General features: G+C 40.3%; 3 protein-coding genes, 1 long non-coding RNA gene and 1 pseudogene across 11 annotated transcripts; all 5 read right to left on the reverse strand.

Annotated features, from left to right (window-relative positions):
* Window positions 1–3,069: 3,069 nt before the first annotated feature.
* LOC125152033 (ATP-binding cassette sub-family A member 9) lies at window positions 3,070–67,065 on the reverse strand. Of its 4 annotated transcripts, XM_047833714.1 has the most exons (39): window positions 66,915–67,065; window positions 61,220–61,321; window positions 59,177–59,384; window positions 57,556–57,720; window positions 56,378–56,481; window positions 55,554–55,780; window positions 50,955–51,096; window positions 50,531–50,716; window positions 49,536–49,683; window positions 48,732–48,903; window positions 47,907–47,968; window positions 46,573–46,683; window positions 45,770–45,945; window positions 44,760–44,879; window positions 44,408–44,546; window positions 43,681–43,771; window positions 40,825–40,964; window positions 37,983–38,102; window positions 35,761–35,959; window positions 33,791–33,957; window positions 32,527–32,660; window positions 29,783–29,920; window positions 24,896–25,003; window positions 21,396–21,569; window positions 21,095–21,208; window positions 18,190–18,309; window positions 15,950–16,018; window positions 15,145–15,236; window positions 13,800–13,920; window positions 13,073–13,190; window positions 12,237–12,328; window positions 9,942–10,102; window positions 9,045–9,120; window positions 8,878–8,972; window positions 8,202–8,321; window positions 7,860–8,000; window positions 6,942–7,021; window positions 4,320–4,375; window positions 3,070–4,188 (listed from the first exon to the last, which is right to left on the reverse strand). In XM_047833714.1, the coding sequence occupies exons 2-39, from the start codon at window positions 61,313–61,315 to the stop codon at window positions 4,090–4,092; spliced, it is 4,881 nt and encodes a 1,626-aa protein (XP_047689670.1). In that variant the 5' UTR covers window positions 61,316–61,321; window positions 66,915–67,065; the 3' UTR covers window positions 3,070–4,089. The 4 variants fall into 4 exon arrangements, with proteins under 4 accessions (XP_047689670.1, XP_047689672.1, XP_047689671.1 ...); XM_047833716.1 differs by lacking the exon at window positions 61,220–61,321; XM_047833715.1 differs by lacking the exon at window positions 46,573–46,683.
* A 21,313-nt stretch (window positions 67,066–88,378) lies between these two features.
* ABCA6 (ATP binding cassette subfamily A member 6) lies at window positions 88,379–163,089 on the reverse strand. Of its 5 annotated transcripts, XM_047831687.1 has the most exons (40): window positions 163,011–163,089; window positions 162,069–162,124; window positions 148,021–148,120; window positions 146,044–146,245; window positions 144,865–145,026; window positions 143,069–143,172; window positions 142,438–142,664; window positions 138,976–139,117; window positions 138,001–138,186; window positions 133,652–133,799; window positions 131,913–132,078; window positions 127,733–127,791; window positions 123,788–123,898; window positions 123,210–123,385; window positions 122,879–122,998; window positions 122,484–122,622; window positions 121,867–121,957; window positions 120,798–120,937; window positions 117,253–117,369; window positions 116,129–116,312; window positions 115,575–115,741; window positions 113,119–113,252; window positions 112,215–112,352; window positions 109,513–109,620; window positions 108,430–108,603; window positions 108,102–108,215; window positions 104,195–104,314; window positions 102,241–102,318; window positions 100,632–100,723; window positions 99,581–99,701; window positions 98,382–98,499; window positions 96,977–97,068; window positions 96,326–96,492; window positions 95,780–95,855; window positions 95,608–95,702; window positions 94,831–94,950; window positions 94,314–94,454; window positions 92,615–92,694; window positions 90,561–90,616; window positions 88,379–90,429 (listed from the first exon to the last, which is right to left on the reverse strand). In XM_047831687.1, the coding sequence occupies exons 3-40, from the start codon at window positions 148,114–148,116 to the stop codon at window positions 90,328–90,330; spliced, it is 4,863 nt and encodes a 1,620-aa protein (XP_047687643.1). In that variant the 5' UTR covers window positions 148,117–148,120; window positions 162,069–162,124; window positions 163,011–163,089; the 3' UTR covers window positions 88,379–90,327. The 5 variants fall into 5 exon arrangements, 4 of the variants coding, with proteins under 4 accessions (XP_047687643.1, XP_047687644.1, XP_047687642.1 ...); XM_047831688.1 differs by lacking the exon at window positions 163,011–163,089 and having other exon boundaries at window positions 162,069–162,929; XM_047831686.1 differs by lacking the exons at window positions 162,069–162,124; window positions 163,011–163,089 and adding an exon at window positions 149,247–150,108.
* LOC125151159 (uncharacterized) lies at window positions 126,194–127,724 on the reverse strand. Its single transcript, XR_007146654.1, has 2 exons — window positions 127,511–127,724; window positions 126,194–126,555 (listed from the first exon to the last, which is right to left on the reverse strand). It is a non-coding gene; the product is annotated as an uncharacterized LOC125151159 (long non-coding RNA).
* LOC125151217 (spindle and kinetochore-associated protein 1-like) lies at window positions 154,332–158,993 on the reverse strand (annotated as a pseudogene).
* LOC125151157 (ATP-binding cassette sub-family A member 10-like) lies at window positions 158,379–231,529 on the reverse strand. The gene is given in 40 exon segments (XM_047831685.1): window positions 158,379–161,949; window positions 162,069–162,124; window positions 163,011–163,090; window positions 165,573–165,713; window positions 165,931–166,050; window positions 166,732–166,826; window positions 166,906–166,981; window positions 167,261–167,439; window positions 168,705–168,796; window positions 169,183–169,300; window positions 170,156–170,276; window positions 170,978–171,069; window positions 173,800–173,886; window positions 176,032–176,151; window positions 182,727–182,840; window positions 183,035–183,205; window positions 183,991–184,098; window positions 187,321–187,458; window positions 189,088–189,221; window positions 189,946–190,112; window positions 191,953–192,151; window positions 193,439–193,558; window positions 194,376–194,515; window positions 195,908–195,998; window positions 197,324–197,462; window positions 197,699–197,818; window positions 198,237–198,412; window positions 198,976–199,086; window positions 201,084–201,142; window positions 205,899–205,954; window positions 205,957–206,072; window positions 212,855–213,002; window positions 214,164–214,349; window positions 214,567–214,708; window positions 222,414–222,640; window positions 225,199–225,302; window positions 225,653–225,817; window positions 227,889–228,093; window positions 229,888–230,034; window positions 231,355–231,529. Coding segments are annotated over 39 exon segments (4,908 nt in total). The 5' UTR covers window positions 229,984–230,034; window positions 231,355–231,529; the 3' UTR covers window positions 158,379–161,850.
* Window positions 231,530–252,113: the final 20,584 nt, after the last annotated feature.

Below are 252,113 nucleotides of genomic sequence, written 5' to 3' on the forward strand. Positions count from 1 at the left end.
AAATAAATGACCTAGAGAATTTCTAGGACAGAGTTTGAAAATAGTGAGGGGCGCCTGGGTGGCGCAGTCGGTTAAGCGTCCGACTTCAGCCAGGTCACGATCTCGCGGTCCGTGAGTTCGAGCCCCGTGTCGGGCTCTGGGCTGACGGCTCAGAGCCTGGAGCCTGTTTCCGATTCTGTGTCTCCCTCTCTCTCTGCCCCTCTCCCGTTCATGCTCTGTCTCTCTCTGTCCCCCCAAAAAATAAATAAACGTTGAAAAAAAAATTAAAAAAAAAAAGAAAATAGTGAGAAAATAAGCAAATATAGAACAAGGTGTTCAAGCAAAGTGATAGATAGCACCTGAGTTCCAATAGCTGTAAATGAATGATGAGAAGGACAATAGAAAATCTGCCTTAAGGGATAGGAATTTTTTTTTTTTTGCTTACTTTTTCCTTCTTTTTGGGGACACTCTTTGTCACTTTTCCAGCTCATCCTTTTCTGAACTCAACATCACAAGTCAATGGGTTCCACCTTAAAATTTTGTTCAGTATCAAGGGTTTTCAACTTCTTGACTCGGTTTTGTCAGTTTGTGAAAACCGGGCAATGTAGTTCAAGATCAGCACGAACTACGCAGAAGAGACTGAACGTCCAAAGTAATCCATAAAGAAGAATTTTCTCGTAGCCAAACAGGTTACAATATAGTTGGTGTCCATTAGCGAGAGAAGAGCTGCAAACCAGAATTCAACCTGCCGGTACAATCCTATATTCCGTTATATAGAATTAGCGATATAAACAGTGAGTTTTCATCCTATCATGCATTTTCAAAAAGTTAAGTCTATAAAAATTTATGATGACCAACGATCAAATTCTCTGAATGCTCTATAAGCAAGCCATGTAATCTGTCACTTCCTATGTTTATAAAATAAGCAAATGATGGTAGGATCTCTGAGGTCATGTTCAGCTCTGAATTTTACTATTAATTTGCCCTGATGGTTAAAATGTGCTTTTAAACCCCAGGCGAGGAGTCAGTGCTGAGTAAGGATGTTTTTCCATATATGGTGATGTGTCTGCCTCAAAATTTACCTTTCCTATCAAGATACCACCCAAAGGAAAGGCTTTCCATCTATACCTGGGGAAGCATATTAAAAAATACACCAAACCGGGGGCACCTCAGTGGCTCAGTTAAGCATCCGACTCTTAATTTCGGCTCAGGTCATGATCTCATGGTTCATGAGTTCGAGCCCTGCTCTGGGCTCTGCGCTGACCGTGTGGAGCCTGCTTGGGATTCTCTCTCCCCCTCTCTCTCTCTGCCCCTTCCTCTCTCTGTCTCTCTCTCAAAATAAATAAATAAACTTAAAAAAAAGAAATTAAAATACACCAAACAGAGGAATCTCATTTAGTTTTCAGTATTTTTTTGCCACGCTTGTGTTTTCAGAGGCTGCACTGATTCAGGACATACGAGGGTGCTGAGTTCTTTATTTTCCCTCCCTGAAATAGTTTACAGACCATGGTGCAACACAGCACTGAAGCTTGTGCTCTCTAAAAAGTTCAAAGAGACGTGACCTTCAAACAGAAGCTACACCAAGGCCCACACATTTTAAAATGTGTTACTGACCATTTTTAATGCTGATTTTCTAGATGTCTGCAAAAAGAACAATTTTTGCAGGTTAGTCCCGAGTATTCAATGCAAGAAACCACACCCCCCAAATGAAAAAGACTGTTTTTCATTCATTCTTTACTTCATTCCAAGATGATAAAATTACCAAGCTGTTGGTTTAAAGGTGTACAACTGTAATGTGATGGGGTGATCTGGGCCCCCCAGATCTGGGGAAGTTTTTGATTGTTATATTGAGGTGAAGACTGCTATTGGCATCTAGTGGGTGGAGGTCAGGATTGCCATAGAATATTCTATAATACATAGGACAGCCCCTCTGTCCTCCCTCCCCCCAACAAAGAATTATCTGGCATAAAATGTGAGAAACGCACATCTAGTATGAGAAAAATGAACCCGATGTCATTAAAATTATTTATTGGGGCACCTGGGTAGCTCAGTCAGTTGAGTGTGTGGCTTCAGCTCAGGTCACGATCCCACGGTTTGCAGGTTCGAGCCCCGTGTCGGGCTCTGTGCTACCAGCTCGGAGCCCGGAGCCTGCTTCTGACTCTGTGTCTCCCTCTCCCTCTGCCCCTCCCCTGCTCACACTCTGTCTCTGTCTCTCAAAAATAAATGTTAAAAAAAATTTTTTTTAAATTATTTATTCACAATCCCTGTAGTGATTCACTTATTAAGCCCTTGGAATAAATTATGCTTACTTTCTACTTCAAATACTGCAAACATTCACTCAATATAACTTTGTTATATATAACATCTAAGTTAGGTCATCCTTCCTGCTGTTTTATAATATGGGGAAGGGTAGACTGATCCCAAGGCATCATATCTTGGGTTGGAAGCTACTGTTGTTTGGCTATACTTTGAGGATGGTGTGGCCCAAATGGGTTGAGAGTGAAGACGGGGTCACCCTTGCAGGATCTTGATCCAGGCAAAGACTGGGGACACGCAGCTTAGACGAGTTCAAGGTCTTTGGCAATTGCATCAGTGTCCTGATCAAGAAATATTTACTCCAGGTTTTTGTCCCCACCCCTTTCCTGGCACGATCTGTGTTAGTGAACATATAAGTGACTACCTGTTGTAACAAACAACCCGATAAACTCATTAATCTCGGTAGCACAATACCAGAAAGTATTTTGTAGTGGTTCCATTTTTTGGTTTTGTTTTAGACTTTGTGGTGTGTGTTTCATGGCTCGGTCCTGTGCAGTCCAGATGGTTCTGTAGGCAGCTCATCTCCAAATGCTAACTCCCAAGATAGTTTCCAGAAAATGTGGTTTCTGGCGACATCTTTCTTCTTGGCTTGCAAACAGCCACCCTGCCATGTCTTCATGTAATCTTTTCCCTGTGAGTGCACAGAGATGTGGCATCTCTTCCCCTTCTTATAAAGATACCAGGGCTATTGGATTGAGGCCCCAATCTTATGACCTCACTGAACCTTAATTATCTCCGTAAAGGTCCCATCTCCAAATACAGTCACACAGTTCAGAGCGTTAGCATATGAATTTCGGGGAAACACAATTCAGTCGGTAACAGCTGGCAACAATAGTTGTAACAGTAACAACAAAACACCCAAGTAAGAGTATACAAGTATATTGCATTGATTTTAAGCTGTCTACAGGGTCACCAGTTAGAGAGGTTGTAATGTACATCAACACGAGAAATTAAGATCTGCATGAGGATAGACGCTTGCATCATAAAAAAAAATGCAAAATCAGAAATATGTTTCAAGATTGTATGTAAGATATGTAATTTTTAAACTTTCGTCAACTTGATTATTGAAATTCCTACTGAAATTACTTAATAGGTTTCAAATTTCCTGTATGGTCACAACAGACAAAATATAGACTGTGCAATAGAAAATCTGAAAAATGACAGAAAAGGAAAATGCAGGTATTAAAAACCAACAGCAACGACAACAACAACAAAAAACCAAATCAACTGAATTACCAAAAGCGAATACTTGTGATAAACACCGGGTGCCATATGCAAGTGTTGAATCACTATATTGTGCACCTGAAACTGCTATTATACTGTATGTTTAACTAACTGGAATTTAAATAAATTTTTTTTTTAAAGCAAATACTGTGCGGCTGAATAATCACTGCCTCCCTTTCCCCCAAAATCAGGATTAGGTCTTACTTTGTACTTACGTACTGCATTCAAAAGGATAAGAAGATAGTATTTTGATGTTTGAAGACAGAAAATAAAACTGTCTCTGTCTCATCCTCAGAAACCCAAACATTCTATAATAAATGCATTTTTGATTGACCACCCTATGAAATGTGGGATTTCGTTGCTGGTATAGAAGCCGCGTGGTCTGGTTTCACGACTGTTCTCACTGACTTGGCTCCTTAGTCCCACTATATGTAATATTATTGAGAAAAATGGTGGCATGAGTTTCAAAAGCATTTTATATCATGTCTGAGATAAGATATATTCATGATATAAAATATTATCTTTCAAACGAGGCAGAAGCTTAAAGAGCGACATAGGGTATTTGGCGCATCAAGGGTCCTCCTGGGGGAGGAGCTTCCATCTAACTGAGGGGTCGAGTTCTTCGTCAAAGTCATCCAGCTCCTGCTCCTTGGAGAGCTCCAGGAACACCTGAGAGGGGCAAGAAATGAAGAGACGGGGAGGTCACGCTGCCTCCCACAGCTCCGAGCGAGTGCACAGCACGGGCACAGCTTGTACACTTCTGTCCCGCGGATGGAACAAAGTCCCTAAAACGGACCCACCTGCTCCAGGGTAGACTGCGAGAGGCTGTACTCCTCCAGGTCGAAGCTCTGTTTAACTGCAGAAAGATGGGTGCACATGAGGAGTTCACATCCTTTTTATCTGGAGAGTTTTACCAAGCTATGTACAAAAATGTACATGCAAATAGATTTTAAAATCTAAAATATAAGGTAATAGATATTGTCGGACTAAATATGGAAAGGCATGTGCTTGCTTCGGAAGCACGTATACTGAACACGGAGAGGCAGATTCACCCTATGGTCTTGTAACAAGCTGGAAATACTCTCCCATTGTCTTAGAGTTTGGGCAGGGCCACACAAGACTGGAACACGACGTAAGGGGCTCCAGGTGACCTATGCAGGGTAAGCGAAGAGATGGTTCCCTTTGGGCTAGAACACTACCATGTGCCCCTCTATGTCTGCCTTCCCTCTTCTTTACTCTGATCTTTGTTCCACAGGCTGACTTAAGAGGCTTTTTCTGGTGTTTTCCACCAGTGGCAGTTCATGAGGAGGGACAGAGGAGAGGGGGGCTCAAGGCCTTTATTCCTTCCTTCACTCCCTCCCTCACATCAACTTTGTGCCTTGATTGAAAGTCCCTGCTTCCCACCAGGTGGAAGTTCTACGTGATTCTACTCCTGGGTTCCAGTCACTGCTCCCTCTCTTAGTCTCTTCGGACCTAAGAATGGCAACATTTTTCCCGTTTCTAGCCTTGGGTACTTATGCTGAGCCTTGCCCCTTTGCAAATGGTCCCTTCATAGACCAAACTTTGTCTAATTCCCTTTTTTTTTTTTTTTACCATCTGTTATCCGTGCAGACTGTGATTAAGACCTCAAACGAGCAGACACGTAAAAGGAAGAAAATAATGAACAGAGAGGTAAGACTAGAAAGCAAAGGTTTCCTGTGGACAGTTACCGGATGTGGACAGAGAATGTGGTAGGATCAGCTTGCAATCTGGGCATGTGGGGTTGGGTCCTTGACTCATGTCTGGGAACATGTAAAGGATTGTGGACGGTGATGGCCCTGCACTTTCAGAGTGTGGAGAGGCAAAGGTGGTGCATCCCATGGGGGGTACCCCAAGAGACCTCTTGGAAGGGTAAGGGGATACCAAGAAGTGGCCCAGAGGCTGCAAGACACCCAGAGACCAAGAGGAGAAGGCATCGCCCACTCCAGAATGGAAGCTGTAGTCAGAGGTGGCAGACGGGAGGGGAGAGGGAGTCTTGAAGGAACTCACAAAAGCACCCCGTGAAAGGACCAGTGATTGATCATCTCTGCACAGGAGGCCCTGGTACCATTGTACAGCTCAAAGGGACTTAGATTAGGCAAAGCTTAATCTAATCAAGCATTGCTGTCATATTATTTCTTCTTCCCTCCCCTTACACTCCACACTGGAGAGGCTTAAAACATCAGCTTATGAGCAGAGGAGGGAAAAGTATAAGAAGGGAGTTAAGACCAACCATCCTACCTCCCTAGCTTCGGGTCTCCAAATGTTAAGCAGCTCCGACCTGGAGTGGGCATGGGAGGCTGGAGTATTGCAGTCTGCAAAACCCCAAAGTGATCTGATGGCGTGGGAGAATGAGTGTGTGTAGCACGACAGAGGAATGGTCATGGGCATGCATTGTGCTTGCACACTATCGGGCCCACCTCATTCAATTCATGTATCGCAGCTGAGAATGTGACTGTGTGTTCCTGGAACATCCCCCTCCCTGCCCCTAATTGGTTATGAAACACTTCATGTTGGTTTGAGTCTGTTGTGGGATTCCCTCCCATTGGAATGATGCAAAATTGATCATTAGGCCAAAATGGCCCATTGTGAAAATGGATACATAGACCCTAGAGCAAGGGTGACCGGCAGAAGGAGAAAGTGAAGAGAAAAGCTATCTGGGGCGATCCTCACCTTGTGTCAAGGAGAAACATTTCTCTAAGAACTAGAATCCTGGGGCTTCTAATGATGGACAGGGGACAAGAAAGCACAGATCAAGAAGAGGGGGAGGGTGTTCAGCTTTTTATCAGATTTCGTACACTGGCTTGATAGGCAAATGCCGAGCCCGTGGTAGATCAAAGCAGTATATAAAGATCACCATCCAAGAGTCTAGAAAAGAATTATGGCTTAGCCCATATCAACGGAGAGGAACCTCCTTATCAACGTCTAGTGCTGTTTAAGAGTACATACAGACAAAAACAATCATATATTGTTTGTTTGTATTTTTTTGTAAGAATTTGTGGACACTCCAGCCCCGAATGCCAACGATCTCTTCCCTCTAGAGCCTCATTCAATTAGGAGGGGATTTCTCAACCTTGGCACTAATGATATCTCAGTGTGATCATTCTTTGCAATGGGAGGGGCTGACCTGTGTGCATGACAGGATGTTTAACATCAATCCCTGGCCTTGACCTGGGGGCGACCTACCAGTCACACCCTTCAACTCCACCCCCAGTTGTGACAGCCAAAGATATCCACAGACATTGCCAACTCACTCGTGGGTGAGAACCACTGGATTAAAAGTCTTAATCCTTTATTTGTGGTATGGCAGTATGACTTCATGTCCGTGTAACTCTATGCTGGTTTTACACGAGATTTGAATTTCTCTGTTTTCCCGAGTCCTATCTCTCAATAGTCACTCTTACCTATCTCTAATTTGAAGAAAGCCTGTGATAAGGGTCGCACATCCTCAACAGGCAACCTATAGACCATCAGTGAGGAGTACCTGTGAGAAAGAGAGAGTGAGGTTGAGATTCAGGTTTCAAGAAGATAACCATGGACGAACGCATGTGGAAAAGGCAGCAACAATGTCGTCACCAATTTTGTACGCATCTGCAGGTGGACGCAGCCATCATGTGGCTGCTCTTTAATCAACAAGAAGTCACTTTACTAAAGCAGAAGCATGAGGCGGCTCTTACAATAAGGGTCCCTTTTCCTCTTGGGGGGGATTGGGAGACAGAAAGGAGGAAACCGGCAGCATCTACACCTCAAGAAGGGAAGGAGCAGGATTACGTATCATCCCTCTTCGTGAGAAGAGAATCACGTTTAAGTAAAAAGGACTTCGTTCACCTCCAGGCTCCACTGTTAGGATTTGGCATTATCTCACCTACCTGAGCCTCAAATGCCATTACTGATAATAACAAAAATGCTAAGAGCCACCACTCACCGAGCTTTGACTGATGTCTAGTACTGGGCATGGGCTTTATACATTAATGCATTTAATGGGGATGGTTTTACCCTCTAGAAAGGATCATGATGACCTAGGTCCTCGCGTGCATTGGGACCCGGCACGTGACAGAACCACCAGGAACATATGTGAATTCCCTTATAACAGTCAGCTTCCAAATCAGCACATTGTTCCCTTATTTCTTTGCTGGGGTATCCTTTGGAATTGGACCTTTCTCTAATAATTAAAGTACTCGCAATGACCATAGAGTTAAAAAAAAAACCCACAAAAGATCAAGGAAAGCTTTTGTTTCTCTTCGCCATAATAAAAAAACACAACATATAGAAATAGAAAACGGAAAAACAAAACGATGAAACAAACTAACACCTATGTTTACCTTTCCTGCCGAGCAGCCTGGGGGAAAAGCCTCAGAATTTCACAGTGGAGGGGCTTCACTTGGGTGGGCGTCTTCACCTTCATCTCTAGCAGATAATCTTTGCCAAATTTGCTTTTCAGATGTTGTATGGAACCGATACATCTGGAGGTTGGAGGAAGACAAAGTCACGCAAGAGAAGAAGATGAATCTATTGCCGGTGACTTTCAGCCTCGGGAGGCCAGAGCCATGCAGAGGGGGAGCAGGCAGCCACTCCCGCCCCCGTATGGGGATAACCCGGTGCAGGGAAATGTGCTTTGCTCAGGTCCCACTGGAGACCAAGTGTGGGTATGGACGGCCACCCACCTCAGCCTTCCAGACACCATGATGGCCACGCGGTCACACACGGCCTCAGCTTCTGCCATGTAATGCGTGGTCAGGAGGGCGCCTCTCTCCGTGTTCCTAAAGGTGGCCCGGATCACCTGCCTAAAGTTAGGCCAAGGGGCACGTTACCTAGTGGAAATGCTCAGGGCAAGACGAAAAGACTTGTAAACGCACCTCCATTGACACCCATGAAGCAACTAGTGAATTCAGATTAGCAAGGAGTTTCGGAGGGACAACAGTCATGTAAATAACCAAACTATTGGGTAGAGTATATCATTCAGAGCATGGCTGGGGCTGAATGATCTTAGAGTATTCCTAAGGACTTGGGATTTTTTTTTTTTCCTCCATAAGAACTGTGTATCAGGTGATGTTGCAGAAATCAAGCCTGAATAATGATAGGTGGGTTTGGTTGAGTATAAAAAGGGCCACGCATACCCAGAAGACCTACCAGGAAAACGAAATTCACTGAGTTTTAAGGTGTTAGAATGATCTTTTTCTCCTGAATAAAAACTGGCTGTGATAAGACATTAGATCTTTCCCCCTTTCGTATTGCATTATCTGATAATGCGGTGTCTTTCACCTTATAAACAATGACTGTGAAGATCAGTTGTTATAGGATTAATAAATTCACTTAGGGTTACTCATGACACCTCCTCACCACATGTGCTGCTGCCCCTCGGGGTCCATCCCCGTGGACGGCTCGTCCAGAAGCACCACCGATGGGTTTCCCAGGATGCTCAGCGCGAAGCACAGCTGGAACAAGAGGAACAGCGTGTCTGGGGCCGACAGGTGGGGTGTGCAGAGGAACGCTGAGCCCCCTCTTACCTTCCTCTTTATTCCCTCGGATAAGGTCCTCACGGGCAGCTTCAGCTGGTCCTGGAGCTTCAGCGCATCCGCCAACCTGAAGGGAGCGGAGCAAGCCAATCCATATTACCGCCACACGATGGGGAATATACGTAGAAGAATAGGCAAATCAGAGCAACCACTATATTAAGAGACATTTAAAAAAGAGTATTCTGAGTGATCGGGGCGCCTGGGTGGTGCAGTCGGTTAAACATCTGACTCTTGGTTTCAGCTCAGGTCATGATCTCACGGCTGTGAGATCGAGTCCCACATCAGGCTCTGCGCTGACAGCATGGAGACTGCTTGGGAGTCTCTCTCCCTCTTTCTCTGCCCCTCCTCTGCTCATGCTCTCTCTCTCTCTCTCTCTCAAAATAAATAAATAAACTTAAAAAAAAGTTTCTTTAAAAAAAAAGTATTCTGAGGGATCATAAATTGAAACTACCTAGGATACTTCATGAACCTTTCTTGGCGGTCAAATACATATTTTCAATGACTTCTTTCCATATTAAGAATAATATGAGGCAAACCATAAGAGACTCTTAAATACAGAGAACAAACTGAGGATTGATGGGGGCTGGGGGAGAGGGGAAAGTGGGTGATGGGCACGGAGGAGGGCGCTTGTTGGGATGAGCACCGGGTGTTGTATGGAAACCAACTTGACAATAAATTATATTTTAAAAGGAGAATGATATGAACATTTTCTCTCCAGCTTAATGTGTGAGAACACAACACTGGACTGGCTTCTTGGTGACAAAGTCTTCTCCCACAAGAATGGAGTCATCAGTTAGGATCTGAATCTTAATCCTTCCTTAATTCTGGGTCAACGTCATTCCTACCACATCCCTCCAGTAGTGAACGGGCATGTCTCCCCCCATGTACCGTGTGATGGTGACAGTGGCGTCCCCCTTCTTCAGCCCTCTGATGGCGGCAAACACCTCCAGGTGTTCCCTCACTGACAGGTTGGGCCAGAGCACGTTCTCCTGAGGACAGTACCCCAGGAACCCGAGGGAGGCTCCTTCGCCACTCCCTTTCAACACCACCTGCACAGAAAGTTCATTCTCACATTCAGTCCAAAATTGTGTATACCTGTGTATGTGCACGTGAGGGCATATTTCAGGGATGCCCTTCTTTCACACCCATGGCAGCCAAGAGGGCAAAAGTAAATAAGGGATCACTTAGCTCTAGGAAAAAGATGGTAATAACGCCCAAAATCAAAAGGAAGATATCCCACATTGTTGTATCCCTCTACTGTAGTTTAGACTTTATTACCAAGTCCATTACCTTGATTGAGTTCAGGGTCGCTTACTTGGTTGTCCGTTGCTTGACTTCCTTCATTGACCCAAACATTCAAAGGATTTGATACTCATCGAGGATTCTATTTCCCCAATGTCAAATTAGCTATAACTATAGGATCTGTTTCACAAGTTTGTCGTAAAATAAGGCAGTGGTCCTCAATTAGGGGCAATCCTCCTTCCAGAGGACATCTGGTAATGTCTGCAGCTGTTCTTGGTTGTTACACTTGGGTGCTGCTGGGATCGAGTGCATACAGGTTGGGGAGGCTGCTCGATATCCTACAACGCAGAGGACGTCCCTCACAATAAAAATCGTCTAGTCCGAAGTGTTACCAGTGCCAGGCTTGAGAAATCCTGTACTAAGGTAATAAACGAAAAGTCCTGGGCACTAGTCTGGCCCACAGGAACCCATAAATACCAATACATAGCACTTTTTTATTTTTATGAGCTAGTCACTGTGCCATATGATCGCATTAACAGGTCGTGTGTACCAGGGCTTACTAGGTGCCAGAATCTGAGCATCTTCTGTGTTTTGAATCACTTTACCCTTAGAAAAACTGTATTTGACTCAGATATTAGTTTTATCATCTCTGTTTCACATAGGAGAAAACTAATGTGTGCATCGATTTAAAAACCTGGGCAGAAGGTCACACAAGGTAAACCGGGGGTTAAACCTGGGATCTGCCTTCAGAATCCAAGCCCTTGACCTTGATGTTATATTCTCTCTCCCCGGTACAAAAGAGGAGACAACTAGTTAATGTGGGCTCACAGAACTTTCAATCTAGAGAGAGAAATGGGAAATAAAAGCACGTCAGCACATAGGGGGATGAATTCTAGCCCCCGCTTGATGCTTTCGAGGCAATAAATGTGATAAAGAATAAAAAGCGAAGATCCATCGTAGCTACGAGTGTGGTCGGGGAAAGTCCTTTTGGGGAGGTGAATTTTAAGGTGGCAAGAAGGAGGTAACCAAGTCTATGCAAAGCCGAAGGAAGAGCACTCTTTGCCAATGGAAACATCAACCCAAAGATCCTAGAGAGGGAAGGTGACCAAAGGCCAATCTGAGTGACGGGTGAGCTGAGCCCAGATCTTGCAGGGCCTTTTTTGGTCATAGTAAAGATTTTGGATCTTCTTGTTTATTTATTTATTTACATTTAATTTTTTGAGAAGCAGGGAGAGAGCGGGAGAGGGGAAGAGGGAGAGAGAATCCCAAGCAGGCTCCACGCTCAGCACGGAGGGCTCGATCCCACAACTCTGGGATCATGACCTGAGACGAAATCAAGAGTCGGACGTTCCACCGACTGAGCCGCCCAGGCGTCCCAAGATTTGGGGTCAAATCTACCTGACGGATGCTAAGTAGGATAGAGACATGATCTCATGTGCATCTTTTAAGGACTGCTTCGGCTGCCGTGTGAGGCAAGCGTAAAAATGGAAAGACAGATTGGAAACCTCTGTAGCAAACCACACCACTGCACAACCTCTCTTCATGATTGCTCCCTGGGCCCTGGATCTTGGCAATTCGATTCAACAAGTCCTCAGGGTACACAAGTCAAAAAAAAAAAAAAACCAAAACCAAAACCCCCCAAATCATTTGACCACGAATAAAGCTAGTGTTCAGCTTTACTTACCGAAACATTTCCTTTTAGTGTCGCTACCTTTCATTCGATAAAAAGGATATTAGCGATACTATGTAGCCCTTGTTCAGCACCTAACTATTTTTGGAATTAAGGAGAGAAATTTTTACTTAGTTCTCTTCATTCAAGGCATCAATCCATGGATTAATAAGAAAGGATCCTTTACGTGTTTTTAAGATTGTCATCGGTGTTCATTAGTTCATGCTTGTTTTAGGCAGCATTAATGGCCAGATTTCTGTGTGTTTACTGACCTGCCCTGAGGTTGGATTTGTGTCCCCAGTTATCATCTTAATGGTTGTACTTTTACCAGCTCCATTGTGTCCTAAGAACCCTATGACTTCACCTGAAAGAGATAGGTGGGCTCAGCGTTATTGCTTCAAATAATTACAGCGCAAACAAAAACAAATACTACTGGAGGGCTCACGACGTGTCAAACTCTGTGTCAAGTGCCCCAATGTAGTATCTCACCTATCCCCCTCCTCCCTCCCACACACACCTAGCATTGTTATTGGCTTCCTTTTATAGGCAAAGAAACTCAGGAGGGATATGTAAGCTGCCCATGGTCGTAGAGCCAATAAGATGCCGAGCTGGAACTGAAACAAATTTTGATCCCAGAGTCTGTTGCATTTAAGGGACCCTTGTCCAACATGTGCTGTTTGCTTGAATGCACAATGTACTGCTGGGCCCCAGTGAGTTCCCTCCTGTCCACAATCCCTGGATGAAATAAATGATATTACTTTAAAAGCTACCCCAGCCTTCTTAACAGAAAGACTGCCTCTTTTTGTTTTTGTTTTTGGAGTTTTATTGTTTTTTGTTTGTTTCTCCCGCTGTTACGCTTTTTTGTCTATTGGCCTGTTTTAATAGAACAGACGTAGCTGTCTTCTTAGGCAAAGGAAAAAAACCCCACTGATATAGCATCACTGAGGCTTCTAAGCAGGATGGATGTGCCTGTGTCTGCTGACGAGCTGGCTGCTTTGTAGAATCATCAACAGAGGGCCCCATATTCAGGAACTATTATTCCCTCCCAAAGAACTCATCTCCAGAGGTCAAGCTAGCTCTGCAAACAGTTGAAACTGCTTTCTCCAACCTTTTTTAACACAGAAGGAGACATTTCTTATGGCCACTTTTTTCTTCCTCTTGGCAAAACAGTTCCTCTTCTTGCCCGCATATTCCTTCCGCAGACAGCTCGCAATGATGACCGGTTTCTGCAGAGACAGTCAAGTAACAACGGGCCTTTGTTCTCACCTTGAAATGAGGGAGTGTTCCACACTCCCTCCAGCCACATTTTCCCCTGTGCAGAGTCATGACTCAGACACGTCGTTTCCCCAGAAAATGCCATTTTCAAGTGAGCCCTCCCAGTCTGTCGCCCTGTAGGAGATAACATTTGCACCGTATCGCATGATCTGTCCTCGCCCTTCCTCTGGAAATAGGAATAGACACATCCACCAACCAACAGGGCTGTTAAGACACACACACGTACACACATGCACACAAACACACATACGCCCCGGATAAACTGTCTCCTCTTGCAGCAAGCTTTACTCAGCTCACAAAACTCACAAAGTCTGACTTAGGTTTTGTAATGTTTAGCTTTGCTTCCCCAAACTGCGACCCTGAAAACTAAATTAACAAATCTGTGTCCGCGAGCATGTGTGTGTATTTCCCTTGTTCTCTTATTGTTGTGGGCATTGCTTAGTCACTGATGTCAAGTACTGAGCTACGTGGGTGAGGATGAAAGAACATCAAAGTGTTTTTCAAAAGATTGAGATAGGGAAGTAGCCCCTTTCTTGGATGCACATGTTTAGTGGCTCGACCTCTTCGAAATCTGCAACCGTCACTGCATTTGTGGTTCTCATTCTTTCCATCTGAACATCTTTATCCTCCCCTTCGGGTTCTTCAGGGTTTGGACAAATATCACTGCCTCTTGGAGAAATTCTAAAATCAAAACAGTCTGTTAATAACAGGTTTCCAGTTGAAAAGCTTGTCGCAAAAATAGTGAACATTCTGCAGGCTGCTCAATCATTTGAATAGATGAACTCTGAGTACAACGCAGGCTCCATTTTTCTGCTCTCTACTGTCTGCCTTGCAAACAGCCTGGTTTCCATCAATGAGGCAACTGAGGCTACTCTTACATCATCTTTGCTTTCTGCCTAGGTTTAATTTTCCTCGTCAGTTGTGGCTTTTTTTTTTAATAATAAAATAGTACATACTCTCTGGCAAAAGATTTGGGGCCACCATTTGCACGAAAAAGGCACCTAGCAACTGTAATTTTGACATGGATGGAATTCTGAAGACCTTGCAAGAACTGTGGATTAAAACAGTTGGAATCAGGGATGCATCCCAGAAAATCCAGGGCACAGAATCACCAGTAAGTGAGCACTGTCTTTTCTTAGGAATAGGTCAGAATCCCCCATTCCTGATTGCTACCAATTCAGTTCAATTCAATTCAATTCAATTCAATTCAATTCTTTGCTTCATCATCCCCACCACTGAGGACTGTGGATTCTCAGCTCCCTCCTTCATACTGTTACAAATTACTGCTGTAAACAGATTTCCTAAAACATGGCTGTCATCTTGTCATACTCCTGCCCTAACACCTACTTCACACTTGAACTTGATTCATATTTTGTAAGTTAGGCGAAGTTCCCAAACCACACCGGTCTCGGTTTCCCGTTATGCAATCTGCAAAATCTCCTCTATGCTTCTCTATTCCAAAACCCTCCAAAATTTAGCTTCAATTTAATTTTCTATTATCATTTGACACAAACGTAAAGTTCTTTCCAGCTGCCTTCTCAAATCTGTAGGAAGGTGGTGTTTATATCAACTTTTGTTCTTTTGCTCAGACTATTCTATCTTCCTGGATTGGCTACACTTAGCCATTATTTTAAAGATTTGACCTCTCATATATAACTTTCTTCTAGTATGTAAGTGAAATTATGGTATTCCTTAATTTTTTGGCGTCTTATGTGTACTAATGCGGCTTCTCTCACTGTAGCAAGCTCATTAAAATAGCATGAATTATAATAATTTTGTACAGTACACAATTCCTGGAAGACAATCCCGTGTAGTAATTTTTATGTAATCAACTTAGGCATATTAAAATGTTTTCCACAATGAGTATTAAAATAAAACATGAAATTTTCTTTGAATTTTCTCAACCTGAACACAGGATCTTTTCTCATTAGTTTCTTCCTGAACTTCATTTCCAGACACCGGAGAACAAAAACAAAAATGCAAAAGTGAAGGTAAGGCTAAGGGGAGAAAAAGACAATTAGTATTAGAAATCGCCATAAAAACAACAATTTCAGCGCTGGAATTTGTTTAAGGAGTTTGAGCATATGTACAAAGGTAGGTCTGATAACATTTTCACAAGTTTGAAAGAGAATCTAATGTCCAATGAAACTCTCAGAGCTAACTTCACTGCTTTTCAGAGAAACCACAAGAGACCAGATAGTAGTAAGTTGGTACTAGGCTATTCACGCCATCGCGAACTTGGACTTCATACTCGGTGTCAGATGATTTTTACACACATAGTGGTCCAGATTTTAAAGCCCATGTGTGCGTGCATGCGTGTGTGTGTGTGTGTGTGTGTGTGGTGTTGTTTCCGATGCCTAAAATGCTGGACTTTTATTTTTTTTTTTTAATTTTTTTTCAACGTTTTTTATTTATTTTGGGACAGAGAGAGACAGAGCATGAACGGGGGAGGGGCAGAGAGAGAGGGAGACACAGAATCGGAAGCAGGCTCCAGGCTCCGAGCCATCAGCCCAGAGCCTGACGCGGGGCTCGAACTCACGGACCGCGAGATCGTGACCTGGCTGAAGTCGGACGCTTAACCGACTGCGCCACCTAGGCGCCCCTAAAATGCTGGACTTTTAAGGGCCAATATCAAACTTTTTAACTCAATGCTAAGCATCCAAATGTGTCCCTCTCATGCAAAAACATTTAAATGGAAATGTATTCTTACTATTAGCAGGGCCAGAAATACAATCTGATGTTCTGAAGCTCCTAAATAATCCGTGGAGTCGGGAGAAATCTGCAAAATGAGGCAAAGCATGTTTAGATGAACCTCTATCTGTTCTTGAATCTCATCTCATCTAAGATAAACGAATGTCCATTAAATGACCTTGCCAGAGTTTTCTCTTGTGCATCAGGTAAAGTCAATTTCTGTGTAATGTGTCTTCCTTGCTTTCAAGGTCACTCAGTGTCCTGTCATCCTGTGCTTGGCTCTAAGCTCAGATGCTTCTATACACTGCGTCAGCAGGATTTGTCCTGACCCATCAAAGCCATGGGCAGGATTCATCTTAAGACAAACCCTCTCCCCTAATTTCACCTGCCTTGCTCTCTACGTCTGCGTTCCTTCTGCCTCTTCTTCTCCAACGGCCCTGGAACCATATGTTGCTCCGTCCCTTGCTCCACCAGCTCTGAGAACAGTCCTGACAACCCCTCATGCTAAAGACAAAAGCTATTCGCCTGGAGTTTTCCATGGTTGTCATTAGATTTACAATACGTGCATACATAATACACAGGCATAATACTTAAGGGCATGATTTTCATGAGAGTCACAATACGTTTTGAAACATCCCCCAAATCTTCAGTAAATAAAGAGTAAAGAGCCAATTTTGTTTCTTGAGCTGTGTTTCCCAGGACCTTTTTCTGAACAATTTTAAGCTGAGATAGTGAATCTCTACCACCGCCATCCACCGTCACCGCCATCCACCGTCTAGAAAAGATGACTTTTTTTTTTTTCTCCTTGAACAGTTTGCCAGGACCCTGGCATTATTTCAAATGATCTTGCTCTCCTCCGTGCCTTGGTCACCCACTTTCAAGAACTGGACCGCATCCCAAATCAACTTCAGACCCCCTAATCTTTGCCCTGTCTACCACGTTTTAGTTTTTCAGCTTCCTTGCTCTACTATCCTTATTCTGTGATTTGGAGTTGGTGACCCTCCAGCCCACCGACCCAACCCCTTTCTCACTGTCCACAAACCTCCTAATTTCCTTAACTGCGTCATTCCCTGGTCTGTTGGTACAATTCCTCCTTATACAGAACTGCTGCTCCTTTATCCTTCTCTTTGTCGGACTCACGCGGCAAAACACTAACCCTGATTGAATCCAATGCCGAGGAGGAGGCTATGATAAAACAGCAACAACAAACCACCACCAACAACAAAGCCATCAGCTTTGCTGACTTCACGTGAAAAGTAGGGCAAGGAGTCTTTTAGTACTTCCCGTCAGTGCTACTGACTACTTTCTGAAATGATTGCTTACTATTCTCCTCATTCGACTCCTTTTCCATCTCCCTGTTATTCTTTTTAGCAAAACCAGAAGTGGCTGTCTCTAGACCCTGTACCCCTTCCTCATTTCACATTATCGACCAAGCTTCCTCTTGTTGGGTTTTGTGTTCAACCTCCGTTGAGTTCTATCTTGTTGATATCACCAATGGCTTCCATGTAGTCAAATCCAGCGGTCTCTTCTCGGTTGTCAACTTTTAAGACCTCTGTGTTAATGGCTGAATCACTCCCTCCTTCCTGAAACATTCTTTATTGCCATCTGGCACGCAACCCAGTGTACGGATGCTTTTAGTGTTTAAGGAGGGTTTCTGAGAAGAGATCCTGGCACACAACGGTCCCCCATTTTTTCTCCTACCTCATGGGCTCCTTCTCAACCTGACTTGCTGACTCTTCCTCTTCCCAATCTTTAAATTTTGGAGTTCAAGGCCAAACCCTTGGTCCAGTTTTTATACTGACTCAGGAGGTTATATAATCTGGCCCCATGGCTTTAGATATCACTTATATGCTAATGAATCTCAGTAACCACATGCTGAATTTCAGACTCCAACATCCTACCGGCTACATATTTCCCACCGCATGCCTATTAGGAATCTTAAACCTAATATGTCTAAAATGAACAGAAAAAGCACATCTCATTAGCCTCCCACTAGGGTCATTTGTTCCCAGGAGAGAGGGTTTTCATGAGAATTATAACATTCCACTACTGTGGAGTTGCCTTTGACCTTCATGAACCAAGGAAGAACTTCCTTATTGACTAACATGACCCTTGCCTATTATAAGAGAATGATCTCTCCAAAGACAGAGGCTTCAAATATTGTACAGATAAGGACTCCACCTACATTTTTACCATATTCTAAGCTCTCTCTAATGGCCACGCATTTCATGACCCTATGGCAGGTGTGAAATTACTTACCTCGGAGAAAATGAATAGAGAGCCAATCAGTGTGAAAGGTGGTATTAATATGGTGCAGAGAAATAGCCCCAGAAATCCATATTCATTTAGATCCGTAGCAACTATCGAGAAGATGGTGATCTAAAAAATAAAGTGCAGCCTAATTTCACTAACGCGAAAGAATCTGAATTCTAGGACGTTTTCCAAGAGAGTGAGAATTCATCTCACGAAGGTTCCCATTTTCAACTTTTGCCTCCTAAGGCCATACTGACACCATGTTTGCTTTCTTTTTTTTCTTTGTGACACAAGATTGTGTCACAATTCTGCATTGGAGTGACTGACATTTGTAAGACACAACAGGGCTTCTCAAATTCAACGCGTGCACACATCAGCTGGAATCCTTGCTGAAATTTGGATTCTGACAAAAGGGCTATTTCTTACACATTACTCTGGATTTTTTTTCCATTTCACAGCAGGTCATAGACACCTGTTTGGGTTTAGGGACACCAGCTATTCCATCTTCATAGCTGCACAGTATTTCCTTGACTGGATGTGCAAGCATTCAACGGTTTTGCCTTCAGAAAGTGTGTTGTTTCCATGTCTCTGCCCCTGTAAATGATGGTCTACACAAACCCTTGTAGATTGACACTCACCGTCTTCAAGGAAACGTTCTGAGATTCTGAGAAGTGTAAATGCAGGTTAACATTTATGTGAATTCGAAATTTCAACAGTTACTAACAGATAATTTTTCAAAACGATGGTGACACTCTATTTGCTTATAAACCATGAATCCGTGTGTATTTTATACCTCCTCACTGACGCAGGGTGCTATAATTAATTCCTGCAGGTGTCTTTGTTTTATTGCTGATATTAAGCAAACAGCTGTATAAGCTTACTATGTTTTTTGGTTTTAGTTTTATTTTTAGTAATTTGTCCTTCCAGTGTTTATACTTTTTACTGGGCATTTTTAAAGGAATTGTATGGTGTTTTCTTAATTCATGCAGTTTTCCTCTGTTGGTTTGATAGCTGCTCATGCTGCACCATCATCACAATCTGAAATAAATCACTGGCCTGCTTTTCCTCTTCTTTTAAATTCCTTCTGGGTTTTCTTTGTCATGTTTTTGTTTAGGGAACTGTCCTTGATTTTCCAGGCTAATTTGATTTTTTTTTTTTTTTGGCTCTTTCTTAGGATTTGTTATTAAAGTTATGCTCGCTTTATAAAAGGAACTATTACACTTTGTGGATTTTTAAAATATAAATATGTTTGGGGTGCCTGGGTGGCTCAGTTGGTTAAGCGTCCGACTTTAGCTCAGGTCACGATCTCGCGGTCCGTGAGTTCGAGCCCCACGTCGGGCTCTGTGCTGATGGCTCGGAGCCTGGAGCCTGCTTCCGATTCTGTGTCTCCCTCTCTCTCTGCCCCTCCCCTCGTTCATGCTCTGTCTTTCTCTGTCTCTAAATAAACGTTAAAAAAAATAATTAAAAAAATAAAGAAAAAAAAATATAAATATGTTATAACCATGATTCCCAAATCTACGCAATCTTCATGGATGTTTAACAGAATTCAGTGGTCCCGACCAGTGCTTTTATAGCATTTCTTATTTTCTTAAGTTCTTTATTTTAGCTTATTTCTTGGTTGGATTAATTTCATCCTTAAACGGTTCATCTTTCTTCCACCAGCTTTATTGAGATATTATTGACACATAACATTGGGTAAGTTTAAGGTGTACAATGGGATGATTTGACACACATATATATTGTGAAATGATTACCAAAATAAGGTTGGTTACCACATCCCGAACTTCACACAGTTACCATTTTGTTGTGACAATGAGCAGATTTAAGAGCTACCCTCTTAGCAACTTTCAAGTCAATGGTACAGCCTTGTTAACTATAATCGTCATGCTTAAATTAGATCCCCAGAACTTACTCATCTGATAACGAAATTTGTACCCTTTGACCAATATCTCCCTATTTCCCTCACCCACAGCCGCTGGTTACCACCATTCATTTCTCTGTTTCTATGAGGTTGGTTTTTTAGGTTCCAGACATACGTGAAATCATACAGTATTTGTCTCTTCCTGCCTGACTTATTTCACTTAGCCTAATCTCCCCAAGGTTAATCCTGCAAGCAGCAGGATTATTATGGCTGAATAATATTCCATGGTATGTATATACTACATTTTCTGCAGCTATTCGTCTGTCAGTGGATAATTAGGTTGTTTCCACGTCTCGGCTATTGTGACTAAGGCTACAATACACAAGGGGTGCACGTACCTCTAAGAGGTAGTGATTTCATTTCTTTCGAATAAATACCCAGAAGCAGAATTGCTGGATCATATAGTACTTCTATTTTTTTTTAATTTCCGAGGAAACTCCATACTGGTTTCCACAGTGGCTGCACCAATTTACATTCCCAATAGCAGCGTAAAGGGTTCTCTTTTCTCCATATCCTTGCCAGCATTTCTTATCTCTTCTCTTTTTGAGGATAGCCTTCTTAACAGGTGGGAAGTGATGGCTCAGTGTGGTTTTGACTTGCATTTCCCTGGTGATTAGTCACATTAAGCTTATTTTCACGTACCTGTTAGCTATTTGGATGTGTTCTTTAGAAAAATGTCTATGTGCCTTACCCATTTTAAAATCAGATGATGACGGCGATGCTTACTTCGCTATTGAGTTATATAGGTTCCTTACGTAGCTCGGATATTAACCCCTTACTAGATCTATGGCTGTAAATATTTCCTCCATTCCATACATTGCCCTATCATTTTGTTGATTGTTTGGTTTTCTGTGCAGGAGCTTCTTTAGTTTGATATTCTCCCTCCCCCCACCCCCCCCGCCCCGTGGATTTTGCCTTTAAGACATATATTCTTAAAATGATTTAAAAATGATTTAAAAATAAAATAATGTGTACTGAATGCGTACTTACAATTAAGAAGAAAAATGACCAGACGCCACTATTTTTCCTCCCGTTGCGAAAAATGAATGAAATCACATATGTCAAGAAAACCAGGGAAGAGACATACCCAATAGTACACAAGATCTGAAAACAGAAATATTAAGGTTGGATAAGATAACTACTATCCAGGAAAGTATTCATCCTTAAGCCTCACCTTTCCAAACCATGCTATAGGAAAGGTAACGTGAAGTTCTTTAGTTTAAGATTAATCATGTTACGGCATTCATGAAATGCAGTCTAATAAAAGTATCTCATAATTTTTACCACTTACCTGGACTAACAGGTTTTGAATTACAAATACAATCTCATCTGGGCTGAACACGTAATCCATTATTTGCATGAGAAGGAGGATTAAGAAGTAGAGTGAAATATCCACCAGTGCCTGGCCAAACCAGTAGGCAGAAGGGTAGAGGCCTGAAATCCGGAGCTGGGAGTGAGCTTTGCTCTGGTAAAGGAAAGGAGGCATCATCAAAACTGCTCAACAGTTGAGAAATTGCAAATACGTGGTCACAAAATCATTCACTTTTGTCCTGTGTCCCTTTCGTATATCACACCGATTTAGTAAATGACACGGTCACTTGCCATACTCCTCTGTCAGGGGGATCAGTGGTGCTCCGGACCGTATGGTGACGTCACCGCCCAAGAGAGAAACGCACTCACATAACCAGCTCACGCTCCACCACCGAACGACTGGGCATTGCCTCAGTGAGAAAATTCCTGTTCTTTTCTTTGCAATGCTACTCTTCCTTTTGCGAGGACACAAATTGTACACAGATTCAAAAGATGTAGGTTTACAATTTCCTGTAAGACTCTTAAAATTTATGCTGAATGTGAACAGTCCATTTATAATTGGCATTTTATTTTAGGTCCAAGGAATGCTCTTCTAACAAGTCAATTTCATTACACGCTCTTTAGGTTGGCATAAGAAGACGTCTGCTAAAATTAATAACATAAAAATGGCCTTGATTTATTGCCTTGAAGTAAGCCACATCTTTCGTTATTACATAGGAAAACGAGGAAGTTGATTTTGATATTGTGACCCACTATAAGCTACATCGTTGCAGTGACTGTCTTAACACAAGGCTTAAAATGTTACTTGAATGTTCCTAACAGTGAAGCACAAAAGTAATAAAAAATTTTAAATCTAAAATTGAATCTATGTAAAGACATTCGTTAGGAAAACAGTTGGAATGGAGACAAATATTCTGGAAAGGGGAATGTACCCAGAAAAAAAGCAGGAGAGAGAATAATAGTGAGGGTGTGTTAGAGAGCTGGACGTTTCCTGTTCGTTGATGTGTTTGTTTACTGAGCACACCATGTGCCTGACTTTGTGTTGGTCATGGGGTTCTTGGGGAGTTTGACTTGCAGTGAGGAAGGGGGATAAAAGCAACATGCAAATAAATGTAGCAAAAGCTACATAATCAAAATTGTTCACATTAAAATTTAAGAAGTGGGGTGCCTGAGTGGCTCAGTCGGTTGAGCGTCTGACTCTTGATTTCGACTCAGGTCGTGATCCCAGGTTCATGGGATGGAGCCCTGCATTGGGTTCCGCACTGGGCACGGAACCTGCTTTGGATTCTCAATCTTTCTCTCTCTCTTTCCCTGCCCCTCTCCCGCTCTCTCTCAAATATAAAATAAAATAAAATAAAATAAAATAAAATTTAAGAAGTAAAATTAAAAGTGTTAAGATAAGGATCATGTGAGAGCCTTTAGGAGGGAGATGAATTGGGGGCACCTGGGGGGCTCAGTTGGCTAAGTGTCTGACTTCGGTTCAGGTCATGATTTCACAGTTTGAGAGTTTGAGCCCCGTGTCGGGCTCTGTGATGACAGCTCAGAGCCCGGAGCCTGCTTTGGATTCTGTGTCTCCCTCTCTCTCTGCCCCTCTCCCACTCACGCTCCATCTCTCTAAAAAATAAATAAGCATTCAAAAATTTTTTTTATTTTTTTTATTTTTTTTTTTTTTATTTATTTTTAAGACAGAGAGAGACAGAGCATGAATGGGGGAGGGGCAGAGAGAGAGGGAGACACAGAATCGGAAACAGGCTCCAGGCTCTGAGCCATCAGCCCAGAGCCCGACGCGGGGCTCGAACTCACGGACTGCGAGATCGTGACCTGGCTGAAGTCGGACGCTTAACCGACTGCGCCACCCAGGCGCCCCTCAAAAATTTTTTTAAAAAAGAAGGGAGGTGAACTGTAATTAGTGTATCTGTCAGAGAGGGTTCTCTTGAGAAGGACCCCAGTTAGGATCTAAGCAGTGAGTGGGAGTGATACAGGTGACTGGTAGGGAGCATGGCAGGCAGAGAGAATAGGAGAGAAGACTTGTGCGGGTACAGGTGATGCTCTCGGGAAACTGGAGAGAAGCCAGCAGGCTAGACATAGTCATCAGGGCGACAGTGGTGTCATCTCAAAATGGAGAGAGACCTCCGGGTCCAGACCATGTGTGGCTTTTCAAGCTGGGCAGCAAGGGTTTCATTCTTACCCTTCGGTTTGGCAAGAAACCACAGAGGGGACTTAGGTAATCAACGTGGCCAGATGTGTGTTTTTAAGTAATTGCTCTGTCACACGGTGTGGAGAGTGGATACGAAGACTAACGAGGATCCACACACAGTGAACAGCGGGAGGCTGATGTGCTCGTTCAGGAGAGAGGTGTTAGTGGCTCTGCCTAGGGTGTTGAAGGAGAGGGTGGGGGAATGTGGAAAGATTCTAAACATATTTCAGAAGCAAATTCCGTGACATCGCCATTGGCCGGCTGTGGAGGTTAAGGAGAAAGCCGTATCAATACCATGGGACTGCCAATTAAATTTGAATCTTAGATGAATATCTAAAAAAAAAATGTTTAGTACAAGTATGTTCCAACGGAATGAAGCTCGAATGAACCCTTAAAGGGGCCATCTTTTCCAACAATAAGGCAAAGTGCTGTGCTGAGTTGGTTAGGACTTTGAGTAACTTGGTGACATTTCTGAAAGTGAAAACCATCCCTGAGTGGGGCATTGTGATGATGTTGGAAGGTTGTGGTCATCCATAACAAGCTCAGTGATGAACCAGATGAAGGCTGCCGTTCCCTGTTAGCTGATGGTACCTCCCAAGCTTCCTGAGGTCCCAAATTTGTTTAAGAGAAGTAACCTTTGCTTCATATTTGTCAACCTTTTCTTTTTTTTTTAATTTTTTTTAACGTTTTATTTATTTATTTATTTATTTATTTAATTTTATTTTTTTTTTTCAACATTTATTTATTTTTGGGACAGAGAGAGACAGAGCATGAACGGGGGAGGGGCAGAGAGAGAGGGAGACACAGAATCGGAAGCAGGCTCCAGGCTCCGAGCCATCAGCCCAGAGCCTGACGCGGGGCTCGAACTCACGGACTGTGAGATCGTGACCTGGCTGAAGTCGGACACTTAACTGACTGCGCCACCCAGACGCCCCAACGTTTTATTTATTTTTGAGACAGGGAGAGACAGAGCATGAATGGGGGCGGGCAGAGAGAGGGAGACACAGAATCTGAAACAGGCTCCAGTCTCTGAGCTGTCAGCACAGAGCCCGATGCGGGGCTCGAACTCACGGACCGCGAGATCGTGACCTGAGCCGAAGTCGGCCGCTTAACCGACTGAGCCACCCAGGAGCCCCTTGTCAACCTTTTCTTAAAATGCCTGGCGATGCATTGTTGCAAGCACACAAACTGGGCTCCCCACCTCCGTGTTAATGTAACGATCATAGTGGAGAAGGGGTCTGTGAGTAACAGGAACACATAAGGACTTTGTTCACTCTTCTTACTTTATAGTCGCTGATGCTGCTCATCGCAATGTAAGGAGTAAAACAGGCTGCGACAGGGATCCAGAAGAAGGCGTTACTCAGGTACTCGTGGTCATAAGACACGTGCTCCTGAAAGCATGCAGAACACATGAGCCAATGGCGGTTGGATGTATGGTTCATCTATCTGTACGTCACTAAATCATTCAAATAAGTGAATTGGTCGAACCCCCCAGAGCACTTCCCAAGGTCCCATTTGCAACTTCTCACCCACACTCTTTCAATCCCGTGGTGCAGGAACCTGGGCATTTGGAACATATATCCTGCTTTACTGGGGAAGAAGCAAACTCCACGGAGTTGTACCCATTGGCTAAGGTCCCACAGCTAATAACTCGTGAGGCAGGCACAAAGCCTCTGTGCCTCTGACCTCACCATGATGGCAACATTTAGCCGATGTTTTAATAGACAACAGAGTGGGTGTGCTTTCAGCGGAAGAGCTATCTCGCTACGCTCAGCAACTGGGGCCAAATCAGTTCAGTCCAACATTTACTAAGAATCGTTCCTTTAGCGCGACGAGGTGTGGAAGTGGCAAGTTCAAATGCCTTCAGGGACCTGGCAGATATAAATTTCTTTTGCTAAATAGGTGGTGGGGCTGGGAGAAGAATGGTCAGCACACCTCTACATACGGGCAGCGAATTTAAACAATTAAAAATCCTATGCAGGGTAAGGAGGGCCTTGCGCTTTGCTAGAAGCCTTAGTTTAATATGGGATTCGTTGTCTCACTACACAGCACGTCATCTGAGGTCAGGTATCATGTGTTCTTTCCCTCTCCTCTTAGCCCCTCCTAAACCTCAGTGCCGTTCTGAGCACATAAAAACTGCCCAAGATGCTTATGCAGAGATTCAGCCCCGGACACGGTAGAGAAGACACCAAGGACCCATTTCATATCTTTCCCTGTGGTCACCCTTGTAGATTTTCCAGATCTGGGAGATCTTTGGGAATGGAAAAATCGCAATTAGTCTAAACAGCCAGCCTCCTTCCTCACAACTTGGTTTGTAAACGACATGCTATGTCCATGTTAGATCCTACCCCACCAAAGTCAGAGTTTTGTAGGGGCTCAGCCTGGAGGGACCCCCAGGGACACCGGACGTCACTGGGTCATTTGGTCAGTTGAGGACATGCAGGAGTGGCTGGTTAAGAACGCTTGGGAACGTCGAGCTCTGTGCTTTAGATCCAAGGGGGGATGGGCTTGCAGAACTGTAGGAGAATGCTAGAAGCTGGGTGGGGAAATCAGCAGGGGATGTCCAAAGAGAATTTATCAACCATGAACTCGAGGTCAGCTGGGCTTAACTACTTTGTAGTTAAGACATCTTTGTAAAGGCAGGAACTCAGGGCGGGTTGTCTGTTCATTCCTGGGAGGGCTCTACTCTTGGCTATCCAGATTATTCACTAGCCTCTTCAAACATAATAGCCAAGGACACATATCATCACTTCTTTATGTGGCAGTTTCCTTAGATGTGTAATATAATAATGATAACACTGTCCATCGTAAAAGTCTTATTGGGACATCGAAATATGATACTACATGTAAATCACACGGTAAATGTTCTAAGTATCTGAGGTTAACTTGGAGCCTCCTGTTGTGGGGAATAAGTTTAGCAATTCTCTGAGCCCCACGTGGATGGGTTCACAAGGCATAAAGAATTACAAAGCCACAGGATGCTCACACCCAAGTTTGGGTAAACAAGATTAAGTAAATAGGTATCGAGAGGGCGGGGCAAAGACCCCAATGCAAGGGTACATGAGGCAAAGAAGATTAGGGATTCTGGACGGATACACCCCGCAATTTAGTACCATAGCAGAAAGCTGCTTTCACTGGAAGGAAGGACCAAATCAGGTAAACAGGTGAATAGGGCTATTGGCTCTGCCTGGTGAAGCTGCCCAGAGCTAATTAGCAAAAGAAAGGTACCTTGTTGACCCTGAGGTCACCTGCTTTATCTGTCTTATCCCCTAGGCTGGCTAAGATAAACAGACATGGCGCCTCCTCTCTGCTGTTAACAACCATCTGCCCGGCGGCAGGATTTTGTCTTGTATTGACCCAAACCCCTAACACCGTGTATCTTCCAAACCCCCTTTCCCTCACACCCACCAGTTAGTGTTCACAGATTTATTGTCTCTTTGTGCCCGTCCATCACCATGTTTGTAAACATGATCCTAATAAAAATGAAGCAAGGCCCCTTAATCGGGGATCTTGTCTTCTCCTGGACATTAGCCAGCTCTCATATTTTAACCCTGCATCCCGCTTTCTTGTCTAGCAAGACAAGAAATTCTAGACCCAAAGTCTATGACATCCTGTGAACAGGGAGACAGTTGTTTCTGCTCAAGAGATTTCAGGAGGAAAGACGCTTGTGATGTGGTTGGAGAAAGTGATGCCATAAAGTGCTTATGAGGAACGTGGGGCAGCCCTCATCACACCCCAAATCTCTATAGCTTTCCAACAGCGTGCAAGAGGCACTCAACAGTCCTTAGAACTCTTTCTGAAGACGCACAGGTTACAGCAGGGGCGGAAGTTGTTAAACTACCCGCATGATGGGCACATCAAACAATGAACAAGGGAAACTGGAGAGAGCTTGGCAGTGAGGACATCTCGGCAGCGGCCAAAGGGAAATTCTGCTCGGCAACATCGAGCGCATCTTCATCTACAGAAGGGACGGGGGTCAAAGCCAAGCACTACCGGAGACAATCACACAGGTCACCAAGGCTGTGGTGACAACATAGGTAGAAACTACCAGTGGCAAATGCAGCTAGAGAAGGAAGCGATGTCTCCACGGCACCATTTCTTTCTGTCTTAATCTCTCCATCCTTCCTCGTGGCTTCCAGCGCCAGCAAGATTTTACTCAGAAGGGAGCAGAAAGAGGGCGTGGGGCAGGGCGTCCAGAGCAGGATCAACTCTCTCCTTTCTACTCCAAGATGTTAAGCGATAAAAGGGGAAAATAAACGCCAAAGTCCACCGCAGCTCACCCACGCCAGTCCGCATCCATTAGGTCAACAAAGTGACCCCGTGGTGTTTGAATTGGAAAGGACATTGAAGCTTTGGACAGCACTGGGATCGTTCTTAATAATAAAGAGTGACCTGGAAACTACAGAGTATTCCCAAGGTATCATATCAAGAAGGTGAAGGGAAATTCAACATGGCGGGGTATTAGATCCGCACACCCTCCCCCACTGTGGAGATTCTGACTCAGGATGTCAGCAGACCTGGAAAATTATATTTTATTTTTTTAAATTTTTATTTATTCTTTATAAGTTTATTTATTTATTTTGAGAGAGAGAGAGAGAGCATGCACAAGCAGGGGAGAAGCAAAGAGAGAGGGAGAGAGAGAATCCCCATGGTGACGGTGCAGAGCCTGATGTGGGGCTCGAACTCACCAACTGTGAGATCCTGACCTGAGCTGAAATCAAGAGCTGGACGCTTAACTGACTGAGCCACCAGGCGCCCCCAAGGAGATTATATTTTACACAAGAACTGCTCCTAGTTTTAATTTGGCCTGGCCTCTGATCTAGTCAAAGCTGAACGTTCTTTAATGGAAACTTGGTGCACTCCCCAGAAAAATAATTTTTTTTTTAATTTATTTTTGGGACAGAGAGAGACAGAGCATGAACGGGCGAGGGGCAGAGAGAGAGGGAGACACAGAATCGGAAACAGGCTCCAGGCTCTGAGCCATCAGCCCAGAGCCCGACGCGGGGCTCGAACTCATGGACCGCGAGATCGTGACCCGGCTGAAGTCGGACGCTTAACCGACTGCGCCACCCAGGCGCCCCCAGAAAAATAATATTAAGAGTAGTTGTGTTAATAAGCACAATTTACTGAGTGCCTGTGGTTTTCTATGTTTACATGCTTATTATTGGTCTTTACAATAACTCGGTCAACTGAACCTGCTGCTTGCATTGCCTTATTTACTTCTCAAGAAAACTTGTGATGAAATTTTTATCTGTATTTTTCTGTGGATTGCTGACCCAAAGCCTATGGAAGTCGAGTTGTTACAAAGTCCACAGAGTCTGGCCTTTAAGACTGGCTGTTTCAATGAAGTCCCATTACCACAGATGTGACAGGTGGTGACAGATCTAAGAGGAGAGGCCGTCATTTCCTTCTCCCAATTAATTATATTTTCTGCTGTTCCATTGACTCTAAGCCACCCAATTCAGGTTGCAATGTTACATAATCATTGCTAGATAGTGTGTGTCTGCATATATGTGTGTGTATGCACGAACGCAGAAACGTAAACTATACGTATTTAAAACGTACATGCATTCAGGTGCCTGGGTGGCTCAGTCAGTTAAGCGTCCGACTTTGGCTCAGGTCATGGTCTCACAGTTCGTGAGTTCGAGCCCTGCATTGGGCTCTGTGCTGTCAGCTCGGAGTCTGGAGCCTGCTTCAGATTCTGTGTCTCCCTCTCTCTCTGCCCCTCCCCTGCTTGTGCACGTGTGTGCACACTCTCTCTCTCAAGAGTAACTAAAACACTAAAAAAAAAAAATTTAAAACATACACGTATTCAAGGACAAATTCACAAAAATTAACATGATATTTGGGCACGTGGGTGGCTCAGTTGGTTAAGCATCTGACTCTGATTTTGGCTCACGTCATGATCTCAGATTGTGAGATTGCGTTCCCTGTGCTGACAGCTGAGAGCCTGCTTGGGATTTTCTCTCTCTCTCTCTGTCTCTCTCTCTCCTCTGCCCCACCCCTGCTCGTGCTCTCTCTCTCTCTCTCTCTCTCTCTCCCTCCCTCTGAAAATCAATAAATAAACATTATAAAAACAGACAAACAAACAAACATATTATGTCAGCATTTCAAGGGTCTTCTTGAAAACTTCTTAGGGCTCAAGGTAAATGAGATAATATTATACTTACTTCAAAATAAGTACTTCTGTCGGTCTGAATACGCTCTGAAGAATTAAAAATCCCAAGGAGCCCATTGCTGATGATATCCATGAGGACAGGAAAGCAGTTCAGCCTTTTGGTGTTACATGCTATCGAGAATCTGTGACCCTACAATATAACAAACATGCATTCTAAGTCCTCAGGAAGCAAACACAAAATTTAACGAAGGGATATGGTAGAAAATCATTTGACGTATTGACAACACGAGAAAGCCAAGGCGCCGGAAGTGATTAATGTCTCCATTCCTCATATTATCTGATTAATTCCTGATATACCACGAGGGGCATCTTTGCTCTCTACTGGCCACGGCATCAGCCAGGTGGCTGTTGATGCCTAAACTCTCCCAACACAAAATCCCTCCGGTGATTTTTAGCAACGTCACCATAAAAGTCCACAGGACAGCGTGTCTTTAACATTAGGCTTTCTTTCCAAATGCGACACATTCATTTTATAAACTACGAACGTGTGAATACTTGGAGGTAGAAGGCAGGTGGTTATCGTAACGAAAGTGTAGGTTTTCACAACTACGGATCCTGCGGTGGCAACGTCGCACGTAAAATCTCTTTTAAAATGACATTTTGAAATCATTTCACCGAGTATGTCAGTCAAGCCATTATGCTGTATACCTTAAACTGATACAGTGCTGTATATCAAGCATATCTTAATAAAACTGGGGGAAAACATAAGGTTAAAAAAAGTTACATCTGTATCTGTATCTATCTTTAAAAAAAACATAGGACATATATATACATATACATAATATAATTACTTCTCCCCTAGATAGAAAGAATATATGAGGGGCGCCTGGGTCGCTCAGTCAGTTGAGCATCCAACTTCAGCTCGGGTCACGATCTTTCAGTTCATGAGTTCGAGCCCAACATCGGGTTCTCTGCTATCAGTGAGGGGGGAGGGGGGGTCCGCTTTGGGTCCTCTGTTCCCCTCTCTCTTCCCCTCCCCCACTTGTATGCACACACACTCTCTCTCTCAAAAATATACACACATTTTTTTAAAATCCGGCAAAAAAAAAAAAAGTAAATTATTATTGGGCATGCAGTTTTGCAATCATAAATAAATTATGTGACTCGCATCTTATCTAATTACTTTAAGCAATGTTTATTGATATTAAGAATGCCATTTTTTAAAAATTGTTTTTCTGAGCACACTGGTAACTAACTTGATTAAGACGTACTAAGGACTAGTTTGATCGGAGGTAATTTCTACTAAATATGTTTTTAAGTTTATTTGTTATTTATTTTGAGAGAGACAGGGAGAGTGAATGGAAGAGGGGCAGACAGAGAGAGAGGGGGACAGAGGATCCGAAGCAGGCTTTGTATTGACAGCAGAGAGCCTTATGCGGGGCTCAAATTCATGGGCTCTGAGATCACGACCTGAGCCAAAGTCTGACACTTAACTGACTGAGCCAGCCAGGCACCCTGAAGGTAATTTTTAACTTTATTATTGGCATGGAAATTATTTCTGAAAATTAACTCTGACAAGTTGCCAATGGGCAAGCTTTGTGAGACTTACGTGCCGTGATTTATACATATAACATTGTCTTTTCGTCTTTTCTCATTTGTTTACTACAAGGATCTCTCCCCAAACTCCCATGGGGTCTAGGCAGATAATACACATAAGTGAAGTCGTGTGGAGAAAGAGTAACAGACGAATGAAGTCCAAGTCTAAACTGGGCAACTGTTTCGCAATTCCAAATGCAGATTGCCAGAATTAGCACATGAAGGGATTTTTCAAGAGAAGCCAGAAATTTCAACTAAAAAAAATTTTTTTTAATGGTTATTTAGTTTTGAGAGAGAGAGAGAGAGCACAAGCAGGGGAGGGACAGAGAGAGAGGGAGACGCAGAATCCGAAGCAGGCTCCAGGCTCTGAACTGTCAGCACAGAGCCCAATGTGGGGCTTCAACTCACAAACGGTGAGATCATGACCTGAGCTGAAGTCGGACGCTTAACTGACTGAGCCACCCAGGCGCCCCATAGGAAGTTCAATTTTTATATGAAATACACCAATCTTAAATATTGCCAAATAAGGCGGTCCTTCTCAAACTTTAATGAGCATACTAATCCTCTGCAGATTTTATTAATGTGCAGATACCCAGTAGGTGTGGAGTGGGGTCTCAGAGTCTGCATTTCTAACCAGCTCTTAAGTGATCCACTGATGCTGATTCATGACCCACAAGTTGCAGGAAACTAAGGCATTTTTTTTTTTAATATCAGATAGTTGAGCATAAATACTTATCTGAAGATTTGACCCATTTGTGTAGAGTTCAGCAGGTAAGACTTGAGCTTTTTTCCCATAAAAATATACAAAAGCCTACTGTAAAAAATTGAGAACTGATTTCTTTTTGGTAACAAAACTGAAGTTCATAATAGATATTAATCAGACTTATTATTAGAGGATTCATCAAAATGACATTTGAGTTGAAATCCAATTGAGAATACAATTTAAATTACTGATTCAAATGGAGCACAGTAGGTAAGATTTAAACTCATTATTAATAATAGTGCATACAATTTAATAAAGAATGAAATCAAATAGCATTTCATTATATGTTGCTGTGTAAATAATTATAGTACAGCTTCTCCTCTAAAAATAAGAGATATCCCACCTGTTTGTGTTAAATCGGCCTTGTATGTCAGTTGTTAGGTGTTATTCCGATGGCATTCATCCCCCATCTTTGGTGAGATCAGAGCCCAACATACCTTGTCGTCACCTGACACAGTGATAGCACCATTGTATGATGGCTCGTTCGGGCCATTTCTAGTTCCAAAGGCATCCACTTCCAAAGCTATGTTCTGTTGCCTCAGTGAACGTACAAAGTTATCAATGCTCGACCCTACCATGAAGGTAAAAATCAAACGAAGCAAAAGTGAAGTCAAACAATGGTCAAGTAATATTTAAAAAAAAAAAAACACAAAACAAGACTAAACTAAATGGTGTCACCCAAAGCCTACCATGATGACCATCTAAGGATTTCCTTAGAAAGGCAGAATTGATGTTGTGATACCCAAATCCATTCTCATATCGAAAGTATGACAAGATTACCTAGAGTCTAGCTCTTGACATAGAATTTCTGTTCATGTAGAAATACTAATCAAAATTAACATCATAATCCTTAAAGATCCTCTGTGTTCTTAGAAATTTAGAGCAGATTTTTTCCCCCAGACCCCAAGAATGCATAACACTTAAAACATGTTATGGAAAGACTTCAAAGATCAGTCAGTGACCTACCGACCACCCTTTTTGTTGCTTGATGTGATATACTTTAGGATTTTTTTTTTTTTTAATTTTTTTTTCAACGTTTATTTATTTTTGGGACAGAGAGAGACAGAGCATGAACGGGGGAGGGGCAGAGAGAGAGGGAGACACAGAGTCAGAAACAGGCTCCAGGCTCTGAGCCATCAGCCCAGAGCCTGACGTGGGGCTCGAACTCACGGACCGCGAGATCGTGACCTGGCTGAAGTCGGACGCTTAACCGACTGCGCCACCCAGGCGCCCCTATACACTTTAGGATTTAAGTAACCTCGCAAAACGTGTTTCTAAAAGAAACTCCCCAGTCTTGAGTTTTTCACTTTTTATTTATTTATTTAAAAAAAAAATTTTTTTTTTTCAACGTTTATTTGTTTTTGGGACAGAGAGAGACAGAGCATGAACGGGGGAGGGGCAGAGAGAGAGGGAGACACAGAATCGGAAACAGGCTCCAGGCTCCGAGCCATCAGCCCAGAGCCCGACGCGGGGCTCGAACTCATGCACCGCGAGATCGTGACCTGGCTGATGTCGGACGCTTAACCGACTGCGCCACCCAGGCGCCCCAAGTTTTTCACTTTTTAAATGAATTTCTTGTTTGGCCTCATATGTGTTTTCTAAAACATACAAGACTTTATTTTTCCCCTCATGGTTTATGCTGCCCGGGGAATCCTTCAACAGGAGCGACGCGGAAAAGTTACATTTGAGCCCCATGTTTACCTGTTTTATTGATGACCAGTAGGGGGGTCAGAGGAACTTGGGGTGGTTGTCCCGGGGAGAGGAAGTACATATTCGGAGCCAGTCCCCAAGAATAACTCTTTTGATATAACTCATAGAATAGATGTTCCAAAAGCTGAGGGCAAAAGCTGATGCCAAAAAGCAACAATCTACATGGAGGAGAACGCAGAAGAAAAAAATTCACCTATAGCGACTTTTGTAGACTTTTCAGTTTGAGTAGATACTGGGTATGATAATAGAAATACATTATAGACACTAACCAAACAAATGCATCATGCTTCCCACCTCCTTCCCGTTTCTTCTTTCTAAAATGAAATGGCTTCTACATATTTATGCTTGGTCTTTCTCTCTCTCTAAATGCCTCCCCCCAGCCTCCCCCGCTTTTGGAAATGTCATTCAAGCTCATGATGTTGGCTGAGTAGGACTCTTATTTATTTTTGAGAGAGACCTCAAGAGGAGGAGGGGCAGAGAGAGGGGGACAGAGGATCTGAAGTGGGCTCGTTGACGGCGAAGACTTCCATGGGGAGCTCGAACTCAAGAACCGTGAGATCACAACCCGAGCCAAAGTTTGCCATTCAAGTGACTGAGTCACCCAGGCACCCCTGGCTGAGTAGGACTCTTAAATCTCTCTCCAGTTTCCATTTCTTCCCTCTGTTTCCCTCTTGCGTTTCTCCCTTTTCTGGACCACCGTTGCTGGCAAATCACCAACTCCCAGGCGTATCACTACACTCTGAACTTTTTCCCCCTCCTGTTCCCAATTACAACATTTTCTCATAAACCCAAGTTCCAAGGACCAATCATTTTCCGCTCATTTGTCTCTGGTAAAGTCCCTTTTCTGAATGGTTGAAAATGTCTATCGTAAAAAAAAAAAAAAGAAAGAAAGAAAATGTCTATCGTATCGTCATTATTACATGCCTAGAAACATTTTCTCTTCCCCTTTTCGAGTCTGGACCTTAATTATCTCCTTCCTGACCTCTTTCAATATTGTCCTCAATGACTGTTTTTCTTGTCTCCAGAGTCTTCTATTTCCAAACCATTTTGTGCTGTTGCCCAATTAGGTTTCCTGGCAATCTCTGCTAATGATGTCAATCACCTTTCCAAATAAAAACTAAAATGTCGGTATTTCCTCATTATTCACAAAGCCCAGCTCTTCAGCTGTATGTAATATAGCATCAAAGTTATTTTTACTTTTCCGTGTACTTTATGTTGTAATTCACTTAACTCGATACCAATCGACCTTTGGACCTTTCAGGTGGCTCCAGACTCAGTACTGCCCCCTCTGCCTGAATTTCCATCCTTCTTTCTTTCCTTAACTAACCGTTACGTTTTCCTACACCGAATTCAATTTCTCCCCCGTAGAAAATTGTTCTTTTCCGATGCTCATATTGGAGCATAATCTTTCTCATACTGAACACTCTGCTTACCGATATTGCCTAATCTTGTAGCGTGGTTTTTAGTGTACGTCTAATCACCCCCCCAGAGCCAAATCTCACGCCTGATTTATTTTGATAAGTGTAGCAGATATGCAAACATAGCGTGTTAGACAGAGGCGCTAACAAATGTTTTTTTCTCTGAATGAGTCCTTCCTGGAGAGTAGGGTTTTTGCAAGGACGTGTTACTCAGCGAAGAGCCTGAAGCTATAGGGAAATCAAGCGGGTTCCAGACAGCAGCATGAAGCTGGGGCGAAGACACAGGCTGGCACAGGGCTCCTTGGGTCAAGAGGCAAGTCTGGGGGATGGGACCTACGTGCTAGCTGCCATGCTTCTGAAACACTATTTCAACCCTTTGGGGAGAGCAGGTTCTGTGTGAAATTAACAGAAACCCCTAAGCGGTTAACCTGGTTTAATTACATACCCACCAAAGCAATTAGAAATCACTTTCTGTGTTGTGAAAGACCGTAAGCAAGGGCTCAGAGCACGGACCAAACATATCTGAAACCCTCAGGTACTCACATGGTCAACAGAGTTTTTTTTTCACTCTTTAACTTCAGGAGGCGAACTTTTGCTATGGCACAGAGCTGCTGCCTCCAGAGAGCCACGCCACTGATTAATTTCTTTGTCTCGTTAAAGGAGGGCAATGCTTGCTCTAGCTCAACAAGGCTCCCGGTGTCTTTTGTCCCAGGACTTTGTAACTCTCCCCAAATTCCAGTGTCTATAAAACACAAAATCAGGAATTTATGCTGCGTCAGCTTAGATGCGCTTTACTTATGTGTTTCTATGACCGTATCTTTTCACCAAATGGTGTCAGAGTAGAAATCTTGGGCAAAGATGTGAATAACCTAATTCATGGCATTTCTAGAGCAACTTAAAAATTTTTTAAAATGTTTATTTACTTTTGAGAGAGAGAAAGAGACACAGAGTGTGAGTAAAGGAGAGGCAGAGAGAGAGAGGGGGGGACACAGAATCTGAAGCAGGCTCCAGGCTCTGAACTGTCAGCACAGAGCCTGACATGGGGCTTGAACTCACGAACTGCGAGATCGTACCCTGAGCCAAAGCCCCACGCTTAATGGACTGAGATACCCAGGCACCCCTAGAGCAACTATTAAAGGAAACAAAGAAAATAAGTAAGTAAATAAATAAGGTATAATACAAGAAGAAAAACTAATGACATAATAAAAGAAATCTTGTATTTTATTAAAAAAAAATTCTTTTTGTAATCTTTATTTATTTTTGAGGGAGAGACAGAATGGGAGTGGGGGAGGAACAGAGAGAGAGGGAGACACAGAATCGAAAGCAGGCTCCAGGCTCTGAGCTGTCAGCACAAAGCCGGACATGGGGCTCAAACTCACGAACAGTGAGATCATGACCTAAGCTGAAGTCGGATGCTTAACTGAGCTACCCAGGCACCCCTTGTATTTTCTTTTAAAAAAGCTTTGTGTCTACAGTTTTAAAGGACTTCGTTCATTCTAAGGAAATCAATGAAAAGAAATCCATATTTAGCCTAGAAAAATCTACTCATTGCAAAAAGATAAGCTATTTAGTATTTCTGACTGAGGTGGAAAAGCTGGTATATATAGAACCCTCTCCAGTCACCACCCCCCAGCCCCAAAATACGAAATTGGTAGAGACAATACTTTTTTTAGTAGTCATGATTGAAAATTAAAAACCAAAGTGACCTCTTTTGGAAGACAAGCCTAGAGCAACTGATCTACTCTAGACTTGTAGAAAGCAATAATCTATGTCTATTAAAAGTTAAGTATAACCATAAGTATATAACTTCAAAAGTGGATAAGAGGGAAAAAGAGGTGTTTTTTTTAAGTTTATTTATTTATTTTGCCAGAGAGAGAGTAGGGGGCAGAGAGAGAGGGAGACAGAGAATCCCAAGTGGGTTCTGAGCTCATAGCAGAGCTCGAACACATGAACCGTGAGATCATGACCTCAGCTGAAGTCTAAAGTCAGATGTTTAACTGACTGAGCCACCCAGGCGTCCTGATTTTTTTTTTTAAGTTTATTTATTTTGAGAGAGAGAGAGAGAGCATGCATGTGGGAGGAGAGAGAGCATACATATGGGAGGAGAGGAGGGGCAGAGAGAGAGGGAGAGAGAGAGAATCCCAAGCAGGCTCCACGCTGTCAGCCTGGAGCCCACACAGGGCTTGATCTCATATCCATGAGATCGTGACCTGAGCTGAAATCAAGAGTCTGAGGCTTCACCGACTGAGCCCCGCCAAGGGTCCCCGAGAAAGAGGTGATTTTAAAAACCCGCTCAATCAATTAAAACATAGAAAATGAAACAAAATAAAAGAAGCTAGTAAAGAGTACGCCAAGTAGGATGACACATAAACCAGAAATAAGGAATTGCCTTAGATTAAGTAGAGACGACTTTCCAAGGAATGACAATTATTCTGACAGCAAACCTTTCAACAGCAACGATGGAACCTGAAGACGTTGGAATAATATCCTCAAATTGATACGAGAAAAGTAACTGTCAACATGCTATACCCTTAGTAAGACATGTGGTACAAAATCAGGAACTCAAGAATGGGGGCCAGCATGGAGAGAAAAGGGAAGAAGGAGACAGAAGAGATACCTCTCTTCTCTGCTTTAAGTTTACCCAAGACCAGACTGAATCAGAGCAGCTCCAAAAGCATATAACCTCATCATTCAAAGTGTATTTTCAAGATAGGGTAGTCTACAGAAAGATAAAATTAAAGCTTCTTTTTGTTTCGCTTTTTTACCTGATTCACCAACAGCTGATTTCCCTTCTAATTTCAAGAATACCTCATTCAACGTTGTCATGGAAACACCATAATCCTCAATGCCCTGATTAGAGCATCTATCAAGATCCCTGTAAAGATCTAAAAGTAAGCACAAAAATACATCAAAAGAACATAATGTGAAATGAGATTGGTAATAGCTGTATTCTTCAACAATAGAAAACGTGTGATAGGCCAACAGCATTCATAAGAAACAAAGCTATGGTACAGACATTCCCTTATTTCTAAAATAACCTAAACTACAATATGTTTCTGAGTCTTGAGTATAAAATTGTAAACATCTGTGTTTCATTAGAAAACTACATATGCAGTGTTCTTTAAAAAAATATTATGTTTTGTTTACTCTCTTTTTTAAAAAAATTAATTCTGTTTGATTATGGGGAGTTTAATAAATGGACTGAATGCTTGTGTCCCTCCCACAGATCCATGTGGTGAAACCCTACCCTCCAGTGTGATGGTATTAGGAGGTGTATAATCATCAATGAGATTAGTGCCTTCGAAAGAGTCACAAGAAAGCTGGCTTCCCCTCCCTGCTCCCTGCCATGTGGGAATACAAGGTGAAGTCAGTACTTTGCAACCCCCAAGAGGTATCTCATTGAACCCGACTGTACTGGAACCCAAATCTGACACCTCCCAGCCTACAGAGCTCTGAAAAATAAGTGTCTGTTGTTTGTAAGCCACCCAGTCTATGGTATGTGTTACAACAGCCTGAACTAAGGCAGGAAATGTTCAATCTTAAAACCCCATTAATTCAGGAATATTATCCCCAAAGCTGAGAGAAGAATGCTGTTAGGAATAACTGGTAGGCAGTTTAATAACACATGCAAAAGAACTAATGTTTATAGAAATAATTAGGTGCTATGCAATCATCCTTAGTTTAAAAATATATATAAATTAAAGGGAAAACAATGTATATAAGTTTGCATTCACTCTCTCTCTCTCTTTTCCAGCGTCTGACCATGATATGAAGATTACACAGGGTTCTCAAAGAAGGTAGGTCTTTTTAGGGATTTTGAAGGTTACTTTTTTTTTTTTAAAGATACTGGGAATAATTTTTGGGTAGTTCAGGAAGGTTGGAAGTAGAATAAATGATAATTCAAATATTGGGAGAAATGAAAGTTTTCTATCTTAAAGGTGTGTTAGATAAATAAAAAATACAGATGTAGTCATGATTTCCAATGAGTTCTAAGGGTTGGTTCTTTTTCAGCCTTTTTCTAAATTGTGCACCCCTCCTTTGAAATTCATTTAAAACATAATCATGGAACGCTTGGGTTCGTGGGTTTCATAAAGATTTCTGTTTTCACAAGCATACGTGTATCCAAGACGTGGTGCATGCGTCCAAGAGTACAGTTACTTCACTGATTCTAAGATAAATACATTTCATCTTTTCTCAATATATTTGAAATGAGCATGCATCAGGAAATGCTGGCGTGTCATTTTATTTATTTATTTATTTAAATTTATTCTCAGGTTAACTAACATACAGTGTAATCTTGGCGTCAGGACTGGATTCCCATGATTCATCACTTACATATATAACACCAACTGCTCATCCCAACAAGTGCCCTCCTCAATGCCCATCTCCCGTATACGCCATCCCTCCACCCCCTACCGCCATCAACCCTCAGTTTGTTCTCTGTATTTAAGAGTCTCTTATGGTTTGCCTCCTTCTCTGTTTTCATCTTATTTTTCCTTCCCTTCCCCTATGGTCATCTGTGGCAGCATTGTTTCCTTCCGTGTCTTTCTTGGTAGCACCTCCTACAGCTGAAGCTGTCTTAGATGCTGTGAACTTAGATGCTGTTCCATGTCAGGTGTTTTTCCAGGTGCTGTGTTTATATTTAATATTTTAATCATCGATTTAAGTATATTAATAATTTAATCCTCATAACTGAGGAACTACAAAGCTCATACTATCGTTATCCCTTTTTTACAAATAAGGAAACTGAGGTACAGAAGAGTGATATAACCTGTCCAGGATAACAGAGCTAGGAACAGCCTTGCTGCGATTTGAATCTCCCCAGTCTGGCTCTAGAATTCCAGCTCTCAACCACTGCACTCCACTGTCTGATGCTATATTTCTATATTAGCCATGATTATTAATGCAGGCATATTGATTCAAGCAGGTACCAATGGAGCCAGTATCCTCCATTAAAAGTTGGCAAATTCCTTGAAGCCCAAGTACACACATATTCGTGGTTACACTTAAAAAAAAATGCAATCTACCTCAAAACTCTTGGCAAATGAAAGCATATTGGGAGACCAGGTAGAAAAGTGGGAACAGCAATGAGCTTCCGGACTTTTGTACTTGCCTCAAAGTGGTGAATTTAGAATGTTTGGCAACACACAGGTGGATCGTCATTACTATTCAGTTACTGAGATTATAACATTATGTCACGATGTTGATCATAAAACCATCTATCTGCATTTGGCATGCTATTCCCTTAGTCCCCGTTCAGTACTCTGCCCTCTTTTCACAGACCTCTCCTTGTCCAGACCACACTCTCTCATTCATTCCTGAAACAAATGTCCTGAATATTCTTAATTTTACCTTGATGTTCTCCTGCACCCCTTAATTGCACATGTTTCCACTTGAAACATATTGAGTATCTTTGGGCTCAGTTTACTAATAAGTATTCTGGAGATATCGGGGCTAATATTAGCAGGGACTTTGGGGGATATTAAATGATTAATGCACAGTTCCATGCACTTAGCAAGCATAAAGATGGCAGCCATCATTCTTAATGCCGCTGTTATTGTTAGTAACATCATTAAAAACCATTTCGTGGTGTCTACGTTCTGTTACCTGGAAATTTGTTTGTCCTTTCCAAGGGCAAAATATATACGAGCTTTTCTTCACTCTGTGCTGTTAATTTGGCCTCAGGGATGTGCTGCTTAACAAGTGATGTTATCCTGTCCGGATCGCACATTTCATTCAGGTGCAAACTGACGTTTAAAAAGAGTGTGTTAAAGCCATTTTTATCCACCACCATCTCTACAAACAATTGTAGTATGTTTGTCACTTCCTTAATATTTATGAGACAAAAATATACACGTAGCTAGGATCATGGAATAAGCAAGACTTAAAAATATGTAGTCCAGATAGAGTCCACAATGATATAGTCCAAACTGTATAATCTAGAGGCACTGGTGTAGGGATAATAACTCAAGGGTTATTATTTGGAGGCAAGAGATGTATCAGCTAGATGTCGGCGGGGGTGAAGTGGAAGAAATGCCTGATTTGGTCTCCATCTATCCACAAGCTCAGTTTTGAATTTTCCCTTTGCAATAAAAGGGTTTTGCAAAAACCACGAACATGTTGAAAACAAAGACAGAGGGGGTATGGTACAGTCATTGAGAACATGGTCCTATGTCCCACTGATATACATTCCAGAACCCAGGCTTAATGTCTTCCAGCATCGAGTTTCCAAATTTCCATCAAAATTCCATTCAGTTTTCCAATAGTCAGTTCTCAAAGAATCTCGAAAGACAGAATAAAATAAAGCATGCGTGTGATCATACCAAACCTTGCACCAAGTAAACCCTCAATAGATGTTATCTAATTTTTTTTTTTTTTTTTGGTCCAAAACTTACTCAAGTCAAAGGTGATTTGCCTTTGTGGGGAGAACATATAAAGTTCTTCATGAATCATTGGATTTTACATATTAAAATTTTTTTTAATGTTTTATTTATTTTTGAGAGAGAGAGAGAGAGAGAAACAGTGCGAGTGAGGGAAGGCCAGAGAGAGACACAGAATCCAAAGCAGGCTCCAGGCTCTGAGCTGTCAGCACAGAACCCGACATGGGGCTCGAACCCATGAACCTTGAGATCATGACCCAAGCTGAAGTCAGATGCTTATGGGACTAAGCCACCCAGGTGCCCCATCATTGGATTTTAGAAACACCATTTTTAGTCACACCCATTGAAATTTCCTGAGGCTATCGAATGGTGAAGGCATCACAGTTGACTTTGATGACATAAACCTGAAAAATCCATTTTAATTAAAACTATTCTGTGTTTACAAGGCCCTTATGTGATATGCTATCCAGGATCCCAAACAGAAAGAATACAGTACGTTCCCTAGAGGAGTTTGGAACATAACAGTAATATAAAGCACCAAATTATAGAAGAAGTGAGTGAGGGAAGTTGAGCTAAGTCAGTTAAGCACTTGGCACCTTGTCAAGTATTCATTCATTCAATATTTTTAGCCTTAATTGCAATGTGGGTATTATTACCACTATTACATCAATGAAATTACTGAGGATAATAGAAGTTAAGTAAATTGTCTAAGGCAACAATTCAAAATAGTGTTTTCAGGGTTCCAGAAAAGAGAATACTTATTAAGGAGAAAATATTCAGAAAAGACCTTCAAGATTGGGGGGCACCTGGGTGGCTCAGTCGGTTAAGCATCCAACTCCATTTGGGCTTAGGTCATGATCTCGTAGTTCATGAGTTCAGGCCCTGCATCGGGCTCCTTATGCTGACAATGCAGAGCCTGCTTGGGATTCTTTCTCTCCCTCACTCTGCTCCTCCTGTAAGTGCTCTCTCTCTCTCTCTAAGTAAATAAATAAAAGAATGGATAAGATGTGAACTTGGTTAAAATGGGTCACAGGAGGACATGTCAAACAGACATCCCACTTTAAGCGGAGAGAAGACAACAAAACCATGGAACATACTTAGAAAACAGCGAGTGATTCATTTTATTTTATTATTTTTTTTAAGTAGGCTTCGTGCCCAGCACGGAGCCCAATGCGGGGCTTGAACTCACAACCTCGAGATCAAGACTTGAGCTGAGATCAAGAGTTGGACACTTAGCTGACTGAGCCATCCAGGTGCCCCACAAGTGGTTCATTTTAGTTGGAAAGTACTGATTCCGTTGGATCATACTAAGCAATCATGATGGAATGATAGATTTGAACAGGTTAAACACTCAGACTAAATAATGGACGAAATTTAACCACATTTAACCACTGAGGATGAAGTGATTTAAATTATGTTTTAAGAAATATTAATTTTTTTAGTGGGAAGTATAGGAAGAGATTCACGCCACACCTAGAATCTTGGTCCAAAGATTCTGCCACTTATAAATGATGTGAGACTGGGCAGGTTATTAAAACTCTCTGACATGTCAGAGGCTAATAATACCATCTTCTTACAGTTATCTGAGGGATTAAATATGATTATATGAATATTTCATACATAAATTATCTTAGCAAGAATGCAGAATACAGCCAAGTGATAGACATTACTAAATAAGCATACTAATTATTATCAGGAAGAGAAGGAGATAGAAATGAATGAGGGGGAAGATGAAGTCAAGGAGAACAGAGAGGAGACTACTGAGATTGTCACAGTGAACAAAAATAAGCATTGGAAAAATGATCAGGAAGGCCTGGAATGTCACTAAATTTCTCTTTGCAAGTGATATGTTGTGAAAACAATTTCCAAAAATTTTGTTTAAACTTAGCTCACTCATCCTTATATCCGTGTCTACGATCCTACCTGTTGCTTCATTCTTGCTAAGAAAGGTCTGTTGTGGGGTCATTCTAACACGGCTCTCTTGAAATGGTCTTCATAATTTTGTAGCCTTTTCTAACCTACCGATACTGAGATCTCCTGTCCCCGACACGTTCCAACGTGTCCCCAACAACACAGGCTGTACCTTAAATGGTAGCCGATGCCCCATTTTTTCTTCAGGAACAGGGAAGAGCCTGCACACTTCAGCCTCCCGTTGGATATAAATACCTTCCTGTCTAAGCAGAAAATAAAAACAAGAAATTGCATTACAAGGTAATTCTCTCATTGTTTATCAAAGAACAGATCCATCCATAAATAGTGTATTTTAGGAGCATGATCCACTCAGATACTTGCATTCTAATTCTAGTCATATGTAAGCCAGTTTCTTCATCCTCCAGTAACTAAAATGACACATTAGTTTATTCTCTAATCTCTCTAGAAAAGTTATCACATGATGAGAGGCTCTGTTTCAAGCCACCTGACATTCCTACTGAATAAAACAGAAGATATTTTTAAGAGCATGCTACATATTTACAACCGATGAGTTATTTTGCAACAGGATCAGAATCCATCTATGGGACAAGGTGCATGGAGATGTAGATGCTCAGAAGGGTGACAGCAAGTCTCCTGTCTTGGTTCATGACAGTCACACGCAAGGCAGTTGTGTTGGAATTTATCTACACGTACTGTGCACATCCTCCCTAATTTCTCACTAAGATACATGAAAGAAAACCAAGAACCACCATGAAATGACATGAATGGAACTTGAGGGCATTAGGCTAAGTGAAATAAGTCAGAGACAGAAAAAGAAAAACACCATATGATCTCACTTATATGGGGAATCTAAAAAAAAAAAAAAAAAAAAGAATTACCAGCCAGGATGTCAGCCTCATCCATAAACTGGGTACTGAAGAGAATGACTCTATCAGATTTCCTCTCTTTTAGAAGGTTCCATACGCGGTGCCTTGACAAAGGATCTGATCCAGCAGTTGGCTCGTCCAATAGTAAAACCTGCACCATAGAGAAATGTAAATCATTTTCCCCCTTCAGACAACATTTTTAAAAAAAGAATAGACGTGTAAATGTATTTGGGAGAAATACCTTAGCCCGTGATTTTCCATTTGAACAGTTCTCTTGCATTTACCATTTGCAAATTCAGTCCAATTGAATACAATAGTTCCAGACTCCTCAATCTCATTCACCAGTAGTTTTGGCCCCACTTACCTGAGGGTTTCCTAAAATGGCAATCCCAAAAGTTAGTTTCCTTTTTTGTCCACCACTTAAATTTTGAGCAAGAATGTCTTGAATGTTTTCCATCTCCAAGTCCCTTAAAACTTGTTGTACCTAATGAGAGAGAAAGAAAGAAAGAAAGAAAGAAAGAAAGGTAATAAAGAAGGAAGGAAGAAATGAAACAAAGAAAGAAAGAAAGAGAAAGAAGGAAAGAAAGAAAGAGAAAGAAGGAAAGAAAGAAGAAAAAGAAGGAAGGAAGGAAGGAAGGAAAGAAAGAAAGAAAGAAAGAAAGAAGAAAAAAAGAAAGAGAGAAAGAAAGAAAAAAAAGAAAGAAAGAAGGAAAGAAAAAGAAAGAAAGAAAGAAAGAAGGAAAGAAAAAGAAGGAAGGAAGGAAGGAAAGAAAGAAGAAAGAAGGAAAGAAAGAAGGAAGGAAAGGAGGAAGGAAGGAAGAAAGGATGAAAGGAAGGAAAGAAAGAAAGAAAAGAAAGAAGGAAAGAAAGAAGGAAAGAAGGAAAGAATGAAATAAAGAAAGAAAGAGAAAAAGAAAGAAGGAAAGAAAAAAAGGATGTTTAGTTTAAAACCGAACATGTTTGTTTTAAAACACTATTGGGGTGCCTGGGTGGCTCAGTTGGTTAAGTGTCTGACTTCAGCTCAGGTCATGATCTCGCGGTTCTGAGCCCGAGCCCCACGTCAGGCTCAGGGCGGACAGTTCAGAGCCTGGAGCCTGCTTTGGATTCTGTGTCTCCCTCTCTCTCTCCCTGACCCCTGCTCGGGTTCTCTCTCTCTCTCTCAAAAATAAATAAAAATTAAAACAAAACAGCAGCAAAAAAAAAAAAAAAAAAAAACCAAAACAAAAAAACACCACTATCGTTTTGCTGTTCGTTGCTAAGGGCCTTTTGCAGTTTATATGATGAACTGTGTAGAAATAGCACGTATACATCTAGAGTTTTCTAGATAAACAATTTCATGTTCATGGCTGTGTAACATCGAATATGTCCCTCTACCTCTTGTTCCACTTCATGTGGTTGAATCCCTTTTATTTTGGCAAAAAGCCTGAGATTTTCTCTCACGGTGAGGAAGCCAAATTGTACGTTGGTTTGTGGACAGACTCCAGTGAGCTTGCTGATGGTTTCTGAGTCTGCCATTTCCGAAAGGCTGTGATTATAGATGGTGACTGAACCTAGAAGTAGAAAGGTTGACGGTTAGCGTGAGGATAACACTTGACGGTTAGCATCAGGACAACACGTTCATTTAAGATATTTTAAAGTGAAAAACAAGTGGAAAACAATCACTAGAATCTTCTATTTATTTTTGGGGGGTGGGGGTGGAGGGAGAAAGAATCTGAAGCAGTCTCCACGCTCAGCACAGAGCCTGATGACATCATGGGCTCCATGTCATGGCTCTGGGATCATGACCTGAGCCGAAATCAAGAGTCGGATGCTTAACTGACGGAGCCACCCAGGCGCCCCTCGCTAGAGTCTTATATGCAGATTTCCCTATAAGGACTACCCTGTTGACTAAAAATGTAACGCTCAAAATTCACTTGAACCAGTCGGAATGCCAATTAGTAAATATAAAGCTTCTTATCTTGAAATATTTACACCACAAAGATTTTCCTAATAAATAGGGCATACATTTATTAAAAGAATAACTTGAAAAAACCTGTAAAACTTTTCTCTTAAGTACCCGAGTGTGACGAGTAGTTAATGAAACTACGAACTATTGAAATGAACCAGCAAAACAAATTAGCTAATGAAATGCACAGTTCATTCGTTTGCCCACGTTCTTGCCCATAATTGTGTCTCACCTGACGTTGGGGCCGACAGTCCACTGAGCATATTCAACAGGGTCGTTTTCCCGGCTCCACTGTGACCAAGGAGGGCAGTGATCTGGCCTTCGTATATGTCAAATACCAGACCTGGCATTATTACAAAAAAAAAAAAAAAAAAATCCCACTCAGAGCTACATATTAACCTTACATTCTCCAAAATTTTTATAATTTCTTATAGCATGTGCATATTTGGCTAGCAGTATTCAAAATAAAATTCATCCCCAAATTCTTCCTTTTAAAATGGCATCTCCTGGGGCACCTGGGTGGCTCAGTCGGTTAAGCGTCTGACTTCAGCTCAGGTCATGGTCTCGTGGTTCATGAGTTCGAGCCCCACGTCGGGCTCTGTGCTGACAGCTCAGGGCCTGGAGCCTGCTTTGGATTCTGTGTCTCCCTCTTTCCCTGCCCCTCCCCAGCTCGTGCTCTCTCTGTCTCTGTCTCAAAAAATAAATAAGAAACAATAAAAATAAAATAAAATGCTATCTCCTATGATACACATTTTACAGCTGTAGCATTGTCATGGCGTATTATTACGTGATTAACGATTTTTTGGAGAAGAGCACTTTTGTCATTAAAAATGGGCTGACAATAAAGATCATTTAGGGGTGCCTGGATGGCTCAGTTGGTTAAGCGGCTGACTCTTGACTTTGGCTCAGGTTGTCATCTCATGGTCATGGGTTCAAGCCCCACATCAGGCTCTGTGCTTATAGTGCAGAGCCTGCTTCAGATCCTCTGTCTCCCTCTTTCTGCCTCTCCCCTATTCGGACTCTGTCTCTCTCAAAAATAAATAAATGTTCAAAAAATTGAAAAAAAAATAAAGATCATATACTAGGACTAGGGAGGGGATGAGTTGAAAGTAAAGCGTATCATGACATAGTCATACATCTTTCAAACCCCTAAGGTATCTATGGCACACCTTGACTTTCTAAAACTGTTATATATTTTTTTAAATGTTTATTGACTTATTTTGGAGAGACAGAGACAGGGTACAAGCAGGGGAGGGGCAGAAAGAGAGGGGGAGACACAGAATCCGAAGCAGGCTCCAGGCTCTGAGCTGTCAGCACAGAGCCCGACGCGGGGCTCGAACTCACAAATCGCGAGATCGTGACCTGAGCTGAGGTCGGACGCTTCACTGACCGAGCCACCCAGGCACCCCTAAAATTGTTATACGGTTTTTAACTTGCTTGGAAGGAAACATGATGTGTTCCAATGGAGGAGAGTAGCAGTATTTTGTATCCCCACGAAGACAATGCAACGGTGAGGCGTGGTCACCAGATCAAACAGCCTTGTCAAATATGAGGTTAGTGTCTTACCTTTCAAGGCCTCTACTTTTTCGTGGTTTCCTTTTCTATATTCTTTTTTAAGATTTCTTATTCTGGAAGAAAGAGGAGAATGTCTTAAGGACATGGTAGAAGTAGATAGAGGATTGAGAAATCAAGTCTTTGGGGCTGTGAGAAAATCTGGGGGCTCTTTGCCTCACACAGGCCCAGGTGGCCGGAAAGGATTTACTGAGGAGACACCAGCAAATGGCACGGTGAGCAAATTTGGGGCAGAGACCCGGGGAATTGAGGGATTTCTAGTTGTTTGGAAATACAGCAAGCAGCATTGAATAAAACACGGACATCATCTCAGAAGGGAGGACGTTCGTGCTGTGAGTTCCCTAACTTGGGTTTTCTTCCCATGTCTCTGGATGCCTGACTCCCCTTTTCTGCATCATCTGCCTCTTCCTTTTCATCTTATAAATCAGGAAGCAAGGAAGGGAGACACCAAGTGTGTCAGAGAAAAAGGAGATAAGCATAACAAGGGACACAATGACGGTGTCTGTTATAAGGCGAGGAAGCACAGAAAGAGAGAGAACAGCACAACGAAGAGCAAAAAAAAGCAAAAAGCAAAATGGAAACATGAAGGTTATTTATTCACTGATATTTGTCGTTCTGCATAAGATAGCAGTAAATGTAAATGGTGACAACGTTGCTTTTGACAATGAGTGTGGCCTTTTGTAAGTACAGCAGCCCGGATGCATGCATGGTGGACCCAAAGAGGCCCCTGGGAAAATCCGTCACATCTGTGTTTTTCCTCCTAGGTCTCTGTTCCCTGACCTGTTTTCCATGTGCACTTTTACGTAATGTGTTTATTACCTGATGGCTTCTTTTCCCTGGAATTCTGGAGACACTGGCTCAAACGAGTCATTAGGTGGTGAAGAGTCTGAATCTGTTTCGTTCTCAAGGGCCACATGATCAGCCCTCTGGTGTAGAAACCAAAAAGAGGATTTCAGGAAAAACCAAGGAGAACGTCGATGTCCGTATTCACCTGCGCGAACAGGAGGCAATTGCATATCGGATCAGTCACCGCTTTAAGGATGAGTTGCCGTGGGACAGCTTATCAAGGCAGCTGCTTTGGGAAGCACTTAGACACCCTTAAACCCAGTATCAAGCACTAGCTTTTCCATCTTGCTCTGATACAAGCACTAAGAGTATAATTATCCTTAATTTCTTATAAGCATCTCTTTTTATTTTTATTTTGTTTTTATTTGAGAGAGAGAGAGCAAGTGAGCACATGAGTAGGGCAGAGGCGCAGGGGGAGAGAGAAAATTGAGGTAATTTTAAACAGGCTCCATGCTGAGCACAGAGCCCCACATAGAGATCGATTTCGCAAACTATGAGATCATGACCTGAGCTGAAATCAGGAGTCGGAGGCTTAACCGACTGAGCCACCCAGGCATCCCACGAATCTCTCTTTTTAGAAAAAAAAAATCTAAAGTGTTGTGGTAGAACAAGATCTTAGAAAGCAATTCTCTAAACAAAGCGCGGAATACCTCTGGGCTCATTTTAGAAATTTTGAAAGCGATGCTGGATAATTGATATCCGACATGTGGTAGAGAGATATTTTAAAGAAACGCACTGAGTGAAATTGCATTGAATTACAATTATGTTACTACTTACTGGGCAAAATTTTGTCAAAATACAATGTCAAGGCCAAATAGAGAAGAGCATCAAAAAGCAGCATGAATAGAGTCGCTATTATTAGGTACGGGTTGTCTGAAGAATCCAAATGGACGTTAGAATTCACGTCATAGTCCAAATGTATAAGCTGGAAGAAAGATACACCCATTGAATTTTAAAAGGGGAAATAGAGTATTAAGAGTTATTTTTGTCTTGTTTCTGCTAAACACTGGGATTGAAAAGATAAACATAGTTCCTGTCTTTACAGAGCTCTAATCTATTGGAAGACATAGCAATGAAACCATCTAACTAAAAAGCGATTTGGGAAGTCAGTGAAAGGAGGTACTAAAGGCTTAGAGCTCCATGGGCAGAAGTAGACAAGTCCTCTGAGAAGTAAAAACTCAAAGGAGAGGCTGGCTGCCTATAGAATTCCTTCAGGTGTAGGATGTGGACAAAGGAGGCGTTCTAGACAGGGGATACCGTCTGAAAATAGAAACACGGAGGAGCGAAAAGCACGTCAGTAGTTGGGCAGAAGACAGGAGAAAGTTTTTCTTATTATCGTGAGATACACGTAGCATTTTACGGTTATGACGTCACACCTGGAATCAGATTTGCTGAGAAGAGGTTCAGTTTCGTATACATCAGGCCAATTAGAAAGAAAAATTTATTTCTACTGAATTCCTGGTTGTCAAATACTTGCGATAATATTAAAGGTCATGTTTCCTGAGCATTAAGTCAGTTAAATGTTCACTGGGACAGCCCATGAAAAGTACAAGCTGGACCACATCCATAATACAGGATCAGTCTATATTTAGCGACTTAACACCAAGCCACTTATGCTGAGAGAGAAAAATAAAACCTGTCCCATTTCTTAGATGTATCTGGAAGTGGATGGAAATTTTGATGCTTAGAACACGTAGCATGAATTCCTCAGAGAGAATTGTTTTAATGTTTGTAAAAAACAAAAAAAATGAAATAGCTACATTAATTCTTACCTGGGCCATCCCAACAGTGAAAGCGAAAGGGCTAAGAAGACATAAGGTCCATTCCAAAAATGCAGGAAGATCTCTGTACAATGCAGTGAATCCCAGACTCCCCCAAAAGACAGTGAGGAGAAAGACAACCAAACCCGTAAGGAAAGGTTTCTTTATCAACACGCTCATCAGGAAAGCTAACGTTATCTGAGAGGAGAGAAAAAGTTCAGGTAGTATGTAATTCTCTGAGAATCATCACCAGCATAATAAAAAAAAAATTCATAATACAAAAGTATGTGATATCCATTCTTCCTTCCCGCCTCCCCCCGCCTCCCCAGACACTGTCCCATGCAAAGATTCAAATACTGTGAACAGAAACAAGTGTGATCAGAATCAGAGGGACATGACTCAAAGAGAAGAAGAGAGATTAAATTCACCAACTCACCAAAGACAGGCCATAGAGGAGAAAGAGAGTGAAGATCACCACGAAGCCAGTTTGGACGACGACTTGGGCGGATGTTACAATAAGAGCCATCAAAGTGGCCACGATAAAGTTGAAGCCACCATACATCAACCCCCAGCAGAGCCTAGCACAGAAACTAAGCATCAGTTCAGAGGGCTGGTACTTTATCACTTTATTTATTCACGTACTCTGCAGATGATTTGGGAAGCTTACCATAAATCAAGAGTTAAGGGAATACAACAACAGCTAGTAGAGTAGAAAACTTCTCTGTCCCCAAAGGTCATAGGCGACCGGGGAAGGTAGACAATGAACAAGTAAACAGGTAAAATGGGTAGCTAATTGCAAAAGAAGAAAGAGACAGACTGGGTGATATAATGAGGTTAATTGGGAGACGTTTTCTGGGAAGACATCCATGATGATGTATAGTTTCTGGACTTCTTCTTTCAGTAAAATATAAAGCCCGTGGACAAAAAAGCAGGTGATGAAGCAGGTTTCAGCAAACTTTTCCCCTGAAGAGCCAGGCAGTATATCTCTTAGGCTTTTCGGACCATACAGTCTCTTAGAGCTACTCAGGTCTGCTTTTGCAGGACCGAAACAGCACGGACAACGTGCAGACAATGTGTAGACGTTGACATCTGAATTTCATAGAAACTTTTGTGTACCATAAAATATTTTTGTTCTTTTGATTTTTTAAGGCATTTTCGTAGAAGCCATTCCTAGCTTGCAGACGGTACATAAAGGGGCCATGGTTTGTTAACCCTTGATATTGATGACTAGATATAGAATAGATATAGATACAGATAGTCACACACGCATAGGACATAGATAGATGCAGAAACATAGATGGATATGAAAATACATTTTTCTTGCTCTCAACGGCAAAGTAACAGGAAGAAAATTCTTTATAGGGGGAGAGAACCAGCTTTCTAATCATACAGATGTGGGCTCAGGGTTTCTCTGTTACCTCTGTTCATTGCATCTATATGATCCTGAGAGGTAGCTATTTATTTTTTTTAATTTTTTTCAACGTTTATTTATTTTTGGGACAGAGAGAGACAGAGCATGAACAGGGGAGGGGCAGAGAGAGAGGGAGACACAGAATCGGAAGCAGGCTCCAGGCTCTGAGCCATCAGCCCAGAGCCCGACACGGGGCTCGAACTCACGGACCGCGAGATCGTGTCCTGGCTGAAGTCGGACGCTTAACCGACTGCGCCACCCAGGCGCCCCGAGAGGTAGCTATTTAATCTCGCTTAACTTCCTCACTGTCTGTTGAAAAATAACAGAATTAAGGAAGTGTTTTACGTTATGTGGTTAATGTGGTAACTGGTTCATAACGAGTCCACAATGACCACTTGGTTTTCTTCAAAGTTTAAAATGCCATCATGTTTTTGAGAAGTCTTGCCTAATTGTCATGATTCCCTTTGCTCAATCACTCTATTCATCTGAAATTCTTCATCTCTCCATGTCCTACAAACTTCTAAATATCATTTGTATGCGGTATTAATAGAATGTCACAGCCTTTTCCTATGGGGGAAAAGTCCCGATTTTTTTTTTACCCCCTTCCTAATTGGATTTATTTGGTTTCTCTCTTCTTTTTAGCATATTGTTTGCTTTTCTCTGACTGTAGATTTCTATTTTTTTTAATTTTTTAATGTGTATTTATTTTTGAAAGAGAGAGACAGAGCATGAGTGGGGGAGGGGCAGGGAGAGAGAGAGAGAGAGAGAGAGAGAGAGAGAGACATAGAATCTGAAGCAGGCTCCAAGGTCTGAGCTGTCAGCACAGAGCCCGACATGGGGCTCGAACTCACGGACCACGAGATCATGACCCAAGCCGAAGTCGTATGCTTAACCAACTGAGCCACCCAGGTGCCCCTATTCTTTTTTTTAGGTTTATTTATAATTTTGAGAGAGACAGAGACAGAGTCAGTAGGGGAGGGGCAGAGGGAGAGTGAGAGAACCCCAAGCAGGCTCTGTGCCACCAGCATAGAGTCTGATGTGGGACTTAAACCCATGAAGCTGTGAGATCATGACCTGAGCTGAAACCAAGAGTTGGACGCTTAACCCACTGAGCCTCCCAGGTGCCCCTTCTATTCTTTTAAAAACACAGTGAGCAAAGTTTCCTTCAGTATTGAGTTACACAATTTTCATACAAAAAGAGAGACACCAGACAAAACTCCCATTCTAGACCAAACCAGCAATCCATTTTCTCCACTTTTGTACTCACTTAAACATTTCTGGAGGAAATAAATAAATAGAATTGGTATCAATTGGCAGCATTAAAACGTGGGGTCTTCAGTTAAGAAATGGGCAGAAGACATGAATAGACACTTTTCCAGAGAACAGACACATGAAAAGACGCTCAACATCACTCATCCCCAGGGAGGTACAAGTCAACACCACGATGAGATACCACCTGACACTGGGCAGAGTGGCTAAAATTAACAACACAAGAAACAACGGGTTTTGGTGAGGATCTGGAGAAAGGGGAACACTTTTGCACCGTTGGTGGGAATGCACTCTGCAACACAGTACGGGAGTTCTTCAAAAAATTGAAAATAGAACCAATCCACAACCTAGCAATTGCACGACTCGGTATTTATCCAAAGGATACAAAAATGCTGATTTGAAGGGGCACGTACTTGTAAAAGCGTTATCAACAATAGCCAAATTACGGAAAGAGCCCAAATGTCCATCGACTGATGAATGGATAAAGAAGATGTGTGTGTGTGTGTATATATATATATATATATATATATATGAATATACATATATAGGAATATTACTCAGTGGTCAAAAAGAATGAAATTTTGCCATTTGCAACAACATGGATGGAACTAGAGTGTATTATGCGAAGCGAAATAAGTCAGTCAGAGAAAGACAAATACCATATGATTTTACCCATATGTAGACTTTGAGAAACAAAACAGTTGAACATAGGGGAAGGTAAGGAAACATAAAATAAGATAAAAGGAGAGAGGGAGGCGAATCATAACAGACTTGTAAATACAGAGAACAAACTGAGGGTTGCTGGAGGGGTGTTGGGTCGGGGGATGGGCAAAATGGGTGATGGGCATTCAGGAGGGCACTTGTTGGGATGAGCCCTGGGTGTTATATGTAAGGGATGAATCACTGAATTCTACTCTGGAAAGCAATGCTATACTATATGTTAACTAACTTGAATTTAAATAAAAAAAAGAAATCTTTCCATTTGCAATGATGTGGATAGAGCTAGAATGTATTATGCTAAGCAAAATAAGTCAATCAGAGAAAGACAAATACCATATGATTTCACTCATGTGCGGAATATAAGACACAAAACAGATGAACATATGGGAAAGAGGGGAAAAGAGGAAAGGAAACAAACCACAAGAGACTCTTAACAATAGAGAACAAACTAAGGGTTGACAGAGGGAGGTGGGTGGGGGATGGGCTAGATGGGAGATGGGCATTAAGTAGGGCACTTGTTGGATGAGCCCTGGGGGTTACAAGTAAGTGATGAATCACTGAATTCCACTCCTGAAACTCATATTGCACATACAATATTGCATATTGTATGTTAACTAAAATTTAAATTAAAAAAAAAAAGAAAAAATATGCGGGATTTTCTTACTCAACTGAATAGTGCCTAACATTCTTTTAAAGACTACAGGGCACATGTCTAGATCTATTCTGTATATTCTACAAATCTTGTTTACTATTGAGAATAACATCAGTGTGCAAAAAAAGCAAATTCAAACCATGACTTTTTTCAGTCCAGAACTCATGCTTTTACTATTCTGTATCTCAAATACACCCCTTGGCTAAACTCGTTAAAAATTTGTTGTTGTTAACTGGGGATTCACTCCTTGGTTTCTTCACTTACATCTACTGCCCTCTCAGACTGTGATCCTTCCCAAATTTCTATTGAGTGCCACCTAATATTCAGCTGACTTTTTGTTAAGCTCAATGCAAAGCACTTCAAATACATTCCCTTCTGTAATCCTCACAGCCAACGGAAATAGATGCTATGACCAGTATTTCACAGAAAAGAACACTGAGGTTTAAAGAGATTAAGTAGCTTGCTCGGGGTGGTAACGCTCAGAAGGAGAAGACCCGTGATTTCCTGCCACCCAGGCCTCGGTTCTAACTTCCTCCACTCAGAAATCTCTGTGCTTAAAGAGCTTAATGGGCTTGTTCATTCAGTGTCATCAGAGTGTTGGTTCATTCAATGCAGGGGTGATATCAACCACCCCATCTAACGAGACATCTGAAACGTATATTTCATCAAACATTAGAAACCTCAAGTTCTTATACGTTTGGGTTCATTCACGTATGGCAACTAGGGACTGAGAGCCATCATTTCTATTGCACAGTGACCCGGGTATCAGCAGACATCTATGGAATCAGGCTTTCTTTAATTCAAAGAAGTAGGAAAAGTTGCATTTACCAAACTTGCTTGAATCTATTCCATTCATTTATAAGGCTCTGCTTTCTGCAAGAATCAAGTTTAAATAGGATACTTCATAGGGAGTCCAATTGGCTAGCTTGCTGTGTTTATTTAGGTCGCGTGATAGATTGCACTTCACTTACCGTGTAACTTACCAGAATGCTGACTCTCGAAGGCCCATCATTGTCATCAATGACTTAATGTATTGCCTTTCTTGTGTAACATTGACTGATACATAGTAAATGAAGGCAGAAAAAGAAATAATGCAGAAGAATATGAAAAAATCAGTCGCAACTCCCGCTTGGGCAACAAAAGGTAGTATCTTCATATTTATGCCAGTAATTGACATCAGCTCTTCCATCACTGAGCGATTTGTCGTGATCTAAGGGAAGGTATCAGTGAACAAATTGTTATCATCGAGCTAATCATCACCTCGCACGTTGTCTCTCAGTTATAAGAAACGATGTGCATTCCACGTTTAAATATCCATGCTCATTCGTGATCTGGCCCCTTGTAGTTCCTGGAACTCACTCTCCAAGTTTTGTCCTGACTCCTTAGAGCATGCCTATTTACCATCTTTAAGGGACACAATTCTACTCTTGCTCAAAGTCACCACTGTAATGTCACCTCTGTTAGTCATCTCCGCTGACATTTCTCATCAGAGTATCTCCTGCTTCGTTGTTTGCCTTGCACAGCATTTATAATTCCACCATTGATAGAACCTAATCTCTCATGACGACTCCATATCCATATTTCTATCCCCTCACTATCCAGCATCCCTGGAGAAAAGTGCCTGTATTGTCCTTATTTCCTGATCCTGAGGGCTTAGTGTCATGGCTTAAATACAGCAGTTGTTCAGTGCATTGTGCCAAATAAATTAAGTGGATAAATTCAATGATAAGATAGGACAACCCATTACAGCACCATGCATCAAAAGTTAACTTACAGCACGATTAGCCTTCTTTAACTTAATACTCACTTCAATGATAGCAGCATTAATGGCGGCCTGAAAAGCTACAAAGCCTTTCTCCCAGAACATTGAACCTTCACATGTGGTTTTTCCTTCCGTTACTTGACAGTGAGCTTTGGTGAAAGAAGAACACCACCATTTACAATGTCATTCTCTCAATTAACCAAGAATGTTTTGTTGAGTTTTGCTCTTCTGTTTGCTTGTGCTAAGAAAGCACTGATTTTTAAAAAAATTTTTTTTTTCAACGTTTATTTATTTTTGGGACAGAGAGAGACAGAGCATGAACGGGGGAGGGGCAGAGAGAGAGGGAGACACAGAATCGGAAGCAGGCTCCAGGCTCCGAGCCATCAGCCCAGAGCCCGACGCGGGGCTTGAACTCACGGACCGCAAGATCGTGACCTGGCTGAAGTCGGACGCTTAACTGACTGCGCCACCCAGGCGCCCCTGATTTTTTTTTTTTTTTTTAAAACATTTGGTATTCACTGAACAAGAATCTCTCTTTCAGGTTATATCTAGCAGTAACATAGGAATAATAATAGCAAATATAATTTCTTAATGAAACAATATACCTAGAAACATAGGCTTTATTTAATAAGAATGAACCTTGGGGTGTCTCAGTGGCTCAGTCGGTTAAGCGTCCAACTAGGACTCAGGTCATGATCTCACAGTTCGTGGGTTTGAGCCCCGTGTCGGGCTCTGTGTTGACGTCTCAGAGCCTGGAGCCTGCTTGGGATTCTGTGACTTCCTCCTTCTCTGCCCCTCCCCCACTCATGCTCAGTCTCTCTCTTCTCTCACAAATAAATAAACGTTAAAAATTTTTTTTAAAAAGGATGAATCTTCGGGCACCTCAGCAGCTCAGTCAGTGAAGCAGCCAACTCTTGATTTTGGATCAGGTCATGATCTCACGATTTGTAGTTCGTACTGATAGTGTGGAGCCTGCTTAGGATTCTCTCTCTCTCTCTCTCTCTCTCTCTCTCTCTCTCCCCTTCTCTCTCTACCCTTCCCACACGATCTCTCTCTCTCAAAATAAATAAATAAACTTTAACAATAATAATGGGAAGAATGAATCTCATTTATGTTCAGAAATGAAAAGTACGTGCTGGGGACAGAGTTCAGCTATCACATGCGACCTCTAGTGACTAATGATGTAATAGCAAAAAAAAAAAAATTTCTAGCAGGAAAGTTACCTGAATGGTCTCTGTGTTCCTTCATCTTGGGGATTCTACTTCCCCAGAAAAATTTTAAATGGTATGAGAAGGTATCATTAAAGATGACTCTCACTGCATCTATTGAGTAGTTTAAATCCAATTCTTTCATGCTGTTCTCATCTGGCCACCCCGTGATTGTTCTTCCTGTCATATGAAAGAAAGAGTCTTATGAAAAAAGGAGATAGCTAATAAGTAAGAAGATTTCTATGTGGTCCAAAGACAGCATGCCATATTCAGTTATGCTTAAGTTATTTTAGGTGAAAATTCTTTATTCACTAAAGGCTGTGCTGGTCCTAAATAAGACAGTCGTACTGGGAGTGGGGGTCTAAAATCTAGATAAAATCGGAGGTATGTGGCAATCACTTTGATCGCAAATAGATCACGCTTTCCCTGCAAAAAACACTTTTAAAACAATGGCTTAAAACACAATGAACTTGGAACAGTAGCACCACCACTCCTACATACACAGATTTATCCAAAGTGGAAATACATGCTATAATTATAATATATAATTTCGTTTGACAATGGTGCCCCTGTGGCCAAACTTCCAAAGAGAGCGTAAAGTTGTTAAATTTGGAGAATGTTTTATCAAGATAATTTGTTTATTCCAAAGATATAATGTAAATTAATGACTGCTACTGACCAAACCCAGGCCACTTAAACCACGCAATTTCCTGCAATCTGGCAGCTGCATCCAGAAGCTTATCAGACTCAGGTCCAATACTTTCGTCAAGACTATAAGTGGTGTGTATTCTTTCTTCAGAGTGTCATGATTTCATGATTTTTGGTTTGTTTTATTGTTGCTGTTGTTGTTTTTTATCTGAGATATTAGCATCCATGGGCGCTCAGTGCCTAGATCCAATGGTTCAATGGCACTTTCAAAATGGTGATATTATATTCCCATCATGTTTTTTACTAGTGGAAAATGTTTATGGAACAGTGCTTTCCATCATCTGTTTGATTATCCAATAATACACTTCATTTAGAATAAATGCTGGTATTTTCCCTTTATACACAGATTTTCATAATAGGAACTGATTTTGAACCATCCTCCCAAAGCAACATTTTTTCCTTTTAATACGTTACGAAAGCCTGGATTTCATGTATACATTGGATGTGATTCAACTCATTGCATTTATTATTCCTGTTGGAGCTCAGAGTATGCCGGGTTTGACCAGGGGGAGTCTCTTCCAGTTGACTACTGAGCCTTTCTGACAGAACCTTTTCTTCCTCGTAGGCTTCTATCTGGGGTGACAATATTCTTCACCCTGTAAATATCCCGTCCAAGACCTCTGCATCTCCTTTCTGCCAGAGCTGGGACTCCTGGGCTACCAGGACACGGAGGTGAGAGAAAGACTATTCCATAAGTACTTATTTGGTATATCCCACTTTCCATATATAACGGCTTCGGAATATATATATTTTTTATGTGTTTGAAGAGATTTAAAAACCGTGTGCTGTCCCACATTTCCAGAATCTTCTCACTAATATACATTTGAATAATACTGGACTGTCTCGTTTTGATACGGACTCTAATGAGGATAAAAGTTAATCCCAACATAAAGGGGTGTGTTTGGCAAAGACCTGCAGGAGAACATACCTTTCATGAATGGGGCCGAAGCCACTTTGTTCATGATCTCCTGGGTTGTTTTGGATTCGGGTGTGAACGCAATCACATAATTAGAATCGTTAAAACGATCTACACGTCCCAGATCCATTGCAGGCAGTTGAGGAAAGTCATTAACTTGATGTAAATTGGAGGAAAGTCGGTATGCAAACAATACTAGAAGAAATGAGAAAAACCATTCCTACACAGCAACGAGAGAAAAATAAAGCAAATCAATAGCTGTTCAACCACAGATAAGTCATCCACGAACAACTTAAAACACTTAATTTTCTGTGTAGCTTGGACCAGTTTTCTCTCCCAGTTTCCAAGTGTTTCAATTTTCTTTTGTCTTTTACTCTGCATATTTTGAAATATGCGCATCCATGCATCAAGACAGAGTTATGGCATCAGGTCCCAATTATCACTGAGAATCTACAGTTGATCACACTTTCATGTGAGTGTTAGAGGCTGGATTGCTTCATGAATGGCCTAATGGCTTATAGTCATGTTGAAACCCGAGCGTCAATGATAAAGAAGTGTCATATGTTATGAAATAGGTTACCAGCTTCCATCAACAGGAGGAAGGTCATATTTTTATCTGCTGCCGCCCTGCATGTGGAAGAAGATAGTCCTAAAAAACCGCTCATAAAAAGAACGTTAAAAACCTTTGCCTTTGTGACAACATTCCGAAATGGGAAACGCAGCAGAATGCATTTGCAGTCTGGCATTAAGAGCACACTTCACTATTTCCTTTCAATTCTAACCACATGGGCGTTAAAAGAGGTATATATCTTACTTACCATCTGATCTTATTTAAAAAAATTCCTTTTTTAAGTGTACCCATCCATTTTGAGAGAGACAGAGACAGCACGAGTCGGGGACGGGTAGAGAGAGAGGGAGACAGAATCCCAAGCAGGCTCCATGCTGCCCTCGCAGAGCCCAATGTAGGGTTTGAACTCCCGAAACCACAAGATCGTGACGTGCGCTGGAACCAGGAGTCGGATGCTTAACCGACTGAGCTACCCAGGCACCCCTGATCTTTTAGTATATGTGTTGTCTATACCTACACCAAATGCATCGGTCTAGATGGATCAATTGATAGACACAATGCTTATGTGAAACACAGTTAAAAGGTTGGAAGTAAAACACCTATATAAAGTAGAATCCAACTTTTATATTTATACTTATGTAATCTTTACTCCACGCAGGGATTTTTGTATGCTTTATTTACTGCCAATCTAAGCATTCAATACATACTTCTTGAAACAACACACACACACACACACACACACACACACACACACACACAATGTTCATAAAATCAAATGTTAATAGATTAACCCTCGAACTATGGATATTTAATGGGTGATTTAATTTTTTTATTATGTTTTTCTCAATTTACTTAATTTTACTTAATTTACTTAATTTTACTTAATTAATTTACTTAATTTACTTAATTTTACTTAATTAAGAGAAAATACTCTCCTAATAGAGCAAAAGTTCAAAATGCCTCTTTCTTGTCCTGTTTCTTTATATACCCATTATTTCTTTCAAATTGATGCTGTCTGTGTCCAAAGTACGCTTGTGTAGAAGTGCTACAAGGTATCCTTTGAGTTGTTGGGTTTTTTAAATTTTGGATTATTTGTTGCATTAATTTTGGATTAAATTTACCTCTTTCTTTGACTTTGACCCTGAACTTTTATACCTATTCCTTCATGAGTTTCAGATGAGTTCAGATGTTAAGAAGTATGATGTCTGCAATGTACAGATGTGGCTTTATTTTTCAGGAAGCTTCTGAACATCAGTTATTTAAAGAATGCCTCCAGTAGGAAATCTACTAATAATATATTTAAAGGACTCTCAGTTAAAGTAATAGCGAAGTCCAGAATTTGAACAAAGAAATCCAGCCTGGGAGTTAAAAAGTGTATATATGTGTGTGTATATATATGAAACATTAAATAATGAAGATAGAGTGTGTACCACCCAGAAAACTCCCACAGTTTCCTCTTTGAAACATGAGAAGACGCTGAAGCATACCAACAAGGTCTCTCTTTTCATCCTCCATTTTTTAAGAAAGTTCTTGCAGAGAAGGGCGCACGTTTGCTGACCCACGCTTATGTGCCTCTTGCTCATTCTGCCCTGTTTATTTTGAAATAAGAAAGTAAAGTAAGTGTGAAGGTCTGCTATAGGAAACGTTGTGCAATCAAACCAAAAAAAAAAAACAAAACATTGTAGCAGCTGTTCTCAACTGCAGGTATAGAAAAGGGAGCCAGAAAGCTAAAAGCATACAAGGGGAAGTTGAAGCTAACTAGCGTGTCAATTATTTTAATCCCCATGATAAACCTTTGACGTAGATCCTATTAGTCTCCCCATATTAAAGATGAGGGAAATGAGGCACACAGAGGCCAACACAGCGAATGATGGACAGCAGAATCAGAGCTTTATTCCGGAAAACCAACTTCTGGAGACCTCACTCTTTTTTTTTTTTTTTTTTTTAATTTTTTTTTCAACGTTTTTATTTATTTTTGGGACAGAGAGAGACAGAGCATGAACGGGGGAGGGGCAGAGAGAGAGGGAGACACAGAATCGGAAAGAGGCTCCAGGCTCCGAGCCATCAGCCCAGAGCCTGACGCGGGGCTCGAACTCACGGACCACGAGATCGTGACCTGGCTGAAATCGGACGCTTAACCGACTGCGCCACCCAGGCGCCCCTGGAGACCTCACTCTTAACCAGTGTGCCATGCTGTTGTCAAAATTCATCTAGGGGGTCGCTTGGTGGCTCAGTCCATTAAGCGTCCGACTTTGGCTCAGGTCATGATCTCGCAGTTGGAGAGTTCAAGCCCTGCGTGGGGCTCTGTGCTGATGACTCAGAGCCTGGAGCCTGCTTCAGATTCTGTGTCTCCCCTCTCTCTACCCCTCCCCCGCTTGTGCTCTGTCTTTCTTTGTCTCTCTCAAAAATAAATAAACATTAAAAAAATTTTTTTTTAAAGAAATTCGTCTAGGGATTGTGGGGATCAATTCTCCATTTAGTGCAAGATCAGAGATTCTACCAGCACCCAGACAGGTGGTGAGGAGCTCTAGGAGGGATCCACTCAGACTACTTATCCATGGGCTTTGCTCTGTGTAGTAATTATCAGGAACCCCCAAATGCTGGAACATAAGGAAAGATCGATTACTCTCAGAGTAATCTCTGCAAAAGGCAGAGAAAATATACGGGTTTTTAAAAAAAAGACAGCTTTATTACAATAAACAGAAGACAAGGTTTTAAATCTTCCATATAATGAACTATAGTTAAATTCAAGGAGAAAGGTAAGAAGAAATGAAAAGCCAATAATCCTACTTAAAATTCCCATCGAAGTCAGTAAAGAATATAAAATCTATGATACAGAGAAAAATTTTGTAATAGTCCCAAATTTTCAAAGAAAATTAAAACTCACTTAGAAACAATGAGAGAGATAAAACTACATGAAGTAGAAACAAACAAACAAACAAACAAAGGACCCAAAGTAAAGTATTTGGTAAAGAGATACCCCAAAAGAAGAAAACACAGTTGCAAGAAAAATACATTGAAGAAAATAACATTGTGAAAAGTCCAATGGAAATTAATTTTTCAAGGTAGTGGAAAGATGCGTATTTCCCAAAAAAGCTCTCCAAGTACCAAATACAATGACAGAAAATATCAAAAAGTAATGATTTTTTAAAATTAAAGGATAGAGGGGAAAGTTGGAATCAAGTTGACAGCATAGAGGTGTGGTCATTCAGGAAGGAATGAGTCAACAATGTATAATGGAACAGAAACCAGCCTGATATCTTCCAAGTGGAAGTAAGAAAATGATTTGCCCTCTTTCCTTTGAAAAATCTACCCAGAGGGACAAAAATAAAGAACACTGATGAAATATTTATTTGCGATAAAACTAGAATGATTTAACCCCAAACCACAGATACTCCCCCACCAAATTATTAAATTTTGCTTCAAATTAAGAAATATACACAAAGGAGTACCACAATGTGCTTATGAATCAAAAATTAATTGACAAAGTTAACTGAATCTAAATTATTAAGAGATCCCTGAAACCCACACAGTATTCTTTCCCTTGAAATGACCCGTCAGGTGAAAAGCCATGGCAGAAGCATGGCAGCTGGTTTCACCTTGTGGGAAGTCAAGGAAGGTGACGAGAATGTGCACGAATACAGTATTGTTGTTTTCTTCAAGCCCACAGCCGGGATACAGAAGAATGTGGAACATCTTTACACCAGTGGTAGAAACAACAATAACCCAAACAAAATGAAAACCACAGTCCCATGGCATGAACAAAAACCAACAGACGCAAGAAGACTTTGATGAACTGAATTGTCAAGAAAAACAAGCCCATGATGGGTGCAAAGAGAGCCAACCTTGCAGCTTCTGGACCGGGGGGACAAGCCCCTCATCTGAGTGTGGGTGGGGAGACAAGGTGTGTCCATGGCAAAGGGTATTTGCAGAGATGAGGAGGAAAAAATCAAACCTTAGATGATGTACGTGTGGGATGCAAAACGTAGAATCTAAAAGAGTCTAAAATGCGAAGAATAAAAATAGCCTAAGCAATTTTTCTTCACCCTACAGCCACATTGGATTTTCTCAGAAAAAAAAAAAAGTAAAAGAGGTAAGAAAGGTCCTGAACAATAGAGAGAATCTTTGAAGTTCTGTGCTTTCTCGTGCTGTCTAGATTTCTGAGACCTTGTCAGAGTTGAACCCGGTGGTGTGAAAGTGCTCCTTGTTGGAAAAGTATGGACAGAAAGTTATAGTTATCGTGGTAAGGTCTGTTTGGTAAAGGGGTGTGTATGGTGTCATTACAGACAAAGTTGATTCTTGCAATGTGGTGGGACCCATTTTATTGCCAGTAGAAAAGAAGCACCTAAAATAATTTTCAGATTCATGATGTTCTCTTCCTTCCCCATGCGTACAAGTGGATAGGTGGGAGGTTGAAATAGGGATAAGGGGTGAGCAGACAATGGACACATGAATCAAATAAATTTGTAGTTGGAGTTCCTTGAGTTGGAAGCTCATTCTAATAGTATATTATCAGAGTCAACATAGACCTGACTATTTGTAGGCACCCATGTAGGCACTCTGCTGTTGTCAGTGGAAGTCCTCCATTGCCTCCTATTTATGGGCTCAACCTTGGCCTTGGGGGTAATCCGCACAGGGCTTAGGCTCACAGGGAGAGAGGACTAGCCTTCAGGCTTACACACAGGTCTACCAGTCAGCCAGATTGTTGGTTTCCAATACGTAGGCCAAGTCATCAGCGACTCTATAGAATTGTTTGCAGAGGACATCATATATATAGAACCTATATAACAATAATTCAGGACATATCTGCCCAACAGCCATTAAATGATCTCTTTCAAACCTAGCGAAGGCAGCAGATTCTAGATATAACACTCAGTCTGGTAGTGGTAGTATGATGTAACTATTTGTATGGTCGTCTTAGTGGAGCCCAAGAATTACTAGTGTATCTACTGGAATGAGTTACATAATTGAATTGCAAGAGGTCTATCTCATTATTTTCCCATCAGGAAGAATGACAAAATTTCTCTGAGACTTGTAAAGCATGAATGCTCATGAATTATCTTAGTTCATGAAGAAACCATGAAGCATAACCTTACTTAATAGAACCCAACATTCTAGGAGTGGGAGTTGGTCCAGGAAATGGTCCAAGGGTAGTGGCTTGAGCCTTGGCACAAAGCTTAGAGCACAAGGTCGATTGGCCAATAAGATCTGGGTTTTCGGGGTGGTCGTGTTCTCTTTTCCTTTGGCTCTATATTGAAAAGGGATGGAAACCATAGAGTTGTATGGTCTCTTCCATCATATGAGTTAATGAGGTTGTTTCTGGCTACTAGATTCATGGCCTAATGCTGATCTTATCCATGGGGTGAGAGCAAAGCCACAAATATTCTGGTCCCTACTGGTATTTAGGAGGTAACTCAAATGGGAAGATCACTTACTCAAGGCAGCCTTGGGAGGCATTGCCAGAGATAAAACCTAATCATTGTGTATTGTAAAGAGTATTGCGAATCTGCTCTTTCAGTCTGAAAGGCATGGAATAATTGAAGAGGAACGTGGTAGGCAGAATAATGGTTCCCTTCTAATCCTGGAACTTGTGAATATGTTACATTATACCGCAAAGGAGAATTAAGGTAATGGATGGGAGTGAGGTTGCCAATCAACTGACTTAAAGTCAGAGAGACGATCCTGGATGATCTGGGTGGACCCAAGTAATCACAAGCGTCCTGAAAAGTGGAAAAGGGAGGTAAAAAAGGCAGTCAGATGAGGTGATGTTAAAAGGACTCAACCTGTTGCTGGCTTTGAAGATGGAGGAAGGTGGGCATGAGCTGAGGAATACGGCAGCCTCTGGAAGCTGTAGGAGGCAAGAAAACAGAATAGCTCTGCAGAATGGAAGGCCCCCCTGCCAGCAGCTTGATTTTCATCCGGTAAGACTCACATCACACTTCTCACCTCTCAAACTGTAAGATGATAAATCTGTTTTGTTTCCCACCACAAAGTTCATGGTCCTCTGTTACAGCAGCAATGAAAATTAATACACGGAGCACAAAAGGGAGTCTGAGAGCGTGAAAACCGAGAACAAGACGAAGGCGAGGGCTTTAGGACACAAAGAGTTGTTTGTGGAACAAATGAGGGCGTGAATTTATGTTCAAAAACTGTCCAAAAATTAACAAAGAATCCAGAAGCTATGTGGATGAGTTCTTGACCATAGATAGCACCACCAGAGCAGGCTGTGACGGCCTGGAGATCCCAACTGAAATGACACTACGATGTCACCAATTAAGAAACCAGTGCCCCGGTAAGCCATGGTATCTGAGAGGGTTAAATACATCGCCTACATGCCTACTCTTCTTTCTTTCTTTAGCAATGCATGTGCTAGAAAATATTGATGAATACAAGAAATTAACATGACCTAATTGTCATGATTGTGGGTATTTCCTTCGGACTGTTAAGACTGATTTTTTTTTCCCGCTACACATCCCGATGTAAATGTCAGGGGGAAAAAAATTACTATTCACCACAGTAGCACAAAACATCTAACTAGCTTACATTGCTCCGAATCGGAAGTTGTGTGATCTAGAAATAATAATGTGGCTCTGTAAAAAGCCAGTCACCTCCTGCCAGAAAGAATTCCTCATATTCAGAAAATAAGTACATTGCAGACAAATTAGATCAAGACTCCTATAGATGTAGTATATAAACAAGGTCAATGAAAATGTTGCCCTAAGTTTTCTTGAAAATCCGCAGCCAGCTAAAACAATTCAAAACTCACTCAGAAAATCATGTGCCCCCCCACCTCCATGTTTACAAATACTCTGGCAGTAAAACTGAAAACAAACAAAAAAGAGTAAGTAATTCTAATAACTTGGGAAGCAGCCCCTATTTGCAAAGAAATGACAGAAAGTGACATTCCTTTCAATCCGTCTAATACCTTTTAGATAATATATGCTATTTGTCCAAACACGCTTTAGTCATAGGGTAAAAATGAAAAAAAAACAAAACCACTTAGTTCCCCAACGGGTTATTTAGCCATACAATAGAAAACACTCAGCTGGTTGGGGGAAAATCAAAACAACGAATAACTTACTGCCTTGAATAGTTTTCATCCAAATGTTTGGCATTCCCTATTCGAAGTCGTAAGTTATAGTTGTATATGCAAAACAATCACAATTTCAGAGATTAACTTACTCTCAGGAAAGCTGGGGCAAGAATCTAGAAACGGTTCATCCACATGTCTCTGCATGTCCTGGAGAAGAATTCACATTCCTTTTGGGTCACTACTACATCATGCTTTTAATTTCATGTTTATTGTGAATAGTTCCGTTTTAGAATGATTTCCGAAAAGGATTATGGTCTTAATTCAGCCAGCCTGCCAAAAACTCTCTGCTCACATCACATGGTGACTTCTCCGCAGTTTTCCATTTCTTTGTCTCCCAGCCAGCTCCTCAGCAGGGAGTTTGTAGTTGCAGATGGCTGGCTGGACGTATCAAAACATTAGGAACTATCAAACCAAAGAGAATCTAGTCTTTCTCAATTAGCTTTTTCATACAAAGCCCTAATGGGAGAGCTGGCCCCCAGCACAGTCTTTTTAAAGAAACGCAAGTAAAGAGCCAGTTCGGAGAAAAGCAGAGCCGGGAGAGGTTGAAAAAGAAAAGGTTTTAAAAAATGATAGCTGTAAGTATACAATCAGGTCAGAAAGCAACTCAAAATCTTTCACCGAAATTTAGCTCTTAAAACCGAGATACGGAAAGATGGCTGTGAAGCGATGTAATTTTTTCAGGGTAAAACAATGAACTTTTATCTGCATCCCAGCTGCATGCCAGCCGTCTACAGCATCTTCCTGGGAGGGCAAAATAGGAAAATCCTTTGAGCACATCCTATAAAAACACCTGCAATTCTCATGACCTACCAGCTTGCTATTTCTATAAGTCCCAGCAAACAAACCCCTTTCTCTGTAACCACCTGCTGGCTTTTAGTATGTCCTGTTTTCCATATTTTTCTTTTCTTCTAATGCTTATTTATTTTTGAGGGGGGGGGAGAGAGAGAGAAAAAAAAAAGAGAACGAGTTGGGGAGGGGCAGAGAGAGAAGGGGACAGAGGATCCGAAGCAGGCTCTGTGCTGACAGCAGGGAGCCCGGTGCGGGGCTTGAACTCACCAAACGTGAGATCGTGACCTGAGCTGAAGTCGGACACTTAACCCACAGAGCTGCCCAGGCTCCCCTCCATAGTTTTCAAGAAACATTTGTAACAGGTAAGAGGTGCCATTCTCTCTTTTTTGAGCATTTCATTTAGGTTGAAGACAAGGCAATTCCGAAACTCCTTGTAATGCACAGAGTCTATTTTTGGCTGAAGAAGAAAAGTGAAAAAGGACCACACTCTTTCTGCTTGCAGTCCATAAGTCCGTTGGGTGCTTCTGCACTGTGATTGCTTTCTGAATACACAACTGAAGGAGAAACAATGTGCTGTGCACGCAGTTCTTAAACTGAATGGGCTCGTCTGCGTCCCATTGTCCACGATAATCACATGAAATCTTCCTCACCTACTTCCCATCCCTTAATGTTTATGCAATCATGTGTACTCTTTTGCTAATTGTGTGTCCAGAGATTGTTCAGCCAGCCAAATAGACACAGATCGAACTCATTAATGCATGAGACTATGGAAGTAAAAAAAAAAAACAAAACTTGCTGAGTGTTTCTGCAAGCCTGCTGTCTTCTGTAGAAGATGCAAAATTATCACTTTTAATAACCTCACCAGCATTTTGTAAACAGAGAGTATCATTTAGGAAATGCATTTCTTTCTTTTTTAAGTCTATTTATTTATTTTTAGACAGACAGAGAGAGAGAAAGCACGCACAAGCAGGGGAGGCGCAGAGAGAGAGGGAGAGAGAGAATCCCAAGCGGGTTCCGCACTGTCAGTGCCGAGCTCCACGTGGGGCTCGAACTCACCAACTGTGAGATCGTGACCTGAGCTGAGACCGAGAGTTGAACATTTAACCAACTGTGCCACCCAGGCACCCCTAGGAAATGTTTCTCAAGTAACTTTTTTCTAAGAAAAAACTTGTTGGCTTCTGGACTCTCTTTCTTCCTCTCTTTCTTTCTTCCTCCCTCCCTTCCTCCCTCCCTTCCTTCCTTCCTTCCTTCCTTCCTTCCCCTTTTTTAGTTGAAGTATAGTTCACACACAATGTTGCATTGGTTTCCAGTGTACAACATAGCGATTCAATAAGTCTACCTGTTATGCTGTGGTCATCACAATGTAGCTGCATCTGTCCGTACAACACTCTTATAATACCATTGACTTTATTCCCTATACTGTCCCTCTCATCCCTGTGACTTATTCATTCCATAAGTGGGAGCCCGTACCTCCCACTCTCCTTCAGATGCTATTTTTTCCTTTAGAATCTTGGTTTCTTCCTTCAATGCGGCCACGTCGTAATCTCTCTACCTCTATAACAGAGCAACAGCACCCTCATTAATCTTCTTTTCAACATGTTCTTGATTACCCCTACGTCTTTACTCTTTTAAATAAGCTTCAGGATCAGCCGGCCAATTAAAACCAAATCATGCCATTGGCATTTGGAAGGTGGAATGGCACCGATTTTATGCAAAAGGTAATTACTAAGCAGCCACATATGGCACCTACAATACGCAGGGCACACTTAAATATGAACACAATCACATAATAGTCTCCTCAGGTAGGTGCTATTTTACGGATGAGAAAAATGAAGCCCAGAGAGTTTAAATAATGTACCCAAATGCACACAGTTGGCAATAGCGGATCCTGGGTAAAAGCTCGGACCATCTCCAGTCTGTGGCTTAAATAACAAGTGCTCTGATGTCTCATTTGTGTGTGTGTGTGTGTGTGTGTGTGTGTGTGTGTTCATTCAATGATTCTCATTGTCAAGTAGTATTCCATTGTATATATAAACCACATCTTCTTTATCTGAAATCTGGCCATTTGTAGCAACGTGGATGGAACTGGAGAGTGTTAGGCTAAGTGAAAGAAGCCAGGCAGAGAAAGACAGATACCATATGTTTTCACTCATGTGTGGATCCCGAGAAACTTAACAGAAGACCATGGGGGAGGGGGGGGGAATGTTACAGAGAGGGAAGGAGGCAAACCATAAGAGACTCTTTTTTTTAAAAAATTTTTTCTAACATTTATTCATTTTTGAGAGAGAGACAGAGTGTGAGTGGGGGAGGGGCAGAGAGAGAGACACACACACAGAATCCAAAACAGGCTCCAGGCTCTGAGCTGTCAGCACACAGCCCGACCCGGGGCTCGAACTCATAAACCATGAGGTCGTGACCTGAGCCGAAGTCAGACACTCAACCAACTAAGCCACCCGGGCGCCCCACCATAAAAGACTCTTAAATAGAACAAACTGAGGGTTGATGGGGGGTGGGGGCGAGGGGAAAGTGGGTGAGGGGCGTTGAGGAGGGCACCTGTTGGGATGAGCCCTGGGTGTTGTATGGAAATCAATTTGACGATAAATCATATTAAAAAAAAATGATTCTCACCTTAGATGCACACATTTTACAACTCGCCTTGCCTTTTGCTCCGTATATTTGGCGACAATAGTCTCCAGTGCCAGAAACTTTATAGATTTCACGTGGTGTAAAGCATTCTATTTGAATTCCTTCCTGGCTGATTATAGTGCCACGGACTTGTGTATAGCCCTCAACACCGTGTGCAAAAGCAAGAAAAAAAAAAAAACCAACCCGATTTGCAAAGAATGAAGAGTGGAGCCGCCCAGCATCCAGAAAGAGAGAGAGAGAGACGGAGAGAGAGAGAAGCTGAGAACATCTGCTTGATTCCCAGGGACTTTGCTGTTGTTTTTTGTCCTTCCTTGGACCCAGCTGCATGGCTGTATCTGAGTTTTGGCAAATACTCTCCAAAACTTTCTCTCTGTCTTTTTTTTTTAAATATAAGAAACAAACTTGGTTCTGTTTTGTGCTCTCTCTTCTTTGCCTTGAAAGATCCTTTGTGTGATATATTCCTGCCCTCGATGATTACTTCCATTTGCATTTCTCAATATATTTTTACCTAATTCTCTTATCTGTCTCCAGGATGTCTCTTGGAGCAGTAGAATTTTGTTTTTCTTTTCACTGGCCTGCGAATCTTCTACTTTCTGTGAGAGATGTAAATCCCTGGGATAACCAAGTCATTTTCTCCAGTCATCTCACTATGCAGTCTCCAAATTAAGCTTTCCTGTGGTTTTCCTGTTTCTCCATGTCTACACTGATCACGTTTGTTCTCTGTTCCCTTTCTTAGGTTCCACTTGTCCTTTTCTCGTCTCATGTGGAAAGCCCCAGGTAACAAGTTTCTAGTCTTTTATTCTACTAGTGATCACCCTTAAATGCTGACAAACATACTTGAACCTACCTTACTCTGGCAAGGGAAAAAAAATCAACCTAAGTCTCTAACTGTCTTCCCCCCGATGACCTGCTATTTCTGTGCCTATGCTCCACCCCATATGGATAAGTCTGCCAGCATATCTGACCTTGAAACCTGAGCTCTACTCCTTACTAGCTGTGCAATGCTGAGCAAGGGACTCACCTGTAAGAGACAGAGAGTACGCTACTATGCAAAAGAGTCTTTTAGGATTTGAAACTTTAGAATTTGGGGGTAGAGTAGGGATTAAAGGAAACAACACACGTAAAGTATTTTGCACAGCATCTAGCGTTGCGTGAGCACTCAGTAAAATGCTAGCTATTATACTCTCCACAGCCTTGGCAAAACTGGAACTTATGGGTATTTTTTTATTCAAGTATAATTTGCATACACATTTCAGGTGTACAATATGGTGATGTGACAATTCTGTATATTACTCAGTGCTCATCAAGGTAAATGTACTCTTAGTCCCCTCTGTCTATTTCACACATCTTACCCTGGAAATTATAGTTATTTTTAAAAATTACTAATCTGATTGATAAAAAAAAATAATACCACCTTAATGACTTCCTGTACATCTCTTAGGTTACTTGTGACGTCAAGCATATTTTAATACAATCTCTGGCCATTTGTAACTTGACTAATAAGTTCATTCGTTTTTTCTGCCTGTATTTCTGTTGCTCTGCCATTCTGGATTTTTGTTTGTTTGTTTGTTTATGCCTTTGTTTTTGACTAAGAGTGAAAATGTCTTAAATAATTTATTTTAAAAATAAGATGTTACGAGGAGGAGTTCAGATGGCAGAGTAGTAAGGGGACCCTGGGCCTGTCTCGTCTCTCGAACTCAGCTAGATCAACATCAAACCGTTTTGAACGCCGAGGAAATCGATCTGAGGATTAATGGAACAATCTGCATAATTTGAGGGAGAGAAGGAGGCAGGGACATGGTGTGGAGAGTTGAATTGGAGAGAGAAGAGCTGGGATGCCACAGAGGGGAGGGAGCCATTTTCGCAGGGAGGAGAAATAAAGAGGGGAGACAGAGTAGCTCATCCAGCTTGTGAAAGAAAGCACACCCCGGTAGAGGTCATATGGCCTCTCTGTGAGCCAAAGACCCAGCAGGCACCAACCATCAAGGCTCCATACCCACACAAAGACTCCAGCTGAGGGCAGCAAACTCTGGCTCTGGCTGTGTGTTACGATTTACCGTAAACTCTGAGCTGCTGCCACTGCATGGTGGCATGACCATTTCCTGGGAGAAGCTGGCCACAGCATGATGACACCCTCCCCCAGAAGATCACTACGGGTCTGAGCTGCAGGGGTTTCTCAAATGGGGTGTATTGAAACATAGCCATGCCTGTGATGAAACTCTGGAGGGAGATGCTGCTTTGTAGGCAGACAGCTCAGACACAGAGAGAAACAGAAACAGGGGACATAGAAGGGGTGACTGATTGTGCACGCATGAGGGCTCAAGCTTCCTGCTCTGGAGAGTGAGGTGAAGTCATTTTCACCAGTTGCCCACCAACACTGATTGACCCCAGTGAGCTAAATTCCACCATCAAGTGGAGAATGGAGCCACTGTACCAAGCCCCACACCCCTGTGCCCTCCAAGCTCACCTCCACTAGGGCAAGTCCACCTGAGAATCAGAGCAGCAGGCCCCTTCCCCAGAAGACCAGCAAATCCCTTCCATGCACTTAGTCTACTGATCATAGAGTGCTGCAAAGTTTCAGCTCTAGGAGAAACTGGATCTAGCTTTATTTGTTTTTTTGTTTTGTTTTTGTTCGTTTTTGTTGTCACTTTTGTTTTTATTGTTTTTCTTTTCTTTTGTTTCTTGGACACAGAAAGAGCAAAACTTTTTTAATTTTTTAAAATTTTATTTTATCATTTATTATTTCTTATTCTTTAAAAGTTTTTCCCACTCTTTTTCTTTTCTCTCTCTCTCTCTCTCTCTCTCTCTCTCTTTTTTTTATCAAGCTTCTGTTAACAAGCAGACCAAAACACACCCAGGATCTAGCTTCTTTTATTTGATTTTTTTTAATTTTTAAATTTTTATTTCATTGTATTATGATTATTATCATTCTTTTCATTGTTGTTGTTGCTGTTTTATTCCTCTAAAATGATAAGCTGGAGGAATTCATCTCCAAAGAAAGAACAGGAAGAAATAATGGCCAGGGATTTAATCAACACAGATAAAAGTAAATGTCTGAACTAGAATTTAAAACAATGATTATAAGGATACTAGCTGAACTTGAAAAAAGCATAGAAGTCAACAGAGAATCCTTTTCTGCAGAGATAAAAGAACTAAAGGTCAGGCCAAAATTAAAAATGCTGTAACCGAAGGGCAAACACAAATGGAGGCCATAAACATAAGGACGGATGAGGCAGAGGGGCGAGTCAGCTAAATATAGAGGATAAAATTATGGAAAATAAAGAAGCTGAAAAGATGAGGAAAACAAAGGTCAGGGATCATGAAGGCAGGCTTAGGGAACTCAGCGATTTATTAAAACATAATAACATTCATAGCATAGGAGTCCCAGAAGATGAAGACAGAGAAAATAGGGCAGAAGATTTATGTGAACAAATTATAGCTGAAAATTTCCCTGATCTGGGGAAGGACACAGACATCAAAATCTAAGAAACACAGACAACTCCCATTAAATTCAACAAAAGCTGGCCATTGCCAAGACATATCAGTCAAATTCACAAAATACACAAACAAGGAATGAATCCTGAAGGCAGCAAGGGAAAAAAGTCCTTAACCTACAAGGGAAGACAGATTAGGTTTGCACCCAATCTGTCCATAGAAACTTGGCAGGCCAGAAAGGAGTGGCAGGATATATTCAATGTGCTGAATAGGAAATACTCTATCCATCAAGGCTGTCATTCAAAATAGAAGGAGAGATAGAGTTTCCCAGAGAAACAAAAACTAAAGGAGTTTGTGACCACTAAACCAGCCCTACAAGAAATTTTAAGGGGGGCTCTTTGAGTGGAGAAGACAAAAAAAGAACAAAAGCAACAGAGACTAAAAAGGACCAGAAAGCATCACCAGAATCACCAACTTTACAGGTAACACAATGGCAGTAAATTCATATCTATCAATAATTACTCTGAATGTAAATGGACTAAATGTTCCAGTCAAAAGACATAGGGTATCAGAATGGATATAAAAACAAGATTTATTTATATGCTGCCTACAAGGGACACATTTTAGACATAAAGTCACCTGCAGATTGAAAGTGAGGGGATGGAGAACCATCTATCATGCCAATGGACATCAAAAGAAAGCTTCAGTAGCCATATTTATATCAGACAAAGTAGAGTTTATTTTATTTATTTACTCTTTTAATGTTTATTTATTTTTGAGAGAGGGAAAGACAGAATATGAGTGGGAGACACAGAAGCCAAAGCAGGCTCCAGGGTCTGAGCTGTCAGCACTGAGCCCCATGTGGGGCTCGAACCCATGAACTGTGAGATCATTACCTAAGCCAAAGTCAGAAGCTTAACCAACTGAGTCACCCAGGCGCCCCCAGACAAACTAGATTTTAAACCAAAGACTGTAACAAGAGATGAAGAAGGGCATTATAACATAATCAAGTGGTCTATCCATCAAGAAGATCTAACAATTATAAATATATAGGCCCCCAATGTGGAGCACCCAAATATATAAATCAATAATAACAAATGTGAAGAAGCTCATTAATAATAATACAATAATAGTAAGGTACTTTAACACCCCACTTACAACAATGGACAGACCATCTAAGCAGAAAATCAACAAGGAAACAATGGCTTTGAATGACACAATGAACCAGATGGACTTAACAGATATATTCAGAACATTTCATCCTAAAGCACCAGAATATATATTCTGTTCAAGTGCACCTGGAACATTCTCCAGAATAGATCACATGCTGGGTCACAAATCAGTCTTCAACAAGTACAAAAAGGTCGAGATCATACACGCACATTTTCAGATCACAACACTATGAAACTCGAAGTCATCCACAAGAAAGAAATTTGGAAAACCCTCAAATACATGGAGGTTAAAGAACGTCCTACTAAGGAATGAATGGGTTAACCATAAACTAGAGAAGAAACTTTAAAAAATACATGGAAACAAATGAAAATGAAAACATGACAGTCCAAAACCTTTGGGATACAGCCAAGGCAGTCCTAAGAGGGGAGACTGTTGCAATTCAGGCCTATCTCAAGAAGCAAGAAAACTCCCAAATACAAAACCTAGCCTTACACCTAAAGGAGCTAGGAAATAAACAGCAAATAAAGCGTAAAGCCATCATAAGCGGGGAAATAATAAAGATGAGAGTAGAAATAAATGATGTAGAAACCAACTAAAACCCCAGTAGAATAGATCAACAAAACTAAGACTTGGTTCCTTGAAAGAATTAACAAAATTGATAAACCCCTAGCCAGACTTGTTAAAAAGAAAAGAGAAAGGACCCAAATAGATGAAATCATGAACGAAAGAGGAGGGCTCACAACCAACACCACAGCAAAACAAACACTTATAAAAGAATACTATGAAAAATTATATGCCAACAAACTGGGAAATCTGGAAGAAATGGACAAAGTCCCAGAAACTCACAAACTACCAAAACCGAAACAGGAAGAAATAGGAAATTTGACCATACCCATAACCAGCAAAGAAATTCAATCAGTAATCAAAAATTTCCCAACAGGGGTGCCTAGATGGCTCGGTTGGTTAAACATCCAACTCTTGATTTTGGCTTAGGTCATGATCCCACAGTTTTGGGGATCAAGCCCTGTGTTAGACTCTGCACTGACAGCACAGAGCTTGCTTGGGATTCTCGTTCTCTCCCTCTCTCTCTGGCTCTCCCCCACTTGTGTGAGCACTCCCTCTTTCTCTCTCAAAATAAATAAATAAAGTAAAAAAAAAAAATCTCCCAACAAACAAGAGTCCTGAGCCAAATGGCTTCCCAGGGGAATTCTACCAGACTTTTAGAGAAGAGTTAATACCTATTCTTCTCAAACTGTCCCAAAAAATAGAAATAGAAGGAAAACTTCCAAACTGATTCTATGAATCCAGCATTACCTTGACTCCAAAACCAGACACAGACCCCACTAAAAAGGAGAATTACAGGTCAATATACCTGATGAGCATGGACGCAAAAATTCTCAACAAGATATTAGCAAATCAAATTCAACAACACATTAAAAGAATTACTCACCATGATCAAGTGGGATTTATTCCTGGGCTGCAAGCCTGGTTCAATGTCCATGAATCAATCAGTGTGATACACCACGTTAAAAAAGAAAGGATAAGAACCATAGGATCCTGTAGATGCAGAAAAAGCATTTGAAAAAAAAATACAACATCTATTCTTTTTATAGGGGTACCTGAGTGGCTTCATCAGTTAAGCGTCCGACTTTGGCTCAGGTCATGATCTCATGGCTTGTGAGTTCAAGCTCCATGGCGGGCTCTGTGCTGACAGCTCAGAGCCTGGAACCTGCTTCAGATTCTTTGTCTCCCTCTCTCTACCCCTCCCCCACTTGCATTCTCTCTCTCAAAAACAAATAAACATTAAAAAATTTTAAAAATAGATTTGTATAAAAAATGTTTAATGTTTATTTATTTTTGAGAGACAGACAGAACACAAGTGGGGGGAGGGGCAGAGAGAGAGGGAGACACAGTATCTGAAGCAGGATCCAGACTCTGAGCTCTCAGCACAGAGCCCCACGAACCATAAGATCATGACCTGAGCCAAAGTCAGATGCTTAACCGACTGAGCCACCCAGGAGCCCCAACATCCATTCTTGATAAAAACCCTCAACAAAATAGGGATAGATGGAACATTCCTCAACATCATAAAGGACATATATGAAAAAGCCACAGCTAATATCCTCAATGTGAAAAAACGGAGAGCGTTTCCCCTATGGTCAGGAACAAGAGAAGGATGTCCACGCTCACCATTTATATTTAACATAGACTGGAAGTCTTAGCCTCAGCAATCAGACAACAAAAAGAAGTAAAAGGCATCCAAATCATCAAGGAAGAAGTCAAACTTCCACTATTTGCAGTGGACATCATACTCTATGTAGAAAATCTGAAAGATTCCACCAAAAAATTGCTAATTCAGCAAAGTCACAGGTATAAAAATCAATGTGCAGAAATCTGTACAACCAATACGACGTCGATACGCCAATAATGAAGCCACAGAAAAAGAAATCAAGGAATTGATCTCATTTGCAATTGCACCAAAACCAGTAAGATCCCTAGGAAGAAACCTAACTAAAGAAGTAAAAGACCTATGCTCTGAAAACTATAGAACACTTATGAAAGAAATTTAAAAAAAATTTTTTTTTCAACGTTTTTTATTTATTTTTGGGACAGAGAGAGACAGAGCATGAATGGGGGAGGGGCAGAGAGAGAGGGAGACACAGAATCGGAAACAGGCTCCAGGCTCCGAGCCGTCAGCCCAGAGCCTGATGCGGGGCTTGAACTCACGGACTGCGAGATCGTGACCTGGCTGAAGTCGGACGCTTAACCGACTGCGCCACCCAGGCGCCCCTCTTATGAAAGAAATTTAAGAGGACACAAAAAGGGAAAAGCATTCCACACTCATGGATTGAAAGAATAAACATGTTAAAGTATCTATTTTACCCAAAGCAAACTACACATTCAATGCCATCCTATCAAACTAGCATTTTTGGCAGAGCTTGGACAAACAACCCTAAAATTCACATGGAATCACAAAAGACCCCAACTAGCCAAAGCAATTCTGAAAAAAGAAACACAAAACTGGAGACATCACAATTCCAGATTTCAAGCTATATTACAGAGCTGTAGTCATCAAGACCGTATGGTGCTAACACAAAACCAGACACATAGATCAATGGAACAGAATACAAATTTGTCAACTACCCTTTGACAAAGCAGGAAAGAATATCCAATGGAAAAAAGATAGGCTCTTCAATAAATGGTGTTGGGAAAACTGGACAGCGGCATGCAATGAAATTGGACCACTTTCTTACATCATACACGAAGATAAATTCAAAATGGATGAAATACCTGAAGGTGAGACAGGAAACCATCAAAATCCTAGAGGAGAACACAAGTGGCAACCTCTTTGACCTTGGCCGGGGCAACTTCTTACTACACACGATGATGAAGGCAAGGGACATGAAAGCAAATATGAACTACTGGGACTTCATCAAGATAAAAAGCTTCTGCACAGCGAAGGAAACAATCAACAAAATGAAAAGACAGCCTACATAATGGGAGAAGATATTTGCAAAGGACATATCTTGCAAAGGGTTAGTGTCCAACATCTATAAAGAACTTATCAAACCCAACACCCAAAACCCATACAACCCAGTTAAGAAGTGAGCAGAAGACATGAATAGACACTTTTCCAAAGAAGTTATCCAGATGGCTAACAGACAGATGCAAAGATACTCAACATCACTCCTCATTAGGGAAGTATAAATCAAACCCACGATGAAAAACCACCTCACCCCTGTCAGAATGGCTCAAAGCAACAACACAAGAGACAACAGATGTTGGAGAGGATGTGGAAAAAAAGGAACCTTGAACTGTTGGTGGAAATGCAAACTTGTATAGCCACTCTGGAGAACAGTATGAAAGTTCCTCAAAAAATTAAAAATAGAACTACCCTATATTCCAGTAATTGCACTATTAGGTATTTATCCAAAGGACACAAAATATAGATTTGAAGGGGTACGTGCACCCCAATTTTTACAGCAACATTATCAACAATAGCCAAACTATGGAGAGGGCCCAGATGTCCATCAACTGGTGAGTGTATAAAGAAGATGTGGTGTGTTTATATACATATGTGGTGTGTGTGTAAATATATGTATATACATTCCATTATATGCATACACACACACACACACACATCAAAAAGAATGCCATCAAAAAAGAATGAAATCTTGTCATTTGAAATGATGTGGACGGAGCTAGAATGTATTGTACTAAGCAAAATAAGTCAATCAGAGAAAGACAAATACCATGTGATTTCATTCCTATGTAGTACTTAAGAAACAAAACAGATGAACATTTGGGAAGGTGGGCGGTAAGAGAAGAGAAAGAACCAAGCTGTAAGAGACTCTTGATAGAGAACTATGGGTTGATGGAGGGAGGTGAGTGGGAGGTGGGCTAAGGTGTTAAGGAGGGCACTTGTTGTGCTGAGCCCTGGGTGTTGTATGTAAGTGATGAATCACGGAGTTCTACTCCTGAAACCAAAAAATAAAAATATAAATTAAAAAATAAATAAATAAAATTAAAAATGCCAAAAACCCCAAAACAAAACAAAACCATGTTATTGCCTTCTCACATCTAGTTTCGCTGATAAGAATGCTTATATAACTGTGGGGGCGCCTGGGTAGCTCAGTTGGCTAAACGTCTGTCTCTTGGTTTCTGCTCAGGCCACGATCTCACGGTTCGTGGCGGGGAGCCCCACGTCAGGATCCGCACTGACGGTGCGGAACCTGCTTGGGATTCTCTCTCCCTCTCTCTCAATAAAATAAAATAAACATGTAAAAAAAGAATGCTTCTAGAACTCTGATTCTCATTCATTTATTTTGTTGTTCCTACTAGGATATGTTAGGATTTTCTCTTTAGTCAGAAGTATATGAAGTTTCATGCAAACGAGCTTAGGCGTAGGTGTTGGCTTTGGTTTGGGTTCTTGGTCTTACGTGGCACTCTGTGGTCATTTGTAATCAAAGAACTTGTGTTTTTGTTTTGTTTACGTTCTGGGAAATTTTCAGCTAATATTTTGGCCCAATACTGCTTCCCTTTTAGCCTTTCCATTCTTTTTTTTTTTTTTTTCTGGAAGTTTGTTGGGTATTTGAGATCTATTGTCTTTGTCTTGCCTTTGGCCTATCTACTGTCTTAAAACTGGAACGTCATCGATTTTCATACCACGTACATGACTCCAACATACGATTTTTATTATGTCACTCCCATCGATGCCTTCACTGGCTTCTTCGCAAAAATACACAAGGCTTTCATCATCGGTCAGTGCTCCTCTCTCCAGCCTGCCTGTGCCTTAACCCTCACTCCAACTCCAGTCATAATTTAGACATGATCTTTGAAAAAAATTTTTTTACGTGATTATTTATTTTTTGAGAGAGAGAGAGACACAGAGTGCCAGCAGGGGAGGGGCAGAGAGAGAGGGAGACTCAGAATCTGAAGCAGGCTCCAGGCTCTGAGAAGTTAGTGCAGAGCCTGAAGTGGGGCTCAAACTCACAAACTGCGAGATCACGACCTGAGTGAAGTCGGACGCTTAACCGACGGAGCCACGCAGGTGCCCCATACGTGATTTTTTTTTTTTTTTTAATGAATTCGTGCACTGTATTCTCATTTACCTTTATTTGCTCTCCTGGAATTAACTCCTCCTCTCAACTGATCTTCCCATAATAACCTTATAAAGTTAATGATAAGGCCTGACAATTATAAGTAATAATTGATAATTATCTGTCTAATTCTTACTTGTCCTTCAGGTCTTGGGTCTGGCCTCCTCCTGGAGGAAACTTTCTGACCGTCCTACATGTGGATTAGATAGATGCCCTTCTCAGGTGTTCCCATGGCTATGGTAATATGTACCTCTTAATACTTTAATTATACTCATCTCTCTCCCACCATAGACTCTAAAAATCTTAGGGGTACTGTGGAATCCTCACCATGGTTCATATCAGAGAGCCTAAAACATGAAAGTTGCTCAATACGTATATTTTGAGTTTCAGATGTAGAATATTGATGTGAGATAGGGAAGCAAAACCAAAACGAAACCCTCAGGGATTCTTTCTAGAAGCCTGGTTATGAAAGAAAGGCCATTGGTTGGGGGGTAGCCAAAATGAATTGTCTGGGCCAAGGGTAGGTATCTTTAAAAGATGGTATTTTGGAGGGGAAAGTAAAAATGGAAATGCTGAAAATCCAGGAGAAATCAAGTAACAGAGGGAGCATTGCTTTTTCTTGGTGGGAGGTAGGAAAGGAGAGCCTGGGTCAGAACCCGATGAGACTCAGACTTGAGATTTTTTTTCTGCGAAGTGGAAAGCGAATTCTAAGAACAGACCAACAGATGTGCTTGGCCACTGAGGATGGTGTTAGGAGTTTTGACATCACTGTCAAAAGAATGGAAGACGTCTTCCTTAGGCATGTTAGCAATTTTCAAGGCATGCTGAGAGCTCTGCAGAGGTTGGTAGGACTCCTTAAAACAGAAGGAAAGTCTGTGAAGTTTGCCTCTGAACTGACGGCCCCAAATAGCGTATTTTCGAAAGTTGTTTACCAATGGCTAAAATCATTGGTGGATCGATAAAGGTTATCGATGGCTAATGAAACTAAGTCATGAAATACCTAAAGCCTTGAAGATGCTTAACATGAGCAAGAAAGAAAAAACTTCGTTATTGAACAAGATGAGTTATTCAAACTCAGGACACGAGCATCCGTGCTAGTGTCTCAGTAACAAAAATAGCAATACAAAAAGTGTTGAATTTTGTAACATTTTCGCGATGTCATTCTTTTCACAAAAGGTAATTTGCTTACTGTATAATTAAATACGACTTCCTATTTTTATTTATATTCACCAATTTTGAATTTATAAAGTCGTTGGGTCTACACAGGTTTCTTCCCCCCCCCCCCTTTTGTTTTACTTTACATAAGCCTGTTACATCTGGGGCTTTTTGGACATAATCATCAATTGTAAGTACATCACTCAAAGCTGTCAATAGATTTATAGAAGCTGCACACAGCTCATTGGGTTTGAAAGAACTGAGCAATATTGCCATTGATTTTCTCCTTGACTTTGTCGACAGTGGGCAAATATCTCAGGGGAGGATGTGAAAAGGGGGTGTGTTAGTAATGGTGGATGCCAGTCTCAGTGCGGAATGCCTGAATGGAGCCGGGGGAATCTGGTCTCCTTCTCTCTTACAGATTAGAAAGATCCAAGCCTCAAACCACAACATTTTTGGCTACAAGTCTTTCATGTATATAGATTTAGATATGTGATTACATCCAAATATCCAGAAATTATTTACTATTATGTAAGAAGGTCAGATGCTCAGCCTTTTTGTAAAAAATAGTCGGTAAGAACTTCAAACAAAAATCTGTTCTGTTACCTAAAAGTATTTACAACGCACAATTGTTACTCTTCTAAACCGGCCCCTGGAGTACTTTTGCAAGTTTCCTGGTTTGCTTAGTGTAACACTTAAAAAGCTGGAGCAAATGTTGGACCAGCTACCTTTTAATTGATCATTTGCATTGAAATAGCACATGGTATAATTTTAAAAGACCATCACAAGATTTCTACCAATAGTTGGGTGATGCTGATGTGTTTGTTCCCTCAACAAAGACTTAAAATGCATGAATAAAATATAACAAGAATAGAGATCAAATTCAAACAAAAATAAACACCCAGATGCCAGAAATGAGACAGGAAAACAGAGCTAAAATAAGATTGTTATTTTAAGCCAGTTAAATTTTAGGTGGTTTAGCAAAGGCTGATTGATAAAGCCAGCTAAAATATAATTCACGTGTAAGGATAAAATAGTCATATCTTTAAACAAAATCTGAGATTGTGGTTTTTTTTTAATTTTAATTTGTTTTATTTTTATTTTTTTAATACTTATTTTTGAGAGAGAGAGAGAGACAGTGGGTGAGTGGGGGAGGGCCAGAGAGAGAAAGAGACACAGAATCAAAGCAGGCTCCAGTCTCTGAGCTGTCAGCACAGAGCCAAAGGTGGGGCTTGAACTCGTGAACCACAAGATCATGACCTGAGCTGGTCAGATGCTTAACTGACTGAGCCCCCCAGGCGCCCCTGAGATTTCTCTTTTATAGATATCTCGGAAGGAACTAATAGACACCCCTCAAGGAGAAAAAGATTGAACACACAAGGAAGTAGTTGGATGTTGAAAACTAATAATTATATTGATAAACTAAATAAATATGATTGTGCAAAGTAATGATGACAAAGATTAACTCGTGTTTGGGGTGGGAGGGACATGTTAGTCACAGTAGGGACTAAAATATGAGGTAGCAATTATATGGAAGAAGAGAGAGGGATGATCAGAACTCAGTTCCCTTGAAATCTTATCATTTAGGATGAGGCCAGAAATCCGGATTAATTTTAAAAACACATTATCCAATATGGTAGCCACTAGCCTGAGGTGGGTCTTCAAATTTAAATTTTAAGATTTAAACTGCTAAGATTTAAAATTAAGCTTCTTTACCTCTGACAGGTCAAACACTTTTGAAGTCATCTGGCTTCTAACAATAAGAAAAAGCCAAACAAACTGAAAATCAGTGATGTTTCCTGGACCCATCGGAGATTGAGGCTTCAGGGCAAACCACAGCCTTGAGATCTGGAATCCTAGGAGAGACCTACCACTTTTTACAATTCAGATATGTCATGCTTGTATTTAGGTCTCCGCGCAAATATGGCTTTCTTTCAAGGAGCTGGCAATATTCTTAGATGTGAAATACGCATTCCCCCAAATCCAAATAAAGCACCAAACACGGGCTTCTTGTTTGGTCCTAAGGGTGGGAAGAAACAGTCACTTGTGGAGCATTCCATGGGGCTCCTGCCCAGGTTATTCCCAAGAATGTTATCATCAGGGCAGGTCCTTGGACCTTCGCTGGATTGATTAACCAGTCTTGGTTGCGTCTGTGCGTCTCCATTGCATTCGAATCAGTCCCAAGACTTCTCTTCAGTTTCCAATACTATCACATCACCAAGACTGTGTATTTTTACCCTGGAGACCTGTATCAGGTCCGAATCCCTTCCAACCAAGTCATGGCAGTGAGCTGCTGAGTTCAGATGACCCGTGATGGCACAGTAAACATGAACTGGGATCCTTCCCGTGGGAAAACAAACTATGGTTGGCTCTCTTCCAAGACTGAGCTAGAGAAGAAAGCATTTGGAAAAAAAAAAAAATCCCGGGGTACCTGTTTTGTTTTGTGGGTTGAAGCCATGTCTGGAACGGCCGATGTATTGGACAGTACATCTTTATTTAAGCCTCAGTGGTCCACTGTTGGTCTCCATGAGCTATAAAGACTTTTCCACAGGCCACACAGGGCTATTATACAGAGAATTCATTGATACCTGTGCTCCAGCTGCTAACATGTCATTAATTAAAGAGGTAATCCCTTTGCCCACCAGGTATTCTGCATTGTTTTAAATTAACCACCTGTGTGGGCCCGAGAAATTCCAGTGGTTTCCATTTACTGTGCCCAAGGGGGACTGTCATGCCTTCTGTTTACAATATTAGGTAGGGGAAGTAATTGCTAGTTGGACGTAATAGCCACCCCAGTGATACATTCAAGTAGAGGGGAACCAGCCACCTCACAAAAAGTTTGCTCAAAAATCCCAATTTTCATCTAAACTTTCACCTTAATCCCATCCACCTTTTAATTTCTACATCTTCCTGATCTACATTAAGCTGCTGTGAAGGCATTACCCAGAGATTTCAAATCACAGTGCATTGGCTCCTGTGTTAAGGAGTCCCAGAAAAGGTTTCTTCTCCTCCCCTTCAGCTCCCTGGCCATTTCATCCATACATGTGCGGGTGGCCTTGGGTCCCCACCAGACTTGGCCAGAAGACTCTGCCTCTCCAATGTTTACTTGGATTAATCTGCTTACCCAATACCCCAGGCGATTCTGGGTGGCGTTTCTCACATAATCTTTGCCGCCTGGCTTTTTGAATTCCTTCCAAGTGGGGTAAATGGAGAGAACTTGTCTGGGGGGCCTTCTAATGTTGGGGGACCCATGGGGAGTCTCACTGGCCCACACAAGCTTCCATAATGCTGCATCAACATCTTTGTTTCAACACTGTCTATGTCCGCCACATTCATCCCCCTTTTCAACAACCATCTAAGACGTCCACACTGCTGGGTGGAGTCCCTTGATTCTCCTTTCTGTCCCTCCCATTTCTTTTGTAATTCCTTTGGTGACCTTGGTATCGGTAAGATCCAAATGGGGCAGCCGAGAAAGCAAAACTGATAAAACTTCTGAGACCATTCGATTTTGCAAGAGTAATGTCACATGGGATGCCCATGTGACAACGGGCACCCTTAATCACAGCATTTACCATAACCTGGTAATGGGCATATTTAGTGGGTGAATATCCTAGTCACCATAAAGCCAATCCCACACGGCTTGCCCACAAAGCACATTCGCCGCTTCATCTGAAGTGTTCCACTTGGCAATTGGAGGGGGAATCGGGCAGCCCTCCTTCTCAGGTAAGCACACCTCATGGTGGCTTTTATCCAGTCTCCTAGGAATCGATTCCTCAGGAATAACCTTCTGCGTGTCTGAATCACATACAACCATCCGTGGTTGTTCAATGGTGGACTACAGATCCTGTATCAAACCAAACATGCTCTTCCACTCTGCACCATTCGAAACCAAAGACAGAGCCCCCAAATTAGTTACCCCCGCAGTCCATTTTAGGAAAGGTTCCTCAGGAAGAGGATAATGTGATCCACAAAATGAGACATCTCCTCCACACCATATCCCCCGGCTTTAGTAGTTTTCTGGTTTTGCTCTCCACCACGCTGACTACCTTTTTGGTGATCAGAGGGCTTAGAGGTAGTTTCCTGGCATAATTTCCCCCTCTGTGGGCAGCTTTGAGGCTAGTGGCCAAAGCTCAGGCTGATCCAAATTTGAACTTGGTCCAGCATCAAGTTCCAACTCAGAACTCTCTCTCATTTTAGCTGTTACAGATAACGATAAGCAAGAGGTTGCGTATTTCGCATGCTCATTATTTTGCATTTCCTTGGGTCTATTCTCATCTCTAATTCCGCTGGTAACTTTTACCCTTAGTAACTGATCAAAGAGCCGTTACAGTTTTATACCACAAGTGCCTAGGTGGCCATTCAGGGATCAGGGTTCCTCATCCCTGCCCTTCTTTCTTTCTCTTTCCAAACCATATGTTTCCATATGTGCCAGAGCTGTTCTAGCAAATTCCATTTCACTGATACCAAATGTCTGGAAAAAGCAGGTTTGTTTTTTTCCTTTGTGTTTTCTTTAAAAAATTTTTTTTTTCAACGTTTATTTATTTTTGGGACAGAGAGAGACAGAGCATGAACGGGGGAGGGGCAGAGAGAGAGGGAGACACAGAATCGGAAGCAGGCTCCAGGCTCTGAGCCATCAGCCCAGAGCCCGACGCGGGGCTCGAACTCACGGACCGCCAGATCGTGACCTGGCTGAAGTCGGACGCTTAACTGACTGCGCCACCCAGGCGCCCCTCCTTTGTGCTTTCTTTTGCTTTCATACTTCACTTCTTGCCACCAAATGTGTGCGGATTTTTTCCCCCCATACTGACCAATTCTCCAACAGCAGCTGGGGGTCCTACAATTTGATTTAGTGCTGACACGATCTGTCTGTAGTGTCGGATCCCACGAGTTAACAGCCCTGTCTCACAAGACTTCCCCGAGTTCCATGTTGCCTTCTCTGATTCTGGCCTTCCAGCTCTAAATGGGGTTCCCATGACCCCATCCTTGGGTTTGACAAGCTAGCACAGTTCAAAGACCTCCAATTGGCGGGGGGGTGGGGGGGGGGTGGGGGGGGTGGGGGGGGTGGTGGCGCGCCTGGGTGGCTCAGTCGGTTGAGCATCCGACTTTGGTTCAGGTCATGATCTCACAGTTTGTGGGTTCGAGACCCACATCAGGCTTTGTGCTGACAGCTTGGAGCCTGGAGCCTGCTTCAGATTCTGGGTCTCCTTTTCTCTCTGCCCCTCCCCCGCTCACGCTTTGTCTCACTCTGTTTCTCAAAAATAAGTATGTGTAAAAAAATTTTTTTAAATAAAAGACCTCAGGGGAACACTTACTTACGTTTACTGGTTGATTATATAATAAATTGTATGATGAAGGATTCAGATGAATAACCAGATGAAGAGATACATGGGGTAACTTCTGGAAGGGTTCCAAGCTCAGAAGCCTCAGTCACCCAGGAACTAGGATGCACCCACCACCTTCCCAGCACATTGATGTGTTCACCAGCTTGGAAGCTCCCTGAATCCCATACTTTGGGGATTTTTATGGAGGCTTCATCAGATAGTTGTGATTGACTATTAACTCAATTTCTAACCCTTCTCCCACCTCTGGAGAATAGTGGTAGGGCTGAAAATACCAAGCTTCTAATCACGGTTTGGTCTTTCTGGTGACCAGTGCTGATCTTACAGCCCACCAGAGTCATCTTATTGGAACAAAAGATACTTCTATCATCCAAGAAATTCCAAGGGTCCTAGGAGCTCTGTGTCAGGAACTGGGGTCCAAGACCAAATGCTAGAAGGAACTGGGAGCAGAGACATTCTATATGTAATCTTATTCTTATTTTTTTTTGCAAGTAAATATAGAGAATTGTAGCCAAGATCAGCTTACCTGAAGCGGAAGCCAGTAGTGACCAGAACTGGTAGGAACAAGCACCTTAAATGGTAATTTGGTGAATTGTTGGAGGCTGAGTGAAGATTAGCCAAGAACTGGTAGGAACAAACACCTTAAATGGTAATTTGATGAATTGTTGGAGGCCGAGTGAAGATTAGGTGAGAATAGGACGTTCCTGGGGTCAATAGTATTAGAGGGGTCAGAAGCAGGTGCATGTAACTGGCGGAGGGCAAAAGCTATGGGCATGGAAGGATACATCTACTGCTTGACATCAGGAATGAAAACGAGGGCAAGAGGGAAGAGATCCTCTGATCTCTCTCCTTTTCCACCTTTGCATCTATTGTTGCTCTTTCCTATTGGATTGGTCAGACCCAGTTGGAAGCCAACCATGAAAGCAGGGAATTGGTGATACAGTCCACAGCGGTCAGCCTCCCCTGGAAAGGGTATAGTAGGAAAATAAAGAACAAAACCAGCACAAGACCTGTCTACAATAGAGTTTGAGATGATACAACTATTTTTCATTTAAAAAAAATTCCTTTTAGGGGCGCCTGGGTGGCTCAGTCGGTTGAGCGTCCAACTTCAGCTCAGGTCATGGTCTCGCAGTTTGTGAGTTTGAGCCCCGCGTCGGGCTCTGTGCTAATAAACAGCTCAGAGCCTGGAGCCTGCTTCAGATTCTATCTCTCTCTTTCTCTCTCTCCCCCTCCCCTGCTCATGCTTTGCCTCTCTCTGCCTCTCAAAAATAAATAAATGTTAAAAAAGTTTTTTAAAAAATTTGTAAAAAAATCCCTTTTATTTTATTCTGATCTCCTTCCATTTTCATACCCATGTATCTGCTTTTGAACATATTCCTAATAAAAACCCAAGTTTTCAAAAACAAGCATATTATGATGGTTTTAGCAAATCATGTCGTTTAATCTTTTAAAATATTCATACATCATCTGATATTGGTTATTCAGTACTTTGTAAACATATTTCTACAACACTTAAGAACACTTATAACTTATAATGAATAGAAGCAAAGATTTCATCATATCATTACGTGAATGATTATGTATGTTGTGGTCTTGTACATCTGAGCAAGACAGGAGAATTTATTGCCTGAGTTTTAGAAAGAATTTAAATGCAACTCTTATTATGATATGAATTTGTCTTTACAGGGTGCGAAGGATCCTGAATAAACAGTACGATCATTTATCATGGATTTAGAAATATAATGTTCCAGATATAATTTTGATGTATGTAATGTAATATATGCAGATAAATATTTAATTGTATGAAAGTTTACAAAATGGATATGAAAAAGATTAAAGTACAAGAGTAAATGAACAAAGAATACAAATAATTAACACAAAATAAAATGCAAACATAGAAAGCTAGAACTCCACCATAAGTTTAAAAGTAAATTAAAACAATTCCAATGTTTTATCAGCAAATATGCATATATGTTTAATTAAGAAGTTATGTATACTATAATGATTCCACCCCTGTAAAAGAGTTCACTAAAGAAAGAAGTTGATTTTTGTGGTTTTTTTTGGTGTGGAGAAAGTGTGCTGATTCTTTTATTCAATTTTATTCCATTTCTATATTTTTCTCCATTATGCAAATGTTCTTCAATGAGTATCACAATTTGTTTTAAGTTATATAACATCACCAAAAAAAAAAAAAAAAAAAAAGGACATCAAGAATACTGCTTGGTATCCAAAAAATTTTCTGGTGATATTCAAAATGAAATAACTATTGCTTAAGGAAAAAAAAATAAAATTACATGTAAAGCACACACATATTTTTTAAAATTTAGTAATAAAAATGATACATGCATGTGTGTATACAGATAGAAACACATGTACATATACATATGTAAGAGGGAAGTGATTTTAAAATAGCAGAAAATACAGTTGGCCCTTGAACTACATGGGTTTTAACTGTGCAGGCTTACTTACATATGGATTTTTTATCATACAGTACAGACTATTTTTCCTTATGATTTTCTTATAACATTGTCTATTCTCTAGCTTACTTATTGCAAGAACACAGCAGATAAAACATGACACACAAAATATGTGTTTCTGGTATTGGGAAGGCTTCCAGTCCACAGTAGGTTATTAGTGGTTAAGTTTTAGGGGAGTCAAAAGTTACGTGCAGATTTTTGACTACATAGGGGTTTGGCATCCCTAATCCCCATGTTGTTCAAGGATCAACTGTACACAGAAAACTGCTAATGAGCTGGTGAGAAATCAACACCTCCCATAATCACAAAATAACATATTCAAAAATTTTAAAATCTGAACAAATGCTGCGATGCCCCTATTTTCAAAAAGTATGTTTGAACTGCTTCTCCAATGTACGTGCTTGTTCATTTGTGAGTCCAAGGGACTCCTCACTCTGTGAATTTCAAAACAATTTCTGAAAAGTTTTCAGAGGAAGACTCTTGGGTTTTACTTGTGTTTCACAGCAAACCCATAAACCTCATGCATTCCAAATGGGCGTGTAGCACATAGTTCAGCAAGGGAATTTTTTAGTAAATGTCATATTTCAAAGTTATATGCCATGTTTGAAGTTATACTTCAAAAAAATTCCAAATTTGTGATCATATTTTCACAATACCTGGTACCTGGTCTTTAAGTAACTTTATCAATACTTTGTATTGGCTTTATCACAGATTTTCTATCATTCCTAAATTTAAGAGGAAGAATGATTTTGAAATTTATTCATTTATTAACTAAACATACAAAACATACCTGATATTGATGTTAATGATTTTTAAAATTATACATACTGCCAATTATAACATATAACATAAGCTTATATGACACAAAGAATTAATAGGTTTGAGCTTTTAAGAGTCGTCTGAAGGAGAGAGGAGTTCCCATCTCATGGTTGTATCAATTTCTTCTTCAAAATTCCCCAGCTCCTGTTCCTTAGAAAGCTCTAAAAATACCTAAACAGGAGACATAGCAGAAGGAAAAAGAATATCAAGTTGTTTATTGTCTTCCAAATTAATAAGAAATATAAATGGTACTAGTGTGTGAAATTTACAGGAATGATACAAAACCATCAAAGCTGACCCACCTTTTCCAATGTGCACTGGGAGAGGCTGTATTCTTCCAGGTTAAATTTATGTTTCACTGGGAGGGGGGGTGAAAAAAAAGACAAATAGCAGATGCTTACAATTTATTACTAAGGATTTTTTCAAAGGCATACAAAATAAAAATACACACGATTAAAATAAATAGAACATAAAGCTGAAAAAAAACGCTTGGTGAAAGAATGGAATCACGAAAAGTCATAGTGTTAATATAAATGCAAATTAAGACTCTTAAATACAGAGAAAAAACAGGGTTATGGGGGTGGGGGTTAGAGGGATGGGGAAAAGGGAGATGGGCATTGAGGAGGGCACTTGTTGGGATGAGCCCTGGGTGTTGTACGTAAGCGATGAATCACGGGAATCTACTCCTGAAGCCAAGGCTACACTGTATGTTAGCTAACTTGACAATAAATAAATTTTTACAAATGCAAATTAAATTAATCTTGATAGTAGAGTTTTCTCATATTACATTTTGATATGGTTTATTACTTAGTATGTATGTCTTGGGAGACATATGAATTCCTTGAGGAACTACATAATTGATTAGTACATTCTTACACAGAAGGAAGATTTCAATCCCATCCCTTCCACTTTGAAAGGACCCAATACTTCTGTGTCACTGTCTTCAGCCAGTTTATCTGCTGTACCAAGCTCTATGCTGGGCGTCCCCCCCGGGAAATCCTCGTGAGACTGGTCATCGAATTGACATATTCAAGTGTTCACAGCTTACTACTCACCCAGTGAGAATCTTCTGTGTGTGAGCCACCCTTGGAACCATAGGCAAAGGAGGGGTGAAAACAAAACCCCTGCGTTCTAAGGGCAGGAGTATGGGCCTTAAATAAATAAGGACTTAAATATGTAATAAATGATGATTACTACTAGGGAGAAAAGATAAATCAGGTAAAGGAAACAGGAAGTGCCAAGCACTCTTTTTTTTTTACAGGATGGCTGGGGCTGGCCATAGTTACCAGGTAAGAATTGAGCGAAACTTGAAAGAAGTGAGAAAGCAAGGTGGGTAGTTAGGAAACAGAATTTCACGAAGCAGAATCAGCAAGTGCAAAGTCCTGAGGCAGGAGTGTGCAAGTCTGGTAGCATTTAGGAAGTACTGGGAAGTCAGGGTGTCCAGAGCGGAGGGAATAAACCTGGGATTCGTATTCTCTCAAACACGATGGGCCAGGTACAGGTCTAGACACTTGACAAACGAACTCATTTAATCTTCCCAATGACCCTGCCAGGTGGGCACTGATATTACCTCTCATTTCTAATGTTTTTAAATGTTTATTTATTTTTTTAGAAAGAGAGAGAGAGAGAGAGAGCAGGGGAGGGGCAGAGTGAGGGAGACAGAGGATCTGAAGCAGGCTCTGGGCACTGAGAGCTGAGAACCCGATGGGGGTTTCGAACTCACGCACCGGGAGATCGTGACCTGAGCTGAAGCCCCACGCTCAACCGACTGAGCCTCCCGGGCTCCCTTACCCCTCATTTAGAGATGGGTCATCTTAGACCTGCAGAGATTCAGTGGCTTTACCAAGGTAGAGGGGCTGGCACAGGAGTTGGGGGTTTTCACCACTGTGCTGTGTGAGAAATTACTCCATGACAGTCTGCTGAAAGCCAATGAAGAGGAAGAACAGAGAATTTCCAGTGGCAAGAGGAGCCATGCACAATGCAGGGGACAGACTGAGCAAGAGACATGGACGGTTCATTCACTGTGACAGGAAGGCAGAACACACAGGCACAGAGGCAGGTCTCCTGATGGATGGGGGCAAGGTGTTCCGCTCAGGTCACATGATCTTATGGTGGGTGGGATGGGAGACTTGTGTCAGGCTCCAGGCTGACAGTGCAGAGCCTGCTTGGGATTATCTCTCTCCCCCTCTTTCTGCTCCTCCCCTGCTCATGCTCTCTCTCTCTCTCCTTCTCTCTCAAAATAAACTTAAACAAAAGAAAAATATATTACACATATTACACAATTATCTACCATGAAATTATTACCTAAGTCTGAACAGATTCTTCCAAAATTTTATTTTATAAGGATAACTCTTACCTGCCTCTAATTTGTGAAAGGTCTGAGATAGAGGGTACACATCCGCCAAAGGTATCTTATAGGCCAAGAAGGACGAACACCTGGGAATACGAAAAATGTCATATTTGACGTTGAGTTTCAAGGGGAGAAGATGACCATCAAAATAAATACTGATATTAACATCAGTTTCCTCTGAAGAAAATAAAAATAATGCCAGTTAACATATGGCTTACATATAGAACAAATAACATGACCGATGGAAAATCCTTAAAAGGTCTTTGGTGGCTGCCTGTTGGAGCGAATTCTCCCAGAAATAATGCAGCTTATCTGCATATATGCTCAGTGTATGTAAACCTATCTGTTATTGTTGTTGAACACGGGCATCTGAACTGATCCCTTTGCTTAGTTTAAATTAGGTTGCAATTAGGGGTGCCTGGGTGGCTCTGTCGGTTAAGCGCCGACTTGGGCTCAGGTCACGATCTTGCCGTTCGTGAGTTCAAGCCCCGCGTCGGGCTCTGTGCTGACAGCTCAGAGCCTGGAGCCTGCTTCAGATTCTGTGTCCCCCTCTCTCACTGTTCCTTTCCTGCTCTGTCTCTGTCTCTCACAAATAAACATTAAAAAATTTTTTTAATTAGGTTTTAATTAATTAATATTTCATCTTTGTCACTAGAAATCTAAGGGAAGGGGGATGTGAGGTTCAGAGAGAGGGACAGACTAGGGAAAGTTCCAAAGGCTTTAACTATAAACTTCCCTGAGCTCTGAGGACAGGAAGAGCCGGAATGGATTCGGATTCGTGGCGTCTTGTTTCCACTTGCCACTTCCAGCTGCATGACTTCGTGCCTAGTCTCAGCTCATCCTCAAATGGCTGTCTGATGCCCCCGGCTGGCCCTAGAGCTGCTCACACCTCCAGCCCCGGCCCCTTTCAGCCCAGCCCTTCCTCTTCCAGCCTTGCCGCCCATGGCCATCCCACCTAGATCAAAATCGCTTCTTGGAGTTGTAACACCAAGAGGCTGGAAACAGGACTGGGTTACTTGCCCTGGCACAGCCTTAGAGAGTTCCGTTATATTCATGCTGGGCTAAAATGGAAATAGCAGTTGCTATCCCTGCTTCTTTGGCGTGCTCCTCTCTCCAAGGAGTTCCAAATTCAGTTCTTGTCCCACCTCCTTGCACCGTCCCCCACCAACAGGCAGGCATACACAAACACACGCGGACGTACAGGTCCACACACGCGCCTTTCCGTTCTCCGTTTTGAGGCGTGAAAACTCATTAGAGGGAGAATGTTTGATGATCTCGACTGCTGTTTGTTTCCTAGAGGGGAATTCACCCTAAATACGTTACATCTTTTAAACTGTAAATATTTACATCTTTTAAATATTTTCAGGGAGGTCTGTGGAAGGCGCATGGGGCCAACCGTGGTCCCGTGTGGGTTCCATGCAGGAGAAGTTCCTTTCCCCCAATTTTTCCAAGTCCTGTTTTGGGTTGGGGCCAGCCCTGGATGGCTGAGGAGGCTCATGCAAGGTGTTCTCAAGCCTTCCCAGGGGACACAGCTTCCTGGGTGGCTCTCCAACCTCTTACAATCTGGAGGAGTCTGTAAATCGGTTTTTGAGGTCCCTAACTATTATTATGAAGTCAAATCATCCTGAAGTTCTCACAGAGCAGAAAAGAAACCACTTGAGTGGGTAAAGCCAACAGGTTTTTCCATAATCAGAAGCTCCTTCACCTTTCCTGCTGTGCAGCCTGTGGGAAGAGCTTCAGAATCTCGGCTTGGACCCAAGTCACCTGGGATGATTCCTTCACTTTCAGTTCTAGAACGTAATCCTTGCCAAGTTTGTTTTTCAGGTGTTGGATGGAGCCGATGCACCTATGGGCAAGAAGGAAAGCATGTTGGAAAAAATGTTACTCCTTAAATTTCTTACATTATTCCTTTTTTTTTTTAATATTTATTTTTGAGAGAGGGGCAGAGAGAGTGGTAGAGAGAATCCCAAGCAGGCTCCCAGCCATCAGCGCAGAGCCCAATACGGAGCTCGAACCCACGAACGGTGAGATCATGACCTGAGCTGAAGTCAGACACTCAACTGACTGAGCCACTCTTAGATTATTTTCGAATTTCAGATGGAGGGAAAGGGGCATCCCTGATCGAACCGAAGGAAAGAACTCTAGGTGCTCACAGTGATTTCGCCCTTCCTGTGGGGAATCTTGTTCTGAGGGTCAAGCACAGACTCCAGAAGGACACCCACCTCAGCCTTCCAGACACCATGATGGCGACGCGGTCACAAATGGCCTCTGCTTCAGCCAGGTAATGGGTGGTCAGCAGGGCCCCCTTCTCTGTGTTTTTAATGGCTGCCTTGATCATCTGCCTGAAGCACATCAAAAAATTACCATTAAAAAAAGGGTAGAAAAAAAGAGAGAAATGGAGGGAGAATTGTAGAAAGAAAATACAGTTTAGGAATCATTTTTATCAGCCAAGTTTCTAATTAAAAAAGCAGAAATGTGAATATCGATTAGGTCTCTGATAATATGAAGTGTTTAATATTTTTAACGCTTTGATATTAATATTTAATATTTTTAGGTATGCCAACGGTATTCTGGTTAAGTATTTTTTAACATTTATTTATTTTTGAGAGACACAGAGAGACAGAGTATGAGCAGGGGAGGGGCAGAGAGAGAGGGAGACAAGAATCTGAAGCAGGGTCCGGGCTCTGAGCTGTCAGCACAGAGCCCGACGTGGGACTCGAGCTCACAAACCACCAGATCATGACCTGAGCCGCAGTCAGACGCTTCACCGACTGAGCCACCCAGGCGCCCCAAGGGTTTTTTTCTTTTTTTAATGTGAATACCACATGAAGATGATACAACATCAGAGAATCTATGTGTTAAATATTTATTTTCCCAATTATACGGATTATCTCCACTAGATTAGAAATGAGTAGATTTGGTGTCCCGAGATCAGTTTAAAAACACAACTTTTGCGTAAAGGTTATACTCCTGGCTCTGAGGGTTATGATAATGCTCACCACATTTGCTGCTGCCCTCCTGGATCCATGCCCGTCGATGGTTCATCCAGAAGCAGGATAGGCGAATTTCCCAGGATGCTCAGCACAAAACACAACTGAAAAGCAGAGAGGCACCTTATTTCGCTGCTTCCATCATTCCGGCCCTCAGAATAACATCACACATCACACACACCTTTCGAGTGGCTCCGGCCGTCAATTTCTGCACCGGCACATTTAGCTGTTCGCGCAGGGTGAAAGCATCCACCAGCCTGATGGGAAAAGGATGAGAATATCAGCGCAAAAGAGGATGTTTGGAAAATGTGATCCCACAGAAGAGTAATAGCTTTTGGAGGGAAGCCTGGCACTGTTCTTCTGAAACTTGAACGATCGATCGGAGAGAAGAACAGTTCGTTTTGGAACATGGAAGGCTTTTCATCTCGTAAAAAGTCCTGGAGGGTAACTAGAATTTCGAACTTGGAACTGAAACGGATGCTTATTCGTGATCATTCATTCATTTAACACCGTCCATCATTATATGCATTGTTGTGTTTTTTAAAGATCCCTCAATCAAGGATGCAGGAAACAGCTCCCGTCCTCCAACCCTGCCCTACCACTGACACTCTCTGAAAAGGTGGAGGCGTTGCTTCTCCTCTCCGTTCTTTATTAGTGAATTCAGCATCAGCGGTACAGCCTCCCTCCCTGCCTCGGGACCGAAAGGGACCAGACGACCTCATTTTACCGTGAGATGGCAACCGTGGCGTCCCCTTTCCTCAGCCCTTTGATGGCAGTGAACACCTCCAGATGTTCCCTCACTGTCAGGCAGGGCCACAGCACGTTCTCCTGAGGACAGTACCCCAGGAAGCCCACCATGCTGTCTCCCTGATGACCCCAGCCTCTCAGCTCCACCTGAGAAAGTAAACCGGTTTTAGACCCACACGCCGCCTTTCCTCTCATCTCACGATTCCCCAAGACACCACCACAAAGCTAAAAAATACCGCAAGTTTTTGAGCATCGACAGACTATTATCAGATTGAAATCATAAAGCCTTTGTCTTTCTCTGTCTGACTTATTTCACTCATTTCACAGTATACCCTCTACGCCCAACCACGCTGTTGCAAATGATAGAGATATTGAAATCATTATATTGTATACCTGAAACTAATTTAACACTGTGAACTGTGCTTCAATAAAAAAGGGCTTAATTAAAAAGATAAATAAACAGCCCAAAATTAAAAAGCTAAAAAAATGAACACAATAGACATCGGTTCATACATTTCTTCTAGAAAATCATCGAAGCTGCTAAAAATAGAGTCTCACGAAGATACAGCCTGCATTTATCACGAAATTTATAGTTTGGGAATAAAAAAATCATTCTTCCATTCTTTACTACCTCTCCAGCTGTGGGCTTTGCGATCCCAGAAATCATTCTAATAGATGAACTTTTACCGGCACCGTTAGGTCCTAGCAGTCCCAAAATCTCACCTGAAAGAGAACCACTGATTATCAATCTGGGAAGTGAATCATCACAAACTCCACGCACGGCACTATTTTGAAATTGATCACATACATGCAATTCATGTCGCCAAACCATGTCCTTTAACTCCTATAATTATATGGAATGATAGTGAAAAGCTTGTGGGTTTGATGTCAATAAGTCTTTTGTCTCCCAGATTACTTTTTTTCAGGGAAAAATGTGCCAGGTGCTTTTCGGTAGTAGGCACCAGATGTTCTGAGACCATGGTTGAGTGATCCCTAAACTTGGAAAGGCAGGGACATTTTTGTCCATCCCGAATTCCCCCACCTGCATCCAAGCCACCATTGTCTTTCATCTGAACTGATATAAGAGCCCCTTAACTTGTCTGGCACCCATATTTACAAGCCAATAATAGCCAATGTGCAATTTTTTTGCGACGCTTAAGCACTAACCAAAAGCTGGCTAAAACCTCTCTGGTGGCATTCTACTAACTTGGTATAAAAATCTCAACCCGTGGCTGTATTTCGCAGAGTGGCATCTAGTCTGGCCCTGCTCCCGACTCGGACTTCCTCTCTCCCATCTGCGGCTGCATCACTAGTCTCTCCGTGCCTCAACCATTCCAAAGGCAACCCCAGGTCTGAGTCCCTGCCCGTGATGTTCTCTCTCCCTGGGTGCTCTTACCTCTTCCTGTTCGCATAACTGACACCTTCTTATCACCCAGGTTTTGGCTTAAACGTTACTGCTCTAGAAAGGTCTTCCCTAACCCTAAGTGAATGTAGCACCAAGCTGCTCGTGCCATTTCACGTATCTGAATGCTCCACATAGAAATTGCTTGCTATGTGCTGGGGCACCTGGGTGGCAGACTTCGGCTCAGGTCATGACTTCATGGTTCATGAGTTCAAGCCCAGCATTAGGCTCTGGGATGATAGCTTGGAGCCTGGTTCCTGCTTCAGATTCTGTATCTCCCTTTCCCTCTGCCCCTTCCTCCCCCCTCAAAATAAGCATTAAAAAAAAAAAAATATATATATATATATATGAAAGAAATTGCTTTTGTGCTGACACTTTTCTTGATAAGTTAGTTTTGTTTTTTGATCCTCTCTTAGGATGTAAAATCTATGAGGATAGTGACTTGCCTATTTCTTTCATGATTATATTCCAGCACCCAAAGTAGTCCCTGGCATGCTTAAAAAATATATGTTGAATGAATGAATGAATGAATGAATGAATGAATGCTTCAGCAAGTACAATGGTGCCTATAAGATAGATGTTCAGTGGGTACTTTTCAAATAATGGTGAATAAGCTTAAGTGATTCTGCCAAACCTTTTTTAACACAGAAGGAGATATTTCTTGCTGCTATTTTCTTCTTTCTCTTTGAGAAGCAACTTTTCTTCTGCCCTGCATACTCTTTGTGGAGACAGCTAGCAATTATGACAGGTTTCTGGAATAGAGGACAGTGTGATTTTCCTCTTAAGCTTCAGAGATGTTATGTTCCTATGTTCTCACTGCTGGAATCTTTCTTACTCTATGTCATAAAACAAAGTATATTTCAGATGGACAGTAATCAAATCAATACCACTTGTTTCAAATGTAATGTGCATTCGTTGATGTCAACAATATTTCTTGCTTCTAAAATTAACACAGATAGCTTCGTGGAAACTGGCTCATTGCCTTCCCAGAAGTGCCCAAGCTCACGGGCACATCATAACATCTGTCTAGCAGATAAAAGAGTAACCCTTTAAATCTTAATCCCTATTCAGCATTTTAAAACAAATCTCACCTAAATTCCCCAACTTGGGAAATGTTTTGTTTTGAAATGATAGCTCTACCTATCAAAACCCATTTTTCTCAAAAGGGGAATAGCACCGGGGCTCCTGGGCGGCTCAGTCAGTTGAGGGTCCCACTTTGGCTCAGGTCATGATCTCCTGGTTCCTGGGTTCGAGCCCTGCATCACGCTCTGTGCTGACAGCTCAGAGCCTGGAGCCTGCTTCGGATTCTTGTCTCCCTCTCTCTCTCTGCCCCTCCCCCACTCGCGTTCTGTCTCTTTCTCGCTCAAAAATAAACATTAAAAAAAATTTTTTTTTACAGTGGAATAAAACCATTATATTCTGTGTTCTCCTTTGACCTTGAGGACACCCCAAAGAAGCGCTTGCATATTTAAGAATTACGAAAAGGCACTGAACTCTGGGGGACCTGGGTGGCTCAGTCGGTTAAGCGGCCGACTTCAGCTCAGGTCAGGATCTCATGGTCTGTGAGTTCGAGCCCCGCGTGGGGCTCTGTGCTGACAGCTCAGAGCCTGGAGCCCGCTTCCGATTCTGTGTCTCCCTCTCTCTCTGACCCTCCCCTGCTCATGCTCTGTCTCTCTCTGTCTCAAAAATAAATAAATGTTTAAAAAAAAAAATTTTTTTTAAAAGGGCACCGAACTCCAAACTTTTGCAATGAAAACCAGCATATCGCCCTCTATTCTCGATAGCTCTTGAATATAGGGCCGTTAACATCCACTTTGTCACTTGCTTTTCTACCTCCTCTGAGAGTGAAGTGGCCAGGGCAGTTGCCGTTCTTATTCTTTCTGCTTTCACATCTTCATCCTCGTCACCAGGTTCTTCTGGATTGGGTTGAGCACCTCTACTTTGGGGGGAAATTCTGTGGACAAAACGAAATGTAGGACAGAGGTTTCTTCGTTATGAATGATATCCCTCAGTCAGCAGCTCTGTGATCGTGCCATTGTCCTTTCTTTCAGTAAACTGGTGATGATGATCATGGCCCTGTGAATACACTGCTTCTGCTTTCCCTAAGAGCTCCCATCTCCGTGGCCAGAATTGCTCCCTTCATGCCCTCCATGTTGTTGCCCGTCTTCCAGTTAGAATCTCTGACCCGTGCGAATGTGCTGACAAATAACTGCTGCTGCTTTCAAAATCAGGTCACCTACATCTTCTCTGTTGACTCTGAGCCCAACTTAAGGACACCTGACATTTTCTTCAGCATCTTTTACTGTCTGCCCTTCCTAGAGCTCTTCTGGAAGGTCCCTGTTATGAAACACTCTGGGCTACATTCCTCAACCAACTCCATCCCACCTCCTCTGTGCAAGGACACGTGATCACCTGAGAGGAGAGACTGGCATATCTGAGTACTCATTAAATTCCGGAGGAGGGGCGCCTGGGTGGCTCAGTCGGTTAAGCGTCCGACTTCAGCCAGGTCACGATCTCGCGGTCCGTGAGTTCAAGCCCCGTGTCGGGCTCTGTGCTGACAGCTCAGAGCCTGGAGCCTGTTTCGGATTCTGTGTCTCCCTCTCTCTCTGACCCTCCCGCATTCATGTTCTGTCTCTCTATGTCTCAAAAATAAATAAATGTTAAAAAAAAAATTAAATTCCGGAGGAATTGAAAACTTCCCTCCGCCGATGAGTGACAGAGAGTCCTGTTTCTAGGCAGTAAGTCAGCAATCCAGTGACCATCGTGAAAATCAGCCTGCTGCGTACGTTGTCAATATAAACCCACGCCAACAGGTCAGTAGCGCAGCCGCTACGTAGGAAGGTTCAAATATGATACTAAATTCAAAATTAAGTTTTCTCCCAACCTGAAAACAGGATCCCTTCGCGTTATTTTCTTTCCCCATTTTGCTTCCATGCATCTCAGGAGAAACACCAGTATCAATGTCTGAAAGTAGGGCTAGGAGCAAAGAACAGCGGTTACACGTCGGCATCAGTTCACAAATATTATTTAAGCGTCTGAATTAAATTGGTGGCCTTTGTCTTCAGGTAAAATACAGGCAAATCATTCTTACAAGTCCAGGGAGAAAGCCGGCTGTCCAGTGACCATCCAGCTCCGTGCCTCCTTTCTGCTCACAACCCACATCCTGGCTGTCAGCCGAGTTGATCTGCTCTACCTTCAAAATCACCCAGAACCCAACTGCTTCTCACTCCTGCCTGTGCTGCTCCCTTCCAGGGTCCAGGCCGCCATGATTTCTTATCATGATATTGCAACACCTTGCTCCCTGGTCCCCTTCTCCTTCTCCTCCCCTTGCCCCCAACATCTATGCTCAACACAATAACTAGAACTACTCTTTTACAACATGTCTATAAATAAACTTAAACACAAAAAAACACAGGGTGCCTGGGTGGCTCAGTCGGTTAAGCATCTGCCTCCTGATTGGAGCTCAGGTCATGATCTCATAGGTTTATGGGTTCGAGCCCCGCATTGCACTTTGCATTGGCAGCATAGAGCCTGCTTGGGATCTTCTCTCTCTTCCTCTCTCTCTGCCCCTCTCCCACTCACACTGTCTCTGTCTCTCTCAAAACAAATAAACTTGAAAACAATAAAATAAACTAAAACATAAGTCTAATCATACTGCTTTGCTTAAAACCCTCCAATGAGTCCTCAGTTACTCAAAGAAAAGGTAGTCCTTAGAGTGACCCAGAATGCTCTGTGTCAGCTCTTTCTGTCCTCTTTGCACTTTACCCCGTGACCTCTGAGATCTTCTCTTGTACCCTTCTCTCCTTGGTCACTCTGCCACAATCACACTGGCCTCCTTGCTTACCCTGGGACAAGCCAGGGCCCCTCGTGCCCCTATTACAGGAATGCTCTTCCCCAAGCTCTCCCTACAGCCTGCTTTCTTGCCCCACCTCCAATCTTTAGTTCTCACTCAGGCCTTTCCTGACTACCCATTGGACACAATATATACTATTTATTTTAGTTTATTATCTGGCTCCTTCAACCAGAATATAAACTCTACAGGGGCAGGGACCTCTGTCCAGTTTTGCTTCTACGTCTGGAAAAGTAATGACACGTTATATCCAGAGACAGTAGCTTTCTTCAGCCCAAGCATACCAACAAAATCATCTTTCCCTTTCATTTTTATTATTCAACGTTGCCCTTTTTATCTCTAATTCAAAGGACTTAAGTTACATTGAACCTGTGTTTCTTACAAGCTCTCTCAAACTTGGAGGTGGCATAAACAGGATAAATAAACACGAAAAGTTAATTTTATATTAAATTCTGGACTTACCCAGTCCACTCAGGCATATAAAAACTAACTCATGATTTGGACTCATGTCTGAATTATCTTATTCTGAGACTGTATCAAAAGGGCTTTCAAAGCTGGTACCCGTCAGATAAAACCAAATAGTTATTGTAGTAAATGGTAACTATAAAAAAAAATAGGTAAAGAGGTAGAAAGGCCTTCTTACTATTAGGCATACTAGAAGATCAACTCCACTCAGATCAAAATGGCGGTCCTGATTGTCTGAATGGTATGCCTGGGCTCTCTGTGAAGACAGAAAGAAAAAGAGCTAAGTGGAAATTCATCAGCTTTATGATTTGCATTTAAATAATGAAATTCCAATAAACCAACCAACCAACCAACCAACCAATCAATAAAATGAAATTCCACAAATTGCATATTTTCAATGCAAGCATCAAGCTTGAGTCCTCTGTATGCCCTGGTGACAAATATCCCACTGCAGGGAAGAGAGGGGACCCCTACTCAATGCTGTCTCCCAGTGAACAGGTGACCTGTGTCTGTTCTCTTTTCCAATCTTTTGTTGTTGTTGTTGTTGTTTAATCTTTTGTTTTAACATTTGCTTCAGGTCTACTGAAGGCATCACAGAGAGAGTATCCTTGTGAAAAATAATAGGGATTGACAATATTTGTCCCAAATGCCCCTCAAGAGCCTTTTCTGGGCCCCTTCCTACCCTGATGGTGACTTTCCCACCATAATAGTTAGCCACATCATGCTATTCTTCCTTCATCAGTCAGTACGTTCAGAAAGTAGCTCATTCTTCCTAAATAATATACGACAGATATAAGTTAGTGTGGTTCACTCGGCAGGTCTGCTTATATTTTAGGGGATTGCTTTAAGCAAAGGAAGGGATTTCCAATTGAGAATTCTAAGTGTTCCTCAATCAATGGAAAAGTGCTTTTGCAGACAGAGGGCTTTCCAGGGGCCCCAAGAACATGAGGGATTAGGGCAGCTTTCTCTACTTTCTTTGAAGTATCATCCAGGATGATGTGGGGCCCTAAAGAGCATCTTCCTGGTTGAGCTATCCAGCACATCTATCTCCTCGTGCATTTCTTTCCATTTGAATCCCACTTTCTTTTTTTTTTTTTCAACGTTTATTTATTTTTGGGACAGAGAGAGACAGAGCATGAACGGGGGAGGGGCAGACAGAGAGGGAGACACAGAATCGGAAACAGGCTCCAGGCTCTGAGCCATCAGCCCAGAGCCTGACGCGGGGCTCGAACTCACGGACCACGAGATCGTGACCTGGCTGAAGTCGGACGCTTAACCGACTGCGCCACCCAGGCACCCCGAATCCCACTTTCTTTAATGCCTCCTGGTCTTTCCTGTTTCAGTGCCTTTGCCTCCCTCCACAGAACATACTTACCTTCTGCCCCCCTCTCCTGCTAATTAATTCTGACTCATTCTTCAGGATCCTGTGGAAGCATTGCTTCCCCCAGAAGAATCATCTGACTCTCTAGATCATGTCAGCTGTGCTTTGTATCTTGCCCTTGGCACTTTGCCCTTCTCTTTTGGAACTTTTAAGCCTTTTGCACTGAGTTGTTTCACCAAGTGAATGGTGAAAGAATGAATTGTACTATCTTGCTCATCAGGTGTCCCCAATGGCCCGCATAGTACCTGACACAGAATACTGTTTCCCAAAGACAAGCACAGGGTCCAACACAGACCACTGGTTAATGTGTATTTTCGAATGAATAAATGACCCTGTATATGGTTTTATCCTCACAATGGATAATGAATACCTATTAAACTAGGCAACGGTTTTCAATCTGACATTAGATTTGAATAGCATTTGACAATGCTTACGTTTTGCAAAGTGCATATGGCAAAACTTTATTGAGGTTAATTTTTCATGCCAGGAAATTCACCCATTTTAAGTATACAATTCAAGGATTTTCAGTAAATTTACAGAGTTGGGAGAGCATCACCACAATTCACCTTAGTAACATTTTCATCACCCCAAAGAGATACCTCATTTGCATTTGCTATCAAACCCCATTCCCAATCCAACCCAACCCCAGGAAACCACTAGCCTGCGTTCTGTCTTTACGGAATTGGGGCAAAGCACTTTAATAGGCTGCATATTCAAAATTAATGACATATTAACGGTTAATATTTCTTACCTCTGCCAAAAAAGCTAGAAATTCACCCATGGTGGATGAGGGAATTAATATCATGCTGGAAATCAAGACAGGTAAGTTGAAGTGATTCATTACAAGGGTGTCAAACATAATGGTTGAGGTCTACAAGGCAAGTGAAGATATATTGCAGGTCAGACATATACAGTCCATTGATATTGGGGAAAATATTTAAAATGTAAATGTTATCATCTATATCAGAATTTCCCCACATACAGATTTACCACTTTCAGATGGAGAAGGGAAGGGAGGGGTTTTAGTTAATGAGAATAAACGTGACTGTGAGCTCCCCAACAGAAACATTTTACATAAAAACCTGGAGATTAAGGCAAAGACTTCCTAAGAGTGCATTAAGTGCAGTCTAAGACAATAAGCTAAAGAGAGAAATCACCCTTTTACAGCTAAGGTAACAATATTGTGAATGTATAAAAACCTGCATAAGATGAGAAGCTATATGGGTAGTTACTTTGTTTTATTTTTTTATTTAAAAAAGTTTTTGTAATGTTTTGTTTATTTTTGAAGGAGAGAGAGACAGAGTGTGAGTTGGGGAGGGGCAGAGAGAGAGGAAGACACAGAATCCAAAGCAGGCTCCAGGCTCCGAGCTGTCAGCACAGAGCCCGACGCGGGGCGCAAACTCACGAGTCTTGAGACCTGAGCTGTCAGGTCATGACCTGAGCTGAAGTCTGATGCTTAACCGACTGAGCCACCCAGGGTCCCCTATGGGTAGTTATTTTAAAAAGTCCATACTGCCTCCTACCTAGACTAATGCTTTCTCAATGTCATTCCTGCTCCATTTATGCCTCATTCCAAACAGATAATTTTATCTGCATTTTGATTACACTGATTGATTTTGAGACTCTGTATTTTGATTACAATGGACTTATTTGCTTTCAAAATACTGGTAAATGTGGGATGAGGGATAAAGATGATTTTTCATTGTTCTGTTTTAAGGATCAGTTTATTAGTCCACAGTTGTATTGAGCACTATTTTTGAACCTTTTCTGGATCTTATTAGTGTGAGAATTATCATAAAAATAGTAAAAGTTGTAGCTATTAAATTCGCTGAATATCACACAAACCCCAGGCATTAAGAACCTGGCATGCGTTGTTTGTTTTAATGCTCACAACACCATAATGTGGTCATTCTTGCTATCCCTTCCTTGTATGGGAAATCCAGGGTTTGGAGACCATAACTAACATCCCCAAGACCACACAGTCAGTCAGTGACAAAGTCGGAATTCAAAACCCTATGTGTGTGTGATGCCTAAGTCTTTATGTCAGAAAACGATACTGTTTAGTGGGTTACATAAGGGAATGTTGAATGGCTACTCAGTGAATTTAGAGTTTGGGGGGAATGGATAATCTGCACATAAAAAACAATTGGGAATACAACTAAAGAAGTTGTAATCAAGGGTTCAGTAGGAGCACAATAAGCATTTTAGATGGCAAATTCAAAAAAATTTTCTCTTTTTTAAAAAATTTTTTTTTTCAACGTTTATTTATTTTTGGGACAGAGAGAGACAGAGCATGAACGGGGGAGGGGCAGAGAGAGAGGGAGACACAGAATCGGAAACAGGCTCCAGGCCTGACGCGGGGCTCGAACTCCCGGACCACGAGATCGTGACCTGGCTGAAGTCGGATGCTTAACCGACTGCGCCACCCAGGCGCCCCCAAAATTTTCTCATTTTACAACCAATAAGCTAAGACTCAGTGTGCCAAGAAGAGAGGTTACCTCTCTTCTTGGGCTGACATCATGGGCACCATCATGGGCTGACAGGTGCTTCCTTATTAGACAGGGACCTAAGATACCCATGAGGTACCACACCCTGTGGGCTATGAGAATCCACTGGACTCCAGAAACAAATTGACAGCTGACTGTGGCTTCACTCAGTGATGGAGAGGCCTCGCCTACACTGTCCTTGCAAATGCACCCAAGATCACAAAAGGACAGCTGCACTCCCCATCGTCCGATACGTTTCTATATGTGATCTGTGAGTGATAATGAATGACCTGGCGTGGTTTAAATGGATACTAACTGCGTCGTGCAAGATCGGTCCTCGCAACACACGTTGCCTCAACACATATTTCGAATGAAATGATAAGTTCTTTGTACCAGGCACAAAGGTATTGCAAAACAGCTTGAGGTCTGTGCGAAGATGGACGGTGCATGGCAAATCAAAGAGTTACGCCCAAATCAAGATGCTGATCAGAACAGACTTTAAATTAATATTGTCAACCTTGCTGCTACCTCATACCTTGTGACATGTGTAATGATGTGCGTGAGGTTGGAGGCGTCAATTTTATTCTTGAGTCGCCAATAGTTTGTGTGTGACCTGGAAACAAGCGACTCATTTTTCCTCCTCTATAAAATGAGGCGAATGATACCAGATAATGAATTTTTTTTTAAATCTGACTTTCCAATATTCCATAAGTATGTAGCTTCTTTTCACTGATAGAAAAATAAAATGTTAGAGACCAACACACTGAAAGAGATACAGATGAGAAAGGAAAAGGGAAAATAATCAGAAAGTATAAACCTGTATTATACTGGAATACTAGAGTATATATATATTTTTTACATCTTGGACAAAGAAATCTTTATTTTCCAAAATTTACTTTGCCTCTGCAATACTGCCTCATCTAATTTTACTCTGTAATAATTAAAAAATAGTTGGCAGCAAAGGAAAAAGCCACCCAATCATATGTAAATATATTTCTATTTGAAAAACAGTGTTTTAGAGCTGCGTGTTCAATTATCTGCTATAGCCCTTTATTTACTAGTTGGTTCATATCACAGTGTGAACGTCTTAACCATCACGTTATTCCACAATCCTAATAGGACAGGTGATTTGCATTAGCATGACTTTGCTTAGAAAGAGCAGAGTCAAATTTCTTCATTCATTCATTTATTCACTTGCGGCTGAAAAATTATGCGAAAGAATTTATATGACAATGCGGAATCTATTTTGCCTTCTACCATGTTTTGAAGGAAATTTGCCTTCACAAGACTTTCATTATTTATATCTTCCCCGCTCCCTAAGCCAAGCAGTGAGAGCTATTGTTCTGGCAGATTCTGGTGTATCGAGTCTGGAAAGCCTTCATATTCTGTTGAACTGATAACCTTTGGGGGCACCTGGGTGGCTCAGGCGGTTGCGCGTCCAACTTCGGCTCAGGTCATGATCTCTCGGTCTGTGAGTTCGAGCCCGGCGTTGGGCTCTGTGCCGACAGCTCAGAGCCCGGAGCCTGTTTCAGATTCTGTGTCTCCCTCTCTCTCTGCCCCTCCCCCGCTCATGCTCTGTCTCTCTCTCTCTGTCAAAAATTTTAAAAAAAGACAGAAAAAAAAGAGAAATGATACCCTTCGAAATCCTAGAACTTGGCTGACAAAATTCTGTCCGCATTTTCAGCAATCTTGGGCATTCAGTAATCTTTCATTCATATTGACCAATAAGTTCTCTGGCGTAGGTACAAAAACATCTCCAATCTTGGAAATTATTAGCGTCTGAGGTTCAAGGATACCTTCTTGAAGCCCGTAGAAATGGACTGTGACATTTGACAGTACAGTCCATTTCCGCCGACAAATGTTACAAAGCCATTTTTTGTTCTAATGTCACCAGGGAGCCCTGTATTCTGAAGAACCCATAAACTCAATAGTAGCACCTTGCCCTTCCGGTCTTCTGTAAGGTTCTCCAGAAATGCTAATCAAAGGGTTGTACGTGACTTCTTCAGGAAGGTCACTGACTCGGAAACATGTAACATTTCCTCTCCTTTCTACAGTGCAATCGAAAGGTATTACTTTTTTCCCATTTCTCAAGGCAAAGGTGACCATATCTAACGTGACAGTGAAAGTTTAAAAAATAACTCTCTCTATCAATAGGTTTGTACGTGTACTTACGATAAAGAAGCAAAATGACCAAAGGCCACTATTTTTTCTCCTCTTGCGAAAAATAAATGATATCACATACGTCAAGAAGACCAGTGAAGCTGCATAACCAAGCGTAATCACAGCCTGAAGATAATACAAACAGTATCAGGGTCAAACCCTGAAGTATTAACCGAGGGAAAAATTAAATTACAAATCTTTTAAAATGTCTTATTGCACATGCACTTTGAATTTTTTTTTGGTTTTAGTTGATGACAAAATGAAAATGCATATGTCTTCCTTATAGAAAATACCAAGCGTTATAATTTATAAGATATTGTCTATATGGTGTGTCACTTACCAGGGCAAACACAATTCGACTTGTGATATAAATGCTCGTTATATTTGCAATGTAGAAAATTAAATACATTGAAAGGAGAAGAAAAACGAAGAGGCTAATATCCACCAGTGCCTGCCCACACCAGTAGGCAGAAGGGTAGAGGCCAGAGATCCATAGCTGGGACTTAGCTCTCCTCTGATGAGAAAACAGGAGATACACAGATTCAGTTGAAATCCAAACCCAAAACAAACACACTGGGGGAGATTTTAAAGATAAATGGAATCAAGTCATTGTAGATCTTCTAATAATTTAATTATGCACATACTATTTAGAACCCGAGGTCTAAAGAGCCAATTCCATAATGGCGGCCATTGTGAAAACATGTTTTATTTTATAGGTTAGATTCCCACTTTAACACATGCCTAATGAATAGAAAAGCAGATCTCATACTGATCAAAGCATAGGCCTCCTTCAAGAGAGATATTGTTCTGTGACCTGAAGGACAATACCCATTACCCAAGTATGTTCTGGGACTTCCAGGCTCAGAATAGGGATGGTGATTCAAAGTTCACCTGGCCCATTGGCTAAATCTGATTTAACTGTTTTGCTTTGGATCACAGACAGGAACAAATACAAATACAACCACAAATTTTATCTTTGTAAAATATAAAGTCAAATATAATTCAGGGCCCACTTCAGGGTCTACACCAAAAAGAATTGAAAGCAGGGTCTCAAAGAGATATCTGTGTCTATCACAGTAGAAAGGGGACATAAGTCTTCAATCTGGTCCTCAGCGTGAATATCAACGATTTCTTCCTTTTCCTTGGGAAATAACGCAGTCGAAAGTCGTATAATAATCCCCTTTGAAAGTTTACATTAATTTGAGTCCCTGTAAAATTATTGCATTTTTCCTGAAATTTTGAAGTAAAAGATACTTTGTGTTTTGGAACTAAACTTTCTGACTTGATAGAAATAACGCTTAACTATACTATCTAAATTAAATGCATGTTTATATGTTTTCCTCACAGGGAAACATTTTGAACACACACCATTTAGAACACAATTTCTGAAGTCCCCGCAGTTCCCCCCACCCCCCTTTCTTACTTTGTAATCGCTGACACTGCTCATGGAGATGTAAGGGGACATGCTGCACACCACCCAAAATAAGAACATGGAACCTTCTGGCAGCCCAATCCAGAATAACACGTAATTCTGAAATGTAAAAAAGGCACTTTAAACTGGTGAATGTTTAAAAAAAAAAAGAAAGGAACCAACGCTAATTATCATCCAGAATACGCTTTTCGAAGTCTTAGAAAATCAAAATAAAAGTGTATGTCTAGTTCAGCAACATCTATGCATGAAGGTGGGAGGGGAAACGATGTCCGATCATTTAATGTGAGGCTTCACCTTCTAGAAGAAAACAAGAAGCAAAATATAACTCGGGACCCACATCAGGGTGTACATCGAAAAGAATGAAAGCAGGGGTCTCTAAGAGAGATCTGCCCACACATGTTCATAGCAACACTATCCATAATAGCCAAGACGTGGAAGTAACCCAAATGTCCATCAAACAGAAGAAGGAATAAACACCATGGGGTATATATACATACAGTGGAATATTATCCAGCCTTTAAAAGGAAGGACATCTTGTCACATGTTACAACATGGATGAATTTTGAGGGCATTACTCTAAAGGGAATAAGCCAGTCACGAAAAACTAAATGCTACATGATTGTCCTTATATCAGGTATCAAAAAGTAGCAATAAATTAATAGAAACAGAAAGGAGGACGATGATTAGCAGGGCCTGGGGGAAGGGGAAAATGGGCTGCTCTTGTTTGATGGGGATGAAGTTTTAGTTCTGCAAGACAAAGAAGTTCTGGAGATCTGTTTCACAATAATGCAAATAGACTTAACACTACTGAACTATATACACTTAAACATGGCTAAGAAGACGAGTTTTATGTTATGTGGTTTGGCCACGATACCAAAAATAATCATTTGGGAATTACGATCCTGGAAACACAGATGATTCCGTTCTGAGTCGTACGTCTTTCTCAGCAAACCCGGTGATAGATGTGTGAAGACACCAGCGTCTAGTCAGATGTATTCTGAAGATGAAGATGGCCCTTCGTGCCACCAAGCCAGTGGGCCAGGAGATGAACTTTGAGTTGCCGTCCCCAAACCAGTGTCTGCCTGGGGTGGGTCTATGCTCAGGCAGGGTACAGGCCTGCCTCTTGGGTATAATTCAGTTCAGCGGTACGGTAGGCTAACTCAAAATAATTCTACCACTCTCCACTTTACTTAAGGCTTGAGGGGCTTTGCCCATCCGTTCAAATATTTCACCAGGTGGGAAAATGCCTCACTGTTTTCATAAGAACGGCCGAGAGAAGAAAGGTATGTGCCGCTGGGGAGGCCTAGGAGAGGAACCTTGGGGCCTTGTCTATTCTGATCCTGAATAAACAAGTAATGACATTTAGAAACTAAAAGATCAAGAGGGGATAACATCTATCTCTTTCTACTGCCAGTTGATTCTACTTTCTGGAGTGTTCCCTTCAGACCACCCTACTCTTGCACTGTGCTGGCTCTCACAGTTAGTGGTGGCTTCACTCATAGATGCATGTGTCCATCGCTGGCCTCTCAAGTATATTCTGTCCATCTTCTCTTTGCACGTACCCCCAGCACCACTAACGCAGAGAAGCCAAAACTGAATTCAACCCCTTTGTCACAAAATGGGCTTCCCCTTTTGATGGCTCCATTTTTTTTTTTTTGAGAGAGAGATAAAGAGCAGAAGCGGTTGGGGGATGGGCAGAGAGAGAGGGAGAGAGAGAATCTCAAGCAGGCTCTACATCCAGAGCACCCGGGGCTCGATCTTACAACTGTGAGATCATGACCTGAGCCGAAATCAAGAGTCAGATGTTTAACCGACTGATCGGTGGCTCCATTTCGAATCCTGTTTTTTGTGCTTCCAGTCTCCTGGCTTGAAATAGTTTGAGTCAGCTCTTAAGAGATCCCTCTTGAGTATCAAAGTCTGACCAGAAAACCATTACCACCTTCAGTACTTAGAAAGAAAACAATCATGCACTGGTTACATGGGTGGACAGAGCAGAGAAGCCAACAAGGATGATAAAGCAAGAAGACACCGTCACTTCTGGGCTGGAGGGGCAAAGGAAGGAAGCAATGTGACTGGAGACTGGACCCCCTGCTGCAGGGCCCTCTTGCTCTCCCACTACTGCTTCCTATTGTCCAAATCCAGGCTATGGCCAACTGACAAGGAGCCGCGGAAATGTAGCCTGTGCACATCAGATACCCCTGGGATGCAGAGCAACTACGGGTTGACGAAGGAATTAATCAGGAGGCAGATAGCCCAAGAACTGGTTGATTCTCCTTCAGATCCAGCTACTATCCATTTAGTCAATGGGGGTCCACCAACAAATTATATGAGATTTGCAAGATTCTAAAGCTGTCTTAAAAGTGTTCTTGATTTCCGATTTAGCGTACACACACACACACACACACACACACACCCTCACTCACACTCTCTCCAATACACTTCTGCAATCAAATCTGTATCTTTGCAGGAGATTCTCTAGACTATGACAAAGTCTTGAAAAGGTCCCCCATGAGCACTCCCTGATAATAACAAGAAAACAAATTGTTATTTTGTTAGATACGATGTTTAAAATGTTAGGACAAAAAAAACCCACCTTAGGATTAACAATTATGAATATCTAAAAGCTAAAGAGGGAACACACTGGTTGCTTGCCAAATTCCTAATTGTTCAGAATGAGTAAATCCAATACTTACAAAAGGATATGGGCTTCTCTCAATTCGAATATTTTGTGTAGAATTAAACATTCGAAGTAGTCCGTTGCTAACAATATTCACGAGAATAGGAAAACAGTGCAGCCTCAAGGTATTGCACACAACTGAAAATCTATAATCCTTTGAATAAAACAAAGACAAAGTAACGCTAATTCCAAATCACTAAAGAACAACAAAAACGCTTTCATATTAATATTCTCAATACGGTTGACCCTTGAATGACACGGGTTTAACCTACACAGTTCACTTGCACGAGAATTTTTTTCCGATAAATATAATACAGTAGTGTCAGTGTGTTTTCTCTCCCTTATGACTTTCTGAGTAACATTGTCTTTTCTCTAGCTTACCTTATTGCGAGAACACAGTATATAATACATAGAACACACAAAGTATGTGCTAATCGACTATTTATCTTATCAGTTAGGCTCCGGTCAACAGTAGGCTCTAAGGAGATAAATTTTTAGGGAGTCAAAAGTTATACATGGATATTTGATTGTGCAGGGGCTTGGCGCCCCTAACACCCATGTTGTTTAAGGGTCAACTGTACATAAAAACATCTTTAGGGTAGTTAGGCATTGAATGGGATTCCTTAAAGTCATGGTTGGTGATTATAAGGTCTAACATTTTATTGAATCCGAATAATGCAATTACATTTAGCTACTTTCATATGTAGAAATCATCTAATTCCAAAGTTAAGATAGGAAATGTTTTACAAAAGCTCACTTACATTTCACAGTTTATTCAGTAATGATCCCCAAATGCTTTTAAATCAAGTTGAGTGTACTAGCTGGGTTGATGCCGTTTTTAAAACAGTTAAAAATGTAGTGCTTCGTTTTTGTCTTTTTTTTTCATAAAAGTAAAAGCAAGAGACAAGAAGCAAACATACCTTTTGTTTACCAGAAACTATGATAGCTCCATTGTATGACAGGTCACCAGTGCCATTTCTGTTTGCAAAGTCATCTACTTCCAAAAGTATATTCTGATGCTTCAGTGACTGTATAAAATCTTCAATGTTTGACTCTAGTATGAAATCAATAACAGAAGCCCACAGAACACAAGAACATACATGTCAAGTCTTTCAAATAAACCACAACACAGTTTAAAGTCAATACGTACACAACATTATGTGAAGGCATGTCTCTTTGGGCATCACGATAATAAGATTAGCCCACTCTACCGTTTCCTATTTATCAAATCTTGTGCTGCGATGACTTAGCTTTACAATTCTTTTTAGGGCGAGTTAACATGTAACTATTAAAACAAGATTATTTTATGACCCTTGGCTAAAAAAAAATACACTTGAACTCAATAATTTGTGGAAATACAATCAGTACTTCAGATGAGCCAGCCTAAAATGGCCAATAATAATAATAATACTTCCCTCTCTGCCTTATTCTTCAAAAAACAGAAAAGTAAATATATACTATGTGTATGTTAACATATACGTATATTTTATGTACATATCTATTACCTATATATATATATTACATATTTCAGGAGTACATATTATATTTTAAATTATATAAATTAAGATCTATTTTATATAATATATTAATATATATTAAATATGTATAAATATAAAATACGTTAATATGCTTTTAATAAATAAATAAAAATAAAATTATATATATGTGTGTGTATATATATATATATATATATATATGTCAGAAATGAAAAGAGTGCCACTATCAGACCAAAGTTTTTAATATGCCCCTAAAGAAGAAAGCAGATGAGATTTGTTTGACAGAGAAAAACCCACAGCCTATTTCCACTATAAAGGAAACACCAATTTCCAGGATATCTAAACTCAGAGTGGACAAATTCAAGGGGGCAAAGTGGTCTCTGAAGCCACAGTCATGCTCATTAACCGGTCAACCCCACCTGAAACAAAGTGCCCACAGTCCTCTCCCATGTTCCACACGGAGCAGCTGTCCCCAGGAGACAAGTCCCCAGATTTACTTGTTAAGAGATACTATTTGGGGAAAACCGCAGGGCAAGATTGAAAGTAACTCCAGACAATTAAAAGGACAGGATGGAATGGAAAAAGAAAAAAGGGGGGGACTCTCATTTTTTGCTCATTTGGACTTTGAAATGGAGTTCACACTGGGACTCAGAAGGCGTTCTGGGATCAGAAAATTCATCTGGGTCAAGCCCCAGATGAATTAGGATTCCCACCAGGTGGGAAAGGAAACGTGTACATAGAAAATAAGCTTTCCATGCATCCTGAGAGTGTAACACTCCATTTCCATAGTCACCTGAGGAAGGAAACCTTAACGGTTACCCACATTCACTTAGGCAAACAGGGCTTCTTTGATTTAAAGATGAACATCTTACCAAGAAGCATCGTATTTTGAGAAAAGAGGAACAAGAAGGCATAGAAGCCTCAAACTTAAATCACAAAACACCTCACAACTGAGTCCAGGGAAGGAAAATAAAACAAGTTAATCCAAGTATATTGCTCTTAGAACAACTGGAGAGGAAGCTTTACACACGAGATAACAATAGGCTGAAAGACAAAAATGAATAGGCTGGCAGTCGTAGCCTGAAAATTTCTGGATCTTAGAAATAAAATATACACCAGTAGCAAGACTTCCCATTTTAAGGCAGCAGAGTGAATAAAATTTACTTTCTAAAACCAAAATTGAAAAGAGAATGAGAAACAGAAATTAAAAGGCCACCTTTGTTTAAAGAGGAGAACCTATAACCCCAGGTCACAGACATATATGAATATTGGAATGGACTGGGTTACTCATCAAGAGAGGACTCCTATGCTGAGTGTGTGTGTGTGTGTGTGTGTGTGTGTGTGTGTGTGTGTGTGTGTGTGTTTGACATCTTAGGCAGAAACAAAAGCTTCCTCAAAGTTAAATAAGAAGTTAGACAAAACCAATTACCCATAATTTAGAATAAATAAGAGCCTGGGTACCAAGCCGTCTTCAGGAATCTTCCTAGATCCTATTGGAGGGGCATAGGGTATAAAAGTGTTTCTTTTCATGTCAATCAGTGTGTATAATATTTATGGAACAGGTTAGGCTGCTGCAACGAAGAGATTTCAAATAGAGTAGTTCAATCAATACATAAGTTTATTTCCCTCTCACATAATAGCTTGGGGCAGTCGGGGAGGCAGGTAGTTCTTCTTGAACTAGGTTAACTAGTGACCCACATTCTTTCTGTCTTATCCCACCATCACTATCATCTCCAAAATCAGAGCAAATATGCATAGTTCCTCAGCTGTTTTCTATAAATGAAGTCTAAGTGCACATTTTCTTGTCTTACGATTTGGTGTTTTTCCCCTCTCCATAAAAATAACTCAGTTCTGGATTAAAGTCTTGTGTTTCTCTTCACCTGTGTTATTGATGATCAACAAGCTGGTACGAGGGTCTTCGGGGGGTTGTCCAGGAGAGAGGAAATACAGCTCAGGTTTAAATTCCCAATCACTCTTTTGAAATAATATGGCATAAAGTATCTTTTCCACAACCAGCGGGAACACTGCAATTCCAAATACCAAGAGTCTACCAATAAAGAAAAAATAACCATGTATCTGTAGCAATTTCATTTGCCGCCAGATATTCCACAAATATTTGTTGGGTGCCAACTCTATGCCAGCCATGATTACGGCCGCTAAAACTTTGAAAGTCAGACCTTAGCATGCCTCACAGTACAAAAAGGTGTTGCTGTATAAACACCAGGCTGTCAAACCATGAAAATTAAACAGACCTATGTATAAGGCCAATCGAGTGCTGCCATGCAGGCATTTCTACTGCTGTCAGTAAAATGAAATGTTGTATTTATCCATTTTCTGGCAGGAATGTTGGGTACCATATTCTAGTTTTAAATTCTCTTCTGACTCAACCCTCTCTTGAAACTCACTAACAAAACTGCGGTACTCTGATACTCACAAGGTCAAAAGCTCTTTCTTTCCATGTTTTAACTTCAAGAAACGGAGCCGTGCTATTGCGCAAATCTGCATTTTCCAGAGGCCCAAGTCGCTCATATTCTTCCGCGTTTCAGGGAGAGAAGACCAAGCTGGCTCTATGTCATGTAGGCTTTCTGTGTCTCTTATCACCTCTGCTTGTTCAAAATCTACACACACGCACACACACACACACACACACACACACACACACACAACACATGATTAATGCCATCCTTGGGCATCACAGTTTTCTCTTTTTAGTAACATTAAAAATTGTTTTATGATAGTTACAAAGGAAACAATATAAGAAACGAATTATATTTATGACATCCACATTCAATGAACTGAGTGATAAAATATAACTAAATTCATACCCAAAAAAGCATTCGGTAAAGGCTGACCTCATTATGCCAAGCCTTTGATAAGGCATAGAAGGTTCCATTTGTAACAATATTCTGAGGGATCTCAAGAAATATTCTCCATAGAAATAACCAATCATTGATGCCTACATGTTGACTAAGAAGTATCATTATTTGGGACCCAATCACTCAAGTGCTCTTACGTGTAGTTTTCTCCTATGTAAAATGATGCCAATCGCATTTTTTGGGGGAAAGGCTATTGTAGAAAGCTAATGCACTATATCCACACATTGATCCAATTTTCTGGCATAGCATCTCCATAAATGACTGCTTTTATTATTATCACCCATCAAAATACATAGGAGATGATCCTAGCTTTTTCCCCATTAAGACCTTGGTGGAATTCTGTACACGGACAAGCTAAGAACAATTTTGGGGAGACATCTGTTCAGACTTCATGACCTTGGTCAAGACACTTTCACATCCTCAACATATCCAAGAAGCAGCGAGCGTCTGGGGGATGGGGGAAAACTGCTGACATGGGAAGCAAGTTGTCCGCAAAGAAGGGAGCTGTGTTCAGTCCTAGTAGTGATGTTAGAAAATAATGACAGCCTTTCCCAAACAGCGGAGTCAAATGTGGAATTATTCACATTCTTTAGTGTAAATCATGCATAAGACATTATCAAATACTAAATGAATACATGATTATTTGGAAACTGAGTTTCTGTTATTTATACAACGAATCTACCTTGTTCGATAGTTGGTTTTCCTTCCAGTTTCATGAAGACGTCACTCAGAGTTGATGTGGAAACGTCATAACTCATCACACCCTGGTCAGAACACTTATCAAGATCACTGAAAAGGTCTAAGGCAACAGATGGGAATATATACATTTTAAATACCACATTGATAACAAAACCCAGTAAACTAATGCTTATTTAGGAGATGATCCAGAATGTTGTTCAGAAAATATATGTCTTTGGATTATCACAGTAAGCAAAAACAACATTTTATTAGAATGTTCTCTGAAATGAGTATGTCAGAACTTTCCCCTCTATCTTCAAACCATCTATACTCTACCTTCCATTCTCAGTTCATGAATTCCAGAATACTTCTTTGAAGAAATACAAGCAATCAGAAAGAACATTATCTTCTCCCCTCTACACCACAAATCAATGTGTATTTCTGCCCATATTCTGGGTCTTCATTCTGTATGGGTGGAAGACGTATAGCTGTTCCCACCAAGGCTACCTCTTTGACTTGTGTTCCCAATTCCATCCCATTCGGGCATCTTGAAGACTTCCTAAAGCAATTGTCTCCCTTTCTCTGGCCTGTATCATCAATTTCTCCTACATCTACTGGGCCATCTCAAACAGCAAGCATAATGCTGTAAAGTCATCCAGTAAATAAAGACAAGTAACAACAACAACAAAAACCTAATCCCCTTCCACTCCCCCACCCCCACCACACACGTGTACCCATGGCTCAAAGATTTGTCTACCACCTTCAGTTTGTCACATCCTATTGAACTGAACTCCTCAAATCCAAATGCTACCCCTATCCTTCCACAGAAGCTGTTCTTTCCAAGGCCATCAGCGACTCCACGTTTTAAAGTCAATGGACAAAAGCTTTGTTAAAAAATTCTTTTAACTCTCCCTGCTCCATCTCTTTCTCTGTCTCTGTCTTGGTCCAGCTCAGTGACATTCACAGCTGTTGACTACTTCCTCTTTCTACAAACATTGTTCCCTTTGAGTTAGTAAAAATGTACATATTCTTTTGTTTTTCCTTCAAGTTCATGGTGGGGGGGGGGCTCTTGATTTCCACCATTCTCTGACTCTTCCTCTACTCTGTCCTGAGGGCTCAGTCCGAGGTCACCTTCTCTTTCCATACACTCAAATCCAATCCCTTTGCATTAAATCCATCTGTATGCTAATGATTCGCAAGTTCAATTCTTACTTTGAGTGTTCTCTGATGTCCAATATCCTATAATCAAATGTATAGTCACTTGACCTCTCCCCTTTGAAGTCTAAAAGCATCTCAAAGCAAACTGGCTACAACAGAACGTCAATTCCTCCTTCTCATCCTATCCAACTGTCTCTCTCCTCATTTGACAATAAATGACACCACCTTCCACCTGGTGATTCAAACCAAAATTCTAGAAGTCCTGTTGGATTTTTCACTTTTCCTCATGCTCCACAGACTGGCCAACATCCAGATTCTTTGACTTTATCTCAAAATATGTTTCAGGGGTGCCTGACTCTTGGTCTTGGCTCAGGTCATGGCCTCACACTTCCTAAGTTCAAGCGTTGATAGTGCAAAGCCTGTTTGGGATCCTCTCTCTCCCTCTCTCTCTGGCCCTGTCCTGCTCATGCTGTCTCTCTCTCTCTCTCAAAATAAATAAGTAAATAAACTTAAAATATATGTGTGTTTCAAATCCACCGACTTTTATCCGTCTTTCAACCAGTACCATGGTAGCCCAATGATCATCATCTTTCACCCGTCACATGGCTGGTCTCCCAATGTCTACTCTTCTTCCTCTATATCCAGAGTGCTCTTGTATAGCCCGAGAATGAAAATATAAGTCACATCACATCAATCCCCCATTTAACGACTTCCAGTGGTTTTTCAGTACATTTAAAATAAAATTCAAACACCACATGACAACCTCTAAAGCTCTATATGAGTGAGCCTCTATCTACCCCTACAACCCTACCCATCCCCAGTTGCCAGTGTCCTCCTGCACTCACTGCACTCCAACATCTCTTTCCCTCCTCTGCTTGGAATGCTTTTGATCATTTTCTTCTTTGGGACTTCTGACACTGTATAAACCCCAGACTGACATTCGTCATCTTTGTAACCCATATGGCCTTGTTTCTTATTGTATTATAAAATTGTAACATAGCTTGGCTTATTGTGTGTGTCCACTTCTCCCCATCCAATGGAATGTAGGCTCTGTGAGGGTAGGGACTCCTATGTCTTATTTAATTCTGCATCACTAGTGCCTTGAGAAGTGTCTCTTCTTTAGTAGTTCCCAATAAATATGTATTATTTATCTCTTCCATATTTTGTACAGGACATATGTGTGCCATTGGACTTGCAGAGGCCGGGGACTCTGGTGTGACATGTTCTCATGGTGGGGTCAGCACATAACTCACTCTTCTCCTTCCCCAACCAAAACAGAAGGTAGGTTAGTTGTATCTCACTGGACGTTAGTCCCAGAACAGAATAACATAGTACAGCCTGGGGACGTGAGAACATCATCTTCCAGCTCCTACAAGGACACAGAGAGCTGCCTTATCTGGGAGGTGAGACTAAATCTGAATTCCTGAGTATTTGCTTAATAAGATCCAGTCACCCAAATGAGTCTGTTTAAATCAGCCCCGCAGAGAGTTAAACCTTTAATAAGCTAAATGTTTAAACAAAAGGGAAGCTGCTTAAATAAAAAAAGACTGAGATATATCTCCTCATTGTTAAGACAGGGAAAACTCTAGCACCCACCTCATAGAATAGTTGTGAGGACTCAATAGTTGATATGTCCAAAACTAGTAGAATAGTGCCTGACCCGCCGTAAACGTTGCAGAAAGAGTTAGCGATTATTAGAATTACTTATGGAACAAATCCTAGGTTGGGACTGCTACCCAACACACAGAACCCAGGGGGAACACTTTTGTGGAACAAATAAACTACGGGGTTTTTTTTCTTCCTGCAAAGTAAATCTATGCACAATGAAATTAAAATACAAAAGGGAATCGATAGCAGACACCCCGATGCCCCCACCCCTATCTCTTCTGTACTCACTTAGACGCAGTAAATCTGCTTATTAACACCTGTCTGATGGCATTTTTTTCTGGGTTCTGAAGTATGTTGAGCTCATGTTGAGCACAAGCCATATGGGTTAGAAACGTAATGCTCCTGGAAGCAACCCTTCACTGATGAAGGATAGGGAGCGGTGAATAAACACCTCAGCTTTGTCACCCCTCTGGTGACATAACTCCGAGGCCCTTGCTCGTCGATTCATTTATTTATGCCAGTGATATTATATCTCACATTCTTATTGCAAACACCTACTCAATAATGCAAACTTCCCTAGCTTCCTTCCATTCCCTCTCTCATGTCCCATTTCCTGCTGGTGTTTCTAGACATCAATTACCAAACATATTGCACTAAAGTCTTCATCTCGAGTTCTGCTTTTCAGAGAAACCAAATCCAAATCCACTTAAATAATGAAAACTGTAAGAATGGGGTAAAGACTTGTTCCCAAATTTCATTCCACTATAATCGTACTAAAGTTACCTGGAAATTTATTTGTCCTTTCCACAGGCAAGGTATACACAAGCTTTTCTTTGTTTTCTGTTTTTAATTTAGCATCAGGGATGTAATGATTAATGAAGGATGTTATTTTTTCTGGATCACATATTTCATTTCTGTACAAACTAATATTTAAAAGAAAAGATCATTGATTTGTGTTTTCTCTACTGCTGTCACAAAAGAAGAGCTTTTATTGAATACCTAGCCTTTGAGTACCGCTTTACTTGGCTTTAGGGGACAAACGAAATGAGTAAAATAATAATAATCACAACAGAAGTAATAATAATAATAATAATAATAATACCATCAGTTTGACAAGTCTTATGACCTATACAGAGAAGGTGTATAAATTCAGAACAACTACAGATAGACAAACAAATACATGCTGTAATTGAAACTTTACTTCCAGTAGGAAGAAAAGCAGAGACAGGTGAGAACATTAGGCAGAAGGAATTGCTTAGGGAAAATAATTACTACACCAGACTGTGCAGGTATCGGGAATTAGTGACTAACAGAGAGGTTTGGCCTATGTGTGTGTTTTGTTTGGGCATAAGGTTTTTAGGTTTGGGTTTTTTTTTTTTTTTTTTTTTAATTCTTTTTACCTAGACACACTTTCTGGTTAGACATGGTACTCTTCCTCTCTGCCACCAGATTTATTCCCACGTTTGATACTAGCTTCTGAAACTATTTCATTTTGTGCCCAATGAAAGAATGAAACTATGTTCCAGGATTGTATGAATCAGCCGGGGGGGAAGTGGAGGGTGGGAAGAAGACAGAGGCTGAAGATGCCTTTAGGATGCACAGAGCAGGTACCTGGAAAGTGGCCCAGCCCTCTTGGGAGCTGTCAGCCTGGGCTTATAATCTTGCAATTTTGCATATCATTAGCATTACTGGAGATACAAGGAGACAGGAAAAACATTCGGGGAGCACTAGTCACTAGTTTGGCAAATATGGAGCACAAGGACAGTTGGCCCTCATAATGGTCTGCCTTTTTGATATAACAGCATTGAAAACATAGATATGCGTACATCCAATCTACCCCCAAGGTCTTTACCTTAAGTGATATCCAAGACCCCATTTTCTCTTCAAAAAGATGGAAGATCCTGCACACTTCAGTCTCCCATTGGACATGATCACTTTTCTATCTGATTAAAAAGAAGCAAGAAAGAAAGGATGTTGGGAGTCATTTTTTCCCTCACTAGAAAATACAGGTGAGGAACCAAAGCTCAGATTTCCAAAGGAAAAGTGTTCCACAGGAAATGAATATATTGAATGCGCCTTTAAAAATTTGAAATACCCATTAAAATTGATGCATTTAAAATGAAATTCTGAATTCTAGTCTATGTCTGCGCCCTCCAATAATTCTTGAAAAAAAAAATTCCCAGAAATTACAGTGGCCCATTTTCTATTCTGGAGGCCAAACAATAAGTGGATATGTTTCAACCCCACATATGTTGATTTCAACGTTTAGACTCATTGAAAGCTAAAACAATCACGGTTTTTTTCATGAGCGGTCATAATCCAGTCGGTGTGGAGTTCTATAGGGTATTAGACTCCCCAGACGGCCATGACACGGAAGGTTCGCCGAGGTCACGGGAGCACAATGCTTGCCCTGGAGATACACATTTCCCCAATTCTTTATCGTAATACTGAGATAACACCAACAATTACCAGCCAGGATGTCAGCCTCATCCATGAGATTGGTACTCAAGAGGATCACACGGCCTGCTTTGTGCTCCTTGAGGAAGCTCCACATTCGATGCCTTGAAAAGGGATCCAACCCAGCAGTTGGCTCATCTAAGAGCAAAATCTACAGAGGATGACAACGTATAAAATCTCTCTCTCCCGCAGTAACTATTTCCACATGGTAGCATGGAGAACAGTAAATAGCAAATAATAATAACTACCCAGCGTTTATGTCCCAGAATGCTTGCAATCGTAGTTTACCAGCGGAGTCTCTCTTGACACATTACAATGACACCTCTGCTACTTTTAGGGGTCAAATGAGACCCCGACTTTTTACTAATATTCAGTCCACATTCCACGGCACGCATCGCCACACTTACTTGAGGATCTCCTAAAATGGCAATCCCAAAGGTCAGCTTTCTTTTCTGTCCTTCACTTAAATGTTCAGCGAGGTTGTCCTGAATGTTTTGTATGTCCAATTCTAATAAAATCCTTTGTACCTACGCAAGAAAACACACAACACTTAAAATCCAAGATGATGCGGACTATACGATTTTAACCGTCCATGACAGCAGTCGATCTGTATTTTTCACTAGGACCTCTTTGCCTAAATTTTGTTCCTGACCGGGTAGGTAAATCCCTGAGGGGAATTCTGTGGTCATGATTTAGCTTGGCAAATTTACCCTGTTAATCCAAGGCATGCTCCTTTACCTCTCGGTCTACCTCCTGTGGCCGAATCCCTTTTATTTTAGCAAACAGCCTGAGGTTTTCCTTCACCGTGAGGATGTCAAATTGAACATTGAATTGAGGACACACGCCAGTCATCTTTCTGATTTCCTCCAAGTCTTGTGTCTCGGAGGGATTTTTATTATAGATGGTAACTGATCCTAAACACAGAAGTTAAAAATAATTTAACATTGGGAAGAGAGAGTGTTTATTAATGCTTAAGATCTTCTATAGGAAAACATTGGCATTATGTCCACAAATATCTAAAATAATGACTTTGTAAGTTATCAACAACTCTGGATTAACCTTAACATAAATATATGTTCAGGGTGGTCTATATTTTCCCTGGAGTATCACATAACAATGGAATAAGGATAATGCTTTTCACGAAAACCTGGGAAACATGAGGTATATTCAAAATCATGGAGTCTGGCAATCAATGTTAGATAAACAAACAGTATTTGCTCTTACACAGTCAAATTTAACCTTAAAATAAGAAAGGCAACATATGACCTCATTCTATCACTGCACATATTGCCTTTGAGAAATTTCTTTTTGCTCACCTTCTGTTGGAACAGACGATCCATTAAGGATGTTTAGTAATGAAGATTTGCCAGCTCCATTATGACCCAGAATTGCTGTGATTTGACCTTCATATATGTCAAGGAGTAAGTCTGTTTTTAGAATAGAATGTTAACATTAAAAATAAGAGGGCGTTAGAAAGGGCTTGGTTCTAAACATAGAACAAAAAATTAATTTTAGTTGGATATTCTCAAGTCTTTCAATAGTTTATCCAATATTCTCCTGGCTGCTAAAATAACATGCTTCCTGTACAGTATTTGGAAATGCATACAACCACCTAAGAAGACCAAATTAATTACAATTTCAAATATTAACATTGGAACACAATTACTTCCATTGTATATGCATGTGCATATGTGAACACGTAAATATATATACAGATTTTGATCATATTCTGTATTCTTTTCTAGCCTACATTTCAAATATTAAATGATAAACATTTCTCATGACATTAATTACCTTTTAAAATATATCAACCAAAAATTATATTTTCCCCTGTTATAAATTTTCTATTCTTTCATTACAAACCTTTTGCACTTACAGGTCAGTAGAAGAAAGTCATTCACCTAAGAATCCTTTCCATTATTATTTTTTGTTTGTTTTCTCTACCACCAGGTGAAAACCACATTCTGTTTTGGAAAGTCGTTGGATGAAATTCTTAAGAATTTTGTAATACATTAAGTCTAAAAGATCAGGTTCCTTCAGTTAAATTTGTGACCTACTTTCAGACATTATTGAAATTAATTAACAACTGGGATGGATTCCAGTTCGTTCATTTTCTACCTGGATGACCTTGGATGAACTAAACACTATGAGGTTCACTTTACTCAACCATTAAATGTATTAGGAATAAGAATTATATGTAAAGGGAAAATTCTTCCTATTGTAATCCAATCCATTAAAACACTCACTTATAATTCGTTTCAAAGATTCTAAAAATCATTGGAAAAATAAGCTCCAATAATTAAGGAAAATGAAAGAATAATAAGGAATTAGTCTTGGCCACATGATATTAAAATTATTAATGATTAAAATAATATGTTAGTAGTGGAGAACTATAATAAAGTAATATGTTAGTAATAGAGTAACACCAGTGGGATAAATATAATAATTAAAATAGGGGGCGCCTGGGTGGCTCAGTCGGTTGAGCGTCCGACTTCGCTCAGGTCACGATCTCACGGTCCGTGAGTTCGAGCCCCGCGTCGGGCTCCGTGCTGACAGTCCGGGGCCTGGAGCCTGCTTCAGATTCTGTGTCTCCCTCTCTCTCTGGCCCTCCCCCCGTTCATGCTCTGTCTCTCTCTGTCTCAAAAAAATAAATAAATGTTAAAAAAAAATAAAAAAAAATAATAAAATAAAATAATATGTTACTGCTTTAGGACACACTGACTAGGGAATGTAAAAGAAGCCTAAGATGGACCAAAGTAAACAGAAAAAATAAAGATGAATGAAACAGGCTTTTAAATTCATCAAAAAGATGAATTAATTAATAAATAATTCTGGGAGAACTAAACAAGCACATTAACAAGTTTTACATTTACTGTTGTTTTTTTTTTTAATTTTTTTTCAACGTTTATTTATTTTTGGGACAGAGAGAGACAGAGCATGAACAGGGTAGGGGCAGAGAGAGAGGGACACACAGAATCGGAAACAGGCTCCAGGCTCTGAGCCATCAGCCCGGAGCCTGACGCGGGGCTTGAACTCACGGACCGCGAGTTCGTGACCTGGCTGAAGTCGGACGCTTAACCGACTGCGCCACCCAGGCGCCCCTACATTTACTGTTTATAAATGGAAAAAATGACGTTTTCAAAAGTAAGGGAAAACTGATGATCTCTATCCTGGAACTGACCCATATTAGCTGGAAAAAAAGAAATACAAGCCTCAGTTCCTCATCTGCAAAATGGGAGAGATACTATTTATCTGACAGGATTCAGTGAAAAAGTCAGTGTAACTCACTTATCATTGTTTCCATGGAAGTCATCTAACTTTAAGTGTTCCTATTATTACTGCTGTTGCTTTTAATTATTGCTTCTTCCCACAAGTGTATACATTTTTATAACCTTGGAGGGAAATGATTTGAAATATGCATAAAAATCTTAAAAATATAGTCCCTTTGAGTTATCTGCTTTTAGAAATTTGTATCCACAATTATATTCACAATGATTAAACAAGAAGGCTTATTATGGTGGGGTTTTTTTAATGTTAATTTATTTGTTTTTGAGACAGAGAAAGAGAAAGCGAGTGGGGCAAGGGGCAAAGAGAAAGGGGGACAGAGGATCCAAAGCCACTCTGAGCTGACAGCATAGAGTTCAATGTGAAGCTCATGGAACTGAGATCAGGACCTGAGCCCCTGCTGAGCCACTCAGTCACCCCCTAGTGCTTTTTTTTTCTTTTTATGATAAGGACAAAATTGGAAACAAGCCAAATTTCATTCACTAGTGTCAGTCAATTGAGGTGTCCACACATGGGAATCCCATTTAGCCACTGAAAGCCAGGCTGCAGGTAAGGACTTCAAAGCGTGTTCCCAAAGGTGTTCCAAAGTTGCTACAGGAAGTAACTGCGAGGGGAGAAGGTTGAGAGCTTGCAACTCCCCATTACTTCCCCAAGAGCCCCTGGAACTGTTGATTTCATATAGCGTTTCTACGCAGTGATTTTCATCACTTCTAATTTTTAAATTTTTTTGAAGATGTTGTAAAAAGTCGTTCATGGTTATTGATGAGTACAAAAGTGGTTCATAATGCACGCTGGAAAACTGAAATGACAAATTAAAAAAAAAAAGACTTCAATGTATCGTTGGCGAAAATTCAAGAAAGAAACCACAGATGGAGATGGTATTGGATGGGAAAAACCTGGGGGTAGGCGGCGGGGCGGAGAACAAATTTGCTGACACGGGTACAGAAAATTCTCAAAGTGAGAAATGACCTCAGAAGGATAAGTGAGACTGAGTTAAGGCACACTACGGACTAAAAAGTAAATGCAATACTAAAGCACTGGACAGACAACCATGAACCTTAGGGAAGGTCTCTGGCTCTTCTCTTGTAACTTCTCAGGTTTCCCGTCTCTTGTAAAAATCAGTCACATTCTTCCTAAAAGTCATTACTAATAAACACAGGCTGTCCTCTATAAAATGAGGCCACTAACTTGGATCTTACCTAAGTATTTGTTACAGAGAACTATTTGTCAGAATCTAGTATCAGATGCATTGGTTCATTCAAACTTCTAACTGTGTTTGCCGTGGAGATGGTCACTTGTGAAATTTCATTCATGGTCAATGGGGTTACTCACCTTGTTTTATTTATTTTTAATATTTATTTATTTATTTACTTAAACTCAAGTTATTTATTTATCTATTTATTTATTTATTTAAACTCAAGTTAATTAACATAAAGTGTAGTCTTGGTTTCAGGAGTAGATGCCAGTGATTCATCGCTTACATATGACACCCAGTGTTCCTCCCCAAAAGTGCCCTCCTTAATGGCCATCACGCATTTAACCCATCCCCCCCGCCCACCTCCCCTCCAGCAATCCCCAGTTTGTACTCACCTTGATTTAGTTAATCTCACCAGTACATAGAAACTATATAAATTCCCTGGCTAGTATAAAAATATATATATCAATTTTACGTCTAGATGGTCTTTCCTCACAGTGCAAATAAAATACAACATTGTTTTTAGCAAGCCGTCTTTAAAACCAAAGTGAAATCATACCTTTCATTGCATGGCCCTATTCCTGTAAATTAGTGAATCCATGAAACACCTGGAAGGATTTTATAGCCAGTTCTCAATCACAGTTAATCTCCAAATGGTGGAGTTAGCTTGTTTGTATTCTGTTTTCTTTTTCTGTTTTGCTCGTGTGCATGTGCTCACGTGGAATTCTTCCCATTTTTTGCAATAAAGAAGTCAATGAAACAATGAAACGTTTCTCTTTACCTTTCAGTGCTTCTGTTTTTCCAGACTTTCCTGTATATTCTTTTTTGACGTTTTTGATTCTGCAAAGACAGAAGTGGTGTTTACTCAGCCAATGCAGAAGTGAAAGCAGCAGAGGTCAGGAACAACCCCAGTCACGGTGACAGATACACCAACCCCCTTATGTGAAATAAGGGATGCTATAACCAGTCTGCTCAGAAAGACAGAGACTTGCTTTTGAGTAAGCATTTTCCCCAAGAGAGAAAATAAAAGTCGCTTTAGAAAAGTTACAGTTAAATTATTAATGTTTTGCTTAGAGAAGCAGAACACTTTAGAATGGTTCTCACCTTCTGTCTTTGGATGTTTTCTACTCTGTACACAATCAGCTCGTTAATCTGCACTCTTTAACTCTCCCCTCTCACCCTCTCCCATGCCCTCCCATCCCCTCCCACCCCTTTCAACCTTGTTCATTCATCAGACCCTCTGTCACCTGCATTTTCTATAGTTTCCTCTCTGATAGCTTCTCTTTGGCCTGTACTCTGCTTTGGATACAATCAGATTTCTCTCCTCTTTAAAAAAAAAATTTTTTTTTTAAATCTTTATTTATTTTTGAGAGAGAGAGAGACAGAGTGCGAGCAGGGGGGAACAGAGAAGGGAAACACAGAATCAGAAGCAGGCTCCAGGCTCTGAGCGGTCAGCACAGAGCCTGTTTCGGGGCTCGAACTCATGAACCATGAGATCGTGACCTGAGCTGAAGTCAGATGCTTAACCGACTGAGCCACCCAGGTGCTCCTCTCCTCGTCTTATTAAAAACAATATTTTCCGGGCACCTGGGTGGCTCAGTTGGTTAAGTGCCTGACTTCAGCTCAGGTCATGATCTCCTGGTTCATGAGTTTGAGCCCCTTCGAGCCCCGCAGTGGGCTCTGTGCTGACCGCTCAGAGCCTGGAGCCTGCTTTGGATTCTGTTGTTTCCCTCTCTCTCTCTGGACCCGCCCCCCCCCCCTCCTAAAAATAAACATGAAAAAATGTTTTACAATTTTTTTAAAAATAGCAAATTCTTTCCATGTCCATTTTCTCACTTCCTCCTCGATCACTCTGAACCCACTATTCTAGTGAACCTCCTCATACTGAAATCATTAGTGGCCCCCTAATTATTAAATGTAACAAAGACTTCTCTTTCCTCACTTATTGGATTATGGGTCGCTATTGGTGTCGGTGTCCTGGTTGAAAGTGTTTACGTTCAAGGTAACATTGGATTTACTGGCTTTCTTCCTATTTTCCTAAATGTTTCATCTCGGTTTTCTTGTAAGGTCCTCTTCTTTTGCCAGACACATTATCTTGGTGTTCCACAGTGTTCTCCAGGTACATGATGGTCTTCCCATTCTTGACTCTCTTGATGGGTTATCTCATTGATTCTCATGGTTTTTACACCAACCTAATGCTAACCCTATCCTTTCCTCCCAGCATTAGGCTCCCACATCTAAAGGTTTCATTCGAATATCACACACGCACATACACACCCCTCTAAATGGGTAATGACCAAACTTGAATGAACATTAGAATCCCAAAGGGAACTAATACAGGAAGAGGCAGGAACCAGGCTCCGACAAGTTAGAGATGTCATGACTACATAAGATCATGTATGGTGGCATCTTTAATTCAAAGGGAAATAATTTGGTCAACCGCTTTTCTGAGCATGGATCAAAATTAAAGTAAGGACAATTATTCAACCAGGACACTGGCAGTGGGTGGGGTTACACCAAAGAGTCAGGAAATATAAAAGAGAAAGGCTTAAAATGGTGCTGAATCTGACCACAGTGGGACACCCATTGAAGTGGGGTTTTAATGTGTGTGTGGTTTTTTTTTTTTTTTTTGAGAGAGAGAGAGAGAGAGAGAGAGAGAGAGAGAGACAGAGAGAGAGACAGAGATCATCCATGAGCAGGGGAGAGGGGCAAAGGGAGAGAGAGAATCTTAAGCAGGCTCTGCATGGGGCTTGATTCCACAACTCTGGGATCATGACCTGAACCAAAATCAAGAGTCAGATGCTCAACCGACTGAGCCACCCAGGTGCCCCTTAATGTTTTATTTTACTAAAGAAACTTCCCTTTAGGAGTAGCCGGTTGTTTTTGGATTTCAGAGATGAAGATAGCCATTTGGGGCAGACATCCTGTCTACGCTCTGGGAATGTTGCACGAATGGGCTAAAGTTATAGGAATGGACGGTTGTGCATACAAGTGATCCCAGAGAAGGAAAAATTGGGAGGAGGCAATAATGGGTGAGAGGGAGCCAGTTTTGAATAAAATATAGATATTTTTACATAGCCATGATCTTGATTCTGGTTAGAGCTCTGCATGAATTCCTCTATACTTTCAGATATGTATAGCTCACAGGCTGCTAGGGAAAGAGGAAGTGTCCATTGGCATATAAAGGGGAGACCACCTGGGAAAAAGGGAATCATTACAGTAGTATCTTCTAGATCCATGCAACATATTGGGATTGATTGTGATATTGTTGACACTTGTCTAGTGGTGGGGAAGGCAAGGGTTTCCCTAAGAAAGGGTCGCTATGAGGAAAGAAGAGTTAAGACTTATGCACTGGGAACAGTGTCTAATGTTGGGTGGTAAACAGTCAACTTTAGGTTGTCTTGAAGCCCCAGAACCTGCTTCACTGGTGACTGAAATGTACAGAAACTTGTCACCGAAGAGCTACAAGGTTGGGCACCTAAGCCTGGTTTGCTACTTTGGTGTGGATCTGGGGTGAGTTGTCCTGCAATGGAGTCAAACGCTTTAGTGTAGAGGTCTTGGATCAGATGACTTTTCTTTCCTGATTTGTTAGTGGCTCCAACCTCCACTTTAGTAAATAATCCAGACCAAGAGACAGGGACCTCCAGAGTTAACACTGCATAGATGGGTCAGGTTTGGGAAGTAAGGGGAACAAAGATGGCGGGTGAGGACATTTTACTCTTCTCTCTTTTGCAGAAGTAGAAAAACAAACATCTTTTGATCGACATAACTAACCTCAAGACTTTTTTGGAAGATTACATCTGAAAGTTATTATAATTTGAATAGTAATAGAGTTTTATTTTTTGTGTTCTCAACGAGTGAAGAGGAACTGAGGACACTGAGTTTTGGGCGATTATTCCTCAATTGGCCTTTCTCTTTCAGATAGATGTTTTCATTGAGCTGAGGTCGGTAGGGGCTGTGGCCCCTCAGGAAGCTTAACAGAAAATAGGGTCTGAATTAGAAGGATGAAGTTCAGGTATGTAAGTTCACCTTATGCTCTTTGTCTTAGGCAGAAATAGATCACTTCCTAGCTATAGTGCCATTTTATTCCTCTTCCTTCACCTCCTGACATCTCTACAGTAGCCAGGGGCTAAGAGAATAGACAGACTCTGGATTCCCATCCTGGCTCCCCATTTATGAATGCATGACATTGGACAAGAGACTTAACCTTTCAGAACCTCACCTTTCTCATTTATAAAATGGGCCAAATAGAAGTGCCCACCTTACAAGCTTTGGTTGAGTAGTAAGTGCGTGTCTGGTTCCTAGTAGGCACTATGTGAATATCGGCTAAATGAGTGGTTTATATTTAAAACCCTCTGGTTCTTCAATTTTAGGGCACATTAGAAAAACCTATAGGGCTCCTTAAAATCTGCAAATTCTTGGGCGTAAGCCCATACTCCCTGAATTAGAATCGCTTGAGGTAGGATCTGATGGCAGAGATATTTTAAGAACTCCTTATATGAATTTCAAACAATCCTACAAAGTAAATATTACTCTTGTTCATTACAGGGTGGGAGATCCAGAGAAACTTACACATTTTTTTTTTCTCAGATTACACATCAGATGAGAGGGCATTGTGGTATTGAAGTCTAAAAGTTTTTGAGTCCAAGTTTCTTACTTCTTCCATTATATCACATAAGCCAGACAAACTATAGAGGAAGGAATTTGGAGAAAGAAAAGAGTAAGCATGAAAGAGAGGCATGAGACAAAAGTTAGAAATAAGGAGGGAGACAAGATGGCGGGTGACGTGGTAACATTATATGGAGCGAAGCAAAGAGAATTTTCCTTTCAAGGAGCAATCAAGAGCCGTTGGTGGTCATGTGGAAGAATTCAAAGTGACATTCACAAAGACAAATTTCTTCTTCAATATTTTGTTCAAGTTTGCCTTGCACCCACCCATATATTGGTATAAGTGTGATTACCTGATGGCTTCTTTTCCTTGGAATTCTGGAGCTACAGGTTCGAAACAATCATCAGAAGGATGCTCAGGATCTATTTCTTTCTCAGTGAACTTATTATTAGTCCTTTGGTGTTGGAAACAAGACGAGTTCAGGAAAAATAATGGAGAGTAATGGCGTTCATTTCCACCTAATGCATCAAGAGGCAATACAGTATTGGATCATTAACATTAGAACCAAGAGCAAAGAAGCCTTATTCAAAATAGTGCAGAGTGTCTTAGACTTAAGCATCATAGAGAAATTGTTTTCATTATAACTTCTTATTACTGAAAAGAAAACTGGTCATGAAGTAAACAATGAAAATTCAAAGGAAATAACGTATTATCACAAAAGCCAAATAGTACCATAGAACTTTCAATAAATACACATATACAAAGGCTTGAATAAAATGTGGTCCAAAATATATTTAGAATGAATGAAACCGAACATTTAGGGGGGAAGGCCTTAATATGGCACATAAAAATAACTGGAAACATGTTTGTGGACCTCAGAAATCCCTTGATCGCAACAATACGACTGGACGTGGTACTGAAGTACCTATGGAACGTGTATGTAAAGTACAGAAAGAAATTATATTTGTTCAGGATAAATACACTGTCATTTTCCAAATGTAAAACACAGAAGTAGTATTTGTTGCTAAGGGCTTTCAGATATTAAACCAGAAGTGACAGAAAGATGGGAATATATAAAATAATTGCACGGAAGCGTAGAAGACAGGGTTAAATACAAAGTGGAAAGAACATAAAAAGTAAGATAAATAAATAAGATTGTGCAAGAAAAAAAGTGTTCTGATTCTAGCATGTGGGCAGGAAGTCTGCACTTGTGAAATTTTTGGTTGTTGGTAAGATAGAGAAAATTTAACTGGGTAATATAGTTCTGTAAATATGAACAACTGATTAAAAATTTTTCAGAATAAGGCTGAGGACGTCCTCTTTCATTTTTATTTTGTTACTTCCTTAAAGGATGGACGTGTCACCTTGTGAAGTGGTCCTCCAAGAAGGAGAGGGAGTAGGGGAGAACCTGATTGTTCCAGACCTGGGGTCCTTTCTGGATGTTCAATTCACAATCTGCCCCACATTCTTGTAAGAACTACTTACTAAACACCTTCCACCATACGATAGATCGACACTTGCCAAAACCATGTGGGGAATTAATTTATTGCAGCTCATTTTGAAACAAGTCTTACATATCATTCTTTGAAAACACTTTCAGGGATTCTTGAAAAAAGTACCATTATTTAATCACTGCATATTCATAATGTATATTATTAAAAGCAGAAGACTAATTGTTTTCCCATGAAAATTCCTTCAAACTGCTAAAACTATGAAGCAGGAATAAAGAACTCATTCAGTTTGTGATAGGAAATATTTGTTATTCTTTACTTCTTTTTTTTAAAATTTTTAATGTTTATTTATTTTTGAGAGAGAGAGACAGAGTGTGAGCGGGGAGGCGCAGAGAGAGAGGGAGACACAGAATCCAAAGCAGGCTCCAGGCTCTGAGCTGTCAGCAGAGAGCCTGACGCGGGGCTAGGACTCATGAACCACAAGATCATGATCTGGGCCAAAGTCGGATGCTTAACGGACTGAGCCACCCAGGCGCCCCTGTTATTCTTTACTTCTTTAAGTACATTTACATAACCTTAAGTAAAAACCTACAATGTGATCAACATGTGCAGAGGTCGAAGAAAAGCCACTTTTACTTACAGGGTAAGATTTTGTCAAAATATAATGCCAATGCCAGGTAGAAAAGCGCATCAAAAGCCAATACAGAAAAAGTTGCTATCAGTACATAGGAGTCTCCTGAAGGGTCAGGAAAAATTACACCGTTCATAGTACTATCCAAGTGGATAATCTAAGATTCAAGCAGAAACAATCATTAATAAGTATTTAAATTAAACACAAAAATAATCCAGTGTGGCAGCAAGATTTATCATTTTATTAAACAGATTTTTCAAGAAGCCCTTATAATGAAGTTATTGGTGAAACTATTTCTGACAACAAAGGAATACTGGAAGGAAATACTGATTTAAAAAAAATGTTCTAAGAATAGGACATTTTCTTGTTTTCATAAAGTCATTGCAATGTTGCAAAATATCTGTTCTATGCAGCAAAAAGAACACAAGTTTTTGAAAGAATATGAAAAATTATTTGAAGCATCTTAGTTGGATAATGATAAGAGAACTTTTTCTAGTTATTACTGCAAATAAAGATATGTTTATAATTTTGTCATGTGATAATAGGTATAATGTTCTAGATGTTGTTCTAAGGCTTTTTATAATATCTCATTTAATCCTTATCATAACCTCATAAGGTAGGCCTTATTATTTTTCTAAATGTTTATTTATTTATTTTGAGAGAGAGAGAGAAAGAGGAAGGGGCTGAGAGAGAGGGGGAGAGAGATTCCCAAGCAGGCTGCACGTTGTCAATGCAGAGCCTAACTCGGGACTCAAACTCACAAACCATGAGATCATGACCTGAACTGAAATGAAAAGTCAGACGCTCAACTGGCTGAGCCACGCAGGTGCCCCTAGGCTGTGTTCTTTTTATGTGCATTTTACATATGGTGAAATTGAAGCACAGAGAAACTGAGTGGCTTAACCAAGCAAAGTCAAAATCACGTAGGAGTGGCAAAGCTGAATTCAACACATGAAGTCCAGCTCCCAAGCCCAGTTCCTCACACTGGACAATATAAACTCCACTTATGTAAAATGTTAACGTTTCACGACAAAGTTGAGTTTATTCCGGAAATGCAAGTCTGGGTTGACATTTGAAGATCACTCTATGCAATTCAACATAAACCAGATTGAAGGAGAAAGTGAACTGGTTAGTGAAATAGGTGCAGAAAAAAGCATTTGATACAATTCAATACCCACATATAATAAAGTCTCTTCGCAAACTGAGAAGATAAGCGATCTTCCTAAACCTGGCAAAATAGATGTACACATACCAATACCAAAAATCATCCTTTTTGTGAAATGTCGAAAGCTTTTCCTTTGCCTGCATTTCTATTCAACATTGTACTGGAGGTCCCAGTCTCCTCGATAAGGCAAGAAAAATAAGTAACTAGCATTAAAAACTGCAAAAGGAAAAAAAATAAACTATCATTATTTGTAGACAACATGATTATGCATAAGAAAATCCCAAGATAAAACCTAGAAAAATACTAGCTTTTAAAGTTTATTTATTTATTTATTTATTTATTTATTTATTTATTTATTTTTGAGAGAGACAGAGAGAGAGAGAGAGCATGGGAGGGGCAGAGAGATGGAGACAGAGAATCCCAAGCAGACTTTGTGCTGTCAGCACAGAGCCCAATGTGAGGCTTGACCTCACGAACCCATGAGATCGTGACCTGAGCCAAAATCAGGAGTTGGCTGCTTAACCAACTGAGCCACCCAGGCGCTCTTAGTTTTAAAGAATATAGCAAGGAAACTGGATACAGTGCCAATATACAGAAATCAGTTGTATCTCTCTACATTTATGACAAACATTTAAAAATAAGAATCTAAACACAGATGCTATTTATAATGGCATCAAATGTATTAAAAAAGGGGTATAAAATTTGGAATAAATAAAAAAATGTGCAAGGCTCTCAATACTTAAATTACAAACAGCAAATGAATGTGAAGATATATTATTCATGATCAAAAGAAAAGTGTCAATTTCCCTGAAACTGATTGAAAAAATCAAACTGCATCCCAACATGAGCAGCTTTGTGCACACATACATATGCGTGTGTATCACTCAATAAGTTAATTCTAAAATTTACACCATTCAAAGAACCTAGAATAGAAAAGTCTCTCTTTGGAGAAGAAAATCAAGTGGTAAAACCGTTACCACCATATATCAAGACACATAAAGCAAAAACAATTTTAAGATAATGTAGCAACAGTTCAAGAGTAGACAGATGGGTTAATACAGGATTGGTTGAGCTCTGACAAAGGAAATATAGCAGTCTGTTCAGGGAAAGGATGGTCTTTTCAACAAATTAAGTGGAAGAAATTGGATATTCATGTAGAAAAATTAATATTGCTTCTACATATAGATATCCGAAAGTTATTTTGAAATGGATTTTATATCCAAATGGAAAAGTAGAATCAATTTAGCTTCCAGAAAAGAACATGGGAGACAAACTTGGCTAGAAAAAAATTTTTTTAAGCTTATTTATTTATCTGGGGAGACAAAGCACATGTGCATATGTGCACTGGTGAGCTGGGTAGGAGCAGTGAGAGGGGACAGAGAGAGAATCCCAAGTAGGCTCCGTGCTGTCAGCTCAGAGCCGGATGCAGGGCTCGATCCCGTGAACCGAGAGATCATGACCTGAGCCAAAATCAAGAGTCGGAGGCTTAACTGACTGAGCCACCCGGGCACCCCTGGGAGAATATCTTTATGACCTTGGGGGAATGCAATGATTTCTTAAAGATACAAAGCACTCTACAGAAAAGAAAACGCTCATTAAAAGCACCATTGAGCAAGTAAATATGTCAGCAACAAATGTCTCATAGCTCGCGTATGTAAGATATTCCTACAAAGCAATAAGGAAAAGACTAAAAGTCAGTTTAAAAAAAAGTGGGGGGGGGGAAACCTGGATAGACACTTTATAAAAGAGAAAATCCAAAATGCCACTAAGTGTACGAAAAAGAATGAAATTTCATCAAACATCAGGAAAATGCAAATTAATACCCCAAGATTTTTACTGCAGATCCACCAGAATGGCTAAAATTTGGCAGACTAATAATACCAAATGCTGGTAAAGATTCGGGACAACTGTAACTCGAAACATCTGGGGCAAAAGTAAATTGTTTCAACCACTTTGGAAAAATACTTGGTAGTAGCTATGAAGATTAAGATATATGTATCCTAGATCCTACTATCCAACTCCGAGGTCTGTACCGAACAGAACTGAATGCCCATATTCACTAGGGTAGATGCATAAGGATTTTTTGTAGTATTAATAGTAGTCAAAAACTGGAAAAGATTTCCAGGCAACACTAAAAACAGGCAACACTAAAAAATTAGGCTTAGGAACACACATTAGGTGGGGATGAGGAAGTGAAGATCACAAAACTTTTACCTTCAGGAGCAAAGAGTGGAGTTGTGGAATCCTTCTATTTCTTGATCTAGCTCATGAGCGTTTTGATACACTTAGTACCTATTTGTTACACTCTGTATTTATAGTCTTGACAACTTTTCAGATTTGAGGTTTCCAAAAGCGGTTTACACAATTTTTAATAGAGAATGCCTTCATTATATAAAGTAAAAACGAATATCGTATGATTTCATTCGTATGTGGAATTTAAGGAACGTGACAGATGTGCATAGGGAAAGGGAAGGAAAAATAAGATAAAAACAGAGAGGGAGGCCAACCATAAGAGACTCTTAAATACAGAGAGCAAACTGAAGGGTGCCGGAGGGGAAGTGGAAGGGCGGGGTGGGCTAAATGGGGGATGGGCGTTAAGGAGGACACTTGCTGGGATGAGCACAGGGTGTCATATGTAAGTGATGAATCTCTGGGTTCTACTCCTGAAACCAATACTACACTGTGTGTGAACTCACTTGAATTTAAATAAATAATGAAAAAAAGAAAGGTGAATAGCTGCATATGAGAAACAAGAAGAAAATGCTTCCGAATGAAAATACACCTGAGAGGGGGAACTCTGTCTTATTCAAGATGTTCTTATTCAAACTTCCTTATGTGATGATGATTTTTCTACACTGGAATAATAACATTCTCAAATCTAGTCTTAGGCTAGAATTGTTTAGCATAAATGCTCCTAATTTGAAAGAGCACTTAGGGGCACCTGGTTGGCTCAGTTGGTTAAGCATCCGACTTTGGCTCAGGTTATGATCTCACAGCTCGTGGGTTTGAACCCCACCTCAGGCTCTGTGCTGACAGCTCTCTCTGCCCCTCCCTTGCTCACGCCCTGTCTGTCTCTCTCTCTCTCAAAAATGAGTAAACATTAAAAAAAGAGAAAATGTTTGCAACCATGAAGAGTTATGAAGTACCAAGTTCTTTTGAAAGTTCAATAATAAAGAATTAACTAGGCTCCTACCTTACTCAATCCAGCAGTAAAGGTAAATGGGCTGCAGATACTCAAAATCCACTCCAGAGAGGAAGGGAGTTGTCTGTAATAGGCGGCGAATCCCACGCCCCCCCAGAAGACAATGAGGAGAAACATAACCAAATTGGTGAGGACCGTTTTCTTTAGCAACACACTCATCAGGAACACTAAAGCTATCTGAAAGAGAGAGAAGACGTCTAGCCATTAAACAGCCATTACACAATAAATACAGATGTCTAGATCATAACATAAATATTTACCAGCGAGACGCTGATGAAGATATCAAGGCATCACAATGCTCAGTCCTTCCCTCAACCCCTTTGTAAAGAGGATCCTTATTTGCTCTCCTCAACTGCTAGGCATTAGTTGCTGAAGAAAGGGCAGGGGGAAAGCTGTGCGTGCCGAGGACAAGGATACACGTGCACACTTGGAAACACCCAAAGAAACCACATTAATGTCTTAAGAAAGAACACCTATGTACCCTCTCCAGGAAACACCCTGGGAGGTGGGGGCGGGGTGGTGTAGAGGCTCTTGCTTTATGAAGGAAGAGGGGTGACATGGGAAGAGAGGGCAAGATGGAGTGTCAGATGGAGATACTGTGCAAGCCACCATGTTATGGGGAAACTTTGGGACGAAGACACAGGTCCACCCCTCAAACGCATCCTCATGAACCATCTAGAAAAGTCTTAGAGTCAAAATATTTTTAGAGTCAAGGTGTTTTTTTTTCTTTTTGAGGCATCGTTGCATTAATGCAGACTTTATGCAAAAGAGAGGTCCAATTGTATTTCATACTAGATCAACTTCTCAACAACTCCTAGAGACTTTCTCAAGCAAGTACGCACACACCTGCACACAAAGCGGACATGAAGGAAATAATGAACTGTAATGACCTCCAGAGAACTTCATTTTTACTACATCTAGCTACGACCTAAAGCAGAGAACGTGGTAATAAATGTATGCACTTACCAAGGACAAGCCATATAAGAAGAAGAGTGTACATATGACCATGAAGCCTGTCATGACTATAATTTGGGTAGATGTTATGACAACTGTAATGATTATGGAAATAATGAAGATGAAGCCAGCATAGATTAAGCCCCAGGAGAGCCTAAAAGAAGACAAAAAGTTATTTCAGTTATTTTAACTTCATTAGGAAATAGTTAAAACCTACCAAAAATCTAAAGAATGATACAATGTTTACCGTTCTATCTGCCTACTTAGATTAGTAACTAAAATGTTATTAATATTACATTGGTAGGGCTGTGCTGCTGCCTCCTGGCTAAGCATCAGCTCTGCATCCACTTATCGTATAAATAGAATGAACATCTGCAAACATGGCATCATCTTGTATGTGTTCTGTTGTTGCTTGTCTACATCAATGGACATATATTCATATTCATATTCATCAATGGACATATATTCACTGTTGTATAATAATATTTCATCATATGACTATATCCTAATGTTCTCCTGCCCATGGACTTCTAGGTTGTTCCAATTTTTGTCTCCAATTTTTATTTATTTGTTGTTGCCAAGACCACTCTCGTACTTATCTTTTTTGGGAAAATGCACAAAAGTGTCTCAAAGGGGTAAATGCTGAAGTAAAGAGATTAAGCTCTTTGTGCCTTCAGCATTATAACATATTACCGAGGTGTTCTGACCGTAGAAATGGGAGGGAATATAACTAAGCTGCTGATCAGTCAGGGAACCACGGAAGCCCCGGGGGCAGAGGAGAATTGGACCGTTCTTGAGGATTTCAGCCGGCTGGACCTCCACGCTCCCTAGTAGTAGAAAACTGAAATTTCGTAATTCCTCCAGGCCCATTCTTTTCTTGCTATTCCTGTTCATGTTTCCTTTTTTGAAAGCTGATATAAATGAGGGTACAGCCTTAAGTGCTCATTCTGTGTTGTTTTAGATGTGCTGGGGTTCGCATTTTTATCAGGTGGTTAGTAAGAAATAGTATTCAGTCTTAGATCTAAGAGGACCACACAAGGTGTTTGAGTCCGGGCTTCCTGTTTTACAGATAAGTAAACTGTAGGTCCTACTGTTACTTCATGGGCCTATTCAAGACCCACCGAGTAAATCAGTAGCCAAGCCCAGACGACAGTGCGCGCTCTGCTCAGTCCTCTTGCCTCTACATGAAATTGCCCAACTGAATAAGAATCCGGGGCGTCCGGGTAGCTCAGTCGGTTAAGTGTCCGACTTTGGCCCAGGTCATGGTCTTGCGGTTTGTGGGTTGGAGCCCTGCTTTGGGCTCTTCGCTGACCGCTCGGAGCCTGGAACCTGCTTCAGATTCTGTGTCTCCCTCTGTCTCTGCCCCTTCCCTGCTCACACTGTCTCTCTCAAATGAATAAATGTTTAAAAAAAAAATTAAAAAAAAAATTCAACAGCTGAAAAAAATAGTGAGAGTATTAAAACCAGGAACTTGCATCAATATGCCCCAGAACAACTGGTTTAATTACTGCTTATTCGACTTCTTTTTAAAGGTCATGGCATTACAGTGATTCAGCCTTTGTTGGAAACATCAGCATTTTTGGAAAGCATATGGCATTCTGCAGAATCCACTTCCTGAGTACAGAAGGGAACTGCTACAGGTGGGAATTAAAATTCTATACAGTAGGAGAATTGCAAATGAAGGAACTTAAAACATTACCTAGAAAAGGGAACTCATTGCAGGGAGTTTGGCCAAGGGGGGGGAATGGGGGGGATGTTAATAAAGCTGTGAAAGCCTTCACGATAAAAACAAAGCAATTCAGTCATCACACTTAAATAATAAATGCTGATGACATTTCACAGTTATTTCACATTACTTAAAAAAAAAGGTTGTGATACAACTTATTTCCAGTAGACACCCTGTACTTGGCAAAAACATTTCAGATTTGTTTTTTCCTTTTTAGTTTTAAGGATATATATATGGATATATAGATATATGGATATATATCTATATATCCATATATCCATATATCTATATATCTATATATCTATATCTATATCTATCTATCTATCTATCTATCTATCTATCTATCTATTCGTTTTGCTAACTTTACGTTACATGCATACTAAGAAGCATTTACCCTGAGGATGAATCCACATGTAAATATCCAATACCTTTCTGATTTTAATCCAGAATTGACTTGTGCCCCCCCATTCTCAGGTGACTACAGGAATACTGCCCCACAGGACATCCTCTGAACTAAAAAACAGTCCTATTTACACAGAGTCCCCCTCTCTACCCCCCTAACAGACTCCATTCATTCCTTTGCATTTGCCAAAGTTTCACTGCAAACCACTCTTTTTTTTTTTTTTCATTTCAGAAACACATTTTCCTCTTTTTCTGTTTCACAATTAAGGTATGTTAGAATCAAAACTCTCTCTGTTAATCAAATATACTTGATAGAAAATTTAAAATTTCCTAGACCATAATGTTATTTTAGGGAACATGTGACTTACAGATGATTGTTCAGTAAATAATTCCTCACCCATTCCAAATAGTTCCATAGCCACAAAGAGTAATTTTCTTGATGTGGGGACTATACAAAGACACATTTCCCAGGATTCAGTATTGAAAAATGTTAGTTTTTTTTTAAGTTTATTTATTTATTTTGTGTGTGTGTGTGTGTGTGTGTGTGTGTGTGTGTGAGAGAGAGAGAGAGAGAGAGAGAGAGAGAGAGAGAGAGAGAGAGACAGGGAGGGGAAGAGAGAGAGAGAGGGAGAGAGAGAATCCCAAGCAGGCTCTGAACTGTCAGCACAGAACTCACGGGGCTCAAACTCATGAATGGTGCAATCATGACCTGAGCTGAAATCAAGAGTCGGATGCTTAACCAGCTGAGCCATCCAGGCGACCTCTTGGAAGCTTAGAGCTTGTATGATTTGTGTTTTTATCTTCTAGTCTTACCCGTGATCATTCTGTGAGATCCTTGTTTCTATTCTTCAATCATTTGTTTTTATTATAATACAAACACACACACACACATAGATAGACACATACATAAATATACGTGTGTTTAAATATATGTATTTAAAAACATCTAAATCATTTTTGAATGAGTCAAGATACAAAGATATCAATATATGAACAAATGCCCTTATTGAGCCCTTCCAACATGCCACCCTAAGTGCTATATGCACTGGGCACATTTTATAGGACATCTCAAGTCCAACACATGGTACTTAAGTGCTGCAAAAAAATATATCCCTGCTGATCAAACCTCTGAACACAAGCTAGCCATTATAGGATCATACTTTCTTCAAGTATGAGGAAGTGCGGAGAAGTCAAAGGATAACCATGGGCAGACCAAACAGGAGGGGTGCAATCGGGGCCGCTGCATTGGAGTCTCAGCTGTGGCACACGGTTTTGGAAATAATGACACGTTTTTACCACTTCCTAATTTCTGATTATTCGTTGCACTGCTTGAATCAGTTACTCACCAGAAGGCTGAATCTTGTAGACCCATCATTTTCATCAAATCCTTCCATTTTTTCCTCTCTTTTGTAACGTTGAGCGATATAAAGTGTATCAATGGAAAAAAGTAAAGAAGGCAGTAGAAAATAAACATCTCCTTTTGAAGAATGCTTTTATGGATAAAAGGTAAAGTCTTCATGTTTATAGCAGTAACTGACATCAACTCTTCTGTCACAGAGCGGTTTGTTGCGATCTAAAGTGGGGTTTAAACAAGGAAAATCATTATTGGAAAAAATAGGAACTGAACAGGCTATGGTGAAATCCACACAAGCTTATGAGGGCTATACCAACATCAATTCCCTGATTTTAATATTGTTCTGCGGTTATGAAAGATATTACCGTTAGGAGTAACTGGGTGGTGGGTACACGGACTTCCATGTACATTGGTTTTTGCCATTTCCTTTCCCATCACTCTGAAACTCCTCGAAAATTAAAGTTAAAAACAAAAGCAATGGGTTCCTTCGCCCAAATCCAATCTCAGCCTTTGTATCCCTACTTCATTGTACAAACGTATGAAAACCTGAGCATATATCACCTTTCACCCAAATCTCGATACCTGTGGAACGAGTTTACGTGAATTATTAGAACTTTTCTTACTTGTATGATAGCAGCATCAATGGCAGTTTGTAAAGTCACAAATCCTCTATTCCAGTATTTGGCCAGAGAACAGGAAAAGTCACCATGCATATTCCAACAATGAGCTACAAGCACAAAGGGAGGCCATACCATAAGCGACGTTAGCAGATGGACGTCATTAGAGAACAAGAAATGAGAACCCAAGGGAAAACAATCTAGAGGAGTCTCCACCAGTCAGAACTTATAACCACATAGGAAAAAAAAAATACCAAATAAAGTTCTTAATGAGGCAAATTTTATTCTCCGAGACTGTAGTATGCGTAGGAAGTCTTAGACATGAAAAGAAGGTGAAAGCTGGGGCGCCTGGGTGGCTCAGTCAGTTGAGCGTCTGACTTCAGCTCAGGTCATGATCTCACAGTTCAAGAGTTCGACCCCCCCATCGGGCTCGTGGCTGTCAGTGAAGAGTCCGCTTCGGATCCTCTATCCCCTCCCTCCTCCCCTCTCTTGAAAATAAATAAATACTTGAAAGAAGATGAAAACAAACAGGCCACTCCTACCATGCTGGATTCCCTGCCGTGCCTCAAAATGCTAAATGCACTCTTGTGCTAGAACTTTTTTTTGCTCATATGCTCATATGCTCTGTCTCCTGACGGATCCATGGCTCATTCCTTCCCTGTATCCTGATCTCTTCTCAAAAGCGATCTCAGCACAGAGGCCTCCCCTGGCCACCATAAATAAAAATATCTGGAAGAGCATTCGGGCTCTATCTTGCAAGCCTGCTCTATTTTACTTTGTTGTTTTATCGCCACTTGGCAGAGTGCATCATTTTTGTCCCACCCCCTGTCCCCGACTGGAATGACTCGTGCAAACAGGCTTCCCTCTGTGTTTTGCTCACTTTCATCCCCAGGGCCAGAACAGTGCAGGACACAAAGAAGACACTCAGAGAATGAATGGGAAAGAACCGATTCTCTTAGTCACATCAATTCTGCTTCCTGAAAGGCCCTCAGACCCATTCACTCTCCTTCTCAGCTGCCGCCAGTCGTGTCCGAGCTGCCTTTGGCTCCCTGGTATGTTTGGCTGTGTTCTCCCCCACCGCTCTGCAACCCATGCCCTGGGCCATATCCAGAGAGCTCCCTTAGGCTTGGGGGTCTAATCTCTTCTCTGCCCTAATTAAAGTACCTCAATGGCTCCCCAACACCCTAGGTTTGTAGGACGTCACGGGGTCCAGCCCTTGGGTTAACTTCAGCCTCAGTCTCCTGTCACATTCCTTTCCATGTCCTCTGTTCAGCTATACTCATCTTCTTCCATGGATACAAACAGATGCCCTTGGCACCTCGGGATTTTCACACCTGCACTTCCTCTGTCTGAAATGCAACGCTTTCCCCACCCCCATGTGCCAATCCTTCTCATTTGAAACATCACTTTGCCCCGTAAGACTTCTCTCATCTCACAGCTTATTAGGAACCCCTGGTCTAAGTCTCCCACCCGCTCAGCACCTCTCTTTGCACTTGTCATGAACTCATCAATGTCTGCCTTTCCTGCTGACCTGGAACCTCACCTGAGGCCAGGACCTCTCCGTCTGGATCACCCCACATCCTTTGCAACATGCCCCTGTGTGCTCACTTTATCTCCATTGGACGACTCCATCATGTTTTATCGTGGGAAGATATGATTGCCCTTGGAATAAGTTCAGCGATACAATGTGCTCTATCTACTTTATCATGTTCTATCAAAAGCATCTCTGTTGCCCATCCCGACCTATTTCTTAGGTTGAAAACATGAAAAATACCACAATGATATTTTATATGGAAAGTCACCTGTGAAAAGATCTTCCTTCAAAAATGGAATGTTATATCCCTGAACAAATTTTAGCTTATAAGAGAAAGCGTCATTAAAGATGATTCCCACCAGGTCTGCAAAACTGTCTAAAAGTAGTTTATCCATGGATTTTTGATTTGGCACTCCGATGAGTCTTCTTTCTGTGGATGACAAGGTAAAAATAGACAGAGAGGGTTGCACACTTTCACTGCAACGGAATGTGATATCCAACTGTGTCATCAGATTGGAATGAAACTAAAATCATTTTCCACTTAAATGAAACTTATCCCAAAAGACAGGGAGGGCCTTTTGAAAAAAAAAATGGTTTAGATTCTAGACTCAGGAGACATGCATGAGAACTGAGTGTTTTCTTTTAGTAATGACAAGTATTATGGCAAATTTTAGGTATAGAGAAATATTATACTAGGGTAAGTATGCATATCATACTTAGAGTAGAGTAGAGTCAGGGGATTCCAGATTTCAGATTTACTGAAGCAAAGACACCTCATCTGATTTTTGCCTTATGTGGGAACTAAGATTGCCAGGTAAGTGTATTTCTCACAGCCAGCAAAGTCACCTGTGAGAAATCGAGGATTAAAGAGCAGACTACCAAACTGCACCCACCTTGCCCATGAGTGAAATACACATTTGATCTTAGTTATCTCAGTTACATAGTGATTTCATTTAGAGTGAAGGCCTTTAAAGATGTGTACAAAGTATACCATATGCAGACAGAGTATCTTTAGATCAGCCATCCTTACTTTTCATAGTTCTGACATTATAATTTAATAGCTAGATTTAATTTCTTTTATTTCGATGTTTTTTTTTTCCTGTGTTGTAAATCTTAATCACTGTATTTCCATGTTAAGGGCACCTGCACCCACAAATGGCATATTCTCCTAGACACTATTCTGCAAATCTGAAATGATAAATTTATTGTTTTAAGTAAATTCCAATAGAAATGCAGACCTCCCTAATGGGACCCCCATCAAGCTGAAAGGCTTTAAAAAACTAATTGTTGCGAGAGAAAGAAAAAACTAACCAAGTCTGTAGGCTATCTTGATAACCTAAATAATTAGCATGATAGATCACTGTCAGTTCGAATTCAACATGTAGACATCAATTCAAAAAGATATGAAATAATACCAGTAATTCTTTGTTGCCATTAGTACACCTACCTTTCACAAAGGGAGCAAATGTCGTTTTATTCACTATCTGCTGTGTTATATCAGAGACGGGTGTATACACAACACCTATAGAGTTATTAAAGTTATCTGCCCTTCCCAGAGCTTGGGGAGGAATTTCAGGAAAATATGTCTTTTCTCTGAAGTGTGAAAACAGTCCCATGTACAGTCCCAGAAGTATTGGGAATATCCATTCCTATAACAGGAGGAAGAACGAATTTAGATTCGTTTTATTCCCTTAAAAGTTTCAGCCAATACCAAAGAACGGTTGAAGATAAATTCTGATTTTGCCACATAGTTGGCTTCTCTTTGCTCTCAACTCTTCAGAGCAAAGGGAACCCAACAAAAGATGCACACCGAGATAGTTGCCACATAGACCATTCTCCAACACTAGAACTAAACTTTTGTATTAAATCATGAACTACTGCAGAGGCCATCATAAAAACCAACAGGGTGACTAATAGGATGACACTTCTTAGGCCTGGGCATCGGACTTTATAGTCTCTAAGACACAGAGGGTCCCAGATAGAGTTCATGATGGCAAATAGCAACATTTTGGTCAATTGTCATATTCTTGTATTGGAAATAAAAAAAAAAAAACATGAAAAGGAACTGAGTGTTGGATATTGCCCAGTGGTTCACCAATATCAGTAATCTCTTCCTGCTTAAAGCAATGCTAGACCACATTCCCAGCCTCTGGGAATGAAGTCAGACCAAGCGATTGAGTGATTGAGTTCCAACCATGGAACATGAGCAGAAATGATATGCAACCTTCAAGTCCTGGCTTGTGGAACCATGCAAAACCTATATTCTGTCTCAGTCCCTGCCCTGTACTTTCTGATGTTCTGACTAGATTCAGACGATCCAGGGGAGATCTCCAAGGCCTAGGGAGATGGCAGAGTCCCTAGATGAAGGAACTCGGGTCCCTGACTGACTGTATGGAGAAGATTCCTTCACCTACCAGACCCACTTTAGTTTCACTGTCAACCTTATTTAGACTATGAGCAAAGTGAAAAACAAACTTTTGCTGAGTTAAGCCTCTGAGATTTGGGTCAATTACCTGTAGATAGCCCACCTACCTAATGCAACTGACAATCAGTGGTGGTACTTGGTCCGTAATTCTTGGAAATAGTCTTTACGTAGAAAATTTATGGCTTTGAAAAGAAGTGCCCCAAGTTAAAATTTCTCAATTTCTGCTGGGGCTCTTTTGATTATTTCTTTACTCTAATTTTGTTACATATGGTAGCAGCTTTAATAGCTGCTATAATTTCCCGGGGTGCCTGGGTGGCTCAGTCAGTTAAGCATCCAACTCTTGGTTTTGGCTCTGGTCATGATCCCATGGTCATGAGACTGAGTGCTGTGTTGGGTTCCATGCTCAGTATGGGATTCTCTCTGTCCCTCTCTCTGCCCCTCTGCCTCTCTCTCGCTGTCTCTCCTTCTCAAAATAAAATAAAATAAAATAAAATAAAATAAAAATAAAAATCAGGACACCTGGGTGGCTCAGTTGGTTGGATGTCCAACTTCAGCGCAGGTCATGATCTCAGGGTCTACGAGTTCGAGCCCCGCGTCCGGCTCTGTGCTGACAGCTCAGAGCCTGGAGCTGCTTTGGATTCTGTGTCTCCCTCTCTCTGCCCCTCCCCCACTCGCTCTCTCGCTCATTCTCTCTCTCTCTCAAAAATAAATAAACATTAAAAAATTTGTAAATAGTTGCTAATAATTTCCCATACAATTAAATTCTCATTTATTCTGTTTTTTTTTTTTTTTTTAATATGAGGAATATTCTTCGTCTTTGCAATGCTACGTTATTTTTCAGGGACTGCTATGAGACTCTCAGTTTGACAAGTACAATTAGAGGCAACCTCAAAATCAATGAATCCAGTCTGCTACTTAAAATATAGAATAAGAGCATCGTTAGGGGATAAAATAAAAGAATAAGGTGAGCTGCAGAAAGAGGGAAACTTTCAAACATACCAATAAGCTCTCTCTTTTCATTCTCCATTTCTTAAGAAAATTCTTGTGCAGAAGCGCCTGAGTTTGGTGGTACACACTTTTCTGTTTCATATTCATTTAGCTTTGCATTGAACAAACAAGGAGAAAATTAACAAGGTGTGAAATAAACCAGAAAAATAAGTGTAATAAGAAACATCTTGGGGAGAGTGGCGGAAAAGCAGAGAGAAAAACCTTGATCATCGTTTGGTGGAAAATATTTCCTGCCTTTAAGAACTACAAAAAATGAGTTTAAAATATCATCTTAATAACACATGGCTGCAAAATTTTACATCACATATAATCACTGTAAGCTATTTGGGAGAGTGGGTAACCATTGGGACATAGTGTTCAGTGTCACAATTTTCCTGAAAAAAAAAGAGCAGAACAATGGAAAAGATATTGTTACTTTTCAGAACCTGTAAGCCACTTCACACGTTTTTACCTCTTATACCAGAAATTCCACTATATGAATAGAGTAATTGAATTCTATCTCATCCGATTAATAATTTTTGTTCTTTGCATTTAAATAGAAATACCAGAGCTAATCAAATTAACCAAAATTCTGATTATTTCAATTCATTTGAATAATTAATTATGCCCAGTAAACGTAACCTCAGTGGACGCTTTTCCTGTAGCATTTCCCTTTCAGATGAAACTGAACAGCTTTTATCCAAAAGAGCTAGGCTGTGAGATAGCAATTCAGACCCAAACTACCTGAAACTTGATTGTGAGTCACAAGAAGGCTAGAAGAACTCATCTCCATTTTCTGAATTCAGAAGTCCTTGAATAACTGAGGAAACTAACAAGTAAGAAGAAAGAAAGAAGAAAGAAAGAAAGAAAGAAAGAAAGAAAGAAAGAGAAAGAAAGGAATCCCATGGAAAGTAATTTTCCCCAAATGCTTGCAAATAAGCCAACAGAGACGATTTTTTTTCAGCTTTTATACTCTCAGAATTAAATTATTTTAGATTTGCATAACAAAATATTCAGACAATTCTCCCTCACCTAGTACAGAAACAGATTTTACTATTTTCCTTTATCCTGCTGTTCTACCTGCACGATACAAGTTGGTTGGGAATAAATTGGAAAATTTTATCATTAGGTCTTCAATACAATACATATGAGTATTTGGAAACATCTGAAAAAGAGACTGATTTTAAGCAGTGTCCACCCACATATTTGCCATAGCACAACTAAACAGCTCTACTTACCGTCTGGAAAATTACTCTGGAAACACTGTCAAAGCACAGTTCTGTTTTTGTGTACAGCAACAATGAAAATTTCCTTATTTCTACTTCTTCATTTATTCCTTACATGGGTGCCTTCCCCAGGCTGCTTTGTGAAGGGGGGGGGGGGGTGTAGTCAGACCAAGCTGCACATAATGAACTTGTTTTGTTTTCTGCCTTTTCTTCCCTAAGCCAATTATTTGCAGGGAAACGATGGTTCAGTGGTTGGCTGGGAAGAAAACAAACCCTGTGTTTGTGCACTTGGCCTTTCAACTCCAGGGATGAGGGGTAAAACGGTAAACAAGGGAAACAGAACTAGCCTGTCGAACATGATGAGACCAAGATGGGGAAAGAGCAATAAATAAGTAAAAGCAGCCACTAACCAAAGTGCTTAAATGTGTATGAGAAATCTTTAGCTAGTTTTTTTTGTTTTTTGTTTTTTGTTTTTACTACTGATGTTTAAACCCAACTGCCAATGACATATTTGACTAATGTATACTAAATGGGCAGAATGTACTGGAACTGAAGGTTTTTTTTTCCTAATAAAGCTAAGCAACCCAGAGTCTGCCGTAGAGAAACACCTAATTTGGACAAATGAAGAGTTGTGAACAAATTCCTTTCTCCTGCTCTGTTCATAGGGAATGCAGGATTTCAGAAGGCTCATAAACAAAATAAAAGTAAGCAGATTGCCAAGGACTAAAAAACATATAAAAAGATTCAGGTCAATTTTTATGCATGAAGACTGGGGAAAAAATAAAATTTATTCAATTCCCATTGCGTAGTCTATCTCAGTAAAGAGTTGCAAACTTTTCTTGACCTGCCAAAGTAAATGGCAAAGCAGGAAGCCAAAGTCCATGAATTGGGAAATCTCAAATATTTGACATGGCTCCGAATCCACAGATGTTAATAATCATAAAGTTGAGAGTTGTTCTGGAAAAGAAGAGAATAATTTAAAAATATTTAAGCCACGGTATTATATATATGTATATTTCTCTCCTTGGTAATTAGTTCTATTTTTTTAAAAGTCAACAGTGAAATATCATATGTCTTTTACATTAAAAATTGGCAAAAACAAAGACAATAAAGATATTCTAAAGGTCTCACGGAGGGGAGGGTAGAGGGTCAAAAACACTGCTAAAATTTTGTATCAATAATAGGCCAATGATCCAAACAAAAAATTCTGTTTCTTTTATATCACCTGGAATATAATTCAAGTTGTTATTAATTTTGCTGTCGTTGTTGTCATTGTTGTTTTAGACCCTATGTACTCTATTTTAGGAATCTATTTTAGGAATTTTCACTTTGCTTACAATGCATTCAAATTCACACTACAATATCAATAATTATGTTGATTAAATATATTTTATTAGTTTCAGTTCTTACCACTGTTTCTTATATATGCTTTGTGTTCCTCTTTCTTGACCTATTTACTCTGATTTATTTTTATTTAGGAGGTCATTCTTATTTAAGCCTGAAGATTTCCCCATAAATGGTAACCTAATATAATGAAGTACCCAAACTCTGGCTATATTGAAATGGTGGGTAAAAAAAAAAAAAAAAAAAAAAAAAAAAAAAAAAAAAATATATATATATATATATATATATATATATATATATAAAGTCAGATATATAACCAAGGTTTAAAAAGAAGTAAGAAAAAGGTAAAGGAAAGAAACCAAGAAACAATGGAAGAAACAATAAGAAAGGAAGGTACTTCCCCAGGTATTAAAAATGAAAAGAGAAATTAAAACCAGAACTATGAATGGTATGCCAGCAATCAGCTGTCCAAAGAGGAGTTTTAATAACCTTGTGACCTAGACTCGATGGTTTACAAAGCTGGATTTTATATCTCTGCATGAATCCAGAAGCTTCACAGGACTGCTCAGTGCTAGAAATAAACAGAAATTAGCAAAACCACCTATTACCCCGAGGAAGAGCAAGGATGTGTATGTTTAGCCCCATCTCTGGGTTAAAAAATATATATACTCCATAGAAAATGAAAAACCCAAACATGTAGGACATGCCAGATACAGGAAATGGGGGAGAGAATCTTAATTTATTCTTCCTGTATGGTAACATGTCTAGAATATAACAAATGTCATAGTAGTTAGTTGCATTCTGAAGCCAAACTTGGGTTTGAATTCTAGCTCTACCACGTGTCAGCTATGTGACTTTTCACAAGGTATTTAACCTTCCCTCCCCCCTTAAAATGGAGATAATAACAGGGTATGTATGTATGCATGTATGTATGTATGTGTGTGTGTATGTATGGTTACTGTAGAGATTAAATTCATTAGTACAAGTAAAGTTCATAAAACAATGCTTGGAAAATCATAAAAACTCAAAAAATGTTACTTGTTTCTGATAATGCTCCTCCTCCTATACTCCCTCCTCCTCCTCCTCCTCCTCTTACTATTACTATAAATCTGGAGCCCCACAGAGAAGATGCAAACAATTCTATAGAGATATGTCCAGGATTCAGGGCACAAACCAGTATCGTTAAAGAAAGATTCCTCCTAGCAGCTAAGCCCATAATCAAAAGTCCACCATGAAAGAGAATCAGCAGGCCAGAAGAAAAGGGGGTTACTATTAACAACCGTAATAACTGAAGATAATAAAAATTATGACAGAGTCTATAAAATATATATTTAAAGTATTAAAAAAGAAATGTGAGATAGTTAAAATAGGAAGCAGTGACAAGGAAGACTAATAGGAAAACAGCCCATTAGAACTTATAGATATTTAAAAGGATTAATAAAAGTTAAGATTAAAAACATAATGGATAAGTTTTATATCAGATCAGGCATGGCTGAGGAGACAATTCATAAACCAGAAATGTACCTGAAGAAATTTTATAAAGTTTAGTGCAAAGACAGAACAAGATGGAAAATACTGAAAACAAATTAAAAGACATGAAAGACATGTCTAATAGGCATTTTATAACAAGGAAAAGAAAGAGAATAAATAGGAGAGAAGATGGATGAACATTTTCCAGAATTGATGATATGATCCCTCAGATTTAAAAAAAAACCATAATGTGTCCTGTGAAGAGTTAAAAACAAAAATCCAACAACTATTTTGCAGTGAGCTTTCAAAACATGAAAGAAAATGGAGAGAAAGAAATACTCAAAAACAATAAAGTAGAAAAGACAAGTTATCAGTTAAAGATCAACAGTTAGCCAAAGGGTGCCATAAAACAATGGAATAATGTTGTCAAAGTGCTGAGAGAAAATGAATGGTCAACCTCAAATTCTATACTCAGCTAAATGTGCATGGAATAAAGATCTCAGCGAGAATTGGCTGAACTAAAAGATGTACTTCCATTAAAAATAAGATTATTTGGGGGCGCCTGGGTAGCTCAGTTGTTTAAGTGTCCAATTCTTGATGTCATCTCAGGTCATGATCTCATGATCTTGAGATCCAGCCCTACATTGGTGTCAGCACAGAGTCTGCTTGGCATTCTCTCTCCGTCTCTCCCTCTCTCTCTGCCCCTGTCCCACTCACTCTCCTTCTCTCTCTTAAAAATAAACAAAATAAACATTAAAAAAAAAAGACAATTTTAAGAAAACAGCAAGAGTTGAGTCTCAGAAGTGTTTATAAATAAGTTGCCAGTACTAATTATCTACTGACTGTACACAATATTTTGTGGAAGAAGAGGCAGAACCTCCCACCAACCTATACATTTCTTCAGTCTCTGTTAATGGAATCTTAGAGGTGTCTATAATGTTGCAGAGCTTTAATTGCTAGTTAAGAACAGAGACAGATTGGCACAGGAGCAAAGAATGCTGGTGATTTTCATATGAGTACTATGCCATTGGTTTTCTCAGAGTTTGCTGTGGGAGCCTAAAGTTATCGGGATTACTGTCCTTCTCAACTCTTGGTCACGAGAAATCCTCCCATTTCATTTAAGAAGCGGTCCTTATGGGCCATGATCTTACAGATAATGCAGGCAAGGGGCAGTCATTTGACAGTGTGTTCATAAGCAGGGGAGGGGGATGACGATGGCATCACGTGGACAGGTACGAATACTGGCCTTATGTAGGAATGTTGTTCATTCACAGTAATGAGAAGAAAGAGTATATGGGGTACATTGAAACCTGGTTGGTTGCTGAGATTGCGAAAGCTCGTGAAAACACTCTTCTAATTGCTTACACGTCAATAGTCAAGTGGGAAGCAAGGTCTTCTGCTGAAAGTAAGAGCGGGGAGAGAGAGAGAGATGTCAGAGTCTGAGAAGCAAGAAGACATGACAAGTAGGTTAATTAGTCCTCCAACCCAGTTCAAGAGTAAACAGATTCGGGGGATGAAGTGCAGTTGCCAGGTAGAACTAAGGCTCCGCTTGAAGACAGGTTGTAGCCATTCATTTAAAGTGAGACTAGTTATTTTGTTCCTGTGTACTCTCCACCAATGTTCGTCTCCCTAATACAGGTTTAAAACCAAGATTGGGGTTTTTCCAGGCAATTATGATGAAGAGTGAGAGGATCAGGCCTTGATGGTATATATATATGGGAGTGGCTATTGGCCAAGGTAAGCCTTTCTCTTGAAAGGCTCTAGCTTCCTAAGAAGAGATGGTAGATGCCTCTTCTTTCTTGCCAACTTTATTTGGTCCATTAGCTCCCAGATTATACTTTCAAATCCATGGCAGAGAGCTGAATCAGTGTGTCCTGAAAGGTTGTGAACTTGGGGAAGCTTGGCTGTCTCAGATGATAACAAAGCTTTATTGAGGTAAACACACACGCACACACACACACAAAACAAAACAAAAACATATGTAGTTCATGATTCATTTTCTAAGTAAAGAAAACTTTCAGGTAAACTTGAACTACAAGTTCTCTGGAATTTTAGCTACAGCAGTACTTTTAGCTTTCTTTTTTTTTTTTTTTTAAGTTTATTTATTGATTTTTGAGAGAGAGAGAGAGAGAGAGAGAGAGAGAGAGAACACTAGAGGGAAAGGCAGAGAGAGGGGGAGACAGAGAATCCCAACCAGGCTCTGCCCTATCAGCACAGAGCCCAATGCGGAGCTCAAACTCATGAAGCGTGAGATCATGACCTGAGCTGAGATCAAGAGTCAGACACTTAAGCGAGTGAGCCACCCAGGCACCCCAGTAATTTTAGCTTTCAATTTCTTCTTTTGCATGTTTTCTTCTTATTAGTTTCTCTATGTTGATCATTTGCTTTGTGAAGAAATAACCATTGTGTACACAAAAGTACCCATTGTGTACGTGTACCCAGTACACATACAAATACCCATTTTGTGGGCAGAGTGGCTAGAATCCACTATTGGGATGAGACCAGAATTACTCTAGAACAAAATCTCAGCACCAAGAGTTTGTGGACCTCTCCATAGAGAGGCGCCAGGTGCCAGCCATGTCTGTTCTTGCTCAGACCTCTGGGACGGAACTCAAATGGTCCCTGGCTGGATTTGGTAGTGCTCTGGCTCATCTGTTGTAATCACTAGTTTGGAATCCCATGATGTAGCTGCAGCTGCTAGAGGCACCCCCATCTCCCCAGGAGCTGCCAAAAAGAGATAAAGCTGTCCTTAGAAAAAGGAAAGTCAGAAGCTCAGCAAGCACTCCCAAATGTAACTAAAGCAAAATCCGAAATAGTATTTTAAGGTCTTCCTGTTTCTGGAGTTCGCTGTGTTTCTGTCTTTAGAAAACTTCGCTGATGATTCTACTAAGGTTCAGTCTGTTCCGAAGTCCAATTCTTCTCATCTGACTGATGATGTTTTCCACTAATGGCGCATATTGTAGGGGTCTAGATCGTGTAGCACAGTGGTGGGTTGTTGGTGGACCCTCGTGGCAACTGATTCGGTCAATGTTACCTTTTTTGTAACCTTTTGTGCGTGTGGTGCCCCTAACCTACTGTGTGATCGTCACATTGACAGTGTTAACCAGGCCACGGGGCCTGGTGAGACGCTTTTTTTTTTTCCCCTCTCTGCTCTTGAGATAAACCTGCAGAGTAGATGGTGCAGACATGGACCAGCGTCCCCACGTGCAGAGGAGAAACATGGTTGAATTCTTATAATCCAAGCACTCATTTTCCATGCCCACCACCACTACCAACCTGCTCACACATGTTATCTTTTTCCATCTCAGAACACTTTTAGTACAATTTCATTATAGATTGAGGTTTACCGACTCGTTTACACTGAACGCATTTCATGTAAGGTCTACCCTAACGTCAAAAGGGAATGTACAATAATTAGATGAATAAACTGGCCCCAATTCCAGTTTCTAGGAAGTTTGCCTGTAGACCGAAATGCCGTTGATGGAATTTAGACACTAGTGACCTTTAATTCCAAAAGGCCTGGGTATCCTTGACCTTATTTTCTTGACCTTTTCCTTCCGTTACTACGTCTGTACCTCCCTTATGGGGTCTGCAGCATTGTCTGCTAAACGCAAAAGCTAGACATGAACGTTTTTTTTTAGTTGCATTCTGTATTTACCGCAAAGGCTCATATGGTAGGTGGTTAAATATTTGCCGAAATGAAGTAAATGTTTAAATGTACATATTTCATTCCAAAATGTTTTATTTTGAGAAGAAACAAGAAAAAAGAAAATTAAACCACTCAAGAGAATATTTATATAAAGAAATTATAGAGAACCCCACATCGGGCTCTGTGCTACCAGATCGGGATTGTTCGGGATTCTCCCTCTCACGCGTTCTCTCTGCCCTTCCCCTGCTCACTCTCTCTCTCTCTCTCTCTCTCCCAAAAATAAATACATAAACTTTAAAAAATAAAAAAAAAATTATAGGAATAGCCTCTCAACAGAAACCCTACTGTTGGCCCATTCCAAAGTTCACAAGGGTCTTAGGTTATAACATAATGGGTAAAGTCGCCCCCTCAATCTCTGATAGCCTCTGGCAATTTTGTCAAATATTCAGTATCACATTAACCCTTGGGTAAGCTTTCAAAGTTATGGACTCCTTTATGTCAGCTTCCGCTATAAAATAATGACCTTTGGCATCTTTTGTTTCTTCGTCAATAAATCTGTGGTCGATTTATGACCACATAACTCATGGATTTTGGGGGTTGGTGTAGCATCTTGTGTTTACTGGCAGCTGCCTTGTTGATTTCTTTAATAACATCATGCATTTAACAGTCGGTTAAGTGAGAGTTCATATACTTAGGAGTACCGCTGAACTCATCAGGAGTTATTCATGGCATTTCTTTAATCTTCCTGTTTTCGTTCCTTTGTTCATTTGGGGGCTTCTTCGTGGCTGTAGGTGTCTCAACTTTGTTTCTTCACGGTCAAGATTTGATCTCTTAATAAAGCTCTAGGTATGTTACTTGAGGCAAATGGGGACGCCTATTGTTTTTTTTGTTTTGTTTTGTTTTTTTGAGATGTTCCACATCTTTATAATCTTCTTCAGGGGATTCACAGAGCCCCTTCCGCGAACTGTCAGTTTGTTCTTGACATGGAGTTTCCAATTCCAAGTTATTTATTAGCCCATTTGTTACAATGATCTCCTCTCCTATTTCATTTAACATCGTCTTCAAGGTAGGTTCTTGGCCACAGTTTCCTAATGATGGAGTTTATTCTTAATCTTTTCATTAATATGACAGCACAATTATTCTAGATCTGAAAAGGCCAGCCTGTATGCCTCTTGCACCAGTCCAGGAGCAAAGTCCAAAGTTACTTTTTTTTCCCAAAGTTTATTTATTTTTAAGAGACAGGGAGAGACAGAGCGCAAGCAGGGGAGGGACACAGAGAGAGAGAGAGAGAGAGAGAGAGAGAGAGAGAGAGAGACTCTGAAGCCGGCTCCAGCTGTGAGCTGTCAGCACAGAGCCCGAACCGGGGCTCGAACCTGCGAACTATGAGATCGTGACCTGAGCCGAAGTCAGATGCTTAACTGACTGAACCACCCAGGTGCCCCCATCTATGTATCTCTCCATTGATTTTTCTTTTTTTTTTTTTTAATTTTTTTTTAACGTTTTATTTATTTTTGAGACAGGGAGAGACAGAGCATGAACAGGGGAGGGTCAGAGAGAGGGAGACACAGAATCTGAAACAGGCTCCAGGCTCTGAGCTGTCAGCACAGAGCCCGATGCGGGGCTCGAACTCACGGAGTGCGAGATCTTGACCTGAGCTGAAGTCGGACGCTTAACCGACTGAGCCACCCAGGCGCCCCTCTCCATTGATTTTTCAACTATAACTTTTTTGGTACATTCAAACATTAAAATAATATATAGATTGCAAACAAATGACATAGATATATAATAAACTGGGAAAGTCTGATGCTCATAGTATGTTATTAAATAAGACAAATACGAAACAGTAGGTATAATATTACCTGTGGTGTGAATATGCGTGAATGATACAAGAATGTATTAGCCTAGCCGGAAAAATCTTTTATATTCTAGACATGTAAACATAGTATGATTTTCTTTCAAATAACAGGTACTATGTGAAAATTACTTTAAATTATACTTAAACAAATTTTTTTAACATTTATTCATTTTTCAGAGTGAGAGAGACAGAACATGAACGGGGGAGGGGCAGAGAGAGAGGGAGACACAGAATCCGAAGCAGGCTCCAGGCTCCAGGCTCTGAACTGTCAGCACAGGGCTCGAGGTGGGGCTCGAACTCACGGACTGCAAGATCATGAACTGAGCTGAAGTCGGACACTTAACCGACTGAGCCACCCAGGCACCCCTTAAATTATACTTTTAAAATTAAATGGATTGAACTTGCCATTTTAACCATTTTGAAATATAAAATTCAGTGACATTAATTGCATTCATAATACTTTGCAACCATCATTACTATCTAATTCTGAAACTTTTTCATTACCCTAAACAGGAATTTATAACTATTACACAATATCCTTCATTCACCCACTCTCTCAGCTCCTGATGACCTCTAATCTACTTTTGGTTTCCATGAATTTTCCTACTGTAGATATTTTGTATAAGTGTTCATATTCATACAATATTTATATCTAGTTTATTTCAAGCAAATTTTATGTTATACATGTGTTTATATATATTTACTTTACAGCATTTTTTTAAAAGTTGAGAGGGGGAGAGAGAGTGTGCAGGAGGGGCAGAGAGAGAGAGAGAGAGAGAATCCCAAGTAGGCTCTGCATTGTCAGTGCAGAGTCCAATGCAGGGCTTGAACTCACAAAGTGTGAGATCATGATCTGAGCCAAAGTCAGGAGTCAAATGCTTAGCCGGCTGAGCCACCCAGGGGCCCCTATTTTACCATATTTTTAAAAGATCAAGTGAATGGAGACATGGAAAATTTCTGGGCAATAAATGCCCATTTGTGTTACTTGCAATCATTGGTATTTTTTAAATTATTATTATTTGAGAGAGAGTGCCCAAGTGGGGGAGGGGGAAGGGTAGGAGGGAGAGAGAGAGAATCTTAAGCAGACTCCACACTCAGCACAGAGCCCAACACAGGGCTTGATCCCACAACCCTGGGATGATGACCTGAGCCAAAATCAGGAGTCTGGCGCTCAACCGACTGAGCCACCCAGGTGCCCAGTAACCATTGGTATTTTTAACCTAATCCAGAGTAATCCTGCCAGATCTTCCAAGGCATTTTCAATGTGAGGAGAATCTGTGTTAAAAGACATGAATTCTGTGTATGGGTTAAACTCTATCGGTTTTATGGAATGTGCCAAGCATCGTACTTACCAGCTTCTTGCTGCTTCTTGGAAACTGCCTTCCTGAGGGATGAGGGCCCAGGCTGTTCTTATTGTAAAGTTGACCATAATTTGTATCATGGGTGCCAGACGATAGCACATTCAGCCTATGTGTTGTTGGTTATAAACAGCTCAGCTCAAATAGAGACAAAGCCAATCACAAGCTTTGATTCTCCAGAAATGGAGCCGGGCAATACAGACGAAGTCAAACAGACGCACAGAGAAAGGCAATGAGGTAGGAAGGACAATGGAAGCCATGGGATAAGTTAAAGATAGAGGTAAGCCACAGCTTTAAGTACGCAGAAGTAGTTGAGAAAACTAACTGGGGGAAGAAGCCCATATTTCAGGAAAGGCAGAGCTGAGCAAGAAGCTGAGTATCATGGGTAGAGTAAAATCCACAGTCGCCACTCTTATATGTATTTTTCTGGCTTAGCTAATATAGTACACTCTTCTAAAGAGTCCTGTGGTTGTCTTGAATCCACAGTAACCTTCAAGCTGTCTCTTTCAGAACTCTCTTTCTTCTTGGATAGGCCGGGACTACAACAAGCCCCTCATTACCTGGATTAAGGTACGTGATTCCATTTCTTACAAGCTGGAAAATCCAAGGAATACAGAAATCACAACCAGGAACGAGGCTTTGTGCAATTGGAAATCACCAACAATGTGGACCTTTTGTGATTAGTTAAGACACTATGGCTGGAAAGCATTGAGAGGTCCTACCCATTCCAAAACTATGTTTTCCTGGTAGTCACAGCATGTGGCCAGAGAAGTTGGAGTTACGAGCAATGACTGCAAAGCAAAACTTTAAGGAATGAAACATACTACACTTGAATGATTTTCACCTATAGAAGCAGGAAATTTACAAAGTTAAAGTCCAGAATGCCTGCCTATTCAAAGAAGCTAAAGAAGGTTTGTTAGAGGAAGTACTTTCATCTGATAGCTAGCAGCACCCACTGCCAAACAGGTGCATCAGAAGACATCACAGAACCTTGCTGTATCCTTTTTGGTCAAAGCAAATCACTGTTTGACCAGAGTAAGGACATGGGTAGAAAGTGGAAGGTGTTATTTTTTTACCAAGCTTCTCTTTTTGACCAATTGTGATAATCCATCCCAGATATGAAGCAAGCCCAAAAGTACCACCTTTTTCTCTGGATGAGCCATTAGGACCTGGAAGAAAAGACTCATAGAAAAAAAAAAAGTCCCTGGAGGATCACAGATGACATAGGGACTTGAGACAGTCTCAGATGCTGGGTGGTGAATAATCAAACCTAGAGGATGAGCTCACAGGGTTAGCAAGAATTAGAGTCTCAGTATGGGCACTATTGACATTTTGAGCTGGATAATTCTTTTTCGTGGAAAGCCATCCTGTGTATTGTAGGATGTTTAGCAGCATCCCTAGCCTCTACCCCCTGGATGCCAGTAGCAACCCCCTGTCGAGATAATCAAAAACAACTCCAAATAATGCCAATTGTCCCCTGTGTGTGTGTGTGTGTGTGTGTGGTGGGGGGGGGGGGGGGGGACAGGGGTGACTGCCCCCAGTTGAGAACCATTGAACTAAAGCAACTGAAGAGGTGTGGTAATCTAGGGATAGAAAATGTTTCATCTACTGAAATCATAAATATATTTCTTTGTTGGTTTTAATGATCCAACGAATTGAATGGAATTTCCGTTTTAAGAAAACTAGAACATTACAGAAAAAATGCCAAATTTTTATGCATTCTAATTTAATTTTAGGCACTCCTACAAGGTAGGAGGATGTGCCTCTTTTATAAATGACCCGTGGAATGGCTGTTTGTAGGAATCAAGGTAAGGGGCCAAGTTCTACCTTTAAGTCAAGGCCAAGGTGAAGGTTAAGGAACTGACACAAACCACAGACCAGACAACAGGAATTCAGCAGATGAAGGAAGTCAGAGTCAGGGATGAGCACGACATTAAAAGGTCCTGTGGGGGTTTCAGAAGCTTAGGATAGGTACTGAACTTTTCTGTTGGTCAGAGAACAAAGTTACCCAGATTTCATAGAGCAGAGAGCTATTTGTTGATATTGGAACTACTTACCCAAGACTGTAATAAGAGAAGACTGAAGAGAAGTTCGTCACAGCTTTATTTATAAAAGATAAACTAGCATGTAACCAAAAATGTCAGATAATAGTAAAAAAAGTTAAGTAAAACCATGATAGTACATCAAAGGAATCCAATGCAGCCATTTCATAACCCAAAGGCATTACAATGATATGGGAAATGTTCATGAACCGTGAAGTGGAAAAACATAGGAAATCACCATGCCCACTGATGTCAACTTTGAGAAGGTACTCATGAAAAGAGCATTGATGATAGGTAGCTAAAATATTTATGCTGGTGTTTTACTATAGATTACTATTATCTTCGTCGATATAATTTCTATATATCCTTACATGAACATATCCTTATGTTATAATCAGAAAATTTAATTATATCTAAAGGTTATACTGTGTCATTTTATCCACCAACTTATTAGATCATCTTATGGTCAATATTACATTAAGTTGGTATTTGAGTAAATAATGCTTTAAAAAGAGCTGATATATTTAAAGTTCAGGTTCAAAAATACAATGTTTTATTCATAAAATGTGTTTAGCATCCAGCCTTATTGAAAATAATAAAAAAGTGGACTAACATTATGATTTTTGAATTAATATTGAGCACAAAATAGGTCTTACTAGTGATTACTATAATGTCTGATTATGTTACACTCACTATCTTTCCCTATCTTTGCTTCTCCCCTCCCTCCATTCTAGAATGTTGAAAGCCATTTAAATTCTTAATCATTATTGGTTGTTTAAACTACTGAATGTTTTTGTTGGTTTGTTTGTTACCTGTGGTAATATGGCAGATTGTTCTAGAATTCTGGAAACTAATAATGTAGTAGGACCTAAAACCTAACATTAGGAGACTCAGGGTTTTAAGGCTCTTCTTGTGGGAGGAGTTTCCATCTAACTGTTGTATCAACTTCATCATCAAGATTTCCCAGCTCCTGTTCTTTAGAGAGTTCTAAGAATACCTAAGTGGGAGAAAATAAATAAGGAAACACACATGTCAGGGTGTTTCTGAAAGATGGATACATACAGAGTTTCACACAAAGGCTCCCGGATGATGCTCCCTGGTTTAAAGAAAGCTCACCTGTTCCAAGGTAGCCTGAGAGAGGCTGTATTCTTCCAGGTCGAAGGTCTGTTTCACTGCATTTCAAAGGGACTGACATCAGTGGCTTACATGGTTTTCACCAAAAGTGTTTTCAAAGTACATAATATAAGCAGTAACCTCAGGTCCATGAGACACTTGAAGATACAGGCCAAGTCATTAATTTTTTTGGAAGGTTAACTTAAAGAAAAATGTCGATATGGCCCAACAAAGAAGAGTAATGCATGAATACATAAATTGCCACAGACTTTTTCTTCGAAGAGCTCCTCACGTCCTATTTTGGTATTTTGCCTTTTGATTCCTACATATGTATTATTGGACTCCAAATCGACTGTTGGGTATTGTTGGGTCTCTATATTTATAAGAATCTACGGAGGAGTACCCTGCATGCAGGTACCATTTGAGTGAATCCCATATTTCTACACGTCAAGGCCTCATCAATAGCCAGTGTGACCTCTAGTCAGTGTCTCTAGAACAAGTTCAACCCCTCCCCCCCTCCCCCCCACTGATCCTAACTTGTCACATCGCAGCCCTGTGTACTGTCCTTCTCGGACCTTCATTTGAGCCTCCTTTCGTTGTCTCCTCATTCTTGCTCCCTACCCCTCTGACTATGATAAACATCGAGATGCAAGAAGGTTCCCTCAGTATTCTCTGGGACATGTTGATAATTATCCTCCAATACTATGCAATGGAACCAGGAGAGAACATTCTGGCTTCCCGGCAGCTGAGTTACCTTGTTAGCAGAGGAAAAATCAGGGGGAGTAAACCTGATTCCAGAGCCACCACTCCATTTCTGTCAGGGTTTGTAAGACTAGTCCAGTGGAGGTTGTCTAAGTTTTGGCTGATTATACGATCTTTCCACTTGAACTCATATAGTATATATTCCATGTAAAAATACGCACGATAAAGTCTGTCTAATCTTACCTGCCTCTAATTTGAAAAAGGCCTGAGACAGAGGGCGAACGGCTTCCACAGGTAGTTTATATGCCATCATGGAGGAATATCTGGGGGAAGAAAAGAGTCCCACTTATCACAGTGTTATAACAGTGGGGAGAAATTGATGGCCAAAATAAATTTTCAAAGTTTTCTTTGAGTAAAAGTCTAAGTAGTTTAATTTGATAGTGTATGAATCTGAGCCGAATAACTTATCTTTAGTCATAAAAATCTGGTCACAACCAAAATCTGGTTGCTCTAAATTTAATGTTCAAGATAAATACTGAAAAATATCTCTGATAAAGAATCTTTCATACTCAGCCTGTGCCGTCTTTCTTACCGTATTAATGCCAATACCTGAACATGCTCCCTGGAACCTTTTCATAAAATTTTCCCCCCTGCATTTAATTTCCTATCTCTCTTATAATATTGAAACCTGCCAAACTATCTCCTATTAAAAAACTTTTTTTCTTGACCTCCAGCTTCCCCTTTCCCAAATAAGTTCGTCCATGACCTCCATGTGGTACAATCCAGTGAACATTCTTTAGTTCTTATTTTTTAGACTTCTCAAAAGTATTAAATGCAGTTGTAGACATCCTCCTTAAAACTAACACACTCTCTCAGCTTCTTAAACCACCAATATCTGTGACCTTTTTTCTAACTTTCTAGACCTGTTCTATTTAATATCTTAGCTACTAGCCACATGTAGTATTTAAATTTAAATTGAGGTGCCTGGGTGGCTCAGTTGGTTGAACCTCTGATTTCGGATCAGGTTGTGATCTCACAGTTCATGAGCCCCACATCGGGCTCTGTGCTGACGGTTCAGAGCCTGGAGCCTGCTTCAGATTCTCTGTCTCCCTCTCTCTCTCTGCCCCTCCCCTGCTCACACTCTTGTCTCTCTCTCTCTCAAAAATAAATAAACATCAAGGATTTTTTAAATTTAAATTAATTAAAATAAATAAAGTGTAAAATTCAATCCCTTGGTCACACTAGCCATGTGTGAAGTGCTCCATAGCCACATATGGGTATTGGCTACCATTTTGGACAGCACAGATATGGGCATTTCCACCATTGCAGAAATTTGGTAAGATAGTGCTGTTTTAGACACACTTTAATAATTTGTCATAATAGCTGTTGTGGTGGTGGTGGTAGTTTCCCCACCAGCTTTTCTTCCTCAATCCAATCTCAACACAGAGAGTTCCTGGTGTTTCATCCTAGACCTTCTCCCTTTTCTATGTCCCCTGTTGACTTCACCCATTCTCCTAACTTAATGGTCTTCTATATAGTAAAAATGCCCATCACTGATGATTGCCAGACCAAATCTCTCAATGACCTTTCACTTTTCTTCTGAGCCACAGGGCTACATCTCAGTATTTTGGCATCTCCACTTGGAGATGCCACCCTTTACACATCAACAATATGAGCTTTTCCCCCCACTCTGCAGGTATAAAGTTCATTCTTGACTTAAGTTCTTTACACATTCTGTGTTCTCTTCTCCCCATTCTTCAGCAGCCAAACTCTGCTCAGTTTTAAAGTCCTACCTTAATGTCATTTCCTTATTTCTTTGTATCTTCATTTGCTTAATATCCTCGTCCCCCAAAGATGGTAAGCACCATAAGAATCTTCTCTATTTATTGACTACTCGATACATGGTCTCCAGCATATAGTAGGTATTCAGTAAGTATTATTTTTAAGAAATTAACAGAATAAATATATTTAAAAAACCCTGTAAATCTTTCTTTTTTAAATGCTTATTTATTTATCTTGAGAGATAAGGAGAGAGTGCCAGAAGGAGAGGGGCAGAGAGAGAGGGAGAGATAGAATCCTAAGCAGACCTCTGGCTGTCAGTACAGAGCCCACTGCAGGGCTCTATCCTACGAACCATGGGATCATGACCTGAGCTGAAATCAAGAGTCACATGCTCAATTGACTGAGCCACCCAGGCACCCCAACCCTGTACATCTTTCAATTCAACTCCGCTTCATTCTGCTATTCACGTGGGTTTGGTTATCCTTGCTTGTAACTCATAGCTGACCACACACAAATTTCAAAGAACCATAGGGAGGATTAAATGTCCTATAATCAATTAATTTAGGATTGACTCAATCTTTCTCAAGAATATGTATGTGTGTGTTATTGGAGCTCTAGACACAATTTTATATTCGGTAAAATGCTACATAGGTTGACACATAATTTTTATTGTCTATTAAAAAACATTAAATTCATGGTTTAGTTCATTCTCTGTTCCTATTTTTCAAACCATTGCATAATTTACACATCCATGCATATGCACACACACACACACACACACACACACACACACGCACACGCACACACACACACCCCATCCACCTTTTCTGAGATATGAAACATCCACTGAAAATAGCTTTTCAATTGCTCTTTTTTCTATATATCCAAGTGACCTCCAAACAACTTGTTTTGTAACAAACAAGCCAGCTCTGCCTTTCTCTTCCTCTCCAGACTCATCCTAGACTAAATTATGTGTAGTGGAAAACCTATACACTTGCCACCCGAGCCAAAAACGGCCTTTACCTTTCCTGCTGAGCAGCCTGCGGAAAAAGCTTCAGAATCTCTGTGTGGACAGGTTCCACCTGAGTGGGGTCCTTTATTTTTACTTCTAGAATATAATCTTTACCAAACTTGCTTTTCAGATTTTGAATGGAACCAATACACCTAATCCAGGGAAGACAAAAAAAGAGTTGAAGGAAAAAAAAAAACCACTTATCTTTTAATTTCTTCCTCAACTGCAAATGCAGAGGTAGATATTCGATCATAGATCAAAAGATATTCGGTCATAGATCAAGGAGCTGAAGAATACAAGCTGTCACAGTGAACTGCAATTCTCCTTGAGGAACTTGGGGGCCGAGTGTGGTCAAGGATGGGCACCCACCTCAGTTTTCCGGACACCATGATGGCCACGCGGTCACACACAGCCTCAGCCTCCGCCATGGAGTGGGTGGTCAGGAGAACACCCTTCTCTGTGTTTTTAACAATGGTCTGAATTGCCTGCCTACAGATAAAGGATGAGATTGTTCACATTTAGAAAGTAACTTGGATATGTAAGAGACGAATCACTGGGTTCTACTCCTGCAGCCAAGATTACTACACAGTATATTAACTAACTTGGATTTAAATTTAAATAAATAAATAAATAAATAAATAAAGTAAGTAAGTAAGTAAATAAATAAATTTTAAAAGAAGAAAAACTAATTTGGGAAAATAGATGAACAGAAAGAAATAGGAAGACTAAATAGAAAATTCTGTATTCAGCCACAAGAAAAAAAATCTTTGCTCTAGAGAGAAAGAATAAAAATTGTACTGCATTATGTAATTATATTACAACATTCATTGGCTTCATAGCATGAAAAGTTGGGAAATAGTGAGGAAAACAATGTTTGTTTAAAAAAGCTGGAGTACAGAGAAACATCACATTGTGGGATTTTCAACAACTGAAAAATAAAAGAAAAAAGAGGCAGAGGAAGAAGAGTAAGAAAAAGAAAATCCAAGCGAAGACATTCAAGATTCTATTAGATTCTTAACGTGTCTAGTTTTCCTTCCGTAGGGAATTTTGAATACTACATTAAGTTTCACAGAATTAAATAATAGATGATGTGAGCATCAAAGATAAATAGAGCAAATGTAGAAAGAATATTAACTCCAGACTCATACTACGTAATCTGATGTCCCTCACCACATTTGCTGTTGCCCCTCGGGGTCCACCCCTGTGGATGGCTCATCCAGAAGCACCACCGATGGGTCTCCCAGGACGCTCAGTGCAAAGCACAGCTGGAATGAGAAGGAGAGGAACAGCGTGTCTGGCACCGACCCGTGGGGTGTGTAGAGTAACGCTCAGCCCCCTACCTACCTTCCTCTTTACTTCATGGGCTAAGTCCTTCACGGGCACTTTAAGTTGTTCCTGGAGCTTGAAAGCTTCCACCAATCTGACAAAAAAAACCCGACACTGATTTATACACAAGGCACATGTTCCTACCTACACCAACGATACAGAAAACCTTAGCACCATCCACCTGAAAACAGTAGGCTGAAGGACCATTAACATCATCACAAATGCATAAACTTATGATTTGGTTCTTATTCAGATTTTCAGTCGTTTTAATTTGCGTGAAAATTAAAAGATCTTGTTTATGATCTCCTTTCCATATTTAATCAGGAAATGACATGTTCCTCCCGTCTTCCCTCCACAAAGCTTCCTTCTGTACCGAGAAGTACTCAGAGCAGCCTCCTGTTTGCTCATTCCTTTCACTGCTGCGTACAGCTCCAGGTGGTCTTTCCCCATAAGACCGGGCCACAGTGAGTTCTCCTGAGGACAGTACCCCAAGAACTTGATGGTGTCATCTTCCGGTTGCCTTGGAGATGTTCTGTAGCCTTCTAAAACCACCTGCATCGAACAAGGAAAGTCAGATCCGCATCCAGCTTTGGCTCCAATCCTCCCTCTACTGAAGGAGATAAAAGTGGCTCCTCGAAAAATGAAAAACAGAATTATCATATGATCCAGTAATTCCACTACTGGGTATTTAACCAAAGAAAACAATAATACTAATTCAAAAGGACATACACCTCCCTCCATGTTTATTGCAGCATTATGGACAATAGCCAAGATGTGGAAGGAATCCAAGTATCCATTGATAGATGAATGGGTAAAGAAGAAAGGACAGATGAATTATATATATACATATATATATATATATATGTATATATATAATTATATATATTGTATCATTATATGTATTATATATATAATGGAATATATATAATGGAATATATATTATATTAGATTAGATTAGATTAGATACATATTCCATTATATATATTCCATTATATATAATATATATAATGCTATAATATATATAATGTAATATATATATAATACACAATGTAATATATAATTATATATTATATATTATATTAAATATTAAATATATAATGCATTATATGATATATATTATATATTATATTAAATATTAAATATTAAATATATAATGCATTATATGATATATAGCATTATATATTATACATAATGGAATATATATCATATTATACTAGATATATTATATATACTACATTATATATTATATATTACATTGTATATTATATATAATAAATTATATATTATATTATATATTACATTATGTATATTATATATTATATTATATATTACATTGTGTATTATATATAATAAATTATATATTCTATAATATATATTATAATACATATATTATATTAAATATATATTCCATTATATATTATATATATTATAGCATTATATATTATAAATAAAGGAATATATTATATTATATTACATATATATTATATTAAATATACATTCCATTATATATTATATATTATAGCATTATATATTATCTAATGGAATATATTATATTATATTAAATATTATAAATATTAATATATTATATATTAATTAATATATTAATATAATATAATATATTATTATATATTAATATATTAATTGATAATTAATAAATAATAATTAATTATAATTATATTTATTATAATTATATACAATTATAATAAATCATCTATTTATTCATTTTCTAAAAATCATTTGATCTGCTGAAAGAACAATATGAGGACGATATTGACACTGCAAATGAAATTTCCCCTGGCAATGAGCTTGTCACGTACCGTTCCTGCAGTTGGCTTTGTGTCTCCTGTTACCATTTTAATAGAAGTGCTTTTACCGGCTCCATTGTGTCCCAGCAACCCCAACACTTCACCTGGAAGACAGAGTCGTCATTGACGATATGATTTGTACTTCAAAGTTTGACCAGCCTAAATTCACTTAGCTTAGTAATATTTCAAAACAAAAGAACATCTTCCAACAACCCCTTTGTAATTTTCTATATTACAGTGTGAATGGAAAGACTTTGGATTTATAGTAGAATGGTTTGGTCTTCCTGATCCAAGATGGGGTTTCTCACCATTTGAACTGGGACATGATTTTGAAACAGAAATTGTTTTTCTGCCAACATGTCAAGTACCTTTATAATTATCTGTTAACCAAGATAGGTGAACAGTCTCAAAGAATGGAAATTTTCCCCCTTCTCATAGTCCCAAATCTAAATAATAAGGAACATTCTAATAAAGGGAACGTTATCCAAACCTTTGTTAACGCAGAATGAGATGTTTCTAATAGCTATTTTCTTCTTTCTTGTTGAAAAGCAATGTTCCTTTTTCTCTTTATATTCCTTGTGTAAACAGCTTGCCACTAAGAGTGGTTTCTGGAAAACATGACAAAGCATGATTTTCCCATTAAATTTCAGATATTTTGTGCATTCATGTTTTATCTTTCATGTCCTAGGCTATGAATCTAACCAGATTTTGTGACAGTGATAATTCAGCCTCTTTCTTTCAAATGAAATGCCTAAATGTATGTTCATGAATGAAGATTACTTTATCAACCACGGAGAAAACCAATTCCTAATCAAATTCATGTTTGCATTATGCCCTTGGCACTAATTTCTAGTTGATTTCTTTAAAAAAATTTTTTTTGTTTATTTTTGAGACAGAGAAAGACAGAGCGTGAGCAGGGGAGGGGCAGAGAGAGAGGGAGGCACAGAAACCGAAGCAGGCTCCAGGCTCTGAGCTGTGGGCACAGAGCCCTATGCGGGGTTTGAACTCACAAGCTGTGAGATCAGGACCTGAGCTGAAGTCGGTCGCCTAACCGACTGAGCCACCCAGGCGCCCCTCTGGTTCATTTCTTATTGAAATGAACTAGGTGTAAATTCACCTGCTGATTACCGTTACTAATGTCACAATTCGAGATGAGGCAAAATGAAACTGCAAGTCTTGCAGAAGACGCGAACTTTTGTTAAGGTTGATAAAAATATCGGAGAATGTGTTGAATTGCAGTGACGCATGAAGACGTGGCCGGTGAAGACCCACAAAAAACCGAAGAAGAGAAAACTAGAGAAGTCATGATAAGATGTGTACTGCAAAAGATGCGATTTAAATATGACATACACATGCAATGTCACAGAAACAAAACCAAGCTGCGAAAAGAAAAAGCAGGAGTTCAGCTCTCCAGGACAAGCTACCGAGCTCAGAGTTTTGTGAAGGGTCAAGACACTTGTCACCTCATCCGGGTTCAGAGTAGTGAGTGCATTTGCTGTTCTCGCTCTTTCAGCTTGGACATTCTCATCTTCTTCTTCTGGCTCTTCTGGGTTTGGATGATTTTCCCTACTTCTTGGGGAGATCCTACAGAGAAAATGAAATAACGTACCATTCGATTCTAGCTGTACCACCTTATCAAGAGAACGTACGTAAGCCTCTATACTTAAATGACTATCCTTGGCTTTAAGAGAAAAAAAAGTGATTTACTACCAACAAGATTCCTTCTGTAGGTAGCCAAGTCCCTTGAAATATTTTCTTTGATTATTGTCTTTAAGACCTTCTATTCCATCTGTCAACGGGCTCTCTAAATTCCCTCAGATGCACACTCATCAGTGTTTCCCGTCTGCCTCATCCACATTGTGCTCACATTACATCATCAGTGATCGCCAGAACTGGCTTCTCTTCTCTTTCCAAAACGGTCCACCCACATACTGAACGCACCAGCTCATTCTCACGTCTCCTCTTCAGGGACTGATACTTGCTCTCGGCAGGAGAAAAACAAATTTTGGTGCTTCCCCACTGCTAAGAGAGAGGCACGGAACAAACAAAACTCAACTTGCCTAAAATCTGTTAAGACCCAGGACTTAGAAATTATGCATGCCTGCATTCAATCTAATGTGGTTTGGGGTTGGTTTGGTTTTTATTTTTTCCCCAGAATAACGATGTCCAGTTTGCCCTGCTAAGAACTGACTAGTACATCTATCATAATAAATTGATGTTAAATGTACTGTCACCAACATTAAATATTTAAATTATACTCAGATGTTAAGAAATGTTCTCCTGACCTGAAGACTGGGTCTTTCCTCATTGTTTTTTGTCCATACTTCATTTCTAGACACCTTATGACAAAAAGGAAAATGATACTCTGAAGGTATGGCTAAAAAGTAAAAAAGGAACATTAGAATTAGCATCATCATGGGATTCAGATTCAGTGAACAATATTTGCCTTTCCTTATGGAAGATTTGATCATTTTCTTACAAATTTGACAAAAATCTTACAAAATACTTCGGACAGGAGTTTATCCAAACCAACCCTTCCAATAGGGGAGCAGGAAAAACCCTAAAAGTCCTGCATTAAATTAAAACACACACACACACACACACACACACACACACACACAGAAAAGCTGATGAGATAGTAGGGACTTTTTTTTTAAAGATATAAGAACTTTTGGGCTCCCTGGGTGGCTCAGTCTGTGAAGCATCAGACTCTTGGTTTTGGCGCAGGTCATGATCTCAGGGTTTCATGAGTTCAAGCCCCACATTGGGCTCTGCATCGACACTGCCGAGCCTGCTTGGGATTCTCCCTCTTTCTGCCCCTCCCCAGCTCACCATCTCTCTCAAAAATAATCAATTAAAAAGAAAAATATATAGTAAGGGCTTTTTCAGCCCGATCTCAGTGGATGTAGGGGGTAGGCTTGACATCAAAGCATCTCTGCTCCTGGAGTTAGTTTTCAAACTTCAGATTTCATGGCACATCCAGGAGAAGAAGACAGGAGAAAGTACACAACTCTAGAGTTTTCTTCCAAGCAAGGAGTAGAATAGGTGGTCTTTTCACTAATAAAGCACGGGCCTCAAAGGGTTTTACTCTTAGGGAAGGACATGAAGAACACCCAGGAGGTTTGTAAGATAATTGCCTTGAGTGTCAACCACGGGGAGTGAAACAGAATGAGAAGCCAGCTTTTACACATATTTGTAGCCCAAATTCACATCATCTGAATGGTCCCAAACACCTCAAGCCTGGAATTAATTAACTAATTAATTAATCTTTATTTTTATTTACTTTAGAGAGCAAGAGCATGAGCCGGGGAGAGGGGCAGAGGGAGAGAGAGACTCTTAAGCAGGCTCCCTGCTCCGTGTGGAACCTGATGCAGGGCTCAATGCAGGGCTCGATCCCACGACCCTGGGATCATGACCTGAGCCGAAATCAAGAATCAGATGCTCAACCAACTGAGCCACTCAGGCCCCCAAGCCTGGAATTTAGTTAAAAGCACTACCAAACTAGTAGCTATCCAAAGAATTTGGCAGAAGCATACAAATTGGAATAGATATCCCAGAAACAGACCCTGTATACACGGGCATTTTATATATGAACAGAGGCGTCCCTGAATATCAATGGAATGGCACAGGCTTTTCAATAAATAGTTCTGGACAACCGAGGATCTTTAAAGACAGAAATGAAATAGGACCCTTCCCTCACAACACAGAAATAAAATCAAGTGCGGGTGACTGAAGACATAAATGGGTAAGAAAATATAAGTCTTTTAGAGGACAACATCAAAGAATTTTAAATGACCTCAGAGAGGGACAGATTTCTTAAATATGAAATATGAAATAAAATTCATTAATTATCTTAATAGATTTAGGAAAACTATTTGATTATTCTTGATACACACAACCTTTGATAAGACTCAAGATTCATTCTTGATAAATACATAAGCAAACGAAGACTAAAACCTCTAGTAAACTAGGGATCGCATAATACTTTACACAGTTAATAGAATGCTTCATCGTTAACTACTAAGATGTTTCCAAGTAAAATCATAAACAATGGAAGGATGCCTGCCAGTAACAGCATTAGGTCCCAGGGTTTCTGTGTTTTGTCACTCAGAGCTGCACATTTTAATGAATATATGTCTCAACCAAACAACTGTATAACTTTAGGATTTGTTAGTGGTCAATTAAAAAATAATTGAATATGTAACATCTCTGCATATATTTAGAAAATAGGAAAGATACACGTTCAATATACAAAGACTCGTGGAAATGGATATAATTTTATAAATTTATAAAAACGTGGGAAACTTTCTCCCTCAAGAAACTATTCTTCTGCCATTAAAGAGAAAAAAGAGGTCTGTAATCCATTTTGTTTCCCTTTTCTGCCTCAGTTACCATATGCACAGAAATAACACTTATATTCTATCTCAGTATCTTTTCCCAGTATAAAATTCCACTTAATTTTTCACCTTTCTTTTTCATTATTCAAATTAGTTTATTTTTTCATCCATACTTAAATGATTTTTGGCCACATGGCATTCTTTATAAATCACCACAGGCAATCCAAATTGTCTTTGGATACATATCATGTCAATAATGTATAAGAATAGCAACCAAGCTGGGGCGCCTGGGTGGCTCAGTTGGTTAACAGTCCAGCTTCGGCTCAGGTCATGATCTCACGGTTCGTGAGTCTGAGCCTCGGGTTGGGCTTTGTGCTGACAGCTCAGAGCCTGGAGCCTGCTTCGGATTCTTTGTATCCCTCCCTTTCTGCCCCTCCCCTGCTTGTGCATGCGCTTGCTCGCTCTCTCTCTCAAAAATAAATAAACACTTAAAAAAAATTAAAAAAAAAAAACAGCAACCAAACCTTTAGTATTTCTGAACAGCAACCAAGCCTTTAGTATTTCTGGTGTATATTATACTGTCATTGATTCCATATAGAAAAATATCCTTATGCTTTACTGTCATTATATTTGAATGTAGAATATAATAGAATATAGTAAGAGCGAGTATTTTTAGGATACTTAAATTTGCCGTTATTTAAATAAGACTAGGTGTATTACACAGTTACAAATCCTAGGCAATACACATTCGGGTAGAAAATTTTTCTTACTATTAAGATTGTTAAGAGAATGCTCTGATTGCCTTCCTTTATTTCATCATTCACACTTTCCGAGTTTCTCACATACACATAAAATACCTGTTGAAGAAACACAAGAGTTAAATGAAGTTTCCTCTGCTTGATGCATATAAAATTTGTGCACTAAATATGCAAACGTTGAACTTGAATTTGTTCTCTGTTACTGAAGTCTGTTGATGAGCTGACATCCTTCCTTGGTTGTAATCTCCAACACCTTCTGCCTTCCAATTGTATGTGGTAGGGATTGGCAGATTTCTTCTTCTATTTTTTCATCTAGACGGATTTTATTTTTGACACATAAATATTACATATTTTGTTCGATGTGTGCTAACATCTATGAACATTCTCAGTACTGAGAGGCCTTGCAGTGTTCTTTCTGGTTACAGTTCTGTCATCATTATCCTCACCTCCTTCTAAAAGCCAGCCGGCACTGATCAGAATGTTAAACCCCAAATAGCGGGAGCTATTTTGCAAAATAGCTAGAAATAGACGTGTTAAGTCTTAGAATACGACTTTTCATAATTGTAAAATACCTAGAAATAGGTATTTTTTTCACAATTGTAAAATACCTAGAAATAGATGTGTTAAGTCTTAGAATAAGATAATTATTGAAGTTAAGCACCACATTTAGTTTTGCATTTCCCTCAGTTCCATAAGATAGGTAAACGAGAGGGAGTATATAATTCTCATTATTCATTTTACTAAAAGTGAATGTTCTCAGAAGAATCTAATATTTTTTCTGCCAATAGATGCTAAAAGGGATATTTTAAAAATTACTACCATTTAGTGAGTGTCCACACTATGTGAGATCCTGGGCTTGGCAGAATACATATATTACCTTCTAAGAGCAAACATTATTTCAATCTTTTTATACTAGATATTTTATAATAAAATACCCTTGACTATAGTTTTGCAATTATGATTCGTTTGTCAGATGAATATTTTTTAGCTGCCTCCTATTAAAAATACTATTTAATGGGGCGCCTGGGTGGCTCAGTCGGTTGCACATCCCACTCCGGCTCAGGTCATGAACTCATGGTCTGTGAGTTCGAGCCTCACATCGGGCTCTGTGCCCACAGCTCAGAGCCTGGAGCCTGTTTCAGCTTCTGTGTCTCCCTCTCTCTCTGACCCTCCCCCGTTCATGCTCTGTCTCTCTCTGTCTCAAAAACATAAATAAATGTTAAAAAAATTAGAAAAAATAGTATTTAGCATTAATGATTTTTAAATTTTTTATTTAAGTTTTTATTTTATTCTATTTTATTAAATGTTTATTTATATTTATTTAGAGAGAGAGAGAGCATACACATGCACCACGGTGGAGGGGTAGAGAGAGAGGGAGAGAGAATCCCAAGCAGGATCCATGCTGCCAGCACAGAGCCTAATGTGGGGTCCATCTCATGAAGTGTGAGATCATGACCTGAGCTGAAATCAAGAGCTGGGCACTTAACCAACTGAGCCACCCAGGTGCCCCTAAGTTTTTATTTTAATTTGAGTTAGTTAACAGTGTTATATTAGTTTCAGGAGTACAATACAGTGATTCAATAGTTTCATACATCACATGGTGCTCATCAAGAAGCGTGCTTGCACAGGGCGCCTGGGTGTTTCAGTCGGTTAAGTGTTTGACTCTTGATTTCGGCTCAGGTCATGACCTTATGGTTGGTGGGATTGAGCCCCATGTTGGGAGCCTGCTTGGGATTCTCTCTCTCCCCCTCTCTCTCTGCCCCTCCCCCATTCATGTGTGTATGTGCTTTCTCTCTCTCTCTCAGAATAAATAAACAAACATTCAAAACAAAAGGAGTGCACTTGCAAATTTCTTTATAGTGGGAGTGATAAAGTCCAGAACTGTGATGTAGATGAAATTTATCAACAGTTGCCCCCAAATTCTCAGCAGCGCTTGGTTTCTCCCAGAAGTGCTTTGTAGCAACATGATTTCCTTCCCTCACCAATCACATCTCCAAAGCAATTTATTGACACTAAGTGGCATGCAATCAAAGAGTGCAATATGTCACATCTCCCATGTGATCTGATATTTAGGAAAAGGGACTCAAGCACAGTCATCAACTTTATTCAGTTTTGCAATCTTAGTTTCAGAACTTACCAGCATCGAATAACTCCTAAATTTTATACTTGTTTCAACACTGGGCAAAGATTTCATTAATGGGCTACATGGTTAAGGCCAGTCACACAGTAGGTAATATTGCTTACCTCCATAAAAAGTATGAAAAATCTAATTAAAGTGTAGAAAGGTATTGAAATCATGCATAGAATTAAACTGGGGTCTTCAGGTTTGGCTGATGATTGGATGATGAGTAAAAATACTGAAATCTAGAAGAAAAATATCCATAGGTATTTTAATTTTCTCAGTCGTACATAATATTTTAAGATTTTTAAATGAATAATCTGTTTTCCTAGGAGATATTCTCATTTTCACTTTATATATAGCAATATTGCTAGGTTTTCCTCTTTAGGAAGCAAGAAACTATCATTACAACTGAAACACAAGTTTATAATATCTAAAAGATAACTATCTTTTAAATATCTAGAAGATTTTGCACTATCTTATATGGATAGAGAGTAACAATAAAAGAAAGGGATATTACATTATTTACCCTGTTCATCACCAAAAATCCTCATATGCTTTTAGCACCAGCGTATAATTTAGAATTAACTAATGATATGACTTGGAATCTTAAAAGACAAAAGGACAAAATAAACGTTGAGGTATTTATTGCCGTATGTAAGCAATAGGAAAGATATGGGAATTATCCATTTTGACACTAAGGTAGGAATAGTGAAAGGCTGAAAACATCCTGGGAGGAATGAATAAGTCAAGGGGATAAAAGGCACAGCAGAAGACATATAGTCAATGGTAAGGTAATAGCGATGTATGGTGACAGAGGGTAGCTACCCTTGAGAGCATAGCATAACGTGTTAACTTGTGGACTCACTATGTTGTTCACCTGAAAGCAATGTGACGTTTTGTGTCAAGTATACTCAAAACAAAATCCTCAGAGAAAAGTAATATGGACAGCACCGTACATGGCAGCCCATATTCCCAAGTCAGACTACTTTGGTGGTTTCCTAAGTGGACTCCCTGGATCCAGTTCTCCTTTCGCCACAGATCCATGGGGCATTCTGAAGAAGGGTTTGGTTTGGTTTGAATAAGAATCACTTTCTTTTACATATTCCATATAAGTCCTCTGATTGCAAAGATTGTTTTGCTCGAGCAAAGCGTCTGGCACTTTGTAACAGAGAAATGCAATAAACATCAGTGAATGAATGAGTGAATGAATATTGGAAAGGCAGGAGGATTTCTATCTTTATGTTTTTATTCATCAAATAATCAAAAAAGATACATATTTAAATTTTTTTTAAATGTTTATTTATTTTTGAGAGAGAGAGAGAGAGACGGAACCCAAGCAGGGGAAGGGCAGAGAGAGAGGGAGACACAGAATCCGAAACAGGTTCCAGGCTCCGAGCTGTCAGCACAAGATATGTGAGCAAGATGAGACCTGAGCCGAAGTCGGACGCTCAACCACCTGGGCCACCCAGGGGTCCCAAAAAAGATACATATTAAGGGTTCAATTTATGCAGATCACTTTGTGGAGTGGTATTGTAGTTACTACAGTTGTAGGAATAAAAGAGGGTGAAAGACAAGAAGAGGCTAGAAGCTGTTACTGAGCATTTACTGTTTACCAAGGACTTTGATGAGCAGTTGACTAGCACTGTGATGGTCAATGTGCTTTGAAAAAGTCAATCCAAACCCTTTAAAGTATTATGGCTATTATATATATTTTCCGAGGGTCAGATAAATGAATTGACTTGCCCAGTGTCTTACAGCTATTCAGTGCTAGGTCAAGGATTCAAACCGGGGGCTGTCTGGCTCTAGAGCCCAAACTCTTAACCGCTATACTTTTATAGGAAGATAACCAGCTATACATCAAGTCAGTGGACATGACGTCGGCTGCCATGATACATATGAAATAGATGATAGAACAAAAACGCATATAAATAATGTTTCCTCCATAAGCACCAGAAACATTTTCTGGAGGAAAAAGCAATATCAACAGAAACAGTTTCACTAGTTTATTTTATAACCTTGCATCACAATCTCCTTGAAGATTTACTGTTCATGCCATTTATAAGTAATAAAGGTTCTGCTGTAACAAAGTATGCAGCAATATATCTTCAGTTATAAAAAACTGAATTTAAACCTTCTAATTCTAAAAATGCAATTAAATAACTTATCTTTGACAACCCTACCTCTCTTCTCTTATTCCCTTAATGCACTAATTACCTCATCTATCTTGTCCCAAACATCAGAAAAATAAAAAGAATCCTTCCCTTGGATCTTTCCTCTGGCAAACAATACCAACAACATTACATTTAAAGGAGTTGTAAAACACTTCCTATTTCTACTTCCCCATTCTATATTTATTCTTCCATCTGCTATAAACTGGATTCTATATTCACTGCTGTTAAAAAAATTTTTTTTAACATTTTTATTTATTTTTGAGACAGAGAGAGACAGAGCATGAACAGGGGAGGGTCAGCGAGAGGGAGACACAGAATCTGAAACAGGCTCCAGGCTCTGAGCTGTCAGCACAGGGCCAGACACGGGGCTTGAACTCACAGACCGCGAGATTATGACCTGAGCTGAAGTCGGCCGCTTAACCGACTGAGCCACCCAGGCGCCCCAAAAACTAAAGTTTTAAAAGTTAGCTGTGGACTTCTACCTGTAGAAATATAGAAGAATAGATATCCTGAAAGACCTTACCCATGCCATCTAAAACACATGTCCTTTAAATACACTGCTAGTCTCAGGAAAAAAAGTGAGAGAATTCTTTGACAGGAAACACAAAGTCTGAAACCTAACTTGGACTATTAAGTAAACACTAAATCTGAGCGACCAGGGAACAAATGTCCATTCCAGTTCAGGGATTGAGAGGTCCTTCCCTCCAAATACCCTCGATAGAATAAGTATAGAATAAATAACCCTCTTTAGGGGTATTCCTTGCAACCCCCATATTAAGGCATGACGCTCTAAGATGGTGAATGCCCTACATGGACTCTACACTGTACTTCTTGCAAAAGTAATTGAAAATTCTTCTAGGATGAAAATATCCCCAGTATAAGATCTTGAGAGTTCCATACTTAAAGGTCAACTAAATATGTGCACCCAGCTAAAATAAATAAATAAATAAATAAATAAACATTCAAATATACAAAACAGCCAGCCACAACAAGTGGCTGGGGGGGGGTGGAGTTTGGGGGGGGGACAACCAACAACAGATTATAACTATTTGAAGACTGTTATCATTGTCAAAGAACAAGTACAAATATTATTTTAATTAAATGTATAAGTAAATCAACTGTGGAATAAAGAACACAAAAGCAAGTAACAAGAGATCATGAGAAACTGCTGGACGTATCTGAAATAGAGCCAAATCGTTTTAGAAAACAAAGTTGAAATTTTAAAAAGTTGATCAAAGATTAAGCATAACTCAGAAATAGCTGAATCAAAAAATAAGTGAATTGGAAGGAGAGTCTGAAGCATTTCCCAGAATGCAGCAAGGACAAGGACATAGAAAGTTTGAGCAAAATGCTAAGAGATGTGGAGAACAGACTGAGAATAACACTAATACTATCTCAATAGAGTCCAGGGAGCAAAAAATAAATATTTTATTTGCACTTTCATAAGAGAAGTAATATTTAAAGAGGTGCTGGCAGAGAAATTCCTGGAACTGACAAATGAATTCACAGATTCAGATGGCAAAATTCATTTGAAAAAAATGATAAATACAAAGAAATCCACACCTAGAAACAATGTAATGAAATTAAAGGTGCGAAAGTCAAAGACCTTAAAAGTAGTCGAAGACGAATCCTCTACAAAGGAATGGCAGACAGCAATACGTCTCAATAGCAAAAAGGTCAGCAAGAGGTTAGTGAATTTAGGTGATAAGAGAAAATAATTGTCAGCCAAGAAATTTATATGCAGTAAAATTAACTTTTAAGAATGAGAGTGAAAAATGGCCCTAATGAGAATAAAAAGACAAAGTTACATGTGTGAATGGTGGACAGTCAACGAAAAGTGTCTACAAATATTTTTTAACTTCTTAAAATAATAATGTTCATTTATGAGATTAAAAATGAGAGAACCAAACACTAGAGAATATCATGCAAGTAGGGTGAGCAATTATTGATCATAAAGTCTCCAAAATACAGTGTTGGAAGTAATTAGGATATTGATTAACTTTAGGGTCCATTAAGTTTGGCATGGGGAAAAGAAAATCAAGGATATTATGGGCTGAGTTTTGTCCTCTCAAATTCACATATTGAAGTTCTAAGCCCAGTAAAACATGATTGTATTTGGAGATGGGGTCCTTAAAGAGGTCATTAAGATTAAAGACGTCATGGGGCGCCTGGGTGGCGCAGTCAGTTAAGCGTCCGACTTCAGCCAGGTCACGATCTCGCGGTCCGTGAGTTCGAGCCCCGCGTTGGGCTCTGGGCTGATGGCTCAGAGCCTGGAGCCTGTTTCCGATTCTGTGTCTCCCTCTCTCTCTGCCCCTCCCCCGTTCATGCTCTGTCTCTCTCTGTCCCAAAAATAAATAAACGTTGAAAAAAAAAATTAAAAAACAAAAAAGATTAAAGACGTCATGGAGGTGGGCCCTAATCCAATGAAACTATTGTCCTAATAAGAGGAAATTTCGACACACACACACACACACACACACACACACACACAAGATCACAGGAAGTCTGAGAGATGATGGCCATCTATAAGCCACCACATAATGCACATCACAAATACAAAGCCATGAAGTAAAAAATGATATCACCAAATTGAAGTGTATAAACAATCACAAGAAATTCATTAAATTAAACGCATAGATTGTCAGATTGAATTTAAAAATGACAACAAATAAAATCCAACTATATTCAGTTGGCAACAAACAGACACGAAAGCATGACACCCAAAGGTTGAAAGTAAACCCATGGCAAAACGATTTACTGGGCAAAAGCTAAATAAAAGAAATCTGGTACACCTATATTAATATCTGATATATCGACTTTATGACCAAAAGCCATTATGAGAATAAATAGGGCCACTACCTAATGATTCCAGACTTGAATGATCAAATAAAATATGGGTTTGAACAACATGGGTTTGACCTGTGCAGGCCCATGTATACATGCACTTTTTGTTCAATAAATGCAGTCCTGGAAATGTATTTTCTCTTCCTTATGATTTTCTTAATAATATTTTTTCTCTAGGTTTCTTTGTTGTGAGAATACAGTATGTAATACAGATAACATAATAATATGTGTTAATCGACTGCTTATGTTATCGGTAAGCCTTCCAGTCAACAGTATACATCTGGGGGGGAGTCAAAAGTTACACGCATAATCGCGACCATGCAGAGGGCTGGTTCCCCTAACTCCCATGTTGTTCAAGGGTCACCTGTAGTCTCAAAATATATAAAGCAAAAACTGATTAAATGAGAGGGTGAAACAGACAGCCCTACCTTTATATTGGGATGAATAAGGGGAGAAAAACCAAACAGATCAAGGACTAATTCCAATAGTTAAGGAGGCGTTACCTCGTTACGGCATCTGACTATTGTAGCACAAGCACTTATAAAATTGACCCAACGAATGATATGATTGGGTACTGCAAGGAGGATACTTAGAGACTAAGAAGCAATTTAATAGCCTTTACGATCTCTGCCGGCATACTGAATTCTCCAACTGGCTGTATTTGTGACATTCCCGTCCACACTAAATCCAAACCTTTGGATATTACCCACAAAGACCAGCCACTGTGACTGTACCAGCCCCAAAGAAGTAAGATGTTGGCTCTCTTTACCCTAAACCCTCTGCCCTGTCCCCACATACAGGAGAAGGGGAAACCCAGAAGCAAACAGAAAAATTAAAAGGGTAGACCCTGCTCCCTTTCTCACCACTGGTCCCCAAACTAAGGGCATGCCTGAAGTGGGGTTGGGGATGGAGCTTTTGAGATTAAAGCTATGATTTGGACTTGGCTGGCCTTTTAAGTGAATCTTAATGAGCTATTTTACTATCTGAAATGGTCAGAAAGCTATGATATCTGCTCAAGATGTCAACAAGGCATAGGGAAGAGAATACAGCAGAGTGCCTAATGTAATAAATGTTTTTATTTATTAATCAAACTTTTCCATGTTTATTTGTTTGATTACATTACTAGTCAATATGGTCACCTATCACACTTTTTTTTTTTTTTTAATAAGTAGAATTATTCAGGAGAAAAACTACACTGAGTTGAGAGGCTTGGGTTCAGGTGTGATTCTTTTAAGTTCTTCCCACTCTGTAAAATTAAGGGACTGTCCCAAGTGATCTAGTCTTTCAGGTGAGCCCTGCCAGGGTTTCTACAGATATTTTGGTTCTCTCCAAAGAAACAGAGATATAAAAGAGAAACCTCAAAGAACAGATGGAAATAGGAGAGAGAAAATGAACAAGAAATACTGAAACCATGAACACAGTCCAACAGTAATGGAGGTACAAAAGAAGTGATTCCATTCTCTTCTAAGTAACGTATTTAGGGGTGCCTGCATGGCTCAGTTGGTTGGGCACCTGACTTTGGCTCAGGTCATGATCTCGTGGTTTGTGAGTTCGAGCCCCACATTGGGCTCTGTGCTGACAGCTCAGAGCCTGGAGCCTGCTTCACATTCTGTGTCTCCCTCTCTGTCTGCCCCTCCCCCAGTCATTCTCTCTCTGTCTCTCTCTCTCTCTCTCTCTCTCTCTCAGTCAAAAGTAAATAAACATTTAAAAATTTTTAAGTATTTATACTTAACTTTGAATTCTTAAAAATAAGCTTTAAAAAAATTTAATATAAATGTGCGTATGTGTGCATAGATACTTACAATAAGAAACCCGAGACACCAAAGGCCATTATTTTTTCTTCTCTTGCGAAAGATGAATGAAATCACATATGTGAAGAATATAAGAGAAGCTGCACAACCAACTATGTAAACCACCTGCAAACAATATATTTAGTGGCAAGATTAGAGATGGCAGGCCACGTATGGGACAGGGAACAGGGAGATAATGAGATCATAAGGCTGTGTAAGGCCATTTTCTCACACACGCCTTTCGTTAACGATACAACGCTAATGGAAGTGAATGTTTGTTTCTATTATATTTTGGCCTGGTGAAAAAAATGATCACTTACAAGAGCAAACATGAGCACCAGTGGGAATCTGACTTCCAAAACCGTGAGGCAGTTAATTAAATACACTGAAAGAAGAATCGAGCAGTATAATGGAATGTCCACCAGAGCCTGTCCAATCCAGTATGCCGAAGGACACAGGCCTGAAATCCATAACTGAGACTGAGTTTTTTGCTGATAAAGAAACAGAAGGGACACAGAAGGGTTGGAAATGTTGGGTCGAAAAGGTATTTTGTTTACGCGAAAATACAAACTTTTAATACATTTTAGAAATAGCATGTTGTAATTTTTTTTTGTCTGTATTATTTTATATAGTGAATCTGAGCTTCAGTAACTTTCTAACCCAGGTCTAGGTAATCAGGCCTCAGGCAACTAATACCATCCCAGAGAAACACCGTGTCACTGTTACTGGAGAAGGGCATGTCTTTAAGTATCTGATGTCCAATATGGGAATATACAGCCATTGGCTCAACAGGAAAAGTCTGGATTATTTGTAGAGTTGATTTACTCTTTGATAAATTTACTCTTAGATAAATGAAAATGATGATAACATAAAATTTTAAAGCTTGATTTACAAAAGTGTTGTTAAAAGTTCAGAAACATGGTATATCTTATATTTGACGCTCTATTTAAAAAACACACACACACATTCCTTTTGGAACTGTGAAATAACAACACACGGTCAAGAAGCACCACACTTTCACCTCTAGAGTTGATTCAGTAGGATTCCCTTAAAGGTGAGGCAATTTCATGGTGTTGAATAGTGAATTTTCTGACTCCTTTGACATTGTGATTAACCATTTGACAGAATCTATAATGAGACTAGAACAACGACATAATTTATGTGTAGACACATTTTTCTTGAAGAACTATCCTGTGTGTATACAGCAGTGAAATTCTAATTTTTGAAGTCAGAGAAAATCATCTTTGTCCTCCTCCCCTCCCACACCCCCTCTTACTTTGCGATCGCTGAGGCTGCTCATGCCAATGTAAGGAGAAAGGCAGTTTGCAAGGACCAGCAAAAATAAAGGCCCATTCACAAAACCAAATTCCACTAAGACGCCATTCTGGAAGTTCAAAACACACCTGTAAGCTATTGAAATTGTTACATATCATGCAATCAAACATAGTCGTAAGATATGAGATAGTGAGAACTTCAGAATGGAAGCATATACCTAATTTAAGAAGCAAACACAGACAGGGGTGCCTGGGTGGCTCAGTCAGTTAAGTGTCTGACTTTGGCTCGGGTCATGATCTCACAGTTTGTGACTGTTGCGCTGTCTGCTATCAGCGCAGAGCCCGCTTCTTCCGATCCTCTATCCTCCTCTCTCTCTGCCTCTCCCTCACTCGGGCTCTCTCTCAAAAGTAAATAAACACTAAAAAAAAAAAAAAAGCAAACACAGGCAGAAGTGGCCATGTTTTGCTACCCTAAATAGCAGGCTCCATTCCCAGGAACTGCACGATATCAACAGAAATTCAAAATCTGAATTCATAGGCATGTATCCAGAGATTGTGAGCAGGTTCTTTTTCATATTTACATCTAGTAATTGTTAAGCAAAGGCATATAATATACTCTTTGGAGCTGCACTGATAGTCTCTGAAGCAGAGAGACTGCTTATTCCGGTTCCCTACTTCCAAGTAGATGAATTATAGATAATAGCTTCTAAAACTCTTGAACTTGAAGCTGTTCTTGTCCCTACCTGTGAAATATAATTAGAGGAGAGCAAATCTTTCCTGCATAAAACACTTCTGGACATCTAGAAATATTTAAATTAATCTTTAAGGCATGGAAGGGTCTTACTATAAATCTAAGTTGTTTTCCAGACAGGGTAATGTATTACTGTTATAACAATGGACTGGGAAAAAAGAAAAAAAGAGTACAGAAATGGCCTTATTTCATAGGCAAAAAAAACTAGAGGTGCCATTATATTAATTTCTTACTATAAAAATTTCATTCTCTACAACCACTATGCATATACTTGCAAACATTCACCCAATTTCCACCATTTTTCCCTTTTTTATCTACAATAATTAAACACACCTGTTAGGAATTACTCGAAGGCTGAGGACAGTTATTAAAATCGTATATAATCAAAAACTGCACTGTATCTCATAAGACACAAAACAGAAAAGAGCCAAGACCCAAAAGGACACTTCAGACTTTAAAATGAAAGAGAAAAAATGGGGCGCCTGGGTGGCTCAGTCAGTTGAGCATCCAACTCTTGACGTGGCTCAGGTCATGATCTCATGGTTCATGAGTTCAAGCCAGGAATCACGGGCTGCGCTTGTGCTCTCTCTCTCTCTCTTAAAATAAGTAAGTAAACTTCAAAAAAGTAAATAAAATAAAATGATAGAGAAAACACCACAGAACTGTTAAATAATTATAATTTTAGAGTTGGATTGTATATTCTCATAAATTTCAGTGTGATCTATTTACTCTCCACATTTTTCCCCCTTAAACAAGGAGTTTAGTTTTATTTTCTCTGTGCATTTGCAAAACACTTAGGACCAACGCTTGGTGAGTTCAAGCCCCACATTGGGCTCTGTGCTGGCAGTGAGGAGCTTGCTTGGGAGTCTCTCTCTGCCCCTCCCCCACTTGTTCTCGCTCTCCCCGCCCCCCCTGAAATAAACAAATACACGTAAAAAAAAAAAACCTTCTGTGAAAAAAAAATTACATTAAAAAAAAAAGGCCTAAGAGGGATTAGTGCCTTAGCTCTAGGGAGCTACAGCAACTGTGACTGGTCCAAGGAATTGAAAAAATATCGGGAAAATAGAACAGGAGGCAAGAGAATGAGAAATCACTGAGGAAGAGGGCCTTGAAGTGGGCCACCAGGGGGAACTGGAGGCCAGGGTGGTGGGTCTGGATGGAGGGAGGGGCCCCGCTGGTAGCCACTGGGTGGGGGTTGCGGAGGCTCAGTATATCCACGAGGAGGTATCACTGGAGTAGGTCCACGCATCCCAGGTGGAGGCATAGGACCTGGATGACCCATGGGAGATCCAAACGGAGGCCCTCGAGGGGGCATGCCCTTTGGAATAGGTCCGGGATGAGGCACTCCAGGTGGCCATCGGGATGGTGGCTGTCCCCCACCCCCAGAGCCTGGGGGCCCAGCATGGGGGTGTCCTAAGCCATAAAGACCACGGTGGGCTGGCTGCATCTGAGACACCCTTGGATGGGGCATCCCACCTGTAGGAATGGGTGAGGACGTGAATGTCCATGCCCAGGATGTCCAGCCCCTGGGGTTCCTGCTGATGGTGGGCCAAGTCCTCCAGCTCCAGGAGGCACAGGTGGTGGGGGCATGGCTGGGGGGTATCCCAGGTGGAAGCATTCTAGGAGGCAGCACTGTGGTGTTGGGGGGAGGGAGGACCCAGGAGGAGGCATGCCTGGTGGAGGATGCCTGGACCCCAGTGAGATACCACAGGATTGGGGGCTGAGGGTGGATGTGGTGTATACTTTCTACACTTGCTTTAATCAATGTATATCACATACTCAATAAACTCCCCTAGGGAGAAGTGATGTAAGATTAAGGATTTGCATTTGAAGCTTTGTAAGTGTTCTAGATTTCTAAGCAAGTCCATTCATTCACTGATTTTAGAAACTATGTATTAGGTACCTAGTTAAGTGTGAAGAGTTATTCAAGACAGATTCTTTAACAGACCTATTATTTTACAGTTTTCAGTGTCTTTGGATCTTGGCTCTTTTAATGTTCTATGTCTTGGGGAGCTGTGGATAATTTTGAATAGACAAGATTTTATTTTATTTTTTTCAATGCATTTATTTAGTTTGAGAGAGCACTCATGCAAGCAGGGGAGCAGCAGAGAGAGAGGGAGACAGAGCATCCCAAGCAGGCTCCGTGCCAACAGCACAATGCAGGTTCGACCCCACGAACCATGAGATCATGACCTGGGCAGAAATCAAGAGTCAGATGCTCAAATACCTGAGCCACCCAAACGCCCCGATTAGATAAGATGTTAGACTGAAGGATGAGGCCAGTGATAAAACGAGTCTCTAAGTATCAGGTAGACACTCAAGAAATATTTGTAGAATGAATGAAAAAGGTCAGGCTTCTGTTCTAGGCACTGAGGAAACGGATTTAATCCTCACAATAACTATATATAGTAGATACAATTATATCCCCCATTTTATAGATGAAGACAGTAAAGCAAGGAATGGCTAAGAAAGTTCCTAATACATAGCAGAAACAGGACTCAAACTCAGGTGGTAAGCTATAAAGTTCTCCCCCTTTATCCCTCATTAAATAGTCTCTTATATAAGTGAATACTGTACTTACAAAAGGAAATGTGTTTCTCTCTGTTTTAATAAGTTCGGTAAAGTTAAAAATTCCAAGAAGGGCATTGCTAACAATTCCCATAAGAACAGGAAAACAAGTCATTCTCTTGGTATTACACGCAACTGAAAATCTGTAATCCTTAAAAAAAAAAAAAGACACACAAATATAAGTTTTAAATTCTTAAAGCAATCATACTTTCTGTACCACTTATAAAGGACCAGGGTGGAATTAGGGTGAGAAGGAGACTATTAGTTTTTCTTTGACACTTCAATCTTTTTGAATTGTTGTAAGAATGCATTATTTTGGTAATCCAAATGACTTATTCTGTAAATGAAATAGATGAACATTCACTAACATGAAAGGATGTCAACGATTTATATTTTATGTGACAGAAAGAGTTTCAGGGCCCTCTAATACAATTCCAATTTAGGAAATATGTCTTAGAATATGAGATTGTTCTAAAAATAATGTATTTTTATAAAGGAAAAGTGTGTAGAAGACATTTACCAAACAACAGTTAGAAATATAATATGGGAAAATAAAGAAATGAAATTATTTAGAGAATTTTACCTTCTGTATTACATATCCCAGTAATGTTTTAATTTCCCTATTAAAAATGCGTTGCCTTTTTTCTGCTTTATGGAGGTGTAATTGACAAACAACATTTTAATCTACTTAAAATGTAGTTCATAATGATTTGACATACATATATATTGTGAAAAGATTCCTCCCATCTAGTTAACATTTCCATCACCTCAAATGTATATGTGTGTGCATATATATTATATGTCTGAACACTTATATTATATATAATATATATGAACATTTAAGTTCCACTCAGCAAATTACAATTATACCATACAGTGTTATCAACTATAGTTTCCACATTACACATTAGGTCTTGAAACCTTATTTATCTTTTTTTTAATGTTTACTTATTTTTGAGAGAGAGAGAGAGACAGAGTGCAAGTGGGAGAGGGGCAGAGAGAGAGGGAGACACAGAATCTGAAGCAGGCTCCAGGCTCTGAGCTGTCAGCACAGAGCCTGACGCGGGGCTGGAACCCACGAAACGTGAGATCATGACCTGAGCTGAAGTCGAAGTCAAACGCCCAACTGACTGAGCCACTGAAGCGCCCAAGCCTTATTTATCTCATAGCTGAAAGCTTATACGCTTTTACCAGCCTATCCCTATTTTCCCCACCCTTAGCCCCTGGCAACCACTTTTCTACTTTCTGCTTCTAGGAGTTTGACTTTTTTTTTCTACTTATAAGTGATACCACGTAGTATTGGCCTTTCTCTGTTTTGTTTCACTTAGCCTAATGCCCTCAAGATCTACCCATGCTGTTGCAAAACATGCATTGCTTTTATAACAAATAAAATCATTAATAACGGTGCCTGGGTAGCTCAGCTGGTTAAGCTTCTGACTCTTGGTTTTGGTGCAGGTCATGATCCCGCAGTGAATGAGCTCAAGCCCCACATAGGACTCTGTGCGGACAATGGGGAGACTACTTGGGAATTTTCTTGCTCTCCCTCTCTGTGGCCCTCCCCCCATCCTCTCAAAATAAATAAACTTTAAAAAATAAAAAACAAATCACGAATAAAAGATGATCCCTTTAAGAGATAGAAACGTGTGCTCTTTAAATGATTACAATTTCATACTTTAACTCAACAAGGACTCAAGAGTTGAGTTGCTTCTCTATAGATCTCAAGTATTGGAAGGTGGCAAGACCCCATTCATGATTCAACAGTACGTGGATGCAAACATACCTTCCGGTCACCGGACACTATGATGGCTCCATTGTAGGAAGGATCATCGGAGCCATTTCTATTTCTAAAATCATCTACTTCCAGAAGTATATCCTGACGCTTCAGTGCCTGCATAAAGTCTTCAATATTTGATCCTAATGTAATCAACGAAGGAAGGCAGAATAACATCAAGGAAACCAACGTCTAAGCTTTAAAATAGCAAAGATGTCTCCTCATGTTAAGGAATGCCCAGGATAACATGATAAGGACCTTCACTCTCTGAGAATATCCTGAGATTAATTCCGATGCTGGGACAATGAAATATGGTCTACTGTCTTGAGTGCAACAGACTCCTTTCAGAAATATGTTTGCGGATTTTGTACTTCTTATGAAGGGAAAAGGATTTATTCCTGAGGGCTAGATTTGCAATTCTCACAGAAATAAAACTTTTTATTAGCGATTTTTATAAACTCTGCCAGATGTCTGTAATGTTTGTAGCTACAAATACTATACACAAAATACAAACCTCCTAAGCTAGGCTTGTTCTACTGATGATACAAATCGGTCCTACTCATTATCTAACCTGTTGTATGTGGCTAACGCTGCAGTGATATTTACTGTATGAGGGACCCGTTCAAGACATCTTCATGAGATGAAGGTAATTTGATATTATCCATTATGTCCATTACTTTTCTTGGTTTGAAAACATGTTATCAATTTCCTTAATTTGAAAACAAAGCAAGCTCTGGGCACACACACCGCTTCTCCCCCTTGCCGCTCAAGCTATTTTTAATATAGGTCTTTTTTGCTGCTCGGGTTTGTGTTTCAAAAGATCTTTGATGATAAAAACCAAGAGTAGATTTAATCCCTATTTCTCACCTGTATTGTTGATGACCAATAGACTGGTAAGAGGAGTCTGTGAGGGTTGTTCCAGAGAAAGAAAATACATACTGGATGAGAGCTCCCGACAATGAGTGGAATGAGATAACGCAACCACTATCTTCACAAAAATGGTAGGGATTAAAGGAATACCAAGTAACAGTAACCTAAGTAAAAGAAAATTAAAATGCAAGTCTAAAACATCTTCCCTCCAACTATTTAAGTCACAAAACATGCCATAGAAATGCCAACTTTGGGAAATTCAACATACAAATATGGCGGTTAGTTACATAAAATGACAATGACGTTAATCTGAAAGAGGGCTCAAAATTTTTCATAAATCATATCACACTGCGAGATTTCCAAGGATAATAAGAGCATCAAAAGAGAAGGTGAAATCCAAGTGGGTTCCTCTGGTGGGTGTGCTGGTTGATCAGGACAACAGGGAAAACATTGGATGGGATATCAGGAGCCTCTAACAGCCTATCTGCATAGTTTTAAAGGGAAAGAAGCCTTATTTCACACTGCCCTCAAACTTGCGATGTGTACAATTTCAAGTACCATTTTAACTTGCATCAGCTGTTGTTTTGTGTATACTTTAATTTTCATGAAACTAGATGCCATATTTAATGCACAGTTTTCAGGTCCTAGAATGCATTCTTCCAGCTCAAACTACCAGTTGGAAATCTCTCAAGTAATCCTTTTGTTTCTCTAATTAAAGTTGGTGAGTCCACTCTTTGCAACGACTTCTTTCGCATCAGACCTCAGGCTCTACCACCTTCTCCCTTCACAGGGGAAAAATGAAGTCCAAACTCTCGCTGATCTTATCACCTCCCCTCCAAGGACAGAAAACATTTCCATCCCCTCAGTCTGTCCTTCTGCTGTAATAGATGTTATCTCTGCTCACTACCAAAGCTCAGTTCTTCTCAATACTGCTCTGAACCCAGACCTTTGCCACCCACCCTGACACCTTGCTTTGTTAGCTCATCTTTCATTGTTTTCATCCTACTGGCATATTCTTACCATGGCTGAAGCATTTTCTAATGTCTCCCATTGATTAAGGGGGGGGGGAGGCAACAACAAAGGAAGAAAAAAGAAACTTCCCGACTTCAATCTCTCTTCAGCTATTACCTATCTTTCTACTTCCCTCCATGGCCAAGCACCTCGAAAGAGTTATCTATTTTCAGATCTTCTCGTCTTAAAACCTTTCATGACTTCCCTTTTTGCCAAATACAATTGATGCTTTCTGCTCTAAACTGGGGTTCTCTCCCTCCTATTTACTAATCCCTTCACGTTTTCCAGTCTTGGCTCAAATGTGACCATTTCAAAGAGGCCAACACTGATCACCTTATTTAGAACTATAACGAACCCCTAACTCCCACCAGCCCTTCCCATCCCTTTACTCTATTTTGTGTCACCTACCAGATAATTTATTTAGTTTCTATATTTGTTATTTGTTATCTTTTCCTCCCAGCCAGAAGGTAAACACCATAGCACCTAAAATAATGCCTAGCACATAACAAGCCTCAATAAGGATTTGCGACATAATAAATGATTAACATATTTATTGTGTAATTATTTAATTAGTATTTTTCTTCCCCACACGATATAAGTCTAAAGGCCTTTTCAGTTGTACTCACTTCTGTAGGATAGTACTATAAGCACTGGAAAAACATTTATTAAACACATGAAGAAATTAATAGACTTGTTTTCTTCATGTTTGAACTTTTCTGCTCATATTCACTAGAGAGATTTAAAGTAGTCTGATACTGGGGCACCTGGGCGGCTCAGTTGGTTTGGTGTCTGACTCTTGATTTCGGCTCAGGTCATGATCTCAAGGTTTGTGAGTTTGAGCCCCGCATCAAGATCTCTGCTAACAGTGTAGATAGAGCCTGCTTGGGATTCTCTCTCTGCCTTGGTCTCTGTCCCTCCCCTGTTTGCTCTCTCTCACTCTCAAAATAAATAAATAAAGCAGACTCAACAAAAAGAAAGCCATCTGATACTTACAAGGACAAAAGAAGTTTCCTCTCGTGCCTTAACTTTAAGAAGCGAAGCCTTGCCATTGCACACACCTGTCGTCTCCAGAGAGTTCTGGTACTGATGGCCTTTCTCAATCCAGGAAGAGAGCAAGGAGCCTGTTGCATTTCAGACTCAGTTCCAGCATCCCTTGTCTCATTGACTTTCTCTTGTTTCCAAATGCCAACATCTGTAGCCATGTAGTAAACCATTATAACGGGCTACGCTATTTGTACTTTCTCTTTAGAAACTTTGAAAACGACACCAGAATATTTTGAAACAGTACTTTTAATAAGTTAAGCTACTGATATCCATAACTCTTACATTGAAAATGTGTCCTTCAGACAAATATAATGGATCCAATTCCAATGAGTGAGTATATTAACTTTTGAGACTGAGTTAGGCTTCTTGGGAAGCATTTATTCTTTCAAACCAATAGCAGCGTATTACCAAGGGATTTTTGCAGAACGAGTTTTATGCGAAAACACGAGGATAAATGTATGTAACTGAGTTTCTAAAAGGTCTGCTCTGTCATCTGGAGCTCCTCCACAGAATTACTGATGACTGACACCCCAGTGACTATTTCAAGACACTGGTTTTAAGGAATAGAAAGTCCATGAAAGACCTCTTGTTCAAATCCCACATATGCCTCGTGGCAGCTGTTATGTCTTGGCTAATCACTCAACTTCTCCAAATCTTAGTGTTCTCCCTGCATAACACAGTTATGATGGGAATTAGGAACAACATAATCAACAGCTGAGCACAATGGCTGGCACATAGTTAGCCCCGAAATGCCTCTAATGATTATTATTACAAACCGAACTAAGGGAACATATCATCTTATCAAGTTACCTGTTGTTAATACATTAATGAGAATTAATTTACAAGCTAAGTAAGAGTACATCTTTATAGAGAATGGCAGGTAAGAGACAAAGCCAGGACTCATGCCATTAGCAGGAAGCTATTGATGATAAAGGACAAGTGGGCATTGCAAAGGGATGTGAGTGTTACTGCCATAAGAGGGAGACAAATGTTACAAAGTAATTACCCAGCACCAGGTCTGATAATGTTAGGTATAAAATAATTACAATACTTTTAGGGGCGCCTGGGTGGCTTAGTCAGTTAAGCGTCTGACTTTGGCTCAGGTCATGATCGCATCGTTCATGAGTTCTAGCCCTGCATCGGGCTCTCTGCTGTCAGTGTGAAGCCCGCTTTGGATCCTCTGTCCCCTTCTCTCTCTGCTCCTCCCCCACTTGCTCGAATGTGCTCTCTCTCTCTGTCTCAAAAATAAATAAACACTACAAAAATTTAAATAAAAATAAAATAACTATGATTCTTTTAAAAGCAGGCAACTCTATTTTATACCTAATAGACATTCTAGGCAGAATTCCACATAAAAATCTACAAATATGACAATACATGGTCATTTTCTGTTTTTTTTCTTTCTTAATTTTCTGCTAGACACGCATTATTATACCTGGCTCATCAATTGTTGATTTGCCTTCTAGATTCAAGAAGACTTCATTCAGAGTTGTCATGGAAACATCATAATTCATTATGCCCTGATTAGAACACTTTTCAAGATCCCTGTAAAGATCTAAAAAGAAGAAAGTAATAAATTAATGCAATTAAAATTGCTGATAAATACACTGAAATCCTAAAGATCACTCAGAATAGATAAATCTAAAAGCATTTTCAAATTAAAGCTGCCACAATAATCCAATAAGAACATCCCCATGTTCTCTGGTCCTTCAAATCAATTTTATTATTTTAAATCTCTTTTTTATTTCAGAAGCTTTAACATTTCTTGTATCACCATGGCCATGTGTGAGTATGTATGTCTACTTAAAAAGTCATCAAGCGGCTCCTGGGTGGCCTGGTCAGTTAGGCATCTGACTTTGGCTCAGGTCATGATCTCGTGATTCGTGAGTTCAAGCCCCGAGCTGGGCTCTGTGCTGACAGCTCAGAGCCTGGAGCCTGCTTCAGATTCTGTCTCCCTGTCTCTCTCTCTCTCTCTGCTTCTCCCCCACTCACACTGTCTCTTTTTGTCTGCCAAAAATTAATAAAGGTTAAAAAAATTTTTTTAAATAAAAAAAATAGTAAGGCCTTATTTAATCTGTGTCTCTAACAGAAATGAAAAGTTTTTGCTCTTTCAGAAAAGAGATATTTCAAAGCTTCATTGAATGCTGACAAAGAGAGCAAATCTGGGTTTCTCAGTGAAATACATTCATGGAAATTTTAGTTGATCTCACATGAAAACCATGTATTGGATAACACACTTCATTATGTTGAAAACAGGAGGCAGAGCTCTTAGGAATAAATATTTTCATGGGTATAAGCTTTCAAATCCAACTGACAGAAGACAGAATGCATGGACACTTAGCTGTAGTCTCTGCGACCATATAGTAAGTTACCTGGAAACTTGTTTGTTCTTTCCAAGGGCAAAAGATACACAAGTTTTTCTTCACTTTCTGCTCTTAACTTGGCATCAGGGACATGCCGCTTAATGAGGGATGTGATTCTCTCCAGATTACACATTTCATTCCTGCGTAAACTAAAGTTACAAAAGAAGCAGAAGTCTTTTGAATTCTTCTCCAACACCATGGCTCATCACAAGACAGTTTTCCATTAAATAATTTGAATATATTACAGGCGTCTCCTGCTAACTTCAGAAATCAGGTTCCCAGAAATCAGATATCCTATTTCCAAGTGCTAAATGGTAGCCTTGTTTGAATTATTTTAAATGGGAAAAAATACAGATATTACATGTCAATTCCAAACCCCCAGCCAACTTCCTGAAATGTAACCAAAGTAAGTTGAAATTTCAGTAAACATATGATATGGATAGATAGACAGCAGGCTGGTATATAATATATATATGTGTATTTACATATTATATATAAATAAGTAAAATATATATTGAGATATATATATATATAATCATGATAGGATGTAAAGTACATGAAACATTACTTCTGGATCATTAAAAAATTAATAGGGTCTTCAATAAATAATTGCTTTTTTTGTAGCAAATGGCTTCTATTCATGCTAATAACTTGCTTGTTGATATGCTGTGCTTTCTAAATTATCCCACGTGGTATTCTGACATCAAAGTTGATTCTGATGCATAAAGATGACTTGGAACACAATTTCAGACCTTCAGGGCCAATTGTTTCATTAAAAATCACTTGCCTTTTCTGGGTGGGGGGGGGGCGTGCCTGGGTGGCTCAGTTGGTTACGCATCCGATTCTTGATTTTGGCTCAGGTAATGATCTCATGGTTTGTGAGTTTGAGCCCCACGTAGAGCTTTGCACTGAGAGTGCAGAGCCTATATGGGATTCTCTCTCCACACCTCCTCCCCCGCCCCCCACTCCTCCCACACTATCTCTCTCCCACTCTTTCTCTCTCTCTCTCAAAAAATAAATAAACTAAAAAATTTTTTTTAATTATTGCTTTTTGAAAACATAATTATAAATTTTTATATATTAGCCAAGAAATGTTTTATTGAAAGATGTATAAGCATTTGGAAATCTACATGTTTAAAACCAAGAAACAACCAAAAGGAACATGTCAATGAGGGAGATACATTGTACTGTTTATTGTAAATCAATTTCCACCAAATATTAGGTTGGTTTTCTTATACCTCTAGAGGATTACATGAAATGCCACCCCTTGTATTGACAGTCATATTAAAGAGCTACTCCCATGGGCGCCTGGGTGACTCAGTCGGTTAAGTGTCCGACTTTGACTCAGATCATGATCTCACGGTTCATGAGTTGGAGCCCCGCGTCAGGCTCTGTGCTGACAGCTCAGAGCCTAGAGCCTGCTTTGGATTCTGTGTTTCCCTCTCTCTCTGCCCCTCCCCTGCTTGCACTCTCTTTGTCGCTCAAAGATAAATAAACATTAAAAAAAAAATTTTTTTTAAGTTACTCCCAGAATACATTACCTTAAATGATATCCAATACCCCATTTTTGCTTCAGAAACAAAGATGACCCTGCACATTTCAACTTCCCATTAGACATAAACACTTTCCTATCTGAGTAGAAAGAAAGAAAGAATAAATTATGTGAATTCCTTATATGGGTATATTCTCTGCTCTGGAGACCAACACACTGAATGGGTTTTTTAGTATGAATGTAGTCTCGTATGACTGAGCTCCTGGGTACAGCACCGTTTCTCATCCCCATGCCTACTTTGAAGCAGGACTCAGAAATTCACTGCATCCCTCACGGGTTATCCAATGGCATAAAACATTACAAGGAGGCCCAATCTTCAACTCTCCCTTCGTGCACATACTTTACTATGTAACTTTGCAGTGTTCTCTCACCATGATCAAGGAGATCTGCTCTACCTCTTGATATCTGCCTCCACCATGCAATTTTCTTTGGCCAATGCCATGTTAGCCTACTTTGGCCAATAGAGGCTTAAAATGGGCTTGTGCATTGGGACTTGGTCTCTAGAGCCTTAGTCCCTGCCATGAGAATGCCTGGGGTAGTCTGCTGGAAGATGAAATACATCTAGAGTGGGGCTGTCACCTAAGTAACCTTAGGTTATCCAACGGGCCTTGCCAATGGCCATTCAACTACCAGACATAAGTAAGTGAACCCAGTCAAAGATGGGAAAATCTCTCTAAGTGAGCCCACCCTAAATTGCCAACTCTCCAACTTATGCACTAAATAAATGCTTATTGACTCAAGACACTAAGTTTGGGGATGGCTTGTTTCATAGCTTTATTGAGGCAGGAAGTAGTGGACATGGAAGTCAAGTATATTTTAAGGAAACTTAGTATAGGATCGTACTGCACGTCAGACAGTAAACTTTCTCTTCTTTTCACAGCGTCGTTTCTGACTTAATTTGTTCCAGATTCTTCTTCCATACCCTTTTCTGGCTCACTGAAACTAGTCCTCCACCTGCCACTATGTCCTAGGCAGAACATTCTCCAATATTGCATCTTCGTACCCTCGATTAGTGAAACAAAGATCCTCTTAAGAAGGCAACGAAGGCTTGTAAATTTAGAAAGTTTTCCCAGCGAAAAGTTTTTTCTACCCAATAACAAAAAACTATATGAAAGTTAATATTGGAGTTTCAAAAAATTTTAAATGTACTTGTGATTAATGTAGACAGTGAAAAAAGTTACAGACAAGAAGATACATCAAGCACGGGTCTAAGAACTCAGGGGGAGTGCTTGCTACTAAGAACTCATGGGGAGCTCAGCATCCCCCTGAAGCAAAGTGCATCTTTAGAATGTCATTACTCAAATGGACTTTAAGCAAGATTCTCTTTAAAAAAAAAAGACTATAGACAGTATCTCTCATGTTAAGTCCTTAAATAACTAGTTAGAAGAAAGAAGCCAAGAATCACCAGCCAAGATGTCAGCCTCATCCATAATCTGGGTACTAAAAAGGATCACACGGTTTGTTTTCCGCTCCTTGAGGACGTTCCAAACTTGGTGCTTTGAAAAAGGATCCAGTCCAGTAGTTGGCTCATCCAGCAGCAAAACCTACAGACCAGGAAGAGTATGAAAGTATCTTTCAGTTCCAAGTGAGGACCTTCAGAAAGTTGCATGGAAACCCATATAATTCCTAGATTCAAATACAGCCTTCCACGGGATTCCGCAGAGGCTTGTATGGCCCCCTATCACAAATTTCCTCTCATATTTGGTAGAGTTTAGACTTTAATGATAGCTTGATATCCTTCAGTACAAATTAATTTCAAAAAAATTTTTTTCCCTCTTACCTGAGGATCTCCTAAAAGGGCAATCCCAAGTGTCAGTTTTCTCTTTTGTCCACCAGTCAAATTTTTAGCAATAACGTCTTGAGTGTTTTGTATGTCCAATTCCATTATGACTCTTTTCACCTATCAAAAAAAACCCATCTACATAATACAAAATGTTTTACTTCAATCAGTTTTTCTAATAATTAGGAGAAGTCTATTCTAAGAACTTCATCAACTTTATTTATGAAAAAATAAAGTAATAGTTAAAAAAAATATGGTCACGAGGGACGCCTGGGTGGCTCAGCCAGTTGGGCGACCGACTTTGGCTCAGGTCATGATATCACGGTTTGTGGGTTCGAGCCCCACGTCGGGCTCTGTGCTGATGGCTCAGAGCCTGGAGCTTGCTTCGGATTCTGTGTCTCCCTCTCTCTCTGTTCCAACCCCGCTCGTGCTATCTCTGTCTCTCTCAAAAATAAATAAACCTAAAAAAATTCTAAAAATATGGTCAAGAGCAAAGTAAAGTATTTTCAAAGCCACCAATTCAAATATGTTCACCTACCTCTTGTTCCACTTCCTTGGACTGAATCCCTTTTATTTTAGCAAATAGCCTGAGGTTTTCTCTCACAGTCAGAAAGTCAAATTGAATATTGAATTGTGGACAAAATCCAATGTTCATTCTAGTTTCTTCCATGTTCGTTATTTCAGAGAGTTGGGTATTATAAATAGTGGCTGATCCTAAAATAGAAATTTTATTTTATTTCATTTTATTTTAATGTTTATTTTGAGAGACAGAGAGAAAGACAGAGACGGAGAGTGAGTGGGGGTGGGGCAGAGAGAGAGGGAGACACAGAATCCGAAGCAGGCTCCAGGCTCTGAGATGTCAGCACAGAGCCCGATGTGGGGCTCAAACTCATGAACCGTGAGATCATGAGGTGAGCCAAAGTCAAATGCTTAACTGAGCCACCCAGGCACCCCTAGAAATTTTATTCACCACCAGGATAGTAACTCTGTGAAGAGTGATAATATGGGATACTAGTTGAAGAAACCTCACATTTATAATTGTATAATTAATACATTTAATTTCAGATTATTTAATTTCAGAAATTCAGATTATTCTCCACACAAATATCAGGGTCTATGGCAATGCCAAGAATACAGGGAACAGCAAACAATAGCAGAGCGGAGATACAAGCTTTCACATGAATTTATATAAATATGAAATAAATATTTCCTATTCTAAATTATGCAACTGTGTAAACAGCCTGCTTAATCAGCCGCTTGTGAAACTATTTCCTTACCTTTTGTAGGAACAGACAACCCACTAAGAATGTTCAGCAGTGTCGATTTACCAGCGCCATTATGTCCAAGGATTGCGGTCACTTGTCCTTCATATATGTCAAGAAATATGCCTGTTTTAGGATAAAAGGTGAAAAGTAGCCTTTGGACCATATTCAGATGGAATGAACCTTAAAAAAGTCACAAGAGTCAAATGTATCTTAGCACTTCATTTCACTGGTATTCGGAGGTGTCCCCTGTAAGATGACGTATTTAGTTGTGTCTATTTATGAAGAAAAAAACCCTTAATTTCTCTGGAGAAATTGGATCAAGACTGAGAAATAAATGTCTGCCTTTCTCCCTGCCCAAATCCTTTGAGTGTCAATGAATATATCAATTTGATGTTAAAGAATAGCCTTTGCTACCTGGAGTAAAGCAGAGTAAAGAGAGTATTTGCTTCCTGGGTAAAGGAAAGCGGTGTGGAAGAACATTCTCACAGAGGCTCCCAGAGCAGAGACAGAAGGGCCAGATATAGAGGGAAGGGGTATTTATTCAATATTTGGAGGGAGGGTGGACCAGTTGAGGAGAGGATCGTAAAGTTTCCCCAGGCACTGGTCACTGTTCTGTTCCTTATGACAAAAGTATGGACGTGGCCTCTAGAGGGGGTCTGCTGGGACCCAGGACATGTCACAGGCATTTTTTTTTTATATGAGTGCTTAGGACTTGATCGTGTTTTTCTTTAATATTTGAAAAATTATCTGACTCCATGGAGAAACAATAGAGGTCCATTAGCATCCTAGAACTTTTAGAGATTCTCTAAAGATTGACAACAGATGGAATTCTATTGTCAGAGAATATAAAAACCAGGCAAACTTCTGCCCAAAACAGATGATGGAAAGTTCTCTGAAAGTAAAAACAATGCTGGTGATACTTCAAGCTCTGTTTGACAAATCTAAGTCACAGACTATAAACTTGCCTAAGTGGTGGGAACGCAAAGGGGCGTAGCCGCTCGAGAACAGTGTGGAGGTTCCTCAAAAAGTTAACAATAGAACTACCCTACGACCCAGCAATTGTACTACTAGGTATTTATCCAAAGGATGCAAGAATGTTGATTCAAAGGGGCACATGCACCCCAATGTTTAGAGCAGCACCATCGACAATAGCCAAATTATGGAAAGAGCCCAAATGTCCATCGATGGATGAATGGATAAAGATGTGGTACACACACACACACACACACACACACACACACACACACACTGGAGTATTACTTGGCAGTCAAAAAGAATGAAATCTTGCCATTTGCAACTATGTGGATGGAACTGGAGGGTATTATGCTAAGCAAAATAAGTCAATCAGAGAAAGATAAATATCATATGATTTCACTCATATGTGGAATTTAAGAAACAAAACAGATGAACATGGGGAAGGGCAGGAAAAATAATGTAAAAACAGAGGGAGACAAACCGTAAGAGACTCTTAAATACAGAGAACAGACTGAGGGTTGCTGGAGGGGAGGGGGCTGGGGATACGGGCTAAATGGGTGATGGGCATTAAGGAGGGCACCTGTTGGGATGAGCACAGGGTGTTATATGTAACTGATGAGCCACTAAATTCTACTCCTGACATCATTATTACACTATATGTAACTAACTTGAATTTAAATAAAATGAAAAAAACCCAGCATAATTAGTACAGTCCTGTTTTTTTAAATACTATATGTAAATATATTATCGAGGACTATCCCTCATAGCAGAAATGTAGTTTTTAAAATTTTTTCTTTTTATCTATATTCATCCTCTGATTTTGCACTATGACTATTTGTATTTGCAGGAAGCAAAAAAAAATTTATTTTCATTAAAAACATCATCGGGCGCCTGGGTGGCTTAGTCGGTTGAGCGTCCAACGTCGACTCAGGTCATGATCTCACAGTCTACAGGTTCGAGCCCCGCATCAGGCTCTGTGCTGACCGCTTGCTCAGAGCCTGGAGCCTGCTTCAGATTCTGTGTCTCTTTCTCTCTCTGCCCCTGCCCCGCTCACGCTTTGTCTCACTCTGTTTCTCAAAAATAAATAAATGTAAAAAAAAAATTAAAAAAAAACATCATCAAAACAATGAAGTTTTTCTCTTTACCTTGCAATGCTTCTACGTTTTCAGGCTTCCCATCGTATTCTTTTCTAATATTTCTGATTCTGAAAGAAGAGTAAGCAACTTTGAGGTAAGTACATTTTTGGATAACATAGATTATGTTAACTGCCAATCCTATAGTTTGCAATTGCACCTGAACCTCACAAGGTAGGGTGTTGCCTTCGTAATGGGATCCAAGGAGGGCAGTGGTAAAAGCTCATACCGCCCCCCAAAAGCTTTGCCCGGACCTGCTCATACCCTTATCAAACTGGGCATTTCATGTACTCCAGGTGTTGTCCTCAGTTTGCAAATGAAGAAAAAGCCACTATTGTTAGAAAGGAAGGAAAGAAGAAGAGGAATAAGATAGGAGGGGAGGAGGCGGGAGAGACTTTCCCTCAGTCCTGCACCCCTCTCCAGCTATTAGTTAACTGTTCATCTCCTTCACGGGCACATTTATCAAAATATAGTCTCTAATCTCTATTTCCATTTCTGTATCTCACATTTACTCCCAACCTAAAGCAACATAGCTTCTGACCCTACAACTCCATTGAAACTATCCTCAGCAAAGACACCAATGACATTCTACTGAATCCAATGGACATTTTCCAGTCATTGTTGAATGCATGCTGTATGAATGGAGCACCTGGGTGGCTCAGTCAATTAAACATCTGACTTTGGCTCAGGTCATGATCTCACGGTTCATGAGTTCGAGCCCCACATGGGGCTCTGAGCTACAGCATGGATTCTGCTTTGGATCGGATCCTCTGTCTCCCTCTCTCTGCCCCTACCCTGCTCTCGCATGCTCTCTCTCAAAAATAAAATAAACGTTAAAAAAAAAGAGATGCTGTATTAAGTATCTACTTTCTCCTTTCTTCTTTCAAGGCTTTATTTCTTTGGCTTCTACCTTCTTGATTTTCATATCATTCTCTTACTTTTCTGCTCAGCATACTTTATGGATTCCTTAAACTGGATTCCACACTATTCCACTATTTTTCTTATTCTCAAATCTCTGCTATACAATATTACCCACTCTCACTGCTTCAACTCTTACTTAGATTCTAATGATTCCAAGATTTGTGTCATTATGCCTGTCTTCAAAGTCTCAAAGGTACAGCTTTTTTTTTTTTATTTAAAAAAAACTTTTTTAACACTTATTTATTTTTGGGACAGAGAGAGACAGAGCATGAACACGGAATGGGTGAGAGAGAGGGAGACACAGAATCTGAAACAGGCTCCAGGCTCTGAGCAGTCAGCACAGAGCCCGACGCGGGGCTTGAACTCATGGACCGCGAGATCATGACCTGAGCCGAAGTCAGCCGCTTAACCGACTGAGCCACCCAGGCGCCCCTCAAAGGTACAGCTTTTTGCTATATCTCCTCACCTCAAAACCACACAGCGTATATTATTTTTTCCCTCTAAACCACCCCCACTTCAGTTCTCTATGTCATTTGGTGTTTTCAGCATCCACCCAGGAATACGAACTAAATGCCTAAGAAACGTCCACGATTCTTTCTTTACCTCTTTCTTACCTCCACCTGTGGCCCACACAATTATTATAATTTAACCTTATGGATTTATGAATGTAACTTTACGAATTTATTTGAATTTATCCCTTTGTCACTTGTCCGTGACCTTCGAGTCCAGATTTTTGGCGTCTCTCACCTCGACCTCTGAACTTGATGGTCAGTTATCCATTCGCCTCAGCCTAGACCTTTGTCTCCAATGCAGAGGACACACCAGGGACTACATTTCTCAGAACTCCTTCTCTGTATTGGACTTAAGGGACCTTGGGCAAGTGAAGACAGGCCATTGTTCCCTGAAGGTCATGGGGGCAGACACATGGGCAGACTCCAGATTTGTAGCAGCTGCTCAGACTTCTTGACAAACCCCGTTTTGCTGCCGCAGGTTAAGAAAACTGGTGGGCATTTGTCCAGAGAATCCCCCCATTCACAGCGGTTTACCAGCAAACTTGTCGAAACCCACCCATTTCCACACATCAGGATAAGGTCCTCAGCGGCTATGCCCCTGACTTTCTGGCTACAACTTTCTCGTATCTCCCTCTTCTATCTTTAGTGCTTTTTTGAATTCTTCATCCCCATACCAAACCCCTTTACTTACACGGTATTTCCAGCAACTCCTTTTCCTGACCAACCCCAGACTGACAACCTCTGACCTGTTTCCACTTCTCCAGCTGTGTTGCCTTCAAATCCAATCCATAAAGCTGTCGAACAAAGGTCTGGTTGTCCAATTTGCCTCCCTAAAATTACTTGGTGATTCCCCACACTATACAGGACAGCCTGTCCTTCTTAATTTGGCAGACAAAACCCTATGTGATTTGATTTGGCCCATACCTCTCACGATTTACTTCTTCTTCTAGCCTTGTGCTTTGAGCTCTGAAATGTCATTTTCTTGTCATTCTTGACACACACACACACACACACACACACACACACACACACACACATTGTTTCTTGCTGTGCTATGTTGCTCACATCATACTCCCTGGTTGGAAGAACCTTCACATGCCCCACCACAATTTCTGTGACCAAGACCTTTTCCTTCCGTAAGGCTCACCTCAATAGTTATCTCCTTCTGACCTTTCCCACCACCCTTAGGCTGGGCTGAATGATCCTTCTCTCTGCTGGGTTATTCTCTGCAGTCATCTCTACTACTCTTTTTATTATTATCTATATAACTGCCTGCTTTCCCCTGGGCTCTGCCTGTCCTGAGGTTGACGGCCGTCATTACTCTTTGAATCCTAGATCTGGCAGAGGGCTTAATGGATGATGAGTAAATGAATGAAGAAACTAATTTGCCAGCAGAAATAGTCTGACCCCGAATGATCAGAGGGGCTGGTTTGAGGCACGTTGGGCTACCAAGTTTAGAAGGAGGAGCTGTCAAGGTAGACGACAGGAGAGTGCAGGTTTAGACAGGCTAGAGCTCTCGTATGTCCCCGGGAGTTCGGTTCATGTCAGAGTATTAATGCCAAACTGGATCTCAGACCACGGGAGAGAATTGCTGGCGGCATCCACTTAGGAGAAGTGAATGACCACACAACCATACCTGTCTCCGTTGTCCCCTGGATGAATAGAAGTCAGGGTTAGTGTTCTGAGCATTTACTGAACCACGTTGCTGAAAGATGAGCTTCTGGCCTGACTGATGGAACTCAGCCCTAACTTAACTTGTTAATCCAGGTAAAATTTCTCGTGTCAACACAGCTCCTGGAAGCTCATGGTAAGGGACATGATAACCTGAAACAGCTATATACGTTTTCACACAGGTGCACGGGCTGAAAAGACGGCTAGCAACAGCAGAATTTGAGAAGTTCCAGCTCCAGGAAGTAGAGGGTTTTCTTCCTGATGCTTCCATGTCAGGTTTAGTTTTCTCCTTTCTCTGTCATCTCCCTGCGCATGTCCCCTTCTCCAAGATATATTTGCCAGTCACCGTTGACCTAACTGTTTCAAAATAAGTGAACTGATGTGAGCATATCTGACTGAATTTCCTTTGGATATTCCTAATAGCAAACAGTCATTGAATGCCTATTTTGGGCCAGGCACTATTCTAAAATCTTACACATGGTAGCTCATTTACTCTTCATAGCAAACTTTCTACCAGTGTTATGCCCATTTTTAAGATACAGAAACTGAGGCACAGACCAGTTAAGTAATTTAGCTGGGATCACACAGTTAGCAAGCGGCAAAGCCAGGATTCAAATTGGGTGGTTTAAATCCACGGACCACGTTGTAATCACTATGCTCCATTTTCTTCTCAGCAAACACTTTAAAAAAAATAACCTCACAAGAATGGAATGTCTTTTAGGAGGATTTCTCAGTAATCTCTTTTAATCAAAGAAGCAAACACCTAGAAAAGCAGGCACTAAAACATGATGAAATTAGGAATCAGGAAGTCATTGTCTATGCATCTTCCTGGGTTTCCCTGAAAACCTTTACTAATGTTTCCCTCTGCATCATTTGTTATTTCTATGTCCTTTCAATCAACTGCACCCATGTGGATAAAGATACAAAACTAATATTTATCCGATTCCTATTATGTAACAGGTATATTTAATTATCTAACTGCTTCTTTAAATTCCTCGAGAAGAAGTCATTATCCTGCTGAATTACATTACACTTTTCTGAGAAACGAAGAAAATGAGGTTCAGAGATCTCACATAGTTTAGCAAAAAGTTACCAAGCTCCGAAATCACGAAGAAATCTTTGACTTCAAAACCACAATCCGTACACTCTCTAAAGGCAGATAATCCAAGTTTGAAACGTGTGTGTATTATATGCATTATATACGTGCATAAATACTTACCACAATGTGAGTGTATTAGAAGACAATGCAGAGAGGAGATTGTAAATGGTGGGCATAGAAAGCAGAAGACAGAAAATAAGAACATAACTAGGGCTGCTGAATTTTGCTGCTGACACTATCAGCAGCAAAATTCTATTTTTATTTAACTATTTATTTATTTAGAGAAAGAGAATGAGAGAGATAGGGGGGCAGAGAGAGAGGGAGGGAGAAATCCCAAGCAGCCCCACGCCCAGTGCAGAACCTGACACGGGGCTCGATCTCACCACAGTGAGATCATGACCTGAGCTAAAATCAAGAGTCAGACGCTCAGCCAACTGAGCCACCCAGGAGCCCCAGTACTTCCTTTTAAAACGATGAATGAAAGAAATTTAGAATGATGGCAGAAATACCTGAAAGAATGGAACTTTCAAAAGCACATCATCTTTAACATTTGACCTGTGGTTGGTCCCTTCTACCTTAGTTCATTACAATTTTACCTATAAGTGTACATAATTGGTTAGTTACCTTATGGCTTCTTTTCCATGGAACTCCAGAGGCACCGGTTCAAAAGAGTCATCTCGGGATGATAATGCTCGGGATTGATTTCGTCCTCAAAGACTTCATGATGAGTGTTTCGATGTTGGGACCAAAATGAAGACTTTAGGAAAAACAGTGGTGAACACGGGTGGCCACCTTCATCTGATCAATCAAGGCACATATTGTTATACACTGAATCAATCATCTACATCAGTAAAGAAAGACATTTGTCCTAGTGAAGCCTGATGCCAGTTTTTTCTATACATTAATGATTTATTTTTTCCGGGCTTAAAAATTTTTTTTTAAAAAACATTTATTCATTTTTGAGAGGCAGAGAGAGACAGAACACAAGCAGAGGAGGGGCAAAGAGAAAGGGAGACAGAATCCGAAGCAGGCTCCAGGCTCTTGGCTGTCAGCACATAGCCCAACACAGGGCTCGAACCCATGAACAGTGAGATCATGACCTGAGCTGAAGTTGGCTGCTTAACCAACTGAGCCACCCAGGCACCCCTAAAGTGTTATAAGGATTTTAAGTTATGACAGTGTTTTGGCCTTTGATGAAGTCTCAGCTCTGGTTCATCAAAATAAAAAAGCTTGTCAAAGAAGATAAAGTCGTAGCTGTTGGAAATCGTATGAAACATCAAGGACTTCCTCATTCTCGGGATTTCCAGACACTTGGATGTTTATAAAGAGAAGTTGTGTAAACTGATTCCTGCCATAGTATATGAAGAAGTATTTTTATAACATAGAAAAATGAACATTGAAAATAATGAGTATATCAGTCACTATAAATCCAAAGCCAATCTTTTCAAAGCCTGAAGAATAAAACAAAACAGAAAAAATAGTTATTAAGAACAGAGAGGTAGGGGCGCCTGGGTGGCTCAGTCGGTTAAGCGGCCGACTTCAGCTCAGGTCACGATCTCGCGGTCCGTGAGTTCGAGCCCCGCATCGGGCTCTGGGCTGATGGCTCAGAGCCTGGAGCCTGTTTCCGATTCTGTGTCTCCCTCTCTCTCTGCCCCTCCCCCGTTCATGCTCTGTCTCTCTCTGTCTCAAAAATAAATAAAACGTTAAAAAAAAAAAAGAACAGAGAGGGAGACAAAAGGCTGGATACTTGCTGGCATATAGGAAAATGGTAAAGAGGAAGAAAATTAAAATTAAGGGATAAGAAGTGGAAAGATGGGAAATATTAAAAACCTATGAGGAAAATGAAAGAAATACAAAGCAAAATGTTTCATTTATTTTATTTTATAGAAAAAAAATCTTTTTTCAACCAGAAAGAGAATTCTTAAAGTTTTTAATGGCCTCATGAAATTACACAAGGATTTTCATCAAGGCGGTTCATATCATTCCAAGGCAAAATGGATTTTATGTGTAATTGACTAAAAATTGTTGGACATTCAAATGGACTCACATTTTAATGGTAAGAAAGGAGAATAGAGCAATAATTAATAGGAATTTCAGCTCTGGATCTAAAGATTCAAAGTAAATAAAATGAGATGGCATTTTAATGATGTCGCCACAAAATGGGAACTTATTCGTGATAGAAGGAGGAAATGTAATCGATTTCTCAGAGACTACAGGATAATTTAAACAGCAGAGAATCTTCACATCATGTTACACGACAAGCTATTACTAGAGGCAAATGTAAGGGGATAAACTTGAGCACCTACCACTGGAAAGAAAAGCTAGGGGGGAGCAGATACAAGACACAACTTCTAGAAGTGTGAAAACAGACAATGTTGGAGACATACAGAAAAATACATGGGGAAGGTACCTCTAGAAACTTGAACGTCCTCAAAAAGAGAAATGAAAAGGATCACATGCTGTGGTTCTAGAGATATAATGTGGGAAAGCAGAAATGCTCAAGAGTGAAAATATGTGGAAACATCTAGAGCAGAAGCAGCCAGAAAGGGAAATTATACTGTGGAAAAGCAAAGGAAACATTTTCAAGATGCGGGGAACCAAAACTGAGAAATAAGTTCACGTTATTCATAGAAATTACGGCATTTAAAAGGAATACCTCCGTAGTTGCATGAATTTTGTGTACTCCTGCTTTGCTGTCCTAGTTAAGTGGCATTCTCTCCACTCCCCCAGTAGCCAAGACCAGAAACAAGAGCCACCCTGATCTCCTCCCTTTCTCACTTCCTCCAGCTCATATAGCATTAACTACCACATCAGATTGTTTCTCTCTCCTAAGCATCTCCTGAGTCTGTCCTCCCCTCTATATTACACTGGTCTCCCTTTTGGTCCCCCTCTCTCTCTAACACAGATGATTACGATGTCCACCTGCTTTGAGCCCATTCTCCACACAGCTGCCAGAGTGATCTTCCTAAAACACAAATCTTATCAGTGAAAGGTCCTACAGAAATTAGATCAATCTATTTCCTGCACCAGAGGTTCTAAGGCTCTTGGATTTCCTGGGCAAACAATATTTTTTTAAGTAAATATATTGCATTCATTAAGGACAGTTACAAACCTTCTATCTTGCTATGATCGCCACTGCAAAAGAGAAAAACCTATTTTCACTGCAAAAATATGGATATTTAAAGGCTATAATCTCACCACAAGGAAGACAACTTCCAAAGGAAGAATTAAGGGACAAAAATAAGTTTCGCATGATTTCTCATTTCAGCAAAAACAAGAGAAAACATGGTCAGGCATGACCACCAATACCGGCACTGCTCTGGAGAACCAAATCCCAAATTCTGCACGGGACCTCTCAAGGTGGCAGGAACAGACACCTACAGAGGGACTTCCTCGGAGGTTAACCTCAGCACCTTCGGGATCTTTCCGTGTCATATTGCCCTGTGTATAGCTGTGCACAGACATGTGTATTTGGAGAAAATCTCCCCTTCCAATTTCTTGTTAGCTGGTTATTAATCCCTACCCTAAAACCACATCTCACAGCCAATCTGTGCACTGGCTCTACTTAACGATTCTTAATTTCCCCTCCGCTACGGCTGTCTCCCATTGCCGGGCACACATACTATTCCTTTAGGCTCCACAAAATTTTGTGCGCTCTTGTCCACCAGGTAAACTTTCTTATCCTTGAAGCGCAACCGAAATTCTTTCCTCCAACCTTTTCGTGACCCACCAACTTTAGGACCTACCCTATCAGAGAACCTTGTGTTATCCTCTCCTATCACGCTTCCTACACTACATTTACTTACTACTTTACAGAAGCATTTCCAGCGCTAACTGTGAAAGACTGCTGACCCACATAAATTTTAATAAGCAGTTATGTGTTAAACAGGTACACAGATGAAACCTGATATCTCATTCGTTTCGACTTCACGGGAAACTTGGGCATAGGAAAAGAAGTATAAGTGTAAAAACATTTAAATATAAACTACTCTCAAAGTGTGGGTTTGAAAGATGTTGATAGAAATTTGGAGTAAAGGAAACATAGAGTACCCAAATAAAGGGAAGTGAGATTGAATCAAATTTATAGGGCAAAAAAAGGAGGAAGAGGAGGAGGAGGTAGAGGAAGGGGCTGAGGAGAAGCGGAAGGGGGGGTGGGGAGAAGGAGAAGAAGGAAAAGAGGAAATAGGTTTTTCATTTGAAGCTGAGGGAAACAAAAAGAGGACATTCCCGTATTCCTTCATCTTATGTTTATTGAGAACTTCTTATGCACGAGGTGGTCCCTAGATGGAAAAGCACATTGTTTATCCTGAAGAAAGTTAAAATAGGAAGACAAACATATGCATTTATTTATTTCACCAGAAATTTATTGAGCACCTACTATGTGAAAAAGACTACTCTAGATGCTTGGAGATACCACTGTAATGAAAAGCAAACATTTTTTTTTCCTCAGAGGACTTACATTCTAGACACAAAAGGCAGGAAGTAAACAATAAACATAATGAATATTGAATTCTTGGTAAAACAAAACCAAACACCAAGCAAAACCAAAAAATCAAAGGGGGGTGTTCAGTCAATTTCAAAGTTTTAATCTAAGTCCTGCTAACTCTGTTCTTGGACCAGTCATAGAACCTCTCCCGACCACTGTTCTGGCGTTCTCTAAGATGTGAGGCCTGTTCCAAATGCTGAACTAAATACTGACTGCTAAAAATTTCTGGTTATATTAATACATAGGAAAGGGAAAAATTTGAATTCCATTTTCCTGGACATAAATCCTACTTATTATGCCTTCCTGTAGTGGAAGATGGAGGCTAGGGGAGTGCCTGAAAAGAAAAGTAAGCTAATTATGAATGCATAGAGAACTTAATAAGAAAAAAGTAGATATTTACCTATTAAAATACAAATTAAATTCTAGATAGAAATATCAGAGAAAAAAAGTATTTTTTTAAGTTTATTTATTTTCAGAGACAGAGAGAGCATGAACAGGAGAGGGGCAGAGAGAGAGAGGGAGAGAGAGAATCTCAAGCAGGCTCCACGCTGTCAGCACAGAGCCCTAGGAAGGCCTCGAACCTATGAACCTTGAGATCCTGACCTGAGCTGAAGAGTCAGATGCTTAACCAACTGAACCACCCAGGCACCCCCAAAATTATTTTAAATGTAGAAAAAACACAAAAATTGAGGACAAATAGGTAATACGGCACAGAGTTGTGACAGGGGATAATTAACTTCAGAGCATTAACAATGATGTCTCCCTGGATTCACAAGACAGAGTTCCGACTTTATCTATGAGGCTCCTGGGCCTGGCAGTCTAAAAACAAATTGACTTGATAAACAATGGGTAAAGGAGAAAATAAGAAATTCCAAAGGAGAAAAGATGATGAGAAAATGGAGAAGAGCCTAGCCCCAGTTTATCTGGGGCTTTGAAGAGTTCCACAGAAAGGAATTTTTAAACCCACTGTCATGAGTGCAGACATCAGGATAGCAGATCTGGGAGTTTAAGGTCCATTTTGCAGGCTTGAAATGACAGTAAATTTTTCTAATTACTCTTTTCTTTAAATGTTTGTTTATTTTTGAGAGAGAGAGAGAGAGAGAGAGAGAGAGAGAGAGACAGTATGAGCAGGAAAGGAGCAGAGAGAGAGGGAGACCCAGAATTGAAGCGCCCCTATGCGGGGCTCAAACCCATGAACCATGAGATCATGACCGGAGCTGAAGTCGGATGCTTAACCGACTGAGTCACCCAGGTGCCCCTCCAATTATTTTGACACTAGAATCAGCTAATTTTTGACTGTGACTTGCACAAGGCAAGGACACATATTACCTTGGTTTTCAGGGGTTCCATATACTATATGCTACTTTTTGTTCAAAGAAGAAATCTCATTTAATTTTAAGAACTTGTTTATTTACAAGGATAATTTTGCCAAATAATTTCAAAGGCAATTTGCTGAATGCATAAGAAATATAGTATTTCAAAATGATAGATGATGAAATTTTAAAATGAAATTATACTAATGGCACGAATAAAAGGCATAGGGGATAAAATCCTAAAATAATAGTGTAACAGAGATGAACAGGAAACAAATAAAAGGCTGAAAGGAAACTAGAAATTTTTTAAAAATAGAATACCTGGATTAGAAACGAGGTAAAGAAAGACATCAAAATAATAGGGTTTGAGGGGCACCTGGGTGGCTCAGTCAGTTAATGCTCTGGCTCTTGGTTTCATCTCAGGTCATGATCTCACAGTTGGTGAGTTCGAGCCCCACTTCAGGCTCAGTGCTGACAGTGTGTAGCCTGCTTGGGATTCTCTCTTCCTCTCTCTCTGCCCCTCCCCTGCTTGGGCACTCTCTCTCTCTCTCCCTAAATAAATGAATAAATAAACTTAAAAAAAAAATAATAGGGTTTGAAAAGGACAGACCTATTCGTACTCTGACACATGAGAAGGAATTATGGATGACTACAGTTTGTGGATTTTATGTGGGCAAAAGGGAATAGAAGTATATTAGTTCCTGGGATTACATATGCATTCTATGTAGGAATTTGGTAATAATTTGGTAATAATTTAAAAGTCATTTGTAGAGCTTATTTTACTAATTTTTGTAACACCATTAAAAGCATTCTCATTAGCCTGATTGTAAAAGATCATAAAAAGAGGTGTGCCTGGGTGGTTCGGTCAGTTGAGTATCTGACTTCAGCTCAGGTCATCATCTCCAGCTTCAGTGAGTTCAAGCCTCACATCAGGCTCTGTGCTGACAGCTCAGAGCCTGGAGCCTGCTTCAGATTCTGTGTGTGTCTCTCTCTCTGCCCCTCCCCTGCTCATGCTCTCTCTCTCGCTCTTTTTCAAAAATAAATAAACATTAAAACAAAATCAAACTGACTGGGTGGCTCAGTCGGTTAAGTGTCCGACTTCGGCTCAGGTCATGATCTCATAGTTCGTGAGTTCAAGCCTCATGTCAGGCTCTGCGCGGACAGCTCAGAGCCTAGAGCCTGAAGATTCTGTGTCTCCCTCTCTCTCTCTCTGCCTCTCCCCTGCTCATGCTCTGTCTTTCTCTCGAGAATAAAGAAACATTAAACATAAACATTAAAAAGGTCATAAAAAGAAGGAAAAGAAGAGGTCATCCATTAACTTTATTTAACTGTGTTTTTTCCTTCATATTCTTGAGATGCAGAAGAACAAGTTTCCTAGAGCCAAATATTAGCAAGAGTTGTTTAATGAACTATCTTATCGTCCATTAGTTCAATTCAAGCACTAAAAAGCATCATCATAATCAATAGCTGTTATAGTTATTTCTTTCTCTTTCCCACCTACAACACACACACACACACACACACACACACACACCTACCTTTATAAAAAATAAAACCCAAAACAAATACAAGTTATTTTTAACCAAAATGTTTTAACCAAGAAATTCTGGTCAGACCATTAAGTAGTGGGATGAAAACGAGGAGATGCTATTCTTTTGAAACTTTTTCCTTTTCTCTGCCATCAGAAAGGCTTCTTAAATTACAAGTAGACAAATATTAAGACATTGCCTTACAAGAAGCAGAATTGCTTTAAATTCAGCTTTAACCACAATATTACTTACCAGGCAAAGCTCGCTCAAAATATAACATTAGTATCAGATAGAGAAGAGCATCAAGTGCCAACATGAAGAAAGTAACCATCATTACGTGTGACTCTCCAGAGGGATCAGGAAAAGTAACGCCCATCAGGTAATAATCCATGCGTGAAATCTGACATTAAAAAGAATAAAATAACAGTTAGATGAACCCATAAAGCTAGAGGTTTTTTTAATTAAATGGTGCTGCCTAGACAAATATAATTCATATCTTAATAGCCTTTTTTTTCAAACATGCACAGTGAACTTGTTAGTAGTATTGCTTTTTACAAATAAAATTGTCACAAGAGTGGGAAATGCTATAGAAGAAAGTAAAGCAACCGAAGAATAGAAACTTAACGGACTAATTGATTATCACAGAAGTTTGAAGAAGGAGATTTAGAGAAGTGGACAAAACGAACATATTCTAGGAAGAGAAACTCAGAGTGGGCAGTGAAATTAGAAGACATTTAAAGGAAATATAAAAATGCTGAGGATAAGATATTGTGGAAACATTATAGGATCAAATAAGTATTGAAGACTCGAAGAGACTAATTTTAAAGATAATAAAGATAATAGCTCGCATTCCCACAGCATGTGTCAGGGACTGCTCTAGCATTATGCGTGTACAATAGCATGCTCAGCCCTCATATTTACCCCCATGTTTAAAGGTGACTTCCACTCACATCCCCATTCTACGGATGAAGAAAGGGAGGCTACGGAAAGCAAGGTTACCCAGCTGGTACGTGGGCAGAGCTGAGCCTGATTCCTGCCCTCGGTCTCCACTTATCACTCATTGTTACTCATAACCGCCACACTTAACTGCCTCTTTAAAACGGGCACACAAATCAGGGGCGTCTGCGTGGCTTAGTCAGTTGAGCGCCCGACTTCGGCTCAGGTCATGATCTCACAGTTGGTGAGTTTGAGCCCCGCGACGGGCTCTGTGCTGACAGTGCGGAGCCTGCTTGGGATTCTCTGTCTCCCTCTCTCTCTGCCCCTCCCTCACTAGCTCTCTCTCTCAAGAATAAATGAAAACATTTAAAAAAATTTAGATGGGGACACAAATCAGTAAACCTGCGTGGTCGGATACCAGGCAATTATTTTTCTACTTTATATTTTCTAGGATTTTACAAATGATCCATGTGCCTTGTTTATTACTTGATGAGAACTGACAAGAGAATACAGCAGAACTTCTTGAAATAGAGGGTGACGGGTCACTAAGTTTCATGAGGTACCAAACTCTTCAATAATTTTGAAAATCTAATAAGTAAAACCATAAAATCATTGTGTTCTTTACCTGAGCCATCCCGGCAGTGAAGGCAAAGGGGCTAAAAAGACTTAAGATCCATCCCAGAGATGAAGGAAGTTGTCTGTACAATACAGTGAATCCCAGACATCCCCAAAATGTAGTGAAGAGAAACCCGACCAAACTGGTAAGGACAGGTTTCTTTATCAACACGCTCAGGAGGAAAGCCAATGCTATCTGAAGGAAGAAAGAAGAGTGCCAATTGGTATTTTTTTTTCCCTTTGGGAATCATTTCGATTAATCAGTTGCTCCCATTGTCAACAAACTCTCTCAAAACATATAGAAAACATGATATCAAACTAGTGACTATGCCGTACCAACATCCTGAAGAAACGTCATTTGTTCACATATCTGAGACGAGAAGCAGGTAAAGAGATACGTGTTGTCCACTCACCAAGGACAGGCCATATAGGACAAAGAGTGTGACGATCACCAGGAAGCCAACAATCACTACAGTTTTGCTCAGTGTTATGATCAGAGCCATAGCAATGGACAGGATAAATACGAAGCCTGCATACATTAATCCCCAGGAGAGCCTACGGTAGAAACAAGTTGTTAATTCAGAATATCACGCACATACAAATGTTTGAAGAGGCAATATAACATGCACAGTGGTTGTGAGTTCAAGTTCTGAGAGCAAACACACCAAGGTCAAATTCACTCCAAAACTGTGGTTGTGCACTCTCTAACCATGTGATTATGGGCAAGTGACTTTTCCTTTCTCACCCTCATCTATGAAAGGGAGTGAAACATGGAAGCTGCCTCATAAGGGCAGTTCGAGGATTAAACAAGATACTGCGCATGAACCCTTAAGCTTCACTGTTATTATAATTACTTCCCAACTGTTGAACGAATTTAAACATTCATATAACGATGTATAATCTGATTCTTGCAGTCAAGTGACTAAAGAAATATGAAATGGAAATACATTAATCTCACATTTAAACTTCCTTATACTAAACTTCCTTTTGGTATAAAACTTTTCTTAATGTTTAATTGAAATCTCTCAGATTTAAGTAAAGCTCATTTTTTATTCATTTTCTTTTGTCCTCCTGTGACTTTTGACATTAACCAGTCAGCACATTGCTTTTACAAATTAGAAGACCACAGTGCACCTAGGAAGCACAGAACTAAAATAAGGCAAAAGGTCTCACGGGCGTTAGCGCTGTACAATGGTGATCCTATATCACCGTAGCCAAAGCATGGTTGTTTGTGAAAATTTGCGGGAAAAAATGGAAAGGTATGTTTAAACACGAAAATAGCTCTCGCTTTTGAAAACTGACCTTTCACGAAATATTAATAAACTGCCAAGTACTTTTTATATTTACATAGACCTTTCAGCACTTTGTATAAATAATGTATTTGAAATCCTTTTTTATAATCTTGTGTAGTACATAAATTAAGTTGTTACTATCACTGGTGAATAGCATTTTCATGTATACGAAAGGTAAGCTTGAATGATTATAGACTTTTATCCAAAGGATACAGGAGTGCTAATCCATAGGGGGCACATGGACCCCAATGTTTATAGCAGCACTTTCAACAATAGCCAAATTATGGAAAGAGCTCAAATGTCCATTAACGGATGAATGGATAAAGAAGATGTGGTTTATGTATACAATGGAATACTATTTGGCAATGAGAAAGAATGAAATCCTGCCATTTGCAACAACGTGGATGGAACTGGAGGGTATTATGCTGAGTGAATATGTCAGTCAGAGAAAGACAGATATCATGTTTTCACTCATAAGTGGAACTTGAGAAACTTAACAGAAGACCATGGGGAAAGGGAAGGGGAAAAAAATAGCTTCAAGCAGAGAGGAAGGCAAACCATAAGAGACTCTTAAATACAGAGAACAAACTAAGGGTTGATGGGTGGTAAGGGAGAGGGGAAAATGGGCGATGGGCACTGAGGAGGGTGCTTGTTGGGATGAGCACTGGGTGTTGTATGTAAGCGAGGAATCATGGGAATCTACCCCCCAAACCAAGAGCACACTGTATATACTGTATGTCAGCCAACTTGATAATAACTTATATTTTAAAAAAATATCCAAAACATATAAAGAACATGACTTAATATTAAATACAATCTGAGGGAAAAAAATGATTATAGCTTTCCCGGCAAGGAAGTTCCTCAAAAAACTGACAACAGAACTACCAAATGATCTAGCAATTCTAGTTCTGGATACTTATCTGAAGGAAATTAAAACCCTAACTCAAAAAGAGATCTGCACCCCCATTTATTGCAGCATTATTTACAATAGCCAAGATGTGGAAGCCTAAGTGTCCATCAATGGATGAAAGGACAAAAAAATGTGATAGGTAAGAGAGATATCTATATAGACATACAGAGATACGCACAACAGAATATTATTCAGCCAGAAAGAAGAAGGAAATCTTGCTATTTGCGACAGCATGGATGGACCTTGAGGGCATTATGTTAAGTAAAGTAAGTCAGACAGAGAAAGAGAAATCTTACATAGTCTCGCTTATATGTAGAATCTAAAAGAAAAAACACACACATAACAAAAAACAAACTCATAGATACAGAGAGAACAGATTGGTGGTTGCCAGAGGTGGGGGTGGGGAGCAGGCGAGATGGGTGAAGGCGACCAAAAAGGACGGACAAGTTATAAAGTAAGTCATGGGACTGTAATACACAGCTTAGTGACTACAGTTAATAACATGCTATTATCTACTTGAAAGTTGCTAAGTAAGTGGATCTTTAAAGTTCTCATCACAAGAAAGAGATTGTAAACCTGTGTGGGGGATAGATGGTAACTAGACATACTGTGGTGATCATTTCACAATATATACAAACCTTGAATCATTATGTTTTGCACATGAAACTAATATAATATTAAATATCAATTATATCTCAATAAACAAGATCATAGTCTTCCTCTCATGCTCTCATTATTTGATTTGAAATTTTAAAAATCTTTTATAGGACTAAACACCTAACAATCTTATTCAATTAAGTTTTGAAGACAGGGTAAATCTTCATACATGGAAACATCTACTCCTAATACTTAAGAGTATTTTTTTTTTTAAAGAGCTGGTCATAGATTGGGGTAAAGAGAACGTGAAACATGACGATTAGTTAAAAAGAAAAGAAATGAGAGACAATGGACAATATTACGTTCAATGAGTTAATAAGAATATTAGACGTCTGTAAATTCCAATACATGTATAAAAGCATGAACCAACTCAAATACAATTATTTCCTATAATACATGCTTTTGTCATTTATAAATCACGAGTGGGAATATAACATGGTATATCCCACTCTGGAAACCAGTTTGGCAGTTTCTTATAAAACTAAATTACCACGCAAGCCAGAAATCATACCACCGGGCATTTACCTCAGAGAAATGAAAACTTATGTTCATATAAATAGCTGGACATCAAGGTTCATAGCAGCTTTATTTGTAATACTCCCAAACTGGAAACAACTCCTCTCTTTTTCAAAGGTTGAACAGCTACACAGAGGTATGGCCAAACAGAGATATTGCTACAATGGAGTAGTCCTCGGCAAGAAAAAGGAGCGAACCATTGATAAATACAAACTTGGATGAAGTGCTTGGAAATTGTACTTGGAAATTGGACTTAGTGGGTGGAAAAAAAGCCCCAAAAGGTGATGAACCATGTGATTCCATTTATGCAGCATTCTTGAAATGTCAAAATTATAGAAATGGTGAACAGATTAGTGGTTAGCAGGGGTTAGGGGTTGGGGGATAAGGAAGAGAGTTGAATGTGGCTATAATAATGGAACAATGGAACTGTTCTGTATCTTAACTATATCAATGTCCATAATTTAACTGTATTATGATATGATACGACAGTTTTGCAAGATGTTATCCTTAGGGGAAACTGGGTAAGGAGGACATGCAATGTGTTTCTTAAAACTGAGTATGGGGGCACTTGGCTGGCTCAGTTGGTTAAGTGTCTGACTTCAGCTCAGGTCATGATCTCATGGTTTATGAGTTTGTGCCCCGTGTCGGGCTCTGTGCTGACAGCTCAGAGCCTGGAGCCTGCTTCAGATTCTGTGTTTCTGTCTCTCTCTGCCCCTCTCCCCCTCTCTCAAAAATAAATATACATTACAAATTTCTTTAAAACTTTGTATGAATCGGGGCACCTGGGTGACTCAGTCAATTGAGTGTCTGACTCTTGATTTCTGCTCAGGTCATGATCTCAGGGTCATGGGACTGAGCCTCCCATCAGGCTCCGAGCTGAGCATGGAGACTGCTTAAGACTCTCTCTCCCTCTCTCTCTCTCTCTCTCTCTCTCTCTCCTTCTCTCCTTCTCTCTCTCTCTCTCTCTCTCTCTCTCCAATAAAATTGGAAAAAACTGAGTATGAATCCACTCCAAATGAAATGTTTAATTAGAAAAAATTGTAGTTACTTGTAGAACTAAGACTACACGGTTTTATTTATTTTTTAAAGTTTTTATTTATTTTTGAGACAGAGAGAGACAGAGCATGAGCAGGGGAGGGCAGAAAGAGAGGGAGACACAGAATCCGAAGCAGGCTCCAAGCTCTGAGCTGTCAGCACAGAGCCCGACGCAGGGCTCGAACTCACAGACCGCAAGATCATGACCTGAGCCAAAGTCAGACGCTCAACCGACTGAGCCACCCAGGCACCCCTACATGATGTTTTAAAAGGAGAAAGTGTGTTTTGTATTCTGTCAGTATAGAGGCATAAACTATAAACAACTGGGGGGGATTGGGAGAGACTGTTGGAAAACAGTACTTTGTTTTCAGTTAGTGTATTGAAGTAATACTATTCGTACGGTTAGACCCATTATATATATATTTCTGGATAAAACAAATGAATAATTAGGGATATTCTAATTCTCAGCTTCTCTGTATGTCTCAGTGCAAAGGAAAGGAGACCTAGTAGAAATACAGGAGAGGTTAAGTAAATGCTTTTCAACTATATTTGACTTGTAATTATCAGTATGAATTCATAAGACATTTATCTTTAATGGTGTGTGTGTTATTCTATATGAAAATGTAGAATACATTGTCATTATTCTATCTCTTCTGTTGACAAAGGCTAGAAACAATGACCAATCCAATAAATATCCAAAAAATATTTCTAGTATGCAATGATCTTTTTTTTTTTCTAATGTTTATTTTTGAGACAGAGACAGAGCATGAACAGGGGAGGCTCAGAGAGAGGGAGACACAGAATCTGAAACAGGCTCCAGGCTCTGAGCTGTCAGCACAGAGCCCGACGCAGGGCTCGAACTCACGGACCGCGAGATCATGACCTGAGCCAAAGTCGGCCGCTTAACTGACTGAGCCACCCAGGCGCCCCCAGTATGCAATGTTCTTGACATACTTTTTCCAACTAAAAGAAATCTTGCCACACAAAGTAGCAAGAAATTTATTTTTTAAAAAATCCACTTGGAATCTTGTCAAAAAGAATCTGAAACTAACCTTTGACTCTCTTTGGCCAAAGATGGGACAATTTGGGGTTCAATAAGAATAATAATTACAGTGGCTTGAATCCTAGTAGGCATATTCAGATCCATGAGTTTTTAACGGTATTTAAAAAATCAGTCATCTTTGAAGAATGTTAGGGGAACAGCTAATTATTATCTAATAAAGGAAAAAAATCAAGCAAAAAATTCTGTTTTCAATCATTTGTTTTATCCCTTTGTTTCCCTGTTCTACCCTCTTAAAAAAAATTAGTCCCAATAGGAGCTAATCATAATTCATGTATTATTTAAACCAAATTCTCTTAATTGTTAAGATAATTATGGCTCATAGAACTGAAATTGCTAGAATTTCATATAACAGATATATATGGTTATAAAGAGAGTGCTGTAAATAATTCTCATGATCTATTCACAATGTTTTATAGAAGAAATTACTCTGGAGATCCTTTGAAATTTCTGCACATATTTTGAAAAATCTGCATTCTTGAGCCTTATTTGGGTTAAGTAGATTATAGCAAACTTTGTGTGTAATCAGGGAGAAAACGTAAGAGTGTAAAATATACAAGAATGTGGGGACTTTATAAGAAATAAATCAGTTTTACTCCAATAACTGGGATGCCTGCATTTGGTAATGGTATTCTCTTGGAAGTTAGATTGTCAAAGCCATACTTTTTAATTCATAATATTTGATTTTAAAAACCTCTTTTCCTTGTCTTTGATGAGAACCAGGGTGAAGAGCATATTCACAAACATTCTCCCCAATAGCACACAAGAGTAGCCAATTTTTAAAAATCTCTAGCCAATGTAAACCCTGCTAACCTGGACAGTTCTATATCAGGAAAACCTTCTGCTGTGTTTTTTCTCCATTTGAGGCACTTAGAAAGTTGGATCCATATGTAACGTTTTTCTTTTTCTTTTTTCAAAAACACTAAAGGCAATATGATATGCATTTCTGTTGGCACATTTCACTAACAGCTTTTTCTATCAAGGGAAAAATATCACCTTGTCACTAATTTCCTTTTATTAATCTTTTTGACTTATGTAGCATAGTGGTTAAAAGAAGGGATTTTTCTTAGGTAAAAATCTTACCTTTCTGTGCCTTGGTCTTCTTACTTGTGAATAAGGATCATAGCACTATGAACTGTGAGTGATCCCTGGAATATGTTAAGTTCAATGTTTGCTGCTATGACTGTTTGTATTATATGCTATCTCAAAGTGTATGGGAAAAGGGTCAATAGATAAATGGAGACATAGAGATTCATTTTACTATGCGCCTTGTGCCTTATAAGCGCCAACACTGTCTGTGCTAGGTACTTAATTATTTTTTAAATTTTTTTAATGTTTATTCATTTTTTGAGAAGGAGAGAGACAGAGAGAGAGTGCAAGTGGGGTAGGGGCAGAGAGAGAGAGAGTGGGACAGAGGATCCAAAGCAGGTTCTATGCCGATAGCACAGAGCCTGACGCGGGGCTTGAACTCCCAAACTGGGAGATCATGAGCCAAAGTCGGATGCTCAACCAACTAAGCCACCCAGGCGCCCCTTCTAAAGCTTTTTTCTAATGTTTATTTTGGGGAGAGAGAGAGAGAGAGAGAGAGAGAGAGAGAGACAGAGCATGAATGGGGGGAGGGACAGAGAGAGAGGGAGACACAGAATCTGAAGCTCCAGGCTGTGAGCTATCAGCACAGAGCCTGACACGGGGCTCGAACCAACAAACTGTGCTATCACTACCTGAGCCAAAGTCAAACACTTAACTGACTGAGCCACCCAGATGCTCCTGTGCTAAGTACTTTAAACATATTGTCTCATATAATCCCTTGTCCCACCCAAAGAATATCTTTATTGACCACCTATATGAATTGGTTTTAATAACATTGTGGTAAATTAGTTTGCTGTTCAAATTTTTCACTCCCTTCTTCCCTGTTTCACTTCCATGAAGGGATATAATTACCTGTATCACTGATCTTGGGCTTGGCTATTTGAACTGTTTTGGTTTTGGAGTGGGCAGAATATACTTCTTTGCCTCTTGACTTTGGATTTGTCCACATGACTTGCTTTGACGGATGGAATCTTATCAAATATGACTCGAGCAGGAGCCTGAAATGTGCGTGTGCAGTGAGATTTGCTCTCTTGCACTTTTGCGATTAGAGGAGAATATGTCGCTATACTGCTGACCCATGGAGGTTGAGAGGCACGTGGGCAGACTTGGGTGAGACCTAAATGTGGATCCACACCCAGCCAGGCCCAGACGAGATCTGCCAGCCTCCAGCTATGCCACAGACAAATGAGAAGGAATGAATGATTGGTGTTTGAGGTTACTGGGTTTTGGGGTGCTTTTTTTTAGTTTATGTATTTACTTTGACAGAGAGTGCACACGCGTGTGCTGGGGAGGGGCAGAGAGAGAAGGAGAGAGTATCCCAGGCAGGCTCTGCACTTATGGAGTCTGACGTGGGGCTTGAACCCACAAAATGCAAGATCACGACCTGAGCTGAAGTTGGACACTTAACCGACTGAGCCACCCAGGCGCCCCTTAGGGTGTTTCGTTATACGGCATTTTTCTGGCAATAGCTAATTGATAACAAGCACCCTATTTCCTATTCTTCAACCCTGGGAAACATAAGCACAGTCCTTACTTATTTTCAACTGCCAGCATCTTAAAATGCAATAGAACTGAGCGAATTACTTAATTGAATGCACACAAGAAAAATTCCTGACTGCATCTAACTTTCTTTTATAACCTAATGGGTTTCTCTGTTTTTTTTAAGGGGTGATACACAGGCAAAGAAGCAACATAACTCACCAGAATGCTGACTCCCGGAGACCCATCACTGCCATTAGCTTCTTACACTTCTTTCTTTCCTTTGTAACATTTAATGATGTAGAGTATACAAAAGGGGAGAAATAAACTATACAAATAAAAATAAACCATGTATTTATAACTTCTCCCTTAGAAATGAAGGATGGCATCCTCATATTTATTCCAGACGCTGATGTCAGCGTCTCCATCACAGAATGATTTGTTGTGAGCTAAATTGTGATGTTAAACAGATGCATTACCTTAACTATAGAAAGATACATTAGCGAAAAAGAAAAATATATTAGAAAACCATACACATTTTCCTTCTTTCCATCTTCAGTATTTGCATATTTCCATTGTTTAAGATATGGTGAACTATGAATATCATGAGAACAGTCTTGATGACTTTTGGGATTAGTTGACATTACTTCTAAGAGCTGTTTTAGACGTTGCTTGGATGTCTATCATGCTATGATAGTACACTATGATCGGTGATGGAGTGATAGCAGAGATCCACAGGAACACTCCTCACTCTCATGAAGCTTTATATTTCATGGGGGGGGGGGCGGCAAGAAGGAAGGGGAGATCTCAGATAACTCACTGCACAATCAATTGTTTGGTGATAATTGAGCAATTGCCTTAACAGAGAAGCAGAGTATGCTGTGAGATGAAACACAGGCAAGGCTTCCCTGAGCAAATGACATTTATGTATATAATGATCTTACCTAAATAAAGCTGGGGGGCGTGGGGAGAGTTGAAGATAGAGAAGAAAATCTGGGCAGAGGAAACAGCATGTGCAAAGGAAAGGAGTGTAGAATATCGGAGGCACAGGAGGCAGGTCCTTGAAGCAAAGCTGATGGCAAGAGAGAGGGAGGGAGGGAGAGAGAAAAAGAGGGAGAGAGAAAGAAGATGGGGCCAAAGAAATAAACTACTCCCACAGGGCAGGCAAAAGGTGATGAAAGATAAAAGACGGCAAAAGCCAAAAAATGGCTCCGACTAGTGCTGGTGGTGGAGTTAAGTACATGGGTTTCAGCTTAGAATGAACAGGGCTAGAGGACAGATTGGATGTAATGGGTGAGGCAGAGGAGATTTTCTCTGATAATTGCCCAGTTTCTAGTTGGTCACCTAGGTGGGTAGCTTTGGCATTCACTGAGATAGGAAGACTTTTGAAAGGCTCAGCCACATTAAGAGAAAAATACTCATATTCAGCTTTGAACATACTAGTCTGAATTGATTAGGAAGCATCAAAGTAGAGATATTCTGTAAGCAGATACACAGAACGAGAGCAGAGGTTAGCCAACTATGGTCCGTGGACCAAATCTGGTCCACCACTTGTTTTGTAGATAAAGTTTTATTGGAACGGAGCCATGCTCATTTCCCTATTGTCTATGGCTGCTTTCACATTACAACAGCCGAGTTCAATACGTGCCATAGTAAATGTTGGGCCCCAGAGCCTACAGTATTTATGATCTGGCCCCTTACAGAACAAGTTTATGGGGCACCTGCGTGGCTCAGTCAGTTAAGGGTCTGACTTCAGCTCAGGTCATGATCTCACGGTTCGTGGGTTTGAGCCCCGTGTCAGGCTCTGTGCTGACAGCTCAGAGCCTGGAGCCTGCTTCGGATTCTGTGTCTCCCTCTCTCTCTCTGTGTGTTTCTCTCTCTCTCTTTCTCAAAAATAAATAAGCATGAAAAAAATTTAGAACAAGTTTGTTGGTTTGCAAGTCGACTTAATCAGCATGTAAACTGTAATTAAAGTTATGGAAATGAATAACATTGTTTAGAGAAAGGACAGAGGTTGGATAAAGATGCCTAGGTTAGAACCGTGTCGAACTACAGATATAAAGAAGCATGAGTATGAAGTTGGATACACTGGCAATAAGACTGAAAAGGAAGGGCTAGAAAAGTACACGAAGACCAGGTAAAGGCTATGTTATCTAGTTAAAAGATCAATTAAGATAAGGGATGAAAAATGTCAGCCATTAGTCAACATGGGAGTTGTTACCAACCTAAAAAAATGCCATTTGGGTGGTATGGTGTGAGACAGAAGTCATTCTGAGTTGAGTGGGGCCTGCGTGAAGACAACTCTTTCAAGAAACTTAGCTGTTAAGAGGAGGGAGCTGGAGAGTACTTGCCTGAGGAGGAAATAAGGAAAGGTCCCGATAATATGTGGAGAAATTAATAATTTAAAAATTTTTTTTTCAACGTTTATTTATCCTTGGGACAGAGAGAGACAGAGCGTGAACGGGGGAGGGGCAGAGAGAGAGGGAGACACAGAATCGGAAACAGGCTCCAGGCTCTGAGCCGTCAGGCCAGAGCCTGACACAGGGCTCGAACTCACGGGCGCGAGATCGTGACCTGGCTGAAGTCGGACGCTTAACCGACTGCGCCACCTAGGCGCCCCGAAATTAATAACTTTAGATCCCAAAGAGAAGACTCTAGAGGAAAGGGGGAAGTTGAAGAAAGAGGAGACAGAAGGGAAAACCCATCGAGCAACCTTCCTGGTAATGTTGGAAGGAACAGGATTCAGCCTGCGAATTGAGGAGGTAGAAGGAAGAGGATGGGTGTCGCGAGTAGCGGGTCTGTAGTTGAACAGGCTTTGCGTCGGCAAGTTGGGGATATTCCCATCCGTCAGCTTCTTTTTCTCTGGGAATAAGAAGCAGAGAACAATCCCCTCAGAGTGTGGGGGTGAGGCAGAAGAAGATAGGGAAATACTGAAGATATACTGAAGACATAAAGCACATAGAAAATACCGAAGATATAAAGCAGATCGCTTAAGTTTGGCACTTACTTCTATAATTGCAGCATTAATCGCCGTTTGAAAAGCCACAAACCCATTTTGCCAGTATCTTGTCATGTAACAAAAAATGCCATCATGCATATCCCAACAGTGTTCTTGAAGGAAAGACAAAAACACGCCGTCATTGTGCAATGCCATCAATCCATGCGGATTAAGACCTTTCACTTTGGCTCTAGAGTGAAGTCTCTACAGGCCCGCTCGGAGCCCATGGATATACAGTCTAGAGCATGTTTAAAGCATTTCTGCAAAACTGGCAGAAAGAAGCGTATTAGTGCACGGTGGCCACAATCATTGGACTCCTCCTACAGGAAAGACTGATCACTAAGTGCAGGAATAAAAAGTACATTACTTTTTTTTTTTTATTTGATCAATGTTTCTATCATTCGTTACCAACTGGGGATTTGATGAAGTTGCAAGACAGATTGTCTAATTCTTCTATAGTTACCTGAGTATTCAGAGTGTTCTTCTGCAATTGAAAGTCCATATGCCCAATTCAACTTCAGCTGATATGAAAAAGTATCGTTAAACACAATTCCCACCATTTCATGATGGCTTTCTAAAAGTACCGTATCCATCATTTCCTTATCAGCAACCCCAATGGTTTTTCTTCCTGCCACGCATGAAAAAATATAAAGAATCATATCAGCTCGTCACTAGAGAACACAAAACCAAGTTGTAATTGTTTATTAGGCGTCACATACCATCCCTGAGTAGGTGCAAAGTAGCTACTGAAAGTCTTTCCTATTGTTTTACGCTCTGTAAATACGTGAGAAGAGGTAAATGACATAATGTCTTTTAAAAACCAGTAGTTACAGGGGCGCCTGGGTGGCGCAGTCGGTTAAGCGTCCGACTTCAGCCAGGTCATGATCTCGCGGTCTGTGAGTTCGAGCCCCGTGTCGGGCTCTGGGTTGATGGCTCGGAGCCTGGAGCCTGTTTCTGATGCTGTGTCTCCCTCTCTCTCTGCCCCTCCCCCGTTCATGCTCTGTCTCTCTCTGTCCCAAAAAATAAAAAATAAATGTTGAAAAAAAAAATAAAAAATAAAATAAAATAAAAACCAGTAGTTACAGTCCACCTACAGGTTCTTTGGAGTCAAGAACAGTTTTTAAGAATTAAGCTCACAACGTTCATAAGGGACGAGTTTATAATCTGTAGAAGTAATCCATCCAATAAGTGGATAATTAATCCATTACTAGTGGAAGCTTTGGAAACCTCTGATGTCCAATTTATGATCTCCTTTTTAAATACTTTTTTATACTTTCGTGTGTTATGTTCTAAAATTTTTACTAATTTTAACACAGTACTTAGAGCTCCCTCAGGATGATGTCTGCATGAAGAGGAGGACATACTCAATTTCATAGTGTAGCTATATCTTTCAAAACTCATCTTTCCAAACATGAAGCAAGGCTGTGAAATTAAAAAAAAATTTTTTAATGTTTATTTACCTTTGAGAGAGAGAGAGACAGAATGAGTGCAGGGGAGGGACAGAGAGAGAGGGAGACACAGAATCCGAAACAGGTTCCAGGCTCTGAGCTGTCGGCACAGAGCCCCACGCGGGGCTCGAACTCACGAACCGCGAGGTCATGACCTGATCCAAGGTCGGACGCTTAACTGACTGAGCCACCCAGGCAGGTACCCCAAGGCTGTGGAATTTTTATGAGGACAATGCTAATTTCACTGCTTTTCTCTAGAGGTATACAAATAATGTCAAGGCCCAAACATCAGTATTTGGGCTGAACAGCACAAGTCAGACAAATGCAGAATGAGGTGTCATGAGAGGAGCTATGACTGGAACAGGCTGGCACGACAGCTGAATTGGGGGCTTCTATTAGAAAAGGATAGATGGACCCACTGGGCCATGAGACTCCAAGGACTAAAAGCAGCAGAGAGCTGGGGCGCCTGGGTGGCTCAGTCAGTTAAGTGCCTGACTCTGAATTTTGGTTCAGGTCATGATCTTGCAGTTTGTGAGATCGAGCCCCGTGACAGTGGGAGAGTCTGCTTGGGATTCTCTCTCTCTCCCTCTCTCTTTGCCCCTCCCAACTCATACACTCTGTCTCAAAATAAGTAAATAAACATTTTTTAAAAAGGCAGCAAAGAGCCTACACTGTGCAGGCGGGGAGACTAATCCCTGTGGCTTTTGGAAATGCTTCCCAAGTTAAAAAGAGATGTGGTAAATGACCAAATAGGGGAGGCATGCAAAACCAGATCAGGGTAGAATGAACCCTGTTCAGTCAGAGCACATGGCCGATGTGGGTAAGGGAGACAGGCAGAAGTCAGAGATCCAGAAGCTGCCATGAAGAATCACAAAAAAACGGAAGAAAGTGGTCGGGGGTAAAAAGCGAAATCATCTAGAATATGGTTCAAACTTGTTTTGCTATTCCCACCTTACTCTTTGGAGTACAGAACATACTAATGATGACCCACAACAGCACAGATTTCAAGGATGAGAGGGCTGAAGGGAGTGTGTGTGATTTGAAAAACCCCAGGTTAAGCCGATGTCACTTCTCACCCACCTACCCTCACCTGTAACCCTACACCAACTCCCACGTGGCATATAGAATAAAGGTCCTCGCCCCAGTTGAGAAATACTGACCCATAGGCTAGGCAAATAAACTCAATTTGCACAATAAACTTCAAGTTAAACATGTGCAGATTGCATAACAATGAAACATTGGGCAACACACCTTTCATAAATGAAGCCGAAGACATCTTATCGATTATCTTCTGTGTCATGTTAGTGACTGGGGTATATGCCACCACCAGATCAGAGTCATTAAATTCATCCACACGTCCCAGGACATGAGGAGGCTGTTCAGGAAGATGGGTTGCTCTGAAGAGTCCCGAAAAGATGCAAAAATATAGCCCAAGAAGCAATGTTATTGTCCATTCCTCCAGTACACAAAAGAAAAAACGAGTCAAGTTATGATGTGGTCCAGATATCAAGAAACATGCAGACACATTTGAGGACAGAAAGTACTATCATTGAGCATTGAGTTTCATTTCTCTCTCCGACTTTTGCCTTCCCCAAATACCAATTTCAAAAATACACAACTTTGAAATCATATCAAACACGCCCATTGATCTTAACCCACTAACACAGCATCCCCAGTAGTCAGCCACTATTGAGTGTATGCCCTCATATGTGATGCAATATAAGTGCGTAGCATCACATATGAGATATTCCTGCCAAAAATGTTCAACCTGAAGGTAATCCCATCTTTCAACCTAATTTTCTGTTTAAAGAAACGTAGAAGGCAAAGGAATGAATTAAATGACAGCATGAGTGGCAATCAGATAGATGCAGAACATGAATATTCAACAAGGTATGAGATGGTCTTATTGATTCCTGGCTTATCGAAACCAACTGTAAAAGTTTTTCAGGAAATTTTAGAAAATTGAACTTGAGATGATCGTATGCAATTTTGGCTAATTTTGTGAAGCGTATTAGTGGTTATGTAGAATAGGTTTTTAATTCTTGTAGGTTCTAGCTGAAGTATTTTTTAAATGTTTATTTATTATTTTTTGAGAGAGAGAGAGAGAGAGAGAGCACAAGCTGGGGAGGGACAGAGAGAGAGGGAGACACAGAATCGGAAGCAGGCTCCAGGCTCCGAGCTGTCAGCACAGAGCTCAATGCAGGGCCCGAACTCACAGACCGTGAGAGTATATGACCTGAGCCGAAGTCAGAAGCCCAAACCACTGAGCCATCCAGGCGCCCCATATCTTGAAGAGGAGAGACACAAAGATAAAGAAGGCAAAGATGGCAAGAGGTCAACCCTCGTCAACTCTGGGTCGTGGGTCAATAGGATAGGATGTGGCTTTATTTCTATATCTTGAAATTTAAAACATTTTTGATAAGTTGCCTTTAAAATTCTGGTGACGCCATTATCAAAAATGTACCCTTCATCGATACAGCAGCTGAAATATTAGAACTGAATTGTTTCAAGAGCTCTCACAGAGAAAGCAAACAACGAACTGAACTCTGCCAACTCCCGGTGAAATGTTATTTGCTATTTTTAAACGGAATACAGCCTCAGTGTGGCCAAGGCAGCCCCAGATACATCTCAAGGTAACATTTAGCAAATGTCTTCACCCTAATGTCTATGCCCTTATGCGAGGAACTCAACAGAATGCAAAGATACTGACAGAGATCGATCTGGCTGCTGCTCCCTGAAACCACTCTGTGTTTACAAAAAGCATAGTCTTGAAAAGATCCCAAAAAGAGTTCCCTAATTTTTCCTCATAGATTTTTTTCGCTCAGCCCTCCTAATTAATAGAATCTTAATCCAAACATCCCCATAGAGTACAATGGTTTACTCATTTAAAATCTATCTCATTTTGCCTAACTTGTTTCATTTTTTTCCCCCTAACACTGAAGTTGGCTCAAAGTAAATCAGAAACATAAATCAAAGTAATGAAGTAAATCAAAGTAAATGAAACGTTATTTCGTTTTTCAGGAGCTATCATCTGAGTCCTTCAGTTAAATCTCATCAATTCACCATAAGCATTATCCTTTTCTGCAATATATCTTATATCTTATTCTGCAATATTTGCAAAATGTTTTATTTAGAACTCCAAATCAACTAGCCTGTGGAATGTGAACATAAAAAAGCAACACAAACAGCATAATACTAAATGATGGTTTTCATTCACTAAATATGGGAAAATAGACATTGTGACCCATACCGATAAGCTCTCTTTTTTCATTCTCCACTTTTTAAGGAAATTCTTGTATAAAAGGGCCTGAGTTTGTTGATACACGCTTGTCTTTTTTTTAATCATTTTCTTCTGTTCATGGAAAGAGAGGGTGAAGTAAATATTGCACAGCAGTAACTAGAAGAAAAAAAAAAGACCAAAATAACCCCAATTACAGAAAAGCTGACCACTTTGAAAACATAGCTTCAAGTGCATTAACTTGATGCCTTATTTGACTCTGCAGAAAAACATTCAGTAGGTTTTTGGTTTAAGTATTAACCAACGTAAATTATCTTGTCAGCGGTTAAGTATTTCTCTCCAGGCTCTCATGGCAATGAGTGATGATGGTGGCAGTATAGGAGGTCTTTCCTCTCTTGTCTCAAAAGTAACTTTTTTCTGCCAAATCTCAACATTACAACAATCTAAAGTATATCAGGGAATAGGATGTTAGCGATGTTTAGAATCCAAAAAACACTTTGCTCTTTACTTAAAGAAAAAAAAAGAATAAATAAAACCATATCCAGTTTTGGTGGGGTTTTTTTTGGGGGGGAGGGGTTGCGTTTCTTTTCTCTTTTTTGGTCAGAGAATTGCCCACCAGCAGTCTGCACATCGAATGGCACACTTTTGCATGCTTATTTAATATCTAGGTAACCACTGAGTAAAGCAAAGTCGAATAACAATGATAGTCATTCTTAGAACCCAAAGAGCTAATTTCTCCTCTTAAATTCATGAGTCCTCTTTTATGTAGTAAGAATGTAAGACAAATACAAAGGGGAACCAAAAACATGTCAGTAGATATTACTGAAGTAATTGATTTGTAGATCACCATGATGTATAATAGGGATCCTTCTGTATTTTCAATGTGAAATTCCAGAGATTGGAATTTGGCCAGTATCAGAACTCTGGTCGTTTAAATTAATTTGAATAAATGTTGATGTTATACATAATAACAGCGTTCAGAGAACCTCCTCTGTTTCTGTTTTTTTTTTTTTTTGATGAAAGAAAAGGTAAAGCTATAAATATCAAAATAATCTATAAATTCTAACTTGAGAAAGTTTCTAAGTCAAAACATTTATCTTCGAGGTCTGTTTGAATAGCTCAATAAGCTACCCACAAGGACATTTTAAAAGAAAAAAGAAGCCACGGAGAAAAATAACCTGTCCTAATGCCAACACACTCCCAAGAAGTAAAACTCAGCAAATTCTCAAAAGGCTAACCAGAGACGTATGAAGCTGACCCCCTGAAAATTAATTATATTCGTACACACTTCTGAGTCTCTATCCCATTCTACTATCATACTAAAACACTATATATCTGAGTTTAAAAAATTAAATCACTCATCAGGTCTACCATATAAAACATACAATAATTTAGAAATATCAGAACAATAAAATAATTTGAACAATGTCAATCAAAATGTTTGGCATTGGCTATATGTACACTTTACGCCTTACTTACCTTATGCAAAGTGGAATGTAATCTGACTTACTGTCAGGACAATGCGTGAGGAGCTTAGAAGCACCTCTGATCCACTGTTCTCTTTTTGTCTAGAAGAACAGCTAAGAACCCTTCAAAAGCTCTTCTGCAAATGTTTGCCTGTTTTAAAACTGTTTTTATTCCATTTGGCCTCTGAAAACAGGTCACAGCCTATGTGGAAAAATCCTGCCAAATGTTTTTTACTTGATAAGTTGGTTTTTTTTTTTCCTCCCATGTGTTTCTTGCCCAGTTACTCAGTGGGGAGTATGTAGTTATGGATGGTTGGCTAAGCATGGCACGTGGTATTTGTTTATTGTTCTTTCTGGCATTCACACACACAAAAAATGATCAGATTCTAAAAGGAAGAAAAACCCACGGTGCTGAGTTAGTCTCTATGAGCTTTTAAGGATTGAAAATTAGACACCCAAGTCAAAAAAAGAGCAGATTAAAAAGAATAGAAGTTGGGCAGATAGAGGGTAGACGAGGGACGATCATCTCAGAAATCGGCATAATTCACATGATGAGTCTTCACCTAAAACTTAACTTTTGCACTTCAGCTGAATGGCTCCTTGTACTGACTGGTTTCCTATGTGCTAGAAAGTATGTGAATAGTAAATTTCCTTATTTACTATTGAAAGTAAACCTATGAAGTATGAAGTATTACATTTACAACCATTTTACAGATTTGAAAAGTGGGGCTTAAGGGTGGAAGTTATTTGCAGATGTTCAAATACAGGAAGAGCCAACATGTGAGTCTACAGCAGGGTTTGGACCCCGGCCCCTCACTCTCAACTACCACTATGAAAATTATGCTAATCGAAATATCGAATACCTGTTTTCATAATTTAATAGTTTAGGCAAGATGGTGGACCTTGAATGATTGAGTTACTTTTTTTTTTCCAGCTGCACATAAATTGGACATTCTCAGATTGTGAGTAATCCTTGTTTATCAATCCTGAAAATCTCAGTCCATGATTTTTTACTGTCATCGATACATTTCCTGGGATGTATACAGGAGTTAATAACCATTCATGAGAGACAAGGACAGAGGGGGCACCTGGGCGGCTCATTTGGTTAAGCCTTGACCTCGGCTCAGGTCGTGATCTCACAGTTTGTGAGTTCGGGCCCCCACGTCAGGCTCTGTGCTGACAGCTCAGAGCCTGGAGCCTGTTCCAGATTCTGTGCCTCCCTCCCTCTCTGTCCCTCCCCCACTCACACTGTGCCTCTCTCTCTCTCTCTCTCTCTCAAAAATAAACAAACATTAAAAAAAATGTAAAATAAAGACAGAGAAAACAGTGAAGCTGAGACTATCATACGCCTTCTTAGCAACTCCGTTTAAAAGATAATTTATTTCCACAGTTTTAGGGATTTTAATCTAAAATATGGTGCAGTGAAGCGTTTACAAGGTTAGGCGTCTGAGACCTACATTCCAAATCTGTCACTCATCAGCTTGGCAGGTGACATGAAATCCTTGGGTCTCTGTTCCACATGTATTATGGGGGCTGGACCTTTTCTGTTCCAAACTTCTGCACTTGATACGTGCTTGGGTAGTACCTCTTTGAGCTCCCAATTCCTCCAAACTTGGATTTGCAAGCGCCCACACATCAACCCGGCCCTCTTCACACACTTCACGGATCTTTTCATCTACTTCTTTGTCTTCCTGCTCTCCTGGGGTCCTCAGCCCTACTTCTGCACTTTAGCCTTTTCAGTACGTAAACTTAACCGTTTTGCTGAAAACTCAGAGAACACAGGATACTAGCTTCCCTCTCACTGTCTCTACTGCCTGTGAACGTCCCAGAGGAAAGTGGGGCAGTCTTTGCTAAACTCAATCCCACCGCACAGTCTCTCAACCTAGTCCTATAACCTACTCTAAAAGCCAGCCCCCTCTTTATGTTATGACTTCTAACATAGTTATCTTCTGTCCTCCCTCCTTTTTTAAGACACCCCTGATAATTAAATACAGGGAAATATTTTCCACTGCCTCCTTTCTTAAGCTACCTAATCAAATAAACTTCATAAACTAGCTCATCTCACATTCACTGCCCAAATCCCCATGATATTAGTTTCTCGGGGCGCTGTGACAAGGTATCACAAACTGGGTGCGTTAAAACAACAGAAATTTATTCTTTCACAGTTCCAGAGACTGGACATCTGAAATCAGGTGTCGTCTTCCTAGCTCCTGGTGGTTCCCTTGGCTTTGCTATTTAACACCTTCCCTGACTCCATTATCGCGTGGGGTTTCCTGTGTCTGTTTTGTCCCCATTTCTTACACACGGCGTCCGGTCATACTGGATTAAGTGCCCACCCTACTCCATCATGATATTAATTACACCCTCAAAGACTCTATTTTCCAAATGCAATCATATTCACAGGGGTTGGGACTTCAACACATCTTTTGGAGGCATACAATTTAACCCATAACAACCACGTATGCGATACACAGTCAGCCCCTCAATGTTTACATCTCATGGCCATTCTACGGTTTTCCTTGCCATCTATTCATTCCCACGAAACAGCTCTCAAATCAGCTCTTGCCAATGGCTTCTGACATCTTGACATCATTATATTCAATAACAATCTCTCATTGTTTTGTTTTTTTTTTTTAACTTTTCTGCAGCATTTGACACTGTTGACTCTGTGCTAGGAACTCTGTGAGACAATGTACTGTTTTCTTCGCTGACTGCTCTTTTTCCAACAGTCCCCAATATATTTCTGTCCCTTGGCACTTTGTACTTCAAGTTTTGGCCTTTCCTTTAATAAACATATCCACCCTTTCAGCCTTATCTTAGATCTATGTTTCTACCCATGACCTCCTTGTACTTGATGTATTTCATTTCAACGCGTCGAAACTCAAGTCTATCTATTTATCTTCCTAACATACTTGGCTCCCTTGATCTTCTCATCTCTCACTAGATACACAGTCCAGAATTTTAACATTTGTTGTGGTATCTCTCTCACTCCTTCCCCATCAGTATCAATTTAATCACCCAGCCCTACTGGCACTTAGGGGCTTATGTATATCTCTAGGAAGGGCATTATTTTTGTCTTGAATTTAGTTCTTTTCCTGAACTGTAGAGCTGGAGAGATGAACTGGCTGTCTTCTCAGATTCATCTTTTATGGTTACACCAAAAGCTAGCTTCTTGAATTGTCTTCTTTTGTGGGTTGGTCAATGTTTAGGTTTTTAATTTCCATTGTGCATCCCAGGGTTATTTCTTGCATAAGGAATAGTCATTCAAATTTCTTTAGAAAAGTACCTATATTTTTAAAAATTCATTTCCCTTCTCTCTTGTTCCTTAATATGGATTATATGACTTGTTATTGTTTGATCTTTTCTTTCTTTCCTTTTTTTTTCAATATATGAAATTTATTGTCAGATTGGTTTCCATACAACACCCAGTGCTCATCCCAAAAGGTGCCCTCCTCAATACTCATCACCCACCCTCCCCTCCCTCCCACCCCCCATCAACCCTCAGTTTGTTCTCAGTTTTTAAGAGTCTCTTATGCTTTGGCTCTCTCCCACTCTAACCTCTTTTTTTTTTTTTCCTTCCCCTCCCCCATGGGTTTCTGTTAAGTTTCTCAGGAACCACATAAGAGTGAACACATATGGTATCTGTCTTTCTCTGTATGGCTTATTTCACTTAGCATAACACTCTCCAGTTCCATCCACGTTGCTACAAAGGACCATATTTCATTCTTTCTCATTGCCACGTAGTATTCCATTGTGTATATAAACCACAATTTCTTTATCCATTCATCAGTTGATGGACATTTAGGCTCTTTCCATAATTTGGCTATTGTTGAGAGTGCTGCTATAAACATCGGGGTACAAGTGCCCCTATGCATCAGCACTCCTGTATCCTTTGGGTAAATTCCTAGCAGTGCTATTGCTGAGTCATAGGGTAGATCTATTTTTAATTTTCTGAGGAACCTCCACACTGTTTTCCAGAGCGGCTGCACCAATTTGCATTCCCACCAACAGTACAAGAGGGTTCCCATTTCTCCACATCCTCTCCAGCATCTATAGTCTCCTGATTTGTTCATTTTGGCCACTCTGACTGGCGTGAGGTGATATCTGAGTGTGGTTTTGATTTGTATTTCCCTGATGAGGAGCGACGTTGAGCATCTTTTCATGTGCCTGTTGGCCATCCGGATGTCTTCTTTAGAGAAGTGTCTATTCATGTTTTCTGCCCATTTCTTCACTGGGTTATTTGTTTTTCAGGTGTGGAGTTTGGTGAGCTCTTTATAGATTTTGGATACTAGCCCTTTGTCCGATATGTCACTTGCAAATATCTTTTCCCATTCCATTGGTTGCCTTTTAGTTTTGTTGGTTGTTTCCTTTGCTGTGCAGAAGCTTTTTATCTTCATAAGGTCCCAGTAGTTCAGTTTTGCTTTTAATTCCCTTGCCTTTGGGGATGTGTCAAGTAAGAAATTGCTATGGCTGAGGTCAGAGAGGTCTTTTCCTGCTTTCTCCTCTAGGGTTTTGATGGTTTCCTGTCTCACATTCAGGTCCTTTATCCATTTTGAGTTTATTTTTGTGAATGGTGTGAGAAAGTGGTCTAGTTTCAATCTTCTGCATGTTGCTGTCCAGTTCTCCCAGCACCATTTGTTAAAGAGACTGTCTTTTTTCCATTGGATGTTCTTCCCTGCTTTGTCAAAGATTAGTTGGCCATACGTTTGTGGGTCTAGTTCTGGGGTTTCTATTCTATTCCATTGGTCTATGTGTCTGTTTTTGTGCCAATACCATGCTGTCTTGATGATTACAGCTTTGTAGTAGAGGCTAAAGTCTGGGATTGTGATGCCTCTACTTTGGTCTTCTTCTTCAAAATTACTTTGGCTATTCGGGGCCACACGCCTCCAAAATTCCATATGAATTTTAGGATTGCTTGTTCTAGTTTCGAGAAGAATGCTGGTGCAATTTTGATTGGGATTCTATTGAATGTGTAGATAGCTTTGGGTAGTATTGACATTTTGACAATATTTATTCTTCCAATCCATGAGCACGGAATGTTTTTCCATTTTTTTATATCTTCTTCAATTTCCTTCATAAGCTTTCTATAGTTTTCAGCATACAGATCTTTTACATCTTTGGTTAGATTTATCCCCAGGTATTTTATGCTTCTTGGTGCAATTGTGAACGGGATCAGTTTCTTTATTTGTCTTTCTGTTGCTTCATTATTAGTGTATAAGAATGCAACTGATTTCTGTACATTGATTTTGTATCCTGCAACTTTGCTAAATTCGTGTATCAGTTCTAGCAGACTTTTGGTGGAGTCTATTGGATTTTCCATGTACAATATCATGTCATCTGCAAAAAGTGAAAGCTTAACTTCATCTTTGCCAATTTTGATGCCTTTGATTTCCTTTTGTTGTCTGATTGGCCTGTAGTTCTCTTTTTTTACTGGGTCTCTGTCTGGTTTAGGAATCAAAGTCATACTGGCTTCATAGAATGAGTCTGGAAGTTTTCCTTCCCTTTCTATTTTTTGGAATAGCTTGAGAAGGATAGGTATTACCTCTGCTTTAAACGTCTGGTAGAACTCCCCTGGGAAGCCATCTGGTCCTGGACTCTTATTTGTTGGGAGATTTTTGATAACTGATTCAATTTCTTCGCTGGTTATGGGTCTGTTCAAGCTTTCTACTTCCTCCTGATTGAGTTTTGGAAGAGTGTGGGTGTTTAGGAATTTGTCCATTTCTTCCAGGTTGTCCAGTTTGTTGGCATATAATTTTTCATAGTATTCCCTGGTAATTGCTTGTATCTCTGAGGGATTGGTTGTAATAATTCCATTTTCATTCATGATTTTATCTATTTGGGTCATCTCCCTTTTCTTTTTGAGAAGCCTGGATAGAGGTTTATCAATTTTGTTTATTTTTTCAAAAAACCAACTCTTGGTTTCGTTGATCTGCTCTACAGTTTTTTAGATTCTATATTGTTTATTTCTGCTCTGATCTTTATTACTTCTCTTCTTCTGCTGGGTTTAGGCTGTCTTTGCTGTACTGCTTCTATTTCCTTTAGGTGTGCTGTTAGATTTTGTATTTGGGATTTTTCTTGTTTCTTGAGATAGGCCTGGATTGCAATGTATTTTCCTCTCAGGACTGCCTTCGCTGCATCCCAAAGCGTTTGGATTGTTGTATTTTCGTTTTCGTTTGTTTCCATATATTTTTTAATTTCTTCTCTAATTGCCTGGTTGACCCACTCTTCTTTAATATTTAACCTCCATGCTTTTGGAGGTTTTCCAGACTTTTTCCTGTGGTTGATTTCAAGCTTCATAGCATTGTGGTCTGAAAGTATGCATGGTATGATCTCAATTCTTGTATACTTATGAAGAGCTGTTTTGTGATCCAGTATGTGATCTATCTTGGAGAATGTTCCATGTGCACTCGAGAAGAAAGTATATTCTGTTGCTTTGGGATGCAGAGTTCTAAATATATCTGTCAAGTCCATCTGATCCAATGTATCATTCAGGGCCCTTGTTTCTTTATTGACCATGTGTCTAGATGATCTATCCATTTCTGTAAGTGGAGTGCTAAAGTCCCCTGCAATTACCACATTCTTATCAATAAGGTTGCTTATGCTTGTAATTGTTTTATATATTTGAGGGCTCCTGTATTCGGCGCATAGACATTTATAATTGTTAGCTCTTCCTGATGGATAGACCCTGTAATTATTATATAATGCCCTTCTTCATCTCCTGTTATATCCTTTAATTTAAAGTCTAGTTTGTCTGATATAAGTATGGCTACTCCAGCTTTCTTTTGACTTCCAGTGGCATGATAAATAGTTCTCCATCCCCTCACTCTCAATCTGAAGGTGTCCTCAGGTCTAAAATGAGTCTCTTGTAGACAGCAAATAGATGGGTCTTGTTTTTTAATCCATTCTGATACCCTATGTCATTTGGTTGGTGCATTTAGTACATTTACATTCAGTGTTATTATAGAAAGATACGGGTTTAGAGTCATTGTGATGTCTGCAGGTTTCATGCTTGTAGCGATGTCTCTGGTACTTTGTCTCACAGGATCCCCCTTAGGATCTCTTGTAGGGCTGGTTTAGTGGTGACGAATTCCTTCAGTTTTTGTTTGTTTGGGAAGACCTTTATCTCTCCTTCTATTCTAAGTGACAGACTTGCTGGATAAAGGATTCTCGGCTGCATATTTTTTTTCTGTTCATCACATTGAAAATCTCCTGCCATTCCTTTCTGGCCTGCCAAGTTTCAGTAGAGAGATTGGTCACGAGTCTTATAGGTCTCCCTTTATATGTTAGAGCACGTTTATCCCTAGCTGCTTTCAGAATTTTCTCTTTATCCTTGTATTTTGCCAGTTTCACTATGATATGTCGTGCAGAAGATCGATTCAAGTTATGTCTGCAGGGAGTTCTCTGTGCCTCTTGGATTTCAATGCCTTTTTCCTTCCCCAGATCAGGGAAGTTCTCAGCTATTATTTCTTCAAGTACACCTTCAGCACCTTTCCCTCTCTCTTCCTCCTCTGGAATACCAATTATGCGTAGATTATTTCTCTTTAGTGCATCACTTAGTTCTCCAATTTTCCCCTCATACTCCTGGATTTTTTTTCTCTCTCTTTTTCTCAGCTTCTTCTTTTTCCATAATTTTACCTTCTAGTTCACCTATTCTCTCCTCTGCCTCTTCAATCCGAGCCGTGATCGTCTCCATTTTATTTTGCAGCTCATTAATAGCATTTTTTAGCTCCTCCTGGCTGTTCCTTAGTCCCTTGATCTCTGTAGCAACAGATTCTCTGCTGTCCTTTACACTGTTTTCAAGCCCAGAGATTATTTTTATGACTATTATTCTAAATTCACTTTCTGTTATATTGTTTAAATTGTTTTTGATCAGTTCATTAGCTGTCGTTATTTCCTGGAGGTTTTTTTGAGGGGAATTCTTCCATTTCATCATTTTGGATAGTCCCTGGAGTGGTGCAGAACTGCGGGGCACTTCCCCTGTGCTGTCTTGAATAACTTGCGTTGGTGGGCGGGGTCGCAGTCAGATCTGATGTCTGCCCCCAACCTACCGCTGGGTCACAGTCAGACTGGTGTGTGCCTTCTCTTCCCTTCTCCTAGGGGCGGGATTCACTGTGGGGTGGCGAGGCCCCTCTGGGCTACTTGCACACTGCCAGGCTTGTGGTACTGGGGATCTGGCGTATTAGCTGGAGTGGATCGGCAAGATGCACAGGGGCGGGAGAGGCAGGCTCAGCTCACTTCTCCTTCTGGGATCCGCTTCGGGAGGGGCCCTGCGGCACCAGGAGGGAGTCAGACTCGCCCCCGGAGGGATGAATCTGCAGAAGCACAGCGTTGGGTGTTTGCGCGGTGTGAGCAAGTTCCCTGGCAGGAACTGGTTCCCTTTGGGATTTTGGCTGGGGGATGGGCGAGGGAGATAGCGCTGGCGAGTGCCTTTGTTTCCCACCAAGCTGTGCTCTGTCGTCCGGGGCTCAACAACTCTCCCTCCCTTTGTCCTCCAGCCCTCCCATTCTCTGAGCAGAGATGTTAGCTTATAACTTTCCAGATGTTAAGTCCCTCTCACTGTCAGAACACACTCCATCCGGCCCGTCCGCTTTTGCCAGCCAGACTCGGGGGCTCTGCTTGGCCAGCGGGCCCCCCTTCCACCCTGGCTCCCTCCCGCCAGTCCGTGGAGTGCCACCGCCTCGCTGCCCTTCCTACCCTCTTCCGTGGGCCTCTCGCCTGCGCTTGGCTCCCGAGACTCCGTTCTGCTAGTCTTCTGGCGGTTTTCTGGGTTATTTAGGCAGGTGTAGGTGGAATCTAAGTGATCCGCAGGACGCGGTGAGACCAGCGTCCTCCTACGGCGCCATCTTCCCCCCGTCTTGTTTGATCTTTTCAAAAAGAACAGCTTTAGTTTTAATGATCGAAACTGTTATTTTATTTTCACTCATTTGTTTCTACTTTCATCATTATTATCTCCTCTACTTTATTATGAAATATCTTAAACATATAGGATAACACAGCAGAATGTAACAAAATCCCAGATACATACATATGTTCCTCAAACTTAAAAAGTTAGTATTTTGTCACATTTGATTTACTTGATTGATCGATTGATTGTTTTTTAAGTTTATTTATTTATTTTTGAGGAGGGAGGAGCAGAGAGAGATGGAGAGAGAGAGAATCAATCCCAAGCAGGCTGCACGCTGTCAGTACAGAGTCCAACAAGGGGCTGATTCCACAAACTGTGAAATCACGACCGGAGCCAAAATCAAGAGGCAGGCACTTAACTGACTAAGCCATCCAGGCGCTCCTATTTTAAAACAAAATAAAAAATAAAACTGTTTAAGTTAAAGAAAAAAAATTACATGTACATTTAAAGTATCCTTTGTAAAAAAAAAAAAAAAAAAGTAAACTCCCTAATCTTAATCTGTTCCTTCAGCCCAGCACATCTTTTCCCACTCATTTTTGCTTTACGAGTTATATATGAATTTCTAAACAGAATATGCCATTATTTTATGGGTGTTTAAATTAAAAAAATAATATAATGCTGTATACGTCATTCCGCAACTTGCCTTTTTACTTGATTTTACTTTTATTTTATATATCCATGTCGATCCATGGTGATCTAATTAATTTTTTAAATTTTTAAAAAAATGAATAAAATACAATAATTTAAAACTTACCTCGTGGGGCACCTGGGTGGCTCAGTTGGTTAAGTATCGACTCTTGATTTCAGCTCAGATCATGATCTCACTGTTTGTGAGTTCAAAGCCCCACATCAGGTTCTGCGCTGACAGCATAAAGCCTGCTTGGGATTCTCTCTCTCTCTCTCTCTCTACCCCTCCTATTCATGCTTGTGCGCTCTTTCTCACTGTCTCACTCTCTTAAAAATAAACAAACATTAAAAATTTTTTTCAAATAAAACTTACCTATCGTTGGTCATTGAGGCTGCATGGTTTTTCATTCTTATAAACAGGCTGTTATGACTTCCTGGCACCTGCCTCCTTCTGTGATGGTCAACAGAGTACAGAGAGCACATCCCAGAGAGTGCATTAATGTGAAGTAAGAAAATATTAGAACTTGTTTGCATTTATTTTTCACCAAAAATATTGACTTAATAATATTTGATATATGGATTGAAAATGGTGCTTTTAATCAGTATACCTGTAAATCGGAAATGTCTTGTGGAGCCTACACGAAGTTTCTGAAATATGAGGGGAAGCCCTACGAGGCTGAGGCATTGAATGTGATCCATTTATCTGTTCATTTCTCAGCATTTGAATCACATAAGGTTGGGCGATTACATAGTTTTACACATTATACTATCTCAATTTAGCCTCAACATGACTTAAAAGGATTTCTGCAAAAACAAAACAAAAAGTCATAAAACGTGTATTGCAAAATTTTTTAATAATGCACAAACAGGTGAAAAATAGGAACATTGCACTTTAAGTATGAGCTTCTTAGATACCACATTACAAGGTAAAAAGTGTGACCACATATTTGTAATTGACAAGAACGATTTCATCTTTATCTAAACCTATGGAGTTTGTAGTTTATTGTTGTGAACATTTTAATAATATTAACCCAATAAAACATGTACACAGTGTTGATAGTTTAAAAAATTAAATTTACAGAGCGCCTGGGTGGCTCCGCCGGTTAAGCATCTGCCTTCAGCTCAGGTCATCATCTCACAGTTTGTGAGTTCGAGCCTCACATTGGGCTCTCTGCTGTCAGCACAGAGCCTGCTTCAGATGCTCTTTCCCCGCTCTCTCTGCCCCTGCCCCACTCACTCTCTCTCTCTCTTAAAAATAAACTTAAAACGTTTTTTTAAAAGGCTTTAAGGGGCGCCTGGGTGGCGCAGTCGGTTAAGCGTCCGACTTCAGCCAGGTCACGATCTCGCGGTCCGTGAGTTCGAGCCCCGCGTCAGGCTCTGGGCTGATGGCTCGGAGCCTGGAGCCTGTTTCCGATTCCGTGTCTCCCTCTCTCTCTGTTCTGTGTCTCCCTCCCCCGTTCATGCTCTGTCTCTCTCTGTCCCAAAAAAGTAAATAAACGTTGAAAAAAAAAAATTAAAAAAAAAAAATAAAAGGCTTTAAAAAATTAAATTGAAACACATACATTAAGAGCGCATGATACAAAGTCATTTTACTAATAGAGTATAAGGTCCTGAGGGCACCTGGCTGTTTCAGCTGGTAGAGCATCAGACTCTTGATCCGAGGATTGTGAGTTCAAGCCCCACATTGGGCATGGGCCTACTTAAGAAAAAAAAAAGAAGTAAAATTCTCAGATGTAGGAACACTGCTCTGGATGTGGGATTTCTTGGTCATGACGTGTGTACAGCTTTATCTTTATTCATATCATCAACCTGCCATCCAAAAGTTTTTAAATACAGCTTTTAACCGACACCATATGAAAGTTCCCATTTCCCTAACTCCTCAAACACCTTCCACTAGATGAATTATTAAAATTTTGAAAAATCGTATGTGAAATAATTGTTGGTTTGCAAACTCGGGAGCTTCCCAGGTGAAATTTGAAACTGGTGTGGTGGACAGAAGGAAGGCAAGGAGAGACTGAAGACAGAGGCAGGCCACTCCAGATGGGCAGGAGGCAGTATTAAGAAGAGAGCTTACTTACCAGGCTTGTTCTGGGCGCCTCAAGACCAGATCTCTGAACCCGCTACCAGAATCTTGAACGTTCATATAGAGGCCTTAACGAGGTTCTGACGTGGACACCCTCCAGAGGGTCTCAACACATAGCTTTCTCAAGGCTGCATCCTTGAAGACCACTCGGGCAGGGGGGCAGCCGATGGAACATACAAAGTTTGGGGAGGAACATACAAAGGACGGAGGAGGGTGTGCGGAACCTCTGATTGCCTGAGGTCAGCCAGCAGGTCAACTGGTCGTCACATCCTTCCGATGACCTCCTCCACCAAGAATATCTGATTTTTGCATTTGTAGCTTAATTTTAAGAGAAAGAACTTCATCATGTTGAATTCCCCCCTCCCCAACATGATGAAACTGTTTATCTGGGTCCCTTCTACATCCTTCAGTAAAATGTGTATGTTTTACCTTAAATGTCTTTCATGTCTTTTGTAAAATTTTTTTTTTTTTTTTTGGCCATAGCATAGAATTTCCATTACTAACTTAATAGGATCTATTTTTAAATATATTTTCTACTTAATTGTTGCTTGTATACAGAAGCACTATAAATTCTGCATGTTAATTTGAACTTTGCTGAACTATTATTTATTCTAACTATAAATTTAAAAAATTTTCTAAACAACACATTTATCTGCTACTAATGAGTTTTACAATATCGGTTTTGTAACCATCTTTACAACTCTCTGAAGTTGAATTCCTGGCATAAAACCCACTTGTTTCTAATATAAGCTCATCCTCTGACTGTTCTCTTTTATAGCACCCTGCTTCTTTTTCTGGTGCTGAATTAAGTCTTTTGTAGCTCGTATTTCCTTCTACAGTCTCCCTTTCCTCCAAATTGCCTTTTGTCCTGTCTGTTTGGCCGTTAATTTTAAAAGCACACAGCTAAGCTACACTCAGACTCCTGGCCTACAGACACTGTGAGTTGTTGAATGTATGAGATTTTAAGATGCTAAGTTTTGGGGTGATTTGTTACACGGCAATAGATAACCAATACAACCCATCTATTTCTCTGTTATCTTCTAATATACTAGAAGCCCTTTTAAGTCAAGACTTTATTGTTTACCTTGGATCCACACTCCTAACCTAGTGTTTGGGCCAACACAGGAATTTAAAAAGAAATGAAGATGTTGACTTTAATCACTGACCACCAAGTGTGTGGCTGAATATCAGGGCAGTCCGGGGGCATTCTGCTATGTACCAGCCTCCTTCTCCCAACATAACACACATCTCAGAATGTAAAACTCCTTTGCCACAAGAAGTCAATCTTCTAATGATGCACTCTTCACCGATTTGTCTTTTCTAGTGTAAATGACTAAACAGCTTTAGAGTGGAAATCAGGTAGGGTTAATTTTCAGAAGCCCCTCAGGGAAAGGTGCCAAACCCTCCAAAGTCTGTTCCTGAACTGCCTCCTTCCTTAGACCACTCACAACTTTTGTGCAGACCCCTCAGGCTTCACTGAGTTCAGGATCTTCTCAAATCAGGTGATTCTGATACCCATTTTAGTTTGAAAAACCGGTGTTTAGCTAAAGCAAAATCCCATGTCTCTATGCTTTTTTCACAACTGACCACTTTTGACGGGTTATCCTCCAGTGACTTGGCAGGAAGACAAGACAAATAATAAACCTTCAGTCACTACCGGCCACCTTTGGCAACACACACCCTCACATGCGTGTGGGGGGTGTGTGCACATCCAGAGAGATCTACCTATTACACACATTGCCTTTACTTATTTTTGTTTATTTCTTTACTTTGAAAGAGAGAGAAAGTGGGCAAGCAGGGGAGGGACAGAGAGAGAGAGAGAGAGAGAGGAAGAGAATCCCAAGCAGGTTCCACACCCCGTGCTGAGCTAGATGCGGGGCTTGATCTCACGATCGTGAGATCATGACCTAAGCCGAAATCAAGTGTCCGACACTTAACCAACTGAGCCATCCAAGTGTCCCTCTCAGACATTGCTTTTAACCAGTGCATTCAATGTAAGTGCCTTAGAGCAGAAGCCAGATCCTACAAAAGGCTTAGCGCCATTCTCTCTGAAAGGAAGACATCAGGAGCACAACTTCTGAAGTCACATGGCCCGGATTCAAATCCCATCTGTGCTACTTAGGAAGTCAGTGTTGTTGGGAAAATCATTTAACACCTCTGGCCTCAGATTCTCCAGCTATAAAGGGGAGGGTGAAAATAAAGATCCTTATTTCTTAGGGTTGCTGCAAGGATTAAATACAATATCCAATACCCGTGAATACACACTCAAACTTGTGCAAGTGTCAGGATCACCTGGAGAGTTTGCTTAATTGCACAGATGGCTGGACCCCACTCTTGGAGTTTCTGATTCGGTAGATCCAGGATGACCTGAGAATTTGCACTGCCCAGCAGATTCTGGCATGGCTGATCAGAAAACCAGTGGTCTATAAAAAAAATGCACAGAACAACCAAACGGTGCCCTGCACAGTAAGCCCACAATACGTGTTAGCAATTAGTAATTCTAAAGCTTAGTTCTTAACCTATCAAGTCTCTTCTAACAGCAGGAGTTGTTTTACTTTTTTTTTTAAGTTTATTTATTTATCCTGAGGGAGGGAGGGAGGGAGGGAGAGAGAGAGAGAGAACATGAGTGGGGGAGGGGTAGAGAGAGAGGGAGGGAGAGAATCCCAAGCAGGATCTGCCATCAGCACAGAGACTGTGGGGCTGGAACCCACGAACCGTGAGATCATGACCTGAGCCGAAATCAAGAGTCGGACGCTTAACCGACTGAGCCACCCAGATGCCCTAGGAGTTGTTTGACTTTTAAAATTCTCCTATAAAATGACACTTTAGTTTTGACTCATGTTGATGCTTTCTCCCACCTGAGAATCATCATTGAAATTCTTAATTGTTTATATGGGGGGAAAAATAAGCTTAATTTTTTCAAATAGGTGACTATCGTGAATTTTACTATTTGAAACAAAATAAGAGGCAAAAATCAGATTAGAGGCTGGGTATCTTTATTAACAATGACACCCCCAAACACCTTTTCTGGCAGTTTCTTTTTACCATCTCTGCCCATCTCCCTCCCAATTATCCATAACATCTACTTCCAAGAGAAGAGATAACATAGGATTCCTTGTCCACCTTCTGGAGAGTACCTGAAAAATTTCGTATTTTGTGGCTCCTTAAAAGGAACAAAAGGAGGGATTTTACAATCCAGCCTGAGTCTCTGTCTAGCACACACTTCCTGTCCTTTCTAACCTGTGGCTGCTCTGCCTTCTTCCATTTGACGAATGGCCAGGACTGTCCTCTAGCTCACCTTTCACTTCTTGTTCTTTGTTCAGACATCTTGAGTCCTGCGGTCTCCTCACTATTTCCCAAATGAACCAGCACAGGGATGACCACTGGCCTCAGTAGAGTTCAGCCTCAGACTTCCCAGTGCCTTGCTGGCTCCAACTTGGACTGTCCTTTGGCCATTGCACTGGGTCTGGGGAAACTCCCCTTCGGCACAGCCCCCTGCTGCCATCTGGCGGCCAGAGGGGTTCAGCAGTTCAGGATTTCGCAGCTTGTTTTGTGCTGCTCTCAGCAGGCACACCTGGCGGGATTAGAAACTGTGTTTCATGGCCTCTGGAGGGAGGGAGTGGGTGGGGGTGGGGGTGGGGGACTGGACCTGAATTGTAAAGTTTAAGATAAAATGGTTTTGAATTAAAAAAAAACCCTCAGCATTGCCACATTTCCAACGTGAGATTCATTCTTCCCCAGCTCAGAGCTCTGCGTTTAAACTGTAAATTGTTACCTAAATTCACTTTCCGTTAGACTAAAATGACCAAGAAACTTTCGGTGGCTTTTTATACAACTCAGTTCTCATCTTTTTTCTCTCAGTGGTCTGCTGGATAGGCTTTTAATCTTCAACTGCATGAGGGCCAAGACCAGACCCTGGGTTTGCATCTTATATATACAACATATAACAATATATATGATTCTAATGGCCATAAGTCAAATAGAACTTTAACAGTTCTAACCTTGTAGTTCAAAATGTAAGCAAAGCTATACTGACATGAGGATCTGCCATTCTGTCTTCATAGATTTCTATGTTCACCTAATATTCATAATGTAGGCCTGAAAATAGGGATGGCCCCCTAAAATAAAGTCCTAAACTGGGAACTTATTAAGAAGTAGGCTAAGAATAGCAGATAAACACCTTAACACGTACTAAGAAAAATCACAAAATAATCAAAATCAAAGATTAACTCAAAAGAGCACGGAGTGAAAACTTCATATATGCACAAAGACCTTAAGAATAAGTCTGCAGATAGAGTATCAAATTCTGAATGCTTATTTCACTTTTTACTTATTTTTGAGAGAGAGTGCGAGTGAGCGAGGGGCAGAGAGAGAGGGAGAGTGAGAATCAACCCCACCAACACCTTGAATGTGGACTTCTGGCCTCCAGAACTGTTGAGAATAAATTTCCGTTGTTTTAAACATCTCAATTTGTGGCACTTTGTCATGGTAGACTTAGGAAACAAACACTACGCATTAGAATAGTTCTTATCCAAGCCAAGGAAATGTGTGAGTTATGCCAGCTCTCCTATTCCAATTATATATTCAGAGACTAGAGACATCAACACCAGACGGACCTACAGATTAGGAGACTATGAACTGGATCTAGGCCAGGATGTTATGGATTACTTGGCCCTCCAGTGCCTCCCAACTATGCCACAGTGCCGTGATGCTTTGGGTCTCTGTGTCAACTTCTATCTTGTAGCCAACACACCTTAAAATATTTGAGCACTCCCCCTTTTCCAGTGTAGTTACCTGGATTAATGGCCACAGATCCCTCTGGAGATCTAGGGGGATAGATACCATGTACACTTGCCATGATATTGCCACCTGGGTGCCCAGTAGTGTCGTGACTGCTGGCCATCAGCTCCCAGGACAGCCTCCACTAACTTCAGAACAACGTTGGTGTGCCCCTCACCAGCACATTCCCTGTTGCTTTCAGTTTCACCCTCTACCATGTTCTTCAGTCTCGTAAACCTACTCAAGCATGCCCAGTTTTCTGAATCTTTTCACTCCTTTTCCATCACGTACCAGAGCTTCTTAACATTTATATGTGACATCGTATGGGCCACTGCTTTTTTTAACGTTTCTGGAGCTATCTTAGCAGCATGTTCACCCCGCCTGGGGTTCTTGCCAGGGAGTCAAAAACGCTGCATGCCCCAACAGTGCTCCCAAGTAGTCTTTCTTATCTAACTTTACATTCAGCACCACTCCATCAAGCATCCTCAGAATCCAATCCAATGTACGCTCTCCTAGCTCCTGTGGGTTACGTGGCCAAGTACTATGGCTCCCGTGTGGCACTGCCCCTTTCTCCTCTCAGCAAGCCCAGCACAATCTGGCCAAGTAATTTTATGACTTAACCTTGTTGGTTGTAGTCAACAAAAAGAAAATATCAACTATGTAATAATCACACAGGAAGAATAGTTTGGTGAAAAAACATTACTAGCCAATACATAAACAAGAGAATTAGCATTCAGTATCTTCTCTTACAACTATGTGAAAGACTTCATATTAATAGGTAAGAGTTGGATAAACGGATCCAAAATAATGATATCATCCTGTTAGTAAAGAACTACACACCAAAAGGGAAAATAAAATGGCAACCCGAGTGAGGGATTCATTTAGCTAGTCTCTGAGAAGGGCACAGTACAGTCACAACATGGAACTTGAAAAATCCTATTATGAATTTCAGAGAAAACTAACGATAAAACTTAAGTGACATCTTATCTTAGAGAAAAATATTGGGTTGCAAAAACCTGAAACTTAGGGCACAGTTGAAAACTCAAGGTCAAAGCCTGAACATAAACAAAGGGCCACCTGGCCAGTTGCCGGCTTACTCTTTGAAGGTAGATCCAGATTTTATGCTCATACTAGCATTTAGTTGACTTCTAAATGGATAGCCCGTTATCCGTTCCAATCATTAAATGAGTAACCTAACCAGCATCCACATCTTAATTTCAAGTTATCAAGAGGTGAACTTTGGTGCCTTGAGACAGCCCTTTTATTGGTAAATGTGTAACCCTGGGCAGACACGTGTAGAGATGGTGGAAAAAAAAATTACAAGTTATTGTGTTGATACTTTTTGGAATCCTGCATTTATTTATGTACGTGGGGGAACAAACCTAATCATGTAGTTTTGTGTATAGTGTCCATTTTTAAGATGCTTGAAATTAAGTTTATTTGCTTAATTTTAAAAAAGGCGATTAATTCGATTTGCAAGCTTAGGTTCTTGGGAAGAAGTTGTCCATTACATTTAAAATCTTGTCTGTGTTTGGGAGAACCAAAGTTATTCAAAAATTCTTAGGAGACTGATAAATATATAAGTAGTGTCAAGTATGTGGGAATAACTCAGTCTGTTCAAAGTAATAAAACATAAGTGAAAGTGATTGCCTTGTATTTTTACAAAATAGGTTTGAGACAAAAAGATCTACAAGAATACCTAGTTTACACTTAAAATATGAATGTGAACTGAGGCGCCTGGGTGGTTCAATTGGTTAAGCGTCCAACTCTTAATCTCAGCTCAGGTCATGATCTCAAGGTTTTGTGCGTTCAAGCCTGTACCAACAGCACAGAGCCTGCTTGGGATTCTCTCTTCCTCTCTCTCTCTCTCTCTCTCTGCCCCTCCCCAGCTCACATACACACTCTCTCTCAAACATTAAAAAAATAAATGAATGTGAATTAAAACACAAGTAACTGTCAATCTTCCTTCTGTACCTGAAAACTCCCAACAGATACTAAAAAAATAATTACTAACAACTTTAGTGCCAGTTTTTTTCCTTCATTTTTAATGAGTCGCTCATTCATTTATCAACACTAAATGACAAAAAATCCATTTTAGTATACAAAATGAAAGGTTATCTTAAATTTTCAGTTCTTAAAGCTTATTATTGATAGTATTTATTTTTCTTAAAGAGTAGCACTGAGAATTACATATATCACATCATGAATAAAAAATAAGTAAACTTTTACCTTATAAGAATAGCTGATATAAAAATTATTCACCTGAGAATAAATTCTTTCATTGTATGTAACACGTTCTTTCAGGAGAGAAAATGAAAAGTTGGTATTAGCAACATTAAAAATACATTAAGGATAAGCATTCCTATTTTGCAAAAATTAATGCCTACTTAGGTATTATATGAAAATACAGTATAGTTTCATCAAATTCATAGTACAATCAGAATAAAATGTATGACCAACAGAACAACAATAAAAACAAGGACAACACTGACCCTAAGTAGACTTAACTGTGCTCCGATGAAAGTGTTAGTACCACTAGCAAAGCATTTGTGCTATTATATTATATGGGTATTGATCTTCCTCTACTGGACTGTATGACCTTACAGGGCCAAAATGGATGGTCATCCTTGTATCCAAAGAACCCACTGGCTTGAAAGACAGTCACTAAAATGTCTGTTGAATTAAATTACTCTAAAAATATTTTAATGATTAAAATTTAAGTACTGACTTAAGGCAGTCTGTGCCCATTTAAAAGAAAAATGTTAAAGAAAACCTATGACTTTTGTTGTTCTCTACTGAAAACTGGAAAAAAAAAAATCAAGAGCCCACAAAGTGAAACATAAAATACACTCATTGTAATGTTTTCACTGCTACCATCTGTTTAGTCCCTAACAGCTGCACACAGAGGTTTGCCTTATTAGTCGGTAAACAGAGTCACTCAGTGAAGTCCAGGGTTTACTTTAACATTTTATTGTAGATGGAAAGTATAAACTAGGTGATGCTGTTTTACCCAAATTTTGCCTAATGTATGTATTTATGCGCATGTGTTATTGGTATAGGAAAAAAATTTAGATCAGTAACTTAAGAATGTTCAAAAACACAAACGGTACACTAGAAAGAAAAACAGACTTCCTATTTAACTTTCTGTCTCCTTTTCTTCACCCCACTTGCCCTGGCTTTCCTAAATATTAGTTAAATTCTACTTCTGGAATTTAAATAAAAACTTTAAAAAAATTATACTTTTGAATAGGGAAGATTTTACTACTGTGAAAAAGGGAAAACAGTCCTACAAATAATTTAATTCATAACCAAAATATATTCACTCTGTGTAAAAAGTAAAAAATTAATTCGTGTCTTTTCGAGAAAATGCTTACAAGCGCACAACAGTAAAGTAACCGAACAAACGTAACAGATAAGAACTTGATTACAACTACTCAGCATAACCTCACCTCTCATTTTCCTTTCCATCAGTCACATATTCACAGATGCGAAGCAAACATGACGAAATCAGTGTGCAGAAGGAGGTAATGCTCTCTGTTGGCCACACTCCTTAAAATTACACACTTTCCTCAGTAGGGTCAGGTTCTAAGAAACTACCTTTTCAGTGACTGTCCTGGCAAACTGCAGATTGTTCTGTCTCTTGCACGGAGTTGAAGTGCTCCAGGCAACACGTAGCTACAAAAACATACCCCCAATAAAGAAGACCCTGGGTATTTATATCAACACTAGATACTGAAAGGTATCTCCCCAAATTTACGGCACCATTTAGCGATGACTTGCTGAGAAAATGTAACGTGCTATTTATTATCCACAAAAATAAAGATCTTCTTTCCAATGTGTGTTGAGCTGTATTCATCATGCAGGACTAAAGTTCAGTAAAAGTTACAACTTTTACTAAAGATGCTAAAGTGAGATCCTCAGGTGAAGAATCCAAACGCTCGGTATTATGAGGCAAGTGGCTGTCAGTTCCTGATAGAACATTAGAAGCTGGTGCCGACTAAATCTTACGCGGAGAGATAACTTCGTCGTGGGTTGTAAAATCCAAGCAGAGATCGTGAGACAGCCCATTGAGATCAGCGACAAGACCTGAGAGATAGCTTGAAACGCAGGCATCTTTAGGAATGTGTGCAGCCAAACAGTAGGTAAAGTATCAGTCACGCACCTTGTGCTGAGAAAGGAACACTATTTTAAATCAGCTGCTAGAGCCTAAAACCACAGATGTCTTATGACACAGGAGTGTTAAAAGCTGATTAAGTTTACCTAAGTAAATAATTAATATTATTTCATTAAAGGGTCTGGCTATTTAAAGTAACTCAGTACCAAATTCTTCTGTCATGGCTGTTGATTTTTAAGATTCTCTGTAATGCAATAATCACAC

This window comes from Prionailurus viverrinus, chromosome E1 (genome assembly GCF_022837055.1).
Source record: "Prionailurus viverrinus isolate Anna chromosome E1, UM_Priviv_1.0, whole genome shotgun sequence".
Classification (NCBI taxonomy): domain Eukaryota; kingdom Metazoa; phylum Chordata; class Mammalia; order Carnivora; family Felidae; genus Prionailurus; species Prionailurus viverrinus.

Coding starts and splice junctions, on each gene's coding strand:
- LOC125152033 (XM_047833714.1), bottom strand. CDS start 61,315: ATGAGCAAGAGGCACATAAGCGTGGGTCAGCAAACGTGCGCCCTTCTC. Junction 33,958..35,760: donor AAAAAAACTCTGTTGACCAT/GTGAGTACCTGA, acceptor TCCTCCATGTAG/ATTGTTGCTTTTTGGCATCA. Junction 4,376..6,941: donor TTTCTTCAAATTAGAGATAG/GTAAGAGTGACT, acceptor ATCTTTCTGCAG/TTAAACAGAGCTTCGACCTG.
- ABCA6 (XM_047831687.1), bottom strand. CDS start 148,116: ATGAATATGAAACAGAAAAGTGTGTACCACCAAACTCAGGCGCTTCTG. Junction 123,386..123,787: donor ATCGTCTGTTCCAACAGAAG/GTGAGCAAAAAG, acceptor TTCTGTGTTTAG/GATCAGTTACCATCTATAAT. Junction 122,999..123,209: donor CACAGGAGGTAGACCGAGAG/GTAAAGGAGCAT, acceptor TTTCTTGCGTAG/GTACAAAGGATTTTATTAGA.